This window comes from Pelobates fuscus, chromosome 3, assembly GCF_036172605.1.
Source record: "Pelobates fuscus isolate aPelFus1 chromosome 3, aPelFus1.pri, whole genome shotgun sequence".
NCBI classification, from domain to species: domain Eukaryota; kingdom Metazoa; phylum Chordata; class Amphibia; order Anura; family Pelobatidae; genus Pelobates; species Pelobates fuscus.
In genome coordinates, this window is record NC_086319.1 from 368435038 (window position 1) to 368685420 (window position 250383).

The window sequence follows — 250383 nt, forward strand, 5'->3', positions numbered from 1 at the left end:
GATAGTTTTGGACAATTTCTACCGCTAGTGATGCTGGAATGACTATTCTTCCATCTTCTAACTGATACCATTTGTTCTCCAAATACTTTCCAGGTTCAGTCTTTAACCACTCCTCTTCTTGAGCTGTATAAACTGGAGTCCATTGAGACAGTGGAGTTGGTATAAGAGCAGCTATATGCCCCACATACTCTTGTCTTCCCGATTCAGCGGCACGCTTAGCTGCACTATCTGCCATCCGATTTCCTTTGGTTACATCACCATCTCCTCTCAGATGCGCTCGACAATGTATAATACCGACTTCTTTCGGCTCCCACACTGCTTCCAATAGTTGTAGGATTTCAGCTGCGTACTTGATTTCTTTGCCTTCTGAATTCAATAATCCTCTTTCTTTATACAAAGCTCCGTGGGCATGAGTGGTTAAAAACGCATACTTGGAGTCCGTGTAGATGTTCACTCTTAAACCTTCAGCCAATTGTAACGCTCGTGTCAGTGCTATCAATTCTGCCTTTTGTGCTGATGTTCCTTTTGCCAGTGGCCGAGCTTCTATCACCTTGTCTATCGTTGTTACTGCATATCCTGCATAGCGGATCCCTTCTTTCACATAACTACTGCCGTCGGTGTAATATTGAACATCGGGGTTCTGGATGGGAAAATCACGAAGATCTGGTCTACTTGAAAATACTTCATCCATCACTTCCAAACAATCATGTTGACTTTCAGTAGGTTGTGGCAAAAGGGTAGCTGGATTTAAGGTATTTACAGTCTCTAAATGCACTCTTGGGTTTTCACACAACATTGCTTGATACTTGGTCATACGGCTGTTACTAAACCAATGATTTCCTTTGTAATCCAACAACGTCTGTACTGCATGTGGAACAAGTACATAAAGTTCTTGACACAGAGTGAGTTTATCGACTTCAGCTACTAGCAGGGCGGCTGCAGCTACGGCTCTTAGACAAGGTGGAAGTCCGCTGGCCACTGCATCCAGTTGTTTAGACATGTAGGCAACAGGTCTTTGCCATGATCCCAAGTACTGTGTCAATACTCCCACAGCCATTCTTCTTTGCTCATGTACATACAGGTAGAATGGTCGTGTGTGATCAGGTAGACCTAATGCTGGGGCACTCATCAAAGCCTTCTTCACATCTTCAAATGCCGTTTGCTGTTCTTGAGTCCATAAGAAGGGGTCGTGCTCTGTACCTTTGATAGCTGCATACAGAGGTTTTGCCAGTATCGCGTAGCTGGGAATCCATATCCTACAGAAGCCTGCTGCCCCCAAGAATTCTCGCACTTGTCTTCTATTCTTGGGTATCGGTATTTGGCACACAGCTTCTTTTCTCTCTGGCCCCATAATTCTTTGACCTTCAGAGATATGGAATCCCAGATATTTGACAGTTGGCAAACACAACTGAGCCTTCTTTCTAGACACCTTGTATCCTGCCTTCCAGAGAATGTGTAGTAGATCGTGCGTTGCTTGCTGACATATTTCCTTTGTAACTGCTGCTATCAACAAGTCATCTACATATTGTAACAATACACACTCTCCTGGGATGGACTCGAAATCCAATAAATCTTGACTTAGAGCTGAACCAAATAGGGTAGGTGAATTTTTAAACCCTTGGGGCAGTCTTGTCCAGGTCATTTGGCGTTTTGAGCCCGTCACAGCGTTTTCCCATTGGAAAGCGAAGATACATTGACTTTCTGCGGCAATTCGGAGGCAAAAGAAGGCATCTTTGAGGTCTAGGACTGTAAAGTAAGTAGCCCCGCCCGGAATTAAAGCAAGCAGGTTATATGGATTGGGCACAACTGGATGTATACTAACAACCGCATCATTGACTGCTCTCAAGTCCTGTACAGGTCGATACTCATCTGTACCGGGCTTTTGAACAGGCAGCAATGGGGTGTTCCAGGGGGAAGTACAGAATTTTAGGATACCATACCGTATGAACTTATCCAGATAAGATTGGATGTTCTTCTTAGCCTTCTGCGGGATGTGATATTGTCTTAGGCTCACTGGATAAACCCCAAGTTTTAGTTCGATTTTAATAGGTGGAATATTGCGGGCCAGTCCTGGTGGGTTGTTCTCTGCCCAAACTCCTAGTATATTGAATAAGGATTCATCACTCCTAGGGTTTTGGCTAGTCAACGCTGTATAAAGTCGCCACTCTTCTTCCTTTGGTACGGATAATGTCATAATACCTGAAGGTCCATTAAACTTTAAGGATGTTGTTCCATTTGGTAGGAACGTAATCTGCGCTTGTAACTTAGATAGCATATCACGTCCCAGCAATTGGACTGGACATTCAGGCATATAAAGGAATTGATGTTTTACTACGTGGCCTCCCAATGTACAGAGTCGACTTTTAAGAACCGGTTTTGCAGCACTTCTTCCAGTTGCTCCTATTACGGTAATAGTTCTTCCAGATGGAGGAGCAACTAGGTCAGTCACCACCGAATGTTCAGCACCAGTGTCGATCATGAACGCACTCCTTTTTCCCCCTATTGATACATCGACCATAGGCTCCGCTCGACCAAGGGGGATGGAGCCCGGTCGGTAACAATAGTCCTCCATGACCGTGTCAGCCAATCCTACAAAGTCCCTACCTTCTCTATCGCGGGACCTTTGCACTGCTGGATAGTACCTATCTTCCCTTACACTTCCTCTGTTCCCATTACTTCCTCTATTACCATTGCTCCCTCCGGGGCCTCCTCTACCTCTCGCTCTGCCTCTAAAGTTTCCGTAACCTGCCCTGGGTGGGTCTCTCTCGTACTGCTCTCTTTGCGTACACTCGTTTCTCCAATTCCCTTCTTCCTTGCAATACGCGCACTGATTCCTACTCAAAGGCTCCCTATTCCATTTACTATCGCCTCTATCTGGGCCCCGTCTATCTACGCCTGCGATCGCTACCGCTAGCATATCAGCCTTTTTACGCATCTTGCGCTCTTCCTCTTTCTTTGTCTCTGTTTCCCTGTTCATGTATACTTTATTTGCTACCTCCATTAGTTGGGTGATAGACATTCCTGCAAACCCTTCTAACTTTTGTAGCTTGCGCTTAATATCTCCGTAAGCTTGGCTGACAAAGGCGGAGTTTACCATTCGGGAATTATCAGCGTCTTCCGGATTAAAGGGGGTATACAAGCGGTATGCCTCCAATAATCGGTCATAAAAGACACTGGGCGCTTCATCACTTTTCTGAATCACCTCAACTGTCTTCGACATATTAATAGCTTTCTTCCCTCCGGCTTTCATGCCAGCAATTATAGCGTCTCTATAGGCTTTGAGTTGAACCATATCTGTGCCATTAACATTCCAATCGGGATCGGTATTAGGGTAATGTGTTGCGGCCCATGCTGCCGGATTGACTTGATTTAAAGCACGGGCTCTATTCTCTAGCGCTTTAATGGCCGCTTGGTTAATCCTTGTCCTTTCCTCATTATTAAACAATGTCATTAATAACTGCTGGCAATCAGCCCATGTCGGATTATGTGTCTGAACTATCGAGGTGAACAGATCGGTCATAGCTTGTGGTTTCTCAGTGTACGAGGAGTTGTGGGTCTTCCAATTCAAGAGATCGGTAGTCGTGAACGGGACATATACGAAGACTGGGTCAGCATGTGCCATTTGACCTGCGGCATCGAGATAGGCTGACCCAGGATTCAGACGAAGAGGCATCTGATAATGTTTGAGTTGTTGGGTACCGGTCAGTTGTCTGGTTAGTATAGGGCTACGTGAAGGGGCGTCAGTTATGGGTTCCAGTCGGGGGGAAATAAGGCATGAGGATGTGGGAGCTTGATTTTGGGAAAAGCTAGTAAATAGAATACTCCCAGCCGAGCTAGAAGAAGCTTGACCGGAAGTTTGAAGTGGCGCCAAATCAGGATATTCAGATCTAACGGGGGTTGGTTCTGGTTCCGGAAGGGGAGGTTTAATACGAGGGGGGGGTGGATTCTGTACTGGAGGAGGAAGCGGAAGTGGATGAGGGCAATGAGGGGAGTGGTATAGAACTTCCTGCACTCGCGTCACCTCTTCCTATAGGGAAGTAAGGGGGCGGCAAAGGGATCTCGGACTCAGGGGGCGTGTCCAAAATGGGCCTAACCACAGTCCTAGTGGACAAACAAGTCCTGGCCACCATGAGGCGACATTGCTCCTCAAGGCATATCTGAATCCATTTTGGCGAGTCGTTTACGGCCTGTCTCCAACAATCAATATATGGAAACTGTCCGTAAAGTTCAGGCCTACCTGACACAGCCACGTGTACACGCTATATCAGGTTTGGATCCAAACTACCACGTGGCGGCCATGCCGCAACCAAAATAGGCCACTCCCTAGTGCACAAAAGTGACCAAACGTACAGGAGACATTTTAACCCCAAAATCACATGTTTTAAATCCCTTTTTAAAATGCTTTACCATACAACCTAAGGGATCCAAAATCGTTGACGCGCCCATACTTATCAATGGAACGTCGTTGACAACGAATACTATGCACGCGTTCTATTCAACAGTCACACCCGTTTCCTCTGGCAACAGCACCACGTGGTACGGTTACCAAGTGAAACGTACACAATAACACAATAAACACTCAGGGAATTCCCGTACACACACAGCTGTTACACCAGTCACTAAATAATCAATATTATGCCCTTTGGCGAAACTATACAGTCACCCACGCTATAATTCTCTATATACGAATTACCCGTCTATAACACACCCCAGTAACATCGTCTTTTACAAATAGCGGTTACAGTACGGTTAGCATAGGTCAAAGCACAATTTAAGGTCACAATACAATTATTAGTGGTTATGGTGTTAAACATGCAATAGACGACAATGATTAGTACTTATATACAGTGTCAGTAAATATACAGGGTTATGGTACCGTGCACTATGATACAGCAACACACTATTAACACTCTCGCTAGACGGCTGAGCTCGCGCTATCTAACAAGATATACACTTTACTAACAATCTTTAACACATATACAATCCCAACTAAACTATTGGCCAGTACCTTGAATGGACTACCTAAAACTATGTACACCCGTTTTGGTTAGCCACACTGCCCAAGCACCACATATAGCGAACTAGAGGGCGGAATTTACAACAGAACCCTCTTAGTCTATTTACTCTATCAAAAATCTAGTGGGTTCCAAATTTACACGCCTTCCCACTTAGCCAAGATAGGTTGAGATCTAGCGGACCGAATTTACACAGGCGCCGCTTAGTCTCCCGGTCCCTCCGACCTAGCGAACGTAATATACACCCTAGAACGCTAGTCTAGACAAGACACCGGTGTCCGGCTAGGGCTATTTACACAGGACCCCGCCTGACTCCAAACCAAATCAAACGGTCTTACTAAAGAGCGTTCGATTGAGCGGTGCGCCTTCGCTCCTTCCCTCCGACAGAGGGGGCAGATACCATACACAGATTTAAACCCCTTTTGGGCCTACCGCACAATCGGTATACCCCTAGTGGGTCTGCCGTCTAAAACAGCAGTTGTCTTACCTCCTCGTTCCTGAACCTGAGTTCACACTCATCGACGGGGACACCCCAGCACTTCTTACGTAGAGGCCGATGATCTCCTGGACAACAGACCAGTGGCGCCGAGACGAAGGGAGGTCCACGCAGAAGTTCAGGGGTGCAGCCGTAGAGAACGTGGGCAAAGATAGACCGTCTCACGCCTCTGCCTCTCAGCTACCGTTGAACGATGAGCTTCCCGGCCAATGCACCAAATGATACCGGAGAAACTGACGGAAGCCAAGCACAGAGAGATGGACACAGGTTTCTTCAGGAAGGAAGAGATTCTTTATTGGATCACCGATCGGGACTCAGAGGGACTAATGTCACCAAAATACAGCAAGTTCTGAGCCCCGGACAATAGTGCAGGCTCCTTATATAGGCACATAACTCCTCCCATATTAAGCTCCACCCGCACATTCCCTTGACCAATCAATACAAATAAGAATTAACTTCCTGCTTGACCGCATGGCCTGTCCAGCACAATGGAGGAGGGGAATACTATATCCTGTATTCTTGCACATGCTCCGTACACTACTGATCGTATCTTGCCTCGTGCAACCAACTGATCGATACGTCAGCATATGCACGTACACATGCCACGTGGTAATCTCGGCCTACTAAATTTATTTTTACCGAGATTCCACCACAATACCACACACACATCACATGCAGCCAGCACCCACATCACATACAGCCAGCACATACCACACACACACATCACATACAGCCAGCACATACCACACACACACATCACATACCACACACACCACATGCAACCAGCACCCACATCACATACATGCAGCACAGATAACACACAGCAAGCAAATACTGCACACACCATGGAGACTATGGGAGGAAAGAGGGTAAGGCACTGATGGCAATTTGCAAGAATCTGCATTTTTGCAAAATCTAAATGGCAAAACTGAGCCAAAATAGCTATGTTGTGACTAAAGCAGAGTTAGGCATTAGCATTAGCATTTTTACACATTAGCTATTTTTGCCCCCATTTTTCCTTTCAGATATATTTAGTAAAAATTCAGAGTTCAACAAAGAGCCCTGTCAATGTCTAGGGCTCCTGGCAGGGTCTCCAGTCTTTTTAATTCAAATTAGTTTGTGTCAGGACAAATTGTCATGACAGAGAAGTAGATTGGGCTACCACTTTAGTCCCTCGGACAAGTAGATTTAAAAAATAAATAAAAAAAATTAAAGTCCACACCCCTGCCTCTATTCATGTGAATGAGTGTGTATGTTAAACTTTTCATTTTTCTTGCTTATGCCTTGGCCAAAACCCCAGCTTTTGTAGACTACAACTCCCTCAATGCCACAATTAAAATCTTAGTTAGCATAATCACTTCATGAATTTGAAGTGGTGATGGTGCCTGGAGGCTGTATGTGCACCTTTATGCTTTGAAACGCACACATAGAGTTTAAACTCCTTAGCTGGTGCAGGTGTAAACTCAATTTCCTGCTCTGTTATTAGCTAGTCCAGAAAAAAGCTCCAGGATTGGTAAGAATTGGCATTATACTCCAGTTCTTTGTCGCTAGACATCCAATGGCCACACGGCCCCCCCTTCGTGCCACGCCTGTTCTCCCCTCAGTCTGACCTTCTACACCTGCCTTTCCTCCATCAAGGGGGAAATACATCAGTGGATCTGATTGAGGGAGAGCTTGGCCTTGGCACTGTGTATATTTGAATTAATATACACATACCTATCCCAAAAGAACACAAAGATGTTCCTTAGATTTTAAATGCTATATAAAACCAGATTCCACTACCTCTTTAAAAAGATATTATTTTGCCTTTAATGACCCCACAAGATGTAGTTCATCAGATGCTTGTTTGCAGAGTTCCGGGAAGTTTCAGACACATTTGAAAACAGTGTCACATTTTTTTTCCTCTATCACTTCCTTTGATCCCTTTGGAATCATTTTAATTAGAGACAGCGTGCAGAAACTTGACAAGGGAGAAGTGTAATTAGAAAGTTGGCTGGGAAATGGGAGCTGTTTGGGTGCGGGGGATGCAGTGCTGATAAATATGTATGTTACTGTCATTCCCTACACACTCAAAACACCCGCACAAAAGCTGCAGCTTACTTGGTTATCTCGATAGCTTTTTCTCTGGTGGTGATGAGACTGATTGTCAGAGGTGTGATCTCTGAGAGCAAAGTAATTAGGACACCTCTAATTCTTAATTGCAAATGTGAATACTTTGCAGTATTACATGCTATATTAACATTACAATTGGGGCCACAGACAGCCACGGCTAAAGCTTATATGTATGACTATCCCTTGATCACACTGCCCCTTCCCCAAACATTAATTTGCAATCTGAAACTCCAGACACACACACACCCACCCAATTCCATCCCTCTGTATTCATAATGTTTCCCTTTTTAACCCAACCACTGCACCTTTCCTGCTCAAGCAGCGAAGTTGAGTTATCTGTCAGTAGTGATGTCCCGAACTGTTCGCCGAACTGTTCGCGAACTGTCCGCCGGCGAACAATAGCGTGTTCGCGTTGGGCGAACATAAGCGATTTCCGGTCCGCCCCCTATTCGTCATCATTGAGTAAACTTTGACCCGGAACCTCACAGTCAGCAGACACATCCTGGGAGGGAGGGTCTGCTGCTGATTGGCTGGAATGTATCTGCTGACTGTGGGGTTCCGGGCCAAAGCTTACTCAATGATGACGAATAGGGGGCGGACCGGAAATCGCATATGTTCGCCCAACGCGAACACGCTATTGTTCGCCGGCGGACAGTTCACGAACAGTTCGGCAAACAGTTCGGGACATCACTATCTGTCAGTGAAACCACAAGTCATTCATTTGTTATACCTCCAACCAAAAATATGGATGTGGATGAGCACGTTTTCGCAAAGATCCTCGTGAGGCTCACATGATCTTTACCACCATCATTACTGTGTTTCTTGCAAAATGCTGACTTTGGAATGCATTTTTGATAGCAGGTGGAGACGTTTGCTTTGAACGCCACTGTTTTAACGATAACATATTATTTGTCTACTACACTACTCTTTTTCTTACTTTTTAAACTTTTTAAATATGTATTCTAAAGTAAGGCTTGGTACTGACTTGGCCAAAACTGATTAATTAGACAAGCCTCCAAAATAGCTGTGAGGGAGATTAACTATATCGGTCTAATTTAACAAGCCAGGTGTTAACTCACAGCTAATCACTAAAATTCTTAGTAACAAATATTTATTCATGTAAAAAAAAAAAAAAAGTACTTGAAATAAGCATATTAACAATAAAGGGACATTTATCTCACTCAAGTTGTTATAGTATATAGTGCTGTCTCTCTGTACAGTGATAACCCCTTCAGGACGGAGTCAATAGTACACGTTCTGATCAAAACAAAATGTAAACAAAAACTGGAATTTAGGCTATATGTCTGTTCAACCGTAATTCACCTCTTTCATATTAAAGGGAACCCACACTTAATATATATAATTTTGTTCAGGAGAAACTGGGCTTTAATTTCTCATGAACTATTTATTTATTTATTTTTTAATTCTTTATTTTTTTTAGTGCAGAGATGATTACAAGCTTAATCGGTGACATGTTTAGTATACAATATTGCAAACAATTGGTATATATAGTCAAGAGGTGCTGCACTTTTTTTTTTTGTAGAGTAGGAACATGAATTAAACAAGAAGTAATGCAAGATAAAGAAGTAGTTATAGTCGAGTTGTGTAACATGCTAACTTGTATGTTTAAGATAAATTAACAAGCGATGTAGGAGGCTCTATCATTTTGAGGTGGTGCATGATGCGCTGTGTGGAGAGCCTGAATCTTATGGGAGTGAGGCCTCGGCTCTGGGCTTCAGCTTTGCGTGCAAGGGCAGCAGTGCTGTGTATGGTGTTTAGTTTGCTTAGGGTGGACCGAGGCAGGTGTGCCATATTCAGTGAGTTCTTGTCTGTATTAAGGTAACAGGTCATCAGCTAGTAGGCTGCTCTCTATGCTTATGTGCCAGGTAGCGTGTTGTTACATGTGTGCATGGGTGAGGAATGAGCGGGGATAATGCCACTTGTGTTGTGTACGGTAAGCATTTCTAATGGTGTAGTGACCCATCTCTCTACAAGTGCGGTGAAGTATCACTAAGCATGAGGATATGAGGCAAAGAGTATGCAATAAAGATTAATGTAAGTATTTCGAGAGGTATATTCACATATCTGCTGTCTAGAGTGAACGGCTGCAACACATATAACTTTAAGAGTCAGGATTGCGTCCATTTGTGATTATATGCCATTTCCTCTGCTTGTAGTGGGTGAGGTGGATGGCTTGTAAGTTCTTGCGGCTGCGGCATTTTCAACCTATGCCCGCCCTTTGATTTACAAAGTCCCGCAACCAGTATGAGTGCTGCGTGATGTTCTGAGCACTGAGGGTAAGGCTGTTCACCGGGGGTTCCCCTTTGTACCTTGGTTGTGGGGCGCACACCGGCGTGGTCTTGCCACTGTCGCGTCAGTCGCGTGCGGGGGTTTCCTTTCCGAGTTCCATGCTGTCGAGTGGCAGGCATGGGGAGTCGCTTTCTTCGGCACCGCCCGTTAGCGCCTTTTGGCCTGGGGGTCGCCTGCTGTCGGCGTGAGTCAGGTAGTGGCCCTGGTAGTGTGTTCCCCACTGCTATGTGTGGCTCGGGTTGCTTCAGTCTGCGTTCAAGTTTCAGCCAGAAAGCAGCAAATGTGCGCTTCAGTCGCATTAGGATGTCTGGAACTCCAGCTTTATCGCAATCTGTACATGTGGCGTCCGCCATTTTGTGCCGCTCTGCATCTGCTGCTCGGCCATGTGTGTGCTCCGGTTTCATTCTGATGAGCCGGGCCTTCTCCCAAGGTTGGACCGGGATAACCCCCACCGGTCCGGGGGGGCGGGGAGGGAAAGGTTCATGTCTCCCGGGCCGCTAGCGATGGCACGGGGAAAGCGGCTGTCTCCCCCCCGTTCCCGTGCCCACAGGCTGCGGTTAGGCATTTCAGGCTTCCTTGCTCCGTATCTCACCAGAGAGGTGTCGGGAGCGTAGTTGGGACACGCTGAGCTCATATAGAGTGACCCCATTCAGGTGAGAGGCTGTTTCAACGTTTTATTTACGTTTTTTCAAGCTTGGCTGTGGGAGCTCAGCGAACCTGCGTCTGTTCAGGAAGCTGGTCAGGCTCCACCCCCTCAACTATTCATATTTGAAACATAATTTAATATGAATACAAATAAAAAAAACTGAGAAATGTAAGATTGACAATTTTTTTTTTAGACATTTTAGTTGTGAATGTCATAGTACTGTTAGCTTTAACTGCAAAAAAAACCCACATATTTGGATTCAGCAAAGTTTCACAAGTACAACAGTACCCCCCATTAACAGTTTGTACGATGTTTTGGAAAGTTACAGGGTCAAATATAGCACATTCCATTTTTCAGTTTTTTCAAACTGAAATTTGCCAGGTTAGTAATGTTACATTTGAGACTGTAACGTAGCCCAGGAATGCGAATTACCCCCATGATGGCATACCATTTGTAAAAGTAGACAACCCAAGGTACTGCAAGTGGGGTATGTCCAGTCTTTTTTAGTAGCCACTTAGTCACAAACACTGGCCAAAGTTAGCGTTCATATTTGCTTTTGTGTGAAAAACAAATATTTGGTCAGTGTTTAGTGGCTACTAAAGTGGCTACTAAAAATGACTGGACATACCCCATTTGCAATACCTTGGGTTGTCTACTTTTGCAAATGGTATGCCATCATGGGGGTAATTCTCATTCCTGGGCTACCTTACGGTCTCATAGGCAACGTACCAATCTGGCAAATTTCAATGTGAAAAAAATGAAATGCAAGCCTTATATTTGACTCTCTAACTTTCCAAAACACCATAAAACCTGTACATAGGGGGTACTGTTATACTTAGGAGACTTCACTGAACACAAACATAAGTGTTTCAAAACAGTAAAACATATTACAACAATAATATCGTCAGTAAAAGTGCAGTTCATGTGTGAAAAATGCAAAAAACTTCACTTTTACTAAATATATCATCATTGTAATACAAGTTACCATTTTAAAACACTAATATTTGTGTTCAGCGAAGTCTCCCGAGTAAAACAGTACTCCCCATGTACAGGTTCTATGGTGTCTTGGAAAGTTACAGGGTTAAATATAGTGCGTGCAAATTAAATTCTCTGCACTTTCTGCCTGGGTTGTCAGGCACGTCAATCAAATTTTAATTAATTAAATCACATAATTATGTTAAAAGATTACTTAAATATACATGTAGAATTTAGAATTTATTATATATATATATGTAGTATATTCTACGTGTATACTTATGTAGTTATTTATGTAATTATATATATTTATCTATATATAAATATTTGCAGTTATTTGTATTTTATATATAGATAGATAGATAGATAGAGAATGTCATTTTAAGTGTATTTTGTTGCCAATATATATATATTAATAACAAAATACAGTTAGAATGAGATTACATATGTAAGTATAATTTATTTAATTTTTTAAATATTTTATTTATTTATTATTGTAATTATACGTATATATATATATATATATATATATATATAAACATAATATATATATATATATATATATATATTATATATAATATATATATCTTGTATATATGTAACGTCATTCTAAGTGTATTTTAATACTAATCTATGTGCTTATATTAACATTAAAATACACTACGTATGACGTTACATATATATAAGATAGCTTTTAATTGCTTAAGCTTTTAAGATACATTTAATTAATTTTAAACAAGTTTATTTATTTTTTTTACTTTCCCACCAGCAGGGAGACTGTCTGACATTTCAAACAGTCCCCCTGCTGGCAGATCCAAGCCAGCTATAGGGGGCCATGTGATCGCTCTTTGAGAGCGATCACATGGCCCCCGGGGCCTGATTTGCAGTGGGAGGGCAGCCTGGGCTGTCAGGCAGTCCTCCCGAAGAGGATCGCGGCGGAGGTGACTACCTCTATGCCGCCACAATGGCTTTAAAGCCCATTTAATGTGGGACGGCGTTAAACTGTTTTCAAATGGCTTGACACTGAATGAGGGTCCCCTGACACCTGCAGCCCTACTTTGGCATTAGCCGAGCAGCAGTGGGAGGCATAACTGGTTGTGAGTGTCAGCTGACTGCTCTCAGCCTATCGCAGTTGCCCTTGCTTGTATATTGTGTGCGTGAATTGTATAGATTGTATAATTTTCACCTTAGATACACCAGCAGAGTCCAGGCCTGCAGACTAGCAGGGGACTCCGGGCACCATAACCACATAAGTGAGACAAAGTAGTTATACTGTTTGGTAAAGTTATTATTTCCTATGTTTATTTATTAAAACCAAACCTTTTTTTTTTCCAAGGACAAACCAGTAACATATACTATATTGGAAAAAAATAATTTTATAATTGTAGGTATGTCTAAAATAACCATAGTAGTGATTGCAAACTATGTAAGTGACACGTCTGTACATCAAGGACATGAGGATTGAGTGCTCGGAGGAATACAAGGTTATGTGACACCACAATTTCCAAGTAAGGTGAAGAGAACCTGGCAGTCAATGAGCAGCAACTCAAAGATTGCAGTAAAGTGTTTTGATACAGAAGCCAAGCTGTTCAGAAAGCTATATTCCAAAATACATCATGTAAGTTTCAAAGCCTCACCTGCAAATTAGAAAACATAACTAAAACACCAAAGTTTATGGTTTAGGCCCAACAAATTCTAAACAAGGAGACATAACCTATCTATACACTGATCAGCCATAACATTAAAATCACTGACAGGTGAAGTGAATAACATTGAAATCTTTACAATGGCACCTGACAAAAGGTGTGATATATTAGGCATCAAGGAAAAGTCAGTTCTTGAATTTCATATGTTGGAAGCAAGAAAATAGGGGAAGCAAAAAGATCTGAGTGACTTTGAAAAGGGCCATTTAGTGATGGGTAGATGACTGGGTCAGAGCATCTCCAAAATGGCAAGTCTTGTTGGGTTTTCCCTATATGCAATGGTTAGTACCTAGCAAAAGTGGTGCAACAAAGGACAACCAGTGAACCGGCATCAGGGTCATGGACTGTTTCCTGTACCCGGCCAAACTGAAATGAAGTGCTCACTGAGAGAACACTTCCTTTCAATCTGGTCAGGTACAGGAAACTGAAGCTCCTGTACAGCGGTCTTCTCTGCTCCACCATGCTACAAGAAAGGTAGGAGACACACCGGGGACCAATGGGGTAGAGAGAGATGGGCACTAAGGGATGGGGGTGGGGGGGAAAGAACCCTGGGGGCTGAAGGAAAGGAATACTATGGGACAGGGAGGGGGAGAACATTATGGGACAGGGGAGTGGGGGAGGGAAGAACACTATGGGACAGGGGAGTGGGAGAGGGAAGAACACTATGGGACAGGGGAGTGGGGGAGGGAAGAACACTATGGGACGGTGGGGAGAACACTATGGAACAGGAATGGGGGGGAAAGAACACTGTTGGGCGGCAGGGAGAACACTGGTACAGGGGACGGGGGAAAGAACACTATGGCTGCTCTCAGCCTATCGCAGTTGCCCTTGCTTGTATATTGGGACGGGTGGGAGGGGAAAGGAACACTAAGGGACATGGAGGGGAGAGTGGCACACAGGGGGACCTGAATGGGGAGAAAGACACACAGAGGGGCTGGGGATGAAAGTGACACACAGAAGGGCCTGGGGGTGGAAAACACACAGAGGGGCTGGGGGTAGATAGACGGGCTGGTGGTGAAAGTGAAAGACACAAAGGGGCTGGAAGGAGAGAAGGAGACACACAAAAGGGCTGGGGGAGTAAGGCACACAAAGGGGGTTGTAAGAGATACACAAGGGAGGTGTAGGACACACAATGGGGAAAAATAGGGGATAAGACACTAAAGGGGATAAAACATTTTTAAAAGGGGATAAGAAACAAAAGGCGGGTTAAGAGGCACACAGGTGAAGATGCTTGGGAGGGGGGGGGAGGGGGGCCAAAATCATCTTCGCCTGTGTACCCAAAAATCCTTGCACTGGCCCTGCTCACCTATTCCCAGAACTAGAGGAGTGTTTAGCCAACGTAAAAACCTCAAAACACTACTGTCATATATGTCTAATTGGTACAGGATTTGTATACCAGTCAAAGACAGAACTCAATAAAGGAACATTTATTATGAATTAAAATATTTACAGTGCATACATTTAAAATAAACACATTACATCAAGCAAATAGCTAAAATAGAAAGGGCGACCTTAACAGTAAAACTCTAGTCCACACTGTCCTAGCGAATTAACAGCATTTTACGTCCCTGAAGAGCTTTTGGTGATGCAAGTAATAATTTAATGTAACTCTGACTTGGCTCTCAAATTGAATGACAATGCAATTCCTAGGTTTCTATAATTATTAATATTTATATAGCGCCAATAAGTTCCGTAGCACTGTATAATGGGTGGACTAACAGACACGTATTTGTAACCAGACAAGTTTGAAGCACAGGAACAGAGGGATTGAGGGCCCTGCTCAATGAACTTACATGCTAGAGGGAGTGGGGTACAGTGACACAAAATATAAAGGTAGGGTAGAAAAGAAGGTTGCTAGGATAGTATTCATTGAGGGCTTAGTGTTTTGTTTTGATGACAATTTCAGGGGAGGAATTAAGGTGCAGGAAGGGAAAGCTGTTCACGGTTTAATTGATATGCTTTCCTAAAGAAGTACGTTTTTGAAGGAGTGGAGACATGGTGAGAGTCTAACAGAGAGGGGAAGGGCATTCCATAGGAACGGTGCAGCCCTATAGAAGACTTTAAGGTGAGCATCAGAGGTAGGAGTATGTACTGAGGTTAGACTGAGGTCTCCTGCAGAGCGTAGTGGCCTAGATGGGACATATTTTTGTATTAGTGAGGCTAGATAGGTGGGAGCAGCATTGTGTAGAGATTTGTAAGCAAGTGTCAGTATCTTAAATTGAGCCCTTTATCTTATGAGAAGCCAATGGAGGGACTCACAAAGGGGGAGGTGCGGACTGACAGGAAGATGAGCCTCACTGCCACTTTCATTATAGACTGTAACGGGGCAAGACGGGAACACGTAAGACCCCTGAGAAGCAGATTACAGTAGCCAATGCAGGAGAGGACAGCAGCATGGACAAGCACCTTTGCCGTTTCAGGCGTTAAATAGGGACGGAGGCCCGCAATGTTTTTTTAAAAGGAAGCGGCAGGATTTGGCAAATGATTGGACATGAGGGATTAAGGAGAGGTCAGAGTCAAAGAGAACACCGAGGCAACGAGCCTTAGAGGTAGAGCGGATGGTAGCGCCATTGATTTGGAGGGTCACAGACAAGGGAGTAGCAACACTTGAGGGAGTGAAGACCAGAAGTTCTGTTTTGAACAAATTTATCTGGTTCAGTTTAAGGAAATGAGCAACCTTCAAGTTGGAAATAGCTGAGAGGTGGTCAAAGACACGAGTTAAAAGGGGTGCTGAGAAATCATTGGAGGACAGATACATTTGCGTGTCATCCGCATAGGAATGATACTGGAAGCCGAAGGACTTGATGAGTTTACCAAGGAAGTCAGTGTAGATTGAGAACAATGGGGGACCAACGACAAACCCTTGGGGAACACCAACAGAGAGGGATTGGGGAGAAGAGGCAGAGCCAGAAAAAGAAACACTGAATGAGCGCTGGGAGAGGTAGGAAGAGCACCAGGAGAGAGCGGTATCTTGTAGACCGAGATAACGGAGGATGAGAAGAAGCTGTTGATGATCAACAGTGTCAAAAGCAACAGAAAGGTCGAGGAGATTTAGGATAGAGTAGTGGCCATGGGATTTAGCAGTGATGAGATCATTGTATACTTTGGTCACAGCTGTTTCAACAGAGTGATGAGCGCGGAATCCAGATTGAAGCAGGTCAAGCAGAGATTTGGATTCAAGGAAGTCTGTCAATCTCGCATACACAACTCGCTCAAGGATCTTAGAGACAAACGGCAGTAGCGAGATAGGGCGGTAGTTGGACGGGGAATTAGGGTCATGATTGGGCTCTTACAAAATCGGGGTTACGGTTACATGTGTAAAGGGTAGAGGAAATGTGCCAGAGGAGAGAGATGTTATATACACTTTTGGCCCTGAGGATAGACAAATCTGGGCAATTTATTTGATACCAAACATAATACGTCTTTTATATGTAACACCTTTGTAACGGATCGACGGGCACCCCGACTGGGTACCTCCGTTGAAGGATGCTCCTAGAGCTTCCTGAGGACTCCAAGCACTGCAGCAGACACCACAACCACCGAACCGGAGAAGCATACGAATGCTCTCAAGCAAATGAATGTTGTAAACAGCTGAACAGGAAAAGCATTCAATCAGCTTACACTCCTGGCAATCAGCATACAATCCAATTCCCCCAATAACGAGACGACACTTCGTTTTAAGGTCAAAGCAGAACTGACTGTACTGGCACATACAGCCTCTTTTATTCCCAATCCACAAACATAGTACTGCCCACAGGGATTTACAGAACAACCAATCAATCCGTACAATACACACAGACACTCCCACACAAAATCTTCCCCTCTGCCTGTGATATGATTACTGAACACAATGGGTAATATAATTATCACAGACAGAGAAATACAGTTATATAAAACATATCACAGGAACCCCAAAACATGCAATAACCACATATCCAAAATTCACCCAGATCCGTTCAGTAGTTTGGAAGATACAGTTTAATGCAGATTCCGCAGAACATATACAGGCTATATGAAAAATAATGACTGTATAATGTGTACCCTGTTGTATAGTTTAAAACTACTGCACGATGTCTTTGTACACCAAATACCGGCGAGATGGCACTGTGTAGAAAAGTCACAACAGTGTCTGTGAGTTAAAATGGCCGCCATCCATTGTTCTCACCATGTGCTTCATCCATTGTTCTCACCATGTGCCTCTGATACATGAAATGGTGGCCACCCAGTAACTCCACAGTATGTCCCCAGATGGTTCTTAAAGGACCAGTAGCAGCATAATCCAATACAACATGCCCAAATCAGTTCTTAGAAGGGCAATACATCCCAGGGCCATAGTTGCAGGGCAAGAGGCTGGCAAGCAGTCCTCTCCAGGCACAAGTGGCGGGGCTGGTTCCGCCACAACCTTAGAAATAGAATTGCCTCAAAAACATTATAAGGTTAGTGACGTATGTCAACTTTTTCTTTGACAGCTCTGATTATAGTTGATACTGTCCCTATAATAAAGTGTAGTCAGGTATATGGCCAGCTTTCTGAGTAAAGGAGTTGTAAATTGCTTTAACCATTAAGTTACACTTGACACATATATGGTTATTTACTAAAAGGAGAATGGTCAGGATATCAAAGGGAGTTTCACATTTAAAGGGATTCTATAGTGTTAGGAATAGAACCCTAAGTTTACTCACTTTAGTCATTTATCTGATTCCCGCACCAGCGGCGCTGGGTCGGCAATCCATGTCATCCGACAGGGGATCTAACGCGCATGCACGGTGAGCTTCAATGCTTTCCTGTGGGGATGCTACTGACGCTGGATGTCCTCATGCAGACTGTGAGCATGTCCAGCACCAGTTAGGCGACCAAAAGTACATTAGCAACCAGGAAGTGCCAACAGTGGTTGTCTGATTGACAGCCACTAGAGACACAATTAGAATTGCATTGTCATTATTTTACTTTCACAAAAACGGCAATGTTTTACATTGCAGGACCAAGGGGGACAGGGACACTGCACCCAGACCACTTCAATGAGCTGAAGTGATCTGGGTGACTATAGTGCCCCTTTAAGGTCTGTTTAAGTATCCGAACTGGAAGCTGGGAGAATTTTTCGAAACACTTTAGGAAATAACAACGTAAGTGCAATGGGATGTATCTGCTGCTTTCTTTTTCTATTTCAGGGGATTTTCTAGAGGTCACTCACAAGATTGAACCAATGACATCATCAAAACACATTGACTTATGCCTTTATCACGACACTACTCACCAATGCACAAGAAGCTGCCTTTTCCCACTAGTGACTGCTACTTGGAATTGAGAGAAGCTCACTTTTTTTTTTCAACCTCAGGCTTTCCGCAAAGTGTGAAGTGTGAAGTTTCCACATCTGTAATCTGTCACGTATATGGAGGCTTTTCTACTTGATGCATGGCAAGTATCCCACACTATTCCATCCATAATTTACATAAATTCACTCCCAGAAGCATTGAAATTGTAGACCTACACTTATGGCGTCTCTCCAGTTAGTGTTTGTGATATCTTTACCATTACCTAGTAACAACCCCTGGATGTTGGGCTACGGTAACATCCCCAGGACGTACTTGGAAACCAGAGTAATCTGAATGTACCTTTTCTGGTTAAATACTTTGTTATTATTATTATTACCTATTTATGTACGTAAGTATAATACACATTGTGATTTTCCAGCTGAGTAGGATGAAATTAGAAGAAATAGTTGATAGTGCTATTATATTTTATCATCATTTCACTAGTGGTCTCAAGCAGCTGATATGACTACAGAGGATTTTGTACTTACTATCTTGAGTTTTTATAATAACTGCAACAACTCTTCAGCTTATTAATGAACAGCTCTGTAATCATACAGAAAAAAACACATCCTGACACATCCTGTGCTCATGAGGACTGAATGTGTGAATCCATTAACCTTTTGATATATATAGATATAAAGAGAAAGATATTACAATGTTGTCGAGTTCTTTGTATAGACCCAAATAAAAATATATCTAGGTTTATACTATCATTTACAGTAACAAAATATAGTTCATCGGATACTTTAAGCTTAACAATTTTGATGCATTATGGAGAAAAATAGATTAAAAGAAACACAAGCTAATAAGTTTAATTATTAACAGAAATAATATTCATAATCAGCATCCATCATTTTCTGCAAACAGAGACAAGGAATTAATGAATACTAATTGAGTCAATAATGGTCTCCTCCTTTTCTAATTAAAGGGTTTCTCAAACCACCATGACTTTTACTTCTACTTTTGTCATGGTGGTAGGTGTGTGTGTATGTGCAGCATTTCTGCTTGAAACACAGCACATCCAGAGATATTTGCACTTTGTTGTCGGGGACTGGTTGCAGCCCCAGCACATGTGACTTAAAGGAATTCTATAGTGCCAGGAAAACAAACCCGTTTTCCTAGCACTATAGGCTACTGCAGTGCCCCCTCCCTCGTGCCCCCCCTCCCGTGGTGCTGAACGGGTTAAAAACCCTCCAGTCACTTACCTAAATCCAGCGCCGATGTCCCTCTGCACTGGGTCAGGCCCCACCTACCCACGCTCCTCCCACGCCAACGTCAGCCTGCAGGGGAGACCTAATGCGCTTGCATTAGGATTACCCCATAGAAAAGCATTATTCAATGCTTTCCTATTGGGAAACATCTGGTGCTGGAGGTGCTAATGCAAAGCATGAGGACGTACAGCAAGCATGTCAAACTCAAAGTCTAGCACGGGCCACATAAACAAAACTTAAGTTTATGTGGGCCGCAAAAACAAAAAAACTACTTACATTTTCATAGAAATGTAGGTTTATTTTTATACCTCACCCCCCTTTACTAAATATCAGACCCCACATATACTGAATCCCAGTCCCTCCAATATACTAAATCCCAGTTCCCCCCATATACTAAATCCCAGTCCTTCCCCCCTCTACTAAATCCCAACACCCCCCTCTAGCCAACAAGCAGACTCCACTTACATTGCCGCTGCCAGTATGCGACTCCGGAGTCCGGCCTCTGGTATTCCCCAAAAGGCACCGTCCGCACCCTGTGCCAAATTGGATACTCCCACTACTTTTTGAAACCCTGTGAAGGTGGAGCACGTCGACTTCACGTCAGAATGTGACGTAGCGTGCCTCCAGGTACTCCACTGTCTAGCCGCAGCCATCAAAACACTGACCGACACACACTCACTGACAGACATTCACACACTCATTGACAGAGACATACACACACTCACTGACAGAGACACACACACACTCACTGACAAACACACAGACACACACACACTGACAGACAGACAGACATACACACTCACTGACACATACATACACACTGACAGACACACACACTGATAGACATACACACACACTGGCAGACACATACACTGACAGACATACACACACTGACAGACAGACACTCACATCATTCCCTGGGGTCCAGTGGGATCTTCTATCTGGAGCTCAGTGTTCCTGCTCCCTCACACGCAGTTTAGTGATGCCGGGTGCCGGAATGATGTCATATTCCGGCACCCGGCATCACTACAGATGGCGCGAGGGAGCAGTGAGGAGCAGGAACACTGAGCTCCCTCGCTGCCGCCGGTGTCCTGCTTCCTCTCCCCGGCCGGGTAAATTATAGCAGAGTAGGTACCTGCAATGTGGGGCGAGCAGGTGCCTACTCTGCTTTTACACGAGGCATGTAATCGCGGCTCACCGGACAGAAAGGAGGTCCATTGTGGGCCGCGGGCCACGAGTTTGACATGCTTGACGTACAGCGTCAGATAATGGACCAAAGGTCAGTTTCGATTCTGGAAGTCTCTCTAGTGGTTGTCTGGTACAGAGTCACTAAAGGAGGAGTTACTGAGAAACTGCAATAATTACCAATGTAGGTTTAAGGGACATGGGACAATGCACCCAGACCACTTCAATGAGCTAAAGTGGTCTGGGTGCCTATGGCGTCCTTTTAAGCAGCCTTCGACTGTAAATGCTTCATCTACTGATGTGGTTATAGTGCCTGGCACTGTCCTTCCATTTCACATTCAACCACTTTTTTAATGTTTTAGCGCTAAGCAAGAGCCCATGGCATCCCTCTGTGCTGCTTGGACTAACGAAGAAGCATTATCCTGTGCAGCAATGGCCAGCTCTGATTAGCTGAGAGTATCCACTCACCACTTACAGCATATCATAGTGCCCATTGGTGGGATAAATTGGTATGGCTAGAAGGCCTTAGTGTGCTAAATAAAAAATAATAAAAAAATAAAAGAAATGTTGAATAGAGAAGCAGTGTCAGGGTACTCCAGGCACTGTAACCTACTCAATGACATTAAATGAGTATAGTGCCTACAGTGTCCTATTAAGGTTTATGGCAATCAGCTCTTAGTGGACTTTTTGGTAGATCGACAGCACAATTCTCTTTAGTTGGTACGGCATTCTGCATCCAAGTCAATGGCACTACTATCAGCTCTACCTCACAGGCTTTTTGCCTTTGCATTATTCTTGATTCCAACCTCTCCATCAGGTCTCAAATCCAGTCAGTCACGAAAATCTGTAGCTACCCAACACCGGATGCAGCTAAGGTGCTTGTCCATGCCGCTATCATCTCCCGCCTTGACTACTGCAATTCACTTCTCACTGGTCTTACATGCTCCCACTTCACCCCGCTACAATTTATAATGAATGCTGCGGCAAAGCTCTTCTTTCTGTCCTCCCTTGCCTCCCCCTCTGTCAATCCTTACATTGGTTTCTCGTAAGATATAGGGCTCAATTTATTTTTCTGGTTCTTGCTTACAAATCTCTTCATGACACTGCTCCTATCTACCTATCCTCACTAATATACAACTATGTCCTCTACACTCTGACGTGTGTTTGTTCGTACTCACACCTTCAAGACTTCTTTAGAGGCTGCGCACATCCTTTGGATTTCCCTTCCCTGCTCCAGTAGACTCTTACCCAGTCTCCATTGCATTAAAAAAAAAAAAACACTTTTACTCACTTCTTCGAGAAGTCATAATAATTAACCTGTTAACAGCTCTTCCTCCCCACACATCACTACCCCACCTTTTTTTCTGCAACCACCTCATCTAATAAACTAAGCCTTCAATGTAACCTCTACTAGCAACATACTTTTCCATTACACTAGACACATCTAATCTTTGCCTCTTGTGTCATTTTAGCCCACTCCCTTTAGAATGTAAGCTTGTTTAAGCAGGGCCATCTACACCTTCTGTCCCTGTCCGTCTAGCATGTCTTGTTGCTACTACTTGTTTGTTAGTCCTCCTATTGTACATCTCTGCAGAATTTATAAATGATAGTTATAATAATTAGTCTTTTAATATTAGGAAGGAATTACAATTTCTGCTATTTCTTATCTGTGATGGCATAATTTAAGTGACAAATGTCACATAGCGCAAGTTATTAAACTTTAGAATCATCAGTCCTCACACTGTTCCGTTGCTTTAGAGTTCACACTCAGCACAGAGAGATAAAGTGTTTTCCTTAACTAATAGAGGAGTCCAGTAGGCTTGGATAGTATTTCAAGACTGCTGTCACTACTACAATTATGTCACTTCATATGTAGTTTGGTAAATTCTTAGAATAATCTCACTTTTACATGAAGTAGAATTACAGGAATGTGTCAGTTTAAGTAATAAATGAAAGATTTGTAACTGCCTTCATTGGATATAGATTAGCATTTCAATTCTATGACCAGTGGCAGTTCACTTTGAACTTCCTGTGCGATAGAGCTCTAAAAAATATATATTGTATGATGTATTAAATACCAATTTTATGTCTTTGGATGGCATTTTTAGTATTAAAGAATATACAACATGTTCTGTATAAGTGATACCCTTTCAATTTACAGTAACAAAATAAAAAGTAAATACATATACAGACATTTATATACATACACACACACACACACACACACATATATATATATATATATATATATATATATATATAGTCACTAAATACATTGCCATATAAGAGACATAAGGATTAGCCTTTAAACTACACACCCATGATTAATAGGTAACGTTAAATTTATTACTTCACACCATATCATTGCCAGGGAGGTCAAAGGCTTGCTTAAAAAGGGTTAAAGACCTGGACATCGGGCTCAAAGATATAGAGCTAGTGTGCAGTCTATGCTCCTATGGCAACACAATAGATCAGATAGCTTCATGAATATTGCCAGTAGCAGGGCTGCGTGAGGAATAAGTGATCAGTCTGATGTCAGCAGCCTCTGATGCTGCAGCTTCTCTCAGGCTGCTTAGTATGGGCTGCAGCCAGAGTCAAGGAGACAGGGAGGGAGGAAAAGAGGGAGGGTATTCTCTTTTTCTCATTTTATTGTGATTTGTTCCTTTTGTTCTTCTGGGCAGCCCTAGTCCAGTCCCTCCCCTGGCCGGCTGCTGACTGAACTGTTCTGCCTGTCTGTTGCATTTCATTCTCTCCTGCAAAGTCCTCATCATCTCAGTGCCTGAGATCTGACAGGAGACAGACAAACATGGACCACAGACTCCTCCTGGCACCTTCAGCGCTGTCAGAATGCTGCTGTGGTTGCTGATGCTTCAGAGACACAGACTTCTCAGCCAATGTGTGCGTGAGGGACCAGAAGGTGCTATCATGCGCCCAGTTGTGGTACATTGGGGCTGATACCAGCCAAGAACACGAAACCCCTCAGTGAGGGGAGTCTCCTGGCAAACAATGGATAGACTGCACCCCTCTATGAGGAAGCGTCTGTATAGTCTCCCTCAACACATTGGATCCAAAGCTTCTATAATGGATGAAGAAGAAGGTGAAGAGAGGGACACCTGGAAAAAGAGCATTAAGCTCAAACCACTACCCTCACCTTCTGCTCTAAGGCGCCTTGACCCTCGACCTGCATCTAAGGATTCTCACCTAGTTATGGAAACTGAGGTGGGAAAAGCTCATAGAACAAGTAGCAATGGAGACTGCAGGAGGTTTACTGGCAGTCTGTCCTCCATTGCCAGCTGTGGCAGGCACCTTCATGATTCCGATCCCAGTGAAGGAAGAAGGCTTATATCTGAGGGGGACATTAGCCCCACTGAAGAGAAGTCTCCTACCTTGGATCCAACTCCAGGTGATCCAGGCGTAGGCCGCTCCCAAACAGCTCAGGCAGACGCCCAACCTTGGATCAGTGACCGGCATAGCAGTTCGGTAAAGGTGGAGGGAAGAGAGCAGACTTTGTCCGGAGGGGATGATGACCAGAACAGTTTTATGCACAGACAGTTTGGGGCACTTTTGCAGCCTGGGGTGAACAAGTTCTCCTTGCGGATGTTTGGCAGTCAGAAAGCAGTAGAAAGGGAACAGGATCGAGTGAAGTCTGCGGGGTTTTGGATTATTCATCCATACAGTGACTTCAGGTAATAAAATAACAGTACAGCTTAGAACCAACTCTAGAGAGCTTCAGTGCACGGTCATGTCAGGGCATAAGTATATAGGGCTTGGGTACCATCTTTCAGAGTGCATTGGCACTTAAAAGAACAACTGCCTTGTTTAAAGTAGGATAGCTACCACTTGGGAATTGAGTTGTAGAAATAAAAGTACATATGTTACTTTAAGTTTCATAGGGATACTATGTGAAGGACTAATGCCCGTTCTTTTTAACCTTGAGGGAGAATATAAGGAAGAAAATGTGATTAGATTAAAGAAACAAGATTATGAGATGTTTGGCAGCCTGATTTATACTGCATATGATTGAGTACAACAATGGGGATACCACAATACTCAGGTGTCTTTATGTATTTAACTCCAGAAAATGGTCTGTCATCCATCATTTATTTTTGTGAGGCCTTGTAAGAGGAGACTGTTTTTGCATGAAAAGAATATCACATGTATCCCCTGCCATGGCTTGGGCTCTGAGCCATTGTAAGAAGTATGGTCTTTGCATAGTTAAGTGTTTATATTCGCTGTACATTCTTCCAGTTTCCCATAAAAAGTCTTCAAATAGATCCCGAACATGCACAATAGGAATGGATGTGGGGGATGTGTTGGTTTGCTTAGTACTCGTTATGCTTGTTTAATTCTTTCTTTCTGACATTATCCCATTTACAGAAATTATGCAAGGTGTCATTTAAATCTTCATAATACGTCAATATTACTCTTAGCGTTTTTCTACAGAGGTTAAAGTGCATTTTACCCACCATTTAAAATTAGAACCTTTTGTGATAAGGCTCTGGAGGCTAAATTGTACTTGATTGAACACCTGTTTTGAAATTTAATTTTCTTCATTATCTGTGCTTGCTTCAGATCATGTGTGCTTTATTGCATGACATGTACTTCCTCTGGATCAATAGCATTGAGCTGTTACAATTAGATAGTAGGTAAATTGTATTGGACAGTTTGGGGAATTTGTATAAAGAGCAATTATGGTACCGAGATTTGAACGAGGAGCAGTTGCCATGGAAACCAATAAAATGCTCCTGTTGATTGTGCTTCTTTTTTAACTTTGCCCCCAGAACTTTGTTCTTCATAAGTATCATCAGTTATGTCTGATCATATATTTTGCAGAATGAGGTGTTGCGTTTCAATAAATGTTTTTTTTAAAAAGGCACAAAATGCCTATTGCAGTGATTAAATCCCTGCTGATTTTTCTGATTAGTTTCACTTACATGTTCCTGGATTCTCCCAATTCCACAAATTCCAGCATGCTTCCACTTAAATTTTTTTTTTTTTATAACAAATAATCACCAATAGAAAAACAAAACTGCAAAATTACTTTGAAACTAACCATTTCGCATTCCATACTTTTGTATCTATTATTTATGAAATGTTAGAATGTTCTCATATGTTATGTTTTTCATTGGACAAACAGCTACTTAGAACATCAATATCTCTACCTTTCTTGGAGTGCTGGACCAATGTATTTACCTCTGCCTTGACCCAAGGTCTAAATGAGTGCAACAGTCCAAGCCTCCTCCCTGATGGTGGTCTACAACCTCAACTGGGTAGACAGAGAGTGTTTAGCTTAATTTTATTTAATCTCTTTATTTTTATTATATATATATTTTTTTTAAATCGCACATTAAAATGCCTTTGGCATTTATCAAGCAAACTAGTCTGTCAGCAGTGTTTTGTAAATCTTCACTAATCTCCTCTGGAAGAGAAGCAACAGATTCAGCCCTACAAGATTATTAATAATCCATGAAAGTCAGCTCTATACAGATGAAATCAATCCAGTCAGTGTGATAATATATTAATGTTGTAGAATGGTATAGTGGAATCACTTGTTTGAACTGCTTACACTCCATGCCACCCAGACATATGTCACATGCATTTTACTAGCATCATTTTTATCACCTTTAACATGGCCCCGGGAATCATTGCTCGTACCTAAAACCAACCACAAGCCTGGTATAATAATATAGGATGAAAAAGACCCAAGTCTTCCTTTCAAGTGTTCATGTTGCTGCTATTGATAGAAAAAATGCACAAACAATTTCTACAAGAATGGAAAAATATTTGAATTTTTTTTCAAAAATGGTATGCTTTTCTAATATCAACCAGCTATTATTTATAATCCCACATTTATACGTAGTATTGTATAAAATAACTTCCCTAAAAAGCAAGCGCCAAGCAAACCTCATCTCCGAATTTAAATTACTGCAATTATTACACTTATTTATACCTATGTATCAAAAATTGACAATCGTCTACTAGGCCAAACAGTGGACTGCTCAGCGCAAATGTGCTACCATAGCCTAATATTTCTCTCAATGGCTGCTTTGGCCTAAATTCTGCAGTTCACTTGTCAGTGCACCACCATTCATTGTATATTAAATAAAACCTGAAATTATCAGCTTTTGGATTGAAAACAAATGCCTGTATAACTGAATGAGGGCTATACCTTTAGAACCTTGAGATAACCAATCTGCCCTGACTCAGACATATTGTATTTTCTCAATATTTTAGCATATCTGCTTTATGTTAACATTGTCACTTCACTTACGTTATGCGTAGTCATGTGCATATACAAGCACTGTCTGCTATGCTCTTAAAATAGGAATTGCTTTGTCACATTTTCTACAGTAAACTGTATTTTTTCTGAACTCCTACATGCATAATTTTTTTTTTTTAAATCATTTTGTACACTCATTTTTTAAATGGGATCTAGCGTAATCTAGACGTATGTAAATATAAGAGACAAGCTAGGATGCATTAAGCACTACAAATATTTCTCTTCCAGCACATTTTATGTCAAAAAATATATGTTGTTGGGAATGTTTAAATGATAATTTGAAAGGGTCGATTCTCTTTGTTACCGGCAGAGAACATTTCATTGTGATATATAAATCATCTGTAAAACTGGTAATACTATAATGATTGTGAGAATATATGAGTCAACAAGTGAGGATCTTGGCATTGAAGGCAGTAAAATTTTCATTGACTAGAGCAGGAAACAGTATGTTCGGATAACCACGGAATATAACTGGATTCTGAGAAACCGTAGTACTAAGTGACTCATTACTATGAAGCAGTATTGAAAATGTGTTGCATTTGGTTTACATTTCAATACAACCTACTGCTTTCTGTTTTAAGTCGATGTAAAATTGTCATTTTGGTTTAGATGGCAATATATTTTAGTGATGCAATATAAATGGCTTCAAGCAAACCTGAACATGGGAACAGGAATGCTACCGTAGTGGTTTATTCATTATAGTTATATAATTTATCACCAAATCCACCAAAATCCATTATATTCTCTGTGTACACTTTTAAAGTAGTCGTGGTTTTATAGTCAAGATAACCGCCCCCACAAAAAACAATGAGTATTTTGTAAAGTTTGAATCTTTATGAAGTACTCATCTTGACATCCCCATCAAGCTACTGGTGGGATATTTTAAATAACTTTTCTCAGCACTTAAATTTGCATGGAAGGGAAGGGGTATACAGGTGAACACCTCACAACTTACCCTACCTAAGCAACGTGGAGGGCTATTGAATTATTACGAGGTGACCCATTTACCGGTCTTGAATTGGCAGTGGAAAAATCCACTAACCTATGGTTGCAACTGGAACAGTCAGTTATGAGGGACAGTTTGCCAGGTCAATTGTGGCCTGAGGGTATGGATATATCTGCCCAGTTATTGCAACGCCACTCACTGGCACTTCCCTAGCAGTTTGGCTGTCAATTTGGATGCCACTGCATTATTCCAGGCCCATTGAATTTGGTTGCCACTGCATGATTCCAGGCCTATTGGCGCCTGTGACTTGCAATCCTAAACTTGGAGCAGGCTAGTTCTCAGCAGCAGCTGTCGGGATATGTAAAGGCAATTGGATTGATTTGCAACAATTGTGCTCGGGGCACTTAGGTGTCTTTCTACACTGTAGCGGGTTTGCACTCCAACTGTATTGATACCTTCCGGTACTTTCAAATCCAACAGTACTATTCTACTCTCTAAGGGAAACATAACATACATAGGGACTTAACACAATTTGAGTTGCTTTGCTCATACAGAACACATATATTGAAAGGTAATACTACTCCTTCTGCAATGCTCCTTGGTGCAGATGTGGAGGTTCCTCCTAAATACCTCTCACATTGGGAGGAGGGAGTGACCCTAACTAAAAAACAATGGGAGATAATGTATGTACTTGCTCACCAGGGCTCGATTGTATCGAAATACAAACCTTAACTAAAAAAGAGATCACATACTGGTACAGGACCCCAGTGGTAGTGCATGGATTTATGTGGGTGCTACAGGCATGTGTTGGAGATGCGTTGGGGAGGAGGTAATTGTGCTTGCCTGCACATCTGGTTGTTATTCCCGTTCATCGCAGCTTACTGGAAAAAGTGCACACAGTTATAACCGGGCTCTTACATACATAACCCCCCTGTCCCCCGTCCCTCTTTAGCCCATACTTATATTATTACACAACAACCATATGACTCTATAAGAAATCTCTTATCAAGCATCTGTTAACAGCAGCAAATCCATTATTCCCACTATGTGGAAAAAAACAATCTGTGCCCACTCTCCAGCAATCGATGCCTAGATTGGAGGAAATGTACCTGAGTCGACAATGGCGGCATTAAAAGACACATCAGAGCAATGCACAGGGATATGGAGACTATGACTAGAGATCATTACTTGCAGGCAGTCATAAGCTAGCTTACATACTTAGTCCTCTCCTAGAACGTTCAAAATTAAAGAGGCCCTGCTCCTTCACGTATGTATTAGATATGCTTAGAGTTCAGCTCATCTCCCAAATGAAGGGCTTTCGCGTGAACTGGTAGAACTGTTTATATGTGTTAAACTGAAAGCCCAGCCTTGTCTATATATACAGAATATACAGAAAATGATATATGTAATACACGTATTCTATTTCATATGTAAGACTACTGTACTTGACTGCTAAAAATAAAGATTGTCAATAAAAACAAAAAAAAACTAAAAACATTTATATGAGAACATGTGTGATACGAGTGAGATAGCAACAGTATGGAAATTAAAAAAAATATATATCATAAAAATATAAATACATGCTTATATTGCCATTGTATTGCGGATAGAGCATAATATAATTGTAGAGGTTTAATAATGACATATCAACAAGTGAACACCTTAATTCTAGTTATTCAGAATTATACACATTCAACAAAATGTAAATATATGGCATTTTAATCACTCTTCTTTATTGGAGACGGGATGTCTGTTAAAGGACCACTCTAGGCACCCAGACCACTTCAGCTTAATGAAGTGGTCTGGGTGCCAGGTCCAGCTACCTTTTACCCTTTTTTTTTATAAACATAGCAGTTTCAGAGAAACTGCTATGTTTATACTGAGGGTTAAGCCAGCCTCCAGAGCCTCTAGTGGCTGTCTCATTGACAGCCGCTAGAGGCGCTTGCGTGCCTCTCACTGTGAAAATCACAGTGAGAGCACGCAAGCGTCCATAGGAAAGCATTATGAATGCTTTCCTATACGACCGGCTGAATGCGAGCGCGGCTCCGGCCGCGCATGCGCATTCAGCGATGACGTCGCGAGGAAGAAGAGGAGGAGGAGGAAAGCTCCCCGCCCGGCGCTGGAGAAAGAGGTAAGTTTAACCCCTTTCTCCCCCCAGAGCCCGGCGGGAGTGGGTCCCTGAGGGTGGGGGCACCCTCAGGGCACTCCAGTGCCAGGAAAACGAGTATGTTTTCCTGGCACTAGAGTGGTCCTTTAACGGGACAGCCTACCCCTGGCTGCAGGTTAATCTGTCAAGATGTTGGCTACTTTATGTGAAGGGAGAAGCACAGGATTATATCTTGAGGAACCAGGTGTTAAAAGGTACATTGGAGAAAGGTAAACTCTATGCTTCTCAATTTTAAAATGTTCCTGTAAAACGCTCATGTAATGTAAGAAAGCAGTGCTCCTACTTTACCGATGCACATATAATTCGGAAACGGAGTTCCAATGTGTTCCCACTGCACTAGAGCCCTGGATGGTTTGCTGTAAAACCAAGTTCTGGCTTGCTTAATTTGATAATGAAACACACTAAAACGTATTGCAACAGCCATCAGTTTAGCACTAGCTTAAAGGGACACTATAGTCACCAGAAAAACTACAGCTTAATGTAGTTGTTCTGGTGTGTGTCTATAGTAGGTCCCTGCAGGCATTTTCATGTAAACACTGCCTTTTAATAAAAGGCAGTGTTTACATTGCTGCTTTGGAACACCTCCAGTGGCAGTCACTCAGATGGCCACAAGAAATGCTTCCTGTTTTTCAGAGCATGAAGACACTAATTGATGATCAACGCATTGTTAATTGATACAAGCTCATAGTCACACATAAGCCTTAGCTATCCTCAATTCAATGTATAAATGCTATCTTTCCTTACCTCCCATCTTAAGCGGTTGTGGCTTGGTACTACCGTAGTGAATATGTTCCCTGGTGTTCCTCATCTGGAAACCCAAGCTACCACTACACAAGCACATCATTAGAGTGATGAGGGCCCTAAAACCATGCAGAGAGTGCTTCAGCAGCATTCTCTGCATGGTGTTTCCTGAGTTAGGAAGACCATCCATTTTGGGCATTGCCAGTGATGCAAGTTGTGTCACTAGCATGCCCCTTTAGGCCTGTTTGGAGTTGTAACAATAAACTTTCCTTTCCCATTGTGTTCTGTCAGCGTTGTAGGTTCTAACTCTAGACCACTTTATAAATGTTTCATAAGATAGATTAAAGAAAAATGCTGCTTTGTGATTAAAAATTAGACTTTTTTATCTCCTTGATAATTGTTGTCTATGAATGTGGGAGGAATGTAATATTACTCAAACAAGCATTATATGATGAACTATTTTGATAAATTAAAGAAACTCTGTCACCCTCTGGGTTCTTTGAATAATTTGCAAAGACCCCAGATAGTGGCTACTTTGCTTGCAGTGTTGTGGCCCGGGTTTCTGGGGAAAGGTAGCTTTTACTTCTCTGAACCTGTGCCTCATGACAATTGCCATCTTCCGCGAGATTCCCTCTGACATCAGTGCTATAATTTGGTGGATCCTCCCTTTTCAGAGCTTTTTTTCCCCCAGCGATCACTAGTGACAAGTGAGGGTTTGACAAAACTTGGCAGCTGTAGTTTTTTGTTAAGCATAGGAAAAATACAAAAGACAAAGTAGTCCCTACCTTGTCTTATGATATCTTTGAACTGGGTTGGAATTTTTAAAATGTTATCTTTATGAAATGCTCATTGGGGCGGTCCCTCCCACACACACATTCACTCACTGACACACACTCACAGATACACACACTCATTCACTCACAGACACACACAGAGACATTACCACCAACACTCACAAATTATTATTTTTTAAATCTACCCAGCTTCCCTGGGAGAGCTGGAGTGGATTACTTACCTGTCCAGTAGGGCTGCTGGACGTGCAGGCAAGGGGCGGATAGGCGGCGAGGCAGCTCTGATTTTCCTGCTCAGCTCCCTCTCGCACCGCTTAGTGATGACGTCGTATTCCGGCTCCCGGCTTCATTAAGCGGTGAGGAGGGAGCCGAGCATGAAGAGCTTGAAGTATGCTCCCTTGCTGCCTGCCGCCAGCCTCGGGGGGGGGGGGGCTCAAAAGAGCCCAGCTTGCCAGCTCTTGAGCCCCCCCAGGACAAGTTTTGGGGCGGCTTTTTTTGACACCCCCTGCAAAGTGCCGCCCAAGGCAGATGCCTTGTTTGCCTCGTGTAAGATACGTCCTTGAGTTTCTCTAAAACTGCATTGTTTTATAGTGCAGAGTTAAAGGAACAGGGACACTGCACCCAGACCACTTCAATGAAATGACGGGGTGTCTATAGTGTCCCTTTAAATGACTGTCATGAACACAATATAAAGCTTTTATGCTTTAGAGGTTTTTCTCTAATCCAAAATAATGAAGAATTCACAAGGAAATTGCAAATTATAGGATATATAATATAGCATAATTGGATCTGCACAATTGTCAGGTAAGTTTTAAATGCTATCTATGTATTATGACAGCGTATAGATTATGCATATGTCTGCCTGTAGCAGATGTGAGTGAAAGATTCCATTTAAATCATCAAGATGTTTTTCATGGTTAGGCAACCTTCAGCACTCCAGATGTTGTGGGTAGTCGACAAACTATTGAGTGCCCGATGGTTGACTGGTAGTGATGTCCCAAACGGTTCGCTGGCGAATAGTTCCTGGCGAACATAGCTTGTTCGCGTTCGCCACAGATGGCGAACATATGCGATGTTCGGTCCGCCGCCTATTTGTCATCATTGAGTAAACTTTGACCCTGTACCTCACAGTCAGCAGACACATTCCAGCCCATCAGCAGCAGACACTCCCACCTCCTAGACAGCATACAATTTAGATTAATTCTGAAGCTGCATTCTTTTTTTTTAATATTATTCATTTTTTTGTGTGTTTATTATACATTATCCTCCATAGCCAGTAACCTGTGTTTATTATACATTATCCCCCATAGCCAGTAACCTGTGTTTATTATACATTATCCCCCCATAGCCAGTAACCTGTGTTTATTATACATTATCCTCATATAGCCAGTAACCTGTGTTTATTATACATTATCCTCCCCATAGCCAGTAACCTGTGTTTATTATACATTATCCTCCCATAGCCAGTAACCTGTGTTTATTATACATTATCCTCCCATAGCCAGTCACCTGTGTTTATTATACATTATCCCCCCATAGCCAGTAACCTGTGCTTATTATACATTATCTCCCCCATAGCCAGTAACCTGTGTTTATTATACATTATCCCCCCACAACCAGTAACCTGTGTTTATTATACATTATCCCCCCACAACCAGTAACCTGTGTTTATTATACATTATCCCCCCATAGCCAGTAACCTGTGTTTATTATACATTATCCCCTCATAGCCAGTAACCTGTGTTTATTATACATTATCCCTCCATAGCCAGTAACCTGTGTTTATTATACATTATCCCCCCATAGCCAGTAACCTGTGTTTATTATACATTATCCCCCCATAGCCAGTAACCCGTGTTTATTATACATTATCCCTCCCATAGCCAGTAACCTGTGTTTATTATACAGTATCCTCCCATAGCCAGTAACCTGTGTTTATTATACATTATCCCCCCATAGCCAGTAATCTGTGCTTATTATACATTATCCTCCCATAGCCAGTAACCTGTGTTTATTATACATTATCCCCCATAGTAATTTATCGTTGGACCTAGGCGGCATGATGTCTTAGGCCGGCCCAGAGAGTGAGTGAGTGAGTGAGTGAGTGAATAATATAATATATATTCAGAAACATATTAGTAATATATGTAAATCGGGTTCATGCAAAGAGGGTGAAAAGGTATTAAAGAAAAATACACTTATTGCATCAAATTTACAAAGCCAAACTTTTAAAAGCTTTCTTCATTTCTTTCTCGGGATGAGGAATATATCGGTTGTAGACTGAGGATTTCCATCTGCCCAATCTTTTAATAATATGCACTGGAGTGTCAGTGTTGAAGGAGACCAAAGCTGCCCATATTCTAAATGAAAGACCCGAGACATGGATACAACCCAATCTTAGGAGTAGTGTTCTGATGTAGAAGATGAATTTAGCCGTAGTCAGAGGGATTCAGTGAGAATAGTGGTGAAATGTGTGTGGCATGACTGAGTGTGGGTAAGTAAGAGTCAAGTATTTTAACTGGGCACTAGTTCTAGGTAGGATAAAGTGGTATAGCGGATAGATGAGTAGTTTGGTTCGTTTTAGAGGTTTGTAGAGAAAGTATATATATAGTGATCATGATTTTTAGCGATATTCAATATTTTTAAGGTGGTCTCAAACAAACATAAAATGCTATATCAAATTTGTGTGAATATCGAATAGTCGTGTACAGTAAATCAGAGAGGGCTCAGAATATCGAACCATCGATCAGTAACCTGGATTAAGTAGGGGGTCTATCTGTTTTATTAAATACGCGGTAATATGCTTTTAATGGGATAGGACGTTAGGAAAGGTGTGTGATTGGGATAAGTGGTTGTGGCTGTATTTACCTTATCCTGGGACCGACCTGGCTCCTAAGCTTGAGCCGCGCGTGGCTGGATCACTCCTGCCTCCACACGAGCCACATGCGGCTTGATCTCCTCTTCTGACTTAGCCGCGTGCACTGACCGCAGTGATCGGTCACGTGGTCCGTCTGGCACTAGGAGCACGGCTCGAGTCACAAGCTCGCTCTTAAAGGGGCAGTGGGAGCCAAAAGGCTCCCATTGGCCCACGTCATTCCAGCACCCCCACACACGAATGTTTTGGGGGCGTAGGCATGACTTGGGCCAATCAAATGTTAAAGGATATTATCCACTTTGTCCTATCGTGGTTTCTGTGTCAGTACCCTTTAGTGCGTTCCTTGATCTATTTTGTTTATTTTGGTATTGACCATGGCTTTGTTCTTAACTCTGAATTTATCTTTAACCCTTTCCTGTCTTGTTTGCCCGTGTGACTGATTACCATCTACCTGACTCTGGCTTGTTCTCGTTTTCGTAGTCTCTCTGTTACCATGACCTCGTCTCGTTTCTGATTATGCTTTATCTCTGTCTGACGTTTAGGCTGGCCATTCTAAGTCCAGGTAATAAGTTATATCCTAGTCTTGTCCCTTGCTATCCTAAACTCTGCGTGTTGGGGTATTAAATCATGACATTATGATAGGACCATGGGCCCTGCAGGTTTAGGACAGCAAATGGCCTCCTATGAGGCAAGATTTTAAGAACAGGGTCACCGTATGGACCAGATTGCCCAGGCCCATCAGACACTTTTGTCCAGAAATGCTTATTTGGCCCCTGAGACACTGGTACGCGTACCATCTCAACCCGTACCTCCCATTCCAGAGGCATCTATCCTGACTAGAGATGTCCCGAATAGTTCGCTGGCGAATAGTTCCCGGCGAACATAGCTTGTTCGCGTTTGCCACGGATGGTGAACATATGCGATGTTCGGTCCGCCCCCTATTCATCATCATTGAGTAATCTTTGACCCTGTACCTCACAGTCAGCAGACACATTCCAGCCAATCAGCAGCAGACCCTCCCTCCCAGACCCTCCTATCTCCTGGACAGCATCCATTTTAGATTCATTCGGAAGCTGCATTCATTATTTATTTATTTATTTTTTGTATTTTCTTTTAGACAGAAGTGTGTTAAATTTGAGCATGCTAGGCTGAACGTGCGTATATCATGGCTAGTTGCACTGAGGGTATGAGTATATAGCAGTACATTGTTGTGAAAGATGGCTGTCATGTTTAGGGTGTAGCTTGCATGTTATAGTGGGACATGCTTGGCAGGCTGCTGTTTACTGCCTGTGCTCATCCGATCCCTTCTGGGCGCCAGGTGCAGACCCTGGGAGTCCCTGATACCTGGAACAACAAAGGCAAGTCTCTGGCTGAGTGCCGGATTTGCGGCTTGAGGTAGTGGAAGCTTGTTTTGTCGGGTGGTCGGATCTGTCCCGGTGGTGCTTCACGTCTGGTGCGGGATTGTGGTGGCTCAGGGTGGAGGCGAGTGCTTGACGTGGGGCAGGCTCTGCATTTCTGTTTGTGCCTCCAGTCCCTTCTTCGACGCCTTTTGCGTTGGTGGATTTTAATGGGGACTGCTTCGCTTAGCTGTGGTGGAGCTTGTTGGGGCTGTGGTGGAGCTTGTTGGGGCTTCCTGCTTGTTATTTGCTTCCAAAATTGATTAAAGAGTCTGTCCAGCTTAGACTCAATATCCTGCCATGCTTTGCTGGTACCAGGAGGACATGCAGCTGCCGCCATATTGGGAGAGTCGCAGATGAGTATGTCAGCCTGGGCGGCTGTGCTCTGTGCGTCCATTAGCTCCAGACAGCCTCTCAGGGGTGGACCAGGATAACCCCCACCGGTCCAAGGGGGGGGGGGGGGTAACGGAGCTCCTGCCGAGAAGTAGCTGCTCCTGGGCATCCCAGGATCAGGAGATTGGCCGCCTCTCCCGCCTGGTGTGCAACAGGCCACACTTGCCACGCGGAGGTAAGACTCCGTCGAGTTGCTGACCGCTATTAAGCATGTCGGGTGGGTCAGGTAGGAGCAACATTGCTGGGTCATCCCCTTCTGGGGTGAAATTGGCTTGTTGATAGCTGCTTAAAGTGAGATACTGAGGGAGCTCACACGAAGTGCGTCTTGCCTCCATGACAGCTAGGCCCCGCCCCCCGGAAGCTGCATTCTTAGTGAGAGGAGGGACACTGTAGCTGCTGCTGATTTAATAGGGAAATCGATAGCTAGGCTAGTGTATTCAGTGTCCACTACAGTCCTGAAGGAGTCATCTGATCTCTGCTGTAAGGACAGCACCCCAAAAGCCCTTTTTAGGGCTAGAACATCAGTCTGCTTTTTTTTCTGTGTAATCTAATTGCAGTTGCCTGCCTGCCTGCCAGCGTGTGTGTCAGGCTCACAGCGTATACTGTGCCCACTTGCCCAGTTCCACCACTCATATCTGGTGTCACAATAGCTTGCATTTAAAAAAAACAAAAACTTTTTTGACTGTAATATAATAGCAGTCAGTTTCCTTCACACGTGTGCGTTTCAGGGCCTGCCAGGGCACAGTGTCACACCAGTGCAACTCATATTTGGTGTAACAGTAGTGTACATTAAAAAAAAATTGAAATTTGACTGTGAAATAATAGCAGTCAGTTTCCTTCACACATGTGCGTTTCAGGGCCTGCCAGGGCACAGTGTCACACCAGTGCAACTCATATCTGGTGTAACAGTAGTGTACATTTAAAAAAAAAATACAGGGGGCTTGTTGTCACCTTTCGGGGACCCTTGGTGTTGTACGTGGCTGGGTGGAGGAAGAGACCTTCAATGACATCAGTGAGGACAAGGAACGGGACATGGCTAGCTTGGTATCCAACCTTGTGCAAATGGGGAGTTTGCGGTTGTGCAAATGGACTGTTTGCGGTTGTTTGCGGTGCGTTAAACGGTCTGTTACTGTGAAGCGGGCGTAACCCTTACACTACCTGATCGATACAACATCATACCTGATGTTTTAAAGAACGTTATTCCAAACAATTTAGGAATGTTAGGTGATTTATGCCCTTTATGGATTAAAACCAGACTCTGCATCAACTATGTAATTTTCCATGGGAGTTTTGCCATGGATCCCCCTCCGGCATGCCACAGTCCAGGTGTTAGTCCCCTTGAAACAACTTTTCCATCACTATTGTGGCCAGAAAGAGTCCCCGTGGGTTTTAAAATTTTCCTGCCTATTGAAGTCTATGGCGGTTCGCCCGTTCGCGAACATTTGCAGAAGTTCGCGTTCGCCATTCGCGAACAGAATATTTTATGTTCGCGACATCACTATTGACTGGTGTAGTGAATGCTCAGTGTTCCAGGGCACAAAAGTAAAGCACTTCATGGGAAACTGTCAATTCTCGCTGCATTCTCTCTCAGACCGCTGCCATAGAAGTGATTCTCTGTGAGCGATTCCCTGACCGAAGGTCACTCTGCTTTGTCCAGTAGCTGGTTCTAACAATACATGCAGTCCTGGGGATGATGAAATGATTATGATTATGATCAGCATTCTCAATGTGAATGCACTGCTGGACAAAGCAGAGTCTTTGGTCGGGTGAGCTCAGCTACATGTCCAAGCATCCGATAAAAGGCAGCTTTTAGACAGGAAACATTGCTGGACCGGACAGTTTTATTTTAAGCACTCATCACCAGTATGCACAATGGTTTGAATACAGTTCAGGTGCAATTAATTTTGTCAGTGCATATAGTGATGTCAAGTGGAACATACAAGAGTGTACGTCCCCATGCCAACACTTAAATAATTTGGAGGTTGCTGTGGTTTTTTTCTTATTATCATGCACAGGAAATAATATGGCATTAAGTTAACCAAATCAGATTACATTAATGAATCTGAAGGAGCATGTAGAAAAAGATTGTTGTTATGTTATGTTGGGGTCATCCACTACACTGAAAATTATAGAGAAATAAATGAATTTAAAAAAAAAATTGGGAAAAAAGAAATGTAAAAAAAAAATATTCTCTATTTTTATGTTTTTAATTTATTTAAAGTTTTCATCGGATAAACAACATTGTGCATTGCAGTAATAAAATCAGTAGAACCACCCGATCCATGCGCTAAATACAAAGCATACATTAGGCATTGCTGGCCCCATAGGAGCCAACTATACAACAAACAGGTTCTGGTTCACAATGCTGTAATTTATGGCACATACAAAATGATGAAAAAAAGAAAAGAAAAACCAAAACCTTGCAAAGTGGCATAGGCGTGCGCACAGGGTGTGCCGGGTGTGCCTGGGCACACCCTAATCCCCGCGTCACGCCTATGGAGTGAGACCGGCAGGGGAGATCTCAGGATCCCCCGTCGGCTCATGCAGAGCCAGCGCTATCCAAACGCCGGCTCTGCTCTCAGCCTCCCGACCCACCGACCCACAGGCAGTGAGGGAGGCAGGAGAGGACTGGCGGAGCTCTTGCCAGCAGCGCCGCCGGGTTCCTCTCGCGAGATCTGAGCGTTGCCGCGGCAACGCTCAGATCTCGCGAGAGTGAACTCTAGCCCCGCAGGCTAGAGTTCACTCACCACTGGACCACCAGGGAAGGATGGCAGAACAAGGATCCCCCCTCCCAGGCATAAGGTAACAAGGGAGGGGGGATATTAACTGATCTGCCCCCACCTCCACTGGACCACCAGGGAATGTAGCAAGGAACAAGAATCCCCCCTCCCCACATAAAGTAAGAAGGGAGGGGGGATATTGAGTAATGTACCCCCACCTCCACCCCCCACAATCACCCACACACATACAGCACCTACACACATACAGCACCTACAGACATACAGCACCCACAGACATACACAGCATTCACACACACATACAGCACCCACACACAGCACACACACACATACAGCACCCACAGACATACACAGCACATACACACATACACAGCACCTACACACATACAGCACCCACACACATACAGCACCCACACACATACAGCACCAACACACATACAGCACCAACACACATACAGCACCCACAGACATACACAGCACCTACACACATACAGCACCCACACATATACAGCACCCACACACATACAGCACCAACACACATACAGCACCCACAGACATACACAGCACCTACACACATACAGCACCCACACATACACAGCACCTACCACATACACCGCACCCACACACATACACAGCACAGCACCTACAGACATACACAACACATACACACATACAGCACCCACAGACATACACAGCACCCACAGACATACAGCACCTACAGACATACAGCACCCACAGACATACACAGCACCTACACACATACTGCACCCACACATACAGCACCCTCACAAAAACACACAGCACCCTTACACACATTACACAAACAGCTCCCTTACACACATTACACAAACAGCACCCTAACACACAGCACACAAACAGTACCCTCACAAACACAAACAGGACCCTAACAAACACACACAGCACACTACCAGTACCCTCACACACAGTACATTAACAGCACCCTCACAAGTGCACACACACACAAACAGCACCCTCACACACAGTACATTAACAGCACCCTCACAAGGGCGCACACACAAACACCCTCACCCACATAGTACACTAACAGCAACCTCACACACACATCACACTAACAGCACACACACACACACAGCAGTGTATGTGTGTGTGTGTATATATGTGTATATGTATATATACACATATATATATACATACATACATACATATATATACGCGGCGTGTGCTTGTGCTTTAGGGTGCACACCCTAATGCAATAGGCTACGCACGCCTATGCAAACTGGTGATTGGGAGGGGAGGGAAGGGGAAGGGAGGGGAGAGTCCGGAGTATTCCTGTATATTTGGGCTTCTATTTTTACAGTTTGGTTATCTTCATCCGAAGTTTGTCTTTTTTTGTCAGTTATCCACAATTACTATTTTAGTGAATAAGACCACAGCAGTGTTCCTTTCACAATGTACAGACCAAGCATTTTATCCATGACAGATTTTAAAGGATACCTCTTCCACTTTTTCCAATATTTTGTTGTAAGAGGAAGAGGTTTTACTTCCAGTGACAAATTACTTGGAATTCCATGATAAAGATACACTGCCTTTTCCTGATTACTTGACCATTTTGTGCAGAGCAGACACGTGACCTTGAGATGTCTTTAAAAGCACGCCTTTGTGCACATGCTTGTGATTCTAACCCCACCGACTATCTAGAAAGGGGTTGCAACCATTCATAGTTATATTTATTGCGGGCTTACCTGTGCTAATTGTACCTTAAAAATGAGAAAGAGCATTTTGTGCTTTCATTTCCTGTTCAGTAGCTTCATCCTGTCATTTCTGATAGGCCTGGCCTGAGGCTGCACACAGATTGAAAATGTTGCCTATTGCCTGGTCTCTCTCATTCTTCTGTTCCTTCTTATTATAACTGAGAACCTAGTTATGAATGGGGATTTCCCAGAGCTCTTCAGGATGAAGTCTCAGTACAGTGCTGCCTATAGTGCGTTTGTTGTTATATCTGTTCTCTTAAAGGACCACTCTAGTGCCAGGAAAACATACTCGTTTTCCTGGCACTAGAGTGCCCTGAGGGTATCCCCACCCGCAGGGACCCCCTCCCGCCGGGCTCTGGGGGGAGAAAGGGGTTAAACTTACCTCTTTCTCCAGCGCCGGGCGTGGAGCTCTACTCCTCCTCTCCTTCTTCCTTGCGACGTAATTGGCTGAATGCGCATGCGCGGCAGGAGCTGCGCTCGCATTCAGCCGGTCGCATAGGAAAGCATTTACAATGCTTTCCTATGGACGCTTGCGTGCTCTCACTGTGATTTTCACAGTGAGAAGCACGCAAGCGCCTCTAGCGGCTGTCAATGAGACAGCCACTAGAGGTTTTGGAGGCTGGATTAACCCTCAGTATAAACATAGCAGTTTCTGTGAAACTGCTATGTTTATAAAAAAAAAAGGGTTAATCCTAGAGGGACCTGGCACCCAGACCACCTCATTAAGCTGAAGTGGTCTGGGTGCCTAGAGTGGTCCTTTAAATGAAAAAACGTTCCAAAAATAATGCAGAATAACAATCACATTTGGCACTAAAGCACTGGTTAATAAGTAGTTATTATATATGTATGTTAGATTGTAATATACATATGTAATACTCTGTTTATTATTTATATAAAGTTAATTCACTGACACCCCAACTGCCTTTTTAGAAGTTGTAGAAATGTGTTTTGATGTATTTTGTTGCAAGCTTAGATTAGATTTACTTTTCTTTTGAATGTATGATTATTATTTTTATTACTGTAGTCAATTATCAAACTTGCAGTATTTCTAGCCTTCAGCTTTTCGGATGTGTATGGCTGCAAAATTTTATTGTAGGTGAATGAATGCAGCAAAACAAGTCAATTGTCCGAGCCATCTTCTTTCTGTAACAAACACATTAACTGGCTATATTTATAATATTCAATTGTGGAACAACATTCTAAGAGTAGAACACTAAGCTGAGAAGTCAACTAAATGTTTTGTTAGGATTTTTTTTGTTTTGTTTTTTTTAGATTGATTCATGTTTAGGGTGTTTAGTATTAATAATCATTGTTGTGAGTTTTAAAATTAAACAAATTATATGTTTAGTGGGCTTTGCAATATTTTACCTTTTCAGAATTAATACATTTTTTTTTGGGGGGGGGGGGGGGGGATTCTTCTTCATAAATGTAACTAGTTGCTGGTCTCTGTGCTTTTCGTATTAAGATGACGGCTGAGCTATAAGCCAAAAAAAAAATCTGCTTTTCTTTTGTTTATGGGATATGTATTGTGCTCCCACTGAAAGTAATAGTTACAAAATGTTCTGATATGTGTCAGACATTTTCTGTCCTGATGTGAGATTGCTGCAGATAACGGGGATTTCCAACAATAACAGAAATTTCAATCATCACTTTTATTTTTGTACTTTTTTTTTTTATTCATAACGCATTGCCTTTGCATTGAATCACAGTCAACTCAAGCCTTGTGGGTAACCTTAAGTGTGTACATATTTTTTTCTCTCTGTTTATGTCTTTGTCACATTTGACACAGTATAGAATAGAATTGGATTCATGAGCTAACCAAACCAAAGGGGTGTGGTTGTGCAGTGGTGACTCTAGGAACAATATATAGGGGGGAGGGTAACACACCGCCATTGGCTGTCTGGTGTCAGGATGCTGGTATCAGACACCTGGAATTCTTGTTCAGGGCTATCTGATGACACCTCTTAATTTTGATCTTTTAACTGTTTAGTAGATAATTCCCCTATTTGCTATCATTATATGGGATTGCCACATTTAAGAACACCGAATAAGAACGCTATCTGCTAATCAGTGCCCTAATTTGGTATCCTTAAATATGGAAATCCCGTGTAAGGGTAACTCATTTTGGAGTTATCTACTAAACAGCTAAAAGATCAACATTTAAAAAAAAAAAATACCTTTTCTTAAATTTTCTCTTCCAGCTGTTTAGTAGATAACTCGCTTATTTGCTATCATTATGTAGGACTATTTAACCCCTTAAGGACACATGACATGTGTGACATGTCATGATTCCCTTTTATTCCGGAAGTTTGGTCCTTAAGGGGTTAAAGGAAGTGTCAGGAATACAAATGTGTATTCCTGACATATAGGTCTAAATTGCTGATTAGTCACCTGCCCTCCCTCCACCCCGTACCTCCAGTTAAAAAGGAGATTTACTCACTTTTTATAGCGCCGCGCAGATCCAGCTGCGGCTGGCCCCATCCACACTCCGCCTGCAGGGACAGGCTATAGACACCAGAACAACTACAATAATCTGTAGTAGTTGTTCTGGTGACTATAGTGTCCCTTTAAGGATACTAAATTAAGGACCTATGAGAAGAGAAAGAGGCTGGACAGGGATTAGAGTGTAATCCTCCCCATACACAGTCCCTATACCCCGAAGTAATATTTGTTCATAATAGAGTGGCAAAAAAATGCCCGTATAGAACTTGAATGAAATATAAAGAAAATAATAAATTTTTATTAATCCCTCTTAGGGCGAAAATTAAAAAGAAAATAGGTGAGAAAATCCGTGAAAAGTGTGTATAAATAGAAATAAAATAAGCATATATACAGGAATCGTCTATTGTTAGCTAAATGCTCCGTGCACCTTTAAGTAGTAGTAGTACCAAGCTACTGAGATAGGTTTCTGAGACAGACAGTGTAAATGTGTATTCATATAGTTTGTAACGATGTCTCAGTGACCACAGTAGCTATTTTAGTGTGCAGGAGAGGGAAGGTGAATCACTGTACTGACATCCCCCTCAAGGGTTAAAGCTGATAGATATCACCCCTAAAGGGAGATAGAAGAGTTATTGGTTATCTGCCATATATTCAGGGTATAACCGATGAAAAATGGAGCTATTCTTTTGCCTTAATCTGTGGCTAAAATTCGTCAAGATAATCACTCCATAATTAATGATAACGGGTCCCCTCAGAAGATAGATACAGCAGAGAATCAGTAAGTATACTCATAGGTACACCCTAATTTAGAGAGGAGATGGGGTATACGGTACAGGATTCTAAGAGACTCACTGAAAGGGTCTCTTAAAGTGGAAAAGCTGACAGTAAGAAATCGTCGCTTCCCTGATGAGCTTAAATCTGAGCGTAATTGCTGCATAAGCTAAAGTAGCGACGGAAGGAACTGACTATTAGCCGAAATCCTAAGTCCCAATTTCTAAAAAACGATCAGATTTACCAAACTGTTCTTCTCCTATTATAAGCTGCAGTGCACAGGATACCTAGACTACCTGAGCTAAATAGAGACCATGTGGTCGCGGTAAAAACTCAACGCGCGTTTCGGCGCTGCTGATGCGCCTTTCTCAAGAGCTTACCGGACTGAGATCGCGCCACACATTTAAACCTCATAGGCTCCGCCCCTTAACTTCTGACGTCATCGGCATACGCGATTTGCGTCAGGCAAGTGGGCGGAGGAATGGGTAGATGAGTGGCAGGAGCATCCGAGCTGCAGGGAAAGGGGTATAATTAACCCTTTGTGTCCCTATTAGTGCAGCAGGATCAGAGGCGGCTCTCTAATTAGGCGGTTTAGGCGGCCGCCTAAGGCCTCGCGCTGGCGGGGGCCTCGCGGCCGCCTAAACCGCCTGTTGGCAGAGTGTGTCAGGTCCGAGGACCTGACACCAGGAGGGGGCCCGGCGGCTTGCCGGTATGCCGCCGGGTGCGAGGCCCCTCCTGGCTGCCCGGCCAGCCACCGCAGACACTGGTCTGCAGCTCCGCAGTGTGCAGAGCTGCAGACCATGTGACTCGCGAGAATTGGCCAATCAGAGCGTTGCCGCGGGTTACCACGGCAACGCTCTGAAATCTCGCGAGATTACACGGTCTGCAGCTCTGCGGAGCTGCAGACCGGGAGCAGTGACCACCGGACCACCAGGGAGCCCACTGGACCACCAGGGAAAGGTAGGCTCTCCCTCCCCATCACCCCCCACCACACTCAGGCTCACCCCCAGCTTCACCACCACCATCACCCCTCACCACCCTCAGCCGCACCCCCGACCACCATCACCCCCCACCACCCTCAGCCTCACCCCCTCCATCACCCTACACCATCCTCAGCCTCACCCCCACCACCACCATCACCCCCCACCACCCTCAGCCTCACCACCCTCAGCCTTTCCCCCCCACCACCACCATCACCCCCACCACCCTCAGCCTCACCTCCCACCACCCTCAGCTTCACCCCCCACTACCATCACCCCCACCACCCTCAGCCTCACCCCCCACCACCCTCAGCCTCACCCCCCACCACCCTCAGCCTCACCTCCCACCACCCTCAGCTTCACCCCCCACCACCATCACCCCCACCACCCTCAGCCTCACCCCCCACCACCCTCAGCCTCACCCCCCACCACCACCATCACCCCCCACCATCACCCCCCACCACCCTCAGCTTCACCCCCCACCACCATCACCCCACCACCCTTAGCCTCACCCCCACCACCATCACCTCAGCCTCACCATCACCACCCTCAGCCTCACCACCATCACCACCCACCACCATCACCCCCATCACCATCACCCCCACCACCCTCAGCCTCACCCCCACCACCCTCAGCTTCACCCCACCACCACCATCAGCTTCACCCCCACCACCGTCACCATCACTCACCCACCACCACCATCACCCACCATCACCATCACCACCCTCAGCCTCACCCCCCACCACCATCACCCCTCACCACCACCCCTCCCCACCACCACCCCTCCCCACCATCACCCCCCACCACCCTCAGCCTCACCCCCACCACCCTCAGCTACACCCCCACCACCGTCACCATCACCCCCCACCACCCTCAGCTTCACCCCCCACCACCCTCAGCTTCACCCCCCACCACCCTCAGCCTCACCCCCACCACCCTCACCATTACCCCTTCACCCTCAGCCTCACCCCCCCAACACCCTCAGCCTCACCATCCCCCATAACCCCCCACCACCCTCAGCCTCACCTCCCACCACCCTCAGCATCACCCCTCACCACCCTCAGCTTCACCACCCACCACCACCCTCAACATCACCACCCTCAGCATCACTCCCCCCACCACCCTCAGCATCACCCCCCTCACCCCCTCAGCATCACCCCCCTCAGCCTCACCCCCCACCACCCTCAGCCTCACCACCCTCAGCATTACCCCTCACCACCCTCAGCATTACCCCCCACCACCCTCAGCATCACTACCCTCAGCATAACCCTCTGTCACCACCCTCAGCCTCCCCCACTCACCATCACCCCCTCCTTCTCACATCACCCCCCTCTCACTCTTACATTACCCCCTCTCACTCTCACATTACCCCCTCTCACTCTCACATTACTCACTCTCACATTACCCCCCCACTCTCACATTAGCCCCCCACTCTCACATTAGCCCCCCACTCTCACATTACCCCCCTCTCACTCTCACATTATCCCCCTCTCACTCTCACATTACCCCCTCTCACTCTCACATTACCCCCTCTCAATCTCACATTACTCACTCTCACATTACCCCCTCTCAATCTCACATTACTCACTCTCACATTACCCCCTCTCATTCTCACATTAACCCCCTCTCACTCTCACATTACTCACTCTCACATTAGCCCCCCCACTCTCACATTAGCCCCCCCACTCTCACATTAGCCCCCCACTCTCACATTACCCCCTCTCACTCACATTACCCCCTCTCACTCACATTACCCCCCTCTCACTCACATTACCCCCCTCTCAATCTCACATTACTCACTCTCACATTACCCCCTCTCATTCTCACATTAACCCCCCTCACTCTCACATTACCATCACCCCCCACTCCCTCTCACATTACCATCCCCCCCGCTCCCTCTCACATTACCATCCCCCCCCGCTCCCTCTCACATTACCATCCCCCCCCGCTCCCTCTCACATTACCATCAACCCCCCGCTCCCTTTCACCATCACACCCCCCGTTCCCTTTCACCATCACACCCCCCGCTCCCTTTCACCATCACACCCCCCGCTCCCTTTCACCATCACACCCCCCGCTCCCTCTCACCATCACACCCCCCGCTCCCTCTCACCATCACACCCCCCGCTCCTTCTCACCATCAGCTACCCCATACACATAGGGTCTCAGACAAAAACGCAAACATGCTCACAGAGACATACATTCGCACACACAAGGATACTCTCTGTCAGACACACTCTCAGGCACATACACAGGTAGACAGTGAATCAATGTGTATATGTGACACTTTTTTGTTAGTAGGGCCTCATGTTTGCATTTCGCCTAAGGCCTCATAAAGTCTAGAGCCGCCTCTGCGCAGGATGTTTCTGAAGTAAATCCTAAGATAGGAAATATAATAAGTGTGAACATATATTTCAGATAAATGAGCTATTTATAATTGTGTCAATATAACATATGTAAGGATGAAGAGTTGAAATAAGATAAAGAATGCAGAAAAATAAATGAAAAATGAAAAATAATAAATAATGATAAATACATAAATACATAAATATATAAGTAAACAGACAAGCAAGCAATTGAATGAAAGTTCAGTGAGTACACCAAAAAAGGTGTATACATACATGCACCAACACCTTTTTCGGTAGGGGCAGGTTATCAGGTGGTATATTTAAGCTTGAATAGCAGGTGCGTGGAAATGAATATGTACTGATTATTAGTATATTGGTATAAAGAAAGCATAATCATAATAATGTGAGTATAAAAGCGAAAGATGTATTCGGCCAGCTATGTAATAGCGGCAGCTTATCAGATTTTTTTATCAAAAGCGTATAAGTAAGACATATAGTGATTATTGATATATTGGTGTACTAAAGATGAAATCCTAGTAGCACAAATCATCTATTATATAATCAATATAGAGTAAAGTGACAGAGAGGTACACCTGGAAAAAATCCTTTTTGGTGGATCAAAAGGGACCCTAGGTGGAGTGGGTAATAGGATGCCCTAGAGTTCTAAATAAATGGGGCAAAGGAGAAGCCTTCATTTAGGCCTTTTGGTTGTAACGTCTTGAGTCTATAGATCCAGAAGCTTTCTAAATTAAGGACCTATCTATTGAACACATACGCATGTTCATGCACACACACACACACACACACACACATAATCACAGTCATATACAAACCCAGTAACAGACATGCATACACACACAATCACAGACATACAAACACAGTGACAGACATTCACATAATCTCAGGACATACGCACACAATCATGGACACTTTTATTTATTAAAAGGTGCACCTAGTCTTCATTCCTTTCTCAGGGAGGGCTGGAGTGGAGACATGGTGGCTAATGGTTGCCCTGTGATAGGATCACTGTGATCTTCCAGTACAGGTCCAATGTGCACCCTCTAGTGATGCTAATGTCTGGATGACATCATATCCCAGCTGCCAGAACACTGTACAGAGTGTAAGGAGTTCAGGAAGTAAAGAGCTCCATCGCTGCATGTATTACCCCACTCACCCCCACACCATTTCATTTCGGCAGAGTAAACACCTGCCATATAGGTAGGCAGTAACCTGCTCCATGACAAACCGTGAGCTGCACAGTTAGATCCACCCCTATCACTACCACCGGCACGTGTATTTAGTATTCACTGGTGTACAGCACACCATTTTATATTTTTGTGGCACAGAATCACTATGACAAGCTTTCCCGGATATTCTATGCTGCGTAACTGAAATCTGAAGATGTTACTTGAAGCCAGTAATAACATGGTACATACCTCAACTGCGACATGTACCCAGGGCCGGCACTTCCTATAAGGCGAACTAGGCAGCCGCCTAGGACGCCATATAGGAGGGGGCGCCCTGCCCCCCTATCGCCGGTCCTTTAAATGCTGCAGCAGCCTGAGCGCTCAGGCAGCTGCCTCTCTCCTCACCTCCCCTTCCCTGTAGCGTGGTCAAGCTCCTCTTCGGTCCGCGATCCTGGCCGGACTGACAGGAAGTGCAAACTCAGTGTGCACTTCCTGTCAGTCCGGCTGGGTACAGGAAACAGAAACTCCTGTACCGCGCACCGGAGAGGAGCTCGGCCACGCTACAGGGAAGGGGAGGTGAGGAAAACAGGGGCGGGGGGAGAAGATTACAGGGGGAGAGGGAGAAGATTACAGGGGGAGGGGGAAAAGATTACAGGAGGGAGAGAAGAAGAGATTACAGGGAGGGAGGTGGGGGAAGAGAAGATTACAGGGGGGAGAAGAAGAGATTACAGGGAGGGAGGGGGGAAGAAGAAGAGAAGATTACAGGGAGGGAGAAGAAGAGATTACAGGGGGAGAAGAAGAGATTACAGGGAGGGAGAAGAAGAGATTACAGGGAGGGAGGGGGAGAAGAAGAGATTACAGGGAGGGAGGGGGGAGAAGAAGAAAAGATTACAGGGAGGGAGGAGGGGAGAAGAAGAGAAGATTACAGGGGGAGTAGAAGAGATTACAGCGAGGGAGGGGGAGAAGATTACGGGGGGAGAAGAAGAGATTACAGGGAGGGAGGGGGGAGAAGAAGAGATAACAGGGAGGGAGGGGGAGAAAAAGAGATTACAGGGAGGGAGGGGGAGAAGAAGAGATTACAGGGAGGAAGGGGGAGAAGAAGAGAAGATTACAGGGGGGGGGAGAAGAAGAGAAGATTACAGGGAGGGAGGGGGGAGAAGAAGAGATAACAGGGAGGGAGGGGGAGAAGAAGAGATTACAGGGAGGGAGGGGGAGAAGAAGAGATTTCAGGGAGGGAGGGGGAGAAGAAGAGAAGATTACAGGGAGGGAGGGGGAGAATAAGAGAAGATTACAGGGAGGGAGCGGGGAGAAGAAGAGAAGATTACAGGGAGGGGGGAGAATAAGAGAAGATTACAGGGAGGGAGGGGGAGAAGAAGAGAAGATTACAGGGAGGGGGGAGAAGAATAGAAGATTACAAGGAGGGAGGGAGGGGGGAGAAGAGATTACAGAGAGGGAGGGGGGAGAAGAGAAGATTACGGGGGGGAGAAGAAGAGATTACAGGGAGGGAGGGGGGAAGAAGAAGATAAGATTACAGAGGGGAGAAGAGGAGAACACGGGGGAAGAAGAGGAGAACAAGAGGAGAAGGGGAGGAGAACACGGGGGAGAAGAAGAGGAGAACGGGGGGGATGAGAACACAGGGAGGGGGGTTGAGGAGAACGTGGGGGAGGGAGTGACCACTAAAGGAGGGAGGGGGTGGTGGAGAGACCACTAGGGGAGGGGAGTGGGGAGAGACCACTAAGGGAGGGTGGGGGAAGAGCAGAGAACACTAAGGGAGGGAGGGAGGGGGGGTGGAGGATAGACCACTAGGGGAGGGTGGGGGGAGAGTAGAGACCACTAATTGAAAGGGGGCGTGAGAAGAGACCACTTAGGGTGTGGGGGAGACCACTAATGGAAAGGGGGGGAGAGGAGAGACCACTAATGGAAAGGGGAGGCTGAGGAGAGCAGAGACCACAAAAGGGGAGACGACTAATGGAAAGTCGGGGAGAAAAGGAGACCACTAAGGGAGGTGGGGGGGGAGGAGAGTAGAGACCACTAGGGGACAGGAGAGGAGAGACCACTAAGGGGCATGGGAGATCTCTAAGGGACAGTAGGGAGAGCTCTATAGGACAGGGGGCAGGACAGGGAGCTCTTTCACACTACGCACACACACACACAATGCATCCCTATACATACACAGAAACACACAATGCATCCCTACACACACAGAAACACAACATGCTTCCCTTACACACAGATAAACACACAATGCATCCATTACACACAAAGACAATGCATCCTTTGCACACATACACAGAAACACACAATGCATCCCTTACACACACATGCAAACACACATTGCTTATCTTACACACACACATAAACACAATGCATCTCTTACACACACTCAACGCACCCCTTACAGACACACACACTGCATCCCTTACATACACAGAAAAACTATTTGCATCGCTTATGCATACAAACACAGATTCACACAATGCATCCCTTACACACAACGAGAAACACACAATACATCCCTTATACACAAACACACACTGCTTTCTATCCCTTACACAAAAAACACACTGCTTCCTCTACCATAACACATCCCCTACACACTCCACTTCCTGTGAGCGAACATATAGGTGGACTTATGGGTGGACCTTATGGGCATACTCACCATCAGGCCCTGGGGCCCAGACCTTGAGCCGTGTAAGGGGCCCCAAAAAATGGAGCTGCTTCCCATTCTCCCAGAACATTGAATTTTGTGACCACAACAGCCTCCAGAGATTCTGTTCTACACCAGACCAGTGGAGCCAAACTGCAGCCAGAGCCCATCACCATCTTCATCTGGTTGTAAGTAGGCAATCTAGTATATTATTAGTGACACTAATCTCTAATTTACCTCACATTAAAGGGACACTTTAGTCCCCAGAACCACTGCAGCTTAATGAAGTGATTCTGGTGTCTATAGTTTGTCCCTGCAGGCTTTTTAATGTTTTCTAACTAGCGTTAGTTCATATGGCAGATCATATGGGTAGGGCATTGTGATGTCACGGGGGGGCGGCAAATCTTTCTTTTGCCTAGGGCGGCAAAAATCCTTGCACCAGCCCTGCATGTACCTTCAAAATCAGAGATCCCTCTGATGACTGCCAGTGATAGTACATTGTCATTAAAGGAACACTCTAGCAATAAAAACAAATATATATATATTTTTAATGTTAGAGTGTTCCTTACTTGGCATACATACTTTTCTCTTATTACAACAACAAACAAAACATACTAGTGATCGAGTGCCGGGCAGTCTCTGTCAGACAGCTTCTCCTCCCACGACGAGATGTTTTGTCCAGATGAGGTCTGGTCCATTTAAATGCTACTCACGGAAAAGAACTGAGTACCTAATGGGTATGTGCAGCATACATCTGGTTCAGCCAATCAGACGCTTCCAATGCATCTTCATGAGAAAAAGTGTGACTTTACGAGAAACATTGCAACGCAGAATGTCAAGACTTTAAATTATTATAAATTGTGCTCACAGGGAAGGGCCTCTAGTGGCTGTCTGACTAATAGCCACAAGAGGCACACTGATTGATTCTATCTTTATGAAATACTCAAAATGTTTGGTGAAGTGACAGTGCCGCTTTAATGATTTAGCAAATGACATCACAATCCAGTTCAGACAAGCCGAAGCTAGTACAAACAATGCAAATGTAGAGGGGGAATAGAAATAGTGTTTAATTTCCCATCTTTTCTGTATACTGAATGCTGGTGCAATGGACAAGGCTTATAACCATGATTGCTTGGGACAATCATCCGAGGCACCCAGCTGCAGTATAAAGAGGTGTGAATTTCTACATTTAATTATTTTTTTCACATATCACAAATACATATTTATTAAACAGAGGGACAAGTAAACGTAATATTTAAATATCCCAGGAAGCGAAATTTGATTTTCAACTAAAGGAGGGGCTAGGGTAGGCCCTCCCAGTGTGCTATTGCAGGTAGAAAACACTTCCTTTTATGTTTCAGCAAAAGATTGCTAGAACCCTTCACCCAACTACCCCCTTGATGCTTTGTGGTAAAAAGCTAATAGAACCTTGGTGAGGGAACAATTTCTTCAATTTCCTTGTGTCATGTTCTAGAGCTGTAATGCAAGGTTAAAAGGACTCTCCAGGGAGGTGATTTTACTCACCTCGTTCCAGCGCCGGGAGCCTCGTGAAGCCACGCCCCCTATTTCGTCAAAATGACGAAATAGGCGGGCGCGAGCAGGGAGCAATCAGACACTTCCATTTGGAAGCGTCATTGCTCCCTTGTGCGCATGCGCGGCTTGCCGCACATGCGCACATACTTCAGAGGGCGGCATTCATGCCGCCTTCTGAAGTGCTGAGCGCACTACCGCGCATGTGCGCGGCCGCGAGCTGAGCTGAGTGACAGCTCAGCTCGCGGTCTTTGCCCGCCCCCCTCCTCCGCTGACAGACTGGAGAGAGAAGGCGCACACAGTGCCTTCTCTCTCCAGAACACGTCAGAAGTATTTTAATACGTCTGACGTGTACAGGGCCTTTTTAGGGCCCTGCGTGATAGGAAGTCCCTCTAGTGGCCGTCTGAGTGACGGCCACTGGAGGTATTCCTATCAATCAATGTAAACACTGTATTTTCTCTGAAAATACACTGTTTACATTAGATTGCCTGCAGGGAGCTATAGATAATACCTGAACAACTACATTAAGCTGTAGTTGTTCAGGTGACTATAGTGTCCCTTTAAACGTATAGGGTGTAGGGGTTTGCTTCGGTGGTTGCACAGGTCTTGAAGAGTAAAAAGTTTGAAGAGAAAAAAAAAATCAGAAACTCACATTGTGCTAGGCTTTCCTCATTAGATTAACACATATGTTTCCTTCTACCCATCACAATTTGCATATGTCCTAACCTACAAAAGATCCTGGAAGTAAATGTCACAGTATGAGAATATCACAAACGTTCTTATCTGTCCTTGATCTGCAGTAGTGAATATGCACAAATCTTTCTTACCATATTGAAGTAAATTTTCAAAGCAGTTAGTGTGTATCTACAACACCAGAGTGGGTACAGAGAGCTTAGCAATGTTACCAGTAAATATATTTATTATAATATATATAATGTTACCAGTAAATATATTTATTCATAATATCACTGTGTCATTTTTAACTAATAGATTATTGTGTCCGTCCATCCCTTCCCCATGGAATCTAAAATAATCAGTTAAACTTATGTTTAATCCATCTTTGTCCCATGCTCACTGCAGCAGTGATGATGATCTCAGGGCAATCCAGTGCTTCTCAGCACTGGGAGCATAGAGGCTGTATAGTGCATGCATGGCAATTGCTACACTTCACCTGTCGGATGCTTCTCGTATAGGCGTATTATCCCAATGGTTCTCTGTGAGATTGATTATTAGCATTCGCCATCATCATACTGGACATGCTACTTGTAATTATTGAAAGTCTCCACTAGGAAATGCCTCCAGTGTCACTAGATGCATACTGACTGACAAACATAAACATTGACATTTCGTGCAAACAGCAATGCTTACATTTGTCAAACCAAAAGGAACGTTTGTCAAACTGTAGTTGTTTTGTGTGATTAGAGTGTCCCTTTAAAGAGGCATATCCAGAGAAAAACATATTTTCCTACTTGTTAAGAAAGTTTAAATCGTAAAGGAGCGTTCAGGTTTATTGTGTGCATTTCTAGTTATAGTTTGTTAGTTGATTTCATTAATATAAAATGTATAGGTTTCTAATATTATATAGTTAGACAATGCCTGATTTCAATAAAACATAATGTACTGGAAATCAATAACACCATTTTCAGGCAATATCTGCGCAACCAGTATGCTTTTGGGAAAACGGTCTTCAAGCCCCTCCCCCCCCTTTATGCACATCCCAGAAATCTCTCTGTATCAGTGTTCTCTAATGATCATGTGCATTCTACTTTGTGATATTGTTGTTCATTACACCTCAATCATGGAGCAACAAATTGTCTTAAACAAGACTATGCCGCATTAGTGTGGTCAAAATTAATATACTCCCCAGGTTGCTGTACCTCTTTGCGACACTCCCCACCAGGATCCCCCAGATGTTTTTCAACTCGGTGACAACAGCTATTCGTAGGTTTGTATGGAATCACAGGCAGACGCGCATCCGCAGATCGATCCTAGAGAGACCAAAGACAGCAGGAGGTATGGGACTACCGTCAGTGATAGCATACTATAGAGCGACGCATCTCCACAGAATAGTAGACTGGCATGCACGCCCCAGCACTAAACGCTGGGTATCCATGGAACTACAACAGACACGGGGAATTGTTCCATCACAGCTCTGGCTCGGGGGGTCCACTTTCACTGACCTACACACGAAGAACCCGATGATTGACGCCACCCTCAGGGTATGGTGTGGACAACGGTATGCCCACCAACTTACCACCTCCCCAAGCCCGCTTACGCCCATCACACACAATCCGGGGGTGGCAGGAGGCCTCCACCCGGCCGCCCTAAGCAATTTCCAGAGGACAGATTGGTTCTTTATACGCCAGTGGAGTCCGGGGGGAACGCTACAACCGCTGGACAACTTAATAACAGACAGACAACCTACCCTGCTTGACAAATTCCATTACCACCAAATTAGGTCCTACTACGCCAAACTCCCAGGGAAACCCCACCTCCACCGTACACTTACAGAATTCGAACGATTATGCACAGAAAGACGACATATAGACCATGGGGTCTCCTGTCTATATGCTATGCTCCAGAGGACAGGAGACAGCTGCCCATTAGGCTACACGAGCAGATGGGAGGGGGAGACGGGCACACAGCTGACAGCTCACGAATGGGACAAAATATTCATCCTTACCCATAAATGTTCAATAAGCTCTAAGTTCCAGGAAACAGGCTACAAATTATTAACACGGTGGTACAGAACACCAGACACACTTAGACACATACATGCAACGGAATCAGGCGATTGTTGGAGATGTGGCTTGGAGAGAGGCACGAACCTACACATCTGGTGGTCATGCCCACATATCACACCATACTGGCAGATGATCAGGGCAAAGATCAAAGAGATCACGGGGGATGATATCCCCCTGCAACCCCTGACGATGCTCCTGCACCATACCACCAGCCCCACGCAAGCATACAAAAATTCGCTGACAATCCACCTACTAAACGCAGCAAAAGCTCTTATCCCCCTGCACTGGAAGAGTCCGTCAGTCCCCACTCTTAGACAATGGATAGACAAAGTAGAGACCATTTACGATATGGAGATTCTGACGGCCTCCTTGCGAGAGCGCTCAGATAAGTGCGCCCTGACATGGTACCCCTGGAGGCTATATGTCTCAGGGGGAGTAGCATAAATCACCAGAGCCCTGGAACTAACCGGAACGACGGGGCTGCAGTGGTCGAGACCCAATACGCAGAGCCCAGACGCTCAATACGCCCCCCATTAACCCCCCCCCTTTTTTTTTTCTTTTCCCCTCTTTCTCTTCTACTATCTCTTCCCCCACGTTTCCTTTTTCTTCTGTACTTATACGTAGTACGACGACTCGACAATAGACCGGCTCCGACCGGACCACTTATAGACTGCAGCTCTACCTAGCAGCACACAGCCGACGCGTTTGACGCGGACAGACCACACTTACACAACTAAAGAGGTCACCCTCCTAGGTGACACCATCGGATGTACGGCTGCCCTCAATATGACGGAGGCCTGCCGGCACCAATACCCTGCCCATAAAAACTGACAAGGACACACACTGACACTGGGTACGACGATAGACAACGCTCACTGTCTAGGACGGCTAGAAAAGTGCCGACTTTCCACAAGACACACATGAGAAGGGCTATATCAGCACCTAAGCAATCATTAGATCTTGAGAGCGGAAAAGACCTGACTTTGTAAAGCTGTCCATAAATGTATTGTACCATATACTGTTTTATTGGCCGTATGCTTACGGAATTCACGAAAATTTCTTCAATAAATATGATTGACACAAAAAAAACAAGACTATGTACCAAGCTATGAAAGTGAGGGGAATGTAGGTACGAAAGGTTATTAGCACCAGCTGCCAGGCTCCTATGTTTCAAATTAATGCCACCCCAAATTAACTCCCAAATATTATCTGTACCACCTTGGTTAAGAATAAGTGACTATGGAAACCATACTGGGTTTAAACCCTCCACTGCTTCCAAGTACCCCAATACAGGCCTCTTAACTGTCCCAATTTTAGCAGGAGAGCCCCTATTTCAGGCTCCTGTCCTGGTGTCCCGAGTTTGTTCCCAGCTGTCCCAAAAAGCATAGTGCAAACGCATCATAGACACATTAGAGCTATGTTAAGGGCACTAGAACCATGCATAAAGATACAAATAATCAACAGTGCTTTTCTGCCTGGTGCATCCTCAGTGGGCTGGCCTGCGTGACCTGGCAGTCAGCCTAGTAGTATGCATGCATGCCAGGCTGACCTGAGTAAACTGTGGGTAGAACTTTTCCAGGTGGGTTTGCCCCCCTTGGGTGGCAACAGTTATGCAATTCGCATCACTGCCCTACCCCTGTTACCCAGCTCACTGCCATCCAGCTTTACAGGACACAGATGCTATGGGGTATGCTAATAATGGGTGCTACGCTAATCAAAACATAAAATATACCATAAATAATCTGCAATAAAATACAAAAAGAACTACAATGGTGTGGTAAATATAACCAGATGAAGAGAAACCATAAGTTGCACTCACAAATGTAGATGATAAGTACGCAAAACAATAATTAGTTTAGACAAAATGTTCAGTCTTCTTTCATTGTTTGATGCTGAAAGACATGGAAACTGTGACTTGTAGATAATTATAATTATAATTTCTGATTTGCACTGTTGCCTTTTTTTTTTTTTGTTTTATATTTATATATATATATAATTCTGTATATTATTAGGTCATTTAGATCTGTAACCACTGGTGTTAATTTTAACTGGGTTTTATAGATATATTTTTTGGCTAATCTAAACATGAATAAAAAAAAAAATAATCATGAAAGACAAACATGTACAGTGCAAAACATACTGCTTCAAGAACCTCTGGAGATCGTAATTGGGTTTTATTGTACTTTAAAACAGTGTTGGGCTAAAATACATCATGATCATATGCTGTGAGTATAGCTCAATATTTATTCACTAAGAAGGTACATTTAATTAGCCTTATAATATTTAACGCAGTATTTTTTTATGTATGCCCTGTAATGCACTGTATTGTGCATTAAAGGGACACTATATACACTAAAAAAAACTTTAAATAACAAATTTGCAAACCACCAGTGTAAAAGTGATCAGTGCAAACAAAAATATTTTAAACAACTTAGCTTATAGGTACACAGCATTCCACGGTTACCTCCCAGTTAGTAACCATATAACATAGATATATACAAGATAGGGTTTTTAGGGATTTCGCTGATGTGCCTAAAATAAAGGACAAAAAACGTAGTGCAATATTGTCTGGAACCAGTTATAAAACAAGATATTCCATTACACTCACAAATTCCAAATGTTAAAAGCGTGTTAGAGGTGCTTCCCCACGATGTAGATGGGGGGTAATTAGGAATCCTCCTTCAGTGATGACCGCAGGGTGCCCCGGTTACAAGGATGATCCAATGATCCAGCCACACCAAACAGCTCCCATAAAACGGTTTAATTGCCAAGTAAAATATAACATGAAAACATAGAATTAAATAAAACATATAAGTCCACAGGTCCTACGCGTTTCGTTCTATATATGAACTTCCTCAGGGACCAATTAATAAAAATGCAACACTCAAAAAGCAATCTAACATTTCGCTTCAATAAACTGCTTTAAATAGGGCTAATCCCTTGTAGTCCATTGGTGGAAAAGATGGGCGTCTCCTGTTCGGAACTCCGTTATTTGCTCGTAGATTTTCTCTCATGTGTGGAGCGTTACCAGCTTGATGAGCGTTCCGGTCATATTTTCCTTTTTTTTTTTTTATTCTTTGTTTTTGTTGTGCGGGAGGTTACAGACATATCAACAGACGCCACAACAGCGTATCTCAAGAATTACATAGGTTAAACAGTGGCGTGGTAATTCGCACAGTTTTTGTATAATTTGCACACTTAAACTAAACAGTAGTAGTAGTATCAACATAGTGAGATTTAGCTAAGATAACTAGCATAAAGAAAAAACACACTTATATATACGGTTGGTCGATTGGCAACAGAGAGTGTCGGCTAGTGGCTCACATTACAGGTCTAGGTCGCTGCAGTGTTTATAAAATACACTTGCACAGCTAAACCTACAGATTTGTGGGGTGTGTAGGTGCTAATATATTGCTAGATATGGGTTAAAACAAGTTAAGGGAGGCTAGAGTGCGGCTTCTGAGTATTACCATATTGCCATTGTTAGAGTCTTGCTCATGACCCTTAGCTAGCCTGAGAGAGGGGAGGTCTATTGCTTATTTTCTGGTATTGGATGGTGCCCTTACACCTGTACACCTTAAACATAAGAAACCAAGAAACTTTGAGAATGAATAGTCAAGTGAGGCTATACACTGGATAAAGCAAACAAGTGAGAGTCATTTGTGACATTGAGGTACGTCAACGGAAAAATGCAGTAGAGATGGTGACAATAGGTTGTCAGGCACATTTTTGTTTTTTAGTGCGGTTAACAGCTTTACAGACAAGCACATTTTGAAATTATTAAAATCTTTAGTTCAACCGTGTGGATTCCCGCTTATGTAATTATGGTGTGAGAGTATTAAGACCTTATTAAAACAACACCACTGAGGCAGAGCTTATAACCACACTATAAATAATATAACAAAATGCTGATTCGCAGATCGAGCTAGTGTGGTGAAACTATTTAATTACTGATTATGTAGCAGTATGTTGACCCGTAGTTCCTTAACTACATGCGGGCGTGGAGGGCATTAGACATGCTAGTTAAGCCCAGTGTCGTTTTCTAATGGTCAACATGAGTGGGCATGTTTGCTGCAACATCGTTAGGCTTAGTTAGGCTTAGTAGAGTAAGGGTTTTTTTGCATGTTAACTATGGTTGCTAATTTAGGTGATTTATAAAAGTTACGGTCTAGTTATAGTGGTGCGTGGCACGAGAGGCTTAATGTCAGCTAAACTAGTGCATGAGTAACTGTTGACAAGAAACAGAGAGAACTTGAGTTAGCTAGATCATGTAATCATGGCTTAGAATAACCACTGTGTATAGGGGGTTGTGCTCCAACATGGAGAGACCTGTTGCCTAGATAGCTCCTAGGCTTTTTAAGGTGCCTATGTGGGCAATTGAGAAGAGTGGTCTTGCTAACCGATAAGGTACTCTCGGGTAGATAAGTGTTCATATGGGGACTAAACGTGGACTATTAAAAATAAAGTAAGACAACGTAAACTGGTTACAAGCAATCAGGGGTCGGTGAGTACCTTGCCCTCCTGCAGTAGTGTTCTCGTTGGTCCATGTGCATGCGGGACAGCTGAGTGACTTGGGGCAACCGGCGACCTTCGAGGCCAAGAGTTAGTGTAGGTCTAGGATGGCCAGTCTAGTCGAGTCAGTTAGTGGTTAACCAGGTTTTGAAGGATAGTCATTGCAGTCGCTCACGTGTTGGCCTCGCTTGCAAGTGTTCCGGTCGGTTGTCTGGGCACAAATTCCGCTGCCCTGGCTGAGTCCCAGGTCGGTGGGTTCTTGGATCTTTCCGCCGGCATTAGCAGTGAGTCCGTGGGTAGGTCCAGCTGTCTCAGTAGTGCCTCTTGTATACAGCGTGCTGAGAGTGTAATGTCGTCCTTAGTGACCAGCAGGGTGTGAGCCGGGCCCCAGCGGTATCGTACGTGGTGGGCTCACAGGGTGGAGGTTAGTTGTTGTAGGTTCCTTCTCCATGCTAGGGTCGCCTCTGAGAGATCTGCATAGAAAGTAAGAGTCATATCCTCGAAGAGGTTGGATGGGTGGTTGCGGACAGCCGCCAGAACTGCGGACCTGTCCCTGTAGGTCTGGAATTGCATGACAACATCTCTCGTGGCAGCAGTCGGAGCTTTGGCGGGTTTTGGGATGCGAAAGCTGCCGTAGATTGTTACAGCTTTGACCATCTTCGGATTTAGTAGGGCCGTGAGGAGTCGCCGAGCGACATGTGGCAGCTCAGCATCAGGTATGTTTTCACCGATGCCCCTGACCTTAAGATGTTTTTGGCGTCTTTTGTCTTCGAGCTCTGCAAATCTCAGGTTATTTAGGGTGGATTGTTGCCTTAGCTCTTGTACCTCCTGCTGGAGCTTATGGATTTGACCGGTATGGGTGCTCGAGGTGTCCTCCACGGTTCCCAGTCTTCCAGTTAGGCCCCGCAGGGTGTCCCTAATCGAGGCAACGTCCGCTGAGATTTTGGCGTGGTGTTCTCTGATGGCCTCCATGCTTACCGGCGTGGGAGCCGTGGCCGGCAACTGTTGTGTCCTCGCTGGTGGTGAGGTCCGGCATACCGGGATGTGCTCCCCCCCGTCTTCATCCAATGTCTCGGTATAGAAATCCGAGCATCTGCCGTGTAGGGACGCCATGTTTGAACCAGTGGCTCCTCGGGCCTGCCACCACATCTCGTCAATATTCATGCCCGACGTGGGCTTTTCAGGTTTGAATTTTTTATTTTTCTTCCCCATTGGATGTGTTTAGGTTTTGTGGTCGTTCTGGGGTGATTCCGACCTTTAGAGGAGGGTAAATTGCGTTGTTTTCTCTGTCTTCGCTCAGAGCTCAGCCGACATGCGACCGCTCTCATCAGTCGCTTAGCTCCGCCCTGCCGGTCATATTTTCTACCAACACTTCCGTGTTGGTACACTTGTCTCGCTTGCGTTCCATCTAATATGGCCATGCGTTCCAAACGGCAAGGATATGTGAAAGTTTACAGTCTCCCCCTCTGGTCGCCAAAGGAAATTATCGCCAATACATCTAGATATAAAGCCTGTTAATGCGCAGTATCGATACATTTACATATTAAACGTCCTTTCAGTTAGTATATATATATATCCCTATATAAGCATCCCACTTGTTAGTATAAAAACCTTTGAAAAACAAACCTAATCAAATAATCAAAAAAAATATTTAATTCAATCAATTTTCCTGTGAAACTGTGACAAAGTGCCAATTGTGTGAATAATCTAAATTGTGTTATTAACACTATTATTTATCTATTAGAACACTTATTATCAAATATACTTCACAGCTAATGCAAAAAAAGCATTAAATCAATAAATAAATAAACTTAATTTATCCATAAAACGGTGTACAGTGAATACCATACTACAAATCCATATTGTGCTGATACATTAATTATACTTTCAATTATATATATAATCTACATTAGTCTAATATAATGCTAAAATACTTTATTATTCATTTTGTGTATATTTATCATATAAATCCTAATATTGGTGGTTCTAAAAAGCAAATAATTATAAAAACTTATGACAGCTATTTAGTTAAAGGAGAAGTACAAGTATATTTAAACATGTTGTCAGAATGTTAAGTTATCCTAAATAACACACTAGATCCACATCTACATTTAAACCTCTTGGTGATAATGTTCCCAATTCGTGGATCCAGTATGTTTCCCTCTGTGCCAGTCTCTTTTCCCTATTTCCTCCCCTCCAATGGGGTAATACACGTTCTATACCTATACATCGTAATTGTAATCACTACGTTTTTTGTCCTTTATTTTAGACACATCAGCGAAATCCCTAAAAACCCTATCTTGTATATAACTAAAAAAACTTTAGCTGAATGAAGCAGTTTTGTTGCATAGATCGTGCCTCTGAAGTCTCACTGCTCAATTCTCTGCCATTTATTTGTTAACCCCTTAAGGACCAAACTTCTGGAATAAAAGGGAATCATGACATGTCACCCATGTCATGTGTCCTTAAGGGGTTAAATCACTTTTGTTTCTGTCCATGCAGCCCTACTCACACCTCCCCTGGCTGTGACTGACTCAGCCTGCATGAAAACAAAATGGTTTCATTTCCAATCAGATGTTACTTACTTTAGAAGTTGTTATCTCCTGCTCTGTAAGTTGAACTTTAATCACATTCAGGAGGCTCCTGCTCCTTCTACCAAGCTATTAACAGTGTAAGGGATAAGGGATTCTAAATTAAACAATAAAGAAAGTATAAACATTAGATCTCACTTTACAGGACATGTAAGTGTAAAGGTGTGTAAATCACATGCAGGGAGGTGTGACAAGGGCTATATAAAAAAAAGTAATTTAACTCCTGATTGGCAGAGAATTGGGTAGTCAGATTGCAGGGACATAATCTATACACCATAACTGCTTCATTAAGCTAAAATAGTTTTTGTGACTATAGTGTCCCTTTAAGAATAAATCACAGCCAACACTAAGGCTTTCTATTAGGTGTCTAAGGCCTTATGCAACTCCACCATCTTGCTCCTGTAACACCAGGGCAGAGTTAGCAATGCACTGTCTGTGGCACAAATGGTCAGGCAGTTTTTTTGTTTCCTTACACTGTACGTCTTGAGGATTGTTAATGGTAAACTGTTTTATCAGCTGCCCTGTCTAATATAGGTGTTGTAAATAAGAACTGCAAAATGGTACTGGGTTTATATTTGGGTCAGATCACTGAGCATGTGCCAGGACGGAAGCTAAACAACAGCTATAAGCAAGCATCTGTCATGGATCAGGATTGTTCTGCAGATTAAATGCTGTGTGATGGTAAACACAACCGAAGTCTTGCCCACTCATAGAGCAATTACTAGAAATATGTGTGTTAGTGACCTGCGCTCCAAGCTAATGTCAAAATCATATCTCATTGTAGTATGTCTATTTTATACCACATTAGTTTTGGTTGTATTAACCAAATATCATGCTGAGTGAATTCCAAATTCTTTATTTAGAGTTTAAACACACCCTCTGTAAACTTATACCAAGATCTTTTTTTTTTCATCGGTTCCTATAATATAATTAGATAAGCATTTGATTAGAGCACAAATAACACTCAAACTTTTGTGATGGATTAGTTATTTGTCATTTAAAGTACATTTTAACGAGTCATTCATTTGAAAACCCCTTTGGAGTTATTTTGCTTTATTGCAATCTCTTTATTCAGAAAACCCGTTAGATGTCTATTTTTCATTCTTATCAGTTTCTTATAGGAGACTATTTCCCCCAATATTGCAGCATATTTTGTCTCACTTTTATGTTGCCTGTACCACAAGAAAACTTGCTGTGCTTTGCTGATGCTGGGTGTTTCATTGCTTTGTATTGGATTACGCTATCAATTTTCAGGCTGAATTAAGACACAATTCAATGTGCTGTAATCAAACCCAATCTTAAACTGTATCATTTTTTTTAACTGTATGTTGTTTTCGTTTCTTTATACATTTATGAAAAGAACAAAAAATATGATTTGCTGGGCCCTAAATTGTATTTATTGCTTTCTAAATGATAAATGAAATGCTTGCATTTTTAAAGGCCAGGGTGGTAGTGGATAGTACATGTAAACTGTATGGGAGGTTTTGCATTGAGAATATTTGTGGCTTTTGGTAGGAGAAGTTATGGAAGCACTGACAGCAGGAATGGACGCTGGATTACTTGTAAAAGTGGGAAAAGAAATTGAGCAGATAGTGGAAGCATTGGAATAGTTGTAGCAGGAGTTACAGTCAAGAAAGTAATTATGGCAGGAGTGGACAATAAATAGTAGCCTTTTAAAGGAAATAGCAAGCAGCTGGACAGTGGGTTAGTTCAGTATAAATGGGTCATGGTTGTCTTAGTGATCTGTGGTACAAGCAGTCTTTGAGGTAGATAGTCAATAGTGTAGGATGAGTGGGTAGTTGAAGCTCCATTAGGAGACCAGGAGTAGTAACAGTCTGCACATATCCTGTGCATTAAACTCCTTTATGGGAAACGGCTTCATATAGATAGCAGAACAACATATCTTCTGTTAGCCTCCAAGTTCATTAATGTGTGTTGCTCTTGCATGTACCCAGTTTTTTTTAAAAGATACTCTCAAATTTACAGAAACACGCAGAAGATGATTGTTCTTAAGGTCTGCTGGTTTAGGAACATCTCCAAGCATTAGATAGCGGGACATTTTTCCAAGCTTTTAGCTTTTAAATGCTTGAATGCCAGGGTATTTGTGAAATGTATTTTAAAGCAAAATAGATTCTTTGCCAGTGTTCCACCATGAACGTGTTAGAGTTACATGGTTAAAACGTTTGGTTGTTCTCTAAGATTCTGTAATGTCTATTTGGGTTTAAAGGGACAATACGACTATAAAACATCATCTAAAACGGCTAATGGGTAATAGGTGCACCAGAAATCACAATAATCTGCAAGCTGTGATCACCAAGTTCTGTAACAACTTTAAATAATAGTCCTGATCAGAGTTTAAAATTTTCCACTTGCCGCTTGCCATTGGTGAGAGAAAGTTTAGCCCTGGTGAGTAGAAATTCACCCGTGGATGGTATACAATGGCTTGCAGTGGCAAGAACTGACTAGTATCATAGGATAACCCATTAACCCATTTTTAACCCATTAACCCATTTTTAAGTGGTTTTACAAATATATTTATTTATTTATAAAATATTTTACCAGGATGGAAACATTGATATTTCACTTGTTTTCAAGTCTGTCCTGGGTCCACAAAACATTGCATTGTTACAATAGGATAAAATATTACAAAAATAGAATATACAAACTATATATATATATACATATATATATATATATATATATATATATATATATACATACACACATACACACATATATAAATTTAATACATAACAGGTAATAAATATATTCAACCATGACAGGTGTATTCTGTGCTGAGGTATATTGCCATAGATCTCTTAAAAGATTTTAGATTAAATGAAGATTTGACTGTGTCCCTAAGGTTATTCCATAATTGCGGTGCTCTGTAGGAAAAGGAGGATCGAGCCACTTTATTTTTGTATTGCGGTATGCTAAATATCGTGCTAGTACTGGATTGGAGGTTATAGGAGGTGGGAACAGCTGGGGAGAGCATTCTACTCAGGTAGGGTGGGAGCTTCCCAGAAATGCTCTTATGCCCAAGGCTGGAAAGATAAAAGAGTACGTCGGGATTCCAGCAACAGCCAGTTTAGCTCTTTTAACATGTCACAATGGTGGGTAAAGTAATTACATTCTAGTACCAAGTGGCAGAACAAATTATATAACGTATTAAGTTTATTAAGGTGGGTTTGCAGTCCGGTTCCATACACTACAACCCCATAATCAATGATCGGCATTAGCATCTGTTTCCTTACTGTAGGGCTTAGGCAGGATTTGTTTCTGTACAGGGCACCTAGTTTTGGGTAAAGTTTTGAAGAGATTTTTTCAATGTGAAGGCCAAAGGATAGATTGGGCTCTAGCAACATACCTAGATATTTAAAAGAGCAGACTGCTGTCAGTGTGCTATTTAAATTTGTTTTATGATACACAGTTGTTGATTTTGTAGTTTATGTAATTTAGGTATAGTTCCAAAGATCATTGTGACAGTTTTGTCAGTGTTTAGGAAGAGTTTGTTATCTGCTATCCACTTTTCTACCTCTGTGAATTGGTTTTGGAGCACAGCCTCAAGCTGCGGTAGCTTGGGTTTACTAGCGTAGATGACAGTGTCGTCTGCATACATGTGTACAGTTGAGGATTTGCAGACGTTAGGCAGATCATTTATAAATAATGTGAATAGCAGGGGGCCAAGTATGGAGCCTTGGGGAACACCACACGTAACTGGAAGAGGGAGGGAAGCGCTATCAGAAATTGCCACATATTGCAATGGGCCCATCCAAACCATTGCTTATTTCAATCTGCTACCACAGATAAAATAGAAAAAGTTCATTTACCACTACCTATACAAAGTTTTACAAACTTACAAACTTGGAAAATGATTAGGTTCGGAGCACACCCAAGAACTTGCAGATTAATGCCATACAAATATGCATGGATTTGTATAAATAATTGGAAAGTAAAACTTCTGCATTGATTTTATTATTTTTGAGTGCCCAGAGAGCCATGTTCTTTTGTTCTTGTGTTTTGGTTTTAAATTTTTTGTCATTTGTGCAATTGCAGTACTTAAAGTGTCTTTTTAATATGAATATTTTTCGAAGACAGGAGGGTCTATTCGGTCATCTAATTTAGGCAAATGCTTTAAGGTTTATTGAGTCTATAATATAACACATTTGTCTTGGTTACAATCTGGGTATGCCTTTTCTGTTAAAAATAATATGTTTTACTTATTACTGATACAAAAATATAAAACAGTAATTAGATTAGTTATCGCAGACATTGACATGTCAGATTGTGGGAGTAGCATGCAGGGAGGCAGACAGTTGTCTTTAAGCAGAGACTCATGTGCAATATGGCAGGTTCTGCGTGTACGTTTCCTGTGTGTCCTGGCTGCAGAACCCTCTGCCTGTGGCTGATAAGATTATGCATTGTAAGGCTATTTTTGGTTGTGTTAGTGATTCTGTGCTGTGCTGCCTGCATCCTTGTCAGATGATTGCCGAGGATAAGAAACTATCATCATCAGGCATTATTAACCCCTATGCTCGAATAGCAGGGCTTGGCATCCTTTTCTGGAGAAAGGAAAGCACATAAAGCCATACTCTGTCTCATACTGCACCTATCCGGATTATGCTTAAAGGGTAGATTCATTTAGCACATGTTTGTAACGAGTAACTGATATTGTAATGGTCTTGTCTATGTTGAAGACAGGGATTGGTCTTTGAAGAAGTGCCCACGAAGCATGAGAGGCATTCGTGTTCCCGGTTTGGTTAACTCTGAAATACTTCTTTGGATTTTGATTATACTTCCTATATGGGAGCTGGCAAATTCACAGTCAGTTGAAGGCTTATACTTTAAACATATGGCCCTGTGCAACTGACTTTGGGTACATGTGGAATACAGTATTTATTTCCTTGCTAATATTGTCACAGTCCATGAATTGTCACATTAAAAATGATCTCCCTTGAGGTGTCAGGGAGGACATGCTTAAAGAAGAAATGTCACTTTCTGGGATTTTTAAAACCTGTACTTTTAACAAATATGTGTTTTTGAGTTGTGAAAAATAAATTTTACTATAGAAATCCACACATTTTTATCCTGCAACTGGGTGCCTTATGCTAGTTCCCTAGCAGTCATTGTTACAAGCTCTGTCCTTAGTACCTGCTAGTCAGCATACATAAAACATACAGAGTAGAGGAGAAATTAAACAATTGTTGTATGGCCTGGCTCTATCTGGGCTGAATTATTAAGTGTTCTTGCATAGCAAGACCACTTAATGTTATCTCACATATATTATTATTATTATTATTATTATTATTATTATAGCCAAATTTGCCACCCTAACTCCTCCCACAGTTTTTACACTACATAGACAGTAATATACCGAAACGTGCAGATTGTTCCCGATCGGATTGCTATTACTTTGTGGAACGTTTCGCCGAATGGTTCACGGAATATCGTCGTTCTTGTGGCGAAATTGGTCCCATAGGAATGAATGGCAAAATTTTCAAAACTAGAGTGGGAGCTGGCAAAAGCTGAAAAATCAGGACATGATTTCTAAACTGCCACCACTCCCTCATTTTCAAGCCCAACTACACAAATCTTATATCAAAACGGTCAGCTATCCCTGCTGCCACTGAAGAAGCCAATTGTCAATAAAGATGCCTCTGGGTCATCCATTTAATGGATTAAATTGGTCCTCTAGGCAAGATTACAACTACAGGTCATTATGGCGGTTTGGATCCCATCTTCCAGTTTCCAAATGGGTTTAAGAAAAAATGGGCATTTCCCAGCACCTAATTGAACTTTATATGAGCTGCCCAACGTTAAATGCCGATAATAGACTGCACTCAGCTAAGCCGTACCCCATCTCACAGCCTGTAATTTCTGCATAGACTAGAACAACTAATGCAGAAATGCACAATTTAGGATAATTATATCATATTACCTTAGTTAACAAACCAGTCCCAAGGTACCAATGCAAAGGGCTCCTCCTTGGTGGTGTTGGAATATGCTATTGACTATATCTCCTTACAGCTCTTTATCAAACTTGTTACAAAGTACACTTTGCAGGTTTTCACCTGCTCCAGCTTTCCTTTGTCTACCAGTGAACATTAGGATCTGCTCAGCTAATTCAGTTAAATCACTGGCCTGGACTCCATGTAGTTATAAGATGTATCACCTGGCTCTGACGTAAGGACATTTATTTTTACATGCAGCTTTAGTCTGTTGTGAACAATGAACTTCAGTTTATCAAGATCAGAGTCTAACTTGGAGCTGTCTTCGGGCTTCAGATACTCAACAGCAAGATTTAGCTAATTTCCATATATTCCAATCATGGAACACATGCTTCTTGAGGTCTTTCATTGCTGCATTCAGCTGGACAAATCCATGGCAGCTGTTTATTTGTCAACTGCCAGGAATTGGTAAAGAATACAGCTACACTCATCAAGGTAGTACAGATTCTCCAGTAGAGAGAATGTAACAGGATGAATCTTTCAGCAAGTCACATTTTAGAGGTCAATGACTTACTGATGTACACTCTTACCCAACCCTAATTCTACCTCACACATTATTGTTCTGGTAGTTTAAAAGTGGAGGAGACAAAAGATTGATATATATTGTTTGTTAGTCAGTTTGTCTGGAACATGATTGGTTTCTACCATGATTTTAGCCAACTCTCAAATTCTGTGATTCCCGAATGAGTTTTTATTCCATGATCTTTTCAAGAAACAGTTCTGCAAGGTTGCCACTTGTCCCTCCTTGCACATATGTTCAAACTCCCTCTGTGCGTAATCGGAGAGGCACTGCTTCTTCCATCCCTGGTCCAATCCATTGCTCCTCATAGAGCTGCAAAATCACATGACCGAGTCTTACTCAACTGTACAAACAACTCCTATAGGTGTTTTAAACCCTCCAATGTAAATATTGCTATTTCTGCAACACAGCAATGTTTTATCTTGAGATGAAGTGGTCTGGGTGACTTTGTAAATACCTGGGGGCCAAAACACAGCACTTGCATGCTCCTACCATAATAATCCCCCAAATTATAAAGCTGCCATATCTTGGGTAAATTCAAATGGTTAAGAGGAAGACGCTCTCTTGTGACAGAACTATGTTCAATATATGGATGAACAAATGGGAAGACTGGTTTGGTATAAAAACCTGCTCCTCCGCAAACTCTAACGTGAGATAAGAACTCATGATGGCAACCTGGCAAATGTGTATTTCTCCTTGGTAACTCAGAAATTCCCAACAATGCAGTGTTGCATTTTTAGACGTTTATGTTCTGTATCAAATAATGATCGATAAGAAGTCATATCCCCAGTAGAGCTCAATTGCTTAATTTTAAAAAGACAGAATTGATTCACTAAACACCAAATTTAAAAGCTGAACTTTAGGCTACAAGAGCTAATTTGGAACAATTCTCCAACTCACCTATAGTTACACCTGAATTATTTTAGACTACATTTTACAATTCCATTTCCAATTCACTATAATTCTGCGTTTATTGAATACACAAGTATGTGGCCCACATTAAGGCTGCAGTTTACACTTCAGAGATCCTTTAAATAATTTTTTTTTATAGTTCATTAATTTTTGGTTGCATAGTTACAACACTGTTGTTATACCAATAAGACCATAAAAAGGAAACAGAGTAACTACTCATTTTATAAAAGGAAATTAACAGAGAAAGAGGGTTTTTTTTGTAAGAGAGAGCCTGAAAGGCATTAGAGATAAGTAACACTATGTCTGCACCCATCAGCAAATCAGCTGCCTTATATAGTTACTATTGCATATTCAAAATTTTAGCTCTCTATACTGAGATACACTTTCTTATATCTTAGATCATTAGTAGGCCACTGCATTGCATCCTTGAAAAGGGACTTCACTGCAAATGATAAGAAGTATCCATCTCAGCAGGGTAGCTACACGAACAGTTACAGATGCAAATTGTCCTCCAAATAAGCAGGTAAAAAAAGCAAATCATTAAACAAGAACAGAAGGGATATTGTATGCTGCCAACCCTGAAGTCCAGGGTCACCATACTGACCCCTCTGCCTATACTATGTCTTGGGGTGTATAAAAATGTTTTGTACAGTACAGTCGTCCCTCTGTTGCTCAGTGGGTTGCATAGGATAATCCTGTATGTTCAGCTCCCTAGAGTGCTGGATGTCTTGTTGGCTGTAAGGCACAGAGCTGACTCTTGGGGATAAAAAACACCATGCTGGGGTGGGTATAGGGGGGATGGTATATCCTCTCTACTGGGTGAAGGGAAAGCAGTTATTTTTCTATTATGCTGAGAAAGTGCCAAGACAGGCAAGAAATGCATCCAGGACCTCCTTAAAGATTTGCTGGAAAGCCTATGCAGTGTCTCCCCCCCGCGCCCCTTCCCCCTCCCCCCCCCTCTCCCCCTCCCCCCCATTAGATTATTCTATCTCCAGCTGCCTTTTGCCTTATCCTGCTGCCCCCCTTTTTGAATGCAGGATGTTTTATTTCCATCTACTTGAATGTGCATATCATTTGCACACTGGCTTTTGGTACACACATTGGAGGTATCATCTTATAAGGTGGGCTACTAGTTGTCATGTTTGTTTTATTTTTTCCTCTATCTATTTCTCAATAAATTGTGCACTTTTTCATTACCTACCTTTGGCATTATTTTGGAGCTACTACCATGTGCGGACTTAAAGGACCACTCTAGGCACCCAGACCACTTCAGCTTAATGAAGTGGTCTGGGTGCCAGGTCCAGCTAGGGTTAACTAATTGTTTTATAAACATAGCAGTTTCAGAGAAACTGCTATGTTTATCAATTAGTTAAGCCTTCCCCCTAATTCTCTAGTGGCTGTCTCATTGACAGCCGCTAGAGGCGCTTGCGTGATTCTCACTGTGAAAATCACAGTGAGAGCACGCAAGCGTCCATAGGAAAGCATTATGAATGCTTTCCTATGTGACCGGCTGAATGCGCGCGCAGCTTTTGCCGCGCGTGCGCATTCAGCCGACGGGGAGGAACGGAGGCGGAGAGGAGGAGGAGAGCTCCCCGCCCAGCGCTGGAAAAAGGTAAGTTTTTACCCCTTTCCAGAGCCGGGCGGGAGTGGGTCCCTGAGGGTGGGGGCACCCTCAGGGCACTCTAGTGCCAGGAAAACGAGTATGCTTTCCTGGCACTAGAGTGGTCCTTTAAGTGGAAATACTGGTGTACTATCTTATATCTTTTTCTCTTAATATCTTTTTCTCTTATCCTAGGTTCATACCCCACTCTATGTGCGTAGGGTGATAGAACTCCATTGGTCAATCACCCATGACTAGGCCACAGCAATAGTTCATCTGAATTGTATCTGTCTGCTGTCTGCCAAATAAATGCAAACAAGCACATGCTGTTCCTTTTATTGTCCTGTTGACAAGCCTGATGCATTGGTTGAGTTTCATTGTCCAAAGGGTCAAGGTTGCTGCTTGATTGCATGCAGTAGTTGGGAACACACCAGGCATAGCTGAACAGCATTGCTGTCGCCCATACCCCCACCCCCCCAAAAAATATATAATTGATTCTTAAAACAAGTACAAAGTCATCCTTTAGCACAGGTGTAGAAAACCTTTGCACTCCTGTTGTCGTGGACTGCAACTCACATATGATTTTACAGCCATAATGCTGACGAAGCATCAGGGTAGATGTACTCCACAATATCTGGAGTGGCGAAGGTTGCCTTGCCCTGATTTAGCAATTCAAAAGCTATACAATGGCTGGTTACTTAGCACTGGGACCTGTCTCTTTATGAAATAACTCACAAAACACACTGCAATATATTTCTATGTCTGCAAACCTTATCATATTGTGCAGTTCTCCTGTTTGTCTTGCAGGGACTGATCCATACACTTCAAGCTATCATGAGCCAATTCTCTTAAGCACTCCTGCATATTGCAAACATTTCTAGGCATGCTATGTACACATTCCTCAATTCTACTGCATAGAGAATGACATGATTTTTTTTTTTTTTTGCTCTTAACGTATGAAGCTAAACCTGGGTCATAAGCTTGCGTTAAAATATGTCCAACTCCAAAATCGAAAATATTGAGAAGTTATCATATAGGGGAACAATAAAGTGTGGCCTACAGTGCAGCTAATCACTACAACTGATACTAGTTGAGATTTATCTTCATGTATGTCTCTAAAGTATTTGGTATTGGTGTTATCTTCTCTCTATTAATTTGTACCCTGTGGAAGTGGTTAGCAATCCATTCTTATTTTGTTATTCTCTATTTATAAATAGGACTATACACAGGACATGAGATCATGCATTTAGACTGGAATAAAGGAGATTTAGCCTAAGGGAAAGGAAAGGTTTTTTATTGTAAGAACAATAAGAATGTCAAATTCTCTGCCTGAAAAGGTGATTTTATTAGAGTCTATACAGATGTTTAAACAGAAATTGGATAAATACTTGCAAAGACTTACTATTCGGGGATATAAATTTTAATTAGTGGGGTAATAGCTGTTTGGTCCAAGGATAAATCTGACTGCCATTTTGGGGTCAAGAAGGATTTTTTTCCTAGTTTGTTGCACAATTGGACTAGGTGTTTTTTTTTTGCCTTCTTTTGGACAAACAGCAAAAACAAATGTGAGAAAGGCTGATCTTCATGGCTCCATGTCTCTTTTCAGCTATGTAACTCTGTAACATTAGATTTTGCTTTACAGTAAGTGTTTAGGGAAACTGTAGGTCACATGCGAGGAATCATGCGACTAGAGCTGTGTATGCTGATTATTTTGTCACATTGTGTTACTGGATATTTAATTATTAGCTACTTTGTATTAGTTTTACTATAATTTGGTCTGGTATTTCAGATGTATTGGATTGCAAATAAGGAGTACTTTTTAATGCATGGGGTGTGCTCTTGCGTTGTGACACATGGTCTTTGACCCTCAGGGAACACGGTATTCAGTTGCTTTTTGATTGATTTAGATGCTTTTTGATTGATTTAGATGCCCTCCACCTTCATTAATTTATTAAAGTGGCACGTTTATTATGCAGAAAAACATTTTTTTTAATCAAAACTAAATAGAATTGAGTAATTACAAAAATACATGTCTATGAGGCCAAAACCTAAAAAATGAACATAAATTGTGCCTTATGGTGCCCATAATTACACTTTTATTAAAACATATAGGTAGTGTAACAAACCCCTTGTACTTAGTATCGTACGTTCGTTCGCATTCTCCTGAACTCCTAGAAGGTTATGTGAATATAGCCCATTCGCATGGTATGCTAATTCGTACTCTCCCGAAATCCAAGCAGGTCATGGGAAAATCAAGCGCTTTGTTGTACGCATACCCAAACATTAGTCGAGACTTGAGGAAGGGTACAACTGGAATGCTTTATTATGGCCAGATGGCCCTTGTGACGAGACCAATCTCGCCACTGTGCATTGGAGGAGCCTGGTTGCCCGGCTGCTGCATTTAGACTATGGCCCCATGTTGAAATGCTTGATTTTCCCCTGCAAAGCCAGAAAGCCGGGTCATTCGGTGCTTGCCCTGTTTGAGCGGTGATACCCCAGATAGCTATGCCATGGAGCCAATTCGTATAATGAAAGACTATGGGAAAGACTTTGGCTCCATGGCAATTGAACTGTATGTGTGTGATCTGAGCGCCATTCAATAATAATGTGCGCTCAGATCTGAGCTATCTGGGGATATGTTGAATGTACCTGTTTTATGCAATGGCTGCGCAGAGGGGAGGATTTTGTGTGGGAGTGTCTGAGTGTATTGTACGTGTTTATTGGTTGTTTTCCAAAACCCTGTGGGTGGTACTAATGTGTATATAAGAACAATAAACCAACAGCTCTGTCTGTTCCTGCTTGACCCTCAAAACAGAGCCTTGTCTCATTCTTGGGGGGATTTATTGTATGCTGTTCCAGTTTGACTGCTAGGAGTGTAAACCTATTCGTATGTTTTTTCCTATTCGGCTGTTTACAGCATTCGTATGTTTGAGAGCATTCATATGCTTCTCCGGTTCGGTGTATTGGTGTCTACAGTAGCTGTGCCTGTGTCTCTGGAAGGGAAGATCTACTAAACGGCTGTTAACCCCTTTTATGCCTGGGGGTGCCGTTACAGCCCTCTTCTATACACAGACTCCCCCCCCTCCCCCCCCCCGCAAGAGGTCTCCAGCAAAAATACGAGTAAAATTTGCTTAAGCTAATTATCTCCCAGGCACTAGAGGTACAAAGCACAAAACATAAAACACCCCAAAACATATACAATATTACTAGGGATCCCCACAAGTTCTAAATCCCCTGATAGCCTGGATCTGAGTGCCCAAATAGTGCTCAGATCCCACGAATACAGCCAAATTGCCATCGGGGTAAAGTTTTGACCGACCGCACACATGGTGCCTGCCCAAAATAGTTCCAGAAGAAAAGTGGTAGCGGTCAGTCACTTTCAGGAGTCCCAAAACAAATGAAATACCGAACAGTTCCCCTGGCTCATAGGTAGCGATTGTTCATCATTTTCCCTGAATAGCGCTCTCCTGGCTTGTCGGGAATAGAAGCATGTCCAGTGTGTCCAACTTCGAGTTCCAGACACTTGACGACCAAGTACCACTGCCTGCTTTCAGGAGACAAGGTGGCAGTTGTTTTTCAGCTCACATGTTGTTTGTGGTTACTTTGAGTTAATGAGTTAAGTTAATGAGCCAGGAAGGTGGTTGGTGTTTGGTAGATCAAACTACCGAATGCAGGAAAAATAACTGGGGAAAGGGAAATCCCAGGGTGGTTTGTCACAGGTAGAAAAGGTCATGTGGGTCCTGCAAACACTCCTAAAATATAAAATATCGTAGGGCAAGATATGTTGTCATACATTTTTTATATCAATTGCATGAACTATACTGTGATTATAAAGAAAGAATTGAGAGTAGGTTTAAAACAGACATTGTAAAGGACATGGTGTAAGTGAAGGATGGACTTAGGAATGAGTTTGGATGTAATAGGAGGTGACATGTATTTTAGGTACACATAGGTGAAAGCCATGATTTTAAATAGCAACCTAAACGATATAAAATGCTAGTGTAAGGACTGACAGTGGTGAGGTGTTTGCAAAGTGATGAGTAGGAGAGATTAGTCTGGCGGCAGCCTTTATCACGAGAGACTAAATGCTCAGAGCTTGCATTTACTCTGATACAGTAGGGAGAGGAATGAAATGCTCCCTTACCGTGGCAGCTCTAGGATTATAAAAACTGCCTGACTGACATTAGTTACACTAGGACTGTCATTAGTAGCCATGGACCTCAATGCATGGACAGTCCTAATACACCAAGGGAGATTTATAAAAAACAAAACAAAAGTACTGCTGTCAGAGAAGTGGGGTGAACTTCTAAAAGTGAATCAATCAGCATACAAAAACACTGAAACAGCAGAACGTTCCATTGTGACTGCGCCAGGACTTTTCTCAATCTCTCGTACATGTACAAAACTTTGTTCAGTGCATATTTTAGGACATGCGGATAACACGCAGTCTTTCTTGTTTGCACTTTTGCTTCATTGCATGAGGAAAGGAATGAAAGGACTGAGCAAGCTTTAAAAGCATTTAAAATGTAATAAACGCTCTAAATCTTTACAGCATAGTTTGGTCCTTCCGTTGTGTTTCATTAGAATCAATACTGCTTAAGGAATGGCCAGTGTTTGATGGCCTGGATCTGGTTGTAGACATTGAAGAGTTACTGGTATGTTATTAAGACCGTATCTTTCTACTCTGCAAAAATTATATATATAAATCTGCCAATTCATTTCTTCTTTCATAATCCTTGCAATACAGAAATTGTATTTCATAGGTGAGCTACCACGCACAAAAACGCAAGTATTTGCATTTTCTGTGGCTTTGAGTCTTGCTTCAATGCTCTTTTATGAAGTAATTATATATTTTAATTCAGACACAATTCTTGCCTGTAGAAATTTCATTTTTCTAATTTATTCGATTATCAAATGCAATAATGGAAAAATATCTTCCACTAAGGATGTAGCATTTAGGATAATGTATAGCCTTTTATCTCCCACTGTTCCTTAACGTGTTATACACAGACAGGCTGAACAGACAAGATGAAAAAAAATGCTGCAATAGAGCATGAAAACAAAGAAAATGATCCATAAGTGGAGAAGATGGGTAAAACAACAAAAATCTCAGAAACCGTTCATAAAAGTAGATTTCTATTTTCGAAAACAAAACATTTTCTCTTTTCAAAAACAAAATATTCTAAAACTTTGTTTGATGAGACACATTAAGAAACATGTTAATTCTGCAATGGTTACTGTTCTATCCATTTGTGTGGTCTCTCCGTACCAACTTCAAGTAATTGTGTCTGTTGCTTGCAACCAGCTATGAACCTCCCAACCAAGGTTTATTCATTGCAATAATAACCTTTATATATTATGAGAGCCAGAACAGTACCTATAGGCAATTAATTCTCAAGCACCGTGAACCCCCCATCTTCCAAAAAAAACCAAAAAACACTTGATTAAAGGGACACTATAGTCACTAGAACAACTACAGCTTAATGTATTTGTTCTGGTGAGTATAATCATTATATGCAGGCATTTTCAAGCAAACACTTCTTTTTCAGAGAAAAGGCAGTGTTTACATTGCCCCTAGGGACACCTCCAGGTGGCCACTCCTCAGATGACCAATGGAGGTGCTTCTTGTCTCAGTGCTGCACAGTAGGCAGCAGTGCCATTCAGCGTCTCCACACTCTGCATGGGGATGCTGAACTTTCCTAATAGAGATGCATTGATTCAATGTATCTATATGAGGAGGTGCTGATTGGACAAAACGGCGTTTAGCCCCGTGGGAAAGCATTGGATTGGCAAAAAATCGGCAATTCTGATGATGTCACCCAGGGGTCAGAGCCAGCGCCGTCAGACCCGTGCAGCACTGGAAATAAGGTGAGTTTTATTAACTTTTAAGGGGGCTGGAGGAGGGGGTTTTGCACTATTGGGTCAGGAATACATGTTTGTGTTCCTGACCCTATAGTGTTCCTTTAAGTGAATATGATAAAAAAAAAAAATTATACGCATGTGTGTGACTGTGTGAATGTATGCAAATATCTGTATAAATTTTGTGTAGCATTGTGTAGGATTTGTATGTGTGTGCATAGCATGTGTGTTTGTAACAGTCTAGATTGTAGTCTGTATTATATTGTGTGTTAAGGTGTAGTTGCGGATAGCAACATGTTTAGTAGTGTGAGTGTAGCTGTGAGTGTGGGAGTGGGTCACTGTGTATCAGTGTGTGGCATTATAGGAAGTGGCCATTCTTTCCCTTGTCCTTTCCCCTTAGGTAAGTTTGAGGGGGCAGGCCCAGGCAGTGATCAGTTTCCTTCAGACTTAACTCAGCGATCCTAGAGTCCTCAGCTCAGGTCTTGCTGTCTGGAAAGACAGTAAAGTTCCAAGGGTGGATATTTTAACATGTAGAGTAGGTACCTGTGGAACTGTCTACTCTGCCTAATGGTAATTCAGATCCTGTTTATTATACATGCTTCCACAATAAAATAAAATTAAAAAAATCAATTCTTGATTAAGTCTTGTAATTAGTTACATTTCAAACAATAGAGAATCCGAACAAATGGGATTTTCTTCATAAAGTGCAGATTTCATATGGATTAGCAAGCCATGACAACGTTTCTGCCAATTACAATGGCTTTTCTCAAGTGACTTTGGGGATTTGCGATTCCCAGAATCTGAAGTACCAAATACAATTAATATCGGAATATGTGATGTGTGCAGTCCCTATCTGAGATTTGTATTTAATTTAAGTCATGCTTCTTTAATAGACTGTTAATCAAGATAGAGACATATGCCTCAGCCATTCAGCAGCAGTGAGGTGGTTACCAGACTAAGAAACCTTTGTTTGTTTGTTTGTTTTACATTATTTTTTATTACATCTTCAAAGGGCAGTACAGTTTGTGTCCCCTCTATGTTTTCTGTGTGGTTTGTTTTTTCTGAAGACAGCAGTCGCTTGCTTTTTGCCAATTGAAAAGCCTGTATGCTTCACATTGTATCCCTCCATGCGGTAAAATGCAATGTACTGCATGCACCGTTTTTGTCCCCAAACTAGATGCATTCTTTTTTAAAACTGTTAAAAATGTCTGTGTTAAATAGAAAACAAAACAAACTTTAGTTGCTCCTTAAATAATGTTGAATAGGCTGGACATATCATATTCCTAATGACCGAATCACTTTAAAATACAGGTCTGAAAAAATGTGACTACGGATTACCAGTCAGAAGAGAAACATATCCAGGAATGCAGAGATTCCTTCTGGTTGTCTGTGTGTGTCTTATAAAATAATGTGTAGAAGAGGCAATATTAATTGATATATAAAAAACACATTTCAGTATTAATACTCTCAGTGGGAAACTGAAACCCTAAATATACAGTCGAGATAATTGTGTACTTGCAGAGATGCCTTAGATTGTGACTCCTGCTGCTTAACCTCAGACAAGCCGTCTGTTCTCAATAGGAAAAAGTAAGTAGCACTCTTGGGAACTTTAAATCCAAAATAGTGGTGGCTTATGTTCATTGTTTCAGCTCCCTGCGTAAGAAAGTTCCCAGCTGGAAAATGAAATGTTAAACTAATAAACTACTGATACTTTGGAATTAAAGGCCCCATGAGTCATACGTTTTCTTTTCCTGTCGTGTATGTGTGTGAAAATCAAGGCACAATTAGAGAACAAAGCAAACAAACTAATAAACATTTCACTCCAAGTACTGAACTTTTATCAAGGTCTTGATTGTTTTGTTTCCTACTAACTACTTAAAAGTTTAATAACGCGCCTATTTTATTTTCTCCATTAAAAAGACCAAAGAGTGCGCTCCTTCATGATCTATAATCAAGGCCATATTTTTGTACACCAAGGACATGTATACTGGAAAACGTTGAGTGCAAAGCCCGAGGTGATATAAAGCAATAGATGCAATACAGAACCCCTCTCTCCTGACTCCAACAATGCACAAAAGCAATTACAAAAAATGCAAAGGGTAAAAATGGCTGAAGGATTTGGAAGTGTTTAGTGGCTGCTCTGGAGCTTTTACCTACTCAGTTGATTAAACAACCTTAATCTTCACTCCGATCAATAACTAGAGACTTACCTAGTGATTTGTTTATTTTTAAATTATTTTTCTTTAAAATAACGCACCCAGCACTTCACAATACTTATTAGAAAGGTGGTAGGTAGGATAAACTTTCACTATTATGGAACTGACAAATGGTACGTAGGTCATCACCTACTTACCTTACCACCTACTGAAATTGGTGCCCAAATGCTTGGGGATTAATGCCCACCTGGAAGATAGGGGTTATTATTATTAATATTATAAGAGGGGGGGATTTTACTATAACTAGGACAATTACAAGAAAACTTACAGGAACGATAGGTTGAAGAGAACCCTGCCCAAACTAGCTTGCAGTCTATAGGAGGTGGGGTATAAAGCACAATAGGACAGAAGAGAGCAATCAAATAAGGGAGTGAAGCAGAGGATTGAGTAGGGTGCTGCCCTTTAGAAGAGAGCAAGAGACAGGTATGTGAGGTAGAGGTTACTCAGGGAGGCCATAAGGTTTTCTAAAGAGATGGGTTTTAAGGCACTTTTTAAATGATTGAAGACTAGGGGAGAGTTTGATTGTGGTAGGCAGGTTATTCCATAGGAAGGGAGCCGTCCGCAAGAAGTCCTGCAAGCGTGAGTTGGCCGTACGGGTGCGAGCAGCGGACAGGAGAAGGTCATGGGCAGAGCGGAGAGACCAAGAAGGGGCATACCTATGGATCTGTGAAGAGATATAGGAGAGGCTAGAATTGTTCAATGCTTTATAGGTATGTATTAGTACTTTGAATTGACTCATATAGGATACAGGAAGCCAATGTAAGGACTGACAGAGAGGTGAGTTGTGAGTGGACAGACTAGAGAGGAAAAGCAGTCTGGCAGCAGAATTCATTACAAACCGTAGCGGGGCAATACTGTTTTTGGGAAGACCAATTAGGAGAGTGTTACAATAATCCATGCAGGAAATTACTAAAGCATGGACAGCTCCTTAGTAGCATCTTGCGTAAGAAAGACGCGGATGCGGGCTATGTTTATTTTTAAAAATTCTTTATTTATAGAGTGCAAAGAAATAACATAGTGTTTGGTAACCTACAACAGCTTCTGTACACAGATTAATAACAAGTCATACAAAACAGAGTTATGGCATTTGCATACCGGTATATCGCACATTTTTTTTCAATGTTATGGTATGCTTAGATTACAGGCTGACCAGTATACGTCCGGAGTTACTGTTAAGGAAGAGTGGCTGAGCTTGCATATGCATAGGCATGTTGCTAATCATATTAAGGTAATACAGTGTGTAAAGCATGAGGAAATGCACAAGGCTAATAGCTAGTAAAGACATACTGAGTTGTTATGCTAAACAATACTGTGATTGTGCCACTGGGTGCCGGTAACCGGCTTCTGAGTTGTAAGTAGCTCTCTTTTGCCCTACGTGTTAACATGGTCTGTGAGACTTGCAGGTATCACGTACATATGGGACTTTAAGAAAAAGCATAAGAAAATTCATAAGAAAAATATGTACTGAGATTACTAGGTATGCTATAGATATGATAGTATTGATTTGTCTTAGTGCATTTGGAGCGGGGCTGCAACGTTCAAGGCAGAGGTGAGGGTAGTGTTATATGGGGAGATGGCCAGTGAGGGACAGGAGAGGGAAGGGATGGATAGGAGTTGTGAATCAATATCTGCTGACAGCTGCTGGAGGTCAATAGAATGAAGGTTCTTCCTGAGTTGAGGGGGTTTAGGCTGAGATTGTTGGGTGAGGGGGTATTCGAAGGCAAATGATAAGATAAGGTGGTGAGCAGAGAGAGGAAATGGAGTGTTGCAGATATTAGATACTGTACATGAATAAGAGAAAATAAGTTGAGGGTATAGCCAGCTACATGGGTGGGGGAATAAGCTCACTGCGAGCCCAAGGGAGGAAGTAATTGAAAGTAGTTTACAGGCTGCTGAGGTCAAGGGTGGGTAAATGGGAATATTGAAGTCCCGAGAATTACGGATGGAATATTAGAGGAGAGGAAGTAGGGTAGCCAGATAGCAAAGTGTTTATTTTATCTTGTTGAGACCAGGGAATTCTTAATCCCCTGGTCCACTTTAGGGAGGGTATTTGTGTGAGAGTGCTTGTTGACCTTTGGTCCTATTTGGTTAAGACCAAAGAACTATGTAGTCCTTAGCCCTCTAGGGGAACTGGAGACCCCAACATTTATTATTACCCTCCACCCCACATGCCATGAAAGAGGCTAAATAACAAACCTCTACCACACTTATAGTGTGTATGAAGACGGGACCTTATTGCCATGCCTTCTGTAAATGGATTATATATGGAGCATACTATATTGTAGTCCTTAAGTCTGAGCCTGCTAAATAATCTCAGCCACATGTGAGTTGAATGTAAGAAGTATATTTAATATACCACACCATGGTCACCCTTATTATTTGTATAATAAGCTGAATAAGTATTCCAGTTGGTGGTAATATTATTTTATGTGTGCTCTCTCCCATTTCTATTATTTGTTTTACTTGTATTGTATGTGAGTTGAATAATACAATATATAAGCTAAATCCCAATGGTCAGACCAATTACACGCAGTGTATTGATACTTGTAAGCATTCTTAGTGTTCCAGTCAATGGTGTGAGGGGTTTGGTCATGATTAATTATATAAGCACATTTATTTATGTATTGTATCAGTGTTCATTAGACATCATTAGGTTAGCGAGGTGTACAATTTGATATACCGTATATACTCGAGTATAAGCCGACCCGAATATAAGCCGAGGCTGGGAAAACTTATTGACTCGAGTATAAGTCTAGGGTGGGAAATGCAGCAGCTACTGGTAAATTTCTAAATAAAATTAGATCCTAAAAAAATTATATTAATTGAATATTTATTTACAGTGTGTGTATATAATGAATGCAGTGTGTGTATGAGTGCAGCGTGTGTGTATGAATGCACTGTGTGTATGAATGCAGTGTGTGTATGAGTGCAGTGTGTGTATGAGTGCAGTGTGTGTATGAATGCAGTGTGTGTGTATGAGTGCAGTGTGTGTATGAGTGCAGTGTGTGTATGAATGCAGTGTGTGTATGAGTGCAGTGTGTATGAGTGCAGTGTGTGTATGAATGCAGTGTGTGTGTATGAATGCAGTGTGTGTGTATGAGTGCAGTGTGTGTATGAGTGCAGTGTGTGTATGAGTGCAGTGTGTGTGTGTATGAGTGCAGTGTGTGTATGAGTGCAGTGTGTGTATGAGTGCAGTGTGTGTATATGAGTGCAGTGTGTGTGTGTATGAGTGCAGTGTGTGTGTGTGTGTGTGTTGCAGAGCCTTGGTGGGGGGTGGGCAATTTACACTGAGACTTACACTGGGAGCTGACAGAGGTGCTGAACGGACCGGCGCGGAGGCGGAGGGAGCTGACAGGAGCTGCAGGAGAGGTAAGAGCTCCCTGCCAGCCCCCCTCCTACACAGCCCCATTGTCTGTATTATGGCAATGTAAATTGCCATAATACAGACAATTGACTCGAGTATAGGCCGAGTTGGGGGTTTTCAGCACAAAAAATGTGCTGAAAAACTCGGCTTATACTCGAGTATATACGGTACTTCAAAATTCAAGCCAAAGGATATAGTTTTTCACTAGTATGAGTGGAAAATTTAGAATGTGACTGTTCGATACTTGCTATGTTTGTTTCTGTGGAGGGGGACTTCTTCCAAACAGGGTCTCCAACTGGACATTAGAATGAGTTTATTCGTGCTTATTGGCATAGAATGACCCTAGCTTAGAACTTATAATGCAAGTCTTTTTTTCCCAATCACATTTTTTCTAAACACCATAGAATTATTGAAAAAAATGCTATTGCATCTTAAATGCGGATACCTGTAACCTTTTTTTGCCTTACTCTGGGAGTCCTGCTGATTTTAAGTCGGTCTCTGTGACACATCCCTCAGCTAGTTTCTTGTTATCAGATGTCATTATTGCTTTCCTCCGCATGAATATGTTGTACACAGTAGGATGTAGGGGGAGGTCTGTTTACGACTGTTAGCTAGGAATTGTGACCATTACATAATGACTCTGTGCTCCTCACACACCTACTACAAACAGATCAAGCAGACAGATTACCAAATTTGAGTGACAGTTAAATAATTCTCTGCTAATAATTACAGCAATTCCTATGTGGTTTCAGGATGAAATTTAGTAGACTATACATATTTATTTTTGTTGTGCTAGTGATTACAAACAGGCTCGTATTGCCACAACAGTATGGACAAGCATGATACCAACATATAGTTAGAAACATTATTATGGCAATTGTAGGAGCTGCACGTTTAAAAAAATATATATAACAAGAGGAAACAGATGAGCATAACATGTGTGGTAAGTTTTTTCACTAGAGTTAGCGCGGTGCATCATAAGGAACACTGAATTTGTGAGGAAAATTAAGTAGAGACAGCATGAATGAATTATATGAGGTTGAACAGAGAGAGTATGAGAAGTGCTATTTCATAGAACTGTAGTAGGTAAAATGAGAAAGATTCCACTCCACTGGTAGGGTTAACTGTCCCCGAGGCTAGAGTGAAGCACTTTCATATTAGAAAAGCATGTATAAATAGGAGACACAGCCTAGTACACATTCCATATAAGACAAAACAGAAATTAAACTGGGAGAGTACAAATGGCTGTTTGGTGACTGCTTTGTTAAGCCCCCTTATCCGATGGCCGTGAATGGGAGGCCTGTATCCCATAGAAGCAGGAGTTCATCAGAGCACAGCAGAGCACTCCACCTGTTATGTGGGTTATGGAGCTCTCGCTTCACGTCTCTGTGAATCATGCGTCGTATCCCCAGATTATTGCCAAATTCAACTGGAGCTCGTGTGGTATGCCTCCGCTCAGGTCAAGGTCTTGGCTCCGACCACAGCTATCTCTCATTTAACTGTCACTTCCCAGTTTTTTTTTAGTTTTTTTCTTTTTTTTATTCTTTTTTTTTTTTATTGTGCATGGGATTTACAGCAGTGCTTGCATAGCCACAACAGCTTCCACAAGCGCAATAGTATTTGAACATAGGTACGTTATGCGTTAAACTTGCACATTTTTACATTTAGTGGTTTGTATAAAGTGATTGTGTTAAAGAATCTCCTGTGGGAGATTTGCGTTATGTTTATAGATCTTTTATGTTAGTCAGGTATGCCTAGATTGTGTGGGTGTGTAGTGTTGGTTCGTCTGAGAGAGTCTAGGCAGGTGCTTAGGGGGTTTAAGCTGTTTGTCAGCTTACGTTTGGTTGGTGGAGGCTGAGGGGCCCCTGTATAGGCGCTACATATTGGTTCCATAGAGGGTATTGATCGTTCCTTAGGGGTTTGGAGGAGTTGTGCGTATAGATGTGCTATGTGTGGAGCGCTACGTACATCTGGCTGAACAGGCTCATACGCAGCCAACTGTTAGGGATTGCGATAGTAGGGTATCTTATTGTGTGGCAGGTGGGTTAGTAATTCCCGTACCTGTCGGCTAGCATAGACCCCGCTGTGTCAGAGGGAGGGGGGGGGGGGAATGTGGGTGCTTGGGCCCCTCGGAGTAGTTCGCCCTCATCTGAGAGGGGTGTTAGTGGGGGGTTGTGGGGGGTGGGTGCCATCTCCGTTCTTTATATGTTTTGTTTTCTTTTTAATACTATGTTTATTTATCCCTATGTTTAACAAACATGTATTTACAAGATGTGAAAATTAAAGCTGTATGTAGCAATCCACACCTCTTTATCCTGTAACTGGGAGGCTCCATCTTAGCTCTGTCAATCACTGTGATAAGCTCTGTCCTTTACACCTGGCAGTCAGCCCAGAGAAAGCATCTTATATTTGCCGTGTTTGCCCTGGTTTTACCTTGTCTGAATTAAAGCATGATGTCATTGGCCAAATGTTTAACACACACTTAAAATATAAATTAGAATCTCATGAAAGAAGTCTATTTTGCATTTAAGATAAGAGTAACAAAACTGAAATCATTGCTGACTTAGAGAATGTTTCCTGTTCTATTTTGACCTTAAATTTCAAATTCACTTTGAATTCATTTTAATGTTTTATTCAATGGTGTAAATGCTAGAGATGTGACAGTTCCTCCTTAAATCCAGTTAATTTCCTATTGTTTTACATTGTGGCTGCCCACTGTTCAGAGGCTGTGTGGTACATGTTCAATGTACACTGACAGCTCAGCTTTGTTCAAAGGCTTCCCTGAGCATGGCTCCCTAGTGATGTCTACACCGGTGCCAGGTTCTGTAGTAAGCAGATTCCTGCTAAATTCAGCAGAACATGGCAGTTCTTAAATAAAAATAAATACAAAGGTGGCTATCCAATGATCGTGCCTTGGCCATCTAAGCTTGTTCTAAAAATATACAATGAAATGTTTTATCTGAGTGGTACAGAACGAAAAGTGTTTGTCATGAAATCATTTTAAACCACCGAGATTTAATAAGCCAGGAAGGGCATCCGTTAACTGTTCGGTAAGTGCAGGGCTGCCTTGGACATGCTTATTGGGAGCACTGTATGTGCTGGAGGATGCACAGATGTTCTGCTTCTGCAAACTAAACCACCAATTGCAGAGATTGCAAAAGCACCGGCTCCATTGGGACTCACAGCCCCATCACAGCTGCGCCCTGGGTAGTTCTACCAGTGATTTTATTTAAGTAAAAAATAAAATAAAAAAGCCCCAAATTCAGTAGTCTAGTGCGGTGAAAAGCACGCTCCAGTTTTCTCAGCGATGATGAATCAGATACTGATTCATTTCTCCACAGGCTGGGAGATCCTAGCCGCAGGTAAAACCCAGTTGCCTCCACGTGATCCAGTGCTGAGGCTGATTATGGCTTTCCTCGCCGAGGGTCCCCGTTGTCTGCCATCGCTCCCTCCAGCATGCTGCTGGGTGTTGTGCTAGGGGTGGGAGAGAGCTCGGCTAGCAGCCAGACAGCCACACTAGCCAGCGGAGGTATATCAGGTACCTAGAAGGCGGTGGGCAGCACGTAGCATTGCGTTTAATGGTTAGCAGCCATTGTGAGGATCACAGGGAAACAGAACGTTCTATGGAACTCTGACAGCTTTCCTGGAGAAACATTTAACGTTCCAACATAAAGCAACAAGTCCTGTGAGCCAGCAGTATCCCTGCCCGGCCAGCTAGCCAGCCAGGCAGGCAGGCGGGAGAGGATCAGAGCTGGTACTGAGCTGTCCATGGTGCTGACAGCCATACCTCCCTGTACAATCAGCGAGCAGCTCTTCATTTACTATAGGCAGCCAGCTGCTAAATATTGCAGGATTTCCTCTTCCAAATCACTAGTAATCATAGTAATAACACTGCGTCTTAATTCACTGTGACACTGGCACAGGCATGGAATGAGCTTTTTATTTAATACAATGTGCTGCCATGCAGAACAGCCAGTCATTGTCAGTAACCTGCAAGTGGCCACATTTACCTGCACACGCTCTCCGATGCAGTGAGATGGAGCTAAAAATATCATTGTGCTGTAACCTCCTGTTACACAACGCACCTTCAAAGCACCCTCTCCATTCTCCAAATACTCCCCTCCCCGCTCACTGCTCTGCCTTCCATCATTCTCAGTCCCGGGCGATTGGAGGTGCTTCACAGATTGATTATATCCTGGAGCAGCTAAAGAGCTTTTACCTTGTTGCCTTTTGTAAAAAAAAAACAAACGGGGTGTACTTTGTTACTGCACGGACCGGCAGTAGCTTTAAATGGCCACTTACAGTCACCTACCTTGTTTGGTTAACGTGTTGTCATTAGTGAACGCATGTATTCGTGTGGGTGTGTACATGCAAGTATACATGTGTTTACATCTGGGTGCTGGAATTCATGTGTCTGTATATTAATGCTTTGCAGGAATCCTGTACCAGTAATAAAAATATTTTATTTTCTTATTATAGTGAGTGCTTCGGCTTTGCCTTTTTGTTTTTTGTTTTTTTATTATTCTTTTCTGTTTTTTTTAATATATCATCCTCTGTCTGGTGAGAAAAGATACATAAAACCAGTTAATTATAGGAAGATATTGCCACACAGAGGTTCTGGACATATTAAGGTCTTCTTGTACGTCAATGTTTATAGATCACCAATATTGCATTTTTTTATGTAATATTAGGTATTTTGTTTTCTAAAAAAGCAAAAACAAATGACATTTAAATGTATTATAGTCGATCAAAGATTGTATGTTTGATATCATTCCAGTTGTGGGATGCTACATACACGGACACTCTATGTGTGTGTGTGTGTGTGTATTTTTTTTTTAGTGTCCATGTATGTAGCATCCCACAACTGGAATGATATCAAACATACAAACCCCCCCCAGGTGTGACGCCACCACATTGTCGGTATGGGTATATGTCTATGTTCTGTGTGTGCACGCAGTATAATTAAGTGTGCATGTTGGTGTGCCTGTATTTACAATGTCAGTATATGTGTATATCAGTGCTCCTATGTGTGCAGTGTAAATGGGCAGATTAGGTCTTAAGTCATGTAAAATGCTATTCCTATGACTTTCGGCCAGCTTTAAGGACTAACTTAGCATTGAAGGGACATATCCTCCATAGGTTCATAAAAAGCACTTCCCATATGCCCAACCAGACTTACAGTTTAAACTGACATCTTAGGAACTGTGTATAGAAAATCCATATTTATATCTCCATTGCTCCAGCTCAGTCCTTAGACCGCAGTTATCTCCTCCTACTTCCCCCACCCCAATTATCTCTCACTCCAACTAGTTCTCATTCAGTTCCCTTCAGTTCTCTTTTCCTGACCCCATTCAAGCTTTCTCTCCCCTTCCTCCTGATATCTCTCCTTCCCTTCTCTTGTTATCTCTCCCACTTGGCCTCCACAGCTGTCTCTCCCTATCCCCCACTTATCTCTCTTTGCCCACCAGCTATCTATCCCACACCCCTCCCCAGCTTTCTCTTCTTCTCCCCCCATATATCTATCTCTGCCCTCCAACTATCTCTCCCACACCCGTCCCCAGCTTTCTCTCTATCCCCCCATTTATCTCTCCCTGCCCACCAGCTATCTATCCCACACCCCTCCCCAGCTGTCTCTACCTATCCCCCCATTTATCTCTTCTTGCCCACCAGCTATCTATCCCACACCCCTCCCCAGCTTTCTCTTCTTCTCCCCCCATATATCTATCTCTGCCCTCCAGCTATCTATCCCACACCCCTCCCCAGCTGTCTCTCTCTATCCCCCCATGTATCACTCCCTGCCCACCAGCTTTCTATCCCACATCCCTCCCCAGCTGTCTCTCCCTATCTTATCTCTCTTTGCCCACCAGCTATCTATCCCACAACCCTCCCCAGCTCTCTCTCTATCCCTCTCTCTCTCCCTCCCTCTCTCCCCCTCTCATTTTCCCTCTCTGTCTCTCTCTCTCTCCCTCTCTGTCTGTCTGTCTCTCTCTCCTCCTCTCTCTCCCACTCTCTCCCTCTCTCTCTCTCCCTCTCTCTCCCCCTCTCTCTCTCTCTCTCCCTCCCTCCCTCTCTCTCTCCCTCTCCCTCTCTCTCTCTTTCTCCCTCCCTCTCTCTCTCTCATTAAGGATCCTCATCCAAGTTGTTGCTTCTGCATTGATCCTTCCATTCTTCCATTGCTATCAGAGAATTAACATCCTAAGAGTAGTCACCATTAATGCTTGGTTAGGAGGGTGTTGAGTAAAAAGCCATCCTGTTTCAGACTCCCAAACACCTCCCTCAGAATATAAATAAGGAGTGAAGGACAGAATTAGTGGTAGAAGCCACACGTTGCACCTGCAGCCATGGCCAGCCCTGGTCCCTCAGGATTTTACAAAACCTAGGTGTGACGCCACCACATTGTCGGTATGGGTATATGTCTATGTTCTGTGTGTGCAAGCAGTATAATTAAGTGTGCATGTTGGTGTGCCTGTATTTACAATGTCAGTATATGTGTATATCAGTGCTCCTGTGTGTGCAGTGTAAATGGGCAGATTAGGTCTTAAGTCATGTAAAATGCTATTCCTATGACTTTCGGCCAGCTTTAAGGACTAACTTAGCATTGAAGGGACATATCCTCCATAGGTTCATAAAAAGCACTTCCCATATGCCCAACCAGACTTACAGTTTAAACTGACATCTTAGGAACTGTGTATATAAAATCCATATTTATATCTCCATTGCTCCAGCTCAGTCCTTAGACCGCAGTTATCTCCTCCTACTTCCCCCACCCCAATTATCTCTCACTCCAACTAGTTCTCATTCAGTTCCCTTCAGTTCTCTTTTCGGACCCCATTCAAACTTTCTCTCCCCTTCCTCCTGATATCTCTCCTTCCCTTCTCTTGTTATCTCTCCCACTTGGCCTCCACAGCTGTCTCTCCCTATCCCCCCACTTATATCTCTTTGCCCACCAGCTATCTATCCCACACACCTCCCCAGCTTTCTCTTCTTCTCCCCCATATATCTATCTCTGCCCTCCAACTATCTCTCCCACACCCCTCCCCAGCTTTCTCTCTATCCCCCCATGTATCTCTCCCTGCCCACCAGCTATCTATCCCACCCCCCTCCCCAGCTGTCTCTACCTATCCCCCCATTAATCTCTCCCTGCCCACCAGCTATCTATCCCACACCCCTCCCCAGCTGTCTCTTCCTATCCCCCCATTTATCTCTCACTGCCCACCAGCTATCTATCCCACACCCCTCGCCAGCTGTCTCTCTCTCTCTATCCCCCCATTTATCTCTCCCTGCCCACCAGCTATCTATCCCACATCCCTCCCCAGCTGTCTCTCTCTATCCCCCCATTTATCTCTCCCTGCCCACCAGCTATCTATCCCACACCCCTCCCCAGCTGTCTCTCCCTATCCCCCCATTTATCTCTCACTGCCCACCAGCCATCTATCCCACACCCCACCCCAGATGTCTCTCTCTATCCCCCCATTTATCTCTCCCTGCCCACCAGCTATCTATCCCACACCCCTCCCCAGCTGTCTCTCCCTATCCCCCCATTTATCTCTCCCTGCCCACCAGCTATCTATCCCACACCCCTCCCCAGCTTTATCTCCTTTCCCCCTCTTCAGTTATGTCATTTTGTGTTAGCATAGTGGCTGCAGTGTGACTGAGCTATCATTGCTTAGTGCAGATTTTCTCTGCAGCCCAAATTCCACACTACTGGCAGCAGTGCTGTGAGTGGAGAGGGCATGGACATAACATCATATCAATTACCCGCCACTCTTTCACTATAGAGCCAGCAGTCACAGGGGGTGACTATTAGCCAGCTCAGCCACACTACATGTAATTACATAGACAGACAGCATAAAGCCTATTGCTGCCCTAGGTAGTGCAACAGCGCCCTCTCCTTGTGGGCCCCGTGTGTGACTGCACAGGTCTCACACTCCTAGTTGACTCTGGCTGCAGCCCAGGGGTGGGACTTCCATAAAACTCAGGCAGCCTGGTATTTGTTAGTCTCAGTCTTAATTAACAAGATCTCGTCATACTATGAATTGTGTTTTCTGTTGCACAGTGTGCAGTAAAAGTCACACTGTGCATTATGGAGTTTGAAAACAAACTTAAAGTAAAATAATGTTTAAATAGTTACAAACATAGCCATATACACACCCAATAATAATATACTTACATGCTTATGCATATTAATTTGTTTAAACTTTAAATATTTTCTCTCGGCCCCTGACTGCAGGCTTCTTTTGTTTAGAACTATTCTGACAGATATGCATGTTTGTGCTTAAATCCATCTATTTCACGCTTTAGGATTGGGGAAAAAATCCAGAAGGTTGATTGTATCAAACAATTGTTAATGCAATAAATAAAATCAATGACAGAATACTGAAATACTAATATGCATCTTTGTTTAAATAGACAATACTTAAGGCACAACAAATGTCACTTGCTTCATTTTTTGCCCTTTGGGCTTCTGTATGTAAAATGCTGACCTAGTTACTATAAGAATTTATTGCTTGCGTGAATGGCCATTTACAAGCCTGAAAGGCAGTAATTACGTTGGTGCTGAGTATAACCTTCTAACAGTCTAGTAAACTGAAAGAATTACACAGTAATGACTTGGCATTAGCACAGACAGGAATCAAAAAGTCATGTTTTACCATCAATGCTATTGTTCCCTATTAGAAACTCGCAGAGTAAACTGGGAGAAGTGTCTGTGTTACAAGCTTTGTAGGTAGCACTTCTTGTGTAGAGATAAACCCACATTGGAAAGTTCAGTTACAACTCTAAATGGATATAAACAGTTCTGGAGCAATTATCTGGATATTGTATATGTCACCTTGACTATTGAAACTCTGTTCGTGTTGGAGACGTCAAATATTATAACTTTAAAAAGATGGTCATATACTTTTACTAATATAAAATTGAAAAGCTTTAAATTATGATGAAAGGAATTTTGTATGCTCAAAAAAACAACAACTATAATTTCTATGTCTACATATTTCATGACTAAATTGGGCAAATCCACAGCCAGAGCCCAGAGTTATTAATACGAAAAGTGTGTCTTAATTTTATTTTATAACATCCTAGTATTTAGAATTTTTGTAGATCTGTAAGGGTGCACTCTTTTTCATAATTCTTTATTTTGGGGTGCACATATTACATACAGGCTGGTAGTGAAACAACAGCATCTACAAGCTTAAAGGGACACTATAGTCACCTGAACAACTTTAGCTTAATGAAGCAGTTTTGGTGTATAGAACATGCCCCTGCAGCCTCACTGCTCAATCCTCTGCCATTTAGGAGTTAAATCCCTTTGTTTATGAACCGTAGTCACACCTCCCTGCATGTGACTTGCACAGCTTTCCATAAACACTTCCTGTAAAGAGAGCCCTATTTGGGCTTTCTTTATTGCAAGTTCTGTTTAATTAAGATTTTCTTATCCCCTGCTATGTTAATAGCTTGCTAGACCCTGCAAGAGCCTCCTGTATGTGATTAAAATTCAATTTAGAGATTAAGATACAATTATTTAAGGTAAATTACATCTGCTTGAAAGTGAAACCAGTTGTTTTTTTTTTCATGCAGGCTCTGTCAATCATAGCCAGGGGAGGTGTGGCTAGGGCTGCATAAACAGAAACAACGTGATTTAACTCCTAAATGACAGTGAATTGAGCAGTGGCATTGCAGGGGAATGATCTATACACTAAAACTGCTTTATTTAGCTAAAGTAATTTAGGTGACTATAGTGTTCCTTTAATGTGGTCAAACATGTGCATACAATGCCATGACATATGAGACAATTGCACTTTTTAATGATTCAAAGAAACAGGCTGTACTGTAGGTTGTAATGTAAGACTTGAGAAAATACAGGCTAGAGAAACAAACAATGTGAGTAGAAGATTAGGTGAGTTAATGTGTTAGAGTGTGGAGAGTTGGAGTATGCAACGGTTTGGGGCATGGAAGAGAAAACAATGAGATACACAGATTGAGTTATGTTACTTATAGCATAGCTGACAGAAGGACTTTGCTTTACTATAGTTAGGAAGGGCACAGTGTCCATCTATTTGGGCATAGCACGAGGAGGGACACAAGGTATTCATCCGATGCCCAAGCTGGGTAGGCATGTCATGCGTTTGTGCAGTCCATTGGGTTGAGTAGTATTACGGTGTCTTAGCTGAGTTTCTTCCTAGCTCCAGACTGGTGGACCAGCAATCCCTGCTTTGGCCCCTGCTCAGGGAGCTCCAGAGGTCGTAGTCTTCCCATCCAGGAGGAAGCCTGGAGGTCGGGAAATCTGGGGAGATCGACGTCTGTAATAACGTGCTGTCCACCTGTTGCGCGGCTTTTGGTCGGTCTCCGACATGATCGCACTGCAGGAGCGCTTGGAATGGGAGGGACAGCTGCTCGTTTAGTACTGCGGTGTGCAAGGGGTCCCACAGGCCACCCCTCTCGGTGCTGGATCACAGCAGGGTGCGCCAACCTCTCCTCCAGTGTAGCCCAGAAGCGGGCAAAGATTGCCTCCACATTAAATAAGATGCAGCAGGAGTGGTCAGTCGACTCTGCACAGCATAGTGCTGGGCCTCTTGTCGCTGTTGCCTCTGTGTCCGCCATCCTGGATACTTTCTGGGTAAGTATTGACAGAAAAGTGCTCCACAGCTCTTGCAGCTTATATCACGCTAAACTGGAAAGGGATATCCCACACCGGTCCAGAGGTAAGGGGGGATTGGAGTGCAGCAGGTCTATGCCACGAATTTGAGAGCGAGGAGGTTGGTCGCCTCTCCCCATCTCCGTCCCCAGCAGGCCACAGCATGTTTTCTCCGGTTCCCAGTGGTGTAAATGCTCGGGAAGTGTGTCATATAGCTTGCACAGGAATACCTGACCTGAGATGGGTACAAGATGATGGATAGTAGTGCAAGATTGGTTAAATTAAGCCAAGATTCAGCCAGACAGCTTGCAGGTCAGGCTCTGCCCCCGTAAGGGCGCACTCTTAATGGGTCCTCAGCCCAAATTCCACACTACGCTAATGCATTTGAAGAATGCAATAAAAAAATGTGCGTTTGTCAGTTTGTTTTTCCAAATTTCTCTTAAATAGCCGCATAAATCCTACATTTTGTTGGAGCAGAACCTGCTTCTTCAGTTACGTTTTTTTCTCAGCTCAAATTTCCTTATTTGTGCTGGGAAGTGTCCAATCAAGTGTTTACTTATTGTAGACACATGACGCCTAATAATAACTTACGTACTCAAATAAAAGTTTAGTGACTATATCCCAAACATATTTGGAAGCTATAAAACCAAACATACATTAAATATGATACTAGTTTAAAAAAAAAAAAAAAAAAATGAAACAATTAACTACTGGCATATTTTTAAAAAATCATGATTAAAAAAAAAAAAAAACAATGTTGTGCTGTAAGGGTTCCTGGGCTGCATGCAATAGATTTGTCTCACAGAAGATGTTGGTAGCATAGGGTAATGCTTTATACCAGCTGTTAGGAAGGCTGGTATTTCAGATACCCGTTTGTTTTATGTTCCTCCCGAACTGCTAAAGGTTGAGTGATTATTGCTCGCAGTTCGGGTGTTGATTCGAACGTTCTTCAGAAGAAACTGCAGTATCCAAGTAAATTCCCCAAGCAATCAGACGTATACCCAAACATCAGTCTAGACTAGATAAAGGGTACAACATGAATTAATTTATTCAGGCCAACTGGCCGGTTTATATGCATGCAAGGGGTTTACCATGACATATTCCAGGGGCATTCCCCACTGGACCTGAGAGGGGACTATGGCAAAGTACACATTAATTGCATTGGCTCTCAGGTCCAGAACACTCCCACACAAAACAGGATAATCCCAGAGAATCGGGGCTTGTGGTCAGTCTAGTTCGTTAGTTTGGAAAACGAACACACTACTGAACATAGTCAATGTTCTCACCCTGGAGCTTGTTCACCTCACCCAGAGTCCCTGGTTTGTGTATCTGTTCGGTTCCCGACCAGGATAGCAAAAAGGCATGAACAAGGTATTTTATGAGCCTTTTTGCATGGCCCATAGTCCTGAGGCAGGAGGCTGGCAAACAGGCCCCTCCTAGAATCAGTGGCGAGGTTACTTTCGCCACAGTTGGTAAATCCCTTTCTTGGTACAACAATTCCAAGGCCTCTTTGGGTTGTTTGTGATAGGCCTCCATATTCACAAATGGGATAGAGAAAGAAAAACAAGAGATGAGTTTACACATGCAGAATGTAGGACATCTTTTCAGGTAGTGTGTACGTAAGCTGTGTGATTGATAGCCATGGGAGGTGTGACTAGGGCTACATAAACAAAGTGATTTAACTCCTAAATGGCAGAGAATTGTAGACTGCAGGGGTATGATTTATGCACCAGAACCATTTCAGTAGTTTTCGCAATTAGACTGAACCTCTCAGTTCTATGTGACTAAATTTATAATGTTCAATATCTGCCCTAATTAAGAATACTAGGAGTATTTTGTAACCATATCCTTGATAATTTAAGATGGGTAATTAAGCCATACATGGATTATTCAAGCCACACAGAGATATGTATATTAATGTCAGCTGTTGAGGACAATATTATTGAATTATCTAAGATTTTTTTAAATCACATATAGGTATAAGCAACTGGCGTCCTAGGTATTAAAGTTAGGACAGAATGTCCAGTATATATAGTTTGCAGGGAAGGTAGTGCTGACTTATGACACCTACTCTTGTCTTTTAAAACGGACATTGATTGAGGCAGTTAATACAAGGCTGTAGTTCTCAATAGTTTGGCTTTCTGCAGTAAAAGGAAGCCCTGTAAAACACTTGAACAAACATACATGAGTCATAATTGGGCAGTTGTGAGTAAATAATCTCAAGTAATGTCTAGGTCAGTGGTTCTTAACTTCTGGGCCCCCATGCTATTTTCAGTGGGTTCCCACTGGTTAGAACAGGCACAGAGTATTGGTCAGGCCCCAGGCAACTGCCCACAATAATCTGTCTAATGCACCAGCACTGCCTGCTCCAGTGCCAGGGAAGCCAATTTTACTCTGTGAGGAGTCTGGCAAAGGTGTTTATTTTAGTATAATATCAATTGAAGAATGAATCACTGAGCTAATTTTACAATTGAAGAATAGGTTGCTATGTTAATGCCATCTGCATCATTTGGAGCCCTATCAAAAAAAGGGTAAGAATCACTGGTTCATTTCCATCATGTTTTTGTTCCTATGCATTATTTTATTTTCCTTTGAAATTATTCTGACCTTTTAAATTCTGGTATGTGCGTGTGTATTTTCATTGTGGGACTCTGAGCTTTTAGAGATATCTTAATTGGAAATTACAGCCCTAATTATGCTGAAATTAAAGTTCAAGCGGAGTGGGAGAATTTTTTAAAAGGGAACAGTTACTTGGGCATTCAGATTTGAACAAATGCAAACTCATCCAGATTTTGAGAAATTCATTCATTCCTCCATATTTTGAATAATCATATGCCTGAATTACAAGAACAAAGTACATGATGAATGAAATGTATCCTTACAATTATATGCTTGTTTCTTCTGGTATTTAATTATATAGAGGAAGATTCCCTCTTATCCTCTATAACATAGCTTTCCAAACTTTTCATGTTGGTGACACCCTTTTCAGACATTCATCATTTCGCGACACAACGACGGTGGTGACGGTGTACTATTTCTTGGACATGTCACCACAGTTGCGGCCGCATCACCAGAAGTTAAGCGGAATCAAATGTTTCAACCCGATTCCGCATGCTGTGCATGCGCAGCATAAATGTAGGATCCCTCGACTGTCTCTCTAAAACTGTGGCCCCTATTCACAATATAGTAATAGAACATACCCAGCCCAAGTTTGTTCTTCTCACCTTGGTTATTGCTGTGACTGGCAGGCTGCTGTGGCAGACTGGTGTGGCTGACTGGCCTCTTTCTTTCCCCATCTTTTTTCCTGTTTAACTTCTCCCCCAACCCCTTTATGTGTCTCTTTTCCCCTTTCCCTCTGTGTGTCTCTTCCCCCCATCCCTTCTATGTGTCTTTGTGCCCATTCATCCCTTCTGTGTGTCTTTTCCCCAGCTCCTCTTGTGTTTCTGTGTCTGCCCTCACCTCTCCTGTCCCCTCCTTTTGCCACACTCCCCTCTTGTGCTATTTTTCTCCTCCCCCTCAAATCTTGTGCCCTTCTTCAGTCCCCTTCCCCTCATCTGTCTTCTTCCGGCCCACTCCCTTCCTGTGCCATTCTTCGGTCCCCAATCCTGTGACCCTCTTCTGCCCCCCCCCCCCCCAGCATTATATTGTCCCCTTTCCCCTTCTGTGCATTTCTTCTGTCCCCCTTTCCCTCCTGTGCCCTTTTTTGTCCCCCTCCTGTGCCCTTCTTTGTCTCCTCTCCTCTTATCCACAGGAAGCAGTTCTGTGCTCTCAGTGAGCACTTCCTGTCAGACCTGGTAGGGAAAACAAAAGCTCCTCTACCGCAGTCCACCTTCTTGGCCACGCTAAATGGAGTGACCTGCATGAGGGGAGCACTGTGCAATGCGCTCCCCTTCCTACCAGACATCTATGTGTGACACACTTAAACTGTACCATACCATATTTGTGATTGCACCGTTAATTCAAGCATTCCTTTTTACACCTGGATCTGACAGAAAAATTAAGTGTTTTAGGACAATATAGTGGACGTAGCATAATAACCAAGATTGGGAATGTATCCAATTCAGCTATTCTGTTGAAATCTTTTCTCATACACTAGTTTAAATGAAGACATACAAAAAAGGCTAGCATTTATTGACACTATAGACTTGCATTGGTTTCTAGCATTTGAAAAAAACGGAGACCTGGCAGATATGTATATATATTACAATTCATGAATACTTATAAAAGGAATACATAATCAGGGACAATTACTGATTTTTAAAAAGTTTTATTCAAGTCATCAATTTTCAATTTCAGTTAAGTAACACAACAAAATAGTTGAAAAGTAAAGAAAGGATCTTTTCGAAAAAAGATCTTTTAGAAAAAAAAGTAGGATTCTCTGGGAGTCTTGCAGATCACGAAGAATCAGATTACTTCATTATTATTTTTTTTTATTTTTTTTCTATTATTTATTGCAGACAATTTGGAGACATTATTTATTATTTATTATTTATATATTATTTGACAGTATACACTATATTTTGTTTCTTGCTTAATCTCACATGTTCCAGATAATTACTGTAAAAGTACATATATGAATTTTGCAATATACAGTTGATTTGATAGAATAATTATATCGTTAATGTTCTCAAAAGTGTTTGCGTAAGTGTTTGTAAGGATTCTGCTTGTATTTTGGAAATATAGTTTTACACCATGCCAAAATATTGAAACATGTATGTCAGCATAATGTAACAATCAGTAAATACAGTTACCTTCTTTCTATTATAGATTCTACTGGGACCTCACCATGTTGCTTCTGATGGTAGGTAACCTCATCATCATTCCAGTGGGCATCACCTTCTTCAAGGAAGAGAACACACCTGCCTGGATTGTCTTTAATGTGGTATCCGATACTTTTTTTCTTGTGGACCTGGTGCTCAACTTCCGCACGGGCATCGTAGTGGAGGACAATACAGAAATCATCCTGGAGCCACAGCGTATCAAAATTCGATACTTGAAGAGTTGGTTTCTTGTTGATTTCATCTCATCCATCCCTGTGGACTACATCTTCCTTATTGTAGAGACACGCATTGACTCAGAGGTATACAAGACCGCCAGGGCCCTAAGAATTGTCCGTTTCACTAAAGTGCTCAGCTTATTACGGCTACTAAGACTTTCAAGGCTTATTCGTTACATTCACCAATGGGAGGAGGTAGGTCTGCACTAAACTGAACACCTTTTGTGACATTTGATTACTGTGAAAGTCGTTTAAACCCTGCTTTCATGAGGGCGAGGGGAAATTCATTTTCAGCCCGTCCTCATCTGATACTGCAGATTGTCATCATATGACCCTATCTAATGTATTTCACTTATTTACTGCTCAGGCGGTAGTTTTTGTAATTATGTCTTCATGGCCAAGCTCAGTTCGTGGTATGATCATTTGCAGATCTTTCACATGACCTATGACCTGGCGAGTGCTGTGGTGCGTATTGTGAATCTGATTGGAATGATGCTGCTTCTATGCCACTGGGATGGCTGCTTGCAGTTCTTGGTACCAATGCTGCAAGAGTTCCCCGATGACTGCTGGGTATCTTTAAATCATATGCAGGTGAGTTACCCACGGTATTCTAAAATATTTCATTTTTAACAATTGAATCAGTCAATGCAGATTAAACCATATAAAATTACCAACAGAAACTAAAATAGGTAGTAATGCCGTAATATAAATCGATTTTATATAACCTTGATCTATTTTAAACTGAAGTTGCATTGGAATTGGCTGTAAGGCGTGCTCTATGCCAAAGCAGGATTCCAGCTGTAATTCATGTTACGGTACATGATTAAAAAATCTACAAATAATAATAACAATTTATTTAACCAGGACAGGTACATTCAGATTACTCTGGTTTCCAAGTACTTCCTGGGAGATGTTATACTCTTACCCAATTTAATGGTACTCATTATTATCTACCTTAAAAGGATGAAAGGCTGAGTTTGGATTTGAACCTGCAACCCTCAAGGGTTGAACAGATTCTACTGATGATGCATTAGCCGACTGCGCTATCTCACCAAAAGATTAACTCTTGCTCACTCCCAGTCAAAGTAACTCCAAATACAGAAAACACTTTAGTTTGTTGTCTAAATTCTAAGCTTTTTTTTTTTTTTTTAAAGTGCCAATTTCAGTAGAAATCAGTACTTTTCCAACAGGGGACAGACATTTTACCCATGCTGTAAGACAGCCAGGAAGGTTTTCTTCGGCTTTCATTAGCTCCACACAGAAAATAGAAGCGGCAGGCCGCTTTCCCTTCTTTTCATTGAGCTGTGCTACAGCTTATTGAGAAGCATTGAAAAGCCGCAATCGCATGTGTTTGTGCGCGTCTGCAGCTCCATTCTAACAAGTTTTCAATGAGAAGCTTCTGATTGGTGTATTCTTCAGCAAACAGAAAGTCTGTGCCTGGAATAGAGGGAATGGCTTGCAAAGTCTGAAGACAGCAGTTTTCAGCTTCTGCAAGCTATTTTTTCATGTACCCCATTCCAATCATAGAAATCCCAATGCAACTCAGTGAGAAGTCTTTACAAGGCAGGTGCTCTGCTCAATTGCTGCTTCTTGAGATATCTCCACTGAGCTAAACAAACCAGGAAGTAACAAAACCTCTTCTCTGATTGACAACTTGGGGGTTTATGCAGTGATGTATTTTGGATCTGTGCTGCCCTAGGCATGACGGAACTCGGGCACCCCTTAATTTAAATTTACCCCACCCCTTCCTCTCAAGGCCACACCTCTTCCTGTTAAAGGCTAACATACACTTTGACTGACAGACACACACTCGCAGAAACACTGACATTAACACACACACTCAATGATTTGACACAATCTGATAGACACACACAATCACTGACAGACATGCACACACTCACTGACATACACACACAATGATGCAGACACACACACACACTGAGAGGCATACACAATCACTCAGACACACACACATACACACACACACACTCATGCTCACTCACCCACTCACTCACTCACACACACACACACAATCACTCAGACACACAGGTTCCCTCACAGAGGGTAACAAGACATTTGCTTGGGCATTTGGGGGCGGCATTTTTTTTGTCTGGGTTTAAGTAGGAAGAGGGAATGGGAGCCCTCCTAAGAGCAGTGGTCTATGGGCCTATTTAAGTGGATGGCCCCCTTAGGAGAGTAGGTGTCCTCGCCCCCTTTGTTGGTGGGATGCTATGCTGGTTTGCCCCTCATCTAGTTGTTCCCCACAATGCTCCCAGACCTGGGATGGGTTCTCCAGGGTTCTAACACCCTGATGGGATCTTATAGCATGTAAAGGGACACCCCAAATTTCAGAAAGGATGCCTACTGAAGGTGAGGTGGGCCAAAGGACAGACAAGATGCTCCTCTCTTTGTCGACTAACACCTTTATTCTAATATAGTCTACTAAAATTCTGGAGATTTAGCTGACTAAAACTAATTCAGATGACTAAAATACGACTAAAACTAGAATGGCCTTTTAGTCAAAAGACTATGACTAAAACTAAATTTAAATTTGCCATTAAAATTAACACTGCAACCCACGTGGAGTGGCTGCAGAGGCCATGTAGTTAAAACACATGGGGGAGGGGGGAGAGGGAATGAGACACATGGGGGGCTGAGGGAATGAGACACATGGGGGGCTGAGGGATTGAGACACATGGGGGGCTGAGGGATTGTGACACATAGGGGTTAGGGTAATGAGACACTGAGGAATGAGACACATGGGGGGCTGGGAGAATGAGTAACATGAGGGGGCTGGTAGAATGAGACACATGGGGGGCTGGTAGAATGAGACACATGGGGGGCTGGGAGAATGAGACACATGAGGTGGCTGGAAGAATGAGACACATGGGGCTGAGGGAAGAAAAAAGGGGGGGACTGGGGTAGAAATGAGCACACTTGTGGGGATTAATACATATGGAGGGGCTGAAGGAAGGAATTGAGACAGGGGGAATGAGGCATGTGGATGAGATGAGATGCATGGAGGGGCTGGGCGACACACAAAGCGACATAGAGGGGCTGGGGGAGAAAGACGCAAAGTACTGGGATGAAGAGATACACAAATAGGGCTGCTGAGAGAAAGAGACTCACAGAAGGGGCTGGAAGGGAGTCAAAGAGCCACAAAGAGGCTAGGGAAGGGGCAAAAGAAACAGATAGGGGAAGGGGCAAAAGAGACACACAGCGACTTGGGGGGTTGACACCCAGAGGGGCTGGGTGGACACAATAAGACACAAAAGAGCTGGGGAAGGGGCAAAAGAGACAGACTGGGACTTTGGAAAAAGACACCTAGAGATGCTGGGGGAACATAGAGGGTCTGGGAAAGGTGCAAAAGAGAGAGATAGAGGCTTAAATTAAACCCATTAGATAAAACAATTCAGATGACTAAAATACAACTAAAACTAAAATGAATTTTTAGTCAAAAGACTATGACTAAAACGAAATTTAAATTTGCCATCAAAATTAAAACGGCAATCCATGTGGAGCGGCTGCAGGGGCCAGCGGATGAGAAGCAATTGTGGCGTACCTTGTACTCGCGGTGCGCCGCCGAAGAACTGTGGACCTTGCCGATGGCCAGGAAGAGAGCTTGGCACATCCCTCACTCCCAAGACTCTGAGATACACGTGGTGTCCTGCGAGTGAGTAAGTGTGGCCCACCTGCTTCTCCCGTAACGCAGTGAAAGCCTCCTCCTTGGAGTCTGGACCTAGAGCTCATTCAAAGGATTTGCTGTTATTCTGGTTGTTGTTGTGTGGGTTTAATTTTTGGAAATTTCTTCTCCTGGGGTGTGTGGGTTCAACGTTTGTGTCTCCATTTTGAGCCCCTTATGGTTTTTTATAAAGTTCACAGTTTCGTTGACTGAGAATTCCTTTTTGTCAAAAGTGATCTCCCCTACTAGTTTTAACCAGGAAATAGTTCCCTCCTTTTGTCCTTCATCTGAGAATGTCAAAGAGAGATGGTTGCATAGTTTGGATATTGTTTCTTCCCTCAAATTTTATGTTAGGCTTTTTAGGATATTTTCTTCCGTGTTTGTTAATTTTTTTGGACACTCTTTGGGTCAAAATTCTTCAGCTGTTATTCTTGTCAGTTGGCTCAAGTTCATGATCCTGAGTCTTTCCCCAGGCAAGGTCACTGCTTTTTCTACAAAGATGATGGTGGCTACCTTGTGGGCCTTTCTTCATGAGGTTTCTGTGGACCAAATCTGCAAGGCAGCCACTTGGTCATCCTTGCATACATTTCCAAATATTGTTTTGATGTTTTTGTGTCCATTGCGTGTTTCTCTCTCCTCCAGTTGGGAGAGACTATATATCATAAATATTATAAAGTGGGGACTCTCACCATCTGAAAGGAAATAAATTGGTCAGATAAAATACAAATGTTTGATGTTCTTTTCCTTGCACCACAAAAATAAAGAATTAAAAAAAAATACAAAATACAAATGTTTGTACTACTGTACATAAAAACCACAGATGCATTATGCTTTCACTAGGTCATACACCACTGTGACACTGCAGTGACCCAGTAGCGGCAACTTATGACTCTTGAAGTTACATTTTCAGTTTGAATAAGAATATAGTGCAAATCACTACAGCTATTGATGGTCTCAGAAGTTTGCTAATAATAAATTAGCATCTCTCCTATTATATTGTTGAGTGAACAATATACTCTCCAAAAGTGTATTCATTTTGCCTTTCAGAATGCAGAAGCTGTAATAGACTTGCAAAATGGAATTTTATGTAAAGACATTGCAAAGTTGCCGTGCACCCCGATCACGGAATGCACATGCAGCATCAAAATATGTTACTCTTCCAAAATACAGCAAACCGTATCGTGCAGTGTTGGATATGGACCAGTGTAACCTCACACCAGTGGAAATATTAATTTGCCATCTGATCAATACACTGTTACAAATCCAATTAAGCTCAGTGATGATGCTTAGAGATGTCAACCAATTCAAATTTCAATGCAAACCATGTATATTACTCTCCAGAAAATGAGAGGGAGGGATTAATATAAAAATAGCAAGTAAGAGCTTGTTAAATAACGGTGTTTAACCCCTTAAGGACACATGACGTGTGTGACACGTCATGATTCCCTTTTATTCCAGAAGTTTGGTCCTTAAGGGGTTAAAATACTAAACAGCTGTACCATACACGCCTGAACAAAATGCAGCGGCAGAGAGGACTACGCGGATAGCAGTGAAGATGATTAGATTGCGTCTACTCCAAAGATACTAATGAGGACCTATAATGATGCTGACTTAATTACGTAACTGTCTGTGTTTTATGTCTGAGCACTCCATTAAATATAAAATGTGTCAAAGGCATATTAATGTGTTTAGATGTACATTTTACTTGTTTGAGACTGTTAAGCAGCAAAACTGTTAAACTTGCTGCTAGCCAGTTTATGCCACGTGATAAAGACTGTGAGGACATTATAACATATACACATGTCCTTTTTTGCACGAAGTGAGAAAAAAATTGTCTTAATACTGCTCTAGGAAATGTAAATCAATACCACCAGGGTAAGAGATGGGAGGAAGGGGCAAATAAATAGAAAGGTATGAAATGTGAAGAATGAGCAATGCTTGGGGCCATGATACGGTAGAGCGGGACGATTAAGTAGGGGAATATGGGATGGAAAGAAAGGGTAGTGAAATGTGGGGATAAGAGATGGGAAGAAAGGGTAAGGGAATGGTGTAGAAGAGATAAGAGTAAAGAGCAATGGAAGGGTAACCCTAAGATAAAAATTACCCCTAACCAAGGGGGCAGCAGGGGAGGCAGGGGAACATAAGCAAAATTTACGCTAACAAGGAGTAATTACACTTTGCCGATATCTAGCATCGGCATGCGCCAACATTGGCCACACGATAGAGCCTTAAAACCCTATACCCATCCTAAGAACATCCCTAGCCATAGATACTAATCCAAGGCAGAAAAGCAAAAGGAAACTCTTACAACAGTAAATCAACTGAAATGGAATAGAAAAACAATCTGCACTATGTGGGGGTCAAGTTACAGGGCTTGCGCCTTCTCCAGGACGTGGAGCAAATGGCACAAAGTGGATTCCATGTTTTTGTAGAGTAGGTCTCTGGACCATGTGGACTTCTCCTCCAATCCCAAGGATGTAGGAGGCCAGGGCGTCTTCCATAGTGGTTAGAGTATGTACAGACCCATTTTTATTTTTATTTTTTATTCTTTATTTTTGACTCAGGTCATGGTTATAGCATTTTAGGTATGCATTTCAAAGGAAAAAATAAACAGATAACATACATGTAACATAGATACGTCCTTCACGTGGGGTTTGCTGGTCAGGGGCCATGAGCTGAGGGAATTAAATTTTTGGTAGTGTGGGTCGCTGTGGCCGTGAAGCCTAGGTGGTCTAATGGAATAATTATGTAGCCGGTTTAACCGACGATGCTAGGGGCTGTCAGGCTGGTTTGAGCGGATTGGTCTCGTTGTGATGCTGGGTCAGATAGGGAGCTATGACTGGAATGCGTGTTAGTGATCTGCATTCTCCCGCTGTAAAGGTAAGGGTAATAGTGTGTCCCTTTAACCCGGGGAAGGTGGGGGGTGAACCTGAGAGTGGTCTCCGTGGGCGATGTAGGGAAGAGTTACTGGGTATGGTGTGGCCATGGGGTCTTGGGTCTATGTGTAGTTATGCGGTAGGAAATAATAATAAGTCCCGAAGTAATATCAGGTGCCCGTCTGTGCCGTTGATGGGCCTTTTCTTGCGTAACGGGAAGCGGACGGCTTTGCTGTCGTAGTATCCCTCTCTGCTGGCCTTGTCTCCGGTTGGGTTAGACCTGCGTTGGGGATGGTTTCTTGTGGCAATCCCAGGGTAGGTAGTAGGTCTCTGGCACTCTGTAGGTCTTGGACTGTATACAATGTGTCGCCGTGGTGGATCACTAGAGCCCAGGGTCGTCTCCACTGGTAAGCGATTTCATAAAGGCGGAGGAGGGCCGTGAAGGGTTTTAAGGTGCGGCGCCAAGCTAGTGTTGGCCCCGATAGGTCCGCGTAGAAAGAGAGCTGTCTGTCTTCAAATATGTACGGCGTCCTTGTTCTAGTTGCTTGGAGGACCGTGGCTCTGTCTCCGTGGCTTATGAAGCGCACTAGGAGATCTCTTGGTGCCGTAGCTGGGGCTTTCGGTGGTCGTGGCAGGCGAAACATCCCTCCCAGAGTTACTTGTTTGGCCTGTTTGGTGGGTAGTAGATCCGCCAGCAGGCGCTGTATGAAGTGGGGCACTTCCGCTTCTGGGATCTCCTCTCCGAGTCCCCTTATTTTAAGATTCAGGCTTCTCCTCTGATCCTCGAGGTCTGCAAATCATTGGTCTGTTTTATGGGACAGTTGTTGCAGTTCCTGTACCGCTCTGTGTAACTGCACTGTGTCCTGCTGGTTTCGGCGGGAGTCTGCCTCCAGCGTGGTCAGGCGGCCTGTTAGGCCCTGCAGATCTCTGCGAATCCAGGCCATATCTGCCTGAATTGTAAGTTGTAGTCCGGCCAGCAGTTCCCTCATCACTGCTGTGGTCACTGGGGAGTTTTCCGTTTGCGGGCTCATTTGTGTGAGAGCGGTCGCTACGGGCGGGCAGTGATCAGCTTTGCTCGTGAAGTCGTCTGACAGCTCAGAATAATGGTCGGCATAGTCAGACATGCTTGAACCCGTCAGACCCATTTTTTGACACAACAAGGACCTTGGAGCTTTCCATCTGTAGGTTATGCCTGCTTCCCTTAGCCGTTGTGTGACAGCCTGCAGTGAATTTCTCCATTGTAGGGTGGACCTTGGCAGGTCCTGATAAAATGTAAGGTTACTTTTTTCGAAGGTGTAAGGTGTTTTGCCTCATATCGCTGTCATAGTACGTTGTTTGTCTTGTGATATTTGACAGTGTAGTATAACATCTCGAGTAGCTGCTGTAGGAGCACTCAGGGATTTGTTTGGAGTCATTGGGGAGGAAGTATTGATGACACGAGGCCACAGTCTGGTTGATATCCATTATGTGGACGGGATTCGGTCTCTCAACACCTGCATGTCTGCCTTTTTCAACCCAAGATCCGCTTGGAATAATTTCTGAATGTCAGCAAGTAAGTTTTGAATGACTTCTTTGGTTGCTGAAGTTGTTGCTGGTGATAGTTATGAGGGTATAGGAAAGTCCACAGTTGACCCCCAGTCCCAGTTTCTATATCCATCGTTTTATGAGATGTTGAACGGGGAGATATGTGCCAATATCCAGATTGTCTCTGCTGTCAGCTTTGCAAGATCACCGGAGGGTGTAAGCAGTAGGATTAGTTCTCCGCTAAGTGCTCCTCTTATTGGACATGAGGTTCCTCTGGGCTGAATTGTGAGGTAAGCCCCAGAACTTTTGCGTTATTTTTTTGTGCGCTGGTAAGAAGAGATATGGCATTAGCGTAGCTAAGACTACTCGAGGAAGGGATGCCATTTATTGTTAGTTGTACCAGGTGGTTTACTCCAGTGAGTGGCCAATATTTAGTGAAAGAATGGTGCATTGCTGGCTCCGACACTATGCTCTGCCATATGTCCAGCATATTTAAATTGCAATAGTGAAGGTAGAAGCCACACTCAATCGCAGCAGCCACCTGGTGCTCAAAAGCAGGACCAGCAATCCCACAACAATAAGGCAAAAAAAATAATTCTCCAGGCACTCAAGGTGTTCAAGCTACAGGCAGTTTTAATATGACAGAGAAGAGCAGCAACGTTTCAACCTGATAAGAGGTCTTTGTCAGCTTGACAAAGACCTCTTAGCCTGCGGATTGAACACCTTGAGTGTCTGTAGAATTTCCTTTTCAACATACATAGCTAACCACACGAATTAAGGGATGGAGTTTGGATATGTCCAAGGGTGGTAGAGGAGTCATCTGGTTTTCTTTTGAGCTTCATTCCCAAGAGTATTAGCTTGAGTTATATTCCAAAGTGTGTTTGGGACCTACCAACACCTCTGCTGGGCACAATAGTTGTAGTAATAGATATTCTGACAGACAATATTCTCAATTTTACTACAGTTCTGAGCTTCAGGAGTTCACATTTTCATGATTTTTGCTGCTGAGAATATTCCATGGAGGGATTCCTGTTTTATCTGAGCAATCTGCTCAGATTACTTAAAAAATCATGAAAAGTGTGCAATGAAAATCTTGTCACACTTTTTACGTCACAAAGAAACGAACTGGCTGATTTTTCAAAATGTGTTCTTTCACCTTGCTCTTTGCATGATCATGGCATTTTAAAACATACTCTAAATGAGGCCGTAAGTGTCTCCAAAATCTGTTATATCACTGACTCAATGACTTCAATATGTTGAACGATAACTGAAAAGTCTAAATGTTCAGTGAACACGAAAGCACACATGGTGCACGAGTTTCAATTTCCACTTCCAAATTTTTTCAGCTTCTCCACTTTGTATGGTCCTCTATAAGTAACCACCCTAAAGGGGAGTCTATTGCTTATGAGTTCAACTGTCAACTTCCTAAAAATAGGTTGGGTATGATCTCTATCCTGTAATCTCACATTACACTTCCCACTGAGAGCGAGACCTATGGGAAGAGCTAGGTGACTAGACAGACATCTTCATTAACACATTGCATATCACCCAATACACTGAGATTAAAGAAAACTGTTACAAGGTTCTGGCACGCTGGTATATACATCATTCTAGGTGGCCTAAAACTCAGACAGGCATGGTCTCTTCGTGGTTCCGGAGCTGTGGGGAGGACGGTAGGCATCTGAACGTCTGATGGTCATGCCCAAAGCTTACACCACTATTGGAGTACATCTTTGCTAACTTTCCCACTGCATAAATGTGACCCTCCATCCAGACTCTTGGGTAGCTTTTTTGAATAGGGACTTGCAGTTTTCTTGCACAGCACATACATTTATGCATAGATTGTGCACAACATTGAGATTCTGCCTAGCTAAACAAACCTACATGGCAGAACTGCCTTCACAAGCCCAGATTAATGATAGGTTTTGGTATTTGATAAGAATGTAAGAATTAACGGCAGTTATCCATAAAACCTCCAATCATTTTCTGAAAATATGGATTGGTTGGAGGTTTTTGCCCCATCAGAGCCTTTCTCGAAACCTCCTAGTGGTGTTGTCCTCTCGTGGTGTGGCCCTTGAGAGGGGATCTGTCTACCGCCCATCTGGTGTGGACTCTTAATTAGCACTCTCCTTCTCCTCTCTTACACCCTATTCTGAGTATCTCTCTCTTTACTCTCTAGTTCTGTGTTATTTTATCCTGCAAGGTGTGATTGGTTTCTGTCCCTAATTCATTCACCTCCTATGCCTTCTACATGTTTGTTCTGAATTTTGTTTTATTATCTCTCAATAAATTGTTACAAAATGACAAACGTTCAGTGAAGGTACAGGAATCTGAGACAGGTCCACATGAGAATATGGCTAGCACCCTGCAAATTGGCATACACTGCTAAAATAATTGAAATAATTGAAATAAATGAAACAACATTCATAAACAGGGCTATAGATAGGACACGAGGTCACGCATTTAGGCTGGAAGAAATTAGATTTAATCTAAGGCAAAGAAAAGGTTTTTTTTACAGTACACAATTTGACGTTGTCCTCATGATGACAGCCAACAGGTCTTTATTCCGGGCAATATAAGTGACCTGCTCAGATAGTACATTGCTCATTTGTTGTTTTAGTTTTATAGTTTGAGTGATTTCTTGATTAGTTGACTTTTTTCAGTATTTCTGTTATCCTTGAACTTGGCTTGGTGTTCAGTTTAATTGATCTTCAGTAACCCTACAACTGGGCCCATTCACTACTATTCTTTTCTATTCTCAGGAATTTTCTCCTCGATATAAGCACTGCTTTAAACCCAGGCACTCTAAGGTCTGGTAATGCTCTCCTGTCCTACGTGACAGAAAGTATGTTATTGCATGGAGATACTCAATATGACATCTTTATGAAGGAGCCACCAAGATTCGAGCTATCTAAAGAGCAGAACTTCCTAACCCGAGTTGCAGCCATACTTTGAAAATGTATTTTATTAGTGTATTCAAACAAAGTTATGGATCACTAAACAAAAATGGAGTGAATGCAGACTTGGAGAACTAGAATGCAACATATTTGCAGATGTTGAGATCATTATATTAAAAAACTAAAATAAAACATGAGCAGTGTGCTCACAAAGAAGTATTCTCTCGGGGTAACGCAGATACATGCCAATATGCCAAGAAGCAAGAAGGGTAAATTACTATATATCCCAATTCACACTGATTAGATAATCACCTGCTTTGAACAAAAAGTTTTTAAAAAATGAATAGAATGGCTTGGAAAACTGAGCCAAAACTTTGAAATTAAATAACTGATAAAAAAAAAATAATGATTACAATGTAGACTATACACAAAAAAAAAAAACTACAAAATTCCTGGAAGTAGTATACAATGGGGATGCCAGTAATTTTTTCTGGAGGGAGCCTGTCTCAGAAGACTGGATAATCCCCATAAAATCCTCATAAAACCTAAAGCAAATATAACAGCTTAGGCAGAGTGTTCATCCCAGTAAACCCATCTGGCCCAAGAGATTTGTCTGGTTTAAAATTGTCACTTCTCAGACCTATGAAAGTTAGTGATGGTTGTGCTATTTTATTTATTAAACAATCTGTTTTTATATTTGGATTTAAATCTATCTATATCCCAGGATTTGCATGCATAGCCAGAGCATGGCCTGCAGATTACTTCGATCCCCTTGGAACTTTGCACACATGAGCATGTGCTGGTACTTCGTAGGCACATTCCCAAGCTCCGAAATACTCTCCACAAGTGATGGCTGATATAACAAGAGCTAATCCATACATCATAGTAGGAGTATTGTAACTCTCTGTATCCTCAAAAAATATATAAATTGGTTAATTTCACAGATTATAATTTGGTTAGTCATATTAATAAATTCAACATTTAGATGTCATTGGGGATCATGTCAAAAATAAACTGCACCCATCAATGGTGACCTAGGTCACTAGGTTAACTTACACTCCTTGTGTTAAATAAATATATATACAAAATATATAATTTTATAAAAAGAAAAAAAATCCATCACTTTGGCATTTATTTAGGGCCCATTGTTTTCCTCACATATGCACGATAAAAAGGGGCCAAATAATATAATTTTTAATAAAGACTAGTGAGAAACATTAAATGTCAATGGTGGACCAAAGTGTGAGCAGATATTGATGGTTTACTGATCAAATATGTAGCCAATGCCACTCTTTACATAGGTAGGCATATATTTATGATGTGAAAATTGATAGTGCTGGTATACCTAATGTAATACCCAGGGGAGAGGGAGTCCGACTAACAATAGGTCGCTCAAAAACTGGAAAAAATAGGGATTCACTAAAACCTATACAAAAAATGGAACACTCTGCTGTAGTATGCAGAAACCAGGAGCTTAACCTACGATGCTGGCTGAGTGTGGTGAGTGGTGAGGGATTATAAAATGTAAAAGGTGAACTGCGCCTTTAAGGTGTGAGAAATATGTGCTGTGCCTTTAAATTTCACATAATGTGCGTGGTAGGTCTGTTGGTAAGAGAGAAAATCAAACAAAACAAAACAAAACAAAAAATGGATAATCCAATAGATCGTAAAAGGAAAGAAAGATGAGAAAAATAAGAAGAAGAAGGATGAAGAGAAGAAAAAAGTGAAATAAAATGGAGTACAGAAGATAAAAATGAGTAAAAAAATGAGTAAAAAAATGATAATAATAAATAAATAGTGGAAAACGCAGCCATATATTTATGATGAGTTATATGAATAATTGTATTTATTTGAAGCAGTAAATGCTTGAATATCAGAGGTCACTAATGCAGGTAGGTCCCAGTATAGTTAGCATAACTTCAAGAGCATTGGTTCAGATATATTGTTTAGCTATTGTTGGAAATAAAATAGGGCACTCCAGGATACTGTGGTTTTGCCTGTTTTGCCAAACCATACAGTTCATTGTAGTTACACAATTTTTTCAGAATAATGTAGGAAGTTCTTCAGAAGTTGTATGTAGACTTTATAAGAATAATCTCTCCCTCTTTCTGTCTATCTCTCTATCACAGAATGCCTACATTTTGAAGTTGTATGTAGACTTTATAAGAATAATCTCTCCCTCTTCTGTCTCTCTCTCTATCACAGAATGCCTCATGGGGGAAGCAATATTCGTATGCCCTTTTCAAGGCCATGAGTCACATGTTGTGCATCGGGTACGGGCAACAGGCACCAGTGGGCATGTCAGATGTCTGGCTCACCATGCTCAGCATGATTGTAGGTGCCACGTGCTATGCCATGTTCATCGGACATGCTACTGCCCTCATCCAATCCCTGGATTCTTCACGACGCCAGTATCAAGAAAAGGTAGACATTCAAGGCACAGAAGTAACACTAATGTTTTACAACATTCTATTACAATAGAGTTCTTTATTGCAGGCTCTATTCCTTTTCCTTCTCACGACCACGTTTTTATGGTCTATTAATCTAGTGATCTAAGACTTGGGAGAGATCTTCTTTCTTATGGCTGCTCCCAGATCTGTATTTATGGTCACTTTTAATTTATTGAAGATTATAGAAGGCAAAGTTTCATTTATTAGAATAGAACTGGCTCCCACATTATCACGTATACAAGTATGGAGTTATTCAAGAGCTGGTAACCACCCAAACATCTGTTAGATGCCAAAGGATTATGTACTTAACCAATGGATGTACCCTAAGCTGCCATCTTGAATGGATTTGCATTAAGCAACTCACATGGTCCTTTCACTCACCCTGTATAATTGTTCTTTTTATCAGGATTCCTTATTGCTTTCGGTGTATTCTCAATAAATGTGCTAGTACACACAATTTACAAAGGACGTGAAAGCCAGTATAATGTGGACTCTTTATCCTTTCTTTTCTCAATTAAAAAAAAAATTACATTTAAATTAAATTGTTTAGGTCTAGCGTCAATATTGTCTTGCAGATAGAAACATATAAAATATTAAACTCCAGATATATTTTCTGAGCACTTGCATTGTGTCATTGAGAGATTAAACAGAATGTAAGGGATTAAACAATTGAAACCTTTCCCACGTATCAAACTTCACATTTAGCACATTTCTAAATCCTGCGAACTGTAACAACATCCTCTTTTGTTGCTTCAATCAGCAATTACCCAAAATAACTACAACTAATTAATATCCAGGTTGCATGCAGCATATGTCTCTTCTCATGCTTTGCAGAATCATTGCTAAATTCGCAGATCTTGTGCCAGGTTACTAATATTTCATTTTATTTTCCCTATTTGTTCTCAGTATAAGCAGGTGGAGCAGTATATGTCGTTTCACAAACTCCCAGCCGACATGCGCCAGCGGATCCATGACTACTATGAGCATCGATACCAAGGGAAGATGTTTGATGAAGAAAGTATTCTGGGGGAGCTGAGTGAACCTTTGAGAGAGGTAAGACACTCAAAACCATTCTCAACTCTTGTCCGTTCACACTCTTATTTAAGCATATGGTTTTGCTTTTATTTTAAAAATGATGTAATCTCTTTGTCACCTGCTAGCAGAGGTGGGTCAGAATTTGAGACATTGGGACATTTTGTTCTGAAACAAAATTCTTTGCTTTATGTGAATTGTGCACTGTTGTGCTGCTGTGCTGAGTCTGCCAGTACCTGCCTTCCCTGTCTGCAGCAATCAGGTTTTTCTAAATTATTAATTTACTTCCATTGAAGTGATTCAGATTCCTTTTAAATGATACCAGAATCGATTCTGAATCAATCTTACCTGTAGACTCGTCAGATAAATAATTCAGAATCGATCCGTTCTATGAACTATTCCTAAAACTACAGTGTCCCTCTGCCCCCTGTGCACATGCAGTGCCCATCCCCGGTGGCAAATAAAGGTGTTCACCAGCGCTGGTCCAGGCTCCTCCCCCTGACGTCACAGTGATTCAGAAATCTAATACACATTTACGGCAAGCATTTTCAAAACACTGGACATCCTCATGCAAAGTTTGAGGATGTCCAGCATTGTTTCACAGAATAAACCTCTGTAAAACACCATTATGCACCTCTAATAGCTGCCTGGTAGACAGTCACTAGAGGAGGAGTTAGCCCTGTAATATAAGCTGTTTCTCAGAAACTGCAATAATTAATATTGCAGGTTTAAGGGGACAGGGGTACTGCAGTTGTAAGGGTGCCTTTAGTGTCCCTTTAAAATGATTTTTTACAGATGTCTTAATTGCTAATTACTGTACAGTTCCTGATTATTTAATTGATGATACAGCCTTTACTGCTATAACAGCCTAGTCTAAACCGGTTTTGTACTTTAGGTATTTAATTGGTCAATAAATACCTATAGGTGCACAGCATTGGGGTTCTTACATGTAATTAGCACTACCCATATAGAGTGTGATAAATTATTTGCCTGATGCCATTTCCATAGTTGTACAGACCCTCCATGCATCATGTTCTGGAAGCAACAGGAACAGCAGTGTGAATAGTTGGGTCAGTAAATGTTCTGTTGACAAGAATATCTCTGTCCTCTACATCAGTGTTTCCCAACCCAGTCCTCAAGGCACACCTACCAGTCCAGGATTTAAGGATTACCCAGTTTTGTCTAAGGTGTTTTTAGAAAAAAAAAAAGAAAAAACACCTTAGACAAAACTGGGTAATTCTTAAATCCTGGACTGGTAGGTGTGCCTTGAGGACTGGGTTGGGAAACACTGCTCTACATAGCTGAAGCATGACCCAGACCTGGCAACATGGTCAGGTCTTAATATTAGGTCATTGAGAAACGGGACAGAGCCTGTGGGTGGGGGTCTCCGTGATGCAATTAGCTTAATGGGCAATTTGCTTCACAAAAATGGGGCACATCGTAATAGCACACGCAAATGTGCACCAGATTGACAAAGTACCCAGAAGGGCAGCCAATCGGTGTTGTCCATACATCAAGCGCTACTGTAGCATTTGTATATGGGCTTATAATTTCCTAAAAGGTTAAAGTATTAGCGCTATTTGAGTGATATGTGAATTTTTCTTAAAAAGTATATACACCAATTTTACGTAGCTGCTAAATCACAGTAGTATCTTTTAAACAGAAAACAGAACAAATAGACGTGCCGGTGTAGCGCTTATGTGAACAAAGGAAGGTGTGAAAATAAAATAAAATATTAGAGCCTATACCTTAGACTTTAAAATCCTCTTTTTAGTATTATTAACCTTCCTGTATGTACCTTAAATAAAGCATAAAAAAATACAAAACATAGTGCAACCTATATAATTAAATTGAATAGGTATAGAACAAAATGCCAAATGGCAACTTACACTTTTCTGAGCTAATAAATTTAGCTCAGATTCTTGCGCTTTGGGGTCCGTTAAGGTGACCCTTTCCCTTCTTTGTTATCCAGTGGTACAGTCCTAGATAGGCATAGAGGGTGGCATATAGTGTAATACAGTTTTAGATGAAGTAATTAACCGCACGCTTGCTCCGCCCCGCCACAATTTTTTTTTTTTATGATCCCGGCCGGCCATGTGTGATCTGTGCCGGCCACCTGGCTCCCCCTGCTCCCAGGGGGTCCTGTGCGGCCACACAGCTCGCACATGGCCGGCCGGGATTACATGAGCCTGATCAGTTCTGAATGGGGCTGTAAGCCCAGCCCCAGGTGCCACGGCCCACCAGGAAATTTCCCGGAATCCCGGTGGGCCAGTCCGGCCCTGGTTGGCGCTTTATAAATAAAAATAATAACAATAATCAACAGCGTCATATCAGCACCATACTGGGTAAAGTAAAGAACTTCAAATTAAAGGTTAAAATAGCTGAAAAGGGAAAAATTAGCTAAGTCACTTCAGCTACTCTGGCCTTAAATTTAAAATTCACTTTGAATTCTCACTGTAGTAAATAAACCTGCCTGAGTTCCAGCATCCATAGCAGTTTAAGGGTATTTCTTGCCATGATAACACAGAGACATGTTTCTCTTCCTCTGTTTGTAGAGACCATTTTGTGTAAATTATTAATCAAGCGAACGGCCTGTCATCTCACCTCAGATCCTAGAATCATTACACTTACCACTTAAACATAGGTTAAAATGCCATGTGTTACTTTTTTGACATTCTAAGAAAATACAAGGTTATAATTCAGATTTTATACCGAATATATGGACTGGCTTACAAGTATGTGATCCTTTTCTTATTGTCTGTAGGTGCTTACTGTTATTTTAACTCTCATCTCAAGATTTGGTGCACGTGTTGCCTTGACATTTATATGCCATTTATATTTTTAAATATATATATATGTAATATTGTTGAATTTTATGTGATATTGAATGCTCTGTATTTTACTGTATATTGAATGCGCTGTATTGTAGTTGCTGTGCAGTGATACGACCTTGTGCTCTTCTACAGGAAATCATTAACTTTAATTGCCGAAAACTAGTGGCATCGATGCCACTGTTTGCCAATGCTGATCCAAATTTTGTGACCTCAATGCTTACGAAGCTACGATTTGAGGTTTTCCAACCCGGGGACTTCTTAATCCGAGAAGGGACCGTGGGAAAGAAGATGTTCTTCATACAGCATGGTGTTGTCAGTATCTTGAGCAAGGGCAGCAAAGAGACTAAGCTTGCAGATGGTTCCTACTTCGGAGGTATGTAGAGGTTCAATTTGTAAAAATCTGTTAGAAAAGAGGGGCTTCTACTTCACATGCTGAGACAGGGCAGGTCCAAGGCTGCCTTACACAGTTTCCCACCGGTTTTTATTCGACTTGCCTGTGAAGCTGGACAAGAAAATATTAAGCGTGGCAATCCAGCAAATCAGATGGACTGCAGCTGGGCACTGATTATCTGTTTTCCCTTTTCATTCCTGCCTGTTACCCGTTATTGGTGGGAGTGTGTGTTAGTATATTTCTGCACTTGTTGGCTGTCTCATGATTGATGCAGCTAATGTCACAGTGTTCGGTGATTGATTAATGTTCCTACACCAGCTTGGTTGGAGACAGACAATAACAATACACAATCAGTGTGATGTAGAAATGTATATGATTAAGTGCTTTTTCCCGCAGAGTCACAAATGAACATTTGATGCCAAACATTGAATGGCTGGGGTAGGAACATGACACCTGACCTACTGCCTTCCTGCCCTCTAGTGGGGAATCCAAAAAGAACACTAAAAAGTTACATTTACATTTATTTTGTCATATAGGTCCCCGTTCTATTAGTGTCAGGATCGGGACAGGGATCCAACACGCAGAGTACAAACAGTAGCCAGATACGTATACCGGACCTTAGAATGGCCGGACTAACGTAAGTAGTACAGTATAGAATGGTCAAAGACAAGCCGAGGTCGAGGGTAACAGAAGACAGGTAAGCGAGAGACAAGCCGAATCAAGGGTAACAGAGATAAGCAGAGTAAGGTAAACAAGCCGGGTCAAAACCAAAAGGGATAATAGAATACACAAGCACTGAGTGACTAGAACAAGCTAGAACCACGACAGGGCAATGAGCTAATGAAAGAAGCTCTGTTAAATACCCTGTTCAGAGCAGTAACCACGCCCCCAAGACGTCCTGATTGGTCCTGCAGCCATTGACTGACAGGTTGTTCCGGGGGAGTGTCCTGATGACTACTTCCTGCCTAGATGCTGTAAAAGGCAGTCACTCCCTCGCGGCCGGCCTAGCATGACCGGATAGACCGCGGGGAAGGGAGCCATCAGACCGTCTGGATGGAGGAACAGCTAAGTCTCTACCTCTTTCGGAGGTAGAGACCACAGGTACCCTGACAGTACCCCCCCTCTCAGATACGCCCACCGGGCGGAATGAACCGGGACGAGATGGGAAGCGAGAGTGATATGCCCTGCGGAGACGGGGAGCATGAACATCCTCCTGAGGTACCCAACTCCTCTCCTCAGGACCATATCCCTTCCAATCAACCAGATATTGTACTCTCCCCCGGGAGATTCGAGAATCAATAATAGAGTTAACCTCATACTCCTCCTGACCCTCCACCTGAACGGGGCGAGGAGGGGCTATTGTGGAGGAAAATCTGTTACATATGAGTGGTTTCAGCAATGAAACGTGAAACGAGTTCGGGATGCGTAAGGTATTAGGAAGAGCTAAACGATACGCAACTGGATTGATACGGGTCAGCACCCTGTAGGGTCCAATATAACGAGGAGCGAACTTCATGGAGGGCACTTTTAAACGGATGTTCCTCGTGCTCAGCCATACCCTATCACCTGGAACAAAGACCGGAGCCGCCCTTCTACGTTTATCAGCGTGTTTCTTGACCAACATAGAGTTGTGCACAAGGATTTGTCGAGTTTGATCCCACAACTTCCTCAAATTGGCAACATGAACATCAACCGACGGCACCCCCTGGGAAGGGGAATCCGAAGGAAGAATAGACGGATGAAAACCATAATTCATGAAGAAGGGGCTTGAATGAGTAGAATCGCAAACGAGATTGTTGTGTGCAAACTCCGCCCAAGGAATCAAACCGACCCAATCATCCTGGTGTTCAGAAACAAAGCATCGTAAATATTGTTCAATTTTCTGGTTGGTACGTTCAGCAGCTCCGTTAGACTGAGGATGATAGGCAGAAGAAAAGTTTAATTTAATACCAAGTTGAGAGCAGAAGGACCTCCAAAAGCGGGAAACAAATTGGGAGCCTCTGTCCGATACAATTTGAGAGGGTATCCCATGTAGGCGAAAAATCTCCTTAGCGAATATCTCTGCCAATTCGGGAGAAGACGGGAGTTTAGGCAGGGGAATGAAGTGTGCCATCTTAGTAAACCTGTCAACCACGGTGAGGATAACAGTCTGTCTTTTAGAGATAGGTAGATCGACAATAAAGTCCATGGCCAAACAGGACCATGGTTTTTCTGGAACCTCCAAGGGTTGCAGGAATCCACATGGAAGCGTATGGGGTTGTTTGGTTTTAGTACAAACTTCACATGCAGCGATGAACTCCTCAATGTCCCTCCGTAAAGCAGGCCACCAGAAGTCCTTAGAGATCAACGCGTAAGTTTTGCGGATACCAGGATGTCCCGCCATCTTGCTATTATGTAAACACTGTAAAAGTTCCAGTTGAAGAGCAGGAGGAACGAAATGACGGCCCGCAGGAGTCTGTTTAGGTGCTAGATGTTGCAACTTAATGATCTCGGCCAGTAATGGAGAATGAATCCTGAGATTCGTATTAGCAATGATATTGCATTTCGGAACTATAGAAGAAAGAACTGGTTCAGGTACAGTAGAAGGTTCATATTGGCGAGATAATGCATCGGCTTTAGAGTTTTTAGAACCAGGTCTGTAAGTCAGTACATAATTGAAGTGAGTCAGGAATAAGGACCAACGAGCTTGTCTAGAGGATAAGCGCTTAGCCTCCCCAATATAGGACAAGTTTTTGTGGTCCGTCAAAATCGTAATCGGGTGTAGGGTCCCCTCCAACAAATGTCTCCACTCCTTTAAGGCTTTAATGACTGCTAACAGTTCCCTTTCTCCGATGTCATATCTGCTCTCAGGCCCAGAAAATTTCTTAGAGAAGAAACCACAAGGGTGTAACGGTTTATCCACCCCTAACCTTTGAGACAGAACAGCCCCAACTGCTGTCTCAGAGGCATCGACCTCGAGCAAGAAAGGCAGAGTCGTATCAGGATGGACTAGAATGGGAGCCGAGGCAAAAAGTTCCTTGAGAGTCTTGAAAGCACCCAGAGCTTCCTTAGACCAGAACTTAGTATCAGCCCCTTGTTTGGTCATATTGGTAATAGGCGCAATGATAGAGGAGTATCCTTTAATGAAGCGCCTATAGTAGTTGGAAAAACCAATAAACCTTTGGATAGCCTTGAGTCCTTTGGGCAAGGGCCAGTCTAAAATAGATTGAAGTTTTACAGGATCCATTTTAAAACCCTCCCCAGAAATCACGTATCCAAGAAAGTCTACCTGAGACTGATCAAAACTGCACTTCTCCAATTTGCAATATAGACCATGTTGCAGCAGCTTGTGTAATACCTTTCTGACCTGTCTATGGTGAGTCTCAATCTCCTTAGAGTGTATTAGTATGTCGTCCAGGTAAACAATAACACAATCATGCTGAAACTCCCTAAGTACCTCATTAATCAAATCTTGAAATACTGCAGGAGCATTGCATAGTCCAAATGGCATAACAGTGTATTCGTAATGGCCATACCGGGTATTGAATGCCGTCATCCACTCGTGACCTTGCTGGATTCTCACCAAATTGTAAGCCCCTCTGAGATCTAACTTGGTGAAGATTTTGGAGCCCTTAAGACGATCAAATAACTCGGTAATCAGTGGGATAGGATAGGCATTTCTGACAGTTATTTTATTCAAGCCTCGGTAATCGATACAAGGTCTCAGCGTGCCATCCTTCTTCTTAATGAAAAAGAACCCAGCCCCGGCCGGAGAAGAAGACCTCCTGATGAATCCCTTTTCTAAATTCTCCCGAATATACTCCTCTAGAACCGAGTTTTCCTGAACAGACAAAGGATATACATGGCCCCTCGGAGGCATAGTGCCGGGTAGAAGCTTAATCTTACAGTCAAATGACCTGTGTGGAGGCAAAGAATCGGCATTCTTCTTGTCAAACACTGCCCTTAAGTCTAGGTAAAGGTCTGGTATTTGTCTTTCTGTGGACTGAGTAGGATTCTCCGGTATGTTAATATTAGCTAATGGAGAAACCTTGCACAAACACCGATCCTGGCAGCCCTGGCCCCACGAGAGTATCTCTCCTAACTCCCAATCGATAATAGGGTTATGTTTTTTCAACCATGGGTACCCCAGAACTATGGGAACGGAAGGAGACGAAATGAGCAGAAGAGATAAATTCTCCACGTGCAGGATACCAACATTTAAATTAATGGGTATGGTCTCACGAAAGATAACAGGGTCTAGTAGTGGTCTACCATCTATGGCCTCAACGGCCAAAGGTGTCTCCCTTTGCTGGGATGGGAAATTGTTCTTACTAGCAAAGGCTTGGTCGATAAAATTCTCAGCAGCACCGGAATCTATCAATGCCATAGCCCTTACTACTTCCTTCCCCCAAGTTAAGGAAACTGGTAGCAGAAGCCTGTGATCTTTATAATCAGGAGTAGAGGACAAAATAGAAACACCCAAGGCCTGTCCTCTAGAGAGACTTAGGTGCGAGCGTTTCCCGGGCGGTTAGAACAGTTCGAGAGTAAATGACCCTTGGCTCCACAATACATACACAAACCCTCTCTTCTCCTGTGCTGTCTTTCCTCCTCAGAGAGGCGGGTATACCCTATCTGCATAGGTTCAGTAAGCAAAGATATCGTGGAGTCAGGACTTGGAACAGCGGGAGCTAACCTAAAAGAAGGTCTCTGGTTCCCCTCTCGAGTGTTCTGTCTCTCTCTTAGACGTTCATCTATACGAGAGATGAACGAAATTAAATCCTCTAAATTCTCAGGGAGTTCTCTGGTAGCAACCTCATCAAGGATTACATCAGATAGGCCATTCAAAAATACATCCATATACGCCTGCTCATTCCACTTGATTTCTGCCGCCAGAGACCTGAACTCTAGTGCATAATCCACCAGTGTTCGGTTCTCCTGTCTCAGGCGCAACAGTAATCTGGCTGCATTAACCTTTCTACCTGGAGGGTCAAATGTTCTTCTAAAAGCAGCTACAAATGCGTTATAGTTATAAACTAATGGATTATCGTTCTCCCATAGTGGGTTGGCCCATCTCAGAGCTTTCTCAATGAGTAGGGTGATAATAAATCCTACTTTTGCCCTATCTGTAGGATAAGAGCGAGGTTGCAATTCAAAGTGGATACTAATTTGGTTTAAAAAACCACGACACTTCTCAGGAGCCCCACCATAGCGTACTGGGGGGGTAATGTGAGAAGAAGCACCCACTGTGGCTACCTCTAGACCTGAACCGACAGGAGAAACAGGGGTATTACGTATCTCCTCTGGTGGTTTATTGGCACAAGCTAATAGAGCCTGTAGCGCAAGCGCCATCTGATCCATTCTGTGATCCATGGCCTCAAACCTAGGATCAGGAGCAGCCAGCTGACTGTTTGTACTTGCAGGATCCATTGGCCCTGTCGTAATGTCAGGATCGGGACAGGGATCCAACACGCAGAGTACAAACAGTAGCCAGATACGTATACCGGACCTTAGAATGGCCGGACTAACGTAAGTAGTACAGTATAGAATGGTCAAAGACAAGCCGAGGTCGAGGGTAACAGAAGACAGGTAAGCGAGAGACAAGCCGAATCAAGGGTAACAGAGATAAGCAGAGTAAGGTAAACAAGCCGGGTCAAAACCAAAAGGGATAATAGAATACACAAGCACTGAGTGACTAGAACAAGCTAGAACCACGACAGGGCAATGAGCTAATGAAAGAAGCTCTGTTAAATACCCTGTTCAGAGCAGTAACCACGCCCCCAAGACGTCCTGATTGGTCCTGCAGCCATTGACTGACAGGTTGTTCCGGGGGAGTGTCCTGATGACTACTTCCTGCCTAGATGCTGTAAAAGGCAGTCACTCCCTCGCGGCCGGCCTAGCATGACCGGATAGACCGCGGGGAAGGGAGCCATCAGACCGTCTGGATGGAGGAACAGCTAAGTCTCTACCTCTTTCGGAGGTAGAGACCACAGGTACCCTGACAATTAGTTATACCTGGGGATTAATGACCTTTCTTTCTGTCTAGCCTTTCTTGGTTCTCTGGAAAGATCAGAGTGAACTGCACATCTTTGAACTTCAACACAAATGTGTTCCACCACCACAGGGACAAATAATATTATATTGCTACTGCATTGTTTTTTTTTTTTTTTTACTCTGCATGTATACTGCAAACATTCCATTCTTGTTTTATCTTTTGCATAAAAGTTTAAAAGTTCTAATAATAGAATGGTAAAAAAAATTCAAATCTGTGTTGGCTAGTGATGTTGTGCCTGCATATAAGTGTACGGAGCTATGATAGAATATGCTGACTACAAATAGTTTGATAACTGTTTTGTGATTGCCTTTCCTTTCATGTCTTAGCAAGCACTGTTTAGTTATCAGAGAGTTACAGTAGGGCAGTTTTTACCATGCACAACATTTATAGCGAATACAAGAAACAGAAATGTAATGTCTGGTAACTATATAAAACGCATGTAATATGCTATGAATCTGCAGTGGTGGTTCTAATTAGGGAGCCGACACTGGTGATATGCAAAGACACCATGAAAGAACACTAAAAAGATAGGCGTAGTATGACAAAGTATTTCTGGTTAGAATTCTAGGTTAGGTGGTACAGTTCTAGCCCCAGGCTCTTGCCCTGCATCCAACTTTGTTTCCATTTAGCCTAGCACGCACAAAACACCTGTCTAACAATCCTCCTTTTCACATTATGGCCTACCTACCACCCTGTCGTGAGTTCATACCACATGATGTTAGAAATATGTCACAAAGCTTACTGATTGCTATGTTTAGTGTCCCTATATATTGTAGGGACAGTCCCTATTTTGGAGCCCACATTCCTCTGTTATATCCTATTGTCCCTCTTTTTTAGGAGCTTAGTATTGTTGGTGCGTCTGTGTATATAACAGAGTTCCACATCATTAATATGCACAGTAATGTGTCTTTAAACTACAATAAATGTGTTTAGACATCAGTCTGTAAAGAGGATACATTTAGTTGCATACATTTTTACCAGTAAGTCACTTAACTCTTCTCAGAACAGCCTCGCCCATGGCCACCCCTCCATTAAAACCCCTAAAATTAAAGTCTCTTTGTCCATTTGAAATGTCGGAAGGTATGTATTAAGTGGTGTACAAACTTTCATATATTATGAAAAGAAATAGACATCATGTTACTCAATTAACTTTGTACAATTACATTTTCACCAATCTTCTACTTAATCATAGGGTGGTTTGGGCATTGTAATACTAGGGTACCTACCCAAATACTTGAACTTATTAAAGGGACCTCGGCACTGTAATCAGGTAAGTGGAAGAGTTTTTAATTCGGGGTGGCCACAGAGATGGAAGAACTCTTGATAGTAGCAATATAGTGTTCCTTTAAGATGCTCTCTGATCAACCTCTGTACTGAGCAGAGTGGGGAATCAATGGGAAGCTTTGGGCACTAGCATCAGCTGACACTCTCAATGACTGGTGCTTATTGCGAGTAACTGTATATACTGTGCTCATAAATGTATAAAGTTATATAAATAGCAACAGCTTTATGAAACTAGTAACACAATGGCATTTTAAGTTTAACATTTTTCTGTTACTCTCTTCTCAGAGATCTGCCTGTTGACACGAGGTCGCCGCACAGCAAGTGTGAGGGCCGACACATACTGCCGACTGTACTCTCTGAGCGTCGATCATTTCAACGAGGTGCTGGAGGAATACCCCATGATGAGGCGTGCCTTTGAGAGTGTTGCACTAGATAGACTGGATAGAATCGGCAAGTATATTTTGTAAACATTTTTAAATCTAAATTCCCTCGCTCCTTATAAGTGTATTTTGGTGTGCCAATTTTATGGTAACAGTTTAAAAACTCGAAAAAAATTTACGAACCAAAATTTGACAGTTTGTTATAGTATTAATAAACAAGGTTATATGTAAATGTATATATAAAATGTTATGACAGATCTTCTGTGACTATGGAATGAAACACCCTGGTGGATTGGAGAGATCTTTCCAACTTTTTGTTTTGTTTGTTTGTTTTTATTTTATGCTGCCCGAATATTCACAAACCATTAGAATGTCTCTAATGTGTCTCCATACTAGCCTTTTACCCACCACATAGAAAACTCAAGAGTTATTCGATAAGGACCAAATGTGATCCAGTATGTCAAAATTCTGTTAAAATTACCACTTTTCAACTGTAATTACAATTCTCATATTTACTTAAAAGGTTATGGTGCCATTAATTAAACAATGTTAGAATCATTTGATTTTTTACTTGATGTCTGACACGCACCAATCTCAGCCTATTCTGTAAGGTCTGAGAGCCAGAAGCTCCAATGGCTGTGGGCTGTGGGGTGACCACCTCCAGGTTCCCCTTCTAGTTAATATTGTCCAGTATTATTATCTTATTCTCATATTAATGTTTAGTACATTCGCCAGCCCTTGGCATGTCAGATGGAGGTTAAAGGAGGACTTTATCATCCCAATAGTTAGTTAGGTCCATAATGAAATAATCCTGATTTTCAGGTTCTGCATGCCCTCGGATGCACCAAATTATTTTTTCCTATTTGGACTCTGAGCATTTCAACTTTAGTGAATAATCCTGTATATGTTTATCTGAGCATTTTATTTTTCCCCTATAAAATATGCGTTGTGATGAGCAGACACACACTGCCAAATGAAATGCCAAAAAAATGAAGTTGGATTTTTATTTTGCCAACTTATTGTTTACCTTTATGTAGAATTAACAGGTTCATATTATGATATATATTGCAATCACCATAGCCATAATTTTGATTCAACAATAGATATTTTCAAAAACTGCTCTTCATTACATTTTGCAGGTAAAAAGAACTCTATTCTCCTGCATAAAGTGCAGCATGACCTCCGCTCTGGGGTACTAAACTACCAGGAAAACGAGATCATACAGCAGATTGTGCAACATGACCGTGAGATGGCGCAAGGACCTCGTTGCACCCAAACAGAAGAGGACACTTCAGCAACACCACCAACTCCAGTTATCTGGACACCGCTTGTACAGGCACCTCTACAGGCTGCAGCTGCCACCACATCAGTGGCCATTCCTCTTACCCAGCAGCGACTACCTGCTACTATATTTCGACCTCCACCATCTGCTCTAGGTGCCACAGCACGTGGATTTCGTCACCTTCAAAGAGCCCAAATTTCCACACACCCACCAGGTGCAGAACTGACACTGCTGCAGCAGTCTTCTTTTCATGTGCACCAGCTAGCAGGCTTTTCTGCGGTGGGTTGTGTAAGTCCAAGACCCCCACTTTCTATGCCAGGTGTGGAAAGAAGGGCATCACAGCAGCCAGGCCCTTCCTGCACTCCACCAACTGCATTTGAGTCTACAAAGTGGCCACCAAGAGCAGACACCACTCTTACTTCCTTTAAACAAGGACTATCACAATCATACCAGCAACTCCCTTCTCCCTCTCCTGGACAATGTCAGGGTGTCAATACACAGCTACCAGGTCCCACTATACCTGGAGGTTCAGAGCCCCTATGGGTGTTACCCCCTCCAGGACAGAAATCAGACTCTGTTGGGAGCTCTCCCTCCACTCTTAGTCCTGGCCTTGTCCGGACCATTCAGGTTTGCGGTTCTTCGCGATCTCTTCTCCTTCCACAAACTGCTGCAATTTCCCCTCATCCAAGCAGCTGTGTTTCCCTTCCCCTTAACAGGCTCAGGCAAGATGGACGGCCCATCTCTGTGTCACAGCCCTCCTTACCCCAGCCAGCACCAGGTTCCCCTCATTTTCCACAGCAATTCACACCCGACTTCACCTTGCTCCCTAGGGTTGGCAGCTCAGAATTATCACGCCATGTGACTTTACCACGAAAAGGGTCCTCAGAATTAGGTTTTGGTGTAAGGGGCGCTAGTGGAGAAGATCTACCTGTGTACTCTAAACTCCCTTCTAATCTATGACCATGATCATTGCTAAAGATCTGCAGAATAACAATGCCATGTCCCAGCCACATACCTGCGCAAACTTATTGTATTAACGCACCCTGGAAATCTAAAGAGTGCTCTAATGTTCCAGTGAGGAAAATCAGGAGGAATGTGAGCACATATTTTGTAGTAAAATTGGACTATAAATAAATACAGACAATTATTTTAAACCAACAAAGCAAGTTTATACATGCTGAAAAGCGTACACAAAGTGTGACATTGCATTGGTTCCTGAATTCAGTCCCCAGTTCCCTCCCTACAGGAGCTGGATCACAAGATTGCCTTATATCTACAGGGAAAGGTGCACCATTGAGTTAGGTGAACCAGTAAGGGAGATAGATGGTACTTGAATACATGTCAAGTGCAATCAGCTACTGCCCCAGCAAATCGGCAGAGTAAATTCACTATATGATAAACAGATTTAACTGTTGTTCAGTCGTAATTTGGGAAACATGCTACACGCCTTTAACTATAATTAAGGGAAATTATGCAAATTTATCTGAGAAAAAGAAAATCCTCATTTGGTCACTATTCTTTTTTCCAGTATTATCCTTTTGAAGACAGGTTGACTTGCCAAAATCATTATGAAATGTAGGTCAGCTTGCCAAGTGAAATAATACTTAAAGCAGCTCTATCACTTTCCTGGTTTTTACGTTTAAACTAATCATTTTTTTTGTTCCTCTATTTATCCTTGTTTTTATTTATTTGAAATCCACCTTTGTTTTTTTAGTTATGTACAAGAATTAGTAGCAAATACTTTGTTTCTTACAGGGAGTGTGATTTTTGGCATTTTTTTGCAACGGGAGGAGCTTAGCTAATTTACCCACAATCCATTAGTCCAAGTAATCACACAGAATAGCAACGAGTACTCGGAGAACGAGTACTGAGATCCGACACATGGAAGAAAAGATAAGAAGTATAAATAAAGTCAAGAGGCTCAGGGGGACGAGGGGGAAGTATAATCATTAACATACAAAAGGACTCAGTGACACTTTAAATGTTAGCTTCCTTAAAGGAACACTATAGTGCCAGGAAAACATACTCCTTGGGTCCCCCTCACCCTCTGGGTCCCCCTCCCGCTGGGCTCTAGGGGGAGGAAAGGGTTAATCCATAACCTTTGTTCCAGCGCTGGACTCTCCTCCTCCTTTCCCGTCATCGGCTGAATGCACATGCGCGGCACGAGCCGCGCCCGCATTCAGCCAGTCTCATAGGAAAGCATTTTCAATTTTCAATGCTTTCCTATGGATGCTGGCGTCTTCTCACTGTGAAAATCACAGTGAGAAGCGCGGAAGCGCCTCTAGCAGCTGTCAATGAGACAGCCACTAGAGGCTGGATTTGTAAACATAGCAGTTTCTCTGAAACTGCTATGTTTACAGCAGAAAGGGTTAATCCTAGATGAACCTGGCACCCAGACCACCTCATTAGGCTGAAGTGGTCTGGGTGCCTATAGTGGTCCTTTAAGATCTTTAAAAAAAAGTAGTGTCAATTCAGAGTATCTTCTCATTAGCACAGGTGGATCCATCTCTGTCTGTGACAAAATATCCAGAAAACATTCACTTTGGGGGTTCTAAAGAGACTGATCAATAACCAGTGGCTAAAACTATGTTGCATATAGAAGACAGAGTGAATTTAGGGTATACATCAAACACAAGAGGTACAGACAACCTAGTAGACAAGATAGAGTTCAGAGTTCCATAGTATCTAGGGAACACTATGCATAGGATGAGGAAGAGGCACAACATATGTCTGCACAGTCTTAATATAGAAAAAAAGATTAAACCTGAGCTGCAGAGGCTCCCACCGTAGTCCCAACAGTGTAGTCCGCAAACAGATAAAGAAATTGAGTTCTGCGCATTCAGTTAGTTTGTCCTGAGATTAGCATTGAAAAAGGGCTCGTGACCAAAACGTTTGTCTGTATTGTGTCCTCAAGTAAACTGTACTAGCACCTGGCTGTGCACAAACTACCTGGATGCACAGAACTCCATTTCTTTCTCTGTATGTAGGGAACAGATAGAATAATATGTTGTACATGGCCTATCACATTCCTTTTGAATGTGATGTGCTGAATCCCAGTCCTCAAATTCCATACCGCTAGTCTAGAGCAAGTCTTAAAAGAAAGATTCCCATCTTCCATTAATTAATGTATTAATTCCGGGTGCATGTATGAGCTCTAATTTCCAAATTTGTTAAATATTTTCAATTTATATATTTGTTATGGTTCACCTGTTCCTTTTTTTTATTCCTAACTCTTGTCAAAGCTCGGAGTCTGGAAAGGAAATAATTCTCCTTAAAAACTCCTTCCAAAATAACAATTCGATAAACCCACGAACCAGTGCTTTAAAAGAAATAGAGCCTTTTGCACGTTCAAAATACAGTTTTTCTTCACAAAAAAAGGAAACATTTTCCTTTGGGATTTAAGGCATTTTCATATATATATATATTTTTTACTATGTGCAGTACTCGAGCAGTGAGTGCAGTATGGATGTGACAACTGCCAAAACCATTTCATCATGACCAAAGCAGTATTTTCCACAGCAATACTGGAGTTTTTATTTGTAAATTGAATATTTTTGTATTTACTGTTTCTGGGCTAGTGACAGGACTCATCATTAGAATTATTCACAAAAGGTTAGTGAAGCAGCATTTTAATTCACACCACTAAAAAGACAATTGTTCTACTGAAATAACTTTTGGGATTTTCAATCTTTCTCTAAATTACTTTTTGATTGACAATGCATGGAATCCTTAGTGTTAGGCATTCATTATCAATAATATAAACTTGTAAAACTTTCACTGGCTTGGCCTAAATTATGAAAGTCAGTCTTAAAATCACCAAAGTCTGATGTACAGTGAGCTGACCCACATGGTGTATTGACTTGGCTGTAGTTGTTTTTATGAAAGCCAGAGAATTGCTGTAGGAAGATTCTTTGCTCTCACCTGTCCGTCCGTTCTCGGCATACGTCATGCTATGTTGTATCCAAGAATTGATCGTCCGGTAATGGGAGGGAATATTTTTTTAGGTATTTTTCAAAATCAATAAACTTGCCAGCAGTTTGTATATCCTTTCATTTAAAAATAATGTATATGTACCATTACAGGTGCACTCGTAGCTCAGAGCCTGAAACTTTTTAAAGAGCCATATTACAATAAGTAATTAAGCAATGTACTATTGTCCATGACAGGTCCACGAGGACTGGACTTGGGAACCACAGGGATGTTTATTACCCGTTGCAAACTCTGTGCCAACATTTTTAAATATACAATAAAAAAAAAACAAATACACCGTTTTATTAACTGCTGCTGTTCCTGAATGGCTGTTTAACTACTGTTCTTTAATAATCTTTGCATAAGACCACTTTAAAGACCAGCTTTGCAGATCTTTTAGCAATGAATTCATAGACACGTTGTAGGAGTTGTGTTTTTGACTCAAGTTAGCGGTCACTAAAGAACAGAAGTGAAGTGTCTCTTACTAACAGAATAGGAGTAGCCTGTCATTTTGCAATAAGGCACCTGCTTTCTCTGCACACGTTTGACCAATATTCTGCATCACTCGCATATTAATCGTTGCAGTGCCAGCGCCATGCTTGTGGGTAGTGTCCAGCAGACTCAGGAAAGATATACTCATTTTCCTCTGCAGGGAACCAGAATTGAGATGCACAGAGTGATTGGGCCGATATATTTCTCCTGTACCTGTCACTTGAGTTTGAAAGCACATGATGAGTTATTAGGATATTTCATCCATTGGCACCAAGTGTGTATAGTTAGATAGATGGACATCTGGGCAAGTTCATTGGGGGCTTGCCTGAATAAGCAATATTATGTAACATTTATTGTATTTGTGCCTTCACTTCCCCAATGGAGTTAACTGAAAAAAATAAAAAAATAAAACGTGAGACCCTTGGGGGGGACCCATATTGTCCGCTATGAAGAGGGATCTGACATGGGCTATGTCTCATGCTCACTCCCAAATATGCGCTTTCCACATTGCAATAAGGCACTGCCTCAGCATGAGCTGTGCAATGCGGACACTCAAATTAGAGAGTGCCTTATTGTTGCTCAATTAATTGGTCAGCGGTGTGACACCTCGCTACAATTTTGCTGTTTTAACTTCGTGCACTGGCATATGTATTTCACCACAATCAGTACTCCCGTAGCAAGGAGCAGGACTGCAGGAATAAGATTTGTCACGACATGCCCCCTTTTTTGCCATACAGGTCAGATACGCCATACGTGAAAGCCTTTTTCGTCCAGGAATATTGTAACGATATGAAAATTTCAGGTGTACGAGGAAGCTGTCAGATGAGATTAACCAAATCCATACACCGAGTCATGTTACTGCTTAGAAAAAACAAGAAGATCCACTGATAAACTGTGGTACATATGTCCGAAGAACGAGTATGTTTAAATAAATAATGAATATTGCAGAATGCTGGGAATTTATAAGCAGACTCAAGCAAGTTTTATAACCTGTTTAGTCTTAACACGGGAGTAACAAGCAATGGATAAAAGGAACAGCTCTGCTATTTGTGAAGCCTGGAAATAAGGAATCAGTCAATACCACAGTAAGGATAAAGAAATCAGGCAGAGGCTGAAGCTCCTATGAAATATGTTTTATGCTGGAAGAACATTTTTTGTATTAATAGAAAGTGGCTATTGTGTGCATATTGAAGCTTTATTGAATAATAAGAGCACCTAATTAAGTACTTCACCTTTTGCTGGCCAGCGAATCGCAGGTCCCTCTGGCAGCGAAGAGGTTAAACTTTGGAATAGTGTTTCAAGCCAGTAACGTCAGACAGCAGATAGTGCTTTACGCAGAATAAGAGAGAGAGAAAACCTGGGCCATCACTTCTCATGTACTTTGCCAACGGCCTCTTTATTGTAAAGAGGGTTTTTTTTGTTTTGTTTATTGTTTTTTTTTTTGTAATAAAATCGCAAAAGAATAAAAATTAATATATATCTATACACAATTTATTGGTTTCAATAAATTTTCAAATATAAAACAAGTGTGGACAATGTTTGATGATACAGAGAAATAGAGTGGTTTTTGGGAATGTTTTTAGCAATGTTTTATTGATGTCTCTGGGAAGTTTCAAATGAGTAAATTGGGCTTTTTTTTTGTAAGAACTCAATTAATTGTCAGAAAAATAAGATCATAGAGTGTGGTCACTGCAGGGCCAAAAAAAAATACCTGCTAGGGTTCAGTCGGGAGAAACATGAAGCAAACAAAGTATATATAACACAATGCGTGACTTAGTTAAAGGGGCCACTTGTGAATCCCACGTTTAAAGGGACACCATGGTCACCAGAAAAACTACAGCTTAAAGTAGCGGTTCTGGTGATTAGAACATGTCCCTGCAGGCTTTTCAGGGAAAAGGCTGTGTTTAAATTACTGCCTAGGAACAACTCTACATATCGTCTGACTGACTTCCACGAGAGGTGCTTCCAATTAGCTATACTTAAAGGACCACTCTAGGCACCCAGACCACTTCAGCTTAATGAAGTGGTCTGGGTGCCAGGTCCAGCTAGGGTTAACTAATTGTTTTATAAACATAGCAGTTTCAGAGAAACTGCTATGTTTATTAATGGGTTAATCCAGCCTCCAAAACCTCTAGTGGCTGTCTCATTGACAGCCGCTAGAGGCACTTGCGTGATTCTCACGGTGAAAATCACAGTGAGAGCACGCAAGCGTCCATAGGAAAGCATTGTAAATGCTTTCCTATGCGACCGGCTGAATGCGCGCGCAGCTCTTGCCGCGCGTGCGCATTCAGCCGACGGGGCGGAACGGAGGAGGATCGGAGGCAGAGATCTCCCCGCCCAGCGCTGGAAAAAGGTACGTTTTACCCCTTTTCCCCTTTCCAGAGCCGGGCGGGAGGGGGTCCCTGAGGGTGGGGGCACCCTCAGGGCACTATAGTGCCAGGAAAACGAGTATGCTTTCCTGCCACTAGAGTGGTCCTTTAACAGAGGATATATTATACAATGGCACAACAAGTTAATCTTACCAAATAAAGCTCATTATTGCCCAATCGTGTCAAATAGATCGGTCCAAGGGTTTCTTGTATCATAGCCAAACAAATCTAAGTAATGGCTATGACTATGAAAAAAAACTACGAACAAGAAAGGAAACAATGGTATGAAAAACCAAAGGTAGAACCTAGAGCAGGAGTTGGCAACCTTCGGCACTCCAGGTGTTGTGGACTACAACTCCCATAATGCTGGCAAATAATCCAGGATCTCACAGAAGCTCAATTTGGTCAAAAAGGCTAATATGGCAACAAGTGCTGTCAATAGGGTTTTTAATAGAATTGCAGCAGTTTAACTTGGCTATACAAACTGTAACAGCTACTATTAATAGTATAGCCCTTCAGCTGATAATATAGAAGATAATTTATTAAAATAATCAAACCATGGGGCTGAGCTGAGTACTTAGTAGAGTGGATATACATTGTTTAAATCGGAAAAATATTGCCAAAGCAGTAAACAAAAGGAGACAAATGTGTTTTTATTTACCGTAATTTTGCTGGCCTGGGGCACAATGGCAGCATCACCACCAGTTGGGCAGCCATGCCTCTCAGGTGCCAGGACAATGATTTTAATTGGTTAATAGCCAAGTAGAGCCAGAAGGGAGGAACACAACATAAAATGCTATTAAAGGAACAGCTGGATGGCTCCCTCCTGCCATCCCATGAGACCAGGAACAATATTTGGAGTATGAGACATTGCCAACCCCCATGCTGTGTGAATATAGAATTATCATAATCCAAAAAAGTCGTTTTATTAACTAAATGAAACATGAACCCATTAGTTTTGCCCAAGCTGGCGGTATACTGGGTCATATAGAGAAAGAGAGGCTAAACTCAGTAAGGCGAGAATAAACTATATTTTATTTATTAGAGAAACAAAAAGAAAACTGCCTGTAACCTGAGGACAGGAAAAAGATTTGGGAAGCTATGAAGGAGGGGACTTTTTATCTCCTTAAAGGGACACTAAAGTCACCAGAACAACTACAGCTTATTGAATTTGTTCTGGTGAGTAGAATCACTCTCTTCAGGCTTTTTGTAGTAAACACTGTCTTTTCAGAGAACTCCACTGACCACTCCTCAGATGGCTGCTAGAGGTGCTTCCTGGGGCAGTGCTGCCCACTGTGTAACATTCAGTGTCTCCACCCTCTGCATGCAGACACTGAACTGTCCTCATAGAAATGCATTGATTCAATGCATCTCTATGAGGAGATGTGGACTGGTCATGGCTGTGCTGTGCTTGTGCTGGCTCTGCCCCTGATCTGCCTCCTTGACAAGCTCAGCCAATCTATTGTGAAAGCAGTGTCATTGGCTCATAAAACCACTTCTGATGATGTGAACCAAGGAGGTAGATCGGGGCAGAGCCAGCAGCAACAAACTGGAATAAAGGTAAGATTCTGATAGATTTAGAGGGGTAAGGTGGGAACGGGGGGAGGGGGGGGGGGGTTAGATGGTGGTTTTAACACTATAGGGTCAGGAATACATGTTTGTGTTACTGATACCATAGTGTTCCTTTAAGAAATTGTTTCATGAGATGCATGGCTAATACATCAGTGATGCAGTCATGGTTTTAAGGGAAAATTCAACCTACATTTCAGCTCTACATAAAAGATTGGTCAGAGGTGGTGGTGGTTTGTGTGTCTCACTCTCTATTATCTTAGATCTCTGGATACTGGAGATGTACTAATCAGACCATCGAAGGTTCGCAAGGTCGAAGTGATGGTCAAGCAGTTTGTGAGCTGACCCACCTCATCGGAGAAATATAGCTCTAAAGATTACGGATTAGCACTTAGCCTATAATTGCCACCAAAATTCGGATGGATATATTTGAAGGGTAATTTCCACATTATCAGTGCAGCTGCAGTGTTAAGTCCCGAGGAAGATAAAAAATGGTTTGACAGAAAACCTTGTGGAAAGGGCACAGAACCCAAAGCCAACAGATAACCGTCGAGGAAGCATTGGAGAAGACGTGCAACACGTCCAGCTGCTTTTTTTTTTTTTTTTTTTTTACAGGTTCTCCCCAGCCAAAAACTGATGAGGGTCAGCCGAGTACAAGTTATGCAGTGTTTACCTGGCTTTAGAACCTAATTGGAACACATGAACGAACACCGCTGAAGCCCCTGCCTATTAAAGCACGTTATTCTATTTATTATTGGTTTTTCTCTCTAGTTGTGGAAGCAGCACTTTGCCTTTGGACTTGCCCTTGACTCAACAGCACTTCCCAGTGGCTGGTGCCATTTGGACTCCAGACACTAAACCCTAACAGCCAGCTTGAATGAAATGATGCACATTGACTATTGAGCCTCGTAGGCTCCAGTATAGTACGGTAATGGAGATCTTTTACAGTCTCAATGAAAGAAACTTTTTTTCTGGTAGGTAAAGGTAGGCATTAGTTCAGATGGGAATGTAGGGAATGTATTTTATTTTCTGCATTGCTCAGCAACACAAAACAAAATCCACATAGGTTTAAAGGGGAAGGAATATCTCAATGCATTCATTAAGGTATTTTACATTGAATCTTAGCCATTTTAAGGGTATCACATTTGGGAAAAAGCTCAGCTTATGAGTAAGTGTCATAGATTAAAAAAAAATAAAGTGTGAGACTTATGCGTTACTTCTATTGCCGGTCACCCATCAATAAGAAGAGGAAACAGAATATTTATAATTCAAAGGAAACATGAAATAACTCAAATATCACTTAAGCTTTGTGAAAGTGGTTGTGGACTGACTTTATTACTATTGTATAATTAAAAAAAAAATACAAAGCAAACACTGGGGCTGCTCTAAAATGAAAAGATACCACAATCCACAAATTTGTCAGAATATGTGCTAATAAGAGCATTAATTGCTATCCCTGCCCATGCCCTTTCCTTCCTTTGAAGTTCACACTGTCCGCCTATTTAAACCCTGGCACACCAACCTGTCCCGATACCTCCAAAAATGTTCCAGAACTGCTGAATGCTGCTGGAGAAAGTCTCACTCTTCGCCTGACTTCCTCCACTATAAATTTGTGCTGTGCTCCTATAGTGTGGCTCTTTCCTCTTCAAAAGAAAACTGCTTCAAAATTTCCATAACCACACACCAGTGATGTATTTAGTATCTGTGCTGCCCTAGGCATGGGCATGACGGCACTCAGACACCCCCTAATTTACATTTGCCCCACCTCTTCCTGTTAAACGACTAACACACACTTTGACTGACATACACACATACACTGATTTGACACAATCACTGACTCACTGACATACATACAATCACTGATATACACACACAATGACACAGACACACACACTGACAGGCATACACAATCACATACATTCACTCAGACACACATGCGCCCTCACAGACGCAATCACTCAGAAACAAACACATATTCACTGACAGACACAGACACACACTCTCACTCACTGACAGCCACACAGACAGACATACACAAACAATTACTCAGATACACACTGACAGACATCCATACACAATCACTCAGATACACACTGACAGCCAGACACAATCACTAAGACATACACACACTGACAGCCCCCCCCCCTTCCCCTTCCCGCCCTCCCCAAACATAAACCGATTACTTTTTCTTTTTTAGTTTAAATCCACCCAGCCTCCCTACCTATGGGAGTGCTGGGTGGATTATTTTCTTTTACCTGGGGTCCCTTCTGACAGGAAGGGAGGAAGGCGGGCGGCTAACTAAGGATCCAAGCTCCCTCGCCAGCGCCGCCTGCCTGCCTGGATTGTGAGTTAGCCGCTAGGCTAACAAGGTATTTGCCTGGGCATTTGGGGGTGGCGTTTTTTGCCGCCCCCTGGAAAGTGCCGCCCAAGGCAAATGCCTTGTTTGCCTCGCGGCAAATACGTCCCTGCCACACACTTCTGCGAGCCCAAACAACTGTTTTATGCTTTTAACTCTCTTTTTTGCCCTGTTGTGTCTCCTCATTCTACCAACTTGACCGCCACAAACTTTGCAACTGACTTCTCTGAGAAGATTTCTACAATCAGGGAAGAGATCTCTCATCTCTATTCATCCCCTACCAACTTTTCTCCCAACCACACTCCCTCAGCTGCTCATTTGTCTCCAAGATCCTTGAGAGAATTGGGACTTCTTAGAATCCAACACTCTGCTTGATCCGCTTCAATCTGATTCTGCGCTTGTCAGTTTGTTGAAACAGCTGTGACCAAAGTATACAATTATCTTATCACTGAAAAATCCCGTGGCCACTACAATAATTCTCCTCAACCTTTCTGCTGCTTTTGACACTATTGATCATCAACAACTTCTTCTCATCCTCCGTATTCTCGGTCTACGAGATACCGCTCTCTTCTGGTGCTCTTCCTACCTCTCCAAACGCGCTTTCAGTGTTTCTTTCTCTGGCTCTGCCTCTTCTCCCCAATTTCTATCTGTTGGTGTGCTACAATGGTCTGTCCTTGGTCCCCTATTGTTCTCAATCGACACTGCCTCCCTTGGTAAACTCATCAGCTCCTTCGGCTTCCAGTATTATTTCTATGCGGATGACATGCAAATGTATCCGTCCGCTGCTGATTTCTCACCACCTCTCGTGTCTCTGATTGCCTCTCCAAAACAGAACTTCTGGTCTTCCCTCCCTCAAGCGTTGCTACTCCCTTGTCTGTTTCTCTCCAAGTCAATGGCGTTACCATCCGCTCTACCTCACAGGCTCGCTACCTAGGTGTTCTCTTTGACCGATCTCTCATTCACTCCTCATGTCCACTCAATCGCCAATTCCTGCCATTTTTTATCTCAAAAACATAGTGCGCATCCAACCCTATTTATGCCTGATACAGCTATGGTGCTCATCCATGCCGCTGTCCTCTCTCGCCTTGACTACTGTAATCCGCTACTCAGTGTTCTTACTATGATAGATAGAAATTAATATGAGTAAAATGTCTATTTACTATGTGCCCCTGTGCCCATTCACTACTCAAAATGGCCGCCAGGGCACCTCCTCCCATCGACCAAGAAACCTCATGTAACAAGATGGCGTCTCCTTCCAGAGCTGCACCCAGGATGATGATGACCTCACACCCTGTAGGAAGTCCATCAAGATAAAACACTTAAGCAATTACCAATAAAATGTGCATTCCATATATTGTACACTCCTTCATTATTTTGCCTTTATAAGGGGCTTTCCGCCCCCAAGTAAACACTTGAAGCATTCATTTAACCGAATTCTGTTGTCAGTGTGATTTCTTCAGCGTGCACGCATTTTCACTTTAAAATCTGGACAGGGGCAGATACTCAAGCAAACACTTGGTTTGGTCTAAAACATTACGTGTTCCTAACTTGTCCAGTTACAGTGTATAATTAATGTAGCGGCGAGGCTCATCTTCCTGTCCGCCCGCACCTCCCCCTCTGTCAGTCCCTACATTGGCTTCCCATAAGATATAAGACTCAATTTAAGATCCGGATACTTTCTTACAAGTCTCTACATAATGCTGCTCCGACTTACTTATTCTCACTAATACACAAATATGTCCCATCTAGGCCCCTACGCTCTGCCGGAGACCTACATCTAACCTCTGTTCGTACTTCTACCTCTGATGCTCACCTTAAAGACATCTCTAGGGCTGCACTGTTCCTATGAAGCATCTTTCCCATCTCTGTTAAACTTTCTCCCAATCTCGGTTCCTTCCAAAAATCTTCTTTAGGAAAGCATATCAATTAAACTGTGAACAGCTTTCTCTCCCCGCACCCGTCATCAAAACAAAACACTAAGCCCTCACTGAATACTATCTTACCAACGTATTTTTCTGCCCTACCCTTACCTGTTGTGTCACATTACCCCACTCCCTCTAGCTTGTAAGCTCATTGAGCAGGGCCCTCAACCCCTCTGTTGCTGTGTGTCCAACCCGTCTGGTTACAAATATGTGTGTTAGTCCACTTCTTGCACAGTGCTGCAGAATTTGTTGTTTTATAAATAATAATAACCCCTTTAATTTGTAATCCTTAATATGAAGACAATCGATAAGCTATCCAAATTTCAGTCAAGTTTGAGCTAAAGTAGGCCTGTCACCCTCCCCCTCCCCCCCTCCATCCTGAGAATTTATGCCCCTATTTATACATGACAAAAACTTACTGACCTTAGCAACTGCAGATTGACATTGCATATTGCTGTCTAATTTGTGGTCTATAACAATTCCCAAATCCTTCTCTGGGTGTGGTTACCCTTAATTCACTACCATTTAGGTTGTAAGTTGCTTGTGCATTCTTGACCCCTAAGTGCATAACTTTGCATTTAATCTGCCATTTTAGTGCCCAGTCCCCCATTCTATCAAAATCCCTCTGCAGCAAAGCAATCAATACTTTACAAAGTTTTGTGTCATCTGTAGTGATGTTGCGAACATAAAATTTTCCGTTCGCGAACAGCGAACGCGAACTTCCGCAAATGTTCGCGAACGGGCGAACCGCCATAGACTTCAATGGGCAGGTGAATTTTAAAACCCACAGGGAATCTTTCTGGCCACAATAGTGATGGAAAAGTTGTTTCAAGGGGACTAACACCTGGACTGTGGCATGCCGGAGGGGGATCAATGGCAAAACTCCCATGGAAAATTACATAGTTGATGCAGAGTCTGGTTTTAATCCATAAAGGGCATAAATCACCTAACATTCCTAAATTGTTTGGAATAACGTGCTTTAAAACATCAGGTATGATGTTGTATCGATCAGGTAGTGTAAGGGTTACGCCTGCTTCACAGTGACAGACCAAACTCCCCGTTTAACGCACCGCAAACAGTCCATTTGCACAACCACAAACTCCCCATTTGCACAAGGTTGGATACCAAGCTAGCCATGTCCCGTTCCTTGTCCTCACTGATGTCATTGAAGGTCTCTCTTCCTCCACCCAGGAAGCGGGAGATGGAAAAAGATGCTTGGTCGGTCCTCCTACTTCAAATTTGGGGCACTGAGCGTGCAATCTAATGTGCCACCAGATAAGAATAGTACTACTTAACACACTACTCCTATCAGTTTAATCCCTGTTACATCCCCTATCAGAGGACGTGTATATAAGGCATCAATTTTAGGAAGCAGTAGATGGAAAAAGATGCTTGGTCGGTCCTCCTACTTCAAATTTGGGGCACTGAGCGTGCAATCTAATGTGCCACCAGATAGGAGTGGTGTGTTAAGTAGTCCCCCTTATCAGGCCTTTTTTAGTCGAATGTATCGCCCACCTTTATCTTAATAAAGGTGAGGTAATCTAGACTTTTTTGACCTAGGCGACTTCTCTTCTCAGTGACAATACCTCCTGCTGCACTGAAGGTCCTTTCTGACAGGACACTTGAAGCGGGACAGGCCAGAAGTTCTATCGCAAATTGGGATAGCTCAGGCCACAGGTCAAGCCTGCACACCCAGTAGTCAAGGGGTTCATCGCTCCTCAGAGTGTCGATATCTGCAGTTAAGGTGAGGTAGTCTGCTACCGATCGGTCGAGTCGTTCTTTGAGGGTGGACCCCAAAGGGCTGTGGCGATGCGTAAGACTTAAAAAGCTCCGCATGTCCTCCATCAACAACACGTCTGTAAAGCGTCCTGTCCTTGCCGGCGTGGTCGTGGGAGGAGGAGGATTACTTTCACCTCTTCCCCTGTTAGATTCACGTTGTGCTGTGACATCACCCTTATACGCTGTGTAAAGCATACTTTTTAATTGATTTTGGAACTGCTGCATCCTTTCTGACTTGCCGTAATTCGGTAACATTTCAGGCACTTTCTGCTTATACCGGGGGTCTAGTAGCGTGGACACCCAGTACAGGTCGTTCTCCTTCAGCCTTTTTATACGAGGGTCCCTCAACAGGCACGACAGCATGAAAGACCCCATTTGCACAAGGTTGGATGCCGAGCTACTCATGTCCTGTTCCTCGTCCTCAGTGATCTCTCTGAAGGTATGTTCTTCCCCCAGCCACGTACAACACCACGGGTACCAGATAGGTGACAACAAGCACCCTGGGATGCCTGTTGTGGTTGGTCTTCCTCCTCAAAGCCACATTCCTCCTCTGACTCCTCTTCCTCACAATCCTCTTCCAGCGTTGCCTCCAGGTCCAGCAAGCGATGCTGATAAGGCTGCTTCTGGTGGTGATGGTGACCACAACTCTTCCTCTTCACGCTCATCTACGGCCTGATCCAGCACTCTTCACAGGGCACGCTCCAGGAAGAAAACAAATGGTATGATGTCGCTGATGGTGCCTTCGGTGCGACTGACTAGGTTTGTCACCTCCTCAAAAGGACGCATGAGCCTACAGGCATTGCGCATGAGCATCCAGTAACGTGGCAAAAAAATTCCCAGCTTCCCAGAGGCTGTCCTAGCACCCCGATCATACAAATATTCATTAACGGCTTTTTCTTGTTGGAGCAGGCGGTCGACCATTAGGAGTGTTGAATTCCAACGTGACGGGCTGTCGCAAATCAAGCGCCTCACTGGCATGTTGTTTCGCCGCTGGATATCTGCAAAGTGCGCCATGGCCGTGTAGGAACGCCTGAAATGGCCACACACCTTCCTGGCCTGCTTCAGGACGTCCTGTAAGCCTGTGTACTTATGCACAAAGCGTTGTACGATCAGATTACACACATGTGCCATGCACGGCACATGTGTCAACTTGCCCAACTTCAATGCCGCCAACAAATTTGTTCCGTTGTCACAAACCCCTTTGCCGATATCCAGTTGCTGCGGAGTCAGCCACTTTTCCACCTGTGCGTTCAGGGCGGACAGGAGTGCTTGTCCGGTGTGACTCTCTGCTTTCAAGCAAGTCAAATCTAAGACGGCGTGACACTGCCGTATCCGGGATGTGGAATAGTACCTGGGGAGCTGGGGAGGTGCCGTTGATGTGGAGCAAGACACAGCAGCAGAAAAGGACTCAGCCGAGGAGGTTATGGAAGAGGATGGAGTAGGAGGTGTAGAGGAGGTGGCAGCAGGCCTGCCTGCAAGTCGTGGGGGTGTCACCAACTCCTCTGCAGAGCCACGCATTCCATGCTTGGCAGCCGTCAGCAGGTTTACCCAATGCGCAGTGTAGGTGATATACCTGCCCTGACCATGCTTTGCAGACCAGGTATCCGTGGTCAGATGGACCCTTGCCCCAACACTGTGTGCCAGACATGCCATTACTTACTTTTGCACAATCGAGTACAGGTTGGGGATTGCCTTTTGTGAAAAGAAATTTCGTCCGGGTACCTTCCACTGCGGTGTCCCAATAGCTACAAATTTTTTGAACGCCTCAGACTCCACAAGCTTGTATGGTAAAAGCTGGCGGGCTAATAGTTCAGACAAGCCAGCTGTAAGACGCTGGGCAAGGGGGTGACTTTCTGACATTGGCTTCTTACGCTCAAACATGTCCTTAACAGACACCTGACTGTGGGCAGATGAGCAGGAACTGCTCAAGGCGAGAGACGGAGTGGCGGATGGTTGAGAGGGGGCAAGGAGGACAACAGTGGTTGATGTGGCTGAAGATGCTGGACCAGGAGGAGGATGGGGGCTTTGAGTTTGTGTGCTGCTTGTACTCATGTGTTGATCCCACAGGCGTTTGTGATGTGCGATCATGTGCCTACGCAAAGCAGTTGTACCTAGGTGGGTGTTGGACTTCCCACGACTCAGTTTCTTCTGGCACAGGTTGCAAATGGCATCGACACACAAAAAAAATTCCACATTGCTGAGCTCTGCAATGACGGCATTCTGGTGGTGGACACAGCATGCGTTGATTGGCGTGCTGTCAGGCTGACCCCGGGTGCCGATGCATGCTGTCTGACTGTGCTACTAGCTCCTTGCGATGACCTCCCCCTGCTTCCAACTCGTCTCCTCCTCCTCCTCTGTCTCCCCATCTGAACTTTCGCCCTGTTCTTCTTCTTGCCGAGCTGGCATCCACGAGACATCCATGGACGCATCGTCATCATCAACCGCTTCACTTGTATCTGACAACTCAGCAAAGGAAGCAGTAGCGGGTACAACATCATCATCACACCGTACGTCCATGTGTGTAATGCTGCCTGCCTGAGACATATCCCTGTTATCTACATCCTCTGGCAATAATGGTTGCGTATCACTAATTTCTTCAAACGGATGTGTAAGTAACTCTTCTGACATACCAAGTGAAGCGGCTGTGGGGCTAGTGTTGGTGGTGGCGGCAGGCGGGTGAGTGGTATCTTGAGAGGTGCCCTAAGCTAAGCTGGAGGAGGATGGTGCGTCAAGGTTCCGAGCGGAAGCTGTAGAAGATTGGGTGTCCTGTGTTAGCCAGTCAACTATGTCCTCAGAACTTTTAAAGTTCAGGGTACGTGGCCAATGAAAACTGGGCATTATTGTAGGGCAAAAGGGAATCACAGCACAACGACCACAATGGCCCCTGTGGGGTGGCCTGCCTCTGCCTGTCATTTATTTTTGGATTAGCGGTACTATGCGTGCAAGCTACTGTGAAACCAGATATGAGAGGCACTGTGCAGTGGCAGAGGTTGGCAGAGTACACGCTGTAGGCCTGACACACCCGCTTGAAGACAACTAACTGCTATTCAATCTATAACAGTGAAAAAAGTTTTTTGTTTTTAAATGCACGCTATTGTGACACCAGATATGAGTGGCAATGTGCACTGGCAGAGGTTGGCAGAGTACACGCTGTAGGCCTGACACACCCGCTTGAAGACAACTAACTGCTATTCAATCTATAACAGTGAAAAAAGTTTTTTGTTTTTAAATGCACGCTTTTGTGACACCAAATATGAGTGGCAATGTGCACTGGCAGAGGTTGGCAGAGTACACGCTGTAGGCCTGACATACCTGCTTGAAGACAACTAACTGCTATTCAATCTATAACAGTGAAAAAAGTTTTTGGTTTTTAAATGCACGCTATTGTGACACCAGATATGAGTGGCCATGTGCACTGGCAGAGGTTGGCAGAGTACACTCTGTTGGCCTGACACACAGACACTTGCAGACAACTAACTGCTAATTAATCTATTACAGTGAAAAAAAAGTTTTGGGGTTTTTAAATGCACGCTATTGTGCCACCAGATGAGTGGCACTGTGCACTCGCAGAGTACACGCTGTTGGCCTGACACACAGACGCTTGCAGACAACTAACTGCTAATTAATCTATTACAGTGAAAAAAAATGTTTTGTTTTTAAATGCAAGCTATTGTGACACCAGCTATGAGTGGTGGCACTGGGCAAGTGGGCACAGTATCCACTGTGAGCCTGACACACAGACGCTTGCAGACAACTAACTCCTATTCAATCTATTACAGTGAAAAAAAGTTTTTGGGTTTTTAAATGCACGCTATTGTGCCACCAGATATGAGTGGCACTGTGAACTGGCAGAGTACACACTGTTGGCCATACACACAGACGCTTGCAGACAACTAACTGCTAATTAATCTATTACAGTGAAAAAAATTTTTTTGTTTTTAAATGCAAGCTATTGTGACACCAGATTTAAGTGGTGGCACTGGGCAAGTGGGCACAGTATCCACTGTGAGCCTGACACAGAAGCTGGCAGGCAGACAGGCAGGCAACTGCAATTAGATTACACACAAAAAAAAGCAGACTGATGTTCTAGCCCTAAAAAGGGCTTTTTGGGGTGCTGTCCTTACAGCAGAGATCAGATGAGTCCTTCAGGACTGTAGTGGACACTGAATACACTAGCCTAGCTATACATTTCCCTATCAAATGAGCAGCAGCTACACTTTCCCTCCTCTATCTAAGAATGCAGATTCAGAATGAATCTAAAATGGATGCTGTACAGGAGGTGGGAGGGTCTGGAAGGGAGGGTCTGCTGCTGATTGGCTGGAATGTGTCTGCTGACTGTGAGGCACAGGGTCAAAGTTTAGTCAATGATGACGAATAGGGGGCGGATCGAACTGCGCATGTTCGCCAGCAAACAGTTCGGTACATCACTAAATGCAAGCTATTGTGACACCAGATATGAGTGGTGGCACTGGGCAAGTGGGCACAGTATACGCTGTGAGCCTGACACACACGCTGGCAGACAACTAACTGCTATTCAATCTATTACAGTCAAAATTGTATTTTTTTTTTTTAAATGTACACTACTGTTACACCAGATATGAGTTGCACTGGTGTGACACTGTGCCCTGGCAGGCCCTGAAACGAACACTAGTGAAGGAAACTGACTGCTATTATATTACAGTCCAAAAAGTTTTTTGTTTTGTTAAATGCAAGCGATTGTGACACCAGATATGAGTGGTGGCACTGGGCAAGTGGGCACAGTATACGCTGTGAGCCTGACACAGACGCTGGCAGACATGTACACTACTGTTACACCAGATATGAGTTGCACTGGTGTGACACTGTGCCCTGGAATGCCCTGAAACGCACACTTGTGAAGGAAACTGCTATTATATTACAGTCCAAAAAGGTTTTTTTTGTTAAATGCAAGCTATTGTGACACCAGTGAGTGAGTGGTGGCACTGGGAAAGTGGGCACAGTATATGCTGTGAGCCTGACACACAGGCTGGCAGGCAGGCAACTGCAATTACATTACACAAAAAAAGCAGACTGATGTTCTAGCCCTAAAAAGGGCTTTTTGGGGGTGCTGTCCTTACAGCAGAGATCAGATGAGTCCTTCCGGACTGTAGTGGACACTGAATACACTAGCCTAGCTATCAATTTCCCTATCAAATCAGCAGCAGCTACACTGTCCCTACTCTCACTAAGAATGCAGCTTCACAATTTATGTAAAATCGATGCTGTCCAGGAGGTGGGAAGGTCTGGGAGGGAGGGTCTGCTGTTGATTGGCTGGAATGTGTCTGCTGACTGTGAGGTACCGGCAGGGTCAAAGTTTACTCAATGATGACGAATAAGGGGCGGACCGAACAGCACATGTGTTCGCCATCCGTGGCGAACAAGCGATGTTCGCTGGGACATCACTAGTCATCTGCAAACACAGATACATGGCTTTCAATGCCTTTTTCAAGATCATTATTAAATAGAAGCGGCCCCAAAGCAGAACCCTGAGGGACACCACTTACCACTTTTGTCCAGCCTGAAAATGTACCATTAATGACAACTCGTTGTACTCTATCCTTAAGCAAATGTTCTGCCCAAGAACAAGAATATTCATATAGACCAATATCTTTTAGTTTGAAGACTAACCTATTGTGAGGAACCGTATCAAATGCCTAGGCAAAATCCAAGTAGATCATATCCACTGCAACACCCTGATCTATACTTCTACTTACTTCTTCGTAGAATGCAAATAGGTTAGTTTGACATGACCTATGTTTCATAAAACCATGCTTAATATTGCCAATAACAAAGTTCTTCCCAATGAATTCCTGAATATTATCCTTTAATAGCCCTTCAAATATTTTCCCAGTCACAGAAGTTAAGCTCACAGGTCTATAATTTCCAGGCAAGGATTTTGAATCCTTTTTAAATGTAGGAACAACAACTGCCTTCCTCCAATCCTCCGGTACAATACCTGAAACAAAAGAATCTTGAAAGATTAAATACAGAGGTTCACTTATTTCCCCACTTAGCTCCTTAAGTACTCATGGGTGAATACCGTCAGGCCCTAGAGCTTTATTTACATTCATTTTCTTTAACTGCTGTAGCACCTTGTCTCGAGTCATCCAATCACAAGTTTTCTGCAAGTTTTTTGCAGCAATCATTTGCATATCTCTTGACATAGGATCTTAATTAATATATACTGAAGAAAAATAGTTATTTAAAATGTCTGCCCTTTTCTGATCTTCATTAGCTAACAGACCCATCTTTGTTTCCAGTGTACCTACACTTTCATTTTTTGTTTTTTTAGAATTGATGTACTTGAAAAAAAATTTGGGGCTGGTTTTGCATTCTTTTGCTATCAATTTCTCATTTTCTAGTTTAGCCACTTTATGTTTGTGTCAAGAGGAGAGATTTCTTGAACCTATGATTTGCTCCTTAAGACCTGAAACGTTAAGATGTCAAGACTGATCTATCCATGTCTGAACTCAGGAAATTAATAAATACAGACGTATTGGAGTATTGGAATTCCACATTGTCAGTCTAATGTCTGTATGAGCGGATCACCTACCCTACTTTTGGGGAAAAACTATTTGTATCATATTATGGTTGAAAAAAAAATGTATCTAAAACGAATGCATAACATGACAGTATCAGCACCCAAGCTTTTAGCAGTATTTTAAAATGCAATTTATGAGTAAGATGCAATCATCATTTAAAATGTGAAAATTAAATTACTCTGGGATTATGTGAGGAGCTAAACACAACGCTTTTACATAATAAGTGCAGAAAATTTTCCTTAAACCGATAAAATAGGAAGATTCTTAAAAATGCCTCCAACATAGTGCAACAGTTTGCTTGGGCTGCTGTGCCTATAAAAATTGACAGTATGTGTGTAAAATATTTATGCAGAGGAAAAGAAACAATGCTTTTCTAAAAAATAAAATGGATTTGCTATTGGTTCGAAGTTATTCTAAGATTTACATTTTTTTTTGTTTTTGTTTTTTTTGGATTAATGTGACAAAATCTAGGAGATAAATATAGCCAGATTGATGGCACAGCCGAGAGAAAGAAAAAATAAAAATCACTGTGCGATTCAGATTCATATACCGTAGGTGTCAGCTTGGATACAGCTGCTGTCTTTGACAACTCCTTGCAACAAAGGTGAGTACATTCAACAGTGGACAGTTGGAGGCACGATCCATTAAATAAGTCTTGACAACTGCTTCCGGATGAAGCCCTATGTGCAAAGAAGCAGACTGAAGAAGGAATTAGGGCATCCCAAAAATAATGCACATTTCTTTAACATATGAATTTATTAATAATTAAAAAGATTTCTACTGACAAGTTTAAAATGTAAAAATATGCTTCCAGCAAAAAAGAAAGAAACACTATTAGCTACTTCCAGGGTCTCTGGAAGCCTAGGTAGATAGAGGTCTTTGTGTATTAATTGGTCAGCAGAGTTGCTTTTGACTCGAGTTAATAAAATAACTTGAGATGTTCACCTCTGGGTACATGGGAAGTGAACGTGGCCCAATTTATGAACGTCAAATGTGGTGCCTTCCTACCTTGAGTGTATTCTTGTTAGTTCAGAGAGCACAATGTGTGGAACTGAGGAAAAACAGGCCCGTAACAATAAATCATATATATATATGTTTTTTGTTGTTGCTTTTTTTTTTAACCTAGTGAACTGCTGATCTGTATCGGCTTTGTACATTAATAAAGGGAGTATTATTTCATTTTACTATTTGACTGGTGTGCATCCTTTGGATATGTGCTATCCCATATTTGTGGTTGCGGTCCTGTCCTATTGTTCTCCAGCAGGGCGTTGTCCCAGGTACACTGCCAGACCAGTTGAAACTGGCTGCTTTGTCCCTCCTCAATCTCTCATCAGCCCCTGCTATTGTTTAACCCCATGGCGATCCAACTGTATTCGTGGGATCTGAGCACTTTTCGGACATATTGAGTGCTCTGGTCCAAGCTATCTGGGGCGGTTAAACATTGTATTATATGAGTTATGTATTTTTATGTAGTTTTTGTAACAGTTTTTGGACTTAGAGATAATTGGCTTACCACAGCCACTTATCTCCAGGATAGAGAAGAAGATAGACCGGCTTCATAGCCTAAATCTGTGTTACTGTTTTGGGCATGAAAACCATGCTTGAAGGCGGTCAAATATGACTTCCAGTAATTTCCTGAACCCCTGCTCTGATCTGGGTGATTTTTGGATATGTTGTTCACCCAGATAAGGGCTATCCAGGGATGTATAATTTGTGGGTATATGTTGTTGTTTTGGGTGTTTCTGTGTTTTGGGTAAAACTGTATATTTTCTGCCTATGATAATTAAGTTAGCCCATTGTGTATAGTAATTATATCACAGGCAGAGGGGGAGGGATTGTGTGCCTTGGCTGGGAGTGTTTGACTGTACTGTAATGTATTGATTGGCTGTTGTAACTTGGTGTCCTGTATTCCTCAAGGTCAATGTGCATGGTAACCTTGTGGAGAAATGTGTTTAACCCCTTAAGGACCAAACTTTTGGAATAAAAGGGAATCATGACATGTCACACATGTCATGTGTCCTTAAGGGGTTAAAAGAAAGGCCTTTTGTGCTCAATAAACAGATCATCTTGTACCTTCAAGATGTCGGCTCATGTTTGGGGGATTGGAGAATTACCTACACTCTGGGGATTGCTATAATCACTATACTCACCAGAGCAAGCTCTTGTAAGTACTTGTTCCTGCTCACTGGATGCAGGAGAGGTCTACCTACTGGAAGCTGGTCTCTGGTCTTGGGCACAGAGTAGGAGGAAGTTGGCAAGACCCCAACCAAGCTGCGGCGGTTTGTGGGGTCTGCGGTGGTTATGGTGTCTAGTGGATTGAATGTCCATTACAGCATCAAATTGGTCTGCATGGCTGTCGTCCCAGAAGGAAGCCTCTTCTAAAGATGATGCACAAGAAAGGCTGCAAACTGTTTGCTGAAGACAAGCAGACTAAGGACATGGATTACTGGAACCATGTCCTGTGGTTCGATGAGACCAAGATAAACATATTTTGTTTAAATGGTGTCAAGCGTGTGTGGCGGCAACCAGGTGAGGAGTACAAAGACAAGTGTGTCTTGCCTACAGTAAAGCATGGTGGTGTCATGGTCTGGGCCTGCATGAGTGCTGCCAGCACTGGGGAGCTCTAGTTCATTGAGGGAACTATGAATGCCAACATGTACTGTGACATACTGAAGCAGAGCATGATCCCCTCCCTTCGGAGACTGGGCCGCAAGGCAGTAATTTGAAATACTGCTAAACCGTCTCTAATGACTTCTGGTCCAAGGAAAGCATACCTACCGACAGTCCTAGGTTTGTCACCTGTTTTCCTGCTCTTGGGATCGAGAGAGATGTGCCCAGAAAGTACATCACATGTGAGACATTAGACAGGCTCAATCTGTGCAAACTATATTCGGGGCATGCAGCCCATGCAGGAGAACTTCAACTGTGCACTTAATGGGGCCAATGTATAAAAAGTGTATAAAATTTGCAATGTTATACACTTACTACTTTACATTGTAGCAGAGTGTAATTTCTTCAGTGTTGTCACATGAAGAGATATAATAAAATATTTACAAAAATGTGAGGGGTGTCCTCACTTTTGTGCAATGCTTCTCAGAAAGAAGCATTGCAACCAAAGCGGTCTGCTGAAAACGGGTAAGCATTACCAACCCTACAAGTTTGGATTCTACTTTACAAAAAGTGGGTTTGTCTGTCTGGCCCCATTAAGTGCACAGTTGAAGTTCTCCTGCATGGGCTGCATGCCCCGAATATAGTTTTCACAGATTGAGCCTGTCTAATGTCTCACATGTGATGTACTTACTGTGCACATCTCTCTCGATCCCAAGAGCAGGAAAACAGGCGACAAACCTAGGACTGTCGGGAGGTATCTTTCCTTGGACCAGGTGTCAGAGACGGTTTAGCGGCATTTCAAATTACTACCATAAATGCACACTTTTTTGAAGCAGGCAAAATCAGTGTATTTCCTTTAAGTTACTCTGATACTTTCATATGCACAGGGCTCCAAATGTCCACATACCTCCAAGCAATTGACAATTTATCCATGATTAGTACACCATAGATCATCCAAGTCTTGCAGAAGAAGTAAATTTTAGGCCAGTCTAACAGCGTAAGACTTTCAGTTTTGAGCCCTGATATGGATGTTGTACCGTCATTAACGCTAAGCTGGTTCTCTGTTGCCCACAGTAATTACAGAGGTATCAGTGCAGGAATAGTACCTTACTTTGAGATCTAGTATTCACAAACCTTCCACAGATGAAATATTTTCCTTCTTCAAATACCAGTTGATTATAAAAGTTGTGTATGCAGTAACTGGAGAAAATAAACAATATACAAAAAAATATAATAAAAACTTGGTGTCGAAACCTTGTCACATCCGGTTTGATGGTGGTTGAATAACAGCCTTCGTCTTTGTGATATAAAACAGTCATTTAATACTCAGGAAGTCTTTGTCCATTCTCTTCAATTTTAAGTAAAATATTACAAGTATGTCTTTGCATAGAACACTGTTCTACTTCCACACGGAAGATGTTTCACACACTATATGACAAACTCCAAACAGTAGGTCAATAGACATCAATATAAACACTGCTGGAAAAACATACCGGACATGAATACCAGTAGTTACATTCAGTACTAAAAGCTAGTAAAATGGTAAGCAGACCTGACTTGTCTTCAACGAGAGGAAATGGTGACATAATGTGGAACTGACAAACTTCATTAGGCATTTACACAAGCTGCAGCAAGAGACATCTCACACACAGCGTTTAGAAACTAAACAGAAGCACATTAAAAATAGATCACACAGTGATCTCAGATCTTTACATACAAAAAAAATAAATATTTAACACTTAGCCGGCTTCAGATGTCACATGCTTGTTTCTGTTCCATAGTGACGGCTTCTTCACTAATTGGCAGCAAATTAAACTAAAAACTATTGGAAATTGTGGCACTAATTTTCAGTGGGGCAAAAGTAGGTTTGTGATAATTAAAATATCGTTTTGTTTTTTGGTACTGCAAATACCAAGTTATGTAGCAATCTAGCAATGCCGACATTACTCTTCTGATACGAACAATTATAGTAGAGCGCATTAGACAGTCTGATTGGGGTTTTCTGCAATGAAATCATTTTTTGAGAGCCTTGAATAACATGACAGTCTTTTTTTATCTTGGAGTAAAATGAAAGAGGTCCAGGAACTCCTGTGTTCAAGACAGGCACTTTATTGGAACCACAGCAGCAACGTTTCCACCCAAGGGTCTTTATCAAGCTTGATAAAGCCCCTTGGGTTGAAATGTTGCTGATGTGGTTCCAAGCCTGGACCTCTTTCATTTTACTCTACTATAAAGGGAATTTGGTGTTTGACCCTCGTTCAGCAAGCACCCTGGCTTGGATTGATGGGAGTGAGTGCAGTTCCAGACATTTTACAAAATGTTCTTTTTATCGTGTCGTTTTTATAAAACACAAAGATTGATTAAAAAAAAACAACAAACAAGCTAGGTTGAAGAAAACAAAAAAAAGTCTCAAATCCATTAAGTTCAACCTTGCACACATGCGTTTTGGTGTTAAATCTATAGCAGGTAACAAAACCCAATTTGAAGCAATTTCTAATTTTGCCACAAAAAAAAAATACAAATAAATACAAATCCAAAAACACATTCTTTTTAACTTTAAAACAGCAATCAGATTCCTCCCTGGACCAACAAGCAGTCTCAACATACATTAATTGTAACTTTCCACTGACAACCAGAAAGAGGGATATATTGATTATTATATCTTGAAGTATGTTCCCAGGGCTGTTACACTTGCATATTACGGTCAAGTCTTAAATGCCCTAAAACAGTCTCACCGACATACATTCCCTGGCTAGGAAAGTTTGACTTTAAGATATTAGAAACCGTTTGAACACATCCATTCTCCTACATTTGCTAGTAAGGCTGAGTTTGATTCTGGACGGGGGGGATTTCTTAAGAACAAATGGCACACGTAGCCATCATAGCACGGATAGGTAACAATTCATGTACATAATACAGGTCACTATATTATGTATTTCACTAATAAATTCACCTTAAAATGTTTTTTGAAGATACTTGCACAACACATAGAGATGTGGTCCAGGTCCTAATCCACATCAGGTGGCCGCTGTGACAGGTAGATAGGTAAAGGACAACATGACATGAGCATTCAATGTAATTCACTACACCAGAGGGCTGGTAGACAACTGTCTTCTATACAGACGCCGTAAAAGCGTGTAATCATGTGGACTGGTACCACATGATGGCTGCATTAAGGCGTTCGGGTCTTGGTCCACAAATGAGTAAAGTATTAGGCTTGCTCCACATCATCATAAACTCATGAGGGAGGGTCAATGCAGCGTTGACGTCTATCAACGCTTTTATTCATCCGCTCACTGGAAACTTAAAACCATCAAATTGGCAAAATATCCAGGTACCAAGATGGCTGCAATCAGCAAAGGGTTAAAGTTTACCCAGAAAATCTATTGTTCTTTATTGAGCAGCCAAGGTATCCTTTCCTAATATTCTAAACTTGAAAAAAAAAACAGCCGAAAGCATCCAAAAAATATCCATAGATCAGAGTGCAGAGGCTGAAAATACAGTTTCCATTAAAGGGAAACTCCAGTGCCAGGAAAACAATCCGTTTTCCTGGCACTGCAGGTCCCCTCTCCCTCCCACCTCCCACTCCCCAGTTGCTGAAGGGGTGAAAACCCCTTCAGTAACTTACCTGAGGCAGCGACGATGCCCCTCGTCGCTGCTTCCTCCGCCACTGCTCCTCTGTATTGTGTCGGCCGGTGGGCGAGACTGATCCAGCCCACCGGCCGGGGAGATCTAATGCAATAATTACAGTTGCAGGGTTAAGAGTAGTGGGAGTTGGCACCCAGACCACTCCAATGGGCAGAAGTTGTCTGGGTGCCTGGAGTGTCCCTTTAAAATTATGCCTGCAGAGAATAAAATGCCTGGATTTTAAAAGCCCAACGCGGTCTTACTGTGAAAAAAAAGATATATATATATATATATATATATCTCTAAGGAGCACACTTGAGGATTTGTAAAATATAGTTTCAGCTTTTATTCAGCTTTATACAAAATGTTGATGTTTCAGTCTACAAACAGACTTTTTTTCAAGACGAGCCTTGAACGCCTGCCGTTACACAGGGTGGGCCGCAATTCAGAGTAGGGTTTGACAGGTAAATAACTTATTTGTTAGTAATTCTATTTTTTTTTATTGCAGGTACATATTATAACTGAGCCTTGGGAGATTCATCATGGTTAATATCACGACGAAACAACGATTTACACAGAGAAAACAATGAATTTAATCATCAACTCATGTCAAACGAAGCTCATTTTCATTTAAATGGTTTCGTCAATAAGAAAAACTGTTGTTTCTGGGGTGGAGAAAAACCAGACAATTAATCAGCGCAAATTGCACCCTACCAAATGCACTGTCTGTGGTGGGGTGACCTCACAAAAAGTTATTGGGCAGAATATTATGAACAATGCATTTGAAAAAGTCTGGAATTTTCGAGGGGGCAAATGGATCTCATTTACAAAATGTCATTTTCCATACCGAGTCAAACAAATCTCCATATGCTAAGCATTCAATGTATGTAATATTATTGAAATTGATTCATTATTAAAAACTCTGAATTTTGGTCCACCCTCTATAAGCCTCTCATGTCTAAAATTTTCCATTCCCCTTATTAATTTTGTAGTTCCATAATATTTATGGCTCAAAAAAATCCAGTTCTGACTGTTTTACTAACTTGAAAATATTCCATACTCATTGCAGACATATGATATGCCTTTGCAAAGCCAAAGAAATTCACATCCACTGCAACATATTGCCTAATCTACGTTTTTACACTCTTCTTCATCGAATGCAATCTGTTGTTCGGAAAATAAATCTGGTTCCTAGTAACAGTTTTGTGGAAAATGAATCTCGGAATAGTATTCCATAAAAACCCTTCAAATAACTTCCCAACCAAAAGGTCTATAATTTCCAGGATGAGATTTTGATACCTAATTTTCTTACTTTCGCATGCATTTCTCCCGGACGATGAAACGATACAAAATTATGTATTTTTCTGTCGATTTTCCAAGGATCTCAAGACAAATACACATACGGTACAGTTTGATTGAATAAAAAAAGTGTATTGAATTCCAATACCAAATAATAATCATGATGTTATAAAATAAAAACAAAACAGAAAATAAAATGTTTTGGGTGGGTCACAATAAAAAGATACATTCTAAAACACTACAGAAAAAAAGCATTAAAAAAAATAGAATGAATTTTCTGTACAGAAAGGTGTGGAGGAGAACTAGGAGGGAGGAGAGGGCAATATACAGGAGGATGTGCAGGGATGAGGTGCTGAAATCCATTTACAAGAACAAGGAAGTCACACAAGATGGGAAATGCTTTAGCATGTGAATGTGCTGAAGACCATCCAGCTGGGAAGAGACCGGTCCCATTTCACGAAAGCCACAGAATGCAGATGCAGAACAGACTTTTCCACGGCAGACGTGAGGGGCACTTGTACGTTTTCAGCTCACTCAGTGTTTTCTTACGTACGGCAAAGAATCTCCAACCCGGAGGCCCGAGACTTCCCGTCCGGCCTTAGCAGCCTGAATGACCATCCCCTCGGCAAGTCCAGAATAATAAAAGTGGACGGAGATGTGGAAAGGAAGAGCAAATTGGGTTGTTGTAGGGGCGTAACACTGTTTTAAGTCTCACAGAGGCTGGAGGGGGAATTTGCTGCTGACTGATGCCGTTTCGCAGCCTGAGAGCACTGCACAAAAAGCAACGATGGACCAGGAAAGTTCTCATCAGGTGCCATTCAGCAGTCAATCAGCCCATGTGATGGAACATACACACTGAGCCACGTTAATAATGTGAAGGCTCAACAGGGCGAGGTGGGGGAGAGAGGGGGAATTAAAAAAAAAAAAAAAACAATGGCAATACACAATGTTCCTCCACGGATTACACAAAAAATCCTTCTTTTGTTTGATATAAACCCCCCAAAAATCTTAGAAAGCAGAGGATAAGCAACAATGTACATAATACCAGGCCTAAGCCCTTGGCAGTTGCTTCAGCGTCCAGTTTGGCCTCCCAACGTGCACTTCATCCGCAAAGATGTGTGTGGCACAGAGACACGTGTGGAAGGGTATTTACTGCTTCTGTCCATACAGGGTCAAGATGGCCTCTGGGGTGGGGTTGTGCTTTCTCATGCTGTGGTTATGGCATTCAGATCCTTCATTAGCCCTTCAAGATGAGCCATTTCTTTGCTTAATTCATCTGGCTCGTAGCTCTAAAAGACAAATCAAAGGATTAAAACCGATCCCTTTCACAGAGAACATTTTAGGGCAATTACCCAGTAAAGTAAAATAGTAAAACCACAATCTACATAAAGAACCACAAAAGCCATGGCAAAAATAAACTGGGTATCATAACTATGGCATTCTCAATCACAATACAAAACAGACATGTTTGTTAGTGATACATATACACACAGAGCCCTATTCTATTCTATTATCTCTAACTCTCCGAAATGTATACCTTTGAATAGAAAATTAAAAGTCACCTACAACTTGAGTTAAACTTTCCTTTTCATGAAAAGCGTTGTAGTGGTCTGGGTGCTGTGACCATTTTTGCACTTAGTGCATTGCAGCCCTACGTCTGCCCTCTGTGGCTGTCTAACAACCAGCCACTAGAGGGCTTCCGGAATCCAAACTGACTCTTGGTCCGTTATCTGACACTGGACATCCTCACGGACCTCCAACTTCAGATTTTCCCCATAGGAAAGCATTGAATAATTGCATGCGCATTAGGTCTCCCCCGCTGGCTGACGTCGGCGGAACGTGGGCAGAGCCTGACCCAGCTTCAAGGGACATCGGCTTTGGATTCAGGTAAGTGGCTGAAGGGTTTTTAACCCCTTCGGCCCCGCAGGAGGGGGACCTATTAACCCTATAGTGCCAAGAAAACGGCTTTGTTTTCCTGTCACTGTAGGATCCCTTTAAGATGGAGTCGCCCAGGAGCCAGATAAAGTATTTACTATTTGTTACATATCGCAAACATACTGTTAAAATACTGGTAGGTGATAGTTTACCTTTAAAACAAGCTAGTTAAAGGGACTTTAAATGGCTTGCAGCAAAGGGAAGCTGGAGTCCCTGAGTGACGTCTTTAAAATAGTAAAAAGGTGATCATTAAGAATCATTAGGAGCCGGTGATTGGCTTAGAGAACCAGCTAATGTTCAACATATCACTGGCTGCGCACTGCAAGTAACAGTACATAAGCCAATCACTGGAGCCCAAAATACTTCTCAATGACTCACTTCTACACTCAGTAATCTCAGAATTCTATGAGAATTTGTTAAAAGGGCAGCCATCGGGGGGCGGAGCCTGAATGGCAAACTGAACGGACGCATCTTGAAAGAGCTCCTGCCAAACGTCGCACAAAAATAGCACCAAGACCCTAACTAAAGCTTGAAACCATACCGGGGCACGCTACCCAGGTAGGGAGCGTCCTGGTGAATCGTTTGATACCAGACATGGGCATCTTGTCGCACAGTACAATGGCGGACACCACGTGCACATCAGAACGCGCAGCAGTGGAGCTGGACCTCACGACCAGGCTCAACGCCATCTGTGAAGCCTTCTGGGCGAAATTACAGGACAGGGCACGGCTGTTTAAAGCAAGCATGCGATCAACGAGCAAAAAACCCAAGCAGCCCTGCCGCAAGCGAGGTACCCCTCGCCCAGACAGCGCACCAAAATGGCGCCACAGGCGGGAATACCTCCCGCACACAAGCAACCACACAAGGGGATCACAAGCACCTAAGCGAAGAAGCAGAGAGAAACGAACCCTCCACACTCCCAGCAAACGCCTGGGCCAATATACCAGTGGAATAGTTTGTTTAACTCATACTTAATAGTAATATTAATGCTTTACTGACATAAATAAGCATGCTGATGTTTTAGCGATACAAACGACTAAGCCTGTTTTACACGGAGAACATACTATTAATGTTGAAGCTTTTTCTTGTTTAAAAATTTACCTCATCTTGTGACACAACTTTTCCAGTTTTAGCCTGATACTATTGTCAAATCGCATGCCATATCTAACCAAATGTCTCTAACTTGCCAATGCTGTCGTGTCATTGCAAAGGAAATGTTAACTGTTTATACATGCACAAGAAAAATAAAGAATTAAAAAAAAAAAAAACACAAACAAAAAAAAGGGCAGCCATCGACAGCATGAGCTAAAGTATAGAATAAAAAGAAGACAAGTACCGGTACAGGTTTCTGGTACTAAATGAACACTCCTGGCAACAAACAATATGGGTAATTTCATTGCACGGATTTCGGCCGGATATTCAAGCTGTGTTTTTCCAAGATCAACTCTCAAATTTTTTTTTGCAGGTTTGTGCAGCTGCAACCTGCCCCGTTAGCCACAAAGCATCTTCCTAATCTGAATTAAACAATGTACAGTCATGCGCAAGAGAGGGTACACCTGTTTTGAATAGTATTGTTTTTTTATATTAGGACATAATAACAATTATCTTTTCTTCAGCAGGAATTTAGGAATTAGGTAAACACAACCTCAGATGAACAACACATGACATATCACCCTATGCCATGATATATTTAACAAAAATAAAGCTAAAACGGAAAAGCCATGTGTGAAAAACCTTTTTTCAATAGCTTGTAGAACCACTTTTAGCAGTAGTAACTTGAAGTAGTCATATTATGCATGACTTTATCAGTCTCTCACATCATGTTGGCCCACTCTTCTTTACAATATTGCTTTGGTTCATTGAGGTTTGCAGACATTTGTTTATGCACTCTTAAGGTCCTGCCACAGCATTTCAATCAGGTTGAGGGGTGGACTTTGACTTGGCCATTGCAACACCTTTATTCTTTTCTTCTTCAGCAATTCTGTTGTAGATTTGTTGGTGTGCTTGGGAGCATTGTCCTGTTACATAACCAAATTTCGACCAAGCTATAGCTGTCGGACAGATGGCCTCACATTTGACTCTAGGATACTTTGCTATACAAAGAAGTTCATGGTTGACTCGATGACTGCAAGGTTTCCATGCCCAGTGGCCGCAAAACAAGCCCAAATCATCACCCCTCTACCACCGTGCTTGACAGCTGGTATGAAGTGTTTGTGCTGATATGCCGTGTTTGGTTTTTGCCAAACGTAGCGCTGTGCATTATGGCCAAACATCTCCACTTTGGTCTTGACTGTCCAAAGGCTTTGTGGATTGTTCAGCTGCAACTTTGCAAACCTAAGCAGTGCTGCTATGTTCTTTTTATAGAGATGAGGCATTCTTCTGGAAACCCTTCCAAACAAACCATACTTGAACAGTCTTTTCCAATAAAGTCATCAACTTTAAAGGACCACTATAGTGTCAGGAAAACAAACTCATTTTCCTGGCACTATAGAATCCTTAGGTCCCCCCCCTCCCACAGGGCCCCGCTCCTTCTGGGCTGAAGGGGTTAAACCCCTTCAGCTACTTACCTTAATCCAGCGCCGGTGAACTCTCCCCTCCCCCCCCCCCCCCCCCCCCCCATTGTCAGCTCACAAGTGGAGCCGAATGCGCTTGTTTCTCTGAAACTGCTATGTTTCCAGCTGCAGGGATAAAACATGGTGGACCTGGCACCCAGACCACTTCACTGAGCTGAAGTGGTCTGGGTGACTATAGTGGTCCTTTAACATGCTAACGGATTCCTGCAGAGTGTGAGATATAACTCTTGGGTTTTATGCAATTTCTCTGAGCATTGCACGGTCTGAAATTTGCTGGGATGTCCAATCCTTGGATGATTGGCAACTGTCCTGAATGTTTTCCACTTTATAAAACTGAATAATCCTTCTCACTGTGGAATAATGGACTTTAAATTATTTGGAAATGGCTTTATAACCCTTCCCAGTTTTATGGGCAGCATCAAATGACTTCTCTAAGATAATTACTGATGTTTTTCCTCCTTGGCAGAATGCTCCAGACCAGCAAACTGCGGTTTTTACACTTGCTGATGTTCAATTAATCAAAAGCATTAGCAGCATCTGTTTGTTACTTAGCCTCTTCATTCATATGGAAGCAGTATGGGTGTTCCCATCTTTCACAAATGGCTTTCTTTTTGTTAAATAAATCATGACACTGTGTAATATATCACATGTTGTTGTTCATCTGAGGTTGTATTTACCTAATTTTAAGACCGGCTAAGGAAAAGCTGATTGTTATTATATCCCAATATGTAAATCCTCATAATTCAAAAATAATGTACTTTCTTTTTCCCCATGACGGTATGAATGCATCTTAAAAACAAAAGAAATTTGAACATGGAGTAAAACACATTGAATATCAGGCCACATCGTAAAAAAGGGCACTTAAAGTTGTGTTGGTGCCCAAAGCGTCACTTTAAGTATTTTTTTTTCTCCTTCACAAAACACTTAAGGAATAGTTTATGAAAATATAAAAATTTGACTTTAATACATGTTCCTAATTCCAATATTATATTCAGTACCAAGGATTAAAAGAATCAAACATGTAGGATTCCCAATCACAGACACTTACACTCTCTGAGCCCTCCAACATCCGGCTGGTCTCTAGCGGCTCAGGGGCATTGGGCACGTTGACAGGAAGAGGGGGACGTACACGACCCAAGGTCCCTAGAGAAGCGGTCTTTACTGAGAGTGCTGTTGGAGCTGTAAGGAACACAAATTACTATTTTTTACAGACTAATATCTACAAGCAAAAGATCGGTCAATTGATTAACATTAGTTCTCTAGTACTTGTTCACCTTGTTGTGCTAGAAGGGGAGAACTGGGCAGTGCAGAGTCATAAGCTGCTGCCCCAGGGGCTGGCGTTGGAACAGCAAAGCTCTTTAGGGGATGGGAAGGACGAATGTGTGCCGTAGGTACACTGGCAACAGAGTCCTCATCCATGGACCCAGGCAAAAAGCTTCCCCCTGGAGGATCCGGTTCATCACCTCCAGTCTGAGAGGATGAGGATGCAGCTACTACAGTGTCGCAGCTAGGGGTGTGACGGACAGACTCTGCAAACAAACAGGTAATAATAAAACCAACGCAATATGCAATTAGAATGAACCCTGAAAAGCAAGTGCGATAGTCGGCTATTGACAAGACAAAAGACAAGACAAATATTTTCTTCCCCCACCCCCTTTTAAAGGCTGTGCACAGCCCCGGAACACTCAGGCAATATGTCACAGCAGGGAGTTCATGATCACTCCCTGGGCTGTACCTCTCACCTGCAGCCTGTGGAGGACCACCCAACACGTGGAGCATGAACCCAGGCACCGAGCGAAAATGATGAGTGTTATCAAGGGAATGGATGGGATGAGCACTGACAACCGCTGAAATACAGAGACAGAATGGTAAAGGGAAGATAAGGTGATTAACAGTGGAGGTATAAAAGAAAAGTACAGTGAGAAGGAGGAGAAGAGATGAAGGTCACGGCTTAGTGTGGACTGGTTATGGCAGCGTTTCTTAACCCTGGGTTATAAACCAACATTGGGTCTCCATGCATTTTTCAGTTCCCGTTGGGTGGAGCTTGAACATCATAACAATCAGGGCGAAATGCGTTGTTTACCAGAGCAACACTGCCTTCACCAGTGCGTTAGGGAGATGTTGTGGAAGTTAATGAAGGCAAATAGAAAAAGAAAAGAGTAATTGTGAGTAAATGTAGAAAAGATAAGTCTGGTTTTGGATGAGGAGTTTGACAGTGAAAGTGGAATTGAACATGAGACAAAATACAGAATAAAGTCCAGAATCGACATTTTGATGACATGGGGACCAAGATATATTTTTCCAGCTGACACTTATACAGAATACAGTTTTGCGGTCTGCTGTGGAAACAAGATATTTGTGGGTAAATTCTTATTTTTCCTTAACAAATCATGGCTTATTTGATCCCCGCTCACTGCTGTCATATAATAATTTTTCCCAAACAGATTCTTCAGCACAGGATTATAATTCCCCCTCTCCCAATGCTCACGTTGTGGGGGTTGAGAGTCAAAAGGCATCATTATCTTGGGTCTTATTCCACGGCGTCCAGCAAGTGAAGAAACAGAGTCTTCAGATTCTAAACCTGGGAAAAAGAGGACTCCGTAAGGTAACATAGGTTTCCAAGAATCTTCACCATAAACATTAGTCAGGTTCCCCTCTCTCTTTCCATCATACAGACAAATGAAAAGCTTGCATAACAAGCACTCTATACAAGTTGGACTTCACATTCTGCTCACCACGGTAGGAGTTGCTGTGTTGGTGGATGCTTCCCTCTGTAGTACTGTCTCCAGGCGTTAGGTCCTGTGGAGAGCGAGGCAGCGGTGTTTCTGTCAAAATAGGGTTTGTTTCTGGGGATTTGTCAACTGGTTTCAATTCTAGCCGTTCATGATGAATCCAAAGGTCAGGCGGTTTTACGTCTTTGGAGTTGCCTTTGTACTTATGGGAACCATTCACTGATTTACAAGCTGCTCGCTTCCTACATCAATATGGAAAGAAAAACGAAATTGTTAGTAAATAGTTAAAGTAAAGGCAGAGAAATCTGTTGTGCCTCTAGTTTTAAATTTTTTGGCACAATAGATGTGAAATGAAGTGAGGGCAGGGAAAGGTAAAATAAGAATAGGTACATATAGCTAAAGATGTGTAATACACCACAAAAAGGAACAGATCAAAGATTGTGAACATAGATGTAAATAACTACTGCATCAAAAAGTTAAATGTGCTAAAATGTGGAAAATCGGTAGAGAGGAACAGGGTGATTCCAAATGAAAAGAGGGGAACTGAAGTTAGGTGGAGAAAACAAGGTGGGAAACAAATGGAAGCAGTCATGGAGAAAGAGGAAGTTGGAAAACAGATGGCACAAGACTCAAAGTAGAAGGAAGAAAAAGAAGGGGATGCTGGAAAGAAGGTAGAAATGTGATAAGTCACTTGGAAGGAGGCAGAGTAGGGGGAAAAATCCAGGGAGGCAGAGTAGGGAAGAGACCCAAAAAAAAAAAAAAGGAGAGAAGTGAGAAGACCTCGGAAAGAAGGGACACCAGGAAGGAGGCAGAGAGAGGGAGGAGGCCCTGGAAGAAGGCAGATAAGGCAAGACACACATTATTAACAATAACCAGAAACAGGTAAAGGGATACACAGATGGGAAACACATAGCTTAAAAAGTCAACACAATACAAAAAACACAAAGGTGTAAGAGTGAAAAAAACAACAACAAAGTTTGAGAGACATTGGATGCTCAGGAAACCTAAAAAAGTTCAAACCATGTGTTACTTAAACTCAGGTTCTGTGCCAGAAATCGATACAGCAAAGTAAGGGGGTAACGGATATAACATCCACAAATACCCACTTTTTCTGATGAGAGTTGGAGCGACGGGAACAGATAGCTGCAATCACTATAATCACGAGGACTGTGATTACACCAAGGGAAACGATGATCGTAAGCACCATGTTATGATCCAGGGTTGTGGGACTCCCATGGGGACTGTTATTGCCTGTGGTGGTGAGAACAGGAAAGTGGTAAAAATAAATAAATAAATGGAAAACAATCTGCTTCCTGAGTGAGGGATGCAATAAAACCCAAAAGGTTCACTAGACACTGGCAATAATGTTTCGTGGTATCTGTTTCTAGGGTATGTTATTATTATTAATATTACTGTAACAATACGCCCTCATATGGTTACCTCCAAGAGATTGACCACTGTTGGAACCAGAGTCTGAAGTGCGGACACCTTTACCAGAGGCTGAAAGAGATCATTAACGCATGTTAAAAATAAATAAATAAAACAGAGAAAATAAAACCAGACCAAAGCATCACAGACCCATCTCTCCCAGTCACAAAACAAATAGCCCTACCCATTATCCTTATAATAACTATTTATAGGAATGTTATTACCTTGGTTATTAGGCATGTAGGGTGACGACTCTGCAGATGTCAAGCATACAAAAAATATAAAGGAGTGAAGAATGGGAGGGTAATGTGAGAGGGAAAAAATGGGAGAAGGAAAAGTGGCAAGAGAAGGGGACGTGGAATGCGTAGGGAGGGAGAAATAAAAGGAGAAAAGCAGAATATTTTTGTTAGAAATCAAGCATTATTTCCCATTCCTGCACAAAATTTATTTAGCAAGCCCTGCAATTATAAGAACCTGCATGCAGTGTATCCTTAAATTCCAAAACATACAAAGTGGAGTGCATTCGGTTACAAAATACACAGCATACACATTCACTTTAGCAGAATTGTTAGGTCAGGACCCAATCAAGGGTCAAGTAAATGCCAGCATGCAAGTGAAGAAAGGCTAAATAATACGTTTTCTACATTTAGTTAACGCAATATATGGGCTTGTATATCATTTAAAGATCACATTTTACATATCATGCCTATTTACTCAAATTCTATGACATTTTCTATTTACCCTTTGGGGTACGGAACAGCACAGCCTCTGACATGGGGCCCATGCCCTTGGAATTCCGTGCCTGGATCTTGAAGTAGTACGGAGTGTCCAATGTCAGTTCTTGAATTTGGTGAGTCAGGCGGTTCCCTATCACTGGCTCTATTACCCAGTCATGGAGTTCGGCTTTAGCATCTGTACTGTAGTATATAATGTAACCTGCAGAGCACAAAATATTACTTAGAACCAAGGACACTAAGAATCAGAATAAATCTGAAAATTGTAGAACAATCTGAACCTTTTTAGAACAAAAACATCACAGAAAAAAAAAATCAAAGAGGCAGAAAAAGTTAACCGAAAATAGAACGGTAAGACTTTCAGATGGGGACAAATTCTTACCAGTTATTTTGCCATTGGCCTCTGATGGAGGTTGCCAGTTAATAATAATTGTACGTGGTTTTCCTTCCTTACTTATGACAGTCACATCTTTGGGGGGAGAGGAGGGAACTGGAGGAAAGAAATTATATTGTCATTTTAATAAATAGCCAATAAGCCCATGACTTAAAAAAACAGAGAGAAGAAAGTTTAAGGCATACCCGACTCAAAGGTGGTGCCATGAGCAGTCATACTCCACGTGCTTGATCGTCGACCTTTGGTCACCATGACTGAAAACTCATACAGGGTGTTTGGCTTTAGGCCGGTAACTAGGTAACTCAGTGTGGTGGTATTCGCAAACTATAGAGGAAAATGAGAATGGTTAGAGGGCCGTGGATCTTCCCACCTGAGACGAGTTCTCCAATATCCTCTTGTTGACCTCTGCCATTGTTTCTTTGAGTTGCTTTCAGCTAGTCTTCACAACTACTTGCCTACTAAAGGCAGTTCACTTAATAAAAGTCCCATTATTTTTATTAGTAACCTTTATATATTATAAAAAATAAACCCAAAGCACACCAAAAATTATTGCTAACAAACATTTTTATCCATATGATGAAGTAAAAAAATACATAAAGTGCAAACATGCAGAAAAAAAAAAAAAGTATAAACCACTAACAAGTGTACAATCAGGTGTGCTAACCTAGAGCTGGAAGTTACAAAGTCCCGACGTTTTGGCACACAGCCTTCCTCAAAGGGGATTTCTATTGGATTCCCTTTGATGAAGGCGAGGTGCCGAAACATCTTTATGTATTATTTACCTAATCATATGATTAAAAATCTTTATGTGCAATAATGTTTGGTGTGCTTTGTTTTTTTTCTATGTTCTTTATAGACCTGGTGGGGTAACATGTTTTCTCTCATTAAGCACCCAGGACTTGAATAACCACATACTTCACTGAATTACCCACATCAGTTGAGCACTTATTATATTACTATTTGTAAAAAACTTTATATATTAACCTGTGCCTCTTGCAAAAAAAAATACCAGCTTTCATTTTTTTCTCGTCTACCAAAGATTATACAATCTTAAACTTCAAACAAAGTTCAGTTTGGACTCACAATGATATAGAACACATTTGCATAGGATAATCACCACTAAAACATCTGATTCCACCAATAGTGTCTGTCAATTTATTCCCAAGCTAGTCACGAACCTTGTACTTGGTATTTGCAGGGATGTTGGTCTTCCATCTTGCGGTATAATATCTGGCGTCTGTTATCTTCTGATTCTTGGGGAGGGAATTGTCCGCCCAAGTAAGACGCACCGTATCGCTACTTAGGATGGATGCTTGAACCCCCACAGGGGGCAACATTGGACTGGGTTCTGGAACTGGTGTGTATGGAGCATGAACAACAAAAACGTCAACTTCGGAGGGGTCTAATACCAAAATGTGCAAGGGGGTGGTGGGTGGATATGGGACATGGGCAGCAGGAGAAATTATAGCATAAAAATAAAGGATACATTCAAAATCATATTGTAAAAATGGTGGGAGAGATGGAAACGTTTCCAACGTAACGTTGGAAAGATGAAACATGGGGGAAGGTGAATGCAATCAGAAAATGATAGAAATTATTGCAAAATAAACATAAATAATAAATGAAATGGAAGATAAAATTAAAGAATTTAAATAAATAGTATAAAGTGGAATAATAGTGCAAGAAAAAAAAAAAGGAGAGAGAAAAGAGAGCTTGTTAGTATCCAGACAGAAAATTCAAGCAATCTGTTATTGGCAGAGACCGCCAACATTGGTTTACGTTATCCTCCCAATAACAAACGTTTACCAAGATAACCTTCCTCAATGTCAATTACACCAGAGAAACCCTCCCTCCTAATGATCGGAGAATTATTTATAGCGGCTTACCAGTATGCTGTCGAGTTACTGCACTTTCGTACAAGGGTATGCCCTCCCCGACATTGTTGAAGGCTTTTAGGGAGATTACATAGTGTGAGCTGGGCTCTGCAAAGAAAACACGAAGCTATGATTTGCAAAGACAAAACAAAGCAGCATTCTTCACAGTTAACTTTATTTACAGAGTAAAAGTGCTTGAAATTAATTTCATAAAACCTGGAAAAAGTAAGAAAGAATGTGTCACAAACTATTATACTCTTTGCCTGCAAAATGTGTGAAATTTAGTGATGCTGAAAGCTATGCGATCCATCATGTGTTAAATATTCAGTTCACCAGCTGGAAAGCGATGCTTTGTAAATGTAGTAGCATTGTGCACACTTGCAGGAAGGTACAAATGCTGTGAACCAGCAAGTATTTAGTATAACAGCAGTGCCACCTTGTGGCCATTTACATTATGACAGATAATGCTTTAAAGGGACACTCCAGACACCATAACCACCAAGGTTCAAGAGTGGGATAAAATAATGAGACTCCAGGCAACATAATCCCTTCAACTGATCCCTCAACTAAGTATGGGCATTCATAGAACTCATATTAAAGAGAGACACTACATTTATATAATAATAATTAAAAAAAAAAGGGAAAAAGAAAAGGCGTATTGTGCTTTCAAATATGAAACACGAACAGCTTGTGCACAAAAAAAATGCATGTTTTTTGTTTTTGTAGGCTAGAAAATTTAATTTTAACAATGTCTTAAATAAATAAAGAGCTTCGCCCTTAGCAACTGTGTGCTTACGCGCATTTGTAACAAAAGGAACAAAGGTGTGCGTAAATGAGAGGTGCAGGGATGTAATCAGAACACAGACCGCTCCAAATGGAATGGGTAACGAGTGAGAAACTGCCCTTTCATAAAAAAGGGAAATTGTGATCTAAACATACAGAGCGCAGACACACAGAAAACCCACCACAACAAAGCTAATGGGATCTTAGTTACCAATTTTACTCTAACCATGTTTTTCTCTCATTGTTTGTCCTCTAACTACCAAGCACTGATCTGAAAGAGAGCAGGAAATAGCCAGAAGTAGAGAGAGGAGATTCCTTACCAAGATTTTCTATGGTGTAGTAACGCTGCTTGTGGTCTACACGGACAGTTTGGGCATGAGGGCTACCCAAACCATAGCCAATGGAATAACCGCGGACCACCACTTGGTGCTGATTTTCAGGAGGTGTCCAGCTCACCACAATGCTTGTCACAAGAGGGCGCACATGAAGGGAGCTTGGCACGTCAGGGACATGAGATTCTGTAAGACAAAAAACGAACACTGAACAAGGAACTTTAGGACAAAGTAATGGTAACATATTACAAACAGGAGAACACGTGGCACATATAGCAAGCTGCATCAAAATAGATCTTAACTTACCAGATCACACAAGGGCTGAACGGACATCTTAATCTTTTACCAATTCATTTATCGTGTTATTTTCTTTTTAAACAATATGCTGATATTATGAAAGTAGTCTACATTCAATAGGAAAGCTTAGGCCACATGATTTAGTGGTTATAAGGAAACAAAAACCCACCATTTGTTTATGTAAATATATACAAATAAGTGAAGGAATGTTCAAACATTAGTCTAGATACAGTCACAGTCTAGACTCCTACCATCAAGATCATTCTCAAAGGTCTCCGCCGATACCCATTCAGTGGCAGGCCCGCTCCCATTCACAGTCATGGCTGCCACTCGGAAGCTGTACTCCGTGTCTCGATCCAGACCTTTAGGTAAAAAACAAGAATAAAGAAATGAGAAACGTCTAGCACACGCCCACGATATTTCACACGCACGCGAGATTTCACATACAGACTCTAAACAAAAGCAACCGCACATACCAGAGACAAGCTGTGATAACTGTGATTCCACCAGGATTTCACTTGTCTCACTCTTTCTTGTGGTCTTGCGGTAACGCACTTTGTATCCCATTATCTGTCCGTTCTGAGCCCCCGGAGGGGGTGGTTGCCACTGCACCATGATGCTCTGTGAAGAAAGAGAGGGAGTGGGTTATCATACAGTCGTAGGACAAGTGAAATCTATCAGCTTAGTAAATACACAGGGCTCAAAATTTACCAACTACGTGACATCAAGGAGTCCAGTAGCAAGCAACTTTTAGGCCTAGCTAGAAGTGCATGGCTTGAAATTGTGAGCCCTGTCAAACACATTTGAATATTAAAAATAGCTATAACATCGTTATAGTTGTGATAAGGTGAGCTGGCAACATAAAATATGACAGCAACAAATAATAACAAAGGTTTGCAGCCTCATAAAAAATAGCCCCTTGTTAACCCACTCATCAGTTGTAAATGTCTGCTCTTATGCCACATATTTTTTACTATACAGGAATTACGTAATTATTATTATTATTTTTACTTTCTGCACCATTTTATCGGTTTGTTTCACTTGCAACTGTTTTGTATTCTGGAAACAGAGTGGATAAAAATTGATGATTTAAAAAGTTAATCAAGAAAACAAAACAAAAAAACAACCTGTTACATTTTTAAATACACTTTCTTTTAATATATTCTTTTTTTCGAACATATAGATATAGATAATTTACTATTTATAGTGAGAGGAAAAACAGTATCAGAGACTCAAACACCTTTGTGAGTTTCCCTTAATCTCACCAAAAAATAGAAATCTATATACATACAAGGCGGAGTACCTTGCTTATTCTATAGACAGAACTGGGATGTGCACCATCCTACAAGGACTTACAGATTCAAAAGGACTTACCAAAAACTGAAAAAAAAAAAAAAAGTATATTTATTAATCTACCCTCCAATCCCACAATAATTCTCCCCTATACACACACACACACACACACACAATCCCCCACACACAACAACCCCACAAACACCCACAAGCCCCCAAACACACAACCACAAACACAACACTGCCCCTATCCCCTACTACAGCCCCTATCCAGACCCCAGGTAAGTTGTCAAACTGTTCTTAAACAGCTTGATTACTTACCCTGGGAGGGCACCACGGCACTCATGGCACCATAACCACTACAGTGTCTCTCCGGAGATTAGGTCCTGGATCCACCCCAACAGGGAAACATTTCTGCTGAACAGGGGCCCAGTATATGCCGCAGCGCTGTGCATGTATACAACCTAAACATTTTTTTATTTTTTTTTATTTGGGGCACCTTGAAAAAAATATTGAAATATTAAGGGCACCTTGAACATGAAAAATTTGGGAACCACTTATATACAGTATATGGGAATGTGAAAATTACCTGTGAGCTGCGCACCTCCAGCGTCATGTTTTGGGGAGAAGCACTGGGCACTGCCAAAGAAGGACAGGACAGAATATTAGCTGATACACTGTAGCATCAGGTAAAAATCACAGGGGATATAATACTAATCAATGACACAAACCATCAGATAATGTCCTGACAATGATGTCCTGTGTTGATACTCCTGGACCATGCTTGTTAAATGCCACAATTCGCAGTGTGTATTCTGTATACTTCTTCAGTCCGGTCACGGTATATCCATGCCCACCCACATCTACATCCTAAAGAAGTAGTATGAAGAATAAGCATTCAAGACAAATTAAAATGGACAGAATTCTAACAGAAAATGGGCTCAAGACATACATGAAGTGTTGAGTGATTTTTCCCCCTCTGTTGCTCACCTGTTCATTTCCAGCACCTTTCTCCATATAATATAGCTTATAACTCTGGATTTCTCCATTCCCAGAAAGAGGAGTTTCCCAGCTCACATCCACTGACGTGGGAGAGACTGCTGTGGCTCTAAGATTGGGAGCTGGGCCAGGAACTTGAACTATTAAAAAAATAAATGTATTGTTAAAACTATTTTTATATATACACACACGTCTAAGATCAGCCTCATATTCAAGCTCTACAGTAAAACACTGCACTGTACTGCATTTATCTTACTGAACTGGTTACATAGTGATAAGATCCAAGGGTTCAATTCAGGGTGAATCTCTCACAACAGGGGTTTAAGGTGGATCTCATAACTCCACATTTAAGCATTGACAACCAAAGAACCAAGGAGTTGTATATCCCGGCTCGCAGAACGCATACATGGGGGGAATTGCAGGTGCTGCTGCTCCTCCCCAGGGTGTACGCTTACAGTGCACAGAACGCCTCCTATCTCTGTGATGATTGGTCTCCAGAGACACAGGGCCAACCATTGGACTTGTATGTGGTCTCTCTCAAAAGGACCAGTCCCAGGAGGTCCTTCCACATGCGTAATAACCTGCTAGCTCACTGGTACGAGTGTTGGGAAATGTAAATCTGCGCTTTGACGGAGCTCAAGGTAGAAATACAGGCTTATCAAGGACCGCCAGTGCCTAAAACCAGATTCTTACCCTCAGGCTGTGTCTCCACTTTGAGAGGCGGTGAGCTCTCTCCTGAGCCATACTGATTCTGGGCCACCACTCTAAAGTAATAGACCGTCTCAGGCAGTAGGTTTTGGATGGTGACCTGCATCTCCCCCGGGCGGCTCGAATTCTCCACTCGCTCCCTGAGTAGATGAAGTGAGGTGTCACATAGATAAGGAAGAGGCATCTCATGAACATTTTAAGAATTGCAAATATATCCTTGATTTGATTATACAAGTTTAATCTCAAATGGCTGGGCTACATTACCTTAACGAGATATGGCTAACTAGGTTTCAGTAACCAAAGCCGATAAACATGAAAATATTTAAGATATTGTTAGAAGGATATTTACAGAGAGAGCAGTGAGAGTACCCCCTCTCCCCCCAGCAACAGCAACATATGAAATATGAAAATAATATAGGGTCAACTATGCATTGTGAGGGGGCGTGGCCTGACCGCCGAGAAACATGGCAGCCTAATCCGTGTGCTCCGTCTCAAGCAGCCATAACTAGCACGCTCAGACATCTGCGAGGGCGAAATATGGGCCGCACAAAACGCCCAGAGGGCTCCCAGACACCCCGGAACATCCCCACCAATTCCCAAGCGGGAACCATGGACGGCTACCTACAAACCCCGACAGCCGCACCACGCGAGCAGATGGGCCCTGAGAGGCCGACTCCCCATCCCGCGCACGGCCCCGAGAGCCGGTAAATCCCACGCTCGCAGACATCAGCGCGGACATCAGGGCACTGGCGTCCCAGATGGTCACTAAAAGTGACCTCCAGGTACTATCGGACGATCTACACGCCGCAATCCGCTTTGAGGTGGCGGCCCTGCGGTCAGAGATCACGGCACATGGCGGCAGACTCCAAACCCTAGAGGAAACGGTGAGAGAGACGGCGGAGAGAGCAGGGACCAATACCACTGCGACCACTAGACAGGGGCATATGCTACTAGCCCTCCAACGACAAACAGAGGACTTAGACAATAGGAGTCGCCGCTCGAACATCCGCGTGCGCGGCCTACCCGAACCATCCACTGAGGAGGATGTGGAGGCCACGCTGAAAGCCCTCTTTCGGGAGATACTGGGAGCTGACATGCCAGATACCCTGACATTTGATCGTGCGCACAGAGCTAGGAGAACCAGGCTGGCTGACAGCACCCCACGAGACGTCATCTGCTGCCTGCACAATTACAAGCACAAGGAAAGAATAATGCACAAGGCACGCTCTAGACCGCTGTGGAGATTCCGCGGTGCGGACGTGTCCCTATTTCAGGACCTATCACCGCTCACACTCGACGCCCACAGGGCCCTGCGCCCCATCACATCACTACTCAGGGAGAGGAACATCCCCTATAAATGGGGGTTACCTTTTGCCTTACTTGCAAGACACCAAAATGAGTGGGTGCCCCTACGATGGCCGGAAGAGAGCCCGGGATTTTTACAACGCATGGGCCTACCACCTACTGAAATAGCAGATTGGATCATTGGACCTTTGGAACAGAGACCAAGACCCCAAGTACCACGACAGCAGCGTCGCCGTAGGGAAGAATCGCCAAGACGCCCCAACGTCCGCAGACATCTGGACCCAACGGAACTTGAGGAGTAACATCAGACGCGAAACCCCCCTCCGATACGACCACCTCCCCCAGGAGACAGCGGACAACCCTACTTCCCCGTGCAACATGTGGATACCAGACGGCTGCAACTACCGCCAGGAAACCAGATAAGTGTTACACTAACCACACTGCAAGCAGTGAACAAGGGGTTCACGGGTAGGGGTTAATGATGATAATATCAGTCTCACGAAATTAAAAGAACTATGCTACACTTGGGGTGGAGGGTCTGTAGGTAAGAGGGGGTGGCGTAAGACATGGACTACGCTTACACCTGAGGAAACAGGGTAAAGGACTTTGATGTTTTAATGGTTTAAAGTTCTAAGGTTTGAAGTTTGTACGGTTTGCTAAGGCACACATTGAGGGAACTCACGTAGGCCCCAAGTAGCTCCACTGCTGAACCCCAGGACACTAGGATGGCAATAACACACTACTAATAGGCCAGCCAAACCCCCTGATTTACCGATACATGGGTACTGATAACTAAACATGCAGTTGTATTATATCTTGCAAATCCTTAAACTAGTCAGCATAATGTTACGTGACCTACAATAATGTGTATGACGTGATATTATGACTGAAATCTGCCTCACAGGCAGCAAAGAAATGTGCCCCCTCCCCTGCCTGACCCCTGACGAGGGTATGGACCCGCCGGTGGCGATGCCCCCATGCATGTCGCAACACTACGTTTGTAGAGGGCGCGCTATGGATGGGCCGACCAGACCCTCCCCAGTTTACCGGTGTATAACTTAACAAGTCACCGACATATGTTTTGCAAACTAACAGGCCAGTTTTCATGGCACCGAGTTGTTTATAAGAACGTAAACAGAGGGGGGTGGTGACCAAAAATGATTCCACTGGCAGTACAGAACAGTGCCCCCTCCCCCGTCCAGCTCCCGAGGGGAGTATGGGCCTGTTGGCGTCGGAGCCTCCGAACATGTAGCAACATCTGATCCCCGTGTAGATTTTAATACTTATATCCCGTGAAGACAACCTACGCCCCCACATGTGCACAATCCCGTAAGGCGAAACAAACCCCCGGAACTCCACCCTAGGGACCCCACTGAGAGCAAAACATAAAGGAACATGGGAGGGAAACCTAGGGGACCGAGCACTGCTGATGCACCTATAGATGGTACGGACAGAAGTGGAGATGGGAAGACAGGCGGGGGGGGGGGGGGAGGGAACGGGGGATCGACGGGGTAAGATACCACAACATAAGGCAGGGAGAGGATAGGAAACTACCACTGCCGATAAAAGCAGGGGAAATAGCACAGCAACAGGGACCACAGATAGCGCAGCCATCCTAGGACGCTTCGTGATACTGGGCAGATTAACAGTCCACAGACACTCCTGGACCTACATGAGCCCCCCGACCCTAACGTCTCCTATCCTAGGAGACACCACGGTAGCGAGACTCAGTACAACATTAAGTAGGGAGCGGCTTAGGGGACGAGACGCTACAGACACAACAGCACCAAACCTACACGGCTAGACATAACCAATGACGAAGACCACACACATAAGGGGACCCACGCAATACACAGAGACTGGTCCGCCCCCAAACAACCGCTAAGACCGGGAGACCCCACCCAAAAGCTATACTCCAAAATACTATTACTGCTAATGTGGGACTCCGACATATGGACCGCTCACTCGCGCCCATACCAAACCCTCAAGACCGCCACACTGAGCCTTAGCGCTCAACATGCAACCAATCACCAATGAGACGGACAACCCATGGAGACAGGTACTCTTGGACCAACCCCCTCCACTCGATCACGCCACCACAACTCCGGTGGTATACGACATACACGGGAGGCCATGACCCCGACTTACACCTGTGTAGACACAGACTACCGAGGGGAACACTGCCTTGCTGCCCTAGTTAACACTAAGTGTCGGTTTGGCATTGCCCTCCAACTCGGTTACACAGGTAACCTATCCCTATAGGGACTACTACCACAGATACCCACGAAACAGAACAGGCAACAACACACAAGCCCACAACAAGCACAACTTAACTGCACGACCCACGAGAGACCTCCAGGGAGGGGGGGGACGGGGGAAAGGCAGACGCTGACCGCGAGAGCTCTGGGGTAATACTTTCCTTCACCCTACCAAACCCTAAAAACACCCCTAATACCCCACTCCCACTCTTAACCCATACCTGGTTCCTCATCCCCGTCCCGACAGAACAACACAACCCACCCACACCAAATGGCATACTCACCCGCACCATTCCATATAATCACACAAAACTGCAGAGGTTTGAACGCACCCGAAACGAGATCTCACCTCCTACAAGACTTAAAACGCCGCCGAGTATCAATCGCCCTCCTGCAGGAAACGCACCTCAGAGACGCTGACACACATAGAATACATAACAAACACTATGACACCGCCTGCCATAGTAGCCACCAAACCACACGAAAAGCTGGAGTCTCGATACTCCTAAGCTCCAATCTACAATTCTCCCACTCCGAAATGCTCAAAGACACAGACGGAAGATAAATATTCGTGAAAGGAGCGATTTCCCTGAAGACCTACACGTTCGCCTCAATTTACGATCCAAATACAAACCAGGTCAAATTCCTGCGCAGAACGCTCCTGAAACTAGCAACCTTCGCAGAAGGCATCCTTATACTAGGCGGAGACCTTAACTTGCCTTTGGACCCAATAGCAGACACCTCCACTGGACGTAGCACAAACCGCAATTAGAAAACTCCGCAGAACACTGCTAGATATGAGACTACTGGATGCATGGCGGGCACTCCACCCGGAAAGCCGAGACTATACGCATTACTCGACCCTCCACAGGCGATACTCACGCATTGACTACATTTTCATCCAGCAAGAGGGACTCACACACCTACAAAAAGCCGACATTAGACCAACCCCGTGGGCGGACCACAGCGAAACCTCCGTACACCTGGACTACCCTTCTCTTTAAGCCCACTAGAACGTCGTGGAGGATGAACGAATCGCTCCTCCTAGATGTGGCAATCCAATCGCAACTGACCGAACATTTGAACCAATACTTCGAGGAGAATGCAACAGCCGACATGTCACAGATTACACTCTGGGAAGCCCATAAGAGCGTACTCAGGGGACACTTTATACGACTAGCGTCGCGTAAAAAAACGGGACAACCTTAAAGCAATTGAAGACCTAACGTCCCGCATAGCTAAACTCGAGACCCTTCATAAACAAAGTCAACTGGCCGCCCAGTATCGGGAACTCCTGTCAGCGCGCAGACAACTCATAGAGCTCATAGACCGCAAATACCACAGAGCTCTACAGCGCTCGAAGGCCTTTTATTACATACACACAAATAAAAGCGGCAGACTACTAGCGCAGATGATAAGAGGGCAGCAAAAGAGAGCCCAGGTACCAACGCTGCGAACCTCAAGAGGACACCTCACACAATTCCCAGAAGAAATAGCGGAGGAATTTCGCACATATTACAAAACACTATATAATATCCACGCGGACCGTACTACGGGGAATCAGGAGGCAGCCACCAGAAAGGCGGCGCAATACCTACAAGGATTCCAACCGGAGGCGCTAACGGGAAAGGAAGCGGAAGCACTCGAAGCGTCGATAGCGCGACTGACCGCTGCACTGAATCAACTGCAGGAAGGGGACGGGTTCCAGGCAGAAACAATGGCCACCACCATTACAGTCATACCCAAACCGGGAAAGAACCAAGAATGCTGCAGCAATTACCGCCCCATCTCACTCCTCAACACGGATGTCAAACTATTCTCTAAGATTATAGCAAATAGGTTACAGCCCTACCTCCCAAGGCTGATCCAACTCTGAGGACGTTTACTATCCAACACCTGGCACAAAAGGAAAACAAGAACATGCTATTGCTCTCCACAGACGCAGAAAAGGCGTTTGATCGGGTCAAGTGGCACTTCATGATGGCAATGCTCGCAAAGATAGGGTATGGGGAGAGGGATGCTCACGTGGATTGAAACGCTGTATCGCAAACCAAATGCGAGGATACGTGTCAACGGAGCACTCACAACTAGCTTCGCCATCCACAACGGCACCAGGCAAAGATGCCCCTTAACCCCCCTCCTATTCGCTCTCACACTAGAGCCTTTCCTAGATAACATTCGACACACACCCAACATCCAAGGACTCCGACACAAAGAACAAGAACATAAGGTGGCAGCCTACGCAGACGATATGCTCTTCTACATAAACAACCAAACGCATACGCTACCCGCATTAATGGAGGAGTTCGAAACCTATGGGCGAGCATCAGGGCTCAAATTGAACCTTTCGAAATGCGAAATACTACAAGTTTCGACCCAGACACCGGAATGGGACCAGATCAAACGGAACTTCCCTTTTCACATGCTGCGAAGATCAGATGAAATACCTTGGAATATGGATCCCACGTAGACATATACACAAGGAATTACACCCCGCTCCTTCAACAAATTCTAAGAGATTTTAAATCATGGAACCATGATTACATCTCCTGGCAGGGACGAATAGAGGTGGTGAAGATGAACCTACTGCCAAGACTCCTGTATTATTTCAACACCATACCCTGGGATATTCCACCAGACTTCTTTGCGACTATAAAATCAGCGATCGGCAGCTACGTCTGGAAAGGGAGCAAGGCGAGACTCAGCCACGATAAACTCTGCCTACCCAAATCATGGGGCGGACTAGCACTGCCCGACGTACGGAAATACTACCATGCGGCTGTTCTACAGTGGATTAGGGACTGGCACACAGCCCCGAACCACAAAAGATGGGCAGACCTGGACAGGGAAAGCATGAACGGTACCCTCCACTCACTTGTGTGGCACTACGCTCGAGGAGAATTACCGAATATGAGTAGGTCCTCACCCATTACACAAACACTAAAAACATGGGCTACAGTGAGAAATGAATCCTATATATCCCCACAAACGAGCCCATTGATCCCACTGACACACAACACAGCTCTGGGAGGCGGCCTTCCGAGAGGCGCATGGCCAGGGGCGAATGGAGAAGAATATCTTCCTCTGAAGAAGGCACTACACAACACAGGGTTAAAGAACCTCCAAGAATGGACCGGGACCGAACCCCCCTCTCTCATGCATAGATTCCGCTATGCGCAGCTACGGCATTTCTACTATAATATCCCGAACAGACAGGCAGTACATAGAGATACAACCTGGATCGAACGCATATGCGTCGACACACCTGAAGCGGATGGGAGAGTCTCCATACTATACCAGAGACTACTGATAGGCGACCGGGTCAGAAATATAGCGCATAAGAGACAATGGGAAGACCTCACGGGCAGGACATACAGTGACGCACAATGGGAACAGATCCTCTTACTACAACACAAGAGCTCGATCAGCTCAAATTACCAGCAGGCCAATTTTAAACTGCTATCCCACTGGTACCGCACATCCGCGCTGCTACACAGGATATTCCCAGGGACCCCTGACACATGCTGGTGATGCGAAGCCCACACGGGAACAGTACGACACATCTGGTGGGACTGCGCTAAAATACAACCATACTGGGACCAAATCCGACAAGAATTGAACGAGATCTTAGGCGACGCACCAGAACTTAGCATAGAAACCGCCCTACTCCACTTTACGGACCAATCCGTAGCACAATACAAGAGATCCATTATGAGACATCTACTCAATGCGGCTAAAGCCCTAATCCCAACGCTGTGGAAAGTACACAACCACCCACGATTGCGCAATGGCAACAGAAAGTTGAAGAAATTCACACAGCGGAGGCAAAGAACGCAGACCTACAGGGGAGAAGCACCAAACACGCAGAACTATGGAGGCCGTGGTACATGTACCTAACACGCCCACAAACACAGGGAAGGGGAGATACAGGGGACACCGGAGCACACACGAACAATACATAACTTACACAAGCAACCCCCCAAGGGGCTCCCCCCCGCCCTTTACTGCTACCCCGACCTGTCTCAGAGCTCGCGCGGGAGTGGCTGGCGCCTCCACGACCTACTCCCTGGCCTCCCTAGGAGGTGAGACTTCGACAGCACCGAATAAGACCCTAATCACAGAGGGACCGGAGACACAGGAGGAAGGGAAAGACGGTGACTTACCCATGGGGACGTGTCCAGCGACCCCCTAACAAACCTTGACCACAGCTACACTACCTCAAGACCACAGAAGGTAATGACAAACCACGCAATAGATCACACACAACGGCCTGAACCTAGACGAAGGTGATCAGGCCCAATTTGGTGTAAATAAAAGACCAAAAGAGGGCCGACACACCCTTCCCCAATCCTCACCCGTACCCTACGACCCTTAACTCGAACTGTATACAGACATACAATACGAGAGAATTGACCGCACCGATAGTCATCGAGACGACAACGAAACCTAGAAAAACAATCCTAGACTTATAGTAGAGTGTATTACAACACACACCTGCACATAGGTAACTGTAAGGTAAACGACTAAAGTCAATCAGCCTAACACCGGTATTGGTGACTTACAATCTTGCATCTGAAGGACGTAAACATGATATACATCTTGCGAGTCTCCTTATTACTAAAGCTTACGCAGAGATTTGCATATCTCAATGTATAATATATTCCTACAAACGTCAGAAACCTGCGAGTTTCACAATCTTTACCAATTAAATGCTTTTTACAACATGTAAAAATCTCAAAAAAATGTACAAAAAAAAAAAAAGGTTAAAAAAAACAACAATATGCATTGTGCGCAATGTTTTATCGTCCACAATGCCATCAGGATCTCTCTTCACAGGCCAGACATATTTTGTGAAGAGCGTCAAAATATCGGTTATTTATAAAGAACATGTTCCACTGTCCCAGTTTACAAGAGAGCCTAGAGTAGTTCTTCTGTTAGGTAGAGGGGACACTGTATAAGTCCTCTAACTTGGAGCATAATGGATTAAGGAAGGAATTTAGGGCAAGTGGGAAAGAAAAATGGGAGTGAGTAGCAAATGTGGAGAGAAGTAAATGGGGACAAACGCCACAGGCAGGGTTATTGACAAAAGTGAGAATGCTAAGTGAATTGTTCATTGAAGGTCAAGTAGCTCAACTGGTAGCATAGTTAGTTCAGAGAATTTTTTAAGTTTGGCTATGGAGGCCTTAAACCTAGATTTACTTTCAATCCTCCTCCTTTAGTAAATAATCCTGAGGGAGGGTCACTGCCACAGGGGGCAAGCAGAGGGAGGGCAATGAACATGTGAGTGAGCCGGGGAGGGATGGGACAGGCAACCAGTGAGCCGGGGAGGGATGGGACAGGCAACCAGTGAGCCGGGGAGGGATGGGACAGGCAACCAGTGAGCCGGGGAGGGATGGGACAGGCAACCAGTGAGCCGGGGAGGGATGGGACAGGCAACCAGTGAGCCGGGGAGGGATGGGACAGGCAACCAGTGAGCCGGGGAGGGATGGGACAGGCAACCAGTGAGCCGGGGAGGGATGGGACAGGCAACCAGTGAGCCGGGGAGGGATGGGACAGGCAACCAGTGAGCCGGGGAGGGATGGGACAGGCAACCAGTAAGCCGGGGAGGGATGGGACAGGCAACCAGTAAGCCGGGGAGGGATGGGACAGGCAACCAGTAAACCGGGGAGGGATGGGACAGGCAACCAGTAAGCCGGGGAGGGATGGGACAGGCAACCAGTAAGCCGGGGAGGGATGGGACAGGCAACCAGTAAGCCGGGGAGGGATGGGACAGGCAACCAGTAAGCCGGGGAGGGATGGGACAGGCAACCAGTAAGCCGGGGAGGGATGGGACAGGCAACCAGTAAGCCGGGGAGGGATGGGACAGGCAACCAGTAAGCCGGGGAGGGATGGGACAGGCAACCAGTAAGCCGGGGAGGGATGGGACAGGCAACCAGTAAGCCGGGGAGGGATGGGACAGGCAACCAGTAAGCCGGGGAGGGATGGGACAGGCAACCAGTAAGCCGGGGAGGGATGGGACAGGCAACCAGTAAGCCGGGGAGGGATGGGACAGGCAACCAATAAGCCGGGGAGGGATGGGAAAGGCAACCAGTAAGCCGGGGAGGGATGGGACAGGCAACCAGTAAGCCGAGGATGGATGGGACAGGCAACCAAGTAAGCCGGGGAGGGATGGGACAGGCAACCAGTAAGCCGGGGAGGGATGGGACAGGCAACCAGTAAGCCGGGGAGGGATGGGACAGGCAACCAGTAAGCCGGGGAGAGATGGGACAGGCAACCAGTGGGGAAGGGGAAGGGGTTTGAAATACTAAGGGTTGTTAAAACAATGAGGAATTAAAATACAACAATGGAGATAGTGCCGGAGGCTGAAGAAAGAAAAAGCAAACAGAGCAGAGAGACAGAGAGGGGAATGAAAATATCAGAGCAAAAGAGCAAAAGTAACACTGCATAGTTCACTGTATGTGGACATTACTGGGCAAAGTGTGAGATTAGCAATTAAACAAAAAATAAAAATGTAATAAACATAAGTTAAAGATATTCCCAAATTTGTGTGAATAAACAAAGATAAGTGGAAGGAACAATATTGTACTAACAATGACATGAGACTGGGTTATTAACTGCAAATAACCAACATGGCATGGAGATCTCGCTGTAAATTATATTAGTTCTGTAAATTTAGATTACTAAATACACCAGACTGTAAGGTCTCACCTGTTTACGCCCTCTTTGCTGTAGTAGACATGGTAGGTGAGATTCTCTCCATAGGCATCGGCTGGTACACGCCAAGTCAGCTTGATGAAACGCGTTGACACCAGCAAGGCCACAACATCCCGCGGGGATGATGGCGGTGGACCCCCTGGCGTTGCAGCTACATGGTGGGCAGTAGCACGGGTCAGTGAGGGGGCGGGAGAGGTTGGGATGGTAATACCTTGACGTAGGTAGGTTGAGGAACGAACAATGGGAAGGAGGACAAGCACGGGCACGCACAAACACAGAGCGAAAAACAAGAACAGAAAATAAACAAAAACAAACCGGGCACAGCTGCCATGCAGACGCAGGCACCCTGTCACGAGATGAGACCACGCGAGGCAAAAAAACAATAAGCCTTTGCTTATGGCAGCATACGTGCCAAATATTAACCCAGTCTCACCTCTTGACAGGGACGAGGAGCCCACAAACATGCAAAACACCATCCATTGACTGAGGGATATAAAATGCATGCTTTTCATGCAGACCACTTTGCACAAAACAAGTTAATGACTATAGTAAGGTCAGGGTCATAATGATACAGTCCATCCATCCAACATAAACTTCACGACCGGATTTAGAATAACACAGATACAATTTGGAAGACAGGACTGTACCATTCCATTTCAAATATTAAACGCATGCAGAAATATCAGCATGTATGACGAATTGAGAGCTGCAAGTGCGGGCAGTGAAAGATGATTTTCAAAAATGTTCCCTTAATGTCTTTTCTATTTGTGAAGAGATATTGGCTTTTTTTCTTCTAGCATTATCTTGAATGATTTAGAATAATAAGACTAGCAGAAGTTGAATAAATTGGATAGGATACAATGTACAGACTACCATTAACTGGGTGTAGTAACTGCTTTAGTTTAAGTTATGCCGATATTTTGGTCAGGCAGGAACTGAAACATTTCCATGACAGAGATCAGGGGGCTTAGGTGACGCACAGAGGGGAGAATACTTTGAAGAGGCCAGGAGGAAGGTAGATAAAAGGTTTGGAAGGAAAGCACCAGGAACTGGTGTCAAATCTATTCCAGACACAGATAGCTGGATCCCTGCTGTGCAGTTAGAAAGTGGAATGTTAATGTGCAGTGTTACAGTGACTGGAGTGACAGCAACGTGAACAGCTAAGATTCTAGACTGCGCTCTGCAAGGTGTAATAGTGGAGGATAAATAAGACAGTCTCTGCAGCTCTCTCGAGAACGGAAAAGGAAAGAATTGCTCTGCATATTGTACTTACCAGGCTCCAGGATAATGAGCTGTGCGGCCGCCTGCACATTTCCCACCTCATTCTCAGCGATACACTGATAGAACCCCTCGTCTGAGCGGACCAATCCTAGAACTTGCAAGTTGTGATCGCCCTAGACAACCAGAGAGGCAAATATCAGCGAAAGCCTTTTAATAAAGTCAAGTGAAGAAACACGGATACCTTCTCCTAAACCAAATGTATATACACAGTATATTTTTTTTTATATTCCCTTGCAAAACGACCCCAATTCAAAGACCCTTTTAAGCACTTTTCTTCTCTTCTGGGTTGCTTTTGATCACTTTCATCACAGAGAATGATCATAGACACCACCCTCTCCACCTCTCGTTAAACTTTAAAGTACAGGGCAGGAGTTCTGCAGCTAAGGAATGAGGTGCACCCTAAAATTATGTTCAGGATGTAATGATCTATTTTTTTGCAGATGTCAAATGTTAGCTTCTAAAGTTTGCGAACATAAGGCCCCACAGACATTTTAACATTCAGGTGGCATTTTCATAACACCATGCCCAAATATGCTAGCAGTTGCTATGGTTATATCCATAATAAGGGTTATTTTACAAGACCAAATTGTGTAATTTCGTCTCATGTTTCAGAACCAGTCTGAACTATCGTTAGATAAAGTATTATTTTTTTACCTAACCAATATTTCTAGAAAGAAAGAACATCTAAATGTAAAAAATATCTAAATGTAGACTTTTTAGGTATGCTTAAAGTGCAACATATACTGCAAAAACTACAAGTGGTTTACTAGATATGTGTGCTAAGTATTCATATCAGGTTTCATATAAATGTTATGCTCCCGAAAAGGAGTCTCTTTCCAAGCGGGTATCCCTTCTTACATTTGCACAAGTTCTGCCTATCCCCTTGATATGTTTACCATCTCAATATTTTAGAACTTTTGAATTCAACAAAATTGCTCTTTATCTATTCCCATACTATTCTCAGTTAGCTGCCCCCAAGCTTTGAATACCTCCTTGCTAAATGCCCACCCACCTTTGTTCTATTCCCCATTGTTCCTAAGAAAGGGTCGTCGTGCACTCACCACAATCTTGAAATAGTCGCTGGGAATCACCACGTCCCCATTCTTCACCCATTTGATAGTAGGGGTGGGCTTCCCGCTAACTTCACAAGCAAACACAATGTCCATCGACTCATGAGCATGTGTGTTTGATGGCTTAACTAAAAAAACAGGAGGCACTGTGGGAAAAGAAAGAAATGTTCTATTTACACCAAGCTTACGGAATGCATTCTATGAAATTTACCAGTATCAAAAGGACATTGTATTGCCAGAATAGAGCTGCAAAAACAAAAAAACACAACAACAACACATAGTTTAATTTAACTTAAATTAAAATAATAAATTCTGCCAAATCTTTAGGAAGTGTAAAATGTGTCCCTGGATGGAGCTGGGGCAAACGTGATGTGATATGATAATTTGAGTACTGGGCTTGGGAAGTTTGAACATACTAGATTTATAGATCCTATGTGGCCATAAAGGTACAAGCAGCTCTCACATACAGGAATTTCCACAAAATGTACTTTGAAGGAAAGAATATACACCGTGTGAAACACAAAGGCACAAACAATAAATTGCATATGGATCACTCAGGAAGTCACAGAAATGAAAGGAAATACCGTAGTTTGTTTTAAGGTAGAGTGAATGGAAATACGGAGCAGGATCAGACAGCTTTGGGTTCTGTTCTTGAATTGATAAAGCGTAATGTGACTTTATAAACGTCACACAATTACCCAATAGGAGCTTTTTGATCACCTCCCCGGAGAGCAATCAAAGGGCATTTTGGCACAGAAAAAAAAAAAAAAAGGAAGGTGTTTGAAAAGCTAAAACCTTTGACGGTCTATTTTCATGAGAGGATGTAGGAAAAAAACATCACATAAGCCAGTTTTGCACCATTAATTTATTGTATTTTTGGTTTTAAATTGTCAATTTTATCAGCTGGAAGGAAGTGAGAACACATCCCAGTGATAACAGCATGTCATTAGACAAATAATAACCACGGTGCATCCAAACTAGAAGCTTAATGCAATCCGAAAGATACATGCAAAGATAAATATTAAATTATTGTCCTTTTTAGGTACAGTGACATTTGACATGTGATATACCCCATCCTGCTTGATAAGAGACACAGGGAGTGGTCCCTGCAATCACCATTGAATGGGGGGGGATTAGGAAGTACCTCCAACCATGCTTCTGTTTGGTGAGATAACCTTTTAATGACTTCCAGTTGAAGCTATCTCTATCCCAATAACAGCTCCCACTAAAGGTGTTCCAGGAAAGGGTGCAACATGCATGGATTTAAATTGTCCCTTTTTATCAGCTGGAAGGAAGTGAGGATCCACCCCTACGATAACAGGATTTAATCAGACAAAAGATAAAGCACTTTCCAAATGGACTAGGAGTTAGATTTTAGTGCAGGTTAGAGAACAGAGAGATTCTAGAACTAAGCCGATACATGTAAAAAAAAAAAAAACATAGCTACACATAAAAAGCTAGTAAATTGCCCATTTAAAAAAAACAAAAAAAAAACCTTGTCTACTATGTAGGAGCACATGGTAAATAAAAGGAAAGTAACCATATTTATGATAAGATAATATTGTTTATTTAAAGGAACAATATTTCTTTTCATATATTAAAAATATTGAAAAAATTGAAAAAATGGTTTTGAAAAAAACAAAACAAACAAAAAAAACCTCTGTTCCATTTATTCCTCTCCGTAGTAGAAAACACTTTAAAGGGACACTCCAGGCACCCAGACCACTTCTGCCCCCATTGGAGTGGTCTGGGTGCCAACTCCCACTACTCCTAACCCTGTAAGTGTAATTATTGCAGTTTTCATAAACTGCAATAATTACCTTGCAGGGTTAACTCCACCTCTAGTGGATGTCTACTAGACAGCCACTAGAGGGCACTTCCTGGTTTATAGCACAGGAAACCTGTGCTAGAGCGTCGCTGGACGTCCTCACGCTGTGTGAGGACCTCCAGCGTCACTCATTTCCCCATAGGAAAGCATTGAAATGCATTTTCAATGCTTTCCTATGGGGAGACCTAATGTGCATGCCCATTAGGTCTCCTCGGCCGGTGGGTGGGATCAGTCTCGCCCACCGGCTGACACAATGCAGAGGAGGAGCGGCGGGGGAGGAGGAAGCAGCGACGAGGGACATCATCACTGCCTCAGGTAAGTTACTGAGGGGGTTTTCACCCCTTCATCAACCGGGTATTGGGGGTGGGAGGGAGAGGGGACCTGCAGTGCCAGGAAAACTGATTGTTTTCCTGGCACTGGAGTTTCCCTTTAACTTGTGCCTCTGTGTGGGTGTATAAGGGCATTTAAATAAACAGACTGTGATTTCTGGGTATGAGGTGGTGTCAATAGGCATTAAGTATGAAGGGGTGGGACAAAAAAAAAAAAAAAAGCATCCAGTCTCTGCCAATCAACAGTACAATCAGCAATACACACACTCACCAGATGATGACGCTGACTTCTTTGCAATTACTGTTAAAGAATAACCTGCTCAGTGCTTGTATTTTTATTGATAGCTGTCTTTATAGTATTTCTTGAAAGTTACTTTTTTCCTTTACAGTTACCAATACAACATTGTATTCCTAACACCAGTGTCCCTCTACCTACTAGTTTTCAGGTCACCTCCATTTGCTATAAAATTACAAAAAATAAAGTTTTACTTAAAGGGACACCTATGGTCACCAGAACAACTACAGCTTATTGTATTTGTTCTGGTGAGTAGAATCATTCCCTCCAGGCTTTTTGCTATAAACACACTCTTTTCAGAAAAAATGCAATGTTTACATTACAGCCTAATGATATCTCCCACTGGCCACTCCTCAGATGGCTGCTAGAGAGGTGCTTTCTGGGGCAATGCTGTAAAGTAAGCAGTACAACATTCAGTGTATCCACCCTCTACATGGAGACACTGAATTTTCCTCCTAGAGATGCATTGATTCAATTCATCTCTATGAGGAGATGCTGATTGGCCAGGGCTGTGTTTGACTTGTGCTTTTTCTGTCCCTGATCTGCCTCCTTGACAGTCTCAGACAATCCTATTTGGAAGAATTTTTGATTGGCTCAGGCTGGACTTCTGATGATGTCAGCAGACAGATTCAGTTCAATGGGAAACAGGGACAGAGCCAGCAGCTCCAGACTTGAAAACAAGTAAGATTTTACTATATTGAGGGAGGCAAGAGGGGGGCCACGGGGGGCTAGATGGTGGGTTTAACACTATAGTCAGAAATACATGTTTGTGTTCCTGACCCTATAGTGTTCCTTTAATTTTTCCAGCACCAAAGCTCCCTTGGTGCTCCTCCTTCTGCATCTCCTGCGATGTCATGAAGGAGGCGTGGCCTCCTCTGCTGATGTCCAATCCAATGCAAGGCAAGGGCATCATGTGCATTCAAACTTCCCATAGGAAAGCACTCAATCAATGCTTTCCTATGGGTCTACCATGTCTCAAAACAGATCATTACTCTAGTGGGTGTCGTACTGATAGCCTCTAGATATGGAATAAACCCTGAGAGGACATGGACACTGCACCCAGACCACCTGAGACGCCTGAGATGCTCTGGTCTGGGTGACTATACGGTTCCTTTAATTGCCAATACTGCCTAAAACAAAGTTGTGAATTTATCTCAGTGTAAACATACTCAGTGTAAGACTTTACTTGTGCCAACACTGACCTTATTGTCCTCTTTAAATAAAACCAGTTACCGTGACATTGCATTGTGTGACTACTAGGTTCCCACACAGCAATGGGCAGCAGCACTTTACAAACAACTAACACATACATCTTGTGGATATTTTATTCCCTGCAGGGGAATGGAGAGAGACAGGGCACCTATACCTTGTAGAATAAGTTCAGCTTGTGTCTGGATGGTCTGATTCCCATTGTCTGCTGTACATGTGTAGACACCAGCGTCTTCCTCGGTCAGGTTGCTGATCTGCAAGCAGCCGCCAGCCAATAAGGCTAACCTATCTGAGCTTTAAACGAAAGACAGGGTTAGTGGCAAAATAAAAGCCAGGAAAAGGCACAAAACCCCTGCATCCCACTAAATGGCAATAAAAAAATAAATAGAAACATATACACATTTAATGTAAATTACAGACAGAAACAGCATAGATAGGTAGATAGATTACAGACAAACTGGATAAATAGATGATAGGATAAATTCACAGAGACAGAAACAGCATTGATAGGTAGATAGACCGATAGATTACAGACAGAGACAGAAACAGCATCGAGATAGATAGATAACAGACAGAAACAGCATCGATAGACAGACAGACGACATTTTAAAAATAGAAGAATCTCAGTGTCTGCCTCACGGAATACTTTTTAAAAGGGGTCTCAGCAGGAAGGAAACATTCATTAGCAACACGGTGAACACAAAGTCGATCAAACAATGATCTATCTAAGGCAGTAATAAACTGTACAAGCCATGTATTAAAAAAATAAATAAAAATAAAGTAGTGGAAAAAAAAGGGGGCAGAAGTATTGAATGTATACAGCCCACCACGGGAACATATTCTGTAAACGCGATTTTACAATTTTACTGTCTAGGACGAGAGGATGGAATTACACGTTAAACAAAGTTAGTCTCTCACTTAGATGGAGTTAGATTTCAGGAAAAGGCAATGTTACGTGGAAATCATGTAAAGCTCATTATTACACAGAGATAAATTATATAAATGAGGTTAAATTCCTGACCAACAGTCTGCTTTAAGAAATGATCACTAAAACAATATATCACAAGGTGAATTAAACATATTATTGATACGAAGTGCTCTGAACATTACTGTAAAAAGCATCTTATGCATTACAGCTGTATGTAAAACAATGCAAGAATGTGTATCCTACAGAGCGCGTAATAAAAACATGACCGTCACATAGTTTACGTGGAGGAGAAGCGAGTTGCTTTCGAGTGTTCGCAAATCACAGAATGAAGAGGACATATTGTAACGGATTACTGGGAATATAAAATGGACAGGAGGCTATTGCTGTAAATCAAAGACTGAATATAGCTGTAGTTCAATATCAATACTTATTTATAAACGTAAGAGGAATCTCACTCTAATGATAGTCCATGTAAGAATATAATGGACATAAATCAAATTGTGTTTATAAACAGCCATGCTTTTTCCATGTTCATTCTATTGTCTCCCATTTTTTTTATCAGTATGTAAAATGCTTTTGCCTCTCTATCTTAAGTCAGACAGGATTGTAATTCAATTGAAATCCCATTCAGTTAAGGGCTAAATAGCTGGAAAGTTTGACTGAAGGGTAAGTGGATGAACAATACATGCAGGAGTCAATGTCAGTAGAATGGTTACTTCGGAGATCAGAATTCTAAGCTTGAAAACCCCCCAATGCGAAAAAGAGGAATATTTGTTAATACTGTATGGATCAATGGGGGCAGCACTGTTATGGCTGGTCTTGGCAGGTGATGCTGAAAGTAATTTTCACATGCAAATTAAAGTTTGCACTGAGGGAGACGGTTTCACAAATCCCCAATTTATATGGAGAAAAATAACGACAACACATCAAGCCAGGAGAAAATTGGCTGGTGACTGTGCTGGGGGAGGTGGTGTCTCTATAGGGAATCGCTTTCAAAGAGTTTTAATAAATGCATTGTATTAACAACATTTTAAATATTAGGAAATCTCAAATTAAGTCATTCCTGGTATCCCTGTTATTTTACAATTACAAAATTGTGGGAGTTATATCAATGTTTAGTTCCAACGAGATTTTTACTTTTTAAAATATTTACTTGGTGAGGACAGGAAGACTTTATCAACCAGACCAGAAATAGCACAGAGTTGTACCAGTCCATGTTGGTTTCTGGTCACTGGTCCTTCTGGATCCAATCTCATGCATTTCTAAGGATGTCTGTGCATTGTTTACAAATAGGTGTTTGTAAAACCTGAAAAATTAAATGTAGTAATTTACACAGTTCTATGTTGGAACCGAGTATGTCCATAGAGAGATACTCAAATTGCCTGCTTTGGAATTTCACTGGCATTTTAATACCATCAAGAGATATAATGAAACACAGTAGGAACTTTGACATATATGATCTGCTTTTGTTGTTTACAATCAATGTCTCAAGTTGTAATAAAGGCCCTTTTACACTAATTGTGCTTCTATGGGAAGGACACAATAGACTCATGTTTTCCCATAGACCTCAATGCTGTAGTCTCGTGAGTGGAGAGTGACACGGGCTTTAGCAGATGAAGTGTCAGAAACAGAAGATGATGCTTGCAAGGAAGAAAACAGCACCCAACAGGTTAAGCTTAAATCAAGTAAGTCTCCCAATAGCTGACGCCCTGGGCCACTACACACCAAACAGACCTGCCACATTTGGGGTCTTTGTAAATGATTCTAGAACCTTGTAAGTATCGGAAATCACTTTAATCGTTATCATAAACTCTGCCTTTTCGTCATTGTACATTGAATGTGAAAAAATGGAAATAATGGAAAAAATATGCCAGATCTGAACCGGATGAGAGAAATAAGGCTAAAAACGAAGTTATCGATTATTTTCAATTCACCATTGAAGGGTGTAATTCCCAGAGAAGTGACCATTCCTATTTAAAGCCTTATTTTAAAAAGCCGATTGTTTAGAAAATGAACCATATTAATTGACTGCATTTATAAAAGCATTTCAGAAATAAAAAAAAAAAAAAATAACTCACCTTCCCAGAATGATCTCTTCTTGGTTGTGACTCCAATGAATGGTTGGTGTAGGATACCCAGACACCACGCAGGTCAGAAGTGCTGTTTGGCCAACAACTTTGATAAGAGTCGAGGGCTGTCTGAGGAAAACCAGAGGTCTGTCCTCCCCTGGATCTGGGAACATAAGAATATGAGCAGTCACTAACAGATATATTCAATTCACTTTGACTAAGAATAAATACAGCTACCAAGTGCTGAACACTGTTTAATAAAACATCTTTGTAGATGCTCTCACACTATTTAGTTATCAGACATGTTAAATTTGCTTTCCAAACTTAAAGGGACACTGTAGTCACCAGAACAACTACAGCTTAATGTAGTTGTTCTGGTGAGTATAATCATTGCCTTCAGGCATTTTCATGCAAACACTGCCTTTTCAGAGAAAAGGCAGTGTTTATATTGCCCCTAGGTACACCTCCAAGTGGCCACTCCTTAGATGGTCACGGGAGGTGCTTCCTGGCTCAGTGCTGCACAGTAGGCAGCACTGCCGTTCAGCGTCTCCATGTTCTGCATGGGGTTGCTGAATTTGCCTCATAGAGATGCATTGATTCAATGCATCTCTATGAGGAGGTGATGATTGGCCAAAACAGTGTTTGGCCCCGCCCCCTTGCTGATTTTAGCCAATCCAATGCTTTCCCCATGGCACTACAGGTGGGTTTTGCACTACAGGGTCAGGAATACACGTTTGACTAAACTAAAACATGCATCAACATGTGTCCAAGAATTGGTCTGAAAATACTGGTCATGGTACAGGACCAGTGATCCATAAACCAGCAACTAGGAGGTGAGCTAGTCAACAGCCAAAAACACAAAACCATCTGTTTACGATCTGTCTAGTAAGAAAACAAACTACCTGATAAGAAATGGGCTTGATATGTTTTTACACAAATCTAACTCTGCATTCAAACATGCACACAGATTAACCCGGTGCAAAAATTACACACAAATACACTATTATATTCAGATAAAGAGACGATGGATACATGGATAATACAACAGCAATGCCGATACTCCAGGACCTACATAAATATTTTAAAAATTAACATCTATTGCAAAATAATCCTTCTCTGTAAACCCATCACCGAACTGTAATCCTCTATGAAATCTTCTCTTCAAAATTACGGATAGCCCACAAAATGATTCACCTCACTCGGCTTTCCATAAAACGGGGAACAGATTGAATGCAGCTCGAACAGAGAAGGATTTATACATTTTTAAGATTTAATGGAATTAAAGTTTCAAATATTCATATTTTACGGAGTACCTTGCAGGCTGTACGGTCTGAAACTCTTGACTATTAATGCGAGCTGTGGACTTCACTTAACAGGTGAGCTCACCTTCTCTCTCTTTTTTTTTATTATAGATACATTTGTATGCCTACATACATGTTTACATTTATTGTCCAGATAAATGTTTCATAAGGCATGCTGATTGAAGAAGTCTAAGTGCCACATTTTTTATACTTGCATTAAAGACATTCGCATTATATAAACAAAGCGCTAACGAAATGTTAGCTATGCTAGAACAAATTCAGTTTGTATTTTAACGGTGAAGGCCTGACTGCGATGATGGCAAATAGTTAGATTTGTTAAGCTATAAAATCACATGGGAAAATAAAGCCAAGGAGGAATGTACGTACAAACAGCACAAACCCCGAACACATGAACCAATATCATTAGCGTTTAAAAAAAATTATTTTTTTAAAAAGTGTTAACTGCATGTGCAAATTAACGGGAAAAATAAATCTTATTTTTAGATATTTTTTAATTATTTACATAATGTAGAATAAAACTCTGGTTCAGCAAGAGTTCAGTTGTCTGTGTGGTCTGTAATCATAATGCTGAGCATAAGAGAGGAAACGAGACTGGCCAATACATATCAGAAGTGACAGATCAGTTTGTGTCGCAAGACGTAAAAGCCAGGGGGAGCTGCAAGACAAGACTAAGACTGTAACTAAATGCTGTCACGGCAGCTCTTCAGACAATATTGCTGCAGCAAACACAAACAGAACTTGTGGAATAGGACTGTTATGACGTAACATTTCTACACTTTATATTTTGTTTCCTCAGTCACCCTTTTAAAAATACTACAGGGGCACACAGAGCACACTACTTTAACATTGATGCTTACAAACCACAACTGCCATACTTTTAGATTTCATTTACACACAATCATCACTGCCTCTTTCTCTGACCACAACTCCTTCCAAACTCCTGACATTCCAATTAACTATTTCCTCAATGATCCCACTAATTATTGAAACGATGCTCCACCAGGTGAATAGTTATCGTTTTGGTGAAGGATTACAACTAATAATTTGAGTATTCTAGCCGAACTAACTATACAGAAGCCTTCCTTATATTACTAAGATAATTATGAAAACTTAAACTGCTTGTCGGCACAGCACATGTATACAAGAACAATTTTTAGCACATACAAGGCTAACCCATTCTTTGTATACAACACGAATAGTTCCTGAAATAATGGTAATTCTTTGATTTTCTTAGGGTATATTGTATATACAAGGGAGAGTTCAAAAAACGATTTTATCTTAAATACAAAGCTGGGAGCAATTGGGATGTAATTCAAAAACTCAAATCGGCTCAGGCAATATTTTGCACAGATGGGGGGGGGGGGGGGACAGTATTGTTTTAAACTAATTTAAGGAAAACAAATAGTGACACAGAACACAAGCAATTTGTTACCTGAAAGCACTCTGATCTCTGCCTCCTCGCTGTACTTCAGAGTGACCCCGCTCCCAACAGTGCAGCGATACAGACCACCATCACTCTCACTGGCATTGCTGATGACAAGTGTGCCGTTAGAAATGACTGCAACCCGACTGTCCAGCTCCCGCAAAGACCTATCTTGTTCCCACTGCACGAATGGTACTAACTCAGCACTGACATCACAGCCCAAAGCCAAGCTGTCACCAATGTAAACTGAAGAGGCCTCGGGTTGGCTTGCAAATTTGGGGAGCCCTTCAATGCAAAAAAAAAAAAATCAAGAAAAAAATGTTTTTTTTTTTAAATTACTTGTAGCATAAATTATTTTAAGATATCATACGGACAGTGTATGCACTACTGATTAAGCCTAGTTACAAGTAAATGTAGGATTGTACCTTTAAGACTGTAAATACCAGTCATCCTCCCCCTATCCAACAGTTTCCCTTTCTTATCCAGATACAATTGGAGCATGAGCAACATTTGCCATAAATCACAATTAAATGCATTGAGCATTCAATAGAATGCTTCTAAAAGGGAAGCATTAGATTAGATTAGAGTTCTTACTTCTGCTTGAATGACTGTTCAAGCTGAATGAATTGGGTAGTTCACCTGGCTGTCAGATGGACTGTATAAGGATGATCCTAAATTAAACGACAACTCCAGGCACAGTAACAACTTCACCGCAATAAGGTTGTTTTGGTGGGATTAGGACCCAAGCACCATTTTATCTTAAATGGTTGAACAGTTTTACCCCAAACTCTGGGACATCGCACCCAATCGCTATGCCCAACTGCTTCCTATGAAGGTACAAGGCTTCAATCAGGAAATCTCTGACAGCGTCCACTGATACTCTCAGCATATCATTAGCTTCCCATTCAGATATAAAAAAAATTTACAAAATAAAAAGCGTTAAAGGGATACGTATTTTTTTCACTTTTCTGAATGTAAAGCAAGTTAAAGGCTGAGAAAGTAGCGCTCTCAGACGATCAGTGGCACCTGGTCCAAGATTTTTTAACTGAAGCCTCAGACTTTCATAGGGAGCAGAGGGGCAGAGCAACCAGGCGGAGACTTCTGGAGTTTGGGGGCTAAACTAATTAACCCCTTAAGGAAATACAGCATTCTGGTCCTCCTGGTGAAATAAAAACTCAATGGTAATGAAGCTATATGGTGCCTTGAATATCCCTTTAAACGCATTAAGAATTGGGAGTGGATATGAAGTTAACCCCCTGAACCGTTTTAGCATGCTGATAATTAAAAGAATTAAAGGAGATTTATCAAAGTAGAAAACTTGCAAAGCGCAAAATGTTGAGAAACATTTTGCTGGTTTCTCTGGTGGTTGGACCTGATTTAGTACTTTGCCCCATTTAAATAAATAAATTAAAGCAAAACATTTTTAACACAAACCAAATGACTTTGTCCATAACCAATATCGCCATAATCAAAGTTGCAAAGATTATGGTGTTTAGACTGTCCCTTTTAGTAGCTCTGTGAACAGAAGCATCACTTAAGTGTTAAGTCCATGCACAATATAACCATCCGAAGTAGCCGCATTATGCGATTTGAGATGTTGGGAGCGTATGAATTCTAACAAGAGTGGTGAATAAGCACTAGTTTTAGAATACATGCATGGCCTTTGGTTAGATAACTTGTACTTCCCACCAAAGAGGACATAAAGATGGCTATCACTATAGAGCAAGGGTAAACTGAGCGGTATGCTCTGAAAAGAGGTATTTACTAAAATATATTCATTAGAAAATAATGCACACATAGATTTTAATATCTGTTCTCTTTAAATGGAAACTATAGTCACCAGAACTACTATAGCAAAGTTTGATCATGCCATGCCAAATATACACTTTATATTTTTTCAGCACTTTAAAAGTGTCACTTTCTAAACGTTTTTACTTTATATCAGCATGTCACACTCTCTATTAAAGTGTGTCACTTTTTAAGTGAAGGTCTTACTCCAAACAAGTAAGTCCGTAGCATATTACTATTCAACACTGATCTTTTTATATACATGGTGGCAATGTATTTTAAGGAATTAAGCTGTCCTCATATTTGTACCATATATCACTATTCTGGCTTTGATTCTCCTTATTTTCTTATGCTTGACCGGTTATTTCATTTTGAATGGTTTGTCGATCAATTCTCTTTATGGTGTTCACATTTTTTGTTTATCGTTGTTTCCATGGTGCGATATGAAGCTATGGGTATCCACCGCGACGCATCCTGCGTGGTCACGTAACCTCCGGGTGTGGCACGTATACGCATGCACACATCATCCAGAGGCACGCCGGAGGGGTAACACGATCCACCGGTGGGGAGTCAATTATTTATAATTTAAGGGCTGTATAAGAATGTTTTTTAAACTGTGTTACATGTTATTGATCCTGAGGAAAGCCCCGAACGAGGGCTGAAACGTTGATTTTTAATGGAATTACTACAATAAAAGACTATTTTTTTAATACATCTAAGACCGTGAGTGCAAGCCATTATTGTATGTTTGTAATTTTGAGCTATGGCTTTTATGCACCCAGCACTTTTTTCAAACTGGTCTGTCTGTGTGCAAGGACATATTTGTAATATATAAATATATATATACACGCACATATTGAGTGTAAGCTCGACTAATGCATGCGCTAACAATACATGACTTATGAAGCAATCATGACATCGCTTCTTACAAGATGCCATCATGATACAGTTTTCAAATAAAGGACATATCAAGCCCGAAGTTTCCATTAAGAATGGGGGGAGGGGGGGCAGCTTTTAGAAATCGGTTCAAGGCCTAAAATTACCGGATGGGTCAGAACATGGATTCCTCCTCTGAGACCATAAAAAGGTAGAAGAAGCATCCTAGTCCAGTTTCTAAATTACGGACGGAAGCTATCACCATGCTGCATTCCAGGTTCACCAACAGGGTCAGTGGTGCCCTCTGACAAAGTTGGATCTGTGAAAACCCAAGACATGTGAAAGAGGTCTTGCAGAGGGTGAAAGCAAAAACGTAGGCAGTAGCCTGAGATCACACCACTCAAATTTTCATTGGTGGCATGACCAGGTCTTGTGGAAGAATTGCAGCCGCCCCACCTCTGTCCAGTGCAGAGGACGGTAAGTAGATGCATCATCATGCTGATGGAACAAGTGGTGGGCATGACCAGTGTGTGACTTACTGTAGCGACAAGAACTCCCATAAGTAGCCTGAAGTACAAATGCTTTTTTATGCCTATAAGTTCCTACCTATGGGTGCCACTGTCCCATTTCTTAATGCGCACTCTTGATTTGAGGAAAATGGTATCAGTGTTGAAAAAACGAAAAACAGACAACATCCTGTACTTGTCAATGCTACATGAACATTTTAAGGGATGCAAGCCGCTGTGTAGTGACACATTGTTTTGTAAATATGCATGACCTTTGCATGCTTTCTGGAGTCTGAATGGCAATTAAAAAGCCTGTTTCACTATAAGTGAGCATATTATGTCCATTTATAGAAGCAGTGGTGTGTCGGTGCCTGGACGGCTGATCAGGAAAGACAAACTGAAAACAGGAGAACAGGAATGAAATTAAGCAATGAGAAAAAAAGTGGCAAATCAAAACTAGAATCTTAAAGGGAGAACACAACATAAATGTGGAGATAAATGTACAATTAAAAGAAGAGGAGGTAAAAAATAGGAGACAAATATAAAACGGACATAACAGTCACAGCTTGGCGTGAATGTCAAATCTTTAGAGACGCTTGCTTTAGTGCTACTTTCCCATACATGTTCCTTGCAATTCAATTAGTGACACTATCACATCTTATTAGTGATCAATGTCATGGTCATTAACAACCCTGGAAGCAAACGCCGACGTCCGTCTCTCTTGTGCTAAAAATGAATCAATCAGCAGCGATGACACATTCTAACATCGATTACATGAACCTGCAGAAAATGCTTGCACCAAACAGAGAGAGAAGGATACCTCCAAACAGCTCAATCTGACATGTGAATCCATCTTCCTGTGGAATGAGTGGGGAATACAGGCCCCAGTCAGAACCTTGATCCAACATACATACAAGGCCTACTATAGCTTACAAACCAGGTCAAAATATGACCTGCAGAGAATACTAGCATTGTTTTGTATTAAAGTCCAAAGCAGCAGCTGTTGAATAAAAAATGTAAATATACACTACGTATTTATTTATACATATATAAACAATAAAATGAATCAAACATGAATACAATGAAGAAAATTAATATTACCACAAAAATATATGTCCAGACCCGAGTTCAAAGATACACAGTGTGGGGCCCCCAACACTAATATTGATAGTGTATCAAAAATAAAAATAAAACCAAAAGGACTGTGCACATCAAAATAAAAAAAATAAAAAAGTAGAACATCAAAAAATGAATATCAGACCCCAAACACATATATCGTTCCTGGGGGAGGGAGCTCTTAAACCCGCCAAACAACTAGGTTGGGGTAGAGGGTGCCGCTGTGAATAATCTCCCAGAGTTGCAAACCTAGGGAGTAAATCAGAGCAACTTACCCTATTCACCCGACCTTCGTATAAGGTAAGAGGAGCACGCCGACTCCCTACCACGAGATAGGATGTGTGGGTCCGAATTCAACAGCTGCCGAAAATCCATCCCGGACCGTAAATAAAGCCGGGTTGAAAATCAGAGGAGACGGAAAACAGATCGTCTACGCGTTTCGTCCCCTTTGGAGGACTTTCTCAAGACCTTGGTGTATGTATATATATATATGTATAAATAAATACTTTGTGTATATTTAAATTTTTTATTCAACAGCTGCTGCTTTGGAGTATAATTTCTAGTGGTCATATTTGATTTGGAGCGCTCACATACCATTGTTGGTTTACATTTTATTTAGTTGTTTAGTCGCTCTTTTGTATGTGACGCAGCCCTTTTTATTATTTCATTTTTCCTTTTTGCACAGAGTTATTGTGTACTCCAATTCAGTTTCTTTTGAAGTTTTTTGTATTGTTTTGTATTAAAACAGTAATTGTAGGGGACTGCCCAAAAAACTTCAATATCAAGCTAAAATACCCAGAGTTGGATTTTTTTTTCCAGTTAAGCTAATTTGGTGTAGAATGTGAAATTTCCTGATCAATATCCAACAGTAAGATGATGCCATCATTTTCTAATGTATCTATGATATAACATTCAATTCACACACCTCTAAACAAGGAATACTCCCAATTACACTTAAAAAGATAAATTCAAAAATACACTAAACTAGGAGGTGTATATATCATTTAAATAATCATTATTTTTAAGTAATATAATATACAATGGGTTATTTTCAAACTATTGAAACTTAGTCTTCCATTCTACTTCTGGTTATCAAAGGATCCGATTTGTTTGAAACACATAAATCATCAGTCTAGGAGAATATACTGATCCCGTCAAAATAACAATGATCATTGCAAAAATCCTCACCAGCAACAGAGAGTTTTGCTGTGCGGCTCACTATACTACCCAGACTGTCCACCGTGGCCACACACTGGTAGGTGCCTTCATCCGGCTTGTTGTGCTTCGAGTGCACCACGTTCGAGATGAACAGTGACCCGTCAGGAAGCAGGCGTCTCCGGTCATCAGAGACGAGATTAAGAAATGTCCCATCCTTCTTCCACTCAACTTTCGGCGTTGGTTCTGCGTGAACAGAGCAGTTCAGGATTGCAGGAGCACCACGCAACGTCACAGTGTCTGTTGGTTCAGTCAAGAAATAGAATGGGGTGAACGTCCGGAAACCTAAAATAGAGAGAGGAAATTATTAGACCAATTATATCCTATACACACTTTTTTTCATGATAAAAGCTACCAACAACAAGCGTAACATGTAAATGGCCAGATAGAAGTACAATCACTTTGCTGCAAGTCACTAACATATACTACATTCCAAAGCAAGTCTTATAATAAAAGGTAACAGAGAATTGGGAACATTTTGTATACACACAGGCCTAACATACAGATTTCCACTTGTATGAAAGCATTTTCCTTATAAATGATTCAGTGACCAATATTTAACAAAATTTAGTGCACACACCACTCTTCAGTGGAAAAAAAAGTGCAATACATTTTTTATATATTCATACACACATGCTCTAGAAAGTGTATGTGTATAGATACTTCTCTCAATCTATATTAATGTTTAAAATATACATATGTATGTGTATATAATCTCAGTCTCCACTTGCCATTACTACTGTGCCTGTGAAGGGTTACTTGAAAATTGGGAGATATCAGATTTTTACACGTACATAAATTCTGAATGTTCAAAATGTATATGTATTTATTTATTTATTTATTTATTTTAAATACCACCCAATGACTACATGAGCTAGATTAATATGCTGCTGGTACCAAGCACCACCTCTGCACTAGCAAAGTCAATGAACATGGAATGTGCAAGACAAGAGAGGCTGATGTTGCTCTTGGCATTCTGAACATCTGTTCATCAGCGGAAGAGAAAACAGATAACACTTAGCCAACAGTGCAAACAGCGGCAGAGAGAAAGGATGGCAAGAAGGCACAATGCCAACCTCACCTCGTTGTGAAGATGAGCTAAGTCAGCAGTTCTCCCATAGCAAGTCGCCATGAGGCCAGACAGACTGTCCTATGTCCCTCCCCCCCTCCCCCCCCCCCCCCCCCCAGCACTTCCTTTAAACAGCCAGACAGTGATTTTATGAATCTTGGAGAAGAGCTGTCATACTGCTACATGTCAGATAATCAATTCTTATTAAAGAGGCAAAGTTTGCTGAATGGTTCCCCGTCGCACAAGCAGCTCTATCAACCAAAAGGAAGACATGAGGCTTAAGTGATTTAATTCAGCAGTATCAGATTTGACAGCATTTGTAAATGTCTAAACTAGGTGCACAGACAAAGCAATGACTAACAGAACCACTATAGTACCAGAAAAAGGAAATGAAACGTGTAAAAGGACAAAAAGTCACCCAGACGACTTCATCTCAACATCTCAATGTAGTGGTCCTGTCATTTTAACCCTCCAATGTTTACGTTGCAGGTTTAAACCCACTTCTAGTGGCTCTCTTCCGTACAGCCACAAGAGACGATTATCTATGATGGCAGAGTAGAACTCATCAACATGAGGTTGCCGCTTTTATTAAATCACTGAATTCAATGCTTTGCTATGAGAAGCATTTGGATGCATGTGTTTGAGCCTGGTGCACATGAGTATCCATCTCTAATGCTTCTCTATGAAGAGCATTGGATTGGCCAACGACTCCGTAGGCAGAGCAACCAAGACCTCTGAGGGAGTCTAGGTGCAGGAGTAAAGGTATAAGAAATTAACATTTTAAATTAAATATCCTGCTAAAACCAAATGTTCCACTTTAATATGTGAATTATACGTTTAAACCAACTCTAAGGGAACGAAAGGTAAAAGTGAAAATGCTTAGCTTGATAAAGCCATGACTGTCTGTCTGTACCTATATTATTCTGAGTCAATTACTTTGTTACCATCAGAGATGTAAAGCCCATTCAACACTTCCTTAGGCCTAAATGAAAATAAAGCCAAACTGCTATTGGAGGTTGAAGAGGAACTGCCATTACTCTGGTTTCTCAGGGTTATGATTACATATCCCTTCGTCGCACAGATAACGGTGTGTGATGTGTGAAAAATAAATGTAGAAATCACACTTTGTAACCCAGCAAATGGGCGCCCCCATCTTATCTCACGGTCGCTAATGGTTATACGCTCAGTGCTCTGCACCTGACAGACGGCATGGAGAAAGCCTGGCCTGGCTGTGCGTGGACTGAACTGGGTTATTGTGTAACATGCTAAATCTTAAAATAATAATAAAATTTAACAACAAAAAAAACGAACAAAAGAAAGAAAAATCGGCCAAATATTATTATTATTATTACCAGCTTTTATAAAGCACCAACATATTCCGCAGCACTGTACAATTGGGGAATAAGACAGTGTGACTCACAAAGACAAAAATAAGTTACTTAATGCTTGGTGTCCATGAGCTTATGATCCAATTATTCAAATGTGTAATTTCCAGCAGAGACAGTTCCCCTTTAAGCTTCACACCAATGGCGTGGTTCATTTCACAGCAATGCGAGGTCCATTTAAAGGAACAGGTCACTCACTTTCAGACAGCTGGAAGTTGTCACAGCGCTGATTTACCCAGGCACAGATTGCCTTGCCTCTCGTGACAATAGGCACCTGCATAAAATCAACCCGGAATCGACTTCAGCTGCCCATGTAAGAACAAAATACTCCTAGAAATGAACTTGGCACCTACAGCCATTATGAGAGTCGTAACATTACTTTTTACATTAGAATACCCTAGTTTCATTTTCTCCGAGGCCCAAGGAAATGTGCTCATAAATCCTTTATATTTCAAAGAAAAAAAAATGTAATACAGTGGCCAGTGATATTATGAAACTGGGCAATCACCTGAAAGTTTTCCGGCTAGTATTGTTTTTTTTTTTTTGGTCCTCATATTAATCAGTCAGTAATGTTGTGTAGGCTTGTGCAAAAGTTATTTTCCGCTGCTACAAACGAATACAATTCCTTTTAATCTACACCCAAACAAGTCAATTAGTCTGGGATTTACCTGCGGAGTCTTATTCAACAGCTCCACTGATAAATCTTGAATGGAACGATAGATTAAAAGGAATTTGATACGTTTGTGCCAGCTAAAAAAATAAATAAAAAAAATAACAGATCGATAAAAGTATTAATAAAATATTTATTATTGATTTTATTTCTTATTCAAATGAGTAAGCCATGACACTGCTATTAATTCCTTATTCTCTCTTCCGGTTACTTGGTCCAGTCACTTACACGGTCACTGTAGCAATGTTAATAATACTCCACAAGGGGTTACGCCAAGTAGAACCAAAAAACTTGCCAAACCTAGATACAGTGAATAAAGCGTATAACTAATGTTAAATGGGGAAGAGAAAGTACCACAACCTCTTTTGGTAGTGGTTTTAGTGCTTATAGACTGTGGGCACTATATCCCATTTCTAACAGCCATTTTCCTGTCCTTTACAGCTTATTACATAAATTCCAGAGCCATCAGACTGTAACTTCAAGAGACAAATTAGTGAGAAACATGTAAAATGTACCAATCCGATGTACAGACCAGGGCTCGACAAATCCAGGCACCATGGCGACTACAAATTTTGCCCTGGCATCTGGGATTTGTCAGCTTTTTAAACAAAGTGGCTGGCTGGGCAAAAAACAATGAAGCTGGGCCGCTGCCTGCCCGCGGGAGCATGGAGACGGCCAGCTCAGGAAACTTTATAGCCAGACGCCCTGGGCTGTATGGAGGCGGTCGGCTCAGGGAGCATGTAGTTGGCCGCCCTGGGGATGGTGCAGGCGGCCGCCCTGGTTTTCTTAGAGGCGGCAGGCTGGAGCAGTCTTCCTGCAGCTCCTCTCTGCTCCCTCGCTCTGTTTAATCATTCTGGCCCCAGCATCACTGCAGACAGTGCGAGGGAGCAGAGAGGAATAGCAGCAGTATGTATATGTGTGTATATGTCCGTGCGTGTGTATGTGTATATGTCCGTGCGTGTGTATGTGTATATGTCCGTGCGTGTGTATGTGTATATGTCCGTGCGTGTGTATGTGTATATGTCAGTGCGTGTATATACGTATATGTCAGTGCGTGTATATACGTATATGTCAGTGCGTGTATATACGTATATGTCAGTGCGTGTATATACATGTCAGTGCGTGTATATACATGTCAGTGCGTGTATATACATGTCAGTGCGTGTATATACATGTCAGTGCGTGTATATACGTGCGTGTATATACGTGCGTGTGTGTGTGCGTGTGCGTGTGCGTGTGTTTAGGTACCTTTTTATTGCAGGGTTGAGACTGTTTCTACCAGACAGACACTAGAGGCGCTTTCCGCAGTTTGATTGCAGTAAACTATGCTGAATGCCCTCATGCTTTGCATGAGGATGTCCTGAATCTAATAAATCCCTATAGGACACCATTAATTTAATGCTTTTCCTATGGGGAAGGCATTCTACGCCCACTTCACTTGCCGTGCATGCGCATCAGGTTTGCCCTCGAAATGACATCAGTGGAAATAGAGCCCTGAAAACACTAAGGTACTAAGGTTTTTTTTTTTTTAACCCTTTGGTAGCCAGTGGGGCACAGTGGGAATCTACCGGAATGCAGCTTTGGATTCCGAACACTATCCTATAATGCTCCTTTAACCCTGCAATGTAAACATTAAATGAGATTAAGTGGCCTGGGTGCCTATAGTGTCATTTGTTTAAGGCTTTTTGTTATGGAGGGGGTGGTAGGGGATTGTTCAGTAATCTTAACTTATGAAGAGACATATCCAATACAAAATATTAGAATATTCAAAAATGTACCTTATAATATTTTATTATTTTGGCTTGATTATTTTTTTTATTAATTTTAAAGCTCTATCTTTATAATGCATTAAGAAGAGAGTGGGTCAATACCAGCCTGGAATTCAACTATAAAAAAATAAATAAAAAAAACCACAAACATTGACACAACAGTTTGCAAAGGTAACACAATGATGTGTACCACATACAGGAACAAGTCTCCTTACATGCACACCAGTACCTATAAATTTGCTCGGCACCCTTAGGTGTACACATATCACAAACAGCACCTAATTTACTATCCTTAAAACACAGCCGGCTATTGATCAACTCAAAGAAAAGATTATAATAAATCTATTTCCAGCACAGGCTTGTTGAGAACCTATAGACACAAATTATTACTCTGTGGTTTTAGCTGCCTCTGGTTTCCAATTTAATAGGACACTACGGGTATCAAGGTCATTTTTACAACGATCCCCCCAGACGGGACGTGTAAGACCTGTCTCTGCGCCCATTTCCTGTCCCATTTCCCATTTCAATTTGGTGTAGGTAAATGGAACTAAGCAGAAATCTGAAAACTGCAAAAAAGCTGTTCTCGAGAATCTAAATGAAACGTCAGCGCGTTATAAAAAAAGGACAAGTACATAAATGCATTACCAGGCCAGACACGACTGATTCCATATGATAAATTATGCCTTCCCTCTCCGTAAAACATATCTACACACCCCCCATCCATCAGAGAGCTGTTGCATACCCCCCAGCACAATACCAGCACCCCCTGCTACAGGCTACACACCACAAATCACCCCCCCCCCCCCCCTCCTCAGACATGTGTATAATAGAAGGGGGGAGGGCAGTCAGGAGTCCCATGCCACACGTTGCCATGGATACCCAGAGCTCAGCAAGTTGCATTTCTAAGGAGCTGTAGACAGTGTGTGGGTATGTGCACTGGAGCACAGAGGGGGAGGGGGAAAGAGGCACACGGAATCAGCAAAGAGGGATGACATACTAAGCGATAACTCAGGGCGTAAGGACCTGCACCATGCTTGGTCTTAACATCTGCATACAAAGTAGCAATGCATAATGTAATTCACTCAGAACAGACCTGAGCAGCCTAACCTGATATAACCTACTGTTCACGCACCACCAGGCATAATGCGATAAAACCCGCTGCTTACACATCTGCAAAAAATGCAAAACAGACTGGCAACTAATGCCCTCTGGCCTTACATTTGCATCTCTGGCTGGCAGTAAAGAAGCATGGCTAAACTAGCTGTATAACTGTATATGGACAAAAAATAAATAAAAAAAAGCGTAACAATACAACAATCTGCTTCCCTTCCGTGTCCTGCTGCAGTGTAAATATGCATTGTTTTACAGAAAAGGCTTTATCCCCACTGCTTGGGGCCCAGCGTACCAGTGTATTTTCAGCATGATTAAATGTTAGCATTTCTTAGTAAGCTTGATCTACCTTAACGAAACAGTGGGCGCAATCACGGATGCGATCGATGCGCAATCAATAACTGCTGCTGGGACGACGTGCTGCCAAAATATCGGTGAGAGACAAGCCAGCTGCTGAATGCAAGCTACAGTGATAAATTAACACGAGAGAGAATACGATAGCAAAAACGGTTTGGTTTCTAATAGACGGACTATGAGGACCATCCCTTTTTTAAGGGTACCATTAAAACACTGCAATTGTGATATATCTGGGCGCTAAGAAGCCGTAGCACATTACCTCAATGCACAGAGTCAAGCGTTTTACAGATGTATTTCGTTTCCCATACACAGCCCCTTTGGATGTAGTTCAGTGCACACAGACGAATATAACAGCCTGGGAAGAGAATCACAGCACCCATGCCAGTATAAGCCTCTGTAAATTAATTCACCAGAGCCTGTTATTCCGATTTAGTTTAGAGGATCTAATAGCACATTGTGTTTCTGTCTCTACGGCAGCATGTACCGGTACTTTAATTATTAAAAACAGCTAAGCTTCGCTTAGTGTTAAAGGACTTGAAACATTACTTCCAAGGATCCAATGCCTATTCCGTAGACATTTGCATCCCTGTCCGACTTTAAAACATTGAATAGCTTGACCCAGGGTAACATTCTGACCGGTAACAGCAAAGAATGTGTGAAGGCCCCACGCAGAGACGAGGACTATATCTTTCCAATATCATCTAGGTCTGACATGAGAAGGGTGAATTAACAGACGTGGATCTTCAAAGCAAACACACGCCTAGATAAATCCATAGAGCTGCCACTCAATGTTCATTCATTATGAAATATAAAGGTAAAGATACAACACACAAGTACTTTCAAGCAGGGCTACCAAATGCTACAGATATACATTTTTTTCAGGTTTTCTATAAGCATATATCTACAGCCATGGCTAATTTAAAGAACATGGAGACTGAATTGAAAGTATTCTCATCAACACACCATAAACCTATACAATGCAACACACAAAAGAAGAACATTTTGCCCCCCAACTCCTGCTGTGCGGCACAGAAAAAAAATATACTATGGGAAAGCAAGTGTCTTCTACGGCAAGTTAACAGACAAAAAGACACAATGGGACGTGGAGTCTTCCTCACTGCAGGGTGAAAAGACAAAAGTTTAAATGACTAGCCAAGGGGAATAATAAAAATATATATTTCACAGACCAAGCACATGTGATCGTGTGAATAAAAGGTGGACCTACAGAAGGCAGATCATACAATAATCACGTATAAAGTGTAAAGTACACAAATCCCCTCTTGGATTTAACCACGAACTTCTCCATTTTAATCAAGTTCTTAATTCTGGAATTTGTTCACTACTTTTTCACACACACACACACACACACAAAGTTTTTTACACTTTTTGTGCATTTGACAATTGAGGTATCTGGAACAAGTGCTTTCTAATTTAGGTTCGTATTAAACTGACATGTGTTGTTCATTTCCATATGAAAGAATGGTTATTTGAGTAAGCTGATTGAATTGAATTCCCAAGAGCAATTCTTATATTCTGATCTAAGAATCAAAAAGAATTCACTGTTTAACCGTTAGACGGGATATGAGATCAAAACTTATCCCTACCGTAAAGCATTAGCATCTTAAATTTAAAAAAAAAAAAAAAAAAAAAAGTGAAAGGAAAAAAAAAACAAAACAAAAAACCAGATGTTAATTAATAGTTTGACAGAATTTTCATAACAATTATGTAAATTAAGCTAAAGAACATTTTAAGGGCATTCCAACATTGTTAAATTATACAGCATAAAATTCACCAAAGTGAAAGGATATATAATAAACTGATAAAAAATAGGATTTAGAAGCCCTGTCCGTAGGCGTGCTGGCTAAAGCAATACAGATTATGGGTTCAACACAATGGAAGCTATTGCACAACTGCTAACATATAGTTGACTTACTAACTCCAATCCCCACCAGCAATGTAAGGGTTAAACCAAGAAGTATTAAAGGACCACTCTAGGCACCCAGACCACTTCAGCTTAATGAGGTGGTCTGGGTGCCAGGTCCCTCTAGGATTAACCCTTTTTTTTTTTATAAACATAGCAGTTTCAGAGAAACTGCTATGTTTATACTGAGGGTTAATCCAGCCTCCAAAATCTCTAGTGGCTGTCTCATTGACAGCCGCTAGAGGCGCTTGCGTGCTTCTCACTGTGAAAATCATTGTAAATGCTTTCCTATGCGACCGGCTGAATGCGAGCGCGGCTCCTGCCGCGCATGCGCATTCAGCCGATGACGTCGCAAGGAAGAAGGAGAGGAGGAGGAAAGCTCCCCGCCCGGTGCTGGAGAAAGAGGTAAGTTTAACCCCTTCCTCCCCCCAGAGCCCAGCGGGAGTGGGTCCCTGAGGGTGGGGGCACCCTCAGGGCACTCTAGTGCCAGGAAAAAGAGTATGTTTTCCTGGCACTAGAGTGGTCCTTTAATGATTGTGTTTAAGCAGCCACATTCAGTCTCTATTAAAAGCTAAAGATAACCCACAGTCCATTGTTTCATCCATTTAAGGGACATTTCACTGCCCTAATACAAAATAAATCAAAATAATTTCAGTGGAGTTATATCTAGAAACCTCTTGCAAAACCTGCCGTTCACTTGTATAATGCATTTGCAAGGCCTCCCCTTCTAGCCTCGCCCAAACGTTTGGTGACTGTCCAATCACAGACTTCCCAATGCACCTCAATGAGAAGTCTTGCAAGGCAGGTGCTCTGGGCAAATTGCTGCCCCCTGAGTTTATCTTCACTGTGCTAAACCAACCAGGAAGTAACAGGGCCTGTCCTCTACTCGAGAGCTAGTAGGGTGTAACCAGGGTAATTTATAAAACAGTCAATTTCTATTGAAATCTGCACTTTTTGCAAAATGAAATAGGACATTCACAAATAAAACATTTCGGCAAGCTTAAGTGCTTTAGGGGTCTGGAGTGTCCCTTCAAGTCACAGTACTGGGGCTAAGATTAATTACACAGAGAGAAACCTCAAAAACTATGCTGATTATCCCTAACCTATCTCTCACGAGTTTTATATAACATGAATGATTATTCTTCTCTTCTGCCAGTGTTCACATACTAATAGTTTGTATTCAGTTTTAAACAAAGTGTTAAAACTCATCAACCGGACTGACGCAGGATAGTTTACAAATTATTGTAACATGAGCGGGAAAGGAAGCAGGATTTGTTTTCCTTTCCCAATTAACTTGTGTGTGTTAATGAAGAGTCGTATTTGTGTAGTGGGTCAGTGTGGGTGAATGAAAAAATGCAACAGTGTGGGTGAATGAAGAAATGCAACAGTGTGGGTGAATGAAGAAATGCAATAGTGTGGGTGAATGAAGAAATGCAATAGTGTGGGTGAGTGTGTAGGGGTCGGCATGGGTGAAAGCAAGGAAGCATTGCTTGGAGGGACAGTGTGTGAATGTGGGATAATGGAGGGTCAGTAAGTGAATGGCAGGGTGATTTTTGTATAGATGGTTAGTTAGTATGTGCGAATGCCAAGGTTTAGTTGTGTGTAAATGCAGGAATGCATTTGTGGAGAGTCAGCATGCATGAACGCATGGATGTATTTTCACACCCTTTCTGTAAATGTCATTTTGCCTCTTCCTATGTCAACTAAACTATTTTCATAACCATATTGCCTGAACCCCACCCAATTGCCCATTTGTGACCAACTGTGAAAGTCATCAAAATTATTTGTACTCAGACTTGGAGTTTACTTCATAGATAAGGATCCCTTGAGAAGTCGTATGATGTCCCCCTTATAAATCCTTTTTTCTTAATTAGGTGGATTAGAAGGAATAAGAACGGTTGGGCACATTGGCATGAACTGGAAATACGCACGGTGCCAGGGTGATTTGTTGATTAGTGCTAGTTCATTGTGGAAGTGATGTTTACCACTGTCAGTGGTTCTGATTCTAGACACTCGCGGAATCAGAAAATGAATTTATTCGATGTGCCTGCGGTGATTAAATTGCTGCCCACACACTATGCACCAACCTGCTTCTAATCAAAAGGGCTGAATTCCACTCAGCAGTGGCAAGTTTTTCGAGTGCTGATAGAGATATTTCATAAAATCTATTAAATTCTGGTGTGATTAAGGCTAGAAACTGAAACCACAGGGGGGTTGGGGCAGACTTGAGGGATCGTAAGGCTATATTCAGTTACATTTCTTAAAAGATGCCGAATGCCTGCCTCTTATTAATCAGTGCCGGAAACCTTTCTTTTTACCCCCCTCCCTCCCTTTTCTTAAGTAAATAAATCACAACAAGGGAGGAGACTGTCCATAATATTTAGAATTGAGTGTCCATTGGTAAGCTAATCTTGTTTCCACTTCTTACCTTATTTTCTTCAAATGGATGTTTATACAATTGCAGAGAGCATCTGAAAGTATGCAGGATTGTTTATTTGGCTGGTGGGAAAATGGTTTTAATACATTGTTTGTCCTGACATGAAGACCGCATGATTTTAACCTCAAGTCAAATTCTATTAATGGACATGTACTCCCCAAAGAGAAGAGCAACACCGTGGTAATCTCAAGAGATGACAGAAAGGGGGAAAAATGAACATGCTGCTTAAAAAGGAAGAGAAACAAAAAAAATTCTCCGTCTCTTTCCCATGGCAACCAAGCCATTATTGAAATAGGCCATTACTCAAACTGTTGCACGAGGTTCCACCCTGTGACAGAAGAAAAAAATGCATGGGCATTGGACTAATTTGGCAGGACTTCCCATATATTATACTGCATGCGTTACCTTGTTAACCACTTGGCTGCCATAACCCATGCACCCAGCAGTATATAGTGAACGTCATGTCAAATCACATAGAATGCGCTAATGCTGTTAAATGCCATGGTCAATGAGTTTGAGTACCCAGAAAAAAAGCACAATTTAGCCTTTTAGGGATATAATCCTACCAGCGTTTTAGGATTTGGCTAATTAGCACGGAATTACCTTTGGTCCCTCAATGTGATAAGTACTGCATGAATAACTGAACGGTCAAGCCCTTCAGAGCTACATTTAGACAGCCTCACGGGAGTGAAAGGAGCACAAAGTGCTTCAGGGACACTCCAAACATCCAAGGTAACAATCCACTTGAGAGAGCGCCTCAAGAAATTTCTCCGTTTATTTGTGCACACTACATCATACATAGCTGCTGATTAGGGTTGTTCGTGGCTTTCAGAAATGAAACGACCAAAGGCCAAGTCTGCCACAAAGTGTACACAGCTTTTAAAGCCACAAAATGTCTAGCTTTTAAAGGGAATATATATACATACATATACACACACCTTCATCTCATTGAATTGGTCTGGGTACAGCATACCAGTCCCACTTAGTCCTGCAATGTAAATCTTTGCCGTTCTTGAGAAACTGCAATAATTACATTGCAGGTCTAAGACTGCCTCTGCACTTCCTTGTTACTAACGGTCTTTTGGACCCCTAACGGACGCTGAACGTCCTGACGCTTTGCATGAGGACAACCATAACCAATTAAATTCCCATAGGAAAGCATTGAGGCAATGCCACGCATGCACATTGTGCCCCCTCCTCCCCTCTCTCCAGCCCATGAGATCGGAGGAGGTTGAGTGCAAAGGTTTCGGTGGTGTTTATGGTGTGACATTGGGTTTGAATAATTTGTCTATTTTGGAGCCTTGGAGTGCTTAAACCGCTCATTGTTCTCGTTATACTGTGTCTGGTACCTGGTGCTGGGTCACCCTGGCTCAGAGTAATGAAATTAAGTGCAGTTCCTAATTCATCTCTGGAAAAGGTTTCAGTGGGTGACTGAAGGTTTATTTTATTTTAAAAAAAAATGTTTTTAACCGTTTAGCTGCTGGGGGCAAGCGAGTTGGGGGGTTGACCAGAGAGCTCTACGGGGTTAGGAATATAGATTTGTTTTCCTAGCACTATAGAATCCCTTTAATAAAAACAGAAAAGGTTGTACTACATTCTAGGCATGCCCAATGAAAGCAATTGGTAGGACAAGACTGACAAATCTTTGAGCTACTTCCTAATGTGCAGACATCACAGCTAAAGTAGCAGATACGGGGTTCATCCTGCAACACACAAGGGGGGGGGGGGGTTGGTGTGGAGCATTTTAAATTTAAAAGTCTTTTTACAATGTTAGCACTTTTATACAAAGATTCCTTTAAACATTCTCCACATGGTGCAAACTGTTGTAAATGTAAATTTGCTAGGTCACTAACAGCCCAACCTAATTAAAGTCATTAGTCATCCAGAAAGAATTCTTGTAAAATGTTAGAAAAATGCAGCCTGTGGGTTCTCGACCAAGAGGCTGACACTCAGAGCTACACCGCCAAAAATCATCTGTAATTCTTGCAAATAAAGCAATTCTAGAGCAGTTATTGTGAGTCCAGAATGAAATGAATTAAAAATTGCCGGTGAACATTCTTAGAGGCTTATACTGCTTTCTCGAGAGGGGAAATCTCTATGACCTTTAAGTATCTCAAATCTGATGGAAAACTGCAAAAGGAAACAAGGGGGATGGGCACTGAAATATTGTAAAGCTCACATTTCAACCAATGTCACCCCAGAGAATTACAATTGCTAAAGGAATAGGGGGCACGCCGCAATGTGTGAAAATCTGTAACCAGACTCGTTCATAATCCGATACATGAAGAGATTCTACTTGTTCCTTCAGGCTGGTAATTACACAGCTGAACTCTTGTCTCGATTAAGGCACCAATCATGAACAATTAATAAAACTAACAAACACATGCTTATTAGAAGCAGCGTTATAATTTTCACTTATCGTATGTTTTTATCAGTTTAGCCCCCCTGATGGCAAACACACTCTTCCTCCTGGCAGAGAGTGTGGCTTTCCATCGCAGTTTGATGGGGCCCATGTTTACTGTAGGCAGTGGGGGGTACGCAATCTCACAGAGTGTTCCTGTGCAGCTGAACAGTTACACCCTTTAACAAACGTATCCATCGGAAATTCCCCAAAATAGAATGTATAAATGAACCCACAGAGGTTTCAAAATCACTGCTATGAAAGCACAGTATTTAGAAATCTTTGATCTGCTACATGTGATGGAGTAATCAAAATTCACAATGAAAAACTTTTGCCAACATGAGGACTAAACATCAACATTCATGCATGTTTTGTGGTTTTATTCACACACTTGTTACACAGCAGGCCTATTGGAATAAGACATACAGGCAGATTTATATTCAATATTACATTACATAAGGTTTGTTATGACCTGACATGACCCATTGCGCTTTAAATAACAGGTAGTTCGATAATAGGGATCCTATCTCAAGCAGACCACTCCGCAGGTCACAAATCCATCTGTCCACAACCTTCTATGTTTTTCATGCTAACAGTCTGTGTGTCTCTCATTCTGGCGCTATCTGCTCCACAAACCATCTGTAACGGAACTAAAAGGAAGATACAATTCTAAGGCTTCAGATACATTCAGACACATGGTGGTGTCCAACTGTGCCTCAAAAGTCATTTTGGGGAATGTGCTCTGTAGTACAGATGCCATTCACAGTTTTCTTTAGATTGTAAGCTCACGGGCTATCTAGCTATGCACTTTGTATTAAAGAGCTTAAATGGCTACATATCAATTACAGGCAGGGCCCTCTCTACCTTTTGCATTTGTCTGTGTATATTGTATGTTCTCCACTAATTGTACAGCGCTGCGGAATCTGTTGTCGCTTTATAAATACCAGTAATAATAATAATAATCTTCAAAATACACAGCATTATACACCAATACACTTTGTACTGTTATAACAAACAGCGGCTTTAGTGACTTTCAATGATATTTAAATTTCGCAGGTAGCATTTATTTTGAGGGCTAAATGATCCGATCACGGATATTCGGTGTAGCTACAAGGAGCCATTTGTGTTTATATGAGCAATGTGCCAGTGGGCACAGAGGGCTGACAGACACCAGCCAGGTCGGAGTTAGACACTACATTTATTTACTATAGAAAAGCACAAAGTCCTGCCATGTGCTCAAGCAGCAGACACAGCATACATAGTATATAGTTAAATACGTTGTTATTATTATAGTGGAGTGTGCAGTACTACGATAAACATGTATCAACGTTTAATTATTTTACTTCTAATCAACCAGACAATATCTAGTTTGTCACACCTGTAACCCTTGATGCAATATACACATTCGCTCATAATCTTTACTTAATAACTATGTGTGTTGTATCTATATGACAAAAATATTGTAATTTCCTGATTACATGGAAGCAGCCATTTTGGAAAGTCAGATACCCCTTGTGCTGTGGGGAATAATTACATGAAAGGGCAGGGTATATCAATGTTTGTCCTGTGATTAAGACTTTAACCGTGGGAGACGCTGTCAGACAGGACAGTCCCTTGGAGACATATATGTCCTAGAGGCTCACAAAACGTACGAAGCGTTTCTGAACTCCTCGCAGTGATGCCTTTTAATTAGTAAATGGCACTCTTTAGATACCCGGATCCTCAGGAGGGAACACACAACAAAGTACAAACAGAGACACCATGTCACGCCTGTGCATTTTAAGTACGGGGTGGGGAGGGGTAGGAGGGAACAGGCGGCAGCTGACCGTATTTTTTTTCATGCATTATCTAGGTAATGCATTAAAAATACATGCAAAAGCAAGAAATTCATAAAATATTCTCATTTAATGTTCCCGTATGTGCTGCAAATACATGACGCTCACTTAACTTGCAATGGCACTGCCAAGTTTGTTCCACTGTAATACATCTAAACTATACTGGTCAGGTAAGAAGCAGGGAGGGGGGACACCCCCCATTTTACACACATTACATACCTACACAAACACACACTGCATCCAAACACTACACACACACACTGCATCCACTATATATATATATATATACACACACACACACACACCACAAACACACACACATTCTTGAAAACATTCTAACTGGCATGTATATTTTGTGCATTTACCTTAATAAAAAAAAAAATCATGTTTCATTAACAGTAGATTTGTGAAGAAATAGTCTATTTTTTCAAAATGGTAAATGTACAGCATATCGGTATCGGTAAGTTTTTGGCTATCGGTCTGAAAGTTCACAGATTATCGGTATCGGCTCTATAAAAAAAAAAAAAAAAATATCTGTCGATCCCTAAAATATACAGTGCATGCGCATTCGATCGAGCATACATTGCAATCTGAGGCTGGACATAAAAGATTTAATTCTTGAACATATTTTAGCCTGAATCCGCTCACGTCTCGCAGCCACTAAACGTGTGGGGTTCACAAAATGCACACATTACTCAGAAATGGGACCATTTTCAAAAGCAAGATTGCAGGGGCAGCATCCATGAGATAAGTTGGAGGTGGGATTGTCCCTTTAATTTATTTCTAAAAAACAAAAAAGCCCATTCAGCATATACGAAGGTAACCCCAACATGTTTGCGGCTGGAGTGCACTATTAATAGGGCTAACAGATTTATAGATATATGATGTTTCATATTTTAGATTTGCCTAACTGCGTAGGTCATGTAAGAATTCAATAAAAGGTATTTACAAAACAATATAACAAAAGAGGGTTTGACATGACTTTTCATTGCGTCCTTTTAAAAAAAAAAAAAATGTATATATGTATATGATTTATTTTTTAATACAAACATTAAACACTAAACCAAAACATTTAAAAATTCCTTTCCTGTATGCAGAGTTGCAACCGTAAAAATCCAGGGTTAGAACAAGAGATTTATTCCACTGTTATTTTACCCAGATCCTCAAATTACCTCTCTCCGCCTCAAGTTTCCAAGATTCTTTATGGTATGACCCTTGGGGTCATGCTTCTAAGACAGCCAACACAAATAATCCCAGAATTCTCCTTTCCCATTAGTGACCCAAAGCTCATCCCCACCATTTATTTATAGAATGTTTTCCCGACATCACTAAACACACTAATACTGTATCAGTACAGTCAAAAATCCCCCTTTTCTTATTCCAAAATATAAATCCAAAGAATACTGCACAGCATTACGTCCCTGATTTATTTGTTACAAGTGTCACTCAGCAAACGAAGATGCGAAGTGCCTTCATGCGTTGCTAGTTTACTTTTTAATTGGCAGTCTAGTCATTAAATGATTTTGACAATGCCAAAGTGCTTCTACCTAATAGAGACATAATAATGAAAATGAGCGCTAATTAGCTTTAAACTTCATTCGCACTTCGTCTGTCTCTTTTTATGAATGTGAAACAAACATATTTATAAAATTTACTAAAATATGACAAACATTTTAAGTGTTTATGCGGTTTGTTTGATCAGTAAACAGCTGACATGTATATTATACGTGTGTATATATAAATACATGCGAGTTATTATATAATTGCAGAAAACACACAAACTACCCCCCTTGCCGATCCATCAGCAAAAAAAAGAAAAGAAAGTAGTAGGTGATATACAAGAAACCATGAAAGATTGAGCCTTTAGGGATGGAAGAAAGGGAATTTGTATTTATATGCAATAGCTACTGGACTTACAGTCTGCTTTAGAAGCAAGGTGGTTGCCTTGAGCTACATAAAATCGCAGACTGTAATGTTGCATTTGTCATTTTGTGTTTTGAACATATTTCTTTTAATCAAAGAAGCCTTACCATTTTGGCTGATAGCGTGTTTGGTGTGTGTGTGTGGGGGGGAGTTGTTTGTTTTCAGGACCAGACATATACCCTTCAGCTACAGGAAGGGGCATAGACATTTATTCTTAGAGAGGAACTAAGGGGGGAGGAAAGAACAGAACACAGAAGGTGAAGGCTGAAAGGAAAAAAAAAGAAGTGCCAAGAGGAGGAGGGGTGAGCGTAAAGCGTAGATGCAAATGATCAATAATTCATGGCAGTGATGTGCTCCATGTCCGAGGCCATGCTTGTGGAAGTGATATTTATGAAGTCCCCACGGAGTTTTCTTGAGAAGTTAAAAGATGGCACAGCACAAGGAGAACAGGCTGTGTGAGCATGTTTGAGACGTAACATACTGATCTCTGTCGCACAACTCATAGAGGAGGAGATGAACCAGAGGCAGATCTCCTTGATACAAACAGACACGAGGACATCAAAATAAATAGCCAGCTCACTGCTACCAACTGGATACAAAACGTATTTTACTTTTTTTTTTTTTTTTTTTTTAAAGAATGAGAACATACAGGTAAACAGAATGCGACCTGCCTTCAAAATGCACTGTAGATCAAGTCAGGCCAAAAAGCACATATCCACCTACTATCCGGTGATGCTGCCACTTGAAATGGGAATGGTCAATTCTCTGCAAATTACGCCACTGAATAAACCATTGAAAATAATCTATAAATTGTGTTTCTCCAACTCCGAGTACTATGCCAATGATGAAAAAGCTTATAACACGGATTGACGGGGAGCCAGGATGGAGGAGCAGAGTTCAAGAACAAAACCGATTACAGCAGAGCAGATTTTATTTTATTTTACAGACTTCACAAGTAAACCTTTGTTAAACATAGGGGGTAAAAAAACAATATTAAAAAGTTGACACTGCAGTGCCCTAAACACTTCAGTGTGAGATTGTAAGCTTGTTTGAGCAGGGCGGCCTCCTGTCACAGTTAATATTTTGTATGCCAACTACTTGTCATTTATCTCCATTCAATGATTGTAAACCGCTGCTAAAAGTGCTATATGTATAGCAAAATAAAAAAAAAATCATACTAAATAAGATATTCAAAGGGTTAAAGGGACACTATAGTCACCCAGACCACTTCAGCTCAATGAAGTGGTCTGGGTGCAATGTCCCTCAGGTTTTAACCCTGTTTACATAGGGTTAATCCAACCTCTAGTGGCTGTCTTCCTGACAGCCACTAGAGGTGCATCTGCGACGCTGGATGCGAAATTGGCATCCAGCGTGCAGAGCGTCCATAGGAAAGCATTGAGAAATGCTTTCCTATAGACCGTTTGAATGTGCGCAGCACTTGCCGTGCTTGCGCATTCCGCTCCACTCGGGAGCTGACGTCGGCGGAGGAGGAGAGGTCACCAGCGCCGAGGGATCCCAGCGCTGGATTAAGGTAAGTTGCTGAAGGGGTTTTAACCTGAGGGTGAGGGCACTCTTAGGGCACTATAGTGTCAGAACCGACCGGGAAAACCTTCCTGATATACTGCAAGAGCTCTTCAATCTTATATTGGGCCGATCCACAGATACACCAATAACCTTTGACAGGGCCTACAGAGCTCTGCGTCCACGAGGCACTGCAATTGATATACCCAGAGACGTGATCTGTAGACTGCACTACAATGAGTGCAAAAACAAAATTATGGAGGCCTTGCGCCAATCCCAACAACCCCTTCTATACCACGGAGCTCCAATTGCAATATATCCTGATCTTTCATGGATGACCTTACAAGCTCGCAGAGCACTGAAGCCCATCACGGACCAGCTCCGAGCTAGAAACCTGAGATACCGCTGGGGCTTCCCACTTTCGCTGACAGCTACCTATAATGGAGCATCACACATCATCTCCTCAACCCACGATGTTCCGTTATTCCTCAAAGAAATGGGCTTACCAGATATCCAGATACCTGACTGGTACTGCATTATACCACCGCCAAATGCCCCAAGGTTTCCGCTACAAAACTACCGGCAACAAACACCCAAGAAACGGAGGGCGGACAGAGCGACAACACCGCCGGATGATCCAGCACAAGCTTCTACCCACTACTAATTGTCGAAGACGTACAGCTACAACGGCTAGATGTCATCACCCTGCCACGGACTTACACCACACCTTCTTCTCATCCTGATTGTTCCCGGCACCTAATGGGCATGGATACAAGCAACAGAAGTTATAAATGAAAAATTTACGGGGGGAGAATATATATATATATATATATATATATATATATATATATATATATATATATATATATATTTACTGAGGGATGCATTGGAACAATGAAGTCACCACTACATGGCACTGTAGCTGCTGTGATTAGATATTACTTTGCTCGGTCACCGTTGTGTTGGAAATGAAGACAGTATACGGTCAGCATAAGGGAGGGAGGGGGGGGGGGGGGGGGGTTGAGGAAGTGGCTTCCCTACCCACATTTGAGGAAGTGGGTAGGGAAGCCAAGATGTAGGCAGGTGTTTGGTGGCAGAGTTACATTAGTGCAATACCCATGAACCAAAAGTAATGGTGGCACGTCTGCTCTGGAAGAAGGTATTAAACACGTCCTAAATGAATTTAACATATAACTTACTGTTATGATAAATTGTATATACAAGTTGCATCATATCCTTAAGCTATGTCATGACATAGTATGATTATATGAATCGCGCTCAGCGAGAAGTTTAACCCATCTTTCTCATGATTATAGTGGGCACTGGTTGTTGCATACGTAAGTGTATACAATCAGGAATTGTTGATATTCCCTGAAATTTTCTGTGTAAATAAACACTGAAAAATTTGCCAAAATTGATAGTTTTTCTGGTTGAATTATGTTTTGCCTAAACTTTGAAAATCCCATAAATTCTCAGTTTAACAAAAGAGTCTGAATAGATTACCGGTAAGTGGTGATATTTTTAGAATACATTTAGACACATCTAATGTCTTTATGGCTTTATATAGTGCACAAGTACTGCAAGACGCTATTATTCTCATAGACATGCTGCACAAGTCAGGTGTAGCCTGTCAATCGGCCGAAACCCAAAATAGCGTACGAGAGCCACCACATATAGAAAGGATCAGTGGTATAATTTCAGTCACGGTGCCTAGCAGAAAAAGAATAAGAAAAAATGTCCACTTCTCAAAAAAAAACATTGACCTTTTTAAAAAAAAAAAAAGTACCAAATTTTAAAATAAATATAAATAAAAATCGAGTGTAGAAGTGTAGATCAAGATTTTTCAAATCAGAGGCAAAGAGAAAAGACACCTTCCAGCATAAGAACAACTATTTTTAGCCTTGACGCAAAAGGAGAAACGTGATTCAATGTAACAGCCGGCAGAACGGGCTATTTCTGGAGCGTGCGCAGCCTTGCACATGGCTCCGACCCGTAAGAACTGAAGTAATAACTCACCCCCCACTATTTACCACTGTTCATGTGGTTCTGACCAAACTTCTTATGAGGCATTTCACAGCAGGGGGTATGAGTTTGGGTTTACTTCTGGATCAAACCCCCCTAAGATGTTGTTTTTTTTGTTTTGTTTCTTACTTTAACGCGTTAATACTTTGTAGATTTTGAAGTTATTATTCAGATACTACGGTGCCTATTTAAAGTGGTTTTTCATTTTAATTTGAGAGTTAATGTAATTGTTTATGGTCAACCCAAAGCACCACAATAATCTATGCTCCTTAAATGTGGAGAAGGGTAGCCCCATGTCACTGTTAACCGGTCACTATTAACCTGCCCTGTCATAGAAAGACAGGTGAGGGAAGCTTAACCTTCCTCTTGTGGTGTACTAAACATTTCTATATCGTTTTTTGGGCTGAGCAGACCTATGCTATACAAGTTCCAGCCTTTAATCATCATTGTCACACAATGAAAGCAACATGGTGGCTGGACTGGCTGACACGTGTCTGGGAAGAACTCAATGAAGGATGCTGAAAACCCTTATAATATGCAGGGGGCGGGGGGACTCAATGGTGAAAATGCACATTTTCCATGAGGATTATACATTTTGAAAACATTTTTACGATACTTAAAGTGGCTCTGTCACTTTGCAAATTTTCTTTTAAATTAATAATTTTGTGGATTTTTTTTGTTGTTGTTTTTTTGAGGGGGAAATTCCCCATAATTATTTTACTTATGCATAAGATTAAGGACTATTTTTTTCCTCAATCTGGCTCGTGATCTTCAGCAAAGATTGGAAATAAACAAAGAAAAAGCAAAGTTATGTTTCACTTGCGAACCTCATTTACCCACAGTCAGTCAGTCAAAAGAATTCCACAGAAGGGAAACTGGACACTTCATAGACAGAGGAGAACACAATGGAGGCACCCAGGTATTAAGATCCAGCACAAAGATGAAAAGATAATAAATATAAATAAAGTGTCAAAGATAGGTCTATAACTATTAGATACAAAACAAAGGCAAATCGAGAGAAAAAATAAAAATGAAAACTATGACAGAATAAAAAAAGAAGTGTGTCCCTTTAAACAGTAAAAATATAAAAAGTAAAAGAAAACAGTTGTTAATGAATCATGGGAAGGCAGCAACAAGAAATAATAAAATTTTAGCAGCAAACGAGTTTCTGCTATCCAGCAATTAGTTCATCCTAAATGTAACCATGACAGCAGAAACTGAACCCCTACTACTGGTGTCTCAGGACCCGCTCGGAGCTTGTGAACCTTACCGACTGCAGCACACTTCACTTACCAGACTAACACACAGATTGTGACATCCATATCAACTGAACAGAGAGGGGTCAGCTCCACACGTAGGATTAATTAAATGTAATTTATAACTGTTTCATGAGCAGCTAATTAAGAGAAAGAAAGTAACTCTTCTAAACATGACAATGTTGAAAAAAAGAAAAATAAGCCATCCTTTCAGCTGCCATTTAACAAATTAATTTCTACAACAACCTGAATTGTAATATCTATGTTCTACACAATGTTTCACCCCAAACAGAAGTGGAAGGTTATCTTTAAAAGGGTTTACCGAGGGGGCGCAGCCTGGGACTGAACCCGACCAGACGCCATCTCTGTCGGCTCCCGCCTCTAACAAGCGTTAACCGCAAAACTCGAGACCAAATCGCTACACGACCACGCCACAACCACTAAGCGACTCGGGGCACCAAGGGAAACAGGCTGATGCCCTTCTTCCAGCCCCCAAAGACCGGGAAGGCTAAGCGCAAAATCAAGGCATACTACCAGCCGACCGTCCGCTCCCTGGAAACATTCCTCGGAGGCTACCGGGGATATAACGAAACGAGAGCCGAGGGGGAGAGCACCACAGCATCCGCGGAAACCCCTACGACAATGAAAAACCACACACAGAAAGGCCAGCAGAACTCACCAGCAGAACAACCCGATATTGGGGAAATGCTGCAACGCCAGAGGTGCGCCAAAACACGGACAGAGTAAATGCAGTGGAGGAGAATGTAGCGACAATAAACAACGAAATAACTCCGCTTAAAGAAACGTTGTACACAGTGCAAACAGCTCACCAGGCGCTAGCTGTGCAGGTCTCCACCCAGGTCTCCGCCTGCACCGCAACCACATCAAGCTCCGAGTGGTGCCCGTAGCGATCACACAGGCCGAAATGCCTCATTTCCTCAGGAGGCTCCTGGCCACAATCCTGTCACCCCTAGCCGCCCGGAAAAATCACACTGGAGAGCTCATATCGACTGCCAGCAGGGCCCAACTCACCACCCACAGAAGCACGAGACATCATCCTATGCTGCGCCACGACACAGGATAGAATCATTATAATGACGGTGGTGAAAGGCAAGACACCTCTGGCGTTCAAGAATGCACAACTGCTCTTTTTCCAAGATATGACAAGGGCAACACTGCAATGGCAGAAAACAATGTAAAATCTCACCAGCCGCCTGAGAAAAGCGGGAATACAATACCGCTGGGGGGCACCCAGGGTCATAACGCTCACCCACAATGGCAACACATATATAGCCACGTCTGAAACTGAAATCCCTGCAATTCTAACCTCACTGGGACTCACGGACTTACACAAGAATGGAACCACGAATAACTTGTCTCAGATGGGAGATGCTGCCACGACGAACTCATTCACACCTCGATCCCAGGGAAGTACAAACACAACTCCTTGACAGGGACTGTACAACTCAGCTGGCCACAGCAGACACAGCTCCATTTGATTTGGAAATAGATGGAGGGCGCTGATATGTTCTCTATGTGCGATGCTGCATATGTTTCTTCAATGTTTTTTTACATGCCTTTATTTGTTTATGTCGATACATGCTCTCATGTTTTTAAAGCATGGTCGGGTTCACCAGCCAACACATGGCCTACTCCACGATAATCCCTCCCCCCCCCTCTGCCCCCTGGGTTAGGGGAACCCACTATCACGCAACAGAACCCCAGAATACCACGATAATTTCTACACAGCGCAGCGACCCGTAGCTCTCTAAAGATGCATATAGGCAAAAGCCGCCTCCCTCGCAACACACACCACAACAGACAAGTGCAACCACGTAACACCACAGGATGCACAAAACAGCCAAGGGGTAACACAACAGCGCTAGCAACAACTAGGGCCAACAGAAGGGTAGCGCACGCTGAAATCCGTACCAATACTGTAACGCAGCTTGTTGGAAATTACAAAAAATGTGTGCAAACCCAAGTGACAAGTTAAGTAACCAGTCCTGTACTTTACATCACTTCTGTCATTGTCATTGAAATGTTGACATGCACCTTTAAAATAAAGAATTAAAAAAAAAAAAAAAAAGGTTTACCTACGTTGATACTGCCATGGTGGTTTCGCTATGATGCTCTTTTCGTATACATTTTTAGCTTTTTCTTTTTGTGAAAAGAAACATGTATGCTAAGCACCACAGCTTATGCAGCATTTACCTATTTATAATACCCTCTGTCTATTATTATTTTATTATTTATATAGCGCCATCAGATTCTGTAGCGCTGTTCAATGAGTGGACTAACAGACATGTAATTGTAACCAGACAACTGGACGTACAGGAACAGAGAGGTGGAGGGCACTGCTCAATGAGCTCCCCACTTCCTCTCCTTACCAGCTCAGAGTGCATGCATGCCGCCCACTGAGCCGGTGAGCTTGGTCTAATCAAATACTTCTTTAACCCCTTAAGGACCAAACTTCTGGAATAAAAGGGAATCATGACATGTCACACATGTCATGTGTCCTTAAGGGGTTAAGAGGTGGGAACATATAGAAATGCCAAATAGGTAATTTAATGTAAAAACGGTCAGGAATGATTTGCGATATATGAATATATCTTAGTGTGTACATTTTGTATATGACCTTTTACACACAACATGTGAAACATACTGCAACCCAATGGGGAAAAAAAATCGATTGTACGACAATCCTGGCAAGTCAATTTAGGAAAGGCTTATCTAAATTTAAACTTGATGGATCTGAGCTTTTTTTCACCGACCAGGAAGCCAATATTATTATGTACCTCCACATTTCTGATTAGTTTTTTAACAAAAAGCGAGGAGGGGAGTAAAGACAAATCTATCAATTCAACTTTGAATCAGAGTAGTCTGCCATTAGTTGTCAACACTAGATAGAGGCACATGGGATCCCTGCAGGTTTCCCACTGATAAAGCTAATTAGCTGAGCTCATGTGGGACAGAGGATTAGTCTGTCTTAAAAATCAGCAACAGAGCATAAGTATAAAAAGATTAGACGGTTATGACAGATAATAGGTGGCTTAATACTTGCAATCTATGAAAAGATGTCCTGTTTTGTGCGTATACAGAAGATATAGAAAGTCATGAAAAGTTTTAGGCTGCCAACAAATATTTAATTCCTCACATTACTGTCAGCATAAGTCAAGGCTTTTTATAATGCTACAAAAAGGGAACGACAAGCCCTGTTCCTTTCAGCTATGCACAAGTTAAAGGAGCACTATAGGCACCCAGACCACTTCAGCTTAATGAAGTGGTCTGGGTGCCAGTTCCAGCTAGGATTAACCCTTTTTTCTATAAACATAGCAGTTTCAGAGAAACTGCTATGTTTACATATGGGTTAATCCAGCCTCTGGCGGCAGTCTCATTGACAGCCGCTAGAGGACTTCCGCGCTTCTCACTGTGAAAATCACAGTGAGAAGACGCCAGCATCCATAGGAAAGCATTGAGAATGCTTTCCTATGGACTGGCTGAATGCGCGCGCAGCTCGTGCCGCGCATGTGCATTCAGCCGAGTAGGCGAAGAGGAGGAGGAGAGAAAAAGGAGAGTCCCCCGCCCAGCGCTGGATAAAGAGGTAAGTTTAACCCCTTCCTCTCCATCCAGCCCGGCGGGAGGGGGACCCTGAGGGTGGGGGCACCCTCAGGGCACTATAGAGGTCCTTTAAAACAAATATAAAAATATTAGCAAATCTTCCAAGTTTAACAAAGATGTACACTTAAAAAGGTTTTTTTTTTTTTTTTTATTGGGATGAATGACTGAAATGTAGTTATCTCCTCCAATTTATGATCCTGGCACACATAGCTGTGCTAGGCCTTGCATTCATCAAAAAATGACTTTCCTAAGAGGAGTGAAACTATAGATCAGGTACCAATCTATAAAGCAAATCACGATTTGTCTCATTGATTACTTGAAGAATAAGAAGAAAAGAAAAAACTTGAATAAAAGTGGTATCTGGTTTAACCCCCATCAAGGTTTAATTTTCTGAAATGCTCAATCACAGAAACCCACCTAAAAAGGGATTAAAGAGGCATTTACGGGTGATTACATACAAGTTTGTGCTATAGGTGTAATTCTATTTATTGCCAATGCTGCTTCATCAACGATCCTTTACAAAGAGATAATTTATTTTTCCCTCAACACAATCAAATTAGTGACTTCACAATCCCTTCAACACACAATACGAAGGAAAAAAATAGATTCTAAGAAAAAAAGACTTAATTTAATGCAAATTGGTTCTTGTTTAAAACAGAACATTAAATTACACTAATTAAATCTACTTGGGAAGGTAAAAATTCCTGCATTCTTTTGATGAGTGGTTTTATCAAAGTAGGTGGATTCACTTGAAAGAGGTATCATTAAACGGTTCCACAATCTGCTTTGAGGTGAGATATATATATATATATATAGCTGGGCTTTTAAAAAAAAAGTTCCAGGTTGTTTTTTTTTATGTTTCAAAAGTGTTTGAGTGTAATTGATTTAAATGTGCAGCATTATGAGGTAGAAAGAAGCATCTCTACAGAAAGGGCAATGAGTGATAACTGATCAATTCATATTTTTATTAAAGGGACACTCCAGGCACCCAGACCACTTCTGCTCATTAGAGTGGTCTGGGTGCCAACTCCCATTACTCCTAACCCTGCAAGTGTAATTATTGCAGTTTTTTTTATAAACTGCAATAATTACCTTGCAGGGTTAACTCCACCTCTAGTGGATGTCTACTAGACAGCCACTAGAGGTCACTTCCTGGTCTATAGCACAGGAAACCTGTGCTAGAGCGTCGCTGGACGTCTTCACGCTGTGTGAGGACCTCCAGCATCGCTCAAATCCCCATAGGAAAGCATTGCTGGCGCATTAGGTCTCCTCGGGCGGGATCAGTCTCACCCACCGGCCGACGCAATGGAGAGGCGGAGCGTCGCGGAGGAGGAGACAGCGGCGAGGGACATCGCCGCTGCCTCAGGTAAGTGACTGAAGGGGTTTTCACCCCTTCAGTAACCGGGGATTGGTGGGTGGGAGGGAGAGAGACCCTCCAGTGCCAGGAAAACGGATCGTTTTCCTGGCACTGGAGATTCCCTTTAACCCCTTAAGGACCAAACTTCTGGAATAAAAGGGAATCATGACATGTCCCACATGTCATGTGTCCTTAAGGGGTTAAAGGCTTACTCCAATCACCATGACCACTTCAGAAATATGAAGTGGTCAGGGTGGCAGGAGTCAGTATGTTAAGTGTTTCAGCTTGAAACAGTGTGCATACTGAGATATGTGTAATTGTGTGATAGGAGCTAGTTGCACTCCCTGCATTGGCAGCCCAGGAAGGGGGGAGGGACCTCCTCTATAATAGGGCATATTACACCAGAAAGGTAACTCTTTAACTGTTTCTGATTGCATATATATGGGCTGCACATGCACACCATTTAGCAATAATTATAAGTATACAATGGGAAGAACCATTGTACAGCGCTACGGAATCTGATGGCGCTATAGAAATCGTGTCCATTGAGCACTACAAAAAACTTTACAGAAAAATACAATTTAATCAATACATTTATTACAACGAACAGGGGGGAAAAAATTCTTAGAAGATGCTGATATTGTGGAGATAAAAATCCACTTACCGGTAAGTGACAGAACCGACATAATTACATGTACAAGGGAACAGAAAACAAGGAGAAATCGGTTAGGAAAAGCAAAAATCACAGCCATCATCTGCCTTCTATGGCCAATGTGCAATTTATAGATAAATACACTTCATTCCTTGCAGAGTTAAGTTTCCATTAAAAGGAATTTTAGATTTTACACACTCAGACAAGAGGGGATAATGGGATTTAAACACAGACTGTCACGATAGTCTAAGCATCCTTATCCTTTTAACCTATGAAAAAATGGTCCCAGGGACTGGCTACAAGCTGAAATTATTTTAGTCATTTTACTTAGTCTCTATAATGCTACTATTTTTTGTGTGTCCCGGTGCAATTTTCTGATGCATCTGCAAATGTTGGAAAACAAGGCAGTATGAAGCTGACATTTTTATTCTGTATCTTAGCTATTATAGATAAAGCATCTTTTGTGACAACACAGGGGAATTACTGAAAAAAATTACAGTTTTTCCTTATTCCCACAGACTGACATTTTGCCCAAGTTTTCTCAATAGGCATTTCAGGTGAAGGTGACCAAATTGCGTCTCATCACCTATGGATGATGCATATGGCAGAGCGACAGTCAAATTATTTGATCTACGCTGGGTACGTGTTCTGTAACTTCTATTTAGCAAATACAGAATAAAATGAAAATATATGAAATATATTAAATGAAATATATTAGCAATAGATTAGAAAACTGGAGACTTTATAGAAAAAGAAAACATAGCCAGGATCGGAACAATTTTATTATGCAAACAATTACAATAAACACGCAAACATAATTTTGCAGACATCTGCCCAAAATCCAATTCTTTTCATGAATAAACAAGCACCTTGGAGAACCAAGTAAGTCACAAAAAGCCACAGTAAGGAAGAAGAACTTCTGCCTTGTCAAAAAAAAAAAAAAAAAAAGACTAACTGTGCATTCAAGTCTGGCCCCCATCTTCGTACATCTAGGATCCCCAAGCAGGCACTCAGCTATGACTTTCATTGACCCTTAAATCGTCCCCGCTCTGCATGCAAGTTAAAAATCATTTGGTGCAGATTGTATAAACACGGGACACCGCATCTTCTTCATATATTGCATTATATGCTTCACGCTGCTAAGCCGATTTCAATTTTGACCTCAAATGAGAGGAATTAATCCCAGCTCCCAACAATGAAATATTAAAATTAGATTTATGTTCAATATCCATTGGGACATTACAAAACATCACTTATTTTGTAGAATATATGGAATTTACTTTGATGTTAAAGATTCCTGGATGGTTTTCTTATTATGAAGAATTTGAATGCACTACATAAATAAAATAAACAAAAAGTAACTCTCCATTAAAAAAAAATAATAATAATAAATGTAGGCAATACTGTGTGTGTATATATATATATATATGATATATACTGGATATATTGCAGTATTTAAATGTTTTGCGGAACAAAATAGCTAGTTAGTTTAAAAGACATTTGGGGGGGAAATGCAGTTTTTGGGTCCTTGCTAATTCTACAAAGAGCGGTTAGAATGAATCTTCATTATGTATAACGGATGCAGCCTGATCTGTAATGACTATAGGAAGGGTGATAAACGTCATTTTCTGATTTAATCTTTTCTTGAGTGAGATCATCTAGTTAGGTTGGAGACATAATTAAAAGCATATCATTTTTAGAGCGGAATAACATAAAAATGCATTTTCGTAATAGCTTTAATGTTAAGTAAAGCATTGGGGGCGTATAGTACATGCATGGCAATCCCCCTGCTACGCACGCCACTCAGGCTCTTTAAGAGAAATATTGAATCCGGGGCTTTCACAAAGTACTTTGCATGAAGACTTTCAATTACAAAACGTATTCCTTAGGAAGTGATTCTAGTAGATGTTTAAAAGACGCTAGAGCAAGCATGTCAAATTCAAAGGCCAAGACGGGCCAAATAAACAAAGTTTACGTTTATGAGGGCCACAAAATGTGTTTTTAAATGCTTCTGTTTCCATAGAAACATAGGTTTATTTAGAAAGGGTTGCCTAACTGACACTGGACATCCTCGCGCTCGTAGGGCTTCAAAATAAATAAAAGAGCAAATTTTATTTTAAGAAACCATTTGCATATAACCAACATTTCAGTCCAACTACCTTGACATATTAAGAAATGTTTGGTAATGGGACTGAAATGGTGAATGTATGCTGTTGCACAGCTGTAAAAAACAAATCCCGTTATCTTGTTTATTTTGAAGTTCTATGAGTGTGTTCTTCACTTTGGCAGAGATTATCAAACTTGATGATCTCAGCCAATCCAATGCTTTCCCATAGGAAAGCATTGGGAGGCTATTGTGCATGTTTGGCAAAAAGCTGCGCGGCCAAACAGCATCTCCATGGGGAGCATTCAGCGCATCCATGCAGACCCAATCTAACACACTGCCCCTCTTCCCTCCACCCCACTATACACTGCCCCCTTCACCCAATCTAATACATTGCCCCTTAATACGTTATAATCCCAAGGCCATCTCTGTAATACATATGACTTGTACCTTATATACAAAAATGCTATTATGTGAGTGGAGAATTTAACATATTTAAAAGGGACTTTGCAAGGTCTGCACTGAGAATCCAGTGACATTTTCCAGAAACAAAGACATGCTGAGCAATTACCATGAATAAAGTGGGTAAATGCCTGCGCTCGAAATTGAGCTTTTTTATTTTTTATTTGTTATTTTTATTTTTTAAAGAATAGCTAGTTTTGTCTTTATAGATTATGGTCCCCTATGGATTTCTTCAGCTGAGCTGAAGTTATGTCACAGACTATGGTTGAGTTAGGATACAAAGATTGAAATGGAGGCAATATTTTGACAAATTAGTCACAAGAACTAAATGACGAACCGTACAGTAATAGCCAGAAACACAAATGTAATATTCACGTTGCAACCATAGCTACAGCAATTAACACCACAGCTATCACATTCATTAGCACACATAAATGTAGGTTACATTAATGTAAATCATCAGTCAGACAGAAGCACTAAATCACAGTGGGAGATGCTAGACTATTCAGTGTAATGCTAAAAATTGAAACTTGTTTATTTTATATCAGCGGTTCTTAATGTCTCAGTCGTGACAAAAAAAAAATGGGCCCAATGTCATTTCAGTAGACCTCTCTGGTGGGAGCAGGCTCATTTTATTTTCCCAGTTCAATGGAGACCCACTTGGAAATTATAAGAGTTTTAGAAGGACACATCGGACCCCTAAAGCACTTCACTTCCTGTAGTGCTTTGTGTGTGTGAAGAGTGTGTCTTTTCATTTTACAAAAAAAAAAGTGCAGATTTCAAAATAAAAATTGTCACTTTTATAAATTAACCTTGTTACACCCACACCTCGGCTGTCAGACAATTAATCGTGTTACTTCCTGGTTTGGTTAGCACAGTGGAGCTAAACTCAAGAGGCTGCAATTGCCCAGAGCACCTATCTTGCAAAGTCTGCATCTTTTGCAAGCTGTTCTATATAGACCCCAATTATATCAAATGCATGCATGTATTTACTGGGATATATCTACTAAAAAACAGTGGTTTTTATTTGGGCAGTGATGTGTCCCTTTAACACAACCGTGAACGCAATATTGTTCTTGTGAGGAATGTGTTGCTAAGCCAACACCTTGGTATAAAACGTGTGTTTCTGACCCCCGTAAAAATAATTAAGAAGCACTACTCTACATCATTGGATTTTGAAGGAGTAACACAGTTTGTAGAAGTTTCAGGTGTCAAACTGTCTGAGGCCTACCATTTGACATAATCTAATTACTTATTACCAGAGTCCACACACCATTATATCCTACTCCAAAGCAATTATTTAGCCTTCCCTGCAAAAAGACAGCACTGCAGAACACAAAACTATAGGCATCGCAGCCATTTTTTTAAACATTATCACAATTAATTTAAACTTAATTCCATTAAACCTTAATTTAATATAACATTAAACTCATAAACCATTAAAGAATGGCAAAATAAAGTATTGAGTTTCAGAATATGCAGGGAGATACTGGTAACACACTTAACATTGAGAACAAGGAATCAGGAATCAGGAACAGCCTACAGCTCATTAGCACTTCACCCAAGTCCCGATCTCATAAACCTTTCTTCCTCCCCTTTCCGACTCTCGCTGTTCTAACAATCAAGCAGCAGATTAAAGCATTAATAACCTGACCTTAAAACAGTTTAATGGCTTATACAGAGAGTGGATAAGGAATTCTAGGGATTTGATACTCACACTATCTTTAATTACTTGCTGATTAAGTGAATGCGTGAGTGAATGGGACGCAGAGGAAACTGGCGATTAAATAAACTCCCTTTTGGTTCTGAAAGCAGTGTCTGCTGGATAGGATCTAACAGGGTAGGTATAACTAATAAGACTCATTAGCAGGTGCTCTCTCCTGATCGCAGTCATTAGACCTTCACACGCCAAGAAGACTGGTAATACGAGCAACAGACGAGAAAGTAGGTCTATGGCGAAACCCACAGCGTTTACGTGTTCGCTGGGCTCATTTTAAAACCTGGGAAGACCCAAGAGGACGCCCATTTCCTTGTACACACAACTTCCTAATTGTGGTTTAAATAGAGAAGGCGCAACCAAAAACTAAATGAAAATGTTAATTGTTCAATTCAATTAGCTTATTACCCAAAGCAGACAAAGATGTGGGTCATGGTAGTCTTGTCCCGAGATGCAAAAAGGGGGGGGCATTTAACTGTGTCCTCTGGCCATATCCGCGTTCCGTGTTAAAATATTTGGGTTTTCCTGCACCTTCTTTCTGATCCAGCATAAATACATGGCATACGAAATCAACTGGGATTGTGTTGGAAACTCTGCAGAGGATAAAGGACCTGTATGCATTGTTGGTGGATCTTCCTAAAGACCACTCCCTTTAGACATAGACCTTTGGCCCTTCTCCTCTACAAACCTATAGAAACAGAACTCAAGAGAACAACTAGCAGCCTAAAAAGCCTTGATGAAGTTGTTCTGCTGATCTGGTTTCACAAAATCAGTCATTAAATATGTAAAGGGGCCATGGAAATGAATAAGTAGGACAGTGGTCCACGACTCAACAAAACCTTTCACAAACATTGGAAATCTTGGTTGTGAACCCTTCTCTTTCCACCTAGTTCTTGAAAATAAAAATCTCTAGACCCCCCTTTTTACTCCTTTTCTTCTTCTCCCCCTTCTGCATTAAATCATGTTCATTGATTTTGAAGATAATTTGTTTGATTTTGGAAAACAATTCCATTTGGGGCCCAGACATGAATTCTATCTTTGCTTTGATTAAGCATCTTTTCACTTTTTGCTGATTATTTTGTGCATTGTTTAAGAACACAAATACCTGCTCTAAAAATCTAACATGAAAAAAAGTGTCATTTGTAAAGTAGAAACCAGCGTATACATGCAAAGGGAACGAATAGCCACTGTATGACTATCAGAAGAAAAGCAATAACAGTCTAAGACAAACTCCTAACTTTGTACTAATGCAAAGTGCGGAATGATGAGAATGAGACATAATATCCAGTGTGCAACAGTACAGCTCACACAATATAAACAAAACATACCAGTTATGGAGTTTGGAATAGTTCTTCCCTATAAACAAAAACGGGTGTTTTAGGATCTAGTTTAACCTCTTCATTACAATGTGCCACGTATGTTATCATAGGTTTGAAGATGCCAACCTGTCCAATCATAAAGGGTTTTTTGTGGTCTATATTAGTCTTGAGCTGCAGGTCTTCCCCTTATTCTGAAGCAGAAGTCACCCTACCATATGAAAACTGACCCGGCAGATCACTCTGTGTTAATCATGCAAGCGTAATGATCACATGATGGGTGATTATGCTTCAAAGGATTACCCGGCAGCATCGCAAACTTGTACTTCTGCCAAGTGAGAAACTATAGCTGTTATATCTCTCTTGCCCAAATGCCTGCCCTGCAGGGGAGCAGTGATGATGGGAAGATCTATTGTAAACAGCTTTATTTCCCTTCCCACTGTGTTTTCTGGCTCCTAGTGAATCAGAGCGCAATGTTTCATGCTCCAGAGATCTTACCCACCTGCCAAGTGCCAAGGAAACAAGCACGGCAGGCTGGTTGCAATGTGGCATCTTCCTAGCAGTATGGACTGATCCCTGCTCATATTTGCTCATTACAGTTTGTGCAATGCATTAGTGTGTAGAGTGAAGCAGGAGAGAAAAGTATAGTGTGTGTAATGTTTATAGAGTGTGTAAAAATAAAAAATAAATCCATTCACACACACATTATATATATATATATATATTTATATATTATATACATACACACACACACAAACCAAAAAGGTTATGGTGGTGGGGGGGGGGGGAGGGGGGCAGGGGGGATTGTGTTTGAAAACCCCTTCCACCTGTAGTCTGTGGATAGTTAATACAATGTTAAACAAAAATCTGCACACCAGTCAAGCCATAAGACTTGCAGAACTGACGTATTACACAGGTTTTATTGTTTTAAATTATAATTGTGTTATATAACAGAAACATAAGCATGCATTATAAGAAAATAATGCCATCAAACGTTTCTGTTCTGGAGACAATAAATGACTATATTAATTTATCAATGTCCACAAAAACCCACGGTGGCATTATTTTCTGTTTGTTCGTGAAAGATTAATTTATTGTGAGGTCTCCAGAATCTTATAAATTATGGTTTTGCCAATATTTGAATCATATATGTCCCTTGTTGCCTGAGAATGGTGGGAGCTACACTCACAGGGTAGTTTTTGTCCTTTATTCAGCCACTATCCCATATATAGTAACTGGGAGATTAGAAAAAAGGCAGCAGCTGTAAATAAGAGCTGCTGCTCAGGAGTATAACTCCTGCCAATCTTGGCCAGGTCAGGACATGCATCGCCTAGTGCTTTTGTCCAGTTAGGAGTCCATTTATGATGTCATTAACTGCGCAGTATAAGATTTGAAGAAAACAGGTTCCGCTGGTTGAACGAACAGCAGATCATATAGAATAAATACAGCTTACATTATTGATGTTGCCTTTGTCCCAAGACTTTTAGCAAACATCCAGAAGAGTGGAAAGAATGTGTTAAATAAGCACGAGTAAATATTTAAAAATGTACATGGTGGGTAAGAAAATATATATATAATTTAATAAAATGTTGATGTAAGAATTAACGGACATGTCGAGAAAATGAGAGTAAGCGAAAGTAAAACACAGGAGAATAAAGCATATGGAAAATTATTTTGCAGAGAAAACCCACATGGAAATTCTACATCATCACAAAATTCTATTTTAACAGAAAGTGTTGGCATCAGCATGGTATCAATGTGCGATGCTACAGTTTTGTAATGAGAAGAACTTACAAACTGCAAAGTGCAATGCATGCTGCGGGATGAATAGCATTGATGACAAGAAGGAATATCACAGGTCCCTGAAAGGTTACAGGGACACTAAGCACAAGAACAGCTTAAAGGGGCAAGGAGACTGTCCCTGCAAGTTCAGCACGTAAACACAGCATTTTGGAGAAAAAGGCCGTCTTTACATTGCTACCTAAGTTCACCTCTAGTGACCATCACGACACTCTGCACGCTTTTAAGACCCAAACGCTGAGTCAATGCATCTCTATAAGGAAATGTTGATTAGCACAGCATGGTAAATTCAGTGCAAGAGCCCCCTCCCTATATGGAAGCATTGGATTGGCTGAGATCCTCAGTATCGATGATCTTAGCAAGAAGAGAAGTGGTGACCACAGTGAGACTGGAGGGACAGGTAAGGTAAATGAAAAAAGTTTATTTTAACTATTGGCGGGAGGACAAATTCTAAAATGGTCCCCTATATCACCAACATTAGAAATACATGTTTCTAATCCTAAATTTATATAAAGTAGCAGGTCAGTCCTCTAACCAATTCTTATTTTCATGATTTCTTTAACAATACCGAGCAACTGTCCTGGTGCTGACTGGACAGCCCTGAATTTATTCCACCTCCGCCATTATGGGCTTTCCATGTTTTTTTTGTTTGTTTTTTGCTTTTGGTATATTCGCCACTCTATCTTAAAAAATTTTTTGCTCACTTGTGCCATTAAGAGTCTGCAAGAGTAATACTGTATTATTATTTTATTATTTATATAGCACCAGCAAATTCCGTAGCGCTGTACAATGGGTGGACTAACAGACACGTAACTGTAACCAGACAAGTTGGACACACAGGAACAGAGGGGTTAAGGGCCCTGCTCGATGAGCTTACATGCTAGAGGGAGTGGGCTATAGTGACACAAAGGGTATAAGTAGGGGTAATGAAACAGGTTGCTAGAAAAGTATTCACTGATAACTGTTATTTTTTACAGTTGCAGGAGAGGAGTCATTGGGGGAGGTGGGAGAATGAAAACCTGCTAACAGTTTATATGATATACTTTCCTGAAGAAGTGTATTTTTAAAGATTTTTTTTGAAGGAGTGGAGACTGGGTAAAAATCTAACGGAGAAGGGAAGGGAGTTCCACAGAAGAGGTGCAGCCCTGGAGAAGTATTGGAGGCTAGCATCAGATGTGGGAGTACGGACAGAGGATAGACGTAGGTCTTCGGCAGAGGACACATACTTGTGTATTAGGGAGGATAGGTAGGTTGGAGCCGCCTTATGTAGGGACTTAAATTGAGCCCCATAGCTAACAAATTCATTCTAGCCCATCTATCAAGCAAGGAAGTAAATGACCAAGAAAACTAGCAGATACAGCTGTTAAAATCCCTTTATAAGCCTTTAGCTCAGAATTAAACATTGCCTGCAGTAAAGAATCAGCAGATTTCCATTATGTATTTTTATTATGAAAGCCTGCTAATTTTAACACAAAGAATATGGGTTACATCCGCACACACAAAAAAAAAAAAACCCCCAAAGAAATGATAGTAGTGGTTTGCGTGCACTGTCAGAAATGTAAAATCTCAAGCTTGTGGCTGGGAGGATGGCTGGGTTATGAAAGGTCTCGCCCTGTAATCACTCTGTGCTTATCTTCCCCCACAGACAACCACTTCTCACACAAGGGAAACCAATACTATTCAATGATTTCCTGCTCATTTCACTATTGTTTCCTCTCAGGAAAACCTCGAGGCAGTGAAGAGGTTGCAGGCATTGGACAGACAGTGTAAAAGCAGCAGAGCTCAGCCATGTCAAATGCACCATTACAGAACAATTCATTACAGTAAATTCAATGACACAGCCGATGGCAGAAAATTATTCTTTACAGCGTTATTTTGGAGGCTTCTACACATAATACGACAAGACTTGAATATAGCCCTGGTGGAATCAATGTCTGCTTTGAGAAAGAGAAGGGAAAAAAACACTGATAAAGATAATTTATCCTCGCACTGACAGTTTACTTAAAGTGGCTTGGCTATCAGGAAAGGTCTGTGCACCACCATATAGCACCTTTTTTTTTTTTTTTTTTAAAAACCATCTTTTGATCATTTTTCAATCTGCATTTTGTTTAGTTTTACATAATATTTTATTAAATAAAATATGTCCACTCCAGTTAACTGTGGGCATCATCAGAGTTTAAAGAATCGGTATTCCCTACACAATGGAATGCTGGAAACGACTTTACAATCACAGTTTACGATTGGCTGAGAGCATCACAAGACCTTTTTTTTTTTTTATTAGAAATCACAAACGTTTGTGAAAATTGGAAAGCAATTAAAAAATGACCACCTCGACACAAATACTGGCAGGTAATCAATACGTAAATGTAGCTAAATGTAATATAGATTAAATGCATATTAATTCCCTTATGTTCCTGTTTTAAACGGATTCATGTATCTTTTTTATAAACTATTGACAAATCTGTGTGCGTGGGTGGATAAAAGAGATAAAAGGAGTGACCGACACTACATTAGTAAATAAGGGAGAGACAAACACAAAGCTGTTCATAAAAAAATAACTGGGCACAATTTGAAGTTGGAGGAATTTAATAGAAAGGTAAGCGGAACAGCTTTATAGCTGATGCAAACTATTCAGAAATACAGAATACATGACTGCAGTTAAAACATTATGGTAGATTTCTAATTTGGTGACTCAAGCACGGGCGACACAGATACCTCTGTTTTTTGGAGTCGTAAGGATATTGTTCGAGAAGACAAGGCTGAATAGTATTCTAAAAACCTGGCTGGGTAATAGTGATGAAAGGGCTGTTTATGAAGGATATATTTTCTAAGGGTGGCTCAAGTCAAGAAACATGGAAAAAGATTCCCATAAACCCTTGCTGTGCCAAAAACACTAGTTTGTTAAAAGGAACACTATAGGGTCAGGGACACAAACATGTGTTCCTGACCCTATAGTGTTAAAACCACCATCCATCTCTCCCCCCCTCCCCCAATCACTCTAAATATAGCAAAAATCTTACTTTTATTCCAGTGTGCTGCTACTATCTCTGCCCCTGATCTGCCTGTTTGGCTGACATCATCAGAAGTGATTCTTTGAGCCAATCACAATGCTTTCCCATAGCAAAGCAAAGGATTGGCTCAGACAGTCAAGGAGGCAGATCAGGGGCAGAGACAGCACAAGCCAAACAAAGCCTTGGTCAATCAGCATCTCCCCATCCTGTGCAGCACTGCCCCAGGAAGCACCTCTAGCAGCCATCTGAGGAGTGGCCAGTGGAGGTATCCCTAGGCTGTAACGTAAACACAGCATTTTCTCTGAAAATCCAATGTTCATTGCAAAAAAGCCTGAAGTAAATTATACTCACCAGAACAAATACAATAAGCTGTAGTTCTGGTGACTCCAGTGTCCCTTTAAGGGATAATAATTATATTATTTTTAATAATAAATTATTCATAAAATGCTAACACATACCAATACGTTACTTGAAAGAAGAAAAAAAGAAAATAGGCGTGTGAACATCTTAATGAGTTCTCAGACCACAGAGGCAATTACATGCTACACACATGAAAATACACAAAGAGACACCTTAGATCAATTCACACAATAAAAATACACAAATGCATTAACAGAGACACAGTAACACACGTAGACTCACTTCCACACAGTAAAAGACTCTGATGCTGCTGGCAATGATTTAATTTTGTTGTTGTTGAAGTTTTCCTTTTTTCTAACACAAGAATACAAAAAAAGAAAAAGAAAAAACACACACAGAGAAAGGAAAATCATTATAGTTTACCTTGTTACACATTTGGAAATATAAATATAAGTGGGCCAATGATGAATAACACTGCCGGACTGCATCCATTCCTAACACCCTACGCCGAATGCGGCTTTTAAGGGTCATCCACAACAGAACACCGGGGGGAGGCTTGTTAAAAAGAAAATATTGGAGGTATATTGTAAAGTAACAGCCATTTCTGTAAGCCGCTTAAAATGAATAACGCTCTCCAACTGTTTGTTCGTGTCTGCATACCCATCAAATACAGCAAGGCTACAGGTTTATCAGTAATTGATGCCACACAATAAACGTATATTTGAGGGATAACACCATCAGTTCTATCCAATGTCACATGAAAACAGTGCGTGAGTAACTACCTACTCCAATTCTTCTGACAATATAGGGGAGATTTGTAGAAATATATAAAGTGCTAAATGTGGTGCAATCACTACCGAAATCCATGCCAGCAGGAGGAATGTACTATTGGGTTTATACATTTTCATTCTTAAAAGGAACACTATAATGTTGGGAATACAAACATGTATTTCTAACAGTATAGTGCTGGAGTGGCTGTTTAGATGACCTGCCCCCATCGAGATTGCAGTGAAAACATATTTAACACAATATTCTCAATGACTGCACCGGTCTTGCTGCGCCTGCATGGCCGAGATCATCAACCTTGATGATCTCAGTCAATCCAATGCATCAGGCCAGTGAAATAGCTCAGTGGGCTAAATGCATCAGCAGAATCTGTTCTAACCCTTGGGTCGCAGGTTGACTCAGACCTTCATCCTTCCAAGGTAGATAAAATGAGTACCATTAAATTGGTAGTAATTGATAGTAACAACCCCCGGATGTTGGGCTAAGGTAACATCCCCAGGACGTACTTGGAAACCAGAGTAATCTGAATGTACCTTTCCTGGTTAAATACTTTGTTTCTGCACATGCAAAACAAAACAGTGCGCCAATTAGCATTTACTCATAAAGATGCATTGCATCAATGCATCTCCATGGGAAGCGTTCAGCAACTCCATGCAAGGCATGGAGACACTGAGTGCCAATGCTGCACACTGTGCAGCACTGAAATAGGAAGCACCTCTAATGGCTGTCTGAGTGACTGCCACTAGAGGTGTAACTAGGCAGTAATGTAAATACTACCCTTTTCGATAAAAAGGAAGCACTTACACTGAAAAGCCTATGGAGACGGGCTATAAGCTGTAGTGGTTCTGGTGATTAGTGTCCATTTATTAGTGTCAAACTCAGCCAGTGTCAATAAACTTATTGTCTCAACAGCATTCACTACTGAGCACAAGCAGATTTTATAGACTTGAAGATGCCAGAAGACATTGCAGGATCAGAGCCAACATATAGCAGGGCCATCAAGAGTAGAGTACAGATTGATTGAGAAACGGTACAAAGTTTTGTTTTGATTGATGCAGAGTACAAAGTGTTTTGATTGATAAGATAGGGAGAAAAAAGTTAAAAGTTTCTTAATATTGGACTAGATTAATTTTTATGCATTGTATAAATAATCCATTACACATATATGCAAAACAAATTAAGAATTATTTAAAATAAATAAACTATCATTTGAACTTTCTGCCTTTGCTGCAAAGCCAGTTTTTGAAGCTTCGGCAGTGACGATATCTACTGAAACCAGGAAAGGACCTCAGCAGTCACGATGGACACCTCATTTCTGTACCACTGCTGAGCTTAGCCAGCAAGAGGTGGATTATGAGCACAGGAAAATGCAATTCAAAATCATCAGCTTGCTACTGTGACCTACAATTTCCAGAAACCATGTCATGACATTTTTTTTTACAGCTAAAAGTGGAAAATACAGAAAGCGGGGGGAATGGGTGAAAAAATGTGGGTTTATTTTAAAAAAAAAAAAAAAAAAAAAAAAAAAGGGAAAAAAAAACCAAAGAAATGAAAGGACGACTAAAATCACCAAGACCACTTCACCTCAATGCTTCCTCTGGACAGCCGGGTTTTACTCAGTCATGTGATGTTTAACATCCATGGGGACGTTGAACGCCATCAAATGCAACTCCAAGAACGAATTGTAATATAACTGCAATTATGTAATTAATATTTGGCACCCATTGCGTTTTGTACCTGGAGCTTACCCTCAAATATTACCACCAACAAGCTTTGCAATATTTTAGTTGCCAATACCAAAATATACAGATCTATGTATTATCTACGTCTAATGGGAACTTACTTTTTTTGGGGGGGGGGGGGGGGGCAAGGGAACAACAAGCATGTGCCTTTACCCATGGGCCTAACTTTCAACCAATATTAAATTAACACAATATTTTAATCTTGAATTCAAGATGTCAATCAATGGAATGAATGCAGCACCCACTTGCTAGTAATGGCATGCTGACAATTTATTTTTCAAAGTTGCATGATTGGCCGTAAAAACAAAGCACTAAGCATGGGGGATGGAAGATAAACTGGCAGAATAAAAACCATCAAAAAATTTTTTTAATTGTTCTTGAGATAAAAGACGTCACTCGTGAGTGGGAGATGGTTTGTTTACTGTCAGCAATGAGACCATGATATACAATGAAATCTAGGTGCATTTCCACATGCACCTTAATCTTTACATTGACCATAAACTAATGGGAATATCCAGTGTTTCTGTGTGTGCTTTGAAGAGGATATATGATACCTAAAGGGCAGAGGGTAACAGTCTAGAAACATGGTATTCATAAAAGGATTTTTTTTTTCCTTTTTCTTATAAACATGGTTCCCTGGTTGATTTTGCCACCTTTCTCTGCTGATCAGATTTCTTGTGCGATGGTATGAACAGACATTACACATCAGATAGATTTAAAAATAAATAGTTAATACAGACAGTACACAAAATAGAAATTCCTACCAAGCAATAAATCAGATTCAGATCAGATTCAACTTTATTATCTCTTGGCAGTGTACATACAAAGGCAATGAAAAACAGTTTAATGAAGTGCAATTGTGATTAATAAAATAAAAAGTTTAATCAGTTTAATCAGTGTAAACTTTGGCAGTCCTTACCTAATGCCACAATACTATCTAAGAAATAAAATTATGAATGTAATGTACGGAGACAGTGCAGGCTGTGACTCCCTTTTTATTAAATTACATAAATAGGCCAGAAAGATGCTCATATTTCGAGCTCCGGCAGATGCTGTAACTACACAAGAGCACCTCTGCCCAGCTCAGGAAAAGTCTCAAGAGTCTTCACTCATGCAATGCATTCATGTCCAGCAAGGGATACGGGATTCTCCATGTAGAATGACTGGCATACATATGTAATTGCTGAATACTAAATTGATCCTGGGCAAGTTAAGTTTGACAGTCTCGCTCACCGTTCGAAGTGATCTGGGCACGGTGTACGCCAAACCCCTGACAGTGTACGCACACAGCTAAGGCATCGGCGTGTGGGTTTCTTTGAAAGACTTTGGATTGGCTGAAGCCTCAGCCACTGCGCATGTTCTCCCCATCAAACAAGCAAAACATGGCCGTGAAAAACAAAAATGCATCAGACTCGCATTTAAATACCATTTAAATGTATGTTTGTCTTCTTTCAATTTATCAAGAGCATAAAACATATATTGAGTTCATTCTATTCTAGAGTGCCCCTGAGAAAAGATTCTCCAAAGGAAATAAATCATTTTACTAGAACTAGGTTGATCACAAGTGGCTCTTGGAGTGCCTACCATAATAACAGCTGCTAATTGTACTTATGTAATGAATCGGTGGTTTAATAATATACTATTAGCTGGTTTCTGTATCTGAGAATAGATCCTTAACATTATAATAAGAATACACTAGGGGGCAAACGATAGGCAACTCCACAACTGCTGTAGAGCTACAATCCCCAGGAAGGCTATTAGATCGAAGCAATGCAAATTATATAACACATTGCTACAGGTACATCACACATTAAATTGCAGAGAGCCCCACAGTAGTGAATCCATTTCATAAAGGCATCTATTAGGTTAGAATGTGCTAAACCGGGTGCTGGAGTAAGCCCTGAATTATTATATTGTACAACTACCTTCATTCTTTGTTTTAAAGATGTGATTTCATAAATCAGAAATCAATAAGAATTATTTAATCTTACAGACTGGTTTGTTGAACACATGGCCACGCCAATGTAAGAGATAACACATTGGTTCTATTCTGCAATGTATGGTAAAAAAAAAAAGAAGTTAAAGTCGATAAATCGTGCTGAATTATCTATAGAGGTTTGCTTGTAATTCAGTTGGTGTTCCTGCTTAGCCACCTGTCTTCCCGAAGGTCTATATTCAGCATTGAGTGGTAATTAGATACCGGGACAGGCTCACGTCTCCCCAGCTCCAACTAGCGGCTAATTATTTGCACCACTCACCTGGCACAGCAGCAGATAAACGCTATCGTGTAAGAGGGTGTGTTACAAATAACCAGCTCAATTCTCACTTTAGTGGAAAAGTCACCCCGTGTTCATGTCACAACTGGTTATCCATTATAATACAGCATTCACTTAGCATAAAATAAAAAAATAAAAAAATAATTGAAAAATTAAGTTGCCCATAATTACCCCCACCCCAATTTTTTTTTCCATTCATTCAAACTATAAAGTTTTAGTCACGTATTTACTTACAAAATTACAGTTATTGATATATCGCCCACATAATCCGCAGCGCAGTGCAAAAGGTAAACAAAACAGACAGTGGAGTCTAACAAAACACAATTGGCATACTGGTACAATAAATGAAGAGGGCCCAGCCCAAAGAGCTTACAATCTTTAAAGGTAGTATTTTCTAACAGTCCAGTGGTTCTTTGAGCAAACTTAAACCTATGGGGTTAATTTCAGGATCCACAGATAAATATACATGTGACATTAGTCATCACAAATTATCAATATCATACATACACACCACAAACCATAAGCCTACGTAAACAAAAAATAATGATGATATATACCATGATCATCTTATACACAAAAGACCTTAGTTTTAGAATTTTCTAGAACTTTTAAAAGGAACACAAAAAAAACTAAATTACCTTTATATTAATGCAAAGACATTCACCATGTTACTGTGAAATCATTAAGCTTGATGATTTTTGTCCAATTCAGATAGCCTTGGTAAAGCACTGGGGATTTAAGGTGCATGCCCAGCAATCACCGCAACCCACCAATTGAATGCACTGGGCGCAAATCAAGTATGTAGTGACACCGGATTTAAATTATATTCAATTATTGAGTCTAGGTTAGCGATAAATGTCTGTCTGATTGACAGTTGCTAGAGGTGTGGGGATTGCAAAATGTAAACAATGCAATTTCTCAGAACAGCAATTGTTTTCAAGTGCAAGCCTGCAGGGGCAGAACCTGCAAACCCAAAATCATCTCATTCAAATTGAGAGATTCTGGTGCTTAAAATTGCTCTTTTAAGATTTTCTGCCAACACATTCAAAAAATATTTTCTCCTTATAAAATCATAATGCACAAAGACATGATATACATAATACAATATACTAATCTGAGTGCAGAATACAACTAGTGATACATAATGATAAACAAAACAAGCGAGAGCCAGATCAAACCCTCTTTCATTAAATGAGGACGTGTGACAAATTAACAGTGACTCTAGTATGAAGCGGTCTATCATGAAAAAGAAAGTACAGTACTCTGTACTATGTGTGCAACTTTAACAAATGCACAGTAAGCCCACAGCTTAATTGTTTTACACTCTGTACAACATAAAGAGTGTCTGGCAGACCATAACCACTGCGTGCATGAGTAACGATTCACAATCTAGCTCTACTAAGGTCCCTGGATGGGCTGAAGCTACAGCCATTCCTCTCGCTCCCCAAATTAGATTTTTCTTCCCCCCTCAATTCTTCTTACACTAAATAATGAAGGGTTAAATATGCGTTGAGGTGTTCCTTTATGCACAAAATGCGAATGAGATGTAATCTGTATCCAGAGAAGCTTGCAACACTCACCCTTGTACTGACCTTGCATTGTCTAACATAATCAATGGTTCTATAATTTCATACAGCGCTAAGCGAATGTACAACAACCCTGCAAGAACAGAGTGCATATCAGAATATGGGTTATGTTACATACAGAAATAAAACGGTGCCTCCAAGACCTGTTTTAACAGGAAAATGTGTGAACGGGCAAGAAGTGGCAATCATAGTTTACTCTTGCAGCGAACAGCACAAGATCCACCCTGGCCATTAAGTGGTTAATTCCCCATGTGTTGATCAGAGTTAAACTAATTACCAAGATATAAGCTGCTGACAGGGGGAAGGATGAACGCAATGTAGCATATTAGTTGGGTTTATTCAAACAGGGCCCCAGGTACTATTACGCCATCCTTGTTATTTAATCGAGCCATTGGAGAAATCCAATTTGGCCTCTGATTATTATGCATTCAGAACACCCATTGCTTTCTTATTGCATTTGCAAGAAGAAAAGCCTTGGCCACTATTGAAGTCTCCAATCAAATAGAAGGTAAAATATTAATATATGCGGCTGTCGTGGTGAAAGTTACGGCATAGTACATTGCAGGCTGTGTTCTGTGCAGCGTGGCCTGGATGCGCTCGCACTCCTGGGACTTGGCTGGTGCAAATAACAGCATGCACTGCGTGAACAGCACTGTGACCCAGAAAGGGAGGCCTGCTTAATCAAGTTTGAAGCTAGAGATTATATGCTTGAGAAAAATACACACACTGCTACGGACACCGGGTTATCCAACATCCCGAACATCTCAATAAAGAAAGACGAAATTAAGGTTTTGATATTATTTCATGAATTAGCTACGAATGACGCATTCAGGACCAGACCTGTCACATAGGTGATGTTAGTCTGTTTTTTTTGTTTTTAAATATTATACCATAAAACACATATCGTTACCTGCATGGGGGTAACACCACAAGTTTGGGATTTGTCATCTTTTCCACTGTAGAGACAGTAATAGAAATGATCTTCTATGAAAGATTTCACAAGATAACAGACTACTTGACCTATGTCTTGGGGAGAATTTATATTAAACATTAAAGAAAATGAACACATGAAACTGGCCGTATGTCAGATGCCCTAATATAGTGCGCACATTGGGTACCATAACATAAGAATCCTGTGTTCTATGGTGGAGCTGCAGAAAGTGAAGTTATTACGAACACCAAAGAGGAACTTGTATGACCTGTTTAGATGAAGTTTAGTCTGCCCCACCTAGCTGTTAAGCTTGATTTTGAGATGTTAAAGATATTTAAGTGGGAGGGGTGTTAGTTCCACCTCTTTTAACACTAGGCAAGGTATTGACAGTAATATGTACAGTTATGTATTTGCAGAGAACATGTTCTTTGCCTATCTGAGAATACCCTGATGAGGAAGGGTGGGTACACTTCCTATAGTTTATGCTCTATAACGTTATATACTGCACAGAATACATGCGCTGGCTGCCCTAGCTAATCTCTGGTTTCCCACTGTATATGAGAATTTCTGAACATGGCCATATAATGATTTATACGTGACGGCTCATTCACAACAAGTATTTGTGAAAGTGACTCTTTCACTCGTGGGCAGCTGTCAATCACTTTTTAAAGAAATACCAGTTTGGGGTGTATTGAGCTGTCATGATTCTGTCGCAGACTTCTATTTGACAAGAGTGAAATTGGGTTTATGGGAACACAATATTCTGAATTTTCCCATAATACACTGCAAAGAGGAGATGAAGAAGACATTCCATTTGCAATCTTCAGATTATTTCACACAATGCCCAATAAGAAGCATTACTGTACTGTAGGTGCCTGTAGTGTCCATTTAATTAGGCTCTTGAATAATCATTTAATCATAAACCTGGCATTTATATTATGGTAATATACACTTGATGCCAATGTTAATAAGTATGAGATGTACTTTTTTTTTTATTGCACAGCATAGACCAAACTCTTACAGCTTGTTCTCAGCATTGTAAGTATTGTTACATGTAAGTCTAATCTTGAGGCTAACAACCATTTCATTTTTAGCCCCTGCTTGACTAGAATGGAGAGAATTAGCCTCAACTCAGTCTAGTGTAGTGTCCAGGTGTTAATTGGGAGGATGGTTATGCACTCTTTTAGCCCTGCCAGCAATTTTCCTGAAATTGCCAATAGTATTCTGACCTCCCACTTCTCATGGTCATCAGAGACATTCATTCCCCACAAAAAAAGCACATTGTGAGCTCACCAGTCATTACTATTGAAATACGGTGCTGGCACTCCACAGAGATAAAGTGTCTTTAGTTAAACATTCCAAGCACCACAACCACTACAGGCCCTGGGACCCTCACATAGTAAGTAGTCAAACAGTTAAAATTATGACACTCCGTCTCAGCCAAGGAGAGTGGCACTGCACGGCCATGCTTAGCTCCGTGGAACCAACAGGATTTTCCTTGCCGGATGATCCAAAATCAAGGCTTTGGCATTGGGTGGTCACAAAGAGCCAGGTACATTTTCAAACTATTCTTAAAGGTTTTCACTACTTAGTGGCGCTCCTGGCACCATAAACACTACAAAGTAAAAAAAAAAAAAATGTTTTAAAGTGGGTGCTTTTAAAGATTACTACAGAGAAAATTCCATGAAACATATGTAGTTGGTGTTTAGCATGTGTAAACACATTTGCTATCATGGTGCATGAATACATACCAATTCTTAGATTGTCACCTAATGTTCCCATTTGGCGAACATGTTTTCGTAGAATGGTTTGTCTTAGTTTACCTGTTGTGCAGAGCTGCTGAATATGTTTGCACTATATGTAATTGTAATTCTAAGGTTTGGTTTAAGGATTGATTTTATTTTGTTTTTTTGTCTGCTTTTTGAAGTGCTGTCTGGGTACCTGTGTGATTTACCTTTCAGTGAATGATACTGCACTGTATTGGGTACAGCACAAGCCGATACTTTGTCTCCAATAAAAAGTGAAAGATTTTCCCAAAATTCTAATAAAGATGAAACAGGCCATGCATTTGTTTTGGGTTTTTTTTGCTGGTCTTTTCCGTGCAGATCTTAGAAGGCAAACAGCTGTAATGCCTATTTTCAACCGATAACAAAACAAACTGCCCATGTGGCCATCTGCAGCTGTGGTACAGGACGCTTCGGGTCAGATGACCTTGTCAGCGACGTGTGCTAGAACGTAACATCTGGGGGCACATCTAAGCAACTGCTTCAGCTACAGTTTCCAATATGTTATGGACAATTTCACTTAAACTCCAAAACCAACAGACTTCTGACTTTATACATAAACTACTGGGACGCTTTCTTCATATTCCCAGATCCCATTTGATGTAGGACACAAATGGATTGAGACTGCATTCGGCACGGTAGATCAGAGCTCCGTTTACAGTCCAATTCACACGCCACAATGTGTCGTCAAGCTGTTCTATATAAAATGGCTAATTTATTCAGCAATTCTCTTCCTTGTTCGCTTCCCTATCCACTTTGGAACAATGGTCTAGAACAGCCGTACAGACCGTAATTTCGTTTGTCAATGTAATTATATGCTGCTCTGGCAGTGAGAAAGTTAAGTGAGCAGCCATATTTAAACCTGGGCCTCCTCCCATCGCACACCTCCAGGCCTATCTAAGCATCACAATAGCTGGGCCCTCCTAAATGATACCATATGGGGCCTCCGAGTCGCTGGGAGAGTTTTCTTTGGAAACTTAAATGAAGACATTTGTGTTCCCTCCCCAACCCCCTTCCTAGCTCTCTCAAACTAAAGTACACACAACTCACACAAGCTTCCTTGTGCTCTCTCCCTTCTGTTTACGCCTTCCCCGAGCTTTGAAACGGTCCTTTATGTCCCTGCTGTGGAAAAACATTCTGCGCTGCAGCGTCTCACACAATGCACGCAGCCAATTAAATAGGAAAGCAATACCTGGTTCAAAAGTTTGGCTCCCAAAGTGGCACATTCCAGCGGATGGGACGGAGGCCAGAAAAAGATCAGTTTACGTTGGAGTCGCAAGAAACTCCGGTTTATATGATTTTACTCTTTCCATGCCACTTTATTTGGTTACAATAAAAGCAAGAGGTCAAATGGATAAAGATCATATTTTAGGCCGTGTAGGATAGAAAATAATAATATTATGGGAATAAACAGACAGCTGATTGCAAAGGGAAAACTGCTGTAAACTCTAGTTTAAAACCAAGATGATGTAAGAATCAACACTGGCAAATCTGGCAATGGAACAACTCCAGGGTGGAAAACCAAATGGAAACTTTGTCATTCTGGCACAGAACAAGATAAAGAGAACATGAGATTGAAGCGATGATGTGGTTATTCTAAGTTTCAGCACATAACCATTGGGTAATATAAAGAACAAATGAAAAGCAGTAAAATATTTGTTTTTATGAATACATTTAGAAAATTAAATCAGATTTTATATATATATATATATATATATATATATATATATATATATATATATATATATATATATATATATATATATATGAACACATGAAACTGGCCGTATATATCGAACTGTATGGAAACGTCCATTTTAGCAAAGAAAAAGTACAAAAAAAGGAAAAGTAAATCACTTCTGATTTCCCAGACACGCCATTGAATTCTGCTCAGGTAGCCTTTTAAACTAAATATCAAGTTTATTGGAAATCAAACACCACAAACTATAAGGTATTTTGATTAATGCAATAATAATAATAATAATAATAAAAATGTGATTGTAGGTAATGGACCACTCAGCTGAGGGCTCTCAGCCAATGAATGAGTCACTACGTATAGAATATGCACAGAATTGATGTTTGATGGCTGATGATTCTTCCCAAGGTGGAGTTACACCTCCAGGAGCTAAACTAAACATCTAAGTATGTGCATGAAACTATGCCCTTACAGGTTTCTCGCACCATGACCACTTCATGCTGTGTGTGCTGGCGTCAGATGCCAAATCTCCTCAGAATTCACATTAGCCAATCGGAACTCTTTCTGCACATACAGACACCAGGTACCATGACCACTTCAAAACACTAAAGTGTTAGGAGTAAACCTATAAAAGGAATCTTTACATAATTATATCAAAAGCAAAGCGGTACCAAAAACAGTTTTACTGGGTATCCACAGCAGAGCAACCCAGCACTGCATGGTTTACAGTGTCTGAATGTAAATAGCATTGTTTTCTGAGTCCAAGTGTACTACACTTAAAAAAAAAAAAGGCATTTTCAAAGGAAAAACAAAATTCAGGTGAGCATAGAATTTGATCTATAATTTGTGCTTGAGAAACAGCAGATGCATAGATCAAAATATATTCTTTCTTGATTGTTTCTCGCACTCACAGCATCGTAACGTGGAGCGGAATGAGAGGTCAGCATGGGTGCATGCTAGGAGTTGTGGTATGCTGTTGCTTTATCCAACGCCAAACTTAAAGTGTAAGCAGCACTTTCTACCTCTGCAGATGGAGTCTTTAATGCTATTTCAACTGGAGAACAGTCAAGAATATTGAAATGATAAATGACTTCTCATCTGTACATTTACTGGGCAGGCAACGTGTATGTTAATGTAAGTGGTATCACTTGCTTAAATATTTACGTGAAAACTTTTGATACCACATTTCTGGTGATGCGAGACGCTGAGCATTTATAGAACAACTCCCCCTATGGACAGATTTAAAAATAGCAGTATACCGACTGGCTCAGAAGAAGCCAATCAGAACATAATCAGAATTTAAAAACACTTTGAAGAATTCACAGAGTGAACAGGATTCTTCCCATAAAACATTATAAACACAAGCAGACACAATGCGGTACTATATAGAACATCAGCAAGACACGTTGGAGCCAGGAAGGTCCATTCTTTGTAAACCATATAAATTACCAAACACATTAAATGCCTGCAGCAACATGGCCTCTTAAGAAAATTTCCAGCATCAATTCTGAGTATATACTGAATAAAAGGCAATGAATTCCAATGAAGTCTGACAAGCAACATCTGGGAGTAGGAGAGACTGGAACTGGACACTGAGTCGTAAAAATGGTCCGTGTTAGAGTTCAAGTGTGTAAAAAAAAAAAAAAAAGAATTTAGCATTCTCTGGTTTATTTTCAAGCAGCAGGCTGTATTAATGCGGTTGTTAAACACGTCTTGTGGCAGAACGCGGTGGCGCTAGCCATTTGCTGATGATACCAAAAACCACTACAGGGATGTGTCATCAATATCTACATATTTTTATGAAGCGTTTTCACTGGCATAGTGTCACAGTTTAAGCAAACATCCCTCTTACATAATCCCTGCTAATGTCTTTTTTTTGTGCCATAAAAGTTTTTTTCAGTTTTTATTTCAATGGTAAAAGCAGACGTTGGTAACATATTACAGTCTATCTGGGACAAAACCAGCGGATTTATGATTTGTGGGCAGCTCTGTGAATACGTTACACTGACCGCCCGCCTCCCGACAATGAAAATTTGTACTTAGAATAAGTCCACTGCAACAGTCAGAGCTAGGACAGCTAGCACCTGTTATAAGATGATCTCTACAGGGGACTGCTCAGGGTCTCCCTCATCAATTCTAGATGGATGTGGTAAAATGAGAGCAGCATGACTGCGGTGGATGATGTACCGCGTCAGACATCTTTACGCATGTCACTTTATTCCTAGAGTACAAATACTTTGATTTTTAATTACTTCTACGTGCAAGAAAAAAAAAAAAAAAAAAACATTTTTTCAAAATAAAAAAAATACGATATTCATGTAAACACCCGCAGATGATACTAGCACTATGAAAACGCTTCCTACACAAAACACAAATGTGTGGCTTTCTCCATAGGCTTGTGTCTCTGAGCTTGCCAACACCAAGCAGGGCAACCTCGAGAGGGAGAATGGCTTAAAATGTCACTGAGGGCACGGCATTTGAAAATGCAATACTCTCCTGTGGAAAGGGTAAAAAGTTATAAAGTAACATAAAGCAGGCGCATTCTGGCATCAGCATGGCTCTCACTGACAAATTAAGTGCAAACTATCCTCGTTTTAAAGTTTTGTTTTTTTAATTTTATTTCATGTATTCTATAGCATAGACTTCTAACTATTGTGGATAACAGGATATAGTTTCAATGGGTAAAGTAGTGCAAAGCCGAATTTAAACCGAGTGGAACAGCGCTATACAAGGAATGATAAATGAACAAAATGCAATAATCTAGTAGTTACATTGCCATTGTATTTCTGTTTAGAATTCCAGGGCACGGTAATAACAAGCAAACAATATAAGCCTGTGCATCACACACAACGTACTGTAACAGAGTAAGCCAAGACTCTGCAGTTAATGAAGATCTCAAACTGGGTAATCAAGAAAAGGGAAAAACTAGTGGCATCTCACAACCGTGCATAAATAAGCGTGCCCGTCTCAGAGGACATCTGCAATAATGTCACTTGGAAGGGGCTGCTGAAGGTGACTATAAGGGGAAACAAGGCTTCACCAGCACTCAATAAAAGAGGAGGGGACACAAGAAATATAATACCAGCTCAGCACAAAACCCAAGAAACAAAGGGACCGAAAATGACTGCAAATGCTGTTTTGAGGCAGGGCTGGAACCGGCAGTAGCACATGATATCATTTCAGGTTATTTAGAATTTATGAATTAGGCAATCTCTTATGCAAACTCTCATAAGGGCAACTCCACAGGAAACAAGTAATTTCACAAGTGCATTAATTTACAGAAGGACTCGCAAAAGGAAGGCAGTCCTCGCACCGTGTGCTAAAACAGTTTAGGGATAAGAGCTTTTGGGGTTTGTTTTTAAGCTAGCTATAATTGAAACTATGAGAAATAAGCAGACGGAAAAGAAAAATACACCCCAGCGTCCACAATAAATGGGAGCACTCACATTAGCGGTGGCCAACATCATCCTCTAGTATTCATTGTTCAGGTGTGTACCTCTCTATCTTTTTACATGTTCACACCGATCACTGCCAAAGGTCCCTCGTTACATATTGTCCAGAGAAAACAAGAAGTTAGAATGTAGGTCAATGTTTAGATGTAAACATAGGTCTTTTTAAGCCTAATGGCTTTGTGTGTTGTAGGCTGGCTAAGCATGTTAAGCACCGCTTTTCACATTTCAACTGAGGTGGTTCATTACACATAACTGTATTTCTTCCTGGGACTACTGTTCCTTCAGATTGTAAACTCATGGGCATGGGTTAGCGTGCTAAGAACTGTTAAATATATACTC

The 250383-nt window shown here is 42.0% G+C and overlaps 2 protein-coding genes across 10 annotated transcripts in view; one reads left to right on the forward strand and one right to left on the reverse strand.

Moving 5' to 3' along the window:
- Positions 1-23689: 23689 nt before the first annotated feature.
- Positions 23690-127346, forward strand: HCN4 (hyperpolarization activated cyclic nucleotide gated potassium channel 4). The gene is made up of 8 exons (XM_063445899.1): positions 23690-24651; positions 98658-99081; positions 99316-99477; positions 112071-112289; positions 113222-113368; positions 116314-116554; positions 124173-124337; positions 125407-127346. The coding sequence occupies exons 1-8, from the start codon at positions 23972-23974 to the stop codon at positions 126507-126509; spliced, it is 3141 nt and encodes a 1046-aa protein (XP_063301969.1). The 5' UTR covers positions 23690-23971; the 3' UTR covers positions 126510-127346.
- Positions 127347-154212: 26866 nt separating this feature from the next.
- The window catches only part of NEO1 (neogenin 1), a 139122-nt gene continuing 42951 nt past the window's right edge, over positions 154213-250383 (reverse strand). Inside the window, exons 2-29 of one of the 9 annotated variants that reach the window (XM_063449362.1) lie at positions 197689-198000; positions 192224-192499; positions 189479-189632; positions 186630-186766; positions 182803-182957; positions 181734-181854; positions 180455-180611; positions 170169-170323; positions 169467-169615; positions 169208-169346; positions 169066-169115; positions 167660-167804; positions 167435-167545; positions 166875-167072; positions 165784-165879; positions 165076-165299; positions 164083-164221; positions 163886-163993; positions 163511-163705; positions 162994-163023; positions 162782-162841; positions 162448-162592; positions 161345-161583; positions 161098-161190; positions 160352-160456; positions 159884-160138; positions 159658-159788; positions 154213-155390 (exon numbers count right to left, since the gene is read on the reverse strand). In XM_063449362.1, coding sequence (XP_063305432.1) covers positions 155307-155390; positions 159658-159788; positions 159884-160138; positions 160352-160456; positions 161098-161190; positions 161345-161583; positions 162448-162592; positions 162782-162841; positions 162994-163023; positions 163511-163705; positions 163886-163993; positions 164083-164221; positions 165076-165299; positions 165784-165879; positions 166875-167072; positions 167435-167545; positions 167660-167804; positions 169066-169115; positions 169208-169346; positions 169467-169615; positions 170169-170323; positions 180455-180611; positions 181734-181854; positions 182803-182957; positions 186630-186766; positions 189479-189632; positions 192224-192499; positions 197689-198000 — 4163 coding nt within the window. In that variant the 3' untranslated portion in view covers positions 154213-155306. Of the gene's footprint in view, positions 155391-159657; positions 159789-159883; positions 160139-160351; positions 160457-161097; positions 161191-161344; positions 161584-162447; positions 162593-162781; positions 162842-162993; positions 163024-163510; positions 163706-163885; positions 163994-164082; positions 164222-165075; positions 165300-165783; positions 165880-166874; positions 167073-167434; positions 167546-167659; positions 167805-169065; positions 169116-169207; positions 169347-169466; positions 169616-170168; positions 170324-180454; positions 180672-181733; positions 181855-182802; positions 182958-186629; positions 186767-189478; positions 189633-192223; positions 192500-197688; positions 198001-250383 lie in introns of all 9 variants that reach the window. The other 8 variants (XM_063449361.1, XM_063449359.1, XM_063449366.1 and 5 more) reach the window with 8 other exon arrangements.

Bases quoted from the DNA above. Each gene is read 5' to 3' on its own strand.
- HCN4 (XM_063445899.1), top strand. From the start codon at position 23,972: ATGGATAGACTGCACCCCTCTATGAGGAAGCGTCTGTATAGTCTCCCT. The intron at 24,652-98,657 runs GTAATAAAATAA...TTTCTATTATAG, and splicing joins CATCCATACAGTGACTTCAG to ATTCTACTGGGACCTCACCA. The intron at 99,082-99,315 runs GTAGGTCTGCAC...GATCATTTGCAG, and splicing joins ACATTCACCAATGGGAGGAG to ATCTTTCACATGACCTATGA.